We start from the raw sequence: 288,358 nt of genomic DNA, 5'->3' as shown, positions 1-288,358 counted from the left end.
TCTTGCAGCCAACCAAACACATGCATAGCATGTTTTAAACCTAAAGAAAAACAGGAATGCAAATCCTCCAAACTTATCTCAAACCTAGAGACATACAAACTCTACAGTTCTAACAGCCAGAGCTTGGAAAAGTTACTTTTTTGAACTACAACTCCCATCAGCCCAATCCAGTGGCCATGCTGGCTGGGGCTGATGGGAGTTGTAGTTCAAAAAAGTAACTTTTCCAAGCTCTGCAGCACACAAGTGTTGAAAGTTTCAACACACACAGAAGCCACCTACTATTTCTCTTCCCAATCTTCCTCCCCCATTCACAAAATAAATGCAAATAATTGAGTAAAAAAAATAGATATTAGAGAAAGATGCTCATACAAGTCTGTCCACCACTGCTCTGTCTTAACAAATATTAATTTTTAAAAAACTGCTCAAACTAGCAACCACATCTTCTGGCAAGCTACAAAGGATGTGTTTTGAGGTGCGTTCTTCAAGAAAACAGCTCTGAGCACGTTTGGACTGCCCATCAAGGCAGCCCCAGTGGGCCTATACTAGGAATGGAATCCTCTCCTTTTTTACATTCCATTTTTAAGTGTGGCCCCTTAGTGGTTGTTAATGATCTGATTCCTTTTTCCTCTCATAGCTTTCTCATTTTTCTGATCTCCCTTTTTTTTTGCTTTGCAGAGAATTGTTGATATTATAATCGCTTTATTCGCAATTCTCTACATATCGATCTTTATTCTGAACTCTAATTGTTGCCTGTTTACATTCCTTTTCAAGTGCATTTTTAAAGCAGATTAAGGCAGATAATCAAGTCAGTGTCTTCCCCCCTGCTGCTTACAATCCTCATTCTCCCCTGCTGCTTTCTGTCAGTCACAATCAACACTTCATTGACATCAGTGAAAGGGAATACACATTTGAAGAGCTCACATAGAAAGTAGATTGATAAAAGTATCACACACTATCAATTTCAAAGCAAATTTAAAAAAAATCAGAAGAAAAAAGAATGAATCAGAAACCAGATGTGAGAGTTGCTACTTCAAAATTCTCTCTGCAAAGATACAGAATATCAGAAATGATAATCTTATGGCAAATTCAATTGCAAAAACGGAGCCCATTGCTAGCCTATACTGTTAGTCCTCATAACAACAAATGAAGTGAGAGCCTTTTCAGACTAGGGTGGAAAGCAGGCAGCCCCATTACGCAATTTTCTCATTTTTTTTGCCTAGATACATATGGGAAGGACTTCTTTGCCATAGCAATACTTTTGGATTAGGATTGGCTGAGTGCTGCAGAGACCTGATTGGCCAGAGAACAGTGGATTGACGGCAATGTTTGCAGCGCTTCTCTGAGTTCAAACAGAAGTATAACATGTGCAGGATGGGAATAAGTGTGTAGCTTTATGATGGGGAAGGTTAAAAATGGTTTGAGATTATCTTTGGGAGAGCTGTGCCCCAGTAGCCCCAATGGACCAGCCCCCACTGCATTCACCCATGCTTATTATGTAGAAGTAGTTGCTGAAAATAATTTTTACATGCTTTCCAGAACAGGAAAGATGTGTCCTGGTTGTTAGGGGAAATGATAGGACTATGGAATTCCAAGGACTAGGAAAAAAAGACAGAAGCAGAAAAAGTGCACTAAAAGGGAGGGCAAAACAGCAGCTCTTTAGGACACTAGGGATTCCTATTGTCTGGTGTCCAGACAAGTGACATTAATCAGTCACAGCTCTGACTTCACTCATTTGCTAATAACAGGCAAAAGCAGCCAGGCTGGTTCGTTTCACAGAAATCCTGCTGGGAGGAAGGGTGGGATATTAATCAATCAATCCATCAATCAATCACTTAGAAGGGCACCTGCACATTTTGCTCTATAATTTTCTTTCTAGGAGGGCTAGAGACTTTTTTAAAAATGAAAGCTCAGATCCTGGGGCACCACTGAAGGCCTTCGCGGTCCCTCTAAGGGCAATAGGTTGGCGACATTTGAAATAGAGCAGTTGACCCCATAGAAACCAGCAAGTAGCACAGGATTGTCTATAGGTGTCAGGAACCAATAGATGAGGCTTAGAAAAAAGGAGCAAAATTACTTTTACATCAAAGGCCTAGTAACAGCGAACCAACTCTCTTGGCCAATAAAAGGGCTAGCTGGCTATAGGTTTCCAGGACTGGAGTGTACATGATACTACATCATTATACAGCCACAAGATCCCTTTTGGACTTTTTTCTGTCAGGAGTTCTCATAATTTTTTGAAATTAATTAAAAATCAGACCTTCATCTTCTGCAGTTTAAAAGTTTTAAAAAACGCCTAGCTGATTTTTAATTAATTTAAGAAATCTTACATTGAATTAAATGGTAAGTGTGGGCATGCTCAGTAAGAACCAACTATCAGTGTTCTAAAAGCCATTCTCACAGCTTGCTTGGCTTGGCTAATCAGGGGGCCAGATCTTTATTTCACTTTAGACAGTCATGGCTTCCCCCAAAGAATCCTGGGAAGTGTAGTTTGTGAAGGACAGAGCTTGGAAAAGTTACTTTTTTGAACTACAACGCCCATCAGCCCAGCCAGCATGGCCACTGGATTGGGCTGATGGGAGTTGTAGTTCAAAAAAGTAACTTTTCCAAGCTCTGGGATGCTGAGAGGAGACTCCTATTACTCCATTGGCCAGAGTGGTTTAATAGTCAGCCACTCTGATGGAAGTTTTGTGAGGGGAACAGGGCATCTCCTAGGAACTCTCAGTGCCATTCACTAACTACACATCCCAGGATTCTTGGGGGGAAGCCATGACTATCTAAAGTGAAATAAAGGTCTGGTGTAGATGTGGTCAGTGACAGCTTTGGTTTAAATTTTGGTGGGGGGCTACATGTGCTTGCTGTAGAATAAAAAGGTGAGGGAAATGCTGAAAAAAGATACTGTTCACAATGTTTTCCTTTTGGAAAGGAAAAGGGCTTTCCCTCTGTCCAGTGCCGAAACAACCAACCTCCCTTCCTCTCCCCCAGGTCAGCTTCACCTATCCTAAGCATGATTGCACAGACTTAAGTCCCACTGAACTAAAAAAAATGATCAAGCTTCCCCTCCCCTCCTCTTCCCTCACCCTTCCTTTGGCCCTCCCTATCTCCATCCCCTTTCAAACCCCTCCTTCCCCTCCTCTTCCTTCCCATCCCCCTCCTCCCCCACGGTCAGTTTTACCTATCTTAAGCATGATTGCATGGGAGTAAATCCCATTGAACTCAATAAGAATGCAAATGATCAGACCTGCCCTCCCCTCCTCCTCCCTCTCATCACCTCCTTTTTGCCCCTTCCCCATGCCCTTCCAATCCCCTCCTTCCCCCCTCCGCCTCCATCTGCTACCCTCTCCTCTCCCCTTCTCCCTCCCCTATGGTCAGTTTTACTTATCCTAACCATGATTGCATGGGAGTAAATTCTACTGAACTCAATAAACATGCAAATGATCAAACCTGCCCTTCCTCCTCCTCCTCCCCTCCCCATCCCCTGTGGTCAGTTTCAGCTATCATAAGCATGATTACAGGGGAGTAAATCCCACTGAACTCAATAAGCATGCAAATGACCAATCCATTCTCAGCAAACTTGCACATGATCCTATTTCTTACCTCCCGGATTAAAAAGCAGAGAAATTCACTAATAGGCAAAGAAAACCCTTGTGGTTTAAGAACGTACCTATAGCCAACAGATATTTCTATCAAACTTTAAAAAGCAGGGAAATTGGACAGCTATAGTGAATGCCCCAGGGGAGCAGGGCTCTCCTCTCCGAGATATTGTACTGCCCTACAAAATTGTCAAAATGCAAACCCAATTTGTGTTGGTCTTTCACAATCTAATCCACTTCCTGTGTAGCTTGGAATAATTTAGTAACACTTGCCTCTGAGCACATGGTGAGTGGTGGCAACACCTGCAATGAGCCCAAATAACAGAAACAAGATCTTGTGTTGTGCTGATGTTGTTTTAGCAGAGAGAAAGCAACAATATTAAGACAGTTGATAGAGTTCAGATAGTCACTATGTTTGATATACTTTGCAATTTTAGTGACGTTTCCTATAGTAAATCATCTTCATTTGCTTCTGTTTCTGTGAATATGTGAAGTACAGCAACAATTTGCAACACTAAAAAAAACTCCAGAAACAATTGTGGAATAATGGCACTGACTATTCTGCAGAATAGCTTCAAATGGACATGAAAAGTGTCTCAGTTTGCACAAGACAAAACTGGGAGGTGAAATATATTCTAGCAAAATTCTAAGTGTGCTCTATGTTTTCAATTGACCATGCCCATCTTTCCTTAAGTGAATTGGTTTAAGCATAGGAGGCTGAAAACATGCATGTTGGGCAGGCCAAGTTTGTTTTTTTCCAACAGTTAGAGCCATTGCTTAAGTAGCAACATATTGTAATCAGTCTGATTTTATATCAAACTGCAGTTTCAGATTCAACTGTTAATGCACTCAGAAATAGAGCATAACCTTCAGTTTGAAACACAAAAGGCTGTCTTCACCATCATATGGCATTGACCAATAAAAAGACTTTGAAATTAATAAAAATAAATTTGACACATATACCTAGGATGAATAATGAGAGAAATATAATTTTAGATTCTGTTTAGAAACAGTAGTAACACAGGAAAGAAGCAACATAAAAAGAACACCAACAAACATACAAAAATGTAATTCTCCCATCTTTAATATGAATTAAATTTTATGCTAAGTAGAGTGATGTATCAAAGGACATGCTTAGGGCTAGTTCGTTCAAGCACATGACAAACTGAGTTTCTCAATATTTGGTGGCTGGCAATGATTGTTGTGATCAAATCATGCCGTTTGTGATATGAACCTTTTCTCTTTAATGTTTGATCTTCACTTGATGTTTCGTGTGAACATGCATATGTCAGCCAGCTCAAAAAGGGAATGATCATTTCCTGTATTACTAACTCAATAAATCCCTAAAAGAGTGATTGTTCACATGATGCTGCTTCTGAGGAGGTTATCTTTGTAGGGTTCAGTTCTGTTCTGTTCTTTGTGCATTGTCTTATTTTTATTCTATACATATCCAAAATGACAAGTACACACATCCAAAATAATCATCATCCAAGTGTCATATCCTGTTTCTTCCAGAAAGTCTCTGTATGGCATCATCTCTTAACCTCATTGACTGCGAAATGTGCTGCTAATTTGCCTTCAGAGCAACAAGACCTTCCTTTTTAGAGTTTGGTTTTTATCTTTGCCAAGGCACAGATCAAAACCACCAGCAAACACCCACGTTGCATGTGAGCAAGAGTGTGTAGGCAGATAAATTACAATGATCTAGTATTTCTTCCGCTAAGCCTGAAAAACCCTATATATGTATTCTGTTATCCAATGCTATTTTTTCTGATTCGTATATTACATAACCCCAAGGGCTAAGTAAATAAACATTAAGGGTTTGCATTATGAGAAAGTTGATTTTAAATGCTTCTAAACTACAAAATGTTCTGTGGTTTTACCTTTAATCTATTTTATAATAGGGGCTGTGCTCCCGTGTGCTTCATGTGCCAACCCCTCCCTTGCCCCATGTCGCCAAGGCACCTTCCCTTGCTCTCCACCCAGTCTTGCACCCCCATATTTCCCTCCTTCCCTGCAGCACATGGGCTGGAGAAAAGGGAGGCCTCATGGTAGTGACTCTGAGGCCTCCCACAAAGCAGCTCCCTGGTTTGTGCAGAATGCCACTCTCCCCTTGCCTTCCTTGCTCTTTCTCCCTCCCCACTCTTGAGCCCAATGCAGCTGGACCGCAATGTGCCACTTATGTTCCTTGTCCTTTCCCCCCACCAGTGTTACCCGGTGTGGCTGGGTTGTGGTGTGCCACTTGCTGTTGGGTCACAGTGCACCACTCACCTTCCTTGCCCTTCCCCTGCCAGGCGTGAGCCCCTCATGACTGGGCCATCTGCTCACTCACCTTTTTTTCCCCTCCTCTGGACTGCAGCCCGACAGCTGCTCACCTATATATATAGAGGGGGGAGAGAGAGAAAGAGAGAGGAGACCACTGAACCTAAGTAGTTTAGCTTTGCTATCCTTGGAGGACATTATGTGTGAATGCGGCAACTCTGTACACTCTAGAAATATGAGATATTAAAGTAGGGGGGATGAAGAAATTGTAATGAAAAAGAAAAAGTTACTCGTTGTGATGGCTTATTAATTTGAGTCCTTTGCTGCATCTCTTGCTTTGCTTTTTTTAAAAAGGCTGTTATTTAATCAATTTTCTTTTTAAAGGAAATGACAATATCTTGGTGTCTGAAAAGGGCAGAGCTTGTATTTATGTGTGTTTAAGGTTAGTGCAGTGGTTCCCAACCTGGGGGAAGTAATCCAGAGGGGGCCATCAACAGTCAAGAAATGAATTATATATTAATTTTAAATGCTATGTTAAAATTTAGATATTAAGCCAGTGATCCCCAACCTGGGGGCCGTGAAGTAATCCAGAGGGCACCACAAACAGTAAAGAAATGTAGTTTTTTAAAAAAAAGTCTTCACTCCCTCGACACTGTCTGCTTTCCACTGCCGCTGCAGATGACACCTCCCCCTTGCTCCAAACAAGAGGGGAGGCCTTTTCTGAAGCTCCAGAGCGTCTTTCAGGCGCACTAAGGGCAGGCATCTGCCTATAAAATACATGGCAGATGCCAAAGGAGGCTGAGGGTGGAGCTACCAGGAAGAAGAGGAGATTACTATCACTGATTCCCGTCTCCTTGCACTGCCGCTACTGGCAACACCCTTACTTAGAGTGAGAGGAGAGGGCTTTTTGTGAAGCAAAAAGAAGCAAGCCTGCAAAGAAAGGCTGCTTTCCCCCTTCCTTCCTGGCAGCCAGCCTGCCTCCCTGGGGGGAGGGGGTCACAATTTTTTTTTCAGCTTATAAAGGGGGTCCCGTGCTCATAAAGGTTGGGAACCACTGGGTCAGTGCATATGTTACATTCTGTATTAATTTTTGAAAATGCCAGTTTCAGTTCAAGGGGAGTGGGGACAGCCTTAACTCAGTGAGCACATGTATTGCATGTAGTCAAATAGTAAGGATAGGAAAGTCTTCATCTGAGATCTTGGACTAACAAGTGACTAACAAATCTAATAAATAATAATTGGAAGCTGCTGTCAGTCAGCATAGACAGCACTGAACTAGTTAAACCAATGGTCTAAATCAGCATGAGGCAGCTTTCTGTGTTCAACTGAAGTAGTAATTTCTTTCATTTCTGAACTCTGAAAACCAGAGTGGTATAGTGTTTAGAGCAGGTGTGGGGAACCTTTGGCACGCTAGATGTTGCTGAACTACAATTACCATCAGCCCCAGCAAGCATGTCCAATGACCATGTATGATGGGAATTGTAGTTCAGTGCCCTGGCTCATGCCCAAAACATGACAGCAGGTGCACTTATAAGTAAGGAAGTTCTATTTTATTAAAGCAGATTAACATTACAGATTTAGAGGCATGGGAAAGCCAGATACAGTTCAGGAGCTCTTACAAGGTGAAGGCTTAGCAGGAATGAGTCTGGTCTAGGTACACAGGCCAGTATTCACAAGTCCAAGATGAGTAATAAGAATATCAAGGTTGCAAAGTGGTTCCAACAGGTTTCTCCACCTACTCACCAAGCTTTTGAGGCAGAGAAAGCTCAGTTATGAGAATCCTTTCCTTGCAGCCTCAACTCAAGCGCTTCTCCATGGGGAGTGGAGTCTCCTCTTGATGTGCCACCTCTCCTTGGGAGACATCTCTGGACATGTACCCTCATCTGAACACCTCTGCTCGGTTACAGCAGGCTGGGTCTCTGAGCCCTCTGCATCCTCCACAGGCTGGGAAGGGGCAGCCCCTGGGTATCCCATTTTGTCAGGTCTGGGGGCAGTGGGTGGCTTCTTCAAAATGGCACTGCTGCATTGTTCCCCCCCCCGTCTTCCTCAGGTGCCTCTGTGAGGCGTCCTTCCCTGGCTCTCCCTGTCAGGTTCCTACCTGCTCGTGGTTACTGCCTGTCTCTAGGCACCACCAGGGACTCCACCAGTCCGGACCGCACTCTCTTATGGTTTCTCTCCCCGCTCTAGCACAGATCTCAACAGATCCCCCTGCTAGGCAACCACCAGTAACGTCCCAATACTAGTATTCCCAGACACTCTGAATACTGGTATTGTTATTCTCTTCACCGCTGCCACCATTTGTTACAGTTCCCCTTCAGCCTTGGTCATTACCTTACCCTCCCTTCTGGTCTGTGAAACCCCAGCCAAGGATCAGCCCTTTGGTAAACCAAATTAAGTATTTATTAAAGATAACAAAGCTAACAAGATTAACAGGATTTCTTCTTAAGGCACATAAGCATATGGTTTTACTCAATACTAATCTGAACTCCACCTCCCTCCTTCTCCACTCTCTCCTGGCAAACAACTCTCTCAAACCCCACCAAACAACCCACTCTTTCTCTTCTCCCCCCCGATTCCACTCTCACTCTTCCTTTTATACATTCAGCCATTTTAAACACTCAGCCAATCATCTCGCATTCTACTGCCCATTCACTCCCCCTCCTCTTTCACTCCACTTACCATGTATTTTCTAAAACAACAACACTTACCATATATACATTAATATAGGAACATCACATTTCCCCCCCCCTTAAACAACAGCAGAGTATTATTCCTGTTCCAGGATTTATACGTCGCGTTAACAAATAAAAGTCTCTATGGGGAAAATGTCTTTCTTTGTTCCTCTGTCTGGTCACGTCACTGCAGTCCCAGCCACTTGCCTGGAAAGTCCATCGGCCAGTACATTGTCCTTGCCTTTTATGAACTGGAAGTCCACTTGATAGTCCTGTAGGGCCCAGGACCACCTCTGCAGCATAGTGTTATGGTTTTTCATAGTCTGCAACCATAACAAGGCCCGATGATCCATAGTCACTGTGAATCTTCGTCCCCACACGTATGGGCGCAACTTGTTCAGTTCCCACATGACCGCTAGGCACTCCTTCTGGACCGGCAAATAGTTTTTCTCCCTCGGCATCAGCTTGCGACTCAGGTACGCCACTGGATGTCTGGTGCCTTCTCTCTCCTGCAGCAAGACGACTCCCAGCGCCAGGTCCGATGCATCTGTAGCCACGATGAATGGTTTCTCATAGTCTGGTGCTATTAATATGGGTCCTTGGCACAAGGCTTGCTTCAGTAGATCAAAAGCCTTCTGACATTCATCCGTCCATACCACACGCTCAGAACACTTCTTCTTTGTTAATTCATGCAAGGGGGTTGCTATTTCCCCAAAATTTCTCACAAACTTCCTATAAAATCCAGCCACACCCAGAAATGCCCTTACTTGTTTTTTGGTTAAGGGGATCGGCCACGCTTGTATTGCCTCCACCTTGCTCCATAAGGGGGTGATTTTCCCACTCCCCACCTTATGTCCTAAATAGATTACTTCCTTTAGTCCAAACTGGCATTTCTTAGCTTTTATTGTGAGGCCTGCTTTTCTTAAGGCCTCCAATACTGTTGTCAGGTGTTGGACATGCTCAGGCACCGACTTGCTAAAAATGGCCACGTCATCGATATAGGCCACTGCAAAATCTGACATGCCTCGCAACACAGTATTGATTAGCCTCTGAAATGAACTTGGTGGACTTCCGGGAAGGGTGACTTCGCTTGTGCCTGCTTTTGAGACGGGCTCCCGCCTCAAAAGAAGCTTATTCAGATATAAATCAGTCAGAACATTTTTTTTTGACTGATGAAATTTCTCCCGGGCAGGGAGAAACGTAGAGATCAACCTCAAAAGCCTGTTTTTGTTGGGAGGACTGGATTTCATTAATTTATGAGAAAAGGTCCAGCCAGCAATGCCGGACGGACTTCCGAACAAGCTCTATCTGATTAATGCGATACGTTTATCTTTTCTTCAAAGAGAAAACGGACTAACAGGCAAGCACCCTTCTTTCTATTATTTTTTTTACTTGGTTTAAATTGTTGCAGCAAAAAGAGATTTGTCAAATGAATCAGCTTTAAAGAACTTCTGGGTGAGCTATAACTCTTCTCTGTTATTCACGAAATTAACAGCTTATCTCTGTTTCTATTGCAAAAAGCTGTCCTGGAAGTGCATTCTAAAGATACAAACAGAAGAGGGATTTCTATTCCGAGGAACATTATATTGTCTGGGACTATTCTCTTTTTGGTCTATTTTATTTTGACGAATCTGCTTCTTCACGACGCCACTAACTGTTTTGATGCTGGGAACTAAATTTGTTTTGTGTTCTTGAACATAGAGAGATAAGGCAGGCTGCTCTGTTTATACTGTGATGTCATCAAGCCTGGAATATTAACCCAATTGTTGCTGAAATAAGAAGTGGTTCTTCTTTATTTTTGTTTTGTTTTCGTGGTTTTAAAAATGGCAATCAAGAAAGTGGCTGAGAATCTGGAAGTAATTATGTTTCAGAAAATAATGGATGAGATTGAGATAACAAAACAAACCCTGCGACAGGGCAGTAAGGAGCTGAAAATTGAACTGAGCAAAATGACGCAGGAGCTTAAAGAAATAGGGGATCCTGTGAGAGAGGAGAATGAGATCAGAGATGAGAAAAGAAAAAATAAAGGGAAGATACAAGCCCTGGAGATTGGAACAAATGTGGAATTGGAAAAAGATCTGGAGTTTATGGATATTAGAAATAAAATCTACTGTTTGGAATTTAACGTTATCTCTGAAGAAATTAATGAAGATATTAGAGATAAAGTTATCAATGGCTTGGATAATCTTCTGGACTGGAATGACGTGATGGAGCTTGATATAGAGAAAATCTATGGAATTAACTGCAGCCATGTGACAGTGGAAAAACTCTCAAGAGATGAGCCAGTGCATTTTGTAAAAAAGAAGAACAGAGATATGACTTTACAACAATATTTCAGCAACTTATTCAGAATTGATGGCAAGAAAATATTTGGGATAGAGGAAATTCCCATCAGACTCTTATTATATGACTATGGCTATGACAGCAAGATTATTATGGAATACTGATAATGGAAGATTGGACACTGAAATTACTGGACTTAACAGGACTATTGAAGATGGAAGATGGAATTAATATGGATAATGGAATAATGGCTATTGAAATTATTGGACCTAACAGATTTTGATGAGATGGATTAATCGATATGTTTATTTGGACTATGGTTATGACAATAAGATTATTATTATTATTAACGAGATGGATTAATCGACATGTTTATTTGGAGAAAAATTGATAGATTTATTTCTTAAAGAATTGAAACCTCTCTTTGACTTTTTGTGGAAAGAATAAAGTAATGTTTATGAGATTTGATGATTAATTAAGATAACTACTGGAGGAAAGTGATTTTATAATATAATTTAAGAGACAGGATTGTTATATATTGTAGACCTACAACTGATTTGATCTGCGACAAATGGGAAGTCAACATTTTATTTTTTTGTTTAATCATTTTTGTTTTGTTTTGTTTTTTGTCTTTGAATGTTTTATGATTTTGTTTTGTATGTTTTATGAAAATTTGAATAAAAATTATTGTAAAAAAAAAAAGTTACATTTGAGGTTAGCGCAGGATCTGTAATGCAAAACTACAGCATCCTTCACAGATGTCCTAGTTGCTAGGATAAAAGGGCAAACTATGGAGATTTCCAGACTGGAATAAAAGGAAGAAGCAGGAAAAGTACCCTAAAAGGGAGGGAAAATAACCATTCTTCAGGACCCCAGGGATTCCTATTGCCTTTTCTAGTTTGAAAATATAATTATTCACATTCTGTCTGTTTGATATTTTATTAGATGTGTATCCAGAGTTATTTTTGGACCTTCCACTTCCCTTGCAAAAGAGGACACAAATTTGTACATGAAACAAATCATATGCACACTTTATGGAGCTTTGTATCTTCCAAGTGGGTTGGAGGGTTCAATCCATATACAGTGTACCTTGTTAGCTGTCTGGGAACCTCAATTTATGATGAAGGTGTGAGGTATAAAATGTAAATAAACAAATTAAAAGTTAATAAAGAAAACTTGAGTTTTCTGCAAACCTCTTTGGTGTTCGTAGCAGCTTGATCCAAAGTCGATAACTTTAAATGAAATTTGCCCAGGTTGAGGTTGATTTATTAATATGTTCTCCTAAAAGAAGGAAAAAGCAGAGGAGTGGGAGAGAAAATATCAACACACGCCTCACACGTTAGCAAGCTACTGGGAAACTATCGTTTTTAAAAGGAAAACATGAACAGGCTGCAATTGTGTGCAGGAGGTCGGAAATCTCTATGGCTGAAACCTGAGAGCTACATCTTTACACCAATAAAATCCATTTTTTGTAAACTGACAATATAAGAACATGAACAAAACCCTTTCTCTTCTCCCCCCAGATTCCACAATTCACCACCTCACATTCACCCAGATTTACCCGTCATCCTTTCATTTATACTGTCAGCCATTTTAAACATTCAGCCAATCATCAAGCATTCTATTGCCCATTCACTCCCCCTCCTCTTTCACTACTTACCATGTATACTCTAAACAACCAGCACTTACCATATATACACTAATATATAGGAACATCACAGCCTCCTACTCCAGATAAGAATCAGAGAATTTACAGGGAACCATGACATTCAGCAACAACTGGATGACCAACTGTTCCCCACACCCAGTTTAGAGTGTTGAGTTTAGATCAGGGACACCTGGGTTCAAATCCCAGTTCAGTCATGAAGGTCACTGCATGATAGGCTAGTTACCAGGACTGTGTGAAGCTAATAATATTGGGGAGATTGTATAAACTACCCTGAGCTACTTGATGGAAGAGTGGAATAAAGTGAAGGCCTCCAAACAGGACAACATATATTTTGCAAGAGTTCTTATGCTCCCAAACTCTTGCTCTGTGGTATTCAAAAGCACAATTCTCTCACATTAATTCTTCTTTCCAAATTCAGAGTATCCTGCTCTCCTAAGGCTGTTTCTGCTCGTCTCTGCCTTGTCAAAGCAAAGCTTGATGAATGCCATCATGTCTCTTACATGCTTGGTTAGTCATAGATATATAAGTCATAGAATCGTAGAGTTGGAAGGGGCCTACAAGGCCATCAAGTCCAAGCCCCTGCTCAATGCAGGAATTCAAATTAAAGCATACCTGACAGGTGGCTGTCCAGCTGCCTCTTGAAAGCCTCCAGTGTTGGAGAGCCCACCACTTCCCTAGGCAGGGGTGTAGTCATCCAGGGTCTTGGGGGGTCTTAGACCCATTACCTTTTGGGGAGCAGAGTCCCAGCTGGGTTCTTATGTTTCCAGCATTCTACAAGCCAATCAGCATGAAAGGTAAGTGTGTTAGTCTCTGAGAAGAGTCTTCTAATATGCCTCCTTGTCCTTTCCTGCTGATTGGAGCCAAATACAGTGAAAGGAGGTGAGTCAGCCCCCGAGAAGAAAAGCGAACACTCCCCCCCTTCATGCTGATTGGCTCCTAGGGATGCTTGTTGTTGTGGGAGAAGGCTACAACTCAGTAGCCAAAAAGTAGCATTATTCCGTGTCTTGCACTCTGGGATGATCGAGAAGAGATCCTGGCCCTTGTCTGTGTAGCAATCTTTCAAGTATTTGAGGAGTGGTATCATGTCTCCCCTCAGTCTTCTCTTCTCAAGGCTAAACATGCCCAGTTCTTTCAGTCTCTCCTCATAGGGCTTTGTTTCCAGTCCCCTACAGGATGCAGTAGACTTCTATCGGTAGACCTGGTGCATCCCCTCTGGCGAACAATTGCCAGGAAGAATGTGGACAGGTGCTGCCACCTGATGAGGCAATTGGAAAGGTCAGGGCTGTGATGTCTCCGCTGGCTACCCTTCAGATTGAAGAGATCGGACCAGATCTGATACTGATGTTTCCTGAGGCTCCAAATGGCTTGATAAGGGTTGGGACATTCCGGTGGTGCTGGTGGCTTTTGTGCACAGATTCCTCACAACCAGTTTAATATATAATTTCTCCATCTTCTTCACTGAAGGTTTGATGGTTTGCTTCAAACTGGGCCTATAAGGTCATTGGGCTCAATGCAGGAATCCAAATTAAAGCATACCTGACCTGTCTAGCTGACTCTTGATTGACTCCAATGTTGGAGAGTCCACTAGCTCCCTAAGTAATTGGTTCCATCATTGTACTGCTCTAACAGTTAGGAGGTTTTTCCTGATGTTCAGCGGAAATCTGGCTTCCTGCAGCTTTAATCCATTACTCCGTGTCCTGCACTCTGGGACAATTGAGAAGAGATTCTGGCCCTCCTCTGTGTGACAAACTTCAAGTATTTGAAAGAGTGCTAGCATATCTCCCCTCAAGTCGTTTGATGTTCCTATATTAATGTATATATGGTAAGTGTTGGTTGTTTAGAAGATACATGGTAAGTGGAGTGAAAGAGGAGGGGGAGTGAATGGGCAATAGAATGCTAGATGATTGGCTGAGTGTTTAAAATGGCTGAGAGTATAAAAGGAAGAGTGAGAGTGGAATCTGGGGGGAGAAGAGAAAGAGTGGGTTGTTTGGTGGGTTTGAGAGAGTGGTTTGCCAGGAGAGAGTGGAGAAGGAGGGGGGTGGAGTTCGGATTAGTATTGAGTAAAACCATATGTTTATGTGCCTTAAGAAGAAATCTTGTTAATCTTGTTAGCTTTGTTATCTTTAATAAATACTTAATTTGGTTTACCAAAGGGCTGATCCTTGGCTGGGGTTTCACAGACCAGAAGGGAGGGGTAAGGTAATGACCAAGGCTGAAGGGAAACTGTAACAAATGGTGGCAGCGGTGAAGAGAATAACAATACCAGTATTCAGAGTCTCTGGGAATACTAGTATTAGGACGTGACTGGTGGTTGCCTAGCAGGGGGATCTGTTGAGATCTGTGCTAGAGCAGGGAGAGAAACAATAAAAAAGGACAGTCCAGACTGGTGGAGTCCCTGGTGGTGCCTAGTGACAGGCAGTAGCCACGCGCAGGTAGGAACCTGACAGGGAGAGCCAGGGAAGGGCGTCACAGTCGTCTCTTCTTGAAGCTAAACATGCCCAGTTCTGTCTTCATAGGGCTTTGTTTCCAGTCCCTTGATCATCCTTGTTGCCCTCCTCTGAACCTGTTCCAGTTTGTCTTCATCCTTCTTAGTGTGGTGTCCAGAACTGGATGCAGTACTCAAGATGAGCCCTAACGAGTGCTGAATAGAGGGGAACTAATACTTAACGTGATTTGGAAACTATACTTCTGCTAATGCAGCCTAAAATAGCATTTGCCTTTTTTGCAGCCACATCACACTGTTGGCTCATATTCAGCTTGTGATCAACAACAATTCCAAGATCCTTCTCACATATAGTATTGCTGAGCCAAGTATCCCCCATCTTATAACCGAGCATTTGGTTTCTTTTTCCTAGGTTATCCCTGTTAAATTTGATTCTGTTGTTTTCAGCCGAATGCTCCAGCCTATCAAGATCCCTTTGAATTTTGTTTCTGTCGTCCATGGTATTCACTATTCCTCCCAATTTTATATCATCTGCAAATTTAGTAAGCATTCCCTGCACTGCCTCATCCAAGTCATGAATAAAATGTTGAAGAGAACTGGACCTAGGACTGAGCCCTGTGGTACCCCACTTGTTACTTCTGCCCAGTTTGAGAAGGAACCATTGATAAGCACTCTTTGTGTACGATTCTGTAAAAGGTAAAGGTAAAGGTGTCCCCGCACTTGTAGTGCAACTCGTTTCCGACTCTTAGGGTGACGTCTTGCAACATTTACTAGGCAGACCGTATATATGGGGTGGGATTGCCAGTTCCTTCCCCTGCTTTTCTTTACCCCTGGGTACTCATTTTACCCACCACGGATGGATGGAAGGCTGAGTGAACCTCGACCCCTTTTACCGGAGATTCAACTTCCTCCTTCCGTTGGAATCGAACTCCAGCCGTGAACAGAGCTACGGCTGCGTTACCGCCGCTTACCACTCTGCGCCATGGAGGGTGCATTACAATTTTGTAGCCAAGTCAATATAAGCCCTCCAGCTGTCCAAATAAGTATGCATAGGAGACAAGTGTTTAATGTAGCAGGGAGTGGTAAGGTCCTCAGACCACTTCAAAATGGACTGTGGGTGTTTATCCTTCCAGGCTCAAAATATAAGCCTCTTTACAACCTTAAGGGCCTACAAAACCCACTTTTGCTGTCCTGCCGTTAATACCCATACTACAGAAACATGATTAAAAGTACACGAACATCTGCAAAATCAGTGCAGCAGCATTAACAGAAAAAGTACATGTTAATTCTCACCAAGATCAAAGAAGCAGAAACTATACTAAAAATTCTAGTCCCCTCATCCATGAAAATAGTCTATGCTGAGGAAGTAACATAGCCTTCCCCAAGGACCAAAAGATGGACCAAAACATCTGTGGGTGGGCACCATATCCAGGAAGGCTGGAGTAATAATAATTTACATACAAGAACCTGCAGCTTGCCCCTCACTTGGGCCATCTGTTCTCTAGCTCTCCCCTACATCTTTCTTCTCCAAGGGCATCATCTTCTTTTACAGGAGAAAACATATACCATTGGGATGGCACCCTCACCTTTATGCCACCTCCAAAGGGACAACTGTCTTTAGCGTCATCCCCCTCAGAGGGATTTACCTCTTTATTTTAATTTAAGGTGAAAAATGTATTCTTTTCAATGAAGCATAGAATCGTAGAATAGTAGAGTTGGAAGGGGCCTATAAGGCCATCAAGTCCAACCCCCTGCGCAATGGAGGAATCCAAATCAAAGTATTCCCAACAGATGGCTGTCCAGCTGCCTCTTGAATGCCTCCCTAGGTCATTGGCTCCATTGTCATATGGCTCTAATGTTGGTCAGTGACGCAGGTTGTGAGACTCACAGACAAGGTTTTTAGCAGAGAGAGAGAAACCTGAAGCAGAAGGGTTAAGCTGTGAGAACAGAGTTTCAGACAATCAAGGTCAGAGTGGCTGGCTGAGAGTGTGATAAGCTGGGAACTGGCAGGAACTCAGAGTGTGGGGGAAGCAATGTCAATGGAGAAAGATGTCTCTAATGTTCTTGCCTAGTAAAGACTCTTACATGAAACTTGCCTGGCCTGTCTTATTCCTGTTCTAAACGGCTTTTGGATTCAAACCACGTCTCACCTACACACGCAATTCGCAACAGGGGTTATGGGCCCAGATTATGAGGCGTGGTAGCGGGTTCGAGAGCTGGTGAAGTGGCATTGTTGCAGAGAGAAGCAAAGCGCAAGTAAGAGGCAAGTAAGAGTGGGCAACATGGCTGTAAATCTGTCTTCCGGGATGCCGATGGAGAGGCTGAATGCTGTAAATTACTCCAGCTGGAAATGGAGAATGAGAGCAGTTCTGATTAAAGAGGATTTGAATGATGTCGTGGAAAAAACCCCTCCGGCAGCTCCTTCAGCAGCGTGGCTGAAGAAAGACGAGAAAGCGAAGGCTTTTATTACTCTGGGGCTATCAGATTCACAACTGTTGCTGGTGAGTAATGAGCCGACTGCTAATCAGATGTGGGAGAAGTTAAGAGCCGCACATGTACAGCAAACTGCGGGAAGCAGGCTGTGTTTAGCACGGAAGCTATATCAAATGCGTTTTACAGATGATGTGACTATGGAAGAGCATTTGGCTGAATTTCGTAGATTAAATGCAGAGCTGCAAGATCGAGGAGTTCATCATAATGACTTACAGATGGTTTATCTCCTGTTATCTTCATTTGATCAAAAATGGGACGTGCTGGTCGCTGGTCTTGAAAGTCAACCAGACGGTAATCTAACTTTGGACTTTGTGGAACAGAAACTTCAACAAGAGTGGTATAGGAGACAAGAGAATAAGAAAATAGATTTAAAAGAGGCTGAGAGTGTGATAAGCTGGGAACTGGCAGGAACTCAGAGTGTGGGGGAAGCAATGTCAATGGAGGAAGATGTCTCTAATGTCTTTGCCTAGTAAAGACTCTTACATGAAACTTGCCTGGCCTGTCTTATTCCTGTTCTAAACGGCTTTTGGATTCAAACCACGTCTCACCTACACACGCAATTTGCAACATCTCACAGTTAGGAAGTTTTTCCTGATGTCCAGTCGAAATCTGGCTTCCTGCAACTTGAGCCCATTATTCTGTATCCTGCACTCTGGGATGATTGAGAAGAGATCCCGGCCCTCCTCTATGTGACAAACTTTCATGTACTTGAACAGTGCTATGATATCTCTGCTCAGTCTTCTCTTCTCCAGGCTAAACATGCCCAGTTCTTTCAGTCTCTCCTCATAGTTGCTTAAATAGGCTACACATTTGTTGTTATGTGCCTTCAAGTCAGTTACAACTTAGGCGACCCTTTGAATCAGTGGCCTTCAATAGCATCTGTTATAATCTTGTAAGTTCAGGTCTGTGGCTTCCTTTATGGAATCAATTCATCTCTTGTTTGGTCTTCCTCTTTTTCTACTCCCTGTTGTTTTCCCCAGTCTTTTCTAGTGAATGATGTCTTCTCATTATATGTCCAAAGTATGATAACCTCAGTTCCATCATTTTAGCTTCTAGTAGTAGTTCTGGTTTAATTTGTTCTAACACCCAATTATTTGTCTTTTTTGCAGTCTGTGGTATGTGCAAAGCTCTCCTCCAGCACCACATTTCAAATGAGTTGATTTTTCTCTTATCCTCTTTTTTCACTGTCCAACTTTCACATCCATACATAGAGATCGGGAATACCATGGTCTGAATGATCCTGACTTTGGTGTTCAGTGATACATCTTTGCATTTGAGGACCTTTTCTAGTTCTCTCACAGCTGCCCTCCCCAGTCCTAGCCTTCTTCTGATTTCTTGACTATTGTCTCCCTTTTGGTTAATGACTGTGCCAAGGTATTGATAATCCTTGACAAGTTCAATGTCCTCATTGTCAGCTTTAAAGTTACCTAAATCTTCTGTTGTCATTACTTTGTCTTCTTGACTTTCAGCTGTAGTCCTGTTTTTGTCCTTTCCTCTTTAACTTTCAACTGCATTTGTTTTAAAACATTACTGGTTTCTGCTAGTAGAATCGTATTGTATGCATATCTTAAGTTAGAAATATTTCTCCCTCCAATTTTCACACCTCCTTCATCTTGGTCCAACCCCGCTTTCCATATGATATGTTCTGTGTATAGATTAAACAAAGAGGGTGATAAAATACACCCTTTCGGATTGGGAACCAGTCGGTTTCTCCATATTCTGTCCTTACAGCCTCTTGTCTAGAATATAGGTTGCACATCAGAACAATCAGATGCTGTGGCACCCCATTTCTTTTAAAGCATTCCAGTTTTTCATCATCTACACAATCAAAGGCTTGCTGTAATCTATAAAGCACAGGGTGATTTTCTTCTGAAATTCCTTGGTCCATTCCATTTTCCAACGTATGTTTGCGATGTGATCTCTGGTACCTCTTCCTTTTCTAAATTCATCTTGGACATCTGGCATTTCTTGCTCCATATATGGTAAGAGCGTTTGTTGTAGAATCTTGATCATTACTTGCATGGGATATTAAAGCAACAGTTTGATAATTACTGCATTCCCTGAGATCCCCTTTGTTTGGAATTGGGATATATATTGAATGCTTCCAGTCTGTGGGCCATTGTTTAGTTTTCCATATTTGTTGACAAATCTTTGTCAAAATTTGGACAGATTCAGCCTCAGTAACTTGTAGCAGCTCTGCTGATATGCCATCTGTTTTTGTTTGTACCAAGTATTTTAAGAGCAGCTCACATTCTAAAATTTCTGGTTCTTCATCATACGGTTCCTCCATGAATGAATCTGTCATCCTTGCATTTCTTTTATTTAGGTCTTCAGTGTATTGCTTTCATCTTCCTTTTATTTTATTTTATTTTATCCTTTTATTTTATTTTATTTTATTCAACATCCCTACTCTTGGTTTAAATTTCCCTTTCATTTCTCTAATCTTTTGGAATAGGGCTCTTGTTCTACCTTTTTTGGTGTCCTCTTCTATTTCTATGCAATAACTATTGTAATAATTCTCTTTGTCCCTTTGTACTAGTTGCTGTATTATTGCAAGAGACGCTTGAGAACAGCTGCTGCTGCTTGGTCAACATCTCCGCTCTCTTCTTCTTGGGCTCCTGCTCTGCACGTGGCACCTCGCAGGACCAGGCTCCAGGTACTCAGCCAGCTGTGCCTGATACTGTTCCACCTGTCCCTTCTCTGGAGGGGATATATAAGCCGGCTGGCTGAGGGGGCTTGGGTGGTTGTGTGTTGTATGTTGTGTGTTTGTTTCTGTATATATATTGTTTTATGTACTTGATTGCGGTTTCCAAGGAGTGACTGGCAGTCTCTGGGGTGTAAGGGGTGGGTTTTTACTTTTGTTATTGTTTAGGATAGGCCTGTCCATCAGGCAGCAGGGATAGCGGCATGTGTAAACCAAGGGGGGATGGAACAGAGAAGGATGGGGGCCAAGTTATACCAAGTTTGGGCGGCAGGCACCGGATTGATGCTAGGGGCAGACCACGTCAATTTAGAGGAACAGGGGATAGATGCGTAATACCCATCCCATGTTCCAGGTCTGCCCAAAACCAGAAGTTAACTGGGGGATGCAGGATTCCTACTGACCTTCGATTGCTGCTGTGTAATGCCAGGTCTGTGACACAAAAAACATCTGTCATCCATGATATGATATTGGATGAGAGCGCAGACCTGGTGTGTATTACGGAGACCTGGCTGGACGAGGCCTCAGCTCCCATCCTTGAGGCCATGTGTCCGCCAGGTTTCCATTATGCGCAGCAACCGAGGGTAGGAAGGCGGGGAGGGGGAGTGGCAGTCATCTATCGGGAGTCTTTGATTTTCACCAGGCCTCCACTCCCAAGGACCAAGTTTGTTGATTGCATGTACTGGAGGTTGGCCCCGAAGGGCAGTTTGGGGATCCTGCTTGTGTACCGCCCGCCCCGCTGCATGGCAGACTCCCTGACCGAGGTGCTGGAGGTGGTCTCGGATGTACGAGCGTTGACCCCAGAGCTCTTAGTGCTGGGGGACTTCAATGTGCATGCTGAGACCACTCTCACCGGAGCCCCTCGGGATTTCCTGGAAACCATGGCTTCCTGGGAACTGCACCTTAGTAACACTGAGCCCACCCATGTAGCCGGTCATGCTCTCGACCTTGTATTTGTCCTGGGAGTGGTAGGGAGTGTTCTGAAGTTGGGGGCTATTTCTTTCACCCCTGTGTCATGGGCAGATCACTATCTGGTGAACTTTGACGTCTCAATGCCACACACCCTCCGCAGGGGTAAAGGACCTATTAGAATGGTCCACCCCAGGCGCCTGATGGATCCAGATGGATTCCTGACTGTGCTGGGGGAATTGGAACCTGCTGAAGGTCGCCCGGTCGAAACCTTGGTGATGGAGTGGAATGAGGGAATCACCAGGGCATTAGACCAGGTGGCTCCGAAACATCCGCTCCCCCTGAATAGAACTCAGACAGCACCGTGGTATACACCCCGGTTGCGAAGTCTGAGGCAGGAGGTGAGACGACTAGAGCACCGGTGGCGGAAATCCCGCTCTGACGATGTTCGGACACAGGTTAGAGCAGCAATAGCTGCCTACCAGGTGGCAATAAAGGCAACAAAGAAGGATTTCTTTGCTGCCTCTATTGCATCCGCAGAGTGCTGTCCCAGGAAGTTGTTCCAAGTGGTCCAAAGCCTGGTCGGTCCAGTTGCTCAGGAACCCTTGGAGCATTCAAAGGCTTCCTGTGACAAATTGGCAAGGCACTTTGCTGATAAAGTCGAACACCTGAAGAACTCGATTCCGTACGCTGTGGATGCAGTAGAGGATCCAGAGTTGACCAATTGCAGTCCAGTTCGGTGGGATCGGTTCCAGCCTCTTCCTTCTGAGGATGTGGACAAGGTACTTTCAACGGTAAAGCCTACCACCTGTCTGATTGATCCTTGCCCATCATGGTTCCTTATGAATTGTAAGGAGAAATTGGGCGAAGGGATCAGGGCGGTGGTAAATGCATCCTTGAAGGAGGGTGCATTGCCACCAGCCCTCAAGGAGGCAATTATAAAACCTATTCTAAAAAAGTCCTCCTTGGATCCCAAAGTCTTGAACAACTTTCGCCCCATTTCGAATTTGCCATTTTTGGGCAAAATCATTGAGCGAGTGGTGGCTAGCCAGTTGTCAGCACACTTGGATGAAACGGATTATTTGGATCCATACCAATCAGGTTTCAGGACTGGACATGGTACTGAAACAGCCTTGGTCACTCTGGTGGATGATATGAGGAGGGCATTAGACAGGGGAGAATTCACCTTTCTTGTCCTCCTGGATCTCTCAGCGGCTTTTGATATCGTCGACCACGGTATCTTGTTAGATCTCCTGGAAGGAGGCACTGTTTTGCAGTGGTTCCGTTCCTTTCTCTCTGACAGGCATCAACAGGTAGCATTGGGGGATGAGGTTTCAGACCTTTGGCCCCTCACTTGTGGAGTGCCACAGGGTTCTATCCTCTCTCCCATGCTATTTAACATCTATATAAAACCACTGGGAGCTATCATCAGGAGTTTTGGGCTGCGGTGTCACCAATATGCTGATGACACGCAGCTCTATCTCTCTTTTAAATCTTCACCAGAGTTGGCTGTGGAGACCTTGTCCAAGTGCCTGGAATCCATGAGTGGGTGGATGGGAAGGAACAGGCTGAAGCTCAGTCCTGATAAGACCGAGATGCTGCTTGTGGGTGACAGGGGAAGGTTGGGTGTTGTTGACCTGCAGCTTAATGGGGTAAGTTTACCCCTGAAGGATCAGGTCCGCAGTCTCAGGGTGGTTCTTGATTCCAAGCTGTCCATGGAGGCTCAGATTTCGGCAGTGAGCCGGGCAGCTTGGTATCAACTACACCTCATACAGAGGCTGCAACCCTACCTCCCTATTCATCAGCTCCCACTTGTAGTACATGCCCTGGTCACCTCTTGATTAGACTACAGCAATGCGCTCTACATGGGGTTACCCTTGAAAATGGTCCGGAACTACAATTGGTGCAGAATGCGACGACTCGTCTGCTTACAAACAGCCACTGCCGTGATCACATCACGCCAGTATTATTTCATCTACATTGGCTTCCAATTGTTTTCTGGGCCCAATTCAAGGTGTTGGTGTTAACCTTTAAATCCCTATACGGTCTCGGCCCAGTTTACCTGAAGGAGCGCCTCCAGTACCACAAATTAAGCCGCCCGACCAGATCAGCCACGCAGGGCCTTCTCTCAGTCCCACCAACGAAAACAGCTAGGTTGGTGGGGACTAGAGAGAGGGCATTTTCAGTGGCGGCCCCCACTCTCTGGAACTCCCTCCCGTTTGATCTTCGCCATGCCCCTTCCCTGGATACATTTCGCCGAGCCTTAAAAACTTGGCTCTTTGGACGGGCCTTCGGGATTTCCGGGGTGGGCTAATTTTTCTGTGATTGCTTTATAATTATTCATTGATTGCCCTAAATGATTTTATACTGCTGCATTAGTGTTGACTGCACTGTATTCTATTTTGTATTATATTGTATTTTATTGAATTTTAATGTGTACGTCGCCTAGAGTGGCTCTGGCCAGATAGGCGACACAAAAATTAAATTTATTATTATTATTATTATTATTATTATTATTTAGGGCTGCACATGGTAAAAGAAATAAACAGTTTCTTCTCAGATGGCTGTTGAGTTATCATAAGAATTCCTGCTGAAATACATCAGTGCCTTTTGTATGTTATAATTTCAGATAAATAGCCATCAGTGAGTCTGGATTGTCTATCACATTTGTTGTCTCTCTGTTGCTGCTATTATAGGAACTGCAGGTGGGAGCCACGTATCTAAAAGCAATTGGTGTTTTCTCCTCACTTTTTGTAGTTCTCTTGTGAAGCAATCTTTTGCATATTTACATGGAAGCAAGTCCCTGCGTGTTTGATAGGACTTATTCCCAAGAAAGTGTGCATAGAATTGTAGGCTGAACCACACTGCACATCAATACATTTTTCTGAATGAAGTATCTAGAAAAAATCCGCTATGCCAAGAGCTTGTCTTGCCCACAACAAACTCTTAGAGAATTCCCATTGATAACCAGACTTTGATAAAACAAAATCAGGCAGATAGACAATACCATAAACATATAAACATTTTGTTTGATCTATGTTTCTCAGTCAGGGAACCAAGTGCTATTAGTACATTGGGTAATACCACGTAAGCCTATTTCTCTGCACTATGAATGTGGAGGCGAGTGGGAGGCAGGAGGAATAAGGAGAAAAAGTGCACTCTGTTCTCCAGTCCTAGTCAAACCTTACATGAAGAACAATGTGGTGCAGGAAGCATGCTTCTGGGGTTGAGGTGTAGGGTACGGAGGTGGGAAATTCTCTTCCAATTATGTTCCTTTCCAGTTCCGTTCGATGTCGAATTGTACTAGCAAAACTACTGAAAGTTCACAGTCCTTTAGATCTCAGTAGTGGAACTCTGACCTAACTTATACTGTTGACTCAAATGGGTCTTTTCTAATGTGAAGCTGTAGTCAGAAATTAGGAGTATTTAACTGGCTTTGCTCAGTACCTCTAACTGTCACGGAACTTAAGCAGCAGGTGCTATATAGAAGGCATGACTTACTGTGTCATCTTAAGTGAAGTAAACCTTACCTTCCAGGATTCATGATGGAAATGGCTTCATGGGATGGAGGGATTTCTCAGACTGTTCAATTCCTAGTACCCCAGGTAAGCTAATTTTTTAAACTTCAATTCTTGATATAATCTAGAATAGAAATGGATCATTGATTGTCCCCCCCTTTTTAAATTAAAATATTGTGAATCTCAGTATCTGAAGGCTCCTCCCAGACCCATTGTGTTACTGTTGATTTTTTAAAAAGTAGATTCTACTAGATTCAAATCTTTATGCAGGATAAAAAAATAGTAAGTAGCTATTTTGACTAGCAGGCAGAACTTTGCAAATACACGTGACATTGAATCACACATTTTTATTGTGAAATAGCTGTATGTATGAAATTAATAGATTTTATTTCAATATACGAATGAGATACAGTGCCTTGCAAAAGTAATCAGACCCCTGACCAATGCTGTCATGTTACTGAAATATAAAAGGGTACATTGTAATTTCTTTCTGTATGGTATTTTATTTTGAAACACTGAACCTCAAAATCAATTATTGTAAGGTGACATTGGTTTTATGTTGGGAAATGTTTGTAAGAAACAAAAAAACCCTGAAACACGTTGCCTGCATAAGTATTCAACCCCTGTCCTGTGGAAGCTTCCAGTGTAAATAAACACAGATGAAAAAAATTGCCCTATCGAGGACACATTACCTTACCATTGGCCTCCACCTGTGAACCATTAAAGTTGCTGTCACATTGTCAGGATAAAACCCCACTGTTGAAGGATCATTGGTCAGGCTGTGGAGCTGAAGGAAAATGAAGCGAAAGAACATTCTACCGAAGTGAGAAATAATGTAATACAAATGTATAGATTAGGAAAAGGGTACAAAATAATATCCAAGTGTTTGGATATCCTAGTGAGCAAAGCTGGATCACTAATCAGGAAGTGGAAGCTGCATCACACCACCCAGGCACTGCCAAGAAGAGGCTGTCCCTCAAAACTCAGTGCTCGAACAAGAAGGAGACTTGTGAGAGAAGCCACAGAGAGGCCAACAATCACTCTGAAGGAGCTACAGAGTTCAGTGGTTGGGAGTGGAGTAATGGTGCATCAGTCAACCGTATCAAGAGCTCTACATAACACTGGCCTGTATGGGAGGGTGGTAAGAAAGAAGCCATTACTCAAAAGGTACCATCTGAAAGCATGTCTGAAGTTTGCCAGAAAGCATGAGAGTGCCCCAGCTGCAATGTGGGAAAAGGTTTTGTGGTCAGATGAGACCAAGACAGAGCTTTTTGGCCAAAACTCAAAGCGCTATGTATAGTGCAAACTTCACACTGCCCATGCCATCCCTACAGTGAAGTATGGTGATGGCAGCATCATGCTGTAGGGATGCTTCTCATCAGCAGCAACTGGGCATCTTGTTAAAATGAAAGAAAGAATAGATGTCGCAAAATACCGGGAAATACTGCAATAGAACTTGCTATGTCCGTAGGGACATAGACTCTGATGTTACGACAGATGAATCCATTGAAGTGTCCAGAACACGGTCTTGTCTTTCATTATTGGATGAGTTTCAGTTGGTGCAGCTTGAGGAAGTGGACAAGGTGCTTGGAATGGTGCGGGCGACCGCGTCTGCTCTAGATCCTTGTCCATCTTGGCTGGTCAAGGCTAGCAGGACTGGTACCACCGGCTGGGCCAAGGAAGTGATAAATGCCTCCTTGAGTGAGGGAGTAGTCCCTAGTAGCCTCAAGGAGGCAGTAGTGAGACCTCTTTTGAAGAAACCTTCCTTAGACCCAGATAACTTGAACAATTATAGACCGGTGGCAAATATCCCCTTTTTGGGCAAGGTTCTGGAGCGGGTGGTTGCCAATCAGCTCCAGGTGCTCTTGGATGAGACCGATTATCTGGATCCGTTTCAATCCGGTTTTAGGCCTGGTTTTGGCACTGAAACAGCCTTGGTCGCCCTGTATGATGACCTGTGTCGGGAGAGGGACAGAGGGAGTGTGACTCTGTTGATTCTCCTTGATCTCTCAGCGGCGTTTGATACCATCGACCATGGTATCCTTCTGGGGAGACTCGCGGAGTTGGGAGTTGGAGGCACTGTTTGGCAGTGGTTCCGCTCCTACTTGGCGGATCGTCGCCAGAAGGTAGTACTTGGGGAACATTGCTCAACACCTTGGACTCTCCATTGTGGAGTCCCTCAGGGGTCGGTTTTGTCCCCCATGCTTTTTAACATCTACATGCAGCCTCTGGGTGCCGTCATCAGGAGTTTTGGAGTGCGTTGCCACCAGTACGCTGATGACACGCAGCTCTATTTCTCCTTTTCATCTTCTACAGGTGAGTCTGTGGATATGCTGAATCATTGCCTGACCACGATAATGGACTAGATGAGAGCTAATAAACTGAGACTCAATCCAGACAAGACTGAGACACTGTTGGTGAGTGCCTCCCCTGCCCAGATGGTGGATGTTCACCCTGTTCTAGATGGGGTCACACTCCCCTTGAAGGAACAGGTTCGTAGTCTGGGAGTTCTTTTCGATCCTTCCTTGTCTCTTGAGGCGCAAGTGGCCTCGGTGGCAAGGAATGCGTTCTACCACCTTCGGTTGGTAGCCCAGCTATGCCCCTATCTGGACAGGGATGACCTCTCCTCAGTTGTTCATGCTCTGGTAACTTCTAGACTGGATTACTGTAATGCGCTCTACGTAGGGCTGCCCTTGAAGACAGTTCGGAAGCTTCAGCTAGTGCAAAACGCAGCAGCCAGACTGCTGACGAGGACCAGCCGGTCAGCACATATAACACCTGTTCTGGCCCGTTTGCACTGGCTACCTATTTGTTTCCGAGCCAGATTCAAGGTGCTGGTTTTGACCTATAAAGCCTTACACGGCGTGGGACCGCAATATCTTGTGGAACGCCTCTCCCGCTATGAACTACCCGGTCACTTCGCTCAGCATCTAAGGCCCTCCTCCAGGTACCAACCCATCGAGAAGCCCGGAGGACAGTTACTCAATCTAGGGCCTTTTCTGTAGTGGCCCCCGAACTGTGGAACAGCCTCCCCAAAGAAGTACGCCTGGCGCCGACGCTTCTATCTTTTCGGCGCCAGGTTAAGACCTGGCTATGCTCCCAGGCATTTTAAGCGTTTATGTTATAATTTATTTTTTTTATTTTTTATTTTTTTCTTTAGTTGCTGCTTGTGTTTATTGTTTGTTGTCTGATTTTATTGTTGATATTTTGTATTTTATCCTTTTTGTACACCGCCCAGAGAGCCACTCGCTATGGGCGGTCTATAAATGAAACAAATAAATAAATAAAATAAATAAATTTAGTCCACTAAAAAAACTGAAGCTTGGGAGGAAATTCACTTTTCAGCAGGACAGTGATCCCAAGCACAAGGCCAAAGCAATATTGGAGTGGCTGAAGAACAAAAAGGTGAATGTCCTACAGTGGCCCAGTCAAAGTCCTGATCTCAATCTCATTGAGAATCTGTGGTGCTCTTTGAATACTGCAGTCCACAAGCAACGTCCAACCAACCTGAACGACCTGGAACGAATCTGCCAGGAAGAATAGGGCGAACTCCCTCCGACACTGTGTGCAAAGCTGGTACATACCTACCCCAAAAGACATAAAGCTATTATTGCAGCGAAAGGTGGCTGTATCAAATATTAATGTGTGGGGGTTGAATACTTATGCAAGCAACATGTTTCAGTTTTTTGTGTTTCTTACAGACATTTCCCAACATACAACCAATGTCACTTTACAATAATTGATTTTGAGTTTCAGTGTTCCAAAATAAATCATCATACAGAACGAAATCAAAATGTACCATTTGTAATATAGTAATAGGGGTCTGATTACTTTTGCAAGGCACTGTACATATTTGATATATACCTATTAAAGTTCATGTGTATGGGAACCCTAGGCTCCTTTGATCTGGGACCTCATATTTATTGATATTTTCTTTTCAGAACAAATGGGTTGTGTTTTACACTCAGGCAGGGACAGTTTTGTCATTTATTTTTATTGTCTGGGAGTTAGAGATAGGGAAGAAATTTGGTTCATATTTTCATGCAGATTTGCTCTTCCTAAAACAATGTGTCAATTGAAATGCAGCTGTTCTCTGAAATTTGCACTTATCTGAATGTTGCAATGTTGTTCTCTGACCAAAACATGCACACATAATTGTATGTATTAGGGGAAAGTGTGCATTAAAATGGATATACTGCTGTAGGGATCACCAATCTTTATGGAGCAGAGGGCACATGCCAAATTTTGAGAGTGCTTTAGGGCCACCAATCACAGAATGGCTGCCATGGGGTGGGGCATAACACACAGTTAGAAAGTAGTTACAGTGAAGCTTTTCCCATAATTGTATTTCTATACTGGAAAAGGTTTGACCTGTTGAATTTCTGTCTGTCATACAGCTGTTAAAGGCACAAGAACCCTGTTCTTCCCCAATGTCAACCCTAAACCAAAGCCTAGGCTCTCATCCTGTACACACTTTTCTGGAAGTAAGCCCCATTAAATGTAAAGAGACTTACTTCTGAGTAGACATGCAATACCATTGTACTGTAAGTTAACTATATAGTGGATTCTTAGTGAGTCTCTGGTCTTTACCTCCTTCAAAGCGGAAAACATGCCTACGCTTTGCAAAGTTTTCACATTTGCCTTTTTGGGGGAAAGGGGATTCTTTAACATTCACCCACAGTTATTGAGTAGTAGTATTTGCAGAAAATAATTTTTAGATACTACCTGATCTTGGGTGAACCAAGCACAGGAAAGATGTATCCTGGTTTCTAGGGAAAAAAGAAGGGCAAACTATGGAGATTCCATGGACTATGAAAAAAGGCTGAAGCAGGAAATGTGCACTAAAAGGAACGGCAAAACAGCTCTTTAGAACACTAGGGATTCCTATTGCCTGGTGTCTAAACAAGTCACTGATCAGTAACAGCTCTGACTTCACTCATTGGCTAATAGCACTGACCAAAAGGAGCAGCCAAACTGTCTCATTTCATAGAAATTGCTTAGAAAGTTATCTGCACATTTTGCTCGATAACTTTCTTCCTAGGAGGGCTAGAGCCTTGCTTTTTGATGAAACAAAAGCACACATTCTGGTCTACCTGAAATCCCTCTGACACTGTGTGTCAAAGGCACCACTGAAACCTTTGAGGGCACCATGGCACCCGTGGGCAACTGGTTGGTGACCCCTGTACTAGTGAAAACAACATAAAAATGCTTGTTACAGAAAATTGCTTGCAAAAAGTAGTATAGTACTCAAAATTGTATCTTTAAGGGTATATGGTAGGAGAAATGTGCACTAAAATGCTGATGAATTTCTGGGAGGGCTTTTATTGGTGGACAGATTAACATGGTCCACCCTGAAGACTAATGCAATCCACTGGACTCCTGAATGCCCTGGAGGAGTTTCCAGTAGATAGAGGTGACCCTGTTGAAGCCCTTGTCACTGTGAAACAATGTGACTTGTCGGGCTCTTGACCTGTTTGCACCTGGGCACTCTCTGTGGCATTGTCAAGCCTGGTTTGTACCTTGGTACACCAGTGAACTAAGGGCAAGTAAACAGGCCAGACTACAGCTAGAGTGCAAGTGCCAAAATATGTGCTGTGACTCTGATCAGACATGGGTAAAACAACATAATTATGCCTACTATTTGGTGGTGAGGCTGGCGAAGAAGGCCCACTTTTCTGCCTCCATTGCATCCTCAAGTAACCATTCAGTGGAGCTTTTTCATATTGTCTGTGGTCTTTTGGCATCAACTCAAAGAAATGGAGTTTTAGACCCTTTGGAAGCCCACTGTGAATTGTTTGCAAGGCATTTCAAGGGTTAGGTCGCTTGCCACTGTAATGCCCCATCCATATATGCTGTAGTCCCCAGTGAGGTGTTCAGTGCAACGTCTGCTGCAGCTTCTTGGGATCAGTTTTCCATTGATGTGGCCTGATGACGTGGACAAGGTGCTTGCGATGATGCGGCCAACAACGTGTCCTCTCGAGCCTTACCCTTCTTGGCTTATTAAAGTTTGCCGAGGGGGTGTGACTGAGTGGATCCAGGTTGTGGTAAATGCATCTTTGCAGGAGAGAGTGGTCCCAGCCACTCTGAAAGAGGTTTTGTTCTGACTGCTCCTGGAAAAGTCCACACTGGATCCCTTATTTTGTGACAACTGATGCCCAGTCACAAACACCCCCTTTTAGGGAAGGTGATTGAGAGAGTTGTGGCGCAGTAACTCCAAGTACTCTTGGATGAAACGGATTATCTTGAACCATTTCAGTCTGGGTTGAGGCCTCATTATGGGACTTATGGATGACTTTTATTGGGAGAAGGACAGGGGAAGTGCAACCCTATTATTCTTACTTGATCTCTCAGTGGCTTTTGAGACCATTGACCATGGTGTTCTTCTGAGCTGATTTGGTGAAATGGGTATTGGAGGCACTGACAGTGGTTCCAATCCTATTTCTGGGGTTGATTTCAGAGAATAGCATTGGGTGATTGTCTTTCAGCCCCTTGGCAGTTGTGCTGTGGGGTGCTGCAGGGTACCACCTTGTCTCCAAGACTGTTTAACATCTATATGAAGCTGCTGGGAGCAGTCATCAGGAGTTTTAGGGTGAGGTGTCAGCAGTACACTCATGATACCCAGCTCTGTTTCTCTGTAACATCTGAATCAGGAGAGGCCGTGCAAGTGCTGAACTGGTGCCTGGACTCAGTGGTGGGCTGGATGAGGGCCAATAAACTGATTCTGAAGCGGAAGCGCTGTGAGTAGGTGGTTGCCGAGTTCAGATAATTGGTTAGTTACCTGCTTTGGAAGGAGTCGTACTCCCTCTGAAAGAGCAGGTTTTGGGGGGTGTTCCTGGATCCATCTTTGTCATTAGAGGCCCAGGTGGCCTCAGTGGCTAGGAGTGCCTTTTACCAGTGGCAGCTGTTTCTGGACCAGGATGTCCTGACCACAGTTGTCCATGCACTGGTAACCTCTAGGCTGGATTACTGTAATGCACTCTATGTAAGGTTGGTTTGGAAGCTGCAGCTGGTGCAAATTGTGGCAGTGGACTGCTTACTGGGCAGGATATCGCCAACATGTTACCCTGATGCTTAAAGAATTGCACTGGCTGCCCATTTAGAGTTAGCAAATGAAAAGTTATGAACATTGTAATTTTCACCCATTTCCAGAACAGAATTTTCCTTTCAGTGGTAAAGTATTTCAGTGTCAAGAAACGCAAGGTGATGATGCAGAGATGATTATGCAAAGTGAAGTATTGCAGTCAGGTGGCAGATGATTGGGGTGGTGGCACTTCTGCTCCTCTGCTCTCCCTCCACCCTCTTTTTCTGTGAGGCTATGCCATGGCCATGGCAGGGATGGATCTGGTAATTTGCATCCCTTCTCCCATGGCACAGGGGGCAGCACAGTTCCACCACCCATTTTCACATGGCAGTATTAGTGGATCAAGCAAGCAAGCAAGCAAACTTCACATGAATGGAGGAGCAAACAGGCAAATTGTACTTTGCACGTATGGCAGCCATCATTTCAAATAAGGAGGTCGAGGCAGGCAGCAGCAGGTGGCAAGGTGCAGGTATTGCTGTTGCATTTCATAGAATCATAGAATAGTAGAGTTAGAAGGGACCTATAAGGCCATTGTGTCCAATCCCCTGGTGAATGCAGGAATCCAACTTAAAGCCTACCTGGAGAAACAATATTAATGGCCATAGTGGATTGAATTAATCGGTAATCTGTCCAGCAGTCTTCAGCACTTGTCATGGCCCTAGTGAGAAGTACATCACGACGATCTCTGGCACGGACAATTACGTAATCCATATGTTAACAGGAGTTTATGGAGATGGGAGATAACCCAATCAGTCCTATTCTGCACGTGGTGTATATTAAGTGCACTCTCTCTTTCTCAAGGCCTTGCATCTCTCTAAGTGCAATGATAAGGTCAATGAATAAAAAATTTGGGAAGATGGAGTAGATCTGAACAAGGAGACCACTGAACTGGTAATCCAGCTCTTAACATCAGTTGCCTCTTCTGCAGGTGTAGAGAGAATTTTTTTCTCCCTTTTGACTAATTCATTCTAAATTGAGAAATAAATTGGGAACTGAAACAGCAGGAAAGCTTGTATTTCTTTTCCAGACAATAAACAATGAAGACAAAGGTGTAGAAGACTGAGTTAACTATACCACCCAACATTTTAAGTTTCTCATGTTGAGTTGGTTGTAATTGCCTAAATTTTATTTTTTAAAGAACTTTACAGTTATTTAAAAATGGAAACCATTAACCATTCAAAACTCCATGTGCATGTTTTGTTATTGTTGTTTGTTAAACAAGAAAACAAAGAAGAATAAACAATCTTATTAGTAAAACATAAAAGCCTGTTTGGTGGTGGTGATTGTCACATCATGATAAAAATATGATTAATTGAACAGTTGGAGTTGGTTGATTTCACAAGTTCATTCCACTTTAGTGCTAAAATGACCAAATTATCCCACTTATTGATGAAAATTAATCTGAAAACAATTCAGAATAACTGTTTAGTATGTATCTACTTTCTAATGAAACCTACATTTCTGAATAAGTATTAAAGTTATATTAGATAATAATGTGCTTCTACTAAAAATATTAAATAGAATCTTACTAGTGATTTAAACTGTGATTCAAATCAGTAAAATTGAGTCCTACAGAGAAGCGATTTAAATCAAATCAACCCTGGTCCAACCCCCTGCTCAATGAAGGAATCCAAGTTAAAACATACCTGACAGGTAGTATAAATGTATTAAAAATAAGGAGATCCTTTGGAAATCCTTTTTCTCTGACTCCCTTAGCAGCTGCCTCAGATTTACACATCTAGAATTCCCTCTAAAGAGGATCCACTGGACCATATGAGCTCCAGTGCGTCTACTCACCCTTGCTTTTCTTTACTGTTTAGATTGTTTCTCTTAAGCTCCTCCTCTCATCACTTCTCCCTAACAAAATGCCCCCCACATCAGTAGCAGACACCAGCAGGGAAGTTCTTTTTTGAGTTGTAATTCAGCTCTCATTCTGTTAATTCCCAAACTACACCAGTTGTCATTTTGACCTACATGCATAGGGAGAAAGACAGTGTAAAGGGTGTGCACAAGGGGGAGGGGATGACAAAGGATTTAGGACTTAAAGATTTAATATTCCATGAGTAGAAAAAGATGCCCTATGCAAATGTCTATATTATTGAAGAAAAGTTCAGTTCTACATATGTTTGCCATCTTTTCCTCAAGCACAACAACTGTTTTTGAGCTAACCGTCTTATTCTCTCTTGGCCTTCACCAAAAAGCCATGTTAGTTGTCCAATATAGTGTTATGAGCATGAGGGTTGGGATGGATGATTCCTGTGGGTCACCTTTCCAGCCTCTGATTTGGAATCCTATGCCCGGGAGGCTGGCTCTGCTAGCCAGATGAATCTCCTTTGTTAATCAAATAGAGTGGCCAGGTAGTTAATGGGCCTGTTTAGTTGCCCCGGCAACTGGTGAAAGGGGCTAGGAAGATCCTTTTGTCATTTTAAACTCTACTGGAGGAGAGTCTCTCCCCCCACTACTGGGCTGGCAGAAGTGTGTTTGGAGTTTGTAGTGTGTGTTCTAGAGAATGCAGGCATGCAGAGAGGCTATCCCTCTGCATCATGGCGATAGGATGCCCCTGCACCCGGATGGAAAAGCTGGATATTACTGCTGATGCCTTGAACCCCTCCATCCTAAGCTCAGGTTGGAATATGTGTAAATAAATAAACCATATTTCATAAAGACACTGCAGTCTCTGCTGACCTTCTTCCCAAAGGAAACCAAACCCTGGATGGGCACAGGGACCCCCGAAATCTCACCGCTCGGAGATTGGGGGAGGTGCGCAACAATATGAAATGACCGCAAGCAGGTGCAGCCCAAGCATTTTGCTACTTGAAGCAGAACAGCAAATGGTGCCCTGCCCCCAAGTCAAGGTCATAGTACCATAGCTTGAAAAGTTATGGTGGCATTTGAGGCAGAAAATTTATTTTATTTATTTATTTATTTATTTCATTTTTAAACCGCCCATAGCGAATAGCTCTCTGGGCGGTGAACAAAACAAGATTAAAATACAATATTACAATAAAATTACAATAAAATCAGCAACAAGTTAAACGAAAAACATTAAATGAAACACATTGAACATTAAAAAGCCTGGGAGTATAGCCAGGTCTTAACCTGGTGCCTAAAAGAAAGTACCGAAGGCGCCAGGCGTATCTCCACAGGTAGGCTGTTCCACAGTTCGGGGGCCACCACAGAAAAGGCCCTAGATCTAATAACAATCCTCCGGGCATCCTGATGAGTTGGTACCCGGAGGAGGGCCTTGGATATTGAACGAAGTGAACGGGTAGGTTCATAGCGGGAGAGGCGTTCCACAAGGTATTGTGGTCCCACACCGTGTAAGGCTTTATAGGTCAAAACCAGCACCTTGAATCTGGCTCGGAAACAAATAGGCAGCCAGTGCAGGCGGGCCAGGACAGGTGTTATATGCGCAGACCAGCGGGTCCTCGTTAACAACCTGGCTGCCGCATTTTGCACTAGCTGAAGTTTCCGAACGGTCTTCAAGGGCAGCCCTCACAAATCTCACAAGTACCTCTTCCTGACAGTAAATATACAACAACCAAAAATTAAAATAGCTAATAATTTGTTGCATGGTGCCCCAAATTAGTTGCTTGGGGTAGTCATCTCTTGCTGCCTAGTGAGAGTCGCTCTATGAGAGGCACATAACTGAAGCAAAACACACAAACAGAAGTATGAGACTGCACCTACCTCCTAGTCTCTTGCCAGTTCCCAATAGTTTTTGTCAGTCTGGGAATAAAACAGACTGACAAAAAACTAAAAACAGACTCAAAACTCCAACAATATTCCAGAGAGAGGGAGACCCACGTGAGAAAACTTCTCAGGTAAAACTTGGGGGGGGATGAGAGGTGGTGGCAGTAGGATGCTCCTGCAGCCACTAGAGGAATTACTTTGCAGGGGATCGGGCACCTTCGCCCCCAGACACACACAGAGAGACGTACAGGATCTCAAGCCGCTGGGACGCTCCTGCATCCTCGCAGCAGGTGCAAGGGGGGGGGACAGGCACAGGGGGACAGGCACAAGCAGGGAGTGCCAGGATGAGCGGAGGGGGTGCAGAGGGGGTGCCAGGACAAGCGGAGGGGGTGCAGAGGGGTGCAAGGACAAGCAGAGGGGGTGCAGAGGGGGTGCAGAGGGGTGCAAGGACAAGCAGAGGGGGTGCAGAGGGGGTGCAGAGGGGGTGCAAGTGCAAGCAGAGGGGGTGCAGAGGGGGTGCAAGGGCAAGCGGAGGGGGTGCAGAGGGGGTGCAAGGGCAAGCGGAGGGGGTGCAAGGGCAAGCAGATGGGGTGCAGAGAGGGTGCAAGGGCAAGTGGAGGGGATGCAGAGAGGGTGCCAGGACAAGCGGAGGGGGTGCAGAGGGGTGCAAGGACAAGCAGAGGGGGTGCAGAGGGGGTGCAGAGGGGGTGCAAGTGCAAGCAGAGGGGGTGCAGAGGGGGTGCAAGGGCAAGCGGAGGGGGTGCAAGGGCAAGCAGATGGGGTGCAGAGAGGGTGCAAGGGCAAGTGGAGGGGATGCAGAGAGGGTGCAAGGACAAGCTGAGGAGATGCAGATGGGGTGGAAGGACAAGCGGAGGGGATGCAGCAGGGGTGCAAGGACAAACAGAGGGGTGCAGAGGGGGTGCAAGGGGAGGGGTGCAGAGGGGGTGCAAGGGGAGGGGTGCAGAGGGGGTGCAAGGGCAAGCAGAGGGGGTGCAGAGGGAGTGCAATGGGTGCAGAGGGGGTGCAAGGGCAAGCAGAAGGGATGCAGGGGGTTCAAGGACAAGCTGAGGGGTTGCAGAGAGGGTGCAAGGACAAGCTGAGGGGGTGCAAAGACAAGCAGATGGGATGCAGAGGGGGTGCAAGGGCAAGCGGAGGGGATGCAGAGGGGGTGCAAGGGCAAGCAGAAGGGGTGCAAGGGCAAGGGGGTGCAGAGGGGGTCCAAGGGCAAGTGGAGGGGGTGCAAGGGCAAGCGGAGGGGGTGCAGAGGGGATGCAAGGGCAAGCGGAGGGGGTGCAGAGGGGTGCAAGGGCAAGTGGAGGGGTTGCAGAGGGGGTGCAAGGGCAAGCAAAGTGGTGCAGAGGGGGTGCAAGGGCAAGCAGAAGGGATGCAGGGGGTTCAAGGACAAGCTGAGGGGTTGCAGAGAGGGTGCAAGGACAAGCTGAGGGGATGCAAAGACAAGCGGAGGGGATGCAGAGGGGGTGCAAGGGCAAGGAAAGGGGATGCAGAGGGGGTGCAAGGGCAAGCAGAAGGGGTGCAAGGGCAAGGGGGTGCAGAGGGGGTCCAAGGGCAAGTGGAGGGGGTGCAAGGGCAAGCGGAGGGGGTGCAGAGGGGATGCAAGGGCAAGCGGAGGGGGTGCAGAGGGGTGCAAGGGCAAGTGGAGGGGTTGCAGAGGGGGTGCAAGGGCAAGCAAAGTGGTGCAGAGGGGGTGCAAGGGCAAGCGGAGGGGTGCAGAGGGGGTGCAAGGGCAAGCAGAGGGTGTGCAGGGTAACACATACACTCACCTCTACAGCTCTTCACCTCCATTCTGATGCTTCTGCCTTCTCCTCCTCCTTGCCCTCCAGCGCTGTCTGGCTCTCCACTTCCTCCCTCATGCCTCCTAACATAGAGCACGAGGGAAGAGCTAAACCGTGCAGGAGCCTAGTTTGAGGCACATGTCTTTCCTCCACCATTCCACCAATCACAGCAGCAGATGATTTCCCCTGCTTTTCCTCCCCCAGTAACGTCCAGATGTAACACAAAAAAGTTACATTTGCAGCTCAAAAGTAATGAAATTACCACTCGTTCTATTACAAACAAAATGTAACAAAGTTACCCACTCGTTATGCAAAATAGTAACGAATTACAAGTAACTCATTATTTCTAATGAGTTACTTCCAAGCTCTGGCCCCAGCCTGCCCTGGGCCCCAGCGCACACACACTGCCAGGCATGACTGGGCCCTTGAAGAACTGGACAAGAGGCTGCTATAAGTAGAGAATATGGAGAAACTGATTGGTTCCCAATCAGAAAGGGGTGTGAGACAGGGGTGTATTTTATCACCCTATTTGTTTAATCTATGCAGAACATATTGTACGGAAAGTGGGATTAGACCAAGATGAAGGAGGTGTGAAACCTGAAGGGAGAAATATCAATAATTTAAGATATGCACACGATACCATACCATTTATTATTTATGTATTTATTTATTTTATTTATTTATTAAATTTATATACCGCCCGACTAGCAATAGCTCTCTGGGCGGTGAACATAAAACAACATAAAAATACAATAAATAACAAAACAATACTAAAATACAAGCAACAATCCAACACAGTAAACATTTTTAAAATTAAATCAGTATAACTTAAAATGCTTCAGAGAATAGGAAGGTTTTGACCTGGCGCCGGAAGGAAAGCAGAGTCGGCGCCAGGCGTACTTCCTCAGGGAGACTGTTCCATAGTTCGGGGGCCACCACTGAGAAGGCCCTAGATCTTGTCATCACCCTCCGGGCCTCCCTGTGAGTTGGAACCCGGAGGAGGGCCTTCGTAGCAGAACGTAGTGCACGGGCCGGTTCATATCGGAAGAGGCGTTCTGCAAGGTATCGTGGTTCCGCACCGTATAAGGCGTTATAGGTTAATACCAACACTTTGAATCTAGCCCGGAAACATATTGGCGACCAGTGCAAGCTGGCCAGAACAGGTGTTATATGCTCGGACCGCTTGGTCCTTGTCAGCAATCTGGCCGCCGCATTTGCACTAGTTGTAGCTTCCGAACTGTCTTCAAAGGTAGCCCTACGTAAAGCACATTACAGTAGTCCAAACGTGAGGTTACCAGAGCATGTACCACTGATGTAAGGTCCTCTTTACTCAAATAGGGACGTAGCTGGGCTACCAACCGAAGTTGGTAAAACGCATTCCTAACCACCGAGGCTACTTGAGCCTCAAGTGAGAGGGAAGAGTCTAAAAAGATTCCCAGACTACGAACCCGGTCCTTTAGGGGGAGTGTAACCCCGTCCAGGACAGGGTATATATCCACCATCTGATCAGAGAACCCATCCACCAACAGCATCTCAGTCTTGTCTGGATTGAGCTTCAGTTTGTTAACTCTCATCCAGTCCATTGTCGCAGCCAGGCAACGGTTCAGCAGTTTATGTATTTATTATTTGATTTATATCCCGCCCTTCCTCCCAGCAGTGGCCCTGGGTGGCAAACAAAAGCACTAAAAACACTTTAAAACATCATAAAAACAGACTTTAAAAACATTAAAAGAAAACATCTTTAAAAACATTTTTGAAAAGCATTCAAGACATCTTTTTTAAAAAGGATAATAACATGTTTTGTTTTTTTTAAAAAAAGGTTTAAAAACATTAAAAAGCAATTCCAGCACAGAGGCAGACTGGGGTAAGGTCTCAACTTAAAATGTTTGTTGAAAGAGGAAGGTCTTCAATAGGCACCAAAAAGATAACAGAGATGGCGCCTGTTTAATATTTAAGGGTACAGAGTTCCACAGGGTAGGTGCCGCCACATTAAAGGTCCATTTCCTATGTTGTGTGGAACAGCCCTCTTGATAAGATAGTATCTGCAGGAGGCCCTCACCTGCAGAGCACAGTGATCGACTGGGTATATAAGTAATAAGATGGTCTTTCAGATATCCTGGTCCCAAACTGTATAGGGCTTTGTACACCAAGACTAGAACCTTGAACTTGGCCTGGTAGCAAATGGGCAGCCAGTGCAGTTCTTTCATCAGCAGGGTGACATGTTGGCGATACCCTGCTAGCAGTCTTGCTGCTGCATTTTGCACCACCTGCAGCTTCTGGCCAACCTCAAGGGCAGCCCAACTTAGAGTGCATTACAGTAATCGAGCCTAGAGGTTACCAGTGCATGGACAACAGTGGTCCCGGTCCAGAAACTGCTGCAGCTGTCTTACCAGCCAAAGCTTGTAAAAGACACTCCTAGCCACTGAGGTCACCTGGGCCTTTAGTGACAAAGATGGATCCAGGAGCACCCCCAGACTACGGACCTACTCTTTCAGAGGGAGTACAACCTCATCCAAAGCAGGCAACTGACCAATTATCTGAACTCGGGAAACACCAACCCACAGCGCCTCTGTCTTGCTAGGATCCAGACTCAATTTATTGGCCCACATCCAGCCCACCACCAAGTCCAGGCACCAGTCCCGGGCTTGCATGGCCTCTCCAGATTCAGATGTTAAAGAGAAATAGAACTGGGTATCATCAGTGTACTGCAGACACCTCACCCCAAATCTCCTGACGACCGCTCCCAAGGGCTTCATGTAGATGTTAAACAGCATGGGGGACAAGATGGTACCCTGCAGCACCCCACAGCACAGCTGCCAGGGGGCCAAAAGACAATCTCCCAATGCTATTCTCTGAAAATGACCTTGGAGATAGGATCAGAACCACTGTAAAACAGTTCCTCCAATACCCATCTCACCAAGCCGGCCGAGAAGGATACCATGGTGAATTGTATCAAAAGCCGCTGAGGTATCAAGTAAGAGTAACAGGGTCACATTCCCACTGTCCTTTTCCTGATAAATGTCATCCATCAGGGCAACCAAGACCGATTCAGTCCCATAACCAGGCCTGAACCCAGACTGGAATGGGTCAAGATAATCTGTTTCATCCAAGAGTACTTGCAATTGCTGCGCCACAACCCTCTCGATCACCTTCCCTAAAAAGGGGGTATTTGTGATCGGTCGGTGATTGTTGCAGACCAATGGGTTCAGGGTGGGCTTCTTCAGGAGCAGTCGGATCACCACCTCTTTCAGGGTGGCTGGAACCACTCCCTTCCCCAATGATGCATTGATCACACCCTGGATGCACTCAGTCAAACCCCCTTGGCAAGCTTTAATAAGCCAAGAAAGGCAAGGGTTGAGAGGACACATTGCTGGCCGCATCATCGCAAGCACCTTGTCTATGTCATCAGGCCGCATCAACTAAAACCATTCCCAAGAAGGTGCAGCAGGTGTTGCGCTGGACACCTCATTGGGGACCACAGTAGATATGGATGGGGCATCAAGGCTGCTACAGAGGCGAGCAACTTTACCCGCAAAGTGCCTTGCAAACAATTCACAGTGGGCCTCCAAAGGGTCTAAAACTCCATTTCCTGGAGTTGATGTCAACAGACCCCTGACAATACAGACAAGCTCCAGTGGAAGGCTACTTGAGGATGCGATGGAGGCAGAGAAGTGGGCCTTCTTTGCCGCCCTTACTGCCACACACTAGGCATGGTTATGATGTTTTACTTGTGCCCAATCAGCCTCACAGTATGTCTTTCGCCACTTGCGCTCTGTCCAGCATGTTCAGATGGCTCTCGGGTGCAACTGTGTCAAGAGCCCGACGTGCCTTGCTGTTTCACAGCGTGATAAGGGCTTCAACAGGGTCATCTGCTCTATCTACTGGGAACTTCCCCAGGGCATTCAGGAATCCAGTGGATTCCATTAGTCTCCGGGAGTGGACCATCTTAATCTGTCCACCAGCATACTACTAGCAGAAACCAATAATGATTTGAAACGAATGCTGTTGAAAGTTAAAGAGGAAAGCACAAAAACAGGACTACAGCTGAACGTCAAAAAGACTGAAGTAATGACAACATAAGATTTATGTAACTTTAAAGTTGACAACAAGGACATTGAACTTGCAAGGATTATCAATTCAGTGGGGCTTACTCCCTGGAAAGTGGGGTTAGGATTTCAGCCACTTTTGATACCTTGATTTCACAGTTTAGTATAAAGTTGTCATCCTATCTCATTTCCCTCACTCAGACATCATTTTACTTATAACTCAAGAAAGCAGAGGAGGAAAGGAATTTTAATTTTAAATTTAGTTTTAAAATGAAGATTTTGAGTAGTCAAAATGGGCAGTCAAATCCAGATGGTTCTTCCCACTTTGACAAACAGGTTAGAGCTTTAACTGAGGAGCATGGATAAAATCCACAGGAAATTAGAGTGATGCATTCTATTAGTTTTTTAAAAATTACAATAGGAAGCAGATTAAGGCTGAAATCCTAAACCACTTACCTGGGAGTAACCTTTATAGAATGTAATTGGATTGACTTCTAAGCAGATATGGTTAGAATTGCTGTCTTACTGCGTATAGGCTGCCTTTGGCTACACATACTTCAGAAACAAGAAAAGGAAATAGGTGCTTGCATACATCAATGAATACATAAATAACATATATTGCAGAACAATTTATGTGTATATTTAATATGTGTGTTTATGTTTTTAAGGCAAATAACTTTCACAGCAAGAGTCCACACCACAATGGGAGTCAAATGAGCAGATGAAAGGAAATTCACTGGATAGTCTATTTTCAACTGATTCTTCTGACATCCCTATATAGAAGATTGTATGGATTATTCTTAGACTTTTCAAGATCCATAAATTAAGCAAGTGCCTCTAGTGAAGTTTTTCCTTTATGCTTACTGCCAACAGTGCATGACAAAGACTGATAATAATCTGGAAGTTTGTATCATGCAATGCAATACTTGTGTTGTCTTTTAACTAGCAAGAATTGTCCCCCTAGGGTCCCTTGTCCTTAGTTCCCCAAGGGGGGTTCTTTGCTTCCGAGAACAGTCCCAATTCTGCTGGGTCTCTGCTTCTCAGGCAAAAACTCTCCCTCTTTTAAGAGTAATTATTCTTAGTAGTACTGCCACCACCCTTCCTCCTGGTTTCTTGCTCTGAGAGAAGGGATCTCAGAGTCCAATGTGAATTCCAAGGGATTAACCCTCATTAACCACGATAACAGTAGCGTTCAGCAACCAAGGACTAGATTTAGAATCCTTAGTTCCAATCCAATACACACCGTTTATCAAAGGATAGTTTATTTAAAGGTAAACAGAATGGTATATACAAAGAGAACAATAGCTTGATTCCTTAAAGCTAATCACCCTCAGAGGGGCTACATGATTTATATTTACATAACAAAGGAGAGTTCAATACAGACAAAAGAGTAAAATAAAGAACTTTCTAAGCTAGGTCCTATACTTACAGTAGATCAGCCTGGTTCCCCAAAAGGCTTTCTCTGCCACACTTTAGGCGAGTCGAGTAGATGGAAAATACTGAACGAAGACAAGAAAGAGCATCTTTCATTTTTATAGAGTTTATTGGTCAACAAGGAGGGGGGGGAGAGAAATCGCCATATTCCGCCCCGGCCGGGACCTACTCCTTTGAAGCCTTTGAAGATAAGGGGGCTAGACAGCATCATCCAGGGGTCCTGATCTACAACACCCCCTCTTCCTGACTTTTGATCTCAGGAAGCTGATAAGGGATAACAGCTAAGGATCAGTTGCATCCCCTTGTAAGGTTGCAAATTGTCTGTCTGACACCGAGCTGCAGATCTCCCCCAGTAGGGAGTCCTAGGTAATCATGGGCTCCCAGAATTCTCTCTGGTTGACCCATTTCAGCTTGACGAAAGTTAGCTATTCTTGACAACAAAGACTGATAATAATCTGGAAGTTTGCATCATGCAATGCAATACTTGTGTTGTCTTTTAGCTAGGCAGTCTTTCCCAGCAATCTGCTGCATGCTCTGTCTTACTGGGGTATTCCCTAGGATTTTTTTTTCAAAATGGCATATATCATTCCAGGGATTTTTCTAAGGTAACAGGTCCACAGAGGGGAGAAACGTACAAAACCCACATTACTACAGGTTGTGCATTTGGCAGCCACAGTAGAGAAATTACTAGCATTGCATATATCGTGGACTTAAGCTCCAGTGGACTGTGTTGACTTGATTTGCTTCACGTAGGTAAGCTGAATCAGGATGTTTGCTGTGTGTGGGTTGCATGACAAAGACAGGCTGTCCCAAATACAGCTGCTGCAGGATGTGTGATTTAACAATGCTTGGGCTAAGATCTGTGGCAAGAAGCACATACATAATCCACAGTACATGTTGTTGACTCGGCCTGTAATTATTCTTGGAACATAACTGCTGTAGAATAAACAGCCCACCTTCATGTTTCCAGTTACACACACATGAACTTCCCAGAGCCCATGATTATAATGATACTAAAAAAGAACAGTGATGAGTTTTGTTTTGTTTTTTAAATGCATACACTTCAAAATCTTTTTGAGCATCAGGAAATACAATGTGTTTTATTTTGGCATTTATTCATTTTAGCCATGATATTAACCTGCTTCTTAGCCTTTTGGATGATCAAATCCTGGTTTAGTAAGCCAAGATACAAAACCCACATTACTACAGGTTGTGCATTTGGCAGCCACAGTAGAGAAATTACTAGCATTGCATATATTGTGGACTTAAGCTCCAGTGGACTGTGTTGACTTGATTCTTGCACTCGGGTCCTGCTTGCGGGCTTCCCCCAGGCACCTGGTTGGCCACTGTGAGAACAGGATGCTGGACTAGATGGGCCACTGGCCTGATCCAGCAGGCTCTTCTTATGTTCTTATGTTCTTATGATATATGCTCCAGCTTTGCTTCTTCTCTGTGTGAGTGGGGAAACAAGCAGGGAAGCCACACTTAGCCATAGCTCCCCATTATGTTCAAACAGGAAAACTATGGTTAATGGTTTCCAAAGAGGCTAGAATATGAAGGAATGATTTAAACATGACTTTGGGCTTGTTTACATGCCCACAAAATGTGCATCCGCTGCTTTTTGCAGATCCTTTTCATTTGGACCATTTCCTTGAAGTTTTACCCCGTGCGCGTGCATACTACTTCTTTTGCCTTTAACTCCAGATTAAATGGATGCGATAAAAACCAGCATTTGCTTTTAAAATCCGCACCTGCTTCTATCGTGTATTACCTTTTAAATGCCTTTTCTGGCTCTGCAGTTTCTTCGCCATTAGATCCTCCCTTTTCTCCACCCCTTTCACTATCTCGGGGCGTCATTTTGTTTCCTGCAGTTGACGAAGCAACATCCTGTTGCTCTTGCCTTCCTTTCTCCCTTTTACTCCCGCTTCCCCCCCAATACATTTCCTCCCCCGCTCCTTTAAACAAAATCACATTCCCCACCCCTTCATTGAGGGTAGCAGGGCTGGAGCTAGTAAAGTTCCTTCCTCGGAGCTGTGGTTTTGGCACTGTTGCTTACGCCTGGCATGTGTGTGTACAAGAAAGAGAGAGAGACAGTGTGGAGGACCTCTTTTGCCTCGTAGCATCCCTCCGCTCACCCCCAAAGCTGGATCTCTCCCCCCCTCGGGCTGATGCATGCGCCCTATTCGCAGCCACGGTGAGAGGAGGCTGGCAAAGGAGCCGCTGGGGTAAGGGGAGCTGCCTTGGCAACTCATCCCAGCATCTGCCCCACTCACAGAGAGCAATAATATTAAACGGTCAATGCTTCCTTTAGTAGCTGCTTTTAATGTCTGTCTAAAGATAATTGTATGACCTCCGTGGTGCAGAGTGGTAAGCGGCGGTAACGCAGCCGAAGCTCTGCTCACGGCCGGAGTTCAATTCCAATGGAAAGAGGAAGTTGAATCTCCAGTAAAAGGGGTCAAGGTCCACTCAGCCTTCCATCCATCCGTGGTCGGTAAAATGAGTACCCGGCATATGCTGGGGGGTAAAGAAAGGCCGGGGAAGGAACTGGCAATCCCACCACATATGTATGGTCTGCCTAGTAAACGTCGCAAGACGTAACCGTAAGAGTCGGAAACTACTCGCACTATAAGTGCGGGAACACCTTTACCTTTTGAAAGATAATTGTTTGGGGTTTTGTTATGTTTCCCAGAACACATGCTGAGGCTTGTCCCGGGGTGCCAAAGGCACAGCAATCTCGCGCAGGGACAGCCTAACAGCCACGGGTGGGAGCGATTCCCTTTCTTTCAAGCGCCCATTCCTTCATTTAGGGAAACACCTCCCCTTCCGCTCCTCTGTAGTTAACATGCAAATGTGCGGGCGCAGCAACAAGGAAACGCTGATAGCAATAAATGCACATGCGTGTGAATGCTACAAAGAAAAACAGCCAATGTAATCATAGTGAGGGCAGAAGTATGTGAACTGTCAAAATCAATTGCAATGGAAAAAGCAGCATTTATAATGTGGATCTGGGGTCCCATGTAAACAGGCCCTTTCAAATCCTGGCTTTTGAATGCCATTAACCATAGTTCCTAGTTCAGAGGTAACAGGAAGCAATGGCTAACTCGGGCTTCCTGGTTTGCTTTCTTGCATGAGCAATGGAAAAAGGGAGACGTGATGTAAGAGCAATGGGGTGTGTGGGTATATAAACCTCATGCATATTAAGCAAGACTTTGATAGTCCCATCACAGCCATTCTGAGTATAAAACTTTCCTCCTTATCCTTGGCATTCTTAGGTAAGATTTTGTTCAGTAACCGTGATTTGAGTCTCATTTGACTGAGTCTTCATTGGTTCCTTCTCTTTTTAAGCAGTAATATTCCTGATTGGTGAGGATCTCATTGTCCAGTAAGTTATTGTTTTATTATTATTTATTACATTTTTCTTCTACCTTAATCCTACCTTTTTCTTCAAGGAGCTCAAGGTGGCATACATGGTTCTTCTCTTCATTAATCCCAATAACCCTGTGTGGAAGGTTAAGCTGAGAGGCAGTGACTGGCCCAAGGACACCCAGTGATCTTCATGGCTGAGTGAGGATTTGAACCCTGGTCTCCCATGTTCTAGTCCAACGTTCTAACCGTTACACTACACTGTCTCTTAGCATAGTTGGGTGCAGGCAGTAGATAGTAGCTAATATATTACTGGGAAAAAACCTCAGTGTTACAGCACATATTCTGTATGGAGAAAGTTACAGTTTCAATCCCTGTTTCCTCTAGTTAAATAGTATGGACCAGCAGATGATGTCAAAGACCTCAGCTAGGCACACTGAAAAACTGCTGCCAGTTAGAGTAGACAACACTGGGCTAGTTGGACAAAGACCTCATATAAGGCAGCTTTCTATATTGCTTTTAGCAGGAGTTGGCAATCTTTTTAGACCCATGGGCACATTTGGATTTTTGAGTGAATGTCATGAGTGCTACCCTCTCTGATCACTTCCCTAACCCCAACCCTCCCTTGGATCTGTTTCTTCCCACCCCCAAGACAGAAAGGGCATGCACATACAAACTTCACTTTCCCAAGGGATCTGTGTAAAAGTTGGATCCAGTAGAATTAATCTGAGTCATGAAAAGCATGCAGAGCTGAAAGAGAAAGTTGCAAAAACGGTCACTCATCTAGTCCCCTTTATCTCTATGTACTTTAAAAAGGAGAAAAAGGTGGCCACCTTCATCACATCATGACCAAGGGGACTGTGAGTGGACAAATAATCTGAACTATTATAAGGCAACTTCCTATAAGCTCAGATACTTTGTTGGTGCCAGGGAAAGACCTCAAGAACACTATGGTGCCCATGGGCAGCACATTGGCAACCCCTGACCTATGCTATTCATCTGATTTGTGTTGATTTTACTGATATATATATATAATTGCACTGGCTTCCCATTAGCTATTGGGTTATGTTTGAAGTGGTGTTTTAGGTGTATAGATCCCTATACAGCTTGGGATCATGATACCTAAAAGATAAGCAAAAAACCTTGTGGTTTAAGAATAGCCAACAGATATTTCTATCAAACTTTTAAAAGCAGGGAAATTGGGCAGCATTAGTGAATGCACCAGAAAAGCAGGAGATGCGACCTCCTCTCTGAGATATTGGACTGCCCTACATATATGTCAAAATGCAAACCCAATTTGGGTTGGTCTTTCATAGTCCAATCTACTTCCTATGTAGCTTGGAAGAATCTGGTAACGTGCCTCTGAGCACAGCGTCATAGAATCATAGAATAGTAGAGTTGGAAGGGGTCTTTAAGGCCATCAAGTCCAACCCCCTGCTCAATGCAGGAATCCAAATCAAAGCATTCCCCACAGATGGCTGTCCAGCTGCCTCTTGAATGCCTCCAGTGTCAGAGAGCCCACTACCTCTCTAGGTAATTGGTTCCATTGTCGTATGGCTCTAACAGTTAGGAAGTTTTTTCCTGATGTCCAGTCAAAATCTGGCTTCCTGCAACTTGAACCCATTATTCCATGTCCTGCACTCTGGGATGATTGAGAAGAGATCCTGGCACTCCTTTGTGTGACAACTGTTCATGTACTTGAAGAGTGCTATCATATCTCCCCTCAGTCTTCTCTTCTCCAGGCTAAACATCCCCAGTTCTTTCAGTCTCTCCTCATAGGGCTTGGTTTCCAGTCCCCTGATCATCCTTGTTGCCCTCCTCTGAACCTGTTCCAGTTTGTCTGCATCCTTTGTGAAGTGTGGAGACCAGAACTGGACACAGTATTCAAGATGAGGCCTAACCAGTGCTGAATAGAGGGGAACTAATACTTCATGTGATTTGGAAACTATAATAATAATAATAATAATAATAATAATAATAATAATAATAATAATAATAATAATAATAATAATAATAAATTTTATTTCTGAGTCGCCTATCTGGCCGAGTCAATGGCCACACTGTTAATACTTCTGTTAATGCAGCCAAATATAGCATTTGCCTTTTTTGCAGCCACATCACACTGTTGGCTCATAGTCAGCTTGTGATCAACAACAATTCCAAGATCCTTCTCACCTGTTGTATTGTTGAGCCAAGTATCCCCCATCTTATAACTGTGCATTTGGTTTCTTTTTCCTAAGTGTAGAACTTTGAATTGTTTCTGTCTTCCACTGTATTAGCTATGCCCCCCAATTTTGTATCATCTGCATATTTGATAAGCATGTTCTGTACCTCCTCATCCAAGTCGTTAATAAAAATGTTGAAGAGTGCTGGGCCCAGGACTGAGCCCTGTGGTATCCCACTTGTTACTTCTGCCCAGTTTGAGAAGGAACCATTGATAAGCACTCTTTGAGTACAATTCTGGAACCAACTGTGGATCCACCTGATAGTTGTTCCATCCAGCCCACACTGAGCTAGCTTGCTAATCAGAATATCATGGGACACTTTGTCAAAAGCTTTGCTGAAGTAGAGGTATATTATCTCCACAGCATTCCCACAGTCTACAAGGGATGTTACCCAATCAAAAAATGAGTTTGGCAGGATTTGTTCTTCATAAATCCATGTTGGCTCCTAATAATCACTTCATTGTTTTCAAGGTGCTTACAGATTGACTGCTTTATAATCTACTCCAGAATTTTTCCAGGGATTGATGTTAGACTGACTGGTCTGTAGTTCTCCATTCCTCCTTTTTGCCTTTTTTGAAGACAGGGACAACATTAGCTCTCCTCCAGTCATCCGGCACTTCAGTCCTCCATGATTTCGCAAAGATAATAGAGCACGGTTCTGAGAGTTCTCCAGCCAGTCAATACTGTAGGATGCAGTTTATCGGGCCCTGCCAATCTGAATTCATTCAAAGTGATTAGGTATTCCTTGACCATTTGTCTATCAATCTCAAGCTCCAATCCTGCCCCTTCTACTTCATGTTTCCCGGGAGGGTCATAGACCCTTTTTTGGGAGAAGCCTGAGCCAAAGTAGAAATTGAGCATTTCTGCCTTTTCTTTGTCATCTGTTATTTTGCCATTCTCATTGAGTAGCTGTGCCACCATTTCTTTTCTCTGTCTTTTGCTGTGGACGTACCTGAAGGAAGCTTTTTTGTTGCTTTTAGCATCCCTCGCTAGCCTCAGCTCATTCTCAGTTTTAGCCTTCCTGACACCATCCCTGCAATTGTGTGATACCTGCCTGTACTCTTCCTTTGTGGCCTGGCCTTCTTTCCACTTCCTGTATGTGTCCTTTTTTGTTTTCAGGTCCTCTCTAAGCTTTTTCTGAAGCTACACTGGCTTCTTCTGCTGTTTCCCCCCTTTTTTCCATTGCGCTTTTAGAATTTCCTTTTTTAGAAACTCCCACCCATCTTGGACTCCTTTTATTAGGTCGCTTGTCATGGAACTGTACTTATAATTGTTCTGAGTTTATTAAAATCATCTTTCCTGAAGTCCAGGGTGCGCGTATGGCTACTCTCAGCTTTTACTTCTCTTAAAAGCAAGAATTCAAGTATGGTGTGGTCACTTTCCCCCAGAGTTCCCGTAACTGCCACTTCATCCACCAAATTATCTCTATTGGTTAGAATCAAGTCCAGGATAGCTGATCCTCTGGTTGCTTCCTCCACTTTCTGTAGGAGAAAGTTACCTCCAGCACATGTCAGAAATTTCTTGGAGGGGCCATGTTTGGCAGAATTTGTCTCGCAACAGATATCAGGATAATTGAAATCCCCCATTACTACTACATCATGCCTCCTTGAAATATTGGCAATTTGCTTTTCAAAAGTTACATTCTCATATTCTCCTTGATTGGGTGGTCAGTAGTAGACTCCAAGCACCACATTCCTTATATTACTTGCCCCTTTAATTTTGTCCTTATTGTGTTCAGTGGAATTTACGCCCATCCAATCATGGTTAGCATATGTAAAACTGACCCTGAGGGGGAGGAGAAGAGGGAGGGAGGGGTGGTGTGGTCAGGAGCGAAGGAAGAGGGGGCAGAAGGAGGGGGAGGGGAGGGGGAAGGAGGGGATTGGAAGGGGAGAAGGGAGGGGATTGGAAGGGGAGAAGGGAGGGGATTGGAAGGGGAGAAGGGAAGGGCAAAGGAAGGGAGAGGGGCAAAAGGGAAGTGATGGGAGGGAGGAGGAGGGCAGGTTTGATCATTTGCATGTTATATTGAGTTCAATGGGATTTACTGCCATGCAATCATGCTTAAGATATGTAAAGCTGACCATTGGGGAGGGGGAGGGGGAGGGTGGAGGAAGGAGAGGGAAGGTGGGGATTGGAAGGGGAGGGGGAGGGGGAGAGAGGGGCAAAGGAAGGGGGAGGGGAGGGGAGGGGAGGGGCAAGAGGAAGGGGATAGGAGGAAGGAGGAGGGGAGGGCAGGTTTGATCATTTGCATGCTTTTAGAGTTAAATGGAATTTACTCCTGTGTAACCATGCTTAGGATAGGTGAAACTGAACTGGGGGAGGAGCAGGGAGGGGAAAAGGGAGGGAAGGGTGGGGAGGGAGAAGGGGGAGGGGAAGAGATTGGGTGGGTGGGCATTGGGCAGAGGGGAAGCCCCTTTCCTTTCCAAAAGGAAAACACTGTGAATAGTATCATTCTTTTTCAGCATTTCCCCCACATTTTTATTCTACAGCAGGCACATGTAGTCTCACACCCAAATTTAAACCAACGCTGTATCTGGCCACATCCACACCAGGCCTTTATTTCACTTTGGACAGTCATGGCTTCCCCCAAAAAATCCTGGAAAGTGTAGTGAGTGAAGGGTGCTGACCCCCTGTTCCCCTAACAGAGCTTAAACCACTCTGGCCACTGGAGCTCTGTCAGGGGAATAGGAGTCTCCTCTCAGCATCCTTCACAATCTACACTTCCCAGGATTCTTTGGGGGAAGCCATGACTGTGTAAAGTGAAATAAAGGTCTGGTGTGGGTGTGGCGACCTGATTAGCGAAGCCAAGCAGTTGTGAGTCTGATGGGGAGAGGAGAAGGGGGAGGGAGGGGGGAGGGGGGAGGGAGGGAGGGCTGGAGTGGGCAGGGGAGGAGGAAGGAAGAGGGGAGGGGAGGAAGAAGGGAGTAGGAATTGAGAGGAGAGGGAAGGAGGGGAAAGGCAGGTCTGATGATTTGCATGCTTATGGAGTTCAGTGGGATTTACCCCTGTACAATGATGCTTAGGATAAATGAAACTGACCTGGGGGAGGGCAGGGAAGGGGAGGGGAGGACATTGGGTGGATGGGCAGGCACTGGTCAGAGGGGAAGCCCCTTTCCTTTCCAAAAGGAAAACATTGTGAACAGTATCATTCTTTTTCAGGGTTTTCTCCACCTTTTTATTCTATAGCAGGCACATGTAGCCTCCCACCCAAATTTAAACCAAAGCTGTCCCTGGCCATATCCACACCAGACCTTTATTTCCCTTTAGATATTCATGGCTTCTCCCAAAGAATCCTCAGAATTGTAGTTAGTGAAGGATGCTGAGAATTGCTAGGAGAGACCCTGTTCCCCTTAGACCTTCAATCAGAGTGGCTGACTGTTAAACTACTCTGGCCATTGGAGCTCTGTCAGGGGAATAGGAGTCTTCTCTCAGCACCCTTCACAAACTACACTTCCCAGGATTCTTTGGGGGAATCCATGACTGTCTCAAGTGAAATAAAGGTCTGGTGTGGGTGTGGCCCCTTGATTAGCCAAACCAAGCAGCTGTGAGTCTGGCTTTTAGAACACTGACAGTTGGTTTTTACTGACCATGCCCAACATTGTTAGAATGTAATGCTAAATTTCTTAAAGTAATTAAAGATCAGCCATGCTTTTTTTTTTTAACTTTTAAACTGCAGAAGATGAAGGTCAGAGTATGGGGCAAGGTCAGTAATAGGATTACAGGTACTCTGTGACATTGCTGATTTTTAATTAATTTCAACAAATTATGAGAACTGACAGAAAAACGTCCAAAAGGGGTCTGGTTCCCCCCCCCCTTTTGTTACACTTTGAACTCTTGAGTCTCTCTGACTGTTTTGTGTATGGCCATGAAAATTTAGAGGGTTGTTAAGCAAGTGTTTCTGAGTTTTATGTAAGTTTTGTAAGGTTTGTTTTGAAATGAGCTTATGGGAAGCATCAGAATGGCATGGGGGGTTATTTTCAATTTAACATTGCCGAATGCAAAAAACCCATGCTGGCTATAACATACAGCTACTCTTGTGGCTGTATAATCTTAGCCCTTATATACCCAGTTGGTCACTGCTTTCCAGGTGAGAGCCACCTTCAGATACCATCTCATCAGGAGGTCCATTCCATACAACACAGGAATTGGGCCTTTACTGTGGTGGCACCTATCCTTTGGAATTCCCTCCCCTTAAATGTTAGACCGGTACCCTCTCTGTTGTTTTTTTGGCACCTACTGAAGACCGTCGTCTTTCAACAAGCCTTTTAAGTAGAGACCCTATCCCAGTCTGCATTTGTGTTGGAATTGCTTTTCAAGATGTTTTTAAAGGATTTTAAAAATATGTTTTTAAGATGTTGTTTTTAAAGATGTTTTTAAGCTGTCTTGTTTTTAAGATATTTTATAGATATTTTTAGTGTTGTATCACCTATTTGCTGCCCTGGGCTCCTTCTGGGAGGAAGGGCAGGATATAAATGTAATAACAATAATAGAAATAAATTGTCTTTCACCCTCCTCTTCTTTTGCCAAGAGTTTAAATACTAATAAATATTAATAATTTTATCCCCAACTCATGTTATTTAGGCTGTGATCCTACACATTACATGGTAGTAAGCCCCATTGGGACTCACTACTGAGTAGACATGTATAGAATTGCATTGTTAATCACTTTATTCTTGAGATTATATTTGGATGGGTTTATTTTCCATAATTTTTCACCCATTGTTGAAAATGAAGTTCAAAGGGCAATTTTGTAATTAATCTTGAATAACAGTTAATGATTGGCAGTAGCCAAAAGGACAAAAATGGGACAAATGAGTATTCTCTTGCCTTTTCAGTTGGCAAGTTTAAAAATATCATATTTTACTTTAACACAGAATTATGATGAATTATGAAATCCAAGCTAAAGCATCACCAACAGATGGCTCCCCAGGCTCTGCTTCACAGCCTCCAATGAAGGAGAGTACAACATCCCCTCTAGGTAATTGGTTCCATTTTACTGCCAAGAGTTAGGAACTGAATGTCCTAACATTCAGTTGAAATTTATCCTCCAGTAACTTATGTCCATTACATCTTGTCTTACTCTTATGGGCAGCCCTCTTCTGTGTGGAAGCCCATCAGGTATATATGAAGAGTGCTATAATCCCCAACCCCAGGACAGTCTTCTTCAGCCTACCATACCCAGTTCCTTCAACCTTTCTTCACTGGATTTTTTCCCACACCATTGTCATTGCCCTCCTCTGGATTCATACCAGTTCATCTACATCCTTCTTACCAGAACTACACAGTGACGCCTGACTAGTGTAGCATAAAGAGGAACAATTCCTTCCCATCTCCTGGAAACTATGGCCCTATTAATGCAGTCTAAATTCACATTAGCCTTTTTTGCACCCACATCACACAGCTGATTCATATTTAGTGTGTGAACAACTACGATCCTGAGATCTTTTCTCTATGTATTACTGCCAAGCCAGGTGTACTCCATCCTTTGCATTTGATTTTTCTCCCTGCTTAAATGCAGAACCTTTGCTTTTGATACATTTCATGTTAATTTTAAATCAGTTCACTATCATTCCCAGTTTTTGTGTCATCTGCAAATTTGATCTTCTAAATCATTGATAATAGTGAAGAATACCTGGTCCAGGACAGGCCCTCCATCCAGGGGATATGATAGAGGACATTTTGTCAAATACTTTGCTGAAATCAAGGTGTGATATCCTCAATGGTTATCTGGTCAAAGAGAAGATTTGCCTGGCAGGAGTTATGCTTAACAAATCCATGCTGGCTCCTACTAGCTCTTCCCTTGTTCTACAAATGCTTAGAAATCTATCATCTGTCCCCCTGTCTTCCCTACTATTGAAATCAGACTGACTGGTCTGTAGTTTCCCTGGATTTTCCTTTCCACCCCCTTTGAAGACTAAGACACCATTAATATGTCTCCAATCCTGTGGCACCTCACATATTCTCCAGGTTGAGTGCAGAAGAGTAGTTGCAACCCTGCATCTCCAGGTAGGGCTGGGAATGTCTCCTATCTGAAAACTGGGAGAGCCACTACCAGGCAGTGTAGGCAATACTAGATGGTATGACCCATTATAAGGCAGCTTTTTAAGTTCCTAGGAGTTCTCAAAGATTGTAGACAGAGGTTCCAAGAAAGTTTTGTTAGAAACCCTAGGATGCAATTAATTGCAATTTACATTTGGAGGGGAAAGTGTCAATAAACTGCAGGATTCCCCTGTGAACTGTGAAAATATTTTTTTGTGAAAGGCTTCTGGATGTTTTATATGCAGGTTGTGCTTTTGTGAAAGACTGTGAAAGACTCATTTAACCCAGCAAATCCCCTGAAAGAATGGCCTGAGAAATAATGCATTGGAATCAAGGAAGTTCTTGCATTTTTATGCCAGTGTGAATAAGGACATAATTTGTCTGTTTTGTGTTGTACCAATTGTTTACATCCACCCCACTGTGCCAGGTTATGCTCCCAGATAGGCAGACACCTGTGTACATGTCTGTTAAGTCCTCTAGCATAATAATAATAATAATAATAATAATAATAATAATAATAATAATAATAATAATAATAATAATAATAATAATAAATTTAATTTCTTCGTCGCCTATCTGGCCAATGGCCACTCTAGGCGACTTACAAAATTGTTAAAATACAATTGATAAAATACAGTAATACAATATAAAAATAACACATCTGCAGCAACAATATTAAAACTGGGCAGGAGGCATTTCTGCCTCCGAAGGCCTGCTGAAAGAGCCAGGTCTTTAAGGCTTTCCGAAACACATTTAAAGAAGAGGCGTGCCGGAGATCTTGTGAGAGGGAGTTCCAAAGAGTGGGGGCCGCCACTGAGAATGCCCTCTCTCTTGTACCCACCAATCTGGCTGTTTTTGTTGGCAGGATTGAGAGAAGGCCCTGTGTGGCCGATCTTGTCGGGCGGCATAATTGGTGGCGTTGAAGGCGCTCCGTGAGATAAACTGGGCCGGAACCGTGTAGGGATTTAAAGGTCAAGACCAACACCTTGAATTGGGCTCAGAAAACAACTGGTAGCCAGTGTAGGTCGAACAACACTGGTGTGATGTGATCTCGGCGGCGACTATTCTTAAGTAGTTGAGCCGCCGCATTTTGTATCAGTTGTAATTTCCGGACAGTTTTCAAGGGTATCCCCACGTAGAGCACATTACAGTAGTCCAAACGAGAGGTGACCAGGGCGTGTACCACTAGTGGGAGCTGGTGAACAGGAAGGTAGGGTTGCAGCCTTCGTATGAGGTGTAGTTGGTACCAGGCTGCCCGGCTCACTGCCGAAATCTGAGCCTCCATGGACAGCCTGGAATCAAGCACAACGCCAAGGCTGCGGACCTGGTCCTTTAGGGGTAGACTCACCCCGCTGAACTTCAGGTCAATGTCACCCAACCTTCTTTTGTCCCCCACAAGTAGTACCTTGGTCTTATCAGGGTTCAACTTCAGCTTGTTCCTTCCCATCCATCCACTCACGGATTCCAGGCACTTGGACAAGGTCTCCACAGCCAACTCTGGTGAAGATTTAAACGAGAGATAGAGCTGAGTGTCATCCGCATATTGATGACACTGCAGCCCAAATCTCCTGATGATTGCCCCCAGCGGCTTCATATAGATGTTAAATAGCATGGGAGAGAGGATAGAGCCCTGTGGCACACCACAATTGAGAGGCCAAGGGTCTGATACCTCCTCCCCCAACGCTACCTGTTGGTACCTATCGGAGAGAAAGGAATGGAACCACTGTAATACAGTGCCTCCAATTCCCAATCCCTCCAGGCGAAGCAGAAGGATACTTTGGTCGACAGTATCAAAAGCCGCTGAGAGATCGAGGAGGACAAGAAAGGTGGATTCTCCCCTATCTAATGCCCTCCTCAAATCATCTACCAGAGCGACCAAGGCTGTTTCAGTTCCGTGACCAGTCCTGAAACCCGATTGGTATGGATCCAAATAATCCGTTTCATCCAAGTGTGCTGACAACTGGTTGGCCACCACTCGCTCAATGACCTTGCCCAGAAATGGCAGATTCAAAATTGGGCGGAAGTTATCAAATACTTGGGGATCCACGGAGGGCTTCTTTAAGATGGGCTTTACAATTGCCTCCTTGAAGGCTGATGGCATCACACCCTCTTTCAAGGATGCGTTTACCACCACTTTGATCCCCTCGCCCAATTTCTCTCTGCAGATCACAAGGAGCCACGAAGGGCAAGGATCAGTAAGACAAGTGGTTGGCTTCACAGATGAAAGCACCTTGTCCACTTCCTCAGAAGGGAGAAGCCGAAACTGATCCCAATTTACCGGCATGCAACTGGCCAACTCTGGTTCATCCACTGTGTCCACGGCGCACAGGATCGAGCTCCGTAAGTGTTCGATTTTATCGGCGAAGTGTTTTGCTAATAAATCACAGGAGGCCTTTGACTGTTCCAAGGGTTCCTGAGCAACTGGACCGACCAGGCTTCGGACCACCTGGAACAGCCTCCTGGGACAGCACTCCGCAGACGCAATAGAGGCAGCAAAGAAAGCCTTCTTTCCTACCTTTATTGCCACTTGGTAGGCAGCTACTGCTGCTCTAACCTGTGTCCGGACATCTTCGGAGCGGGATTTCCGCCACCGGCGCTCTAGTCGTCTCACCTCCTGTCTCAGACTACGCAACCGTGGTGTATACCATGGTGCTAGCTGAGTTCTATTCAGGGGGAGAGGACGTTTCAGAGCCACCCGGTCTAATGCCCTGGTGATCCCCACGTTCCACTCCTTCACCAGGGTTTCAACCGGGCGACCTTCAGCAGGTTCCAATTCCCCAAGCGCAGTCAGGAATCCATCCGGATCCATCAGGCGTCTGGGGCGGACCATTTTAATAGGTCCTTCACCCCTGCGGAGGGGGCATGGCAACGAGAAGTCCATATTTACCAGGTAGTGGTCTGACCATGACACAGGAGTGGCAAGAATCACTCCCAACTTCAGACCACTTCTCTCCTCTCCCAGGACAAATACTAGGTCGAGAGCATGACCGGCTACATGGGTGGGCCCAGTATTACTTAGGTACAGTTCCCAGGAAGCCATGGTTTCCAGGAAATCCCGAGGGGCTCCTATGAGAGCGGCCTCGGCATGCACATTAAAGTCACCTAGCACTAACAGCTCTGGGGACAATGCCCGTACAGCCGAGACCACCTCCAGCACCTCGGCCAGGGAATCTGCCGTGCAGCGGGGTGGGCGGTACACCAGCAAGATCCCTAAATTGCCCTTCGGGCCCAACCTCCAGTACATCCATGGTTCTGTTCCAAAAGTGCAGCTGTGTAAATGACAGCACCTCCCCTTTCCCTTAACTGTGAGAACATGAGGTACGAATGTAGGCTGTAATCCTGCGCAAGCCTATTGGGAAGTAGTTCCTATTAAAATATGGGGTTTCCAACTTTCATTTTCTTCAGTTAAAAGCTCTTTAACAATAGCATGATTAGCAGAAATTCCACAAACAGAGCCTTCTCTGGCATGGAGAAGCAATACTATAGGACACTTGTAGCAATAGAATCACAGCTGGGGGGTGGGGTGGGGGGAGGCAGCCAGAGTCTGTACAGAAACCACTGAAATTGAGGGCTGCCTCTAGCTTTTCCATGCAATGTAGATGGAGCTGCCCTCAGCCTGGTGTATGACGACAGTTCTGTGTATAGGATGTGATGTATGATTTGGTATATCTTCGACAGCACTGATTTCTGCCTTTGCAGTGCCACTTTCAAGTTCGTGATTACAGGAAATTTAGCTTTACCAGGAGACTTCCTGGGTCAACTATTATACTCCCCACAAAAGCCATATACGCCATTATATATTTGTTAGTCTTTAAGGTACCTCAGACCCTTTGTTGTCCTTAACAGCCTCAATGAAGTTCAGGCAACATTGCATGGAAAAGCTTTGGACTGTGTGGACTGACCCTTCCTTCCATGAAAATCAGTTTGATCACCAAAGTTAAACATTTGCAACCCCACTAATTTTAATGGGAGAGAGATATAAGCATGTGCTTAATAGTCTCACTGAAGTAAGACAGGCACAGGCTGCTATCCTAACACTTACCTAGGAGTAAGTTCCACTGAATTTAATAAGACTTACTTCTGAGTAGGCATGGTTAAGATTGAATTTAACTTTTGCTGAGTTGTGCCCAGTGTGATTAGGATTAGAGTTTAAATGTGAACAGCTCTTCTGCAGAATACACAGATCTGCTTGCTCATTTGTAATGCTCTTGTTCCCATATTCTTTGAGGCAGTTACTTCTGTTAAATGTTAGCGTACAGGGAGATCATGTCCAGAACTATGAAATGTGGAAATGGGTAAGTGAGCAGTCTATACAGGTAGAATTCTACCAAGTATCACCTGAATGAAATTTAGAGGTGAATTTTGGGGTTCCTTCTTGGGCAAAACATCTGAGGAATTTCAGGGAAATCTTGTAGTTTTTATAAGTGAAAATTTTTAGTGAAATTTTGGTGTCACCTACCAAGCAACCCCAAAGTATGTTGTTACAACTAAACAACACACAAAATCTCAAATGGCTCCATATGAGTGAGAAGCAAAGTTCTGAATTTTGTCTGCAACTCCTATCATTGTCTCTTTCAGTATATCCCATTACCAGTCACCCCAGACTCCTGGCACCAAAGCAAAGCACCCTCCCTCACCCCAAAAATGAATCTTTCACTGCAAGCAATTTGGGAAAGGTTCCTAGGGTCAATTTTGCCTGTCCCAACTTTGCTCAGCTATGTTTGCTTAAGTTACAAGGCTAAAGTAAATTTGTTTAAAGATGTTGCTTTTAAAGGTCTTTTTTTGTTTTCTAACTTTTTTCCTTTTAAAATTAGGATATGTGTTTGGGATTGTTAACCTTTTCCTGCCAGTTCTATGGAGAAGTAATTTGAAAACTTTACTGCATATTCAGATTTAAATAATAAAATGAACATTTAGACGGAGTCTAGAGTGTTAAAGTACATTTTTTCAGTAGTGTACATTAATGAAACTGTGTACAAAATGTATTTAGTAGGAGAAATTCTCACTAAAATGCTGTCAAATTTTCATGAAAATGTTAAAGAAAATGCTGCAGGATTGTGGAGAACCGAATTTAAGACTGGAAAAATGAGAAACTGGGAGAACCAAAATTGACAGATCCTCCCATCTCTAGTTAAAAGCGGAACAGCTGCCCACACTGTCAGTTGAACTCCATCTCCTGATTTCAGGAAGTCCAAAAACAAAATTTGGGAGGAGCTTTTGGCTGAAGCCTTTCAATTCAGGGATATAACACCCTTGCTTTACTGCCACCTTGGGCTCCAACTTGGAGGAAGGGCAGGATATAAATATTATTGTTGTTGTTGTTATTTCAGATCCAGTTTGTTTAAGTTTGAAAGTTAGTTTTAAGTAGGGCTACGCTCTTGTGTCTGGACAAGTCACAAAAAAAGAGCCAAAGTGGGCCTCTCCAGGATCTTTTTTTGATGTTACAAATTGGGCACAGTCACTCACAGCCTCATATAAGGCAGATAAAGCATTTCCAGTTATTTGTTTAAAAAACGAAGCCTATTTGGATTTTTTAAAAAAAGTTGCACTCACATATTGATGTCTCCGACTGTTTTGCTGGTTGTCAAGCTGTGTTACATTCTACTCACACACTGCACTGAGACATGAACATCAGGAGGGGGGGGGACACTGCATTTTGAAAGCTCTTCTTGCAAATCAGTAGAGAAAGCCCTGGCAGGGAGAGGGGCTTGCCTTCCAACCGTTGTGCCCTTGGGTGGGTTCATTAAGGAAAAAGCTGAGTCTCTCCCTTTAATTGACAGCTGTTCCTGAAAATCAGCACAGAGAAATGGTTGGCAGATGAGGGAGGGTGCTTTGCTGTCCAGTTGCGCTTCGTGTGGCTGGATGAGACTGATTCTTACTTTCTCTGCATGGTTCGATTAGTTTTCCCTCCAAGCAGAACACAATACTTTAGCAGAGCCCTGTACTTTAGCAATAAATCTTGTATCTTAAGACCATATGCTTTCTTTTCCTTATTATAATTGTGTTAAATTGTATGTGTGTTTTAGTGGTATGCATCTTTTTTAAAGGTTCCTAAGCTTATGTTTTCTTTTCCACTTCACTGTTCTGAATCTGATTTGTTTTTGCAACCTAATTCTTTCATGTTTTAGGAGCCAGCCACACAATATGTTGTGTTTGAATTGTTTCACACTTATCTCTTGAATGAGTTAATTTTTTGACAAGCCATTTTCAGACTATTTTATTTTCATAGTATTTTGCATTAGTAGCTTTGTGGGGTTTCCCCTTTGTGTTTAAAAGATTGATTATTTCAGAGCTTGTACTACCGGACATTATGGAATATTTATTTTATTTAAATTATCGACAATTTTCACTCATCATCAGCATTAAGAAATATATTGGCCAACAACACTCACAGTTGTGGTCTTTTTCTTTTGTCCTATTTATTTTCTATACAGTTTATAATTATTGTTAATAATTTTCTCCTGCCTCTGCTTAGAAGAAATATTAGCACGGCTGGCCACCATTGTGTGGACTTTTCTGTAGTTTCTCATATTTTGAATACACACATTTATCAATATTATTTAAACACATCTCATAATTATAGTTTGGAGGGAACTTAAAGAAAAGACAGACCAACAGCCTATTTACTGCTGCTGCTTCAATGTAACCTAGACGGACACATACTGCACCAGTTTTATTATTACCCAGCCAGCTAAACCTTGAGGGCATTTCTTCTTAGCCTGAGAACTGGCCTGACTGAATGAGCACAGTCACACATAGTCTTGATTAAAAAATCTTTTTTTGGAAAAAGCAAAGTTTCAAGGTGGCTAGCATGAAATCCCCTGGAGCTACCCAGCTGAACTTTGCCAGGGTTAGTTCCCTCCATACAGGCTTCTGTGTCCCCATACTTCATGTCCAAAGTCTCTAAGAAGGAAATATTATCTAGGGTGGGTTGTAGATCAGTGATGATATGTTCAAAAGGTTTCAGCTGGGAATTGTTTCAAGAAGTGGTGGTATTTTGTTTTCACTTCTATGTCTATCCTATAGGAAACTATTTCTGGGAACTAGTCTGGCCTTGTTGATCTGCTTGCTTCACTTTGTTGCATGAATACTGTAGTCAGAAAATACCTGGTGTAAATTCTTAAATTGTTTCTTATGATGAGTCTGAACAGGATCTAAGAATGTCATTCACAACATCAGGGGTTCATTCACCTGCTCATTTTTCAATGTGATATTATCTGCCAGCAATGCCCTTCTGTAGCCTATATAGGACAAACAAACAAGTCTCTACACAAAAGAATAAATGGACATAAATCTGACACCAGAAATTGCATTTTTTTAAAAAGTGGGGGAACATAACTGATCTTAATGTGTTCATCCTTGAACAAAGGAACTCCAAAGGAAAACTAGAACATGAAACCACTGAATTACATCAAGAAGGTCAATGCTTTCACTTGCAGATTGCTGATGTAAATGGCTCACTAATGCCTGTGTGTATGTGTTATCAATAACTGTTTTGTGATTACCACTGTTAATTACATAATTATCACTATCTCTGTACTTTCTAGATTTCATTTCCCTCTGATCCCACTGTTTATAATCCCACCCCACCTCCCCAATCATTGTCAGGCCCAGGATGTGACTCAGGAACCAGACCAACGGCTGTAGTTAATTCGTGTTTTATTAGGGTAATGTCCAAACAAAGACTGCGTTTTCTCATGAAGCAATACAGGGATACAGGTCCTGCGGCATTGGGAGAAAGTTGACAGAGCAAGGGACTTCTTCCCGCCTGTTCTTTAAGAAGGGGCCAAACGGGCGCGCAATCTTTCGCTCCTCCTTAACGGCCCCTCAGGTACTGCCCGCCTTCCCCCCCTTCTCTCCTGTCTTTTCAGCTGTCTGCGTGTGCGCGGTGAGGGGGGAAGCATCACCCCCTCCTCTTCTGAAGTTTCCGATTCCAGGATGGGGGATAGGGGAGGGGCTGATGGTAAACTGCCTCCCTGCTTTTCGGCTGTGAGCAGCCCTCCCTCTTTCCCCTCTTGCTCTGAGCCTGAAAGAGGGGGAGGCGTGAGAATGTCCAGGGAGGGCTCAGGCTCCCTATTGCTAAGCGACCTTATCACTGGCAGTTCCTCTGTTTCGTTTTCGCTCCAAAGGGGGGAAGTTCCTCCCCCTTCCCTCTGCCATCCATCCGAATACTCTTCTCCCAACTCTCCGGGATCCAGCTCCCCAGGATTGGGACCCCAGCTCTGCCTTCCGACACCATCCCCCCTCCCAGGCTGTGCCCCCCTCCCCTTGTCTGGCTTGGGACGGTGGGGAAAACGTTGATGGAAAAGTTTTACCAATTCTGGAGCATGCACATCAGCTGCATCTTCCCATGATCTGTCAGCCACCCCATAGCCTTTCCAGTGAATCAAGTACTGCAGCTTGTGGCGTCTGATCCTGGAATCTAAGATCTCCTCAACTTCAAACTCAAGCTGCTCATTTACCAGGAGTGGAGCTCCGGGAGGTTCCTCCGGCCGTAACTCACTGGGAGGGGCGGCTTTTGTTAAGAGGGATCGATAGAACACAGGATGTATTTTAAACGTGTCAGGCAGCTTCAGTCGGTACGCCACGGGATTGATTTGAGTTTCTATTTCGAAAGGACCCACCCTCTTGTCTTGTAATTTTCTACATTTGCCCGGCATCTGGAGGAAGCGGGTGGACAGCCATACCTGGTCTCCCGGTTGAAGGGGGGGCCCTCCTTCCTGTGCAGGTCAGCAACTCGCTTGTACTCCATTTTGGCTTCGTTTAACTGCTGTTTCAGTGTCTGTTGCGCTGCTTGCAATTCCTTAAGGAAGTTCTCAGCTGCCGGTACCAGCATTCCTTCTGAGCTGCTTGGAAAGACTTTAGGATGGAATCCATAATTAGCGAAGAACGGGGTTTGTTGAGTGCTGGAGTGCAGAGAATTGTTGTAGGTGAACTCTGCAAAATGCAAATATGATACCCAGTCAGTCTGTTGATAGGACACATAACTTCGTAAATATCTTTCCAAAACGGCGTTCAAGCGTTCCGTCTGCCCATCTGTCTGGGGGTGATGGGCGGAGGAGAGTTTTAATTCCGTCTGCAACTGTTTCCACATTGCTCTCCAAAATTTGGCTGTGAACTGAGTTCCTCGGTCTGAGACTACGCTGTTTGGCAATCCATGCAGCCGGTAGACTTCTTTTATGAATAACTTGGCCATTTCTTTAGCCTCTAAGGCCCCTGCACAAGGAAGAAAGTGTGCCATTTTGGTAAGTAGATCCACCACTACTAAGATGGCTGTCATTCCTTGGGACTTGGGTAGATCAGTTATAAAATCCATGGAGAGGTCCTTCCAGGTTTCGTGTGGGACAGGCAACGGTTGTAACAGTCCTGCTGGTGTCTCTGTTTGTGTTTTTGTCCGCAGACAGACAGAGCAGGACTTTACATAACTCTCAATATCCCGACGCATTTTAGGCCACCAGAAGTCCTTGGCCACTTTCTGAATGGTCTTGTAAATCCCAAAGTGTCCCGCTGTGATGGAATCATGACACTGGCGTAGGATTCTGAGCCTTAATTCCCCTTGTGGCACATATCTGGCGGTTTTGAACCATAACAGTCCATTTCTCCAGTGAAAGGTTACTTCTGAGTCTTGACCTTGTCCCGTCTCCTGCTGATATTTTAGCATGTCTGCATCTTCTTGTTGTGCCTTTTTGAGTTCCTCTTCCCATGAAGGCTGGCATACTCCCAACGTTAATTTCTCTGGCAGGATTACGTACTGAGGCTGGTCCTCGGATTCACTTTCTTTGTATTGTGGCTGTCTGGATAAGGCATCCGCTCTCTGGTTTTTGGCTTGGGCATGGTAAGTAATCTGGAAGTTAAACCTAGTGAAGAACTGGGACCATCTTATCTGTCTCTGGTTCAGCTTTCTGGCGGTTTGGAGGCTTTCAAGATTCTTGTGGTCGGAGCGCACTTCAATTCGATGAGAGGTCCCCTCTAGGTATTGTCTCCAGTTTTCAAAAGAGTCCTTGATGGCCAGCAGCTCCTTCTCCCAAACTGTGTAGTTCTTCTCTGCAGGCTTTAACTTCCGAGAGAAGTACGCACAGGGGTGCAGCTCCTTCCCTTCTTGGTCTAATTGTAGCAGGACCCCCCCGATGGCAAAATCTGAAGCATCTGCTTCCACTACGAAAGGGCGGTTCGGATCAGCAAAGCGCAGAATGGGCTCAGTAGCAAACCTTCTCTTCAGCTCCTCAAAGGCCTCGGTGGCGTTCTCCGTCCATTGAAACTTCTTCTTCCCCCTTAAACAGTCAGTCAGAGGAGCTGTTAATTTGGAAAACCCTGGAATGAACTTTCTGTAATAATTGGCAAACCCCAAAACCGTTGTACATCCTTTTTGGTGACAGGTTGGCCCCAGTCCAATATGCAGCTTACTTTCCCTGGGTCCATCTCCACGCCTTCCGCTGAGGTTCGATATCCAAGGAAGTCTAGAGACTTGAGGTCAAATCCACATTTCTCTAATTTAGCATACAGGTGATTTTCTCTCAGTCTCTTCAACACCGTCTTCACATGCTGGTCGTGGTCTTCCTGGTTCTTTGAGAACACCAGGATATCATCTAAGTAACAGATTACATACGTGTCCAACAAGTCTCTAAACACGTCATTCATGAATTTTTGAAAAATTCCTGGACTTCCACAAAGCCCGAACGGCATGACCAGGTATTCATACTGTCCGTAAGCGGTCAAGAATCCTGTTTTCCATTCATCTCCCTCCTTCATTCTGATCAGATTGTACGCTCCTCTCAAATCCAACTTCGTGAAGATTTTTGCAGAGCGCAGTCGGTCCAGCAACTCTGAGATCAGGGGCAGCGGGTAGCTGTTGGGGATGGTGATCTGGTTCAATGCGCGATAGTCGTTACAGGGTCTGAGTTCCCCCCTTCTTTTTCACAAACAATAGTGGGGCTCCAGCAGGGGATTGTGAGGGGCATATGAATCCTCTCCTCAGGTTTTTATCCAGGAATTCCTTCAGGGCCTCCCTCTCATTCACTGTGAGAGAGTAGATTCTCCCTGATGGGATGCTGGCTCCTGGCACTAGATCAATCACACAGTCGTAAGGGCGGTGGGGGGGTAAAGTCTCTGCCTCTTTTTCATCAAACACATCTTTGAATTCTTCATACTTTGGCGGCAGGGTCACTTGCTCGATCTCTTGCACTGCCCCCGCTAGGGTGTTCTTGATTCCTTCAGGTTGACAGTTCTCCTGGCAATACTGTGAGGTGAACCACACCACCACCTCCTTCCAACTTATTTTGGGTTCATGCTTTGCTAGCCAGGGCATTCCCAGAATCACCTCAAAGTTCGAGAGATCTGACACGTATAGCGAAATGAACTCTTCGTGCCCAGGGATTTGAAGTTTCACTTCCTCCGTGGCTTGTGTCACCCCTCCTGACTTCAGGGGTCTCCCATCGATAGTCTCCACAGCTAGGGGAGCGTCCAGTTTCCACCGGGAAATTCCATGACGCTTGACTAACTTTGCATCAATAAAATTTGTGGAGGCTCCACTGTCAATTAAGGCAGTGGAATTAAACACCACTCCTCTGGAAGTTGTAATCCGAATAGGCAAGACCAACACCCCCTTTGAGGGAGGTTGGATCGTTGGGGGTCCTTTATACAACGCTGCCCCCAGTCCACCGGCCTGCACGTGGACTGGGTGTTCTAGTTTCCCGACGGCTCGGCTTTCCCCCTTTTCAGTCCACAGTCTCTGGCCACATGGCCCAGCTTTGAACAATAAAAGCATAAACGTTCCCAGCGTCGTCTTTCCTTTTCTTCTTCTGACAGTCTTGGCCTAGCCCCTCCCTGTCCCTCAGTTGCATTACCTGCCATCCCTGCAGTGGGAAGGGTCTTGTTGCGGGATGCCGAGGCTGAGTATCTCGGGACCTCCTGCTTCCTTTCCAGGAGCCTTCCTTCCATCCGGTGATCTATCTGTAGGCATAGCCGGATCAGCCCTGGTAGGTCAGCGGGGGGGGGGGGGAGGTCCTGGCCAACTCATCCAGGATTTCAGCATTTAATCCACTCCGGTACATAAACATCAGGGCGGCGTCATTGTAACCAGTTTCCTGGGACAGAATTTTAAAAGCATTAGTGTACTCGGAAACAGTCCCTTTAGCTTGCTTCAGAGCGCCTAGTTGCCACGCTACTGTTTCAGCCCTTTGCGGGTCTTGAAACATTTCGGTCATCTCCTGTATAAATCCTCTGTACCTTCCTAAGACAGTATCCTTTCTGACGAGATACGGAGTCACCCATTTTGCAGCTTCTCCCTCCAGGAGGCTAATCACGAAAGCTACTTTAGCCCCATCGTCTGGAAATTCCGTGTGCCTGACATCCAGATATAACTCACATTGAGCCACGAAGGTTGCCAACTGATCACTTTGTCCCGCGTATTTTGGGGGCAATCCAATGGGAACCTTTACTACGGCAGCTGGAGGGGCTGTTCGCATCTGGTCTATCGTGGCCTTCAAGGTTTGATTATCCGTCTTCAGTGCCTTGACTGCTGCTAGCAGGGCTTGAACATCCGTCTGCAAATCAGCTACCTTAGTCCTCAAGAGTTCCACTTCTTCCGTCTCAGAAGTGGAGTTCGTCCCCCCCGCTGCTCCCTTTGACATCTTGTCCCAGTCAAGTGAAGAGAGCGTTGAGGGTGATTTAGGTGGCTCTGTCAAGCTGTCAGGCCCAGGATGTGACTCAGGAACCAGACCAACGGCTGTAGTTAAATCGTGTTTTATTAGGGTAATGTCCAAACAAAGACTGCATTTTCTCATGAAGCAATACAGGGATACAGGTCCTGCGGCATTGGGAGAAAGTTGACAGAGCAAGGGACTACTTCCCGCCTGTTCTTTAAGAAGGGGCCAAACAGGCGCGCAATCTTTCGCTCCTCCTTAACTGCCCCTCAGGTACTGCCCGCCTTCCCCCCCCTTCTCTCCTGTCTTTTCAGCTGTCTGCGTGTGCGCGGTGAGGGGGGAAGCATGGCCCCCTCCTCTTCTGAAGTTTCCGATTCCAGGATGGGGGATAGGGGAGGGGCTGATGGTAAACTGCCTCCCTGCTTTTCGGCTGTGAGCAGCCCTCCCTCTTTCCCCTCTTGCTCTGAGCCTGAAAGAGGGGGAGGCGTGAGAATATCCAGGGAGGGCTCAGGCTCCCCGTTGCTAAGCGACCTTATCACTGGCAGTTCCTCTGTTTCGTCTTCGCTCCAAAGGGGGGAAGTTCCTCCCCCTTCCCTCTGCCATCCATCTGAATACTCTTCTCCCAACTCTCCGGGATCCAGCTCCCCGGGATTGGGACCCCAGCTCTGCCTTCCGACAATCATGCTTATATTTCTGTAACTCAGGATAAAATTTCATGCGTTTGATGAAGTGGGCTATAGTCCAAGAAAGCTTATGCCATGAAAAGGTGCCACAAGACTCTTTGTTGTTTACTTTACCAACAATGGCTAGTTTCCAGTTGTTTTAAATACCATCAGGTACCATCATTTCTTAGCACAAGGAAACACAGGCCTCCATTGTGGCAAAACTCCAGGATTTCCAGAAATGTCAGCATTCTTAAAGAACCAGACTTGAGATTCAACATTAAGTTTTGCACATCTGAATCTTCTGTTGGTAGCAATGTTCCAAGGAGCCTGGAGAAATCCCTGGTGGCCAGTAGAGTGAGACATCCATAGCATCTTGTCTGAAACCTGGTTCTAGTCTTCATAGCTAAAACTTCTGACATCAGCAGGGTGTGGCTTAGCAACCCTAAACTGGGCTTCCTTTCTGAAAATAAGATCAGGGACTCTCACTGGTGTATTCCTCACTCCACAAAGTAAACGGTGCGTCTTTCTGCATCCAGTCTGCTTTTAATGTTTTATTTTTAGTGAGGAACATTTGCAGAGTGCAATATCCTCACATTACCTCCACATTTTTATTACTGGTGTTCTGCAAGCCTGTAGAATCATAATATATCACTAGCATGTTTTTGTGTGTCAGACTTAATTAGTCTGGAGTGAAAAACGCTTCAGCCAGCAGACACCCAGGGACTGTACCATAACTTTACACCAAATATGTAAATTCTGCCTGGAAAAGCATGTTTGAAAAATCAGATCCTTTTCCCAGGGTCTGGCATATTGTCTGTTATTAACAGGTTACAACATTCCATTCTTCAATTCCAGAAGATAGATTTGGATGCACTGGTAGATCTCATGCAATTTGCATTAGATTGCTCCCCCTGCCATCTAAATTAAGTTGTTGAAATGAAGAAAGCATGATAGGGAAGGGGAATCGGGAGCAGATTTGTGTGGGAAAGGATTAGGAGATCTCTTTTTGTTCATGGGCTAAGCATGTGTTTAAAGGCTTGTTGTTTCTAGTTCAGTCGCATTCCATCAGACTGAAAGGCGATTCCATCCTGTGTCGATTGGTTTTCCACTGTCTTCTCCTTTTATTATTTCAATTTTTTCCTCCTGAAAAACAAAAGTTATATCATTTTTTCTAATGTTTTCCTTTCTGAAAGAAAAGCAAAGTGGCTCTCTGCCTGCCCAGCACCCATTCACCAACCCAGTCCCCCCTTTGCCTGTTCCTCCTTCTCATGCTGAATCGTACTGGATTCTCCCCCCCCCCAGCTGTGGGAGAAAGCAAGAGAAGCAGAGAAATCATCTGGTCAATTTCACATTAGCAAAGCAAAGAGCAGACTGGTCAGTTTCACCTATGCTATGCTAGCTCCTTATGTGCTGCTTGCCTGCTGCTCTCAGAGGCCATCCCAGTAGTTTGGAAGGGGCTGCTGCTGATTTGCCAAGAGATCTGCGGTGCTGAGAGAGCCAAGACTGTGAACTGAGAAGAACCACTTGCCTGCCTACCTAATGTTTGTTTCCCACCGGCTGCGGGCTTCAGGAGTTACTTTTTCTGTGCTTGTGTGTGTGATGCTGTCGCCACTGTTGTCAAGTGTGTAAAATAAAAACTGCAGTGTTGCTGCAGGAAATACCTTAAACATTTCCTCCCCTGGCATTGCCAATATCATATTTGACAAGGAATAATCTGTGTCCATAAAAGTCACACACAAAATCAGTCTGCATGTTTGTTTGTTTATTTATTGCATTTATATACCACCTCATAGCTGAAGCTCTCTGGGCAGTTTACAACAATTTAAAACATTAAAAACAAGTATACAATTTTAAAACCATACCAAATTAAAACCCATTAAAAACCGATAGGCAAGTTAAAAACGTACTATTCAAATGGTGTTAAAAATGCCTGGGAGAAAAGGAAAGTCTTGACCTGGCACCCAAAAGATGATTGGCACCAGGCACACTTCATCAGGAAGATCATTCCATAATTTGGGGCCACGACTGAGAAGGCCCTCTCCCTTGTTGCCATCCTCCGAGCTTTCCTTGGAGTAGGCACCCAGAGGAGGACCTTCAATGTTGAGCATAGTGTACAGGTGGGTTCATGTTAACATGTTAACAAATGTGTGAACTACAGGAAAAAATGCAATGCCAAATTCAAAAGTGAAATTCTTGCCCATCCCTAGGCACCATGCTCCTTAATTCTAGTTGTAAAAAAGCCACCCATCCTGTACCAACACCCTGCAACTGTTTCTTGTTGGTTCTGGTAAAAAACCCAAAGCAGATCCATCAGTCCTGAAGTCTGCTCATCCATGTTCTCATCACCTGGGAGACCCACACAGCTTTTCCTATTAATAATTATATTAAACTGCTAAACTGAAACTGGTAAATTTAACCATATACAAATTTAATCATATACAGAAATAGTTTGAAATATGAAGATGACATCTTAGAAAATACAGTAAAGAAAAAGTCCACCCCACTCCAATAAACAGTGAATTAAGGTTTCCATTTACGACACTGTGTAAAGAAATTTCCCATAATATGGAAATAAAAAGAGCAACAGTTCTGCAACCAAATCATTAACCAAAAGAAATGTATTACTGCAAAAATGGAGAAACAACTAGAAAGTAGCAAATAATATTTTTAAGTGCAAAATGCCAGAAAATGAGAAATCAGGAGAGGATCATAAGGTTCTCTCACATGAAACCTCTCTGCTCTTGAATGTTTCTAGAGCCTGCTACCTTTTCTTATATGTTCCTTATGTGCTAAAATTTCAGAGCATGGAAAAGTTACTTTTTTGAACTACACCTCCCATCAGCCCAATCCAGTGGCCATGCTGGCTGGGGCTGACGGGAGTTGTAGTTTAGAAAAGTAAATTTTCCAAGCTCTGTGCTAAATTGAGCGTTTCTGTCATGCATGTTTGAGTATCTGAGGTTTCTTGGCTTTCCACACATTCGGGTCTAAATGTTTAGTTCCTAAAGTGACCTGTGATAGGCTGATTTATAGTAGCTTTGAGATATATCCCGTAATTTACATTTACAAAATTCAGCAAACTAATAAAATGTAAGGGTGATGTGCCCAGCCACCTCAACTCAAAAACAGATGCCATTATTTATTTATTTAAATTCCTACCCACCCAAGGCAACAAGTAACAAAACAATGCAGTTAAAAATAAATCCAAAACATACTTAAAACATTTAAAAACAATTAAGAACATCTAAAAATAACCACAAGCCTTCACAACTGATAATGTCAAGGTTACTTGGAATAGTATCTTTCAGCCATCAAATGCCTGGGTGACCAGGAACATTTTAAAATTCCTCCTGAATGTTAATTATGAGGTACACAGATGCACTTTGCCAGGGCAGGGCATTCCACAAACGGAACCATCTCTGAGAAGGCCCTGTCATGGGTCAGTGCCCATCAGGCAGTACCTCACTTATGTCATTACATTGTCCCCCTATTTTCCACGCTGACCCTTAAAACAACACCAAGAAAGCAAAACAGAACAGCAGTGCAATCTCCACAAGTGTGGATCTCCTCGGGGCCACTCTTCCATCTTTTCAAAGAGGTGTCGCTTGGATGTTTGCAGTAACATATCAGGAAGTGGAGTATCTCCATGCATCTATATCTTAAATATACCTTTACTATTGTATTTCTAGGTAACTATTATTTTTAATGACTAAAAATGACTCCTTGCGCACTTCTGCTTGATTGCAATGTGTCCTTCAGCTGAGGTGAAGGGGAGGCATATAATGGCCAGAGATCCCATTGTGTGCCTTCCTCTTGCCCAGATGATTGGCACTGGCAATCAAGCTTCCCTCAGCTCCCCCCAAACACCTGTTTGGCAGGCTGAGGGGAACACAGTAAATTCAGCAGCAGGGGGGCAAGGAGCCCACTTATCTCTGATTTAGAGAATATGAGAAGAAAAGTCCAGTGCTGCAGCAAGTAGTAGCCACTGGTAAGTCTAGGTCCTTTAAGGACATCAGCTTCCTAGCTTTCAAATAGTTCAAATAATGTGTATGCTAAAAGTGTCTCAGGGAGTCAAAAGGGCCTAATACTATATTCAGGTCTTATGTTTGGTACCACCAATTTACAGAAACAGCTGAGGAGAAAAGTGAAGAGAAATGAGCATGTCACTTAATTGCAAAGGAATGGGTCAATCCTATCAGTGGGAAGCACTCTGACGTCAGAGTTCTTTTTCAGATAACATTTGAACATGTTATTAGTGTCCAAAAGCTGACTTTGGAAACCACATAACCTCCCCAAAAACCTACATGCATCCCTCTTTTTTTCCGGCCTATGTTGAGGTCTCAGGTCACTCCCAAAATATTGCTATTACAAAACAAAAGGGATCCCATGTCACTCAGCTGCCCTTTATAAACTGCTGCAAAAATTGTAGGAAGCATATCTGAGGATTCATGCTCCAAAGGAAAGGGAGACACCGAGAAAGGGAGGAACAGAGAAAGGATCACGTTTCAAGTCCTGCTGTAGCCACTAAGAAAGGAGGAGCATGTTCCAGGCTACTCATTGTAGCTTCCTGAAGTTCATACTGCTTGCAATGTGTGGTTGGGAGGCAGTGACTGCTTTCTCCAATGCCTCGCCACTGCTCAACCCAAACTGGGGAAACACAGACAGCCTGTTGCACCTGTACACATCAACAGCAAGAAAGAGTTTCCACCTGCAAATTAACTCCAATGGCCATGTGGATGGAAGTCCTTACCAAACCATTTACAGTAAGTACCATGGAAGGGGGGGGATTTCTCTCAGTCTCTCATTTTTCCAATCAAAAATTCAGTTTACCACATTTCTGCATCATTTGCTTTTAAAAAGAAAAAGTCCTCTCAGAAAATTGTCAGAATTTTAGTGCACATTTTTCCTAATGCACACATTCTTATATGCAATTTCCCCTAATATACACATTTTTGCAGGCAGTTTTCCCTAATATAAATCATTCTGGGAAGTTATTTTCACTAAAATATGCATTTTTCTGCACCTTTTCATCTAACACCCACTTTTTGACACATTATTTGGTTGGAGAACTTTATTGCAAAATTTGGAGAAGTGTAAAGTTTAAAGGATAGCCGCACTTTAGTTTGCATAATGTTGGTGAAGTGAGAATTATTTAGATCTGCAATAAAAAGTGACCAAAACAAATTTCTCCCCCATCCATACTTCAAAGTATACTTCTCAGAATACCAGATGCTAGGAACAAACAAGGGAAAGCTGTTGCCTTCATTTGCCACTTACGGTCTAGAAGTATTATTATAACAACTGCATTATCCAGTCCACTAGTATACAAAATATGTAAACAGGGAAATATGGATGAAATTCAGTATCTTCCCTAAATACTTTTGCTAAGGCTTGCTCTCTATTCCTAATTTTATGGTTGTTTAATATTTCAAAATGCCTGTCTATCTGTAAAAAAAAGTGGCAAACTTGTTATGAACAGAGCATAGCCATGGTTTGTTTGTTTGAAGAAATTGAACCCTAATTAAGAACATGATTTAGTCAAAAATAAACACTTAAAAAAACCCATTAACTGGAACTTTTATATGGCTGTATCATGACTTAAATTTCACATACATGCCATTCAGATTTATTCATTCCTTTCACTGAATGAATTGTTTTTCTTGGTGCAGGGAAATTTGAGCACAGCTTTACATAAACGGATGCAATCCTCACATTTCCCAAATTTTAGAGAAAAAGTATATATCTATGAATGTATATCTATATCTATGAATATAGATTCATAAATTAGAATCTATAAGTCATAAATGACAATCATGAATTGGAGCAGTGGAATCTGCTCTGGGTTTTAGGATGAACTTTCAAGGAGCTGTCAGCTCCTTGGATGTCTGGACTAAAACCCAGAGCGGATTCCACTGCCCCACTGACATGGAGGCACCACCCGCCACTGTATGAATTTATATGGCATAAAGTGAACATGTGTGTACTCAAACAGTGCAAAAAGGAAAGGGGGTATAAAACCCAAATGACCATTAACGTTCTGAAGTTGTTTATTCTATTTTGTCTTCTTTAAAAATGCCCAACGCGTTTCGGCTCTATTATATATCAGCCTTCGTCAGGGGCTACAATACAAACATATATACATTTACATCATTAATACTTCATTTGTATTACTTTTGAAATTCTAAATACAATAGGAAAACACACATTTAAATTTTTTTTTACTTACATTCTTTGTCTATTTGTTTCTCTAAATTGTTTATAGCATTCTCTTTATCTTCTTTCTGTGTATTTGTTAAGACTAGATGACGTGCTTTTATATGTAGAGTGGTACTCAGCTGAGATGTGTATTTCATTATCTATTCAGAAATTGCCTGTAAGGGATCCTCTAAAAACTCTGTGTTACTACAATTTTCTTCCTCTTTTGTATGGCTTGATAGTGGTTTTGTGAGGATCCCTTGTAAAAGTTATGAGGATCCATAAGGATCCATGCCTCCAATCTATGCTTTTTCACTATGGCACCACTGGAAAGCGCCGGGTCCATTTTTTTATGGTTCAAGTCAAAGAAGACAGATATGAATTGTGATTTGATGATGGTTTGGAGGAGAGGGAACCTATGAAAAAAGTATGCAGTTTCAGGAGGATCTGTTTTACTGGATTTGTCTTTTTGTACATGTGTGTCTCTGGGCTGGGTTGAGCTAAGCCATTTTTACTTCCTGAGTGAGGCAAAGGATAAGATGTCCCCCTTTTATGAACAAAACCCAACTGACCTGGCAGTTTAATCTTACACTGGCTATGGAACATCTTCCATTGCTCTCATGGGAAGCAGGCTAGCTTAGGGAATGCAGACCAAGACACCCACCTCTTTCCTCCAGGGAAAGGAATGCTTAAGAGAAACAGTTGAGGGGCTGCTACCCCAACTGTCTAGGGCAGTTCCCTCTCCCTTATGGTAGAACTACCCACAGTTCCCCCCTCCTTTTCCTGGTACCCCTTTCTCATTCTCTCTCTCGCATTCCCTCCTTTCTGAGGCACCCCACTTTCTCCCCCCAGTCACTCCATTTTCATCCCAGCAGTCTCCCAGAATGCTCCCTCTTCCATCCTACCTCACTCAGACTCTCCACTTTCCATTCAACTGCACAGGTGCCACTCTGAGCCTTGAAAAGCACATAATGTTGCTCTTCCAATTTTGTTCTTCAACTCTAAGTATTTTTCAAGGGAGGAAAGGGTAACCACCCTCTCCATCTCAAGACAAAGAGGGCAGTGAATGCTGGGGATGTAGAGCCTTCATGGACACCAGGGGCAGCGCTCAAGGGTGTTACTGTGCTGCAGGTGCCATGTTGGAATAAGGGATTCGCTCTGTGTACTGCAACTGTTCTGTTCTGTTTTTAACATGAGGAGTGCATGCATTTAGATGTTCTAGATCAAGGAGAAAGAAGGCATTAAGAATTTAAAGATAATGGAAGGAGTTGTTAAATGTTTAAGGTATGGCTGAATAAGAAGAAATAAAAAAATGTACAGCTCTAATTCAGGATTGATAAATTCTGTAGATCCTTGCATGCACAGAAAGCATAACACTTGGCATAAACACAGCCAAAATTCTGTATCCTCCATTAAAATTTATTCCAACAGGAATGAATTTAAGTAAGGATTTCTGTACAGATTCAAGCATTTACTTAACTCTCCCATGGAAATCAATGGAACTTGAAAGTGGTTTACTATTGTTGTTGTTATATGCCTTCAGGTCGATTAACGACTTATGGCAACCTTCTGAATAAGTGACCTCCAATAGCATCTCTTATAAACTACCCTGTTCAGATCTTGTAAGTTCAGGTCTGTGGCTTCCTTTATGGAATCAATCCATCTCTTGTTTGGCCTTCCTCTTTTTCTACTCCCTTCTGTTTTTCCCCAGCATTATTGTCTTTTCTAGTGAATCATGTCTTCTCATTATGTGTCCAAAGTGTGATAACCTGTTTCATCATTTTAGCTTCTAGTGATAGTTCTGGTTTAATTTGTTCTAACACCCAATGATTTTTCTTTTTCACAGTCTATGGTATCAGCAAAGTTCTCCTCCAACACCACATTTCAAATGAGTTTATTTTTCTCTTATCCGCTTTTTTCACTGTCCAACTTTCACATCCATACATAGAGATCGGGAATACCACGGTCTAAATGATCCTGACTTTAGTGTTCAGTGATACATCTTTGCATTTGAGGACCTTTTCTAGTTCTCTCACAGCTGCCCTCCCCAGTCCTAGCCTTCTTCTGATTTCTTGACTATTGTCTCCATTTTGGTTAATGACTGTGCCAAGGTATAGATAATTCTTGACAAGTTCAATGACCTCGTCAACTTTAAAGTTACATAAATCTTCTGTTGTCATTACTTTAGTCTTCTTGATGTTGAGCTGTAGTCCTGCTTTTGTGCTTTCCTCTTTAACTTTTATCAGCATTCGTCTCAAATCATTATTGGTTTCTGCTAGTAGTATGGTATCGTCTGCACATCTTATATTATTAATATTTCTCCCTCCAATGTTCACACCTCCTTCATCTTGGTCCAATCTCACTTTCTGTATGATATGTTCTGCATACAGATTAAATAAATAGGGTGATAAAATACAACCCTGTCTCACACCCTTTCCGATGGGGAACCAATCGGTTTCTCCATATTCTGTCCTTATAGCCTCTTGTCCAGAGTCTAGGTTGCACATCAGGACAAGCAGATGGGTATATATATAAGTATAAAAACCTTGTACACATTAAGATATACACTTCCATAATTAAAACACACAAATGAACTGCCTTCAAATCGATCCCAACTTATGGCGACACTGTGAATAGGGTTTTCATGGTAAGCAATATTCAGAAGTGGTTTGCTATTACCTTCCTCAGGCTGAGAGGCCCAAGGTCACCCAGTGAGCTTCATGGCTGTGTGGGGGTTCGAACCCTGGTCTCCCAGGTCATACTCCAAACACTTATTTTATATGTTCTTATTGTATTATATTGTGTATTTTATTGTATTCTCTGTGCTCACCGCCCAGAGAGCTATTGCTAGTCGGGCGGTATAAAAGTCTAATAAATAATAATAATAATAATAATACAGCAATTAAAATAAGAAAGGTTGAGAGATAAGGGAATGTCTGTGTAAACAGGTGCATCTTCAAAAGTTGGCACAATGCCAATACGTGTGGGGGCTCTCAGAGCTCAGCCCATTGCCCCCACTGGAAAAGCCCACCTCTGCCTTGCCACAAGCTAAGAATAATCAGGCTGCCGCAACACTAACCAGGTTCCATTTGTTGGTCTTAATGCCCTTACAGAGGGGAAACCGGTCTTTCAGGTAACCTGGTCCAGAGTTGTATAGGGCTTTATATGCATGTAACAAAACCTTAAAATTAGCTCAGTGGCTAATAGAATGCCAGTGCAGATCCCTCAACACTGGCATAATATGTGCCTGGTAAAGGCACCAGTCATCGCATGGGCATGAGCTGCAGCCTCTGGACCAGGCACATAGGAAATCCCACATAGATGACAAGTCGTATGAACTACTATTTGGCACATGAGTCGCCAAATTATTCTTGTCCAGGAAAAGTTATAACTGAAGCTGGTGATTGGCACTGTTTGCTATGGAAGCCACCTGACCCTTAACTGTGAAGCTGAACAATTTTGTCCTCAAAGTGCCTAACAGACTTATCATAGCGAACCTATGACAGTTCCAATGTCCCATTAACTGGGACAGGTGATACCAACTTTTTTACCATATGAAAGAGCTCTGCTGGATGGCTATTGGAGAACATGGTAGAGGCAGCAATATAAATCTTATTGCCTTAATTGCCACATGGTATATGTAGTCAGTGGTGGCTTGTGCCCACTGAATCCGGCAGGGTTGCTAGGAAGTCATGGGGATGTGGCCAATGAGGTAACAGGGGTGTGGCCAGTGCTCTGGTTTCCTTCCCATCCTCCTCCTTTGCAAATATACTGTGGACACTTAAGCACTGTAGTTGTACACATACTCAGCACCCAACTAAACTGAAAAGTGGCTTACTTTGGTTCAGAAGGGGTCCTGGCTGTGATAACTGCTTCCCCACTGGGAGAAAAGTTGTGTGGCCCCACCTATTCTGGTTCTCCCCCTATCCTCCTCCTCTGCAAAGAATCAGTGGACACTTAAACATTGCAGTAGTATAAATACTTAAACCTAGCGTCTCTGCCCACTCCATCCAGTCCTCCCACCCAGATCTTGGTTATGCAAGCCAGGTCGGCTCCCTTGATGAGTCATGGATGACAGTGGTCTATGTATTGGCCTGGCATGGAATGAGAGCACCACTAGGCTAGGGGCCTCCAGTTACCTACAAGGTAGGATCAATAGAGGAGATGGACTGAAGCCATTGTCCTCCTCTATTTTTCTGATCCCTACTTCTCCATGCTTCACTGGAGAAGGAGAAGCACCATCCACCTTGAAGGAGGTGGCAGTGAATCTCCTTCTTAAAAAGACCTCCCTGAACTCAGAAGTGTTAAACAACTATTGCTTGGTGGCAAGTATCCCCTTTTGAGGCAAGGTGCTTGAGAAGGTGGTGGCAGTCCAACTTCAGGCATACTTGGAGGAAACTGATTACTTGAATCCATTCCAATCTGGCTTTAGACCTGGTAAAGAAACTGCCTTGGTCATCCTAGATGATGACAAAATTGGGAGGGACAGCTAATACCCTGAAAGATAGAAACAAAATTGAAATGGATCTTGATAGGCTGGAGCATTGGGCTGAAAACGACAGAATGAAATTTAACAGGGATAAGTGCAAAGTTCTACACGTAAGAAAAAGAAACCAAATGCACAGTTATAAGATGGGGGATACTTGGCTCAGCAGCATGACATGCGAGGATCTTGGGGTAGTAGTTGGCTCATATGCAGCTTGTGATCAACAGTGCGATGTGGCTGCAAAAATGAGAATGCTGGTTTAGGCTGCATTAACAGAAGTATAGTTTTCAAATCATCATCATCAATCTTTATTTACAGTCAACTGACCACAAATATAAAACATAATGCTGGGAGTTATAAAATAAGATTACTTAGTAACACAGGGTACAACGAGCAACAAACTGAATTATATAAACAACTCAAGTTATTTAATTACCATTGACAATCATAGAGGGTCTAGTCCGGATGGCCAAGTTCAAGAATTTTGCCACTTCCTCAGTAATTGCCTTATCTGAATGCTCAAGTAAAACAGTCAAAAGGGACTCAACAGAACGGCCTGGGAAAGACTGCATAATAGGGTATACTAGGTTTTTTCTGGCCCCTTTGTAATAGCTACAATTAAACAGGACGTGTGAAATAGACTCCACTTCGTAATTATCACAGGGGCAACATCTGTTGTTTCTTGGAGTTTTTTTATATCTGTCATCAAAAAGTTTAGAGGGTAGGGGATTAAATCAAGTCAAAGAGAATGCCCTCCTATACTTGGGAATAAATAACCAGCTTAGGTAGGGCATCCCGTCTTTGCGAAGAAAGGCTGATAGACTCAGTGAGAACAAGGACCCTTGGAGCTCTTGTTTATCAATATCCACTAGCCTCTGTTTGACAATCCCTTTGGCACTTTCAAAATCCATAGACAGATCAGAAAGAGAGAGGACTACTGAAGTAACTTTTTTCACCACTGTCTTTGACCAAGATGACCCCGCGGAATCTCTCATTGCCTGAGATGTAAGGGAGCTGTGAGGAAGCACCAGACAGCAGCGAAGCCAGAAATGAATGGCATAAGTCCAGGCTAAGCATTTTAGGGAATTGAGACCAGCCTCTAGGTTAAGGGTGGCTCCAGAGACACATCTTGGGACACCAAAGATGGACCTGAGGAAAAAGGATTGAATTCCTTCAAGTGAACCCTTGAAATATGGAAACCAAATTGGTGCCCCTAAAAGAATCAGAGGGACTATTTCAGTTTTGAACACACGGATGGCCGCTGGCAGAAATTTTCCACCCTTTATAAAAAAGAAGCCAGTCAATGCGCCCATGTTTTTCTCAGCTTTGGCGTTAACAAATTGTTCCTGGGTTCTCCAGCTTGCTGCTTCATGGAACCAAATGTCCAGGTATTTATAGGAATCAGAATGTTCAATTCTATCATTTCCCAAAGACCAAGAATACCTGAGCTTTCTCTTAGAGAATACCAGTACTTTGGATTTAGAGTAATTAATTGTGAGAAGTTTTTTTTACAATACTCCACAAAGCCACTCAGTAGTCTCTTGAGGCCCAGCCGAGTTTGAGAAATGAAAACCGCATCATCCGCATAGAGCAGAGTAGATACCTTTGTATACCCGATCTTGGGTGGATGAGATTGTATCGTCTCCAACACAGATGGAAGATCAGCCAAATATAGATTGAATAGAGTGGGAGCAAGGACACACCCACATGAGGAGATAATCTCTTTAGAAAAGTGACCTCGATTGCTACAGTGTACCTGAGCAGACGTGTTGTAATACAATGCGCAGATCAGGAACAGTAGCCTTTTCTCAATAGAGTGCTGTTCTAATTTGCTCCACAGGCGGTCACGAGAGATAGAATCAAACACAGATTTTAGATCTATAAAGGCTGCAAAGAGTTTACCTCCTCTTGGGTTAGAATATTTATGCACTAAATGAGCCAGTACCAAACGGTGATCAAGGGTAGAGCAACCAACTTTAAAACCTATCTGCTCTTCCCCAGGATGTTATTATCATTGATCCATGTTTTCAGTTTCAGACCTAAAAAACTAGTGTATACCTTCCCTATTATAGATAGCAAACTGATAGGTCGATAGTTGCTTGGATAGTCTCTGGGGCCTTTCTTATAGATTGGGACAATGAAAGTTTTTAGCCAGGCTGCAGGAATTATACCAGATTTGTTTATTAAAGTGAAAAGGGAGGCCAGCAGTGAGGCCCACCAACTGATATTAGCTTTCAATAGCTCCAGAGAGATACCATCTGGTCCACGGGCCTTGCCTGAGTTTCCAAATCATGTGAAGTATTAATTTCCCTCTATTCAGCAGTGGTTAGGCCTCATCTAGAGTACTGCATCCAATTCTGGTCTCTGCACTTCAAGAAGGATGCAGACAAACTGGAACAGGTTCAGAGGAGGGCAACAAGGATGAGCAGGGGACTGGAAACAAAGCACTATGAGAAGAGACTGAAATAACTGGGCATGTTTAGCCTGGAGAAGAGAAGACTGAGGGGAGATATGATAGCACTCTTCAAGTACTTGAAAGATTGTCACACAGAGGGGGGACAGGCTTTTTTCTTGATAATTCCAGAGTGCAGGACATGGAAATGAGCTCAAGTTGCAGAAAGCCAGATTTGGACTGAACATCAGGAAAAACTTCCTAACTATTAGAGCATACGACAATGGAACCACTTACCTAAGAAGGTGGTGGGGTCTCCAACACTGGAAGCATTCAAGAGACAGCTGGACAGCCATCTGTCGGGTATGCTTTGATTTGGATTCCTGCATTGAACAGGAGGTTGGGCTTGATGGCCTTATAGGCCCCTTCCAACTCTATGATTCTATTACATTTGTCAGGCGAGATATGGGGGGAGTGCAATTCTGCTTGTTCTCCTTGATCTCTTGGTGGCTTTCAGACCATGGTACCCTTCTGGAGTCTCTCAGGGAGGTGGTGGTTGGGGCACTGTGCTTCACAGGGCCATTTCCAGAAAGTAGTCATGGGATTTTACTGCTTGGCACCATGGGAGTGGTCCTGTGGTGTCCCTGCAGTTTCCATCTTGTTCCCCATGCCTTTAAACATCTCTATGAAGCCACTGGGAACTATCATCGGAACTTTTGGAGTGAAGCATCACCAATATGCAGATGACACCCATCTCACTGAATTGTGAGAGGTGGATTAAGTGTTAGATTGGTGCTTGGAGGCAGTGATGGACTGGATGTGGGCCAAAAAATTGAAGCTGAGTCCTGAAAAGGCAGAGATGTGTCCTGAGTTCTCAAGTCTGGAAGGCCTGTCCTGGATATGGTTGCATTCCTCTGCTAGCATCAGGCCCATAACCTGGAGGTACTCCTGGAGCCAACCTTGTCACTGGAGGCTCTGGTGTCCTTGGTGGCTAGGAGTGCCTTTTTTCAGCTCCAGCTGGTTCGCCAGCTTCAGCCCTTTCAGACAGAGATGATCTGGCCTTTGTACTCCATATTCTGTTAACATCCAGATTGGATTTGCAGTGTGCTGTATGTGAGGCTGCCCTTGAACTTCAACTGGTCCAAAATGCAGCAGCCGGATTACTGGCTGGGGAAGCTTTTAGAACTTATATAACCTCCTTTCTAAAGCAGTTGCATTGGTTGCCAGTTCATTTCGGGGCCCGATTTAAAGTGCTTATACTTGTGTTTAAAACCTTAGGTACAAATATCTGAGAGACCACCTTCTTCCCTACAGACCCTCTTGGGTGTTAAGATTAGCAGAGAGGGCCCTCTTTGTAGTCCCACCACCCTTAGAAGTTCAGGGGATGGTGGCCTGGGAGAGAGAATTCTCTGTGACAGCCCCTTAAGTTGTGGAATTCCCTCCTCATAGAGGTGCATCTTCACCACACAGCTTTTGTTGTATGCTAAAGATGTTTGTCTTTACTCTGGCTTTTGACACTTGAGATATATATTGTTGTGAATGTAATTTGTTTTAAACGGTTCTTAATAATGCATTTAATATGTTGTGACCTGCCCTGGGACCTACTGGTGAAGGACAGGTAATAATTCACTATACCATACCTTCCCCTCTCAGAAATAACTTGTAACAGAAGGCCAATACCGCCCATGCTAACTCCAGCACACGGTGCTTATCCCACACTCACACCACAAATATATGCTTCCCAACAATAGAAATACAATAGTTAACAACCAGGCTGGTATGCCAAGGGCAACATACATAATCGCCTATCTATCCAGGTTATCCAAGATATCCAAGTGTGTACCCAGGACCAGCTCATCTAAACTTCCACCCAAATGGCTGTTCCCCTCTGCGCTCCCCCTCATCAAAAAGCTGAGCTGAAAATATACTCCACAGACTTTGTCATCAGGATTGACTCATTCTTTCCACCAAACCCTCATTGCTCCCTGAAGGGGGTGACACCAAAGGGCGTTGGTTAGAGCATGCCCATTTGTAAATTTTGACTGAGCAAAAGAAATGTTGTATGTGTGTGTGTGTGGGGTTATATAAGAAAACAAGCTTGCAAAGCTTGTAGTTGAGTGTTAAACTGATCAAAAATATCCCAGAGACATTTATAGCCCATTAAGAGGAGAGTATTTAAGGACCAAACTAGATAAGACAACAGAAATTTGTGACTGGATCAGGGTAGGGCACCCTGATTTGAATGGGAAGTGCTGGAGGACAGGGAGTAACCCTCCCCAACAATGCCATTTTATCAGTGAAATTACCCACACATGAACATAGGTTTTCCCTAACAGGGCAAAAAGAGGGGGTGATCTTTATTAGGAAAACAGTGCTAGGGAAAAGCTTTAGAAACCCTAGTCACAAATTCCTTAAATGAATATTAAGGTGCCATCCCTGCTATCTTTTCGGCACCTATTGAAGACCTTCTTTCAACAAGCCTTTTAAGTTAAGATCTTATCCCAGTCTGCTTCTGTGTTGGAATTGCTTTTTAATATGTTTTTTTAAACTTTTTTTTTTAAAAAACACCCAACGTCTTTAACATTTTTTAAAAAAAAGTATTGAAAGTGTTTTTAAAAGATGTTTTTAAAGATGTTTTGTTTTAATGTATTTTAAAGTCTGTTTTTATAATGGTTAAAGTGTTTTTAGCGCTTTTGTTTGCCACCCTGGGCTCCTGCTGGGAGGAAGGGCAGGATATACATCAAATAATAAATACATAAATAAATCCCCATTGTCTCACTTAGGCCCTTGCTCCTCAGCCTCTTGACTGTTGTTCCATTTTGCACTAACTGATTGCAGGGTGAGAAGCGTTGCCTCACACATTGCAGAATTTTGTATATGGCAACACTTCTGACATGGTGACAAGTATTCCGTGTGAAGTGACAATAACATTTGTTTAGAGGTATCAATTGGGTCAGAAGCAGAGCTTGGAAAAGTTACTTTTTTGAACTACAACTCCCATCAGCCCAATCCAGTGGCCATGCTGGCTGGGGCTGATGGGAGTTGTAGTTCAAAAAAGTAACTTTTCCAAGCTCTAGAAGCAATGCCCTGCATGCTGCTTTGCATGGGTATTTCATATCCTGGAGGTGACCTGTGTGAAATGAGAGTGTGCTCAAGGCAGAATTCCATCCAAGTATGGCTATCAGCTGACTGAACTGTAACTTCAACATTCTTCCTTATTTATTTGAATATTTATAGACCATAATTTCATATAAAATATTGCAAGGTGCTATACAACCTGAAAACACAATACTATGATAAAAACAATAAAAACATCAAACACATCCATAGAAGCTGGTTGATAAAGAATCTCAGGTTTGATATTTTATTTATTTCCTCTCAGATGAGAGGCTGCCCTCTGTGGGCCATTTTTGATAGGTAAATGGGGCCCTTATCTGTTCTCTCCAATCTTGGCACTTTAGAGTTCTAGATCTCGCCACCTGACATCATGGGACGTGATGGTAGGCTATGGTTTGCCCAAAAATGGCCTGGCAGGCTTATTTAGGGCCATGGGCAGATTTCCTACTGCTGTTCTATATTCTTCAGACAATGGCCTGGGGCTGGAAGTTTATTTTGGGATATAAACTAGTGGTCAGACTCAATAATAAAATTGGCACCATTTACTATTTCACAATTCAGCACTGCATGTGCTCAGGTATACCATTACATATAAATACTATTGCAATCCAAATCCAAAACAAAATGCATGGCAGAATACATCTATGTTTCTTATTATTTTATTTATTTATTAAATGTATATCCTGCCCTTCCTCCTAGAAAGAACCCAGGACAGCAAACAAAAGAGAAAGCCAGCTATAAAACACCTTAAAACCAATCACCCAATACTATTCTCTGAAACTGACCCTGGAGATAGGATTGGAACTACCATAAAACAGTGCCTCCGATATCCATCTCACCAAGTCACATCAAAAAGATACAGTGGTCAATTGTATACAAAGTTGCAAAGAGATCAAATAAGAACAACAGGGTCACATTGCCCCTGTCCTTCTCCTAATTAAAGTCATCCCTCATGGTGACCAAGGCTCAGTCAGTCCCATAACCAGGCCTGAGTCCAGATTGAAGAGGTCAAGATAATCTGTTTCATCCAAGAGTTACCTGCAATTGCTTCGCTACAACCTTCTCAATTACCTTCCCTTAAAAGGGAGTATTTGTGACTGGGTGTTATTATCACAAACCAATGGGTCTAGGGTGGGACTTTTCTGGAGCAATTGTATCATTGCCTCTTTCAAGGCAGCTGGGACCACTCCCTCCTACAAAGATGCATTGATGACATTCTGGTCTCACTTGGTCATACCCCCCTCTGCAAGCTTTAATAAGCCAAGAAAGGCAAAGGGTGAGAAGACATGTTGCTGGCTGCATCATTGAAGCATGTTGTCCACATCATCAGGCCACATCATTGAAATTGATCCCAAGAAGCTGAAGTAGATGTTGCACTGGACACCTCACTGGTGACTATAGTAAATATGGATGGGATGTCAAGATTGTTAATGGAAGCCAGCAACTTTCTCCTTCAAGTGCCTTGCCAACAATTCACAGTGGGCTTCCAAAGGGTCCAAAATTGCATTTCCTGGAGTAGATGTTAACAGTCCCTGGACAATACGAAAAAGTTCCATTATATGGCTATTTCAGGATGCAATGGAGGAACAGAATTGGACCTTCTTCGCTGCCCTCTCTACCACATAGTAGGCATGGTTATGTTGTTTCACTTGTGCCCAGTCATAGTTTTCCTATTCCTTGTGATTGAAACTGTAGCTAAGCTTTTTGCTATACCTCAATTAAAAATCAGTGGGGTAACCAGATAATACATTGGGGGTGGATCTTGCATATAGCCACCAGTTGGCCTTCCCTGGTTTAAGGCATTAAATTATCCCCTAATGTTCACCAATTTCATTTCCAGGTGCCCTAATGATCAAATCTGAACGTACAGGCTATGTAGTGATAAATGGTGTGAAAAGTGGACGCTTCCTCTGCATGGACATTAATGGGGATATCTTTGGATCGGTGAGTCCTCATATATACACACACAGTGCTGTGAAAAAGTATTTGCCTCCTGTTTGATTTTCTGTGTGGTTGCATATTTTTGACACTGAATGTTATCACATCTTGAACCAAAACCTAATATTAGAGAAAAGGGAATATGAGTAAACAAACAAAATGTTGATACTTATTTCATTTATTTATTAAAGAAAGTTAAGCAACACCCCGTGCCACCATGTGAAAAAGTAATTGCCCCCCTAGTTAACTCAACCCAATGAAAGGGATTATTAGGGCCAGACATCTGAATACCTTGGTAAACAATCGGGCCTGATTTGGGCCAGCCCTGCCCAACATAAATCTGACTAACTTTGGCCCTTGCGATCAGACTGAAGTTGCCAGCACACAGGTTCCAAAGCCACATCACACCACGATCCAAATAAATTCCTGAACACCCCTGGAAAATAGTTGTTGATGCATATCAATCTGGAAAGGGTTACAATGCCATTTCTAAGGTCCTGGGACTCCACGGAACCACAGTCAGAGCCATATTGACCAAATGGAGAAGGTTTGGGACAGTAGTGAGTCTTTCCAGGAGTGGCTGTCCTGCCAAAACCCCTCCAAGAGCAAGGCATAAAATCATCCAGGAAGTCATGAAGGACCCTAGAACAACATCCAGGGATCTGCAGGCCTCTCTTGCCTCAGCTAAGGTCAGTGTTCATGACTCCACCATCAGAAAGACACTGTGCAAACATGGGATTCATGGCACAGTAGCAAGGGGAAAACCATCGCTCACTAAGAAGAACATGAATGCTCATCTAGAGTTTGCCAAAAAGCACCTGGATGATCCTCAAGAGTTCTGGAACAATGTTCTATGGACAGATGAGTCAAAGATGGAACTTTTTGGCTGACATGGGTCCCGTTATGTCTGGCGAAAACCAAATACTACATTCCACATAAAGAACCTCATACCAACAGTCAAGCATGGTGGTGGCAGTGTCATGGTTTGGGGATGCTTTGCTGCATCAGGACCTGGATGACTTGCCATCGTTGAAGGAACCATGAATTCTGCTTTGTCTCAGAGAATTCTACAGGAGAATGTCAGGCCATCCGTCCATCAGCTGAAGCTGAAGCGCAGCTGGGTCAAGCAGCAAGACAATGATCCAAAACACACAAGCAAGTCTACATCAGAATGGTTGAGGAACAAGAAATTTAAAATTTTGGAATGACCTAGTCCAAGTCCAGACCTAAACCACATTGAGATGTTGTGGCAGGACTTGAAAGGAGCAGTTCATGGTCGAAAACCCACAAATGTCTCTGAGTTAAAGTAGTTCTACATGGAGGAGTGGGCCAAGATTCCACCACAGTGCTGTGAGAGACTGATCAAGGAAGCGTTTGGTTGCAGTCATTGCTGCTAAAGGTGGTATAAGCAGGTTTTGAGTCTAAGGGGGGCAATTACTTTTTCACACAGGAGCTTAACTTTCTTTAATAGTGGCTTGTGGCTACTACCTTTCACGAGGCACCACCAGGGACTCCACCAGTCCGGACTGTCCTTTTTATGGTTTCTCTCTCCGCTCTAGCACAGATCTCACTAGATCCCTCTGCTAGGCAGCACCACCAGTCACGTCCTATAACCAATGTTCCCAGAGACTTTGCCTGAGCCTCTCTCTATCTGGTTACTTTTGTGACTCCGTGCTTATGCTGTTCCCAACCCCTTTGTATCTATATAGATAACTCATATAACTCTGGGTTGCGCTGGATACTTGTAATGTTATTATTCTCCTCTTCACCGCTGCCACCATTCGTTACTGTTTCCCTTCAGCCTTGGTAATTACCTTGCCCTCCCTTCTGGTCTGTATATTCCCCAGCCAAGGATCAGGCCTTCGGTAAACCAAAATAGTATTTATTAAATATCAGAAATAACAAGATTACTTTTATAATGGTACATAAGCATATGGTTTCATCTATTTCTGTGATACTTGTCTTATTATTAACTAGAACTATTTAATGAATAAATGAAATATCAAAATTTTGGGTTTGTTCACTCAGGTTCCCTTTTCTCTATCATTAGGTTTTGGGTCAAGATCTGATAACATTCAGTGCCAAAAATATGCAACCACACAGAAAATCAGATAGGGGACAAATATTTTTTCATGCCACTGTACATTTATCTGGCATTTATCTTTTCCCCTTGCAGCAAGGCAAGTCCTGTGACACCTGAAGTGTGATTCTATGCCTTGGAGATACAATAAGCCAGTGCTGTTGCACTTCTGAAGGAGCCATTGTCTCAGTTATGGCTGGTAGTTTTTTTCAGGCCCCTACAGGTCTTTTGAGACACAATGATTCAGGTACACAACTTGCCCCTTCAGTTTGATCCTGCAATACACTGGCTTGACACAACTGTGAGGCTGTTAACAGTAAGAACAATACAGCTGGCCATGCTTGCAATATGTGAACTTTCCTTTCATCCATAAATATCCACACATTTTGCTAGTTACTCAAACAACTGCCAATCTGGACGTACCGTACAGCGATGAAGATGTGTTTGACTGTGTTGATGTGTTTGACTGAAGGAATGTTGCTTTATACCTTCCTTCACTTCAAAAAAGCTTAGGTGGCCATTTATTAAATGGGAACTTAACACAATGCATGTAACCTGGTAAGCTTATTGCACTTCAAAACAGTGAGCAGAATTTCATCACTTTTTTGCTTCCTTGGATTTCTAATTTCCACCCAGCATGATTTATTTTAAGAGTGGTCTTTTCTGTGCAGAACCTGGATTTCTTTTTTTTGTAACAAGTTGCGGAATAACTTGCAGAAAAACTGTTGGGGACTGAAATGTCAGTGAGGACACAGAGTTATTGACTACACTATGGGGAAGGGTTAATAACTCAATTCAAATGCTTTTCCATTGTTTTGGCTGGTATCAGTCATCTCACAAGTTGTCATCTGTCAGCTATTAACACCATTGCATATACTGTCAAATTCTAGTTCCACTGCATATTGTTAAATACCATTGCACATCCATGATAAAATACTAAAATATAAAACAGTGAAATCAAATATGAAGACAAATGGAGATATCAAATATGTGGCCAATATTCAGAGAAGATTCAATATCAAAACTGGTAGCAATTTCGATGAGCATTTTCAGCTTTGTCCTGATTGTATGTGTGTGTTTGTTTCTTCCTTCAGCATTTCTTCAATTATGAAGATTGCACTTTCAAACATTGGACTCTGGAAAATGGCTATGATGTTTACCAGTCTCCCAAGTACCGTTACCTTGTCAGCTTAGGAAAAGCTAAGCAACCTCTATTCCCCAGTATGAATCCACCTCCTTATTCCCAATTCTTGACCAGAAGAAATGAAATTTCGTTAGTTCAATTCAACACACCAAAGCCCCCCAGACGTACTAGAAATGCCAGTGCCGATCCATGTGGAAGTATCATATCAGTTGGCAACATCTCTAAAGACAACGCAAAGTCACAATCATCCACACATCACAGTTTAGCTAATTCAGATGCTGAAGATGGAGACCCAAACAGCGCAACATTCAACAGATGGTTTTCAAGCCCTAGGACCAATATCAAAACATGATACAAATTGCAATAACAACTGTTTTCTGTCCTAACTAGGGCATATTTTTGAACAATTTGAAAGTATTTGAAATTTTTTGTGAGGTTCTGTTACAGTTCATGCTTTCAGTTTAGAGTAAGGTTTAACAAATAATTTTTATTTATTTTTATTGTGGGATGTTAATTGGCACAGGGTTAGACCAGAATGAATCATGAGCACATAAAACCAATTATGTGGGACAATTTGTATACATTTTGTTCCATCCCGGCTTCCTTCTATTTTAAAATTAATTCATGGCAGTTTGGGGAAGATAGTAGGATTCTGTGCACTACTGAGAGTTTTCCCCCTTTACAGTGCTGAGCCATTATATGGCAAAGCTGCTGAAATGTTCTCTTTCTAACCTTTGACCTGGCTTTGGTTTCAATCTAATATAGCACATGTGGAAACCTATAAAAATAAGTAGGATCACACTGATCAGCTGTTTGGGAAAGGAAGAATGGAGGTGGGGACTTAATCCCACCCTTCCCTCCTTCGTAGCGATAGAATTGTGGCTTTAAAAAAAAGCTGTACGCATACAGCTCTGGTTTTTGTGTTTGGGGCAGGAAATCTCATGCACAGCACCTGTTAGCACATACAACTTTCCATCCAGCTCAGGCACATGGAAACCTCTTCCAAAGGCATATGGCCCCTGCTTAATCAGAATGTTTGTTTATTAAACTGCGAGTTATTTTACCGTTAGGTCTGCAGAGTCTCACACCCATTTTCAATGTGCACCTCTATGACTGGAAAGTCCAGGAAAGCAGAAAGAGGGTATTAGGCAGCATAGATATGTTTTGGGGTATGAATAAGCAAGAGAGTATCTTTATTTAAGCTTTACAAGTTTTTCCTAATATTAAATTTACTTTTTTCCCCACATTAAATAATAATCAGCATAAGAACTCTGATTTGGCCAAAGTTGGTCAGTTAGCTCATTCCACTGGTTTCAATAGGACTTAGTCACTAACTTTAGCTGGATTTAGGCTTTGGGAAGACCACTCAGTAGTGGTGCACATGCTTTGCATTCAGAAAATTCCAGGTTCATTCCCTGTTTTTTGGTTAAATGGATCTCCAAAATCAAAGCTGGGGTGGAAATCTGCCTGAGACCTTGGAGAGCTTCTACCAGTGAGAAGCAGTAGTGAGCTAGGGTGACCAATGGTCTCACAGTATGTTGAGAACCTCTCTTGGAAGGGGCCATACCTCCCAACCTGGGAGTTGCTGCCTGACAGGTCGATAACGCTGAGCTAGATGGACCAACGCTCTGATTCTGTATAAAAGACATCACTGTTTTCCTTCCTTATTTCTCTGCTCCTCCCCTACTATACTGCAACTTTTATACCTATTGCCTTTTCAGTCTACTCTGTTTAACCATTTCATAATAAGATCAGGATACAGTATAGGAAATAGTCATGTCCTATGCAAATCATCATCATAATACAAGGGATTATTTGAATTTTTCCACAAGGAAAAACACTCAAACTACTGTTAAGTGTGCCAAATTGTATACTTAATCTTTATAGGTCTGAACCAGAACAACTTCAACTATAGCTGAATCCAAACCAGATAATGTAACAACTTGATTGTCTGGTTCCAAATGCAGGACCAAATGTTTGTTCTGCTGCTGTGGGTGGATATATAAATCATGGATGCCACCATAGAATGATTTGATCCATTTATTTGATCCTATCAAACAAACACAGAAGCAAACATTGGTCTTCAAGACTAGCATGTGACTTGAAGGTGGGATTTTAATAACAGATACTTGCAAAGCAAAAATACAAAATCTATTTTGTAGCCTTTGAAGATCAGAACTAAAAAATAGCAAGTTATTAATACTAGTAGCTATCAGAACAGGAAATCATACCTTTAACTTACATAATTCTGCTGATTTCTAAGAATCAAACCAAGCTACATGATCAACAGAATAATGTGACAGAACTGTTGATGGGGTATGTATCACTTCAGAATGCAAGTAAAAAATGTACATGTTTGAATTCTCACCCATATTTTTTGAAAAAAACTGTTAACCTATCCATTGCTCTTTGAATTATATCAAACTGTCATACTTAGAGCAGACACATGGAAATAAACTGATTTAAGTTAGTTAGCCAATTGATGTCAATGGGTCTGCTCTAAGTATGACTTAATTAGATCTGTGTGCGTAACAAACACATAATAGTCCACTTGCAGTCCAAATGGTACATGTCAGCAAAAGTTATATCACACTTTCATGGAGTGCTCCAGCACTTACATCTGATACCCCACTTTCTATGAATCCCTTGAAAGTGCAAGTAGGAAATTAAACCTACAAGATGTTGGAGATATTTCACACTTCACACATTCAAATAACCTGCAGTGCCTTTCAGAATGGCTGTTTGCTTATACTGAACTCTTCAAGAGGCTAGACCTCATTAATAATGAAACAATTGGATGATTAGTTCTTAGGATAAGAGTGCCAATCACATGGACAATCTTTTGGAGTAGTAAATTTGAGAGACACTGAACTGAGCAATGTTTACACAGAAGGAAGTTACACTGTAGTCAGTGAAGCTTACTCCCATGTAAGTGTGCATAAGACTGTGGCCTACTGCTTACTTTTAAGGAAACATGCATAGGATTACACTGTCAATGAACCAAGTTGCAGGATTGGCTCCCTGCCTGGCACTAACTATTATATTGTGCAAGGAAGATATTTTAATGTGTCCTTTCCCAGTTATTTTCTACAATACAGCTTTTACATCACTGAATGTAGAATGGCTCTCTCCATGGTATCATATATATATAATCTCAAATAAAATGTGGTGCTCTAGCATGAATTGTTGGGAAAAAAAGGCCCTGGGTATCACCAGCTAATAAGGAAAATGTGGTTAACACATTTATATTGCTGTATTTATTTATTTATTTATTTGAATTATTCACACTTTTAAGAAGGATTTATGAGTATTTATACTGAATATGTATGCCCACTAATTCCATTTCATAATGAAGATACAAATAAACTTTGTTTTTCTCACAAAAAATCATGCGTCTTTACTGTGGTTTAAAAATGCCTCTTTCCAAGCAAACACAGCGGCTTCAAACTGTGCACCAGGGAAACCAAGTATATCTCCCATGAGAATCCTTATAAGCCCCAACAAAGGAGGCTACAATGTATATACCTGCATAATATACATCTCTTGACCTGCAACCTTCCAATCAGCTATTACTGGTGATGGGTCTACCCTGCCTCTACAGTGGGGCCCCATCTACGTTATACATTTAAAGCAGTACTATACCTCTTTAAACAGTCATGGCTTCCTGCAAAGAATGTTGGGAACAATAGTTTGTTAAAGGTGCCAAGAGTTGTTAGGAGACCCCCTCACAGAACTACAGTTTTCAGAGTAGTTTAACAATCAAACCATCTCCTCAGAGAACTCTCAAAATTGTAGCTGTGTGGAGCCTTGGTTTCTTTGCAGCAGCTAATCATTCCCAAAACAGCAGAATGTCTATATGAGACACAGCTCTAGTTTGACTCCTAATTAGGAGGCAAACCACTTTATGAACCCACCTGGATGTTATAGCAGCAGATCCAACTTGAGTTCTGCCTATGGTCTGAAGGCACATGAGGCCAACTCCCTGCTGAAGCTAAGCAGGGTCAGGTCTGGTCAGTGCCTGGATGGGAGACCACCTGGGAACCATATGCAAGCCACCTTGGGTTTCTATCATGAAAAGAAAGGCGGAGTATAAATGTAATAAATAAATAAATAATCTCTGTAAAGCATAGCACTGGTGGACAGGACGATGCTCAATCTGGTTACTAGTTCCTTATCTGCTTGAAAGTTCAAAATACTAAAAGAGAAGGAAAGTATACAGCTGCCTGAACTCCAAAGTAAAGTTTGTATGTCCCTGAACCCCAAAATATATGTTGGGATACCCCCCCTATCATATATCTCCATGATCAGAAGAATCTCCCCTTCAAGCACACTAAAGCTATTGAATCAAAATTATCAGGCCTGCGGAATGCTTATAAGTGCACGATGTCTTATAATCATAAAAGATAGGTAACTGGGGTGTCCACCACAAAATCCCTTGTGGGCCAAGACAAATGCTACACCCAAGCAAAGGGGATAGTGTCCTCTGTGAGATCCCACCTCACCTGGAGCTTCTTGTGGGCACACAGCATGGATATAGGCATCTATGCTCAACCAAAACAGCCAAAACAAGTAGGAAAAAAATAACTAACTGGGGTGCCCACCCCAAAATGTGCTGTGGATCACAACAAATCATACAGCCAAGCAAAGGGAAAAGTGTCCTTTACATGATCCTACTGCATGCCACCTGGCCTGAAGCTTCTTGTGGGCACACAGCATGGATAGGGCATCTATGCACAATCCAAATAGCCAAAACAAAAAATAAGGACCTGGAGGTGTCCACCCCAAAATCTGCTGCAGACCAGGCCAATCCTACATCTGAGCAAATAATGATCTGTGGGAAGCAAAAGAAGTTAAAATCCATCTGGATCCTTAACGGGCAACAACTTGAGCAGGTGCATACCTTTAAATACCTGGGCCTGTGTTTCAGCAATAACCTCTCGTGGAAGCATAGAGGTCACCAAATTATCGTGCGCCAGAGTCAGTGGCCAAGTCAGGAGGTTTTTCTATTCCCGAGGCGGTCAACTAATTAACCCAATGCTTAAAATCTTTGTGGCAAAAATTGTGGCAAAAATCTTATACGGGGCAGAGTTGTGGGGGAACTCAGCTAAACACCTACTTGAAGTCCTTCAAAACATATTCATGAGGCAGATCCTGGGGCTCCCTCAAGGTGTCCCTTCGGCCCACTTAAGAGCAGAGCTCGGCCTCCCTTCCCTGTCAGCAAAAATAGATCTTGCATATCTTAGATATTGGCGAAGGATATCTAATATAGAAGATTGTTCCCTCGTCAAACTCTGCTATGATGAACAACGACGGATTGGGGGTTGGGCCCAAGGGTGCCAAGAAATACTAAAAACTTACAGTCTCACCCCAGGAGAGTATCTAAGCCTCAACCACCTCAAGCTCCGTAATTGGGTTTTTGATCATGACGCAAACCAAGATCAGGCAACAATCGTTGCAGCGCCCTTCTCCCCTTGGTTCCCTCTATTTAAACCTAACCATGCCAAACCACAATATTTTGACGTATTAACACATCCCTCCCTACGAAGATCGTTTACTGAACTCAGATTTCAAACGATGGCCTCAGCTTATCTTGACGGGAGATATCTGGGAATCCCGATTAAGGAGCGCAGATGTGTTTTTGGCTGTAAGCAGATAGAGGATATTGTTCATTATCTTCTTTTCTGCCCCCTGTACAAAGACCCTAGAAAGAAATTTCTGACCACTTATATCTGCCCCCGCCGGAGGGTAGCCCCCGATGCCCTGGTGGTAGAGCTACTGGCTGACAATTATAAACAGGTTACAATTGCAGTGGCTAATTTTGCCTTAGCTGCCAAAAAGCTAAGGGCAAGTTATATTAAATCTTTAACAGACACACGTCCGCTGTAATATTCTTCTAAATTTTATGGTGTTTTTTGTACTGTGCAAAGGCCTATGGCTAAATACAATAAAGTTGATGATGATGATTCATGTGCTTCAATGTGTGTTGAATGTGCTTTAAATGAATGGTGTGGATCTGCCCTAGGTATGCTGTGCATTCATTAGTGAATTGAAAAGATACTTTTTTAAACTAGGGAAGGGCTACAGCTCAATGGTAAGGCATATGTTTTGCATGCAAAGGTCCAACATTCAATCTCTGGAAAAGACTATTGCCTGGAATCCTGGAGAGCCAATGCTAGTCTGTGTCATCAGTACTGAGTAGGGTTGTCAGGTCAGAAACAACACAAAACCATAGGCAGGCCCTATAATGTCATAGGGTGGGCCCTAGTGATGTCACTAAGCATGATACATTAAGTATTAACCACAACTGCTTGGAGCATGTCATTCAAACAAAAAGAATTCTCTGACTGGAAATAGATAGCTAAGAAATCTTAGCTAAAAGAAGGTGTTCCCAGGTCCAGCTGAAGTGATGGGATCATTCCTTCTAAGCTCCTTAGGGAGCATGGGTAGGGAACATTTAATCTACCCTACTTGCTTCTGGCAAGAAGGGTTTAAGTGCCCTCAGGCCAGGCCAGGCACCAGAAAGCCATTGTAGAAAAAAGGGAGCTTTGTCTTGTGGAGGTTAGATGGGAGCACTCAGCAGAAAAGGTTGATGCCCCTGAAGGCTGCAATTCTAAACACGCTTATTAAAGAACTAAGCCCCACAGGACTCAAAAGGAATTACTTCTGAGTAGATATGTTTAGAACTGTGCTGTTGGCAAGATCATCTGCAAAGATATCCATATCAAAGCAGGATTGGCAGCCTCCTGCCTGGAATGCCCTGCCCCTGCCTTTTAAAGTGGCTGCTCCAAACTTTAAAGACTTAACCTTTCACTGCAGAGAGAGGTTTGAGAAATGAGTAAGAGTTAAGAAAGTTCTCCATCCTTTCCTGCCTATCCTATGGGCTGCTCTAAACACACTTTGACAGCCAATGCAATTCCAGTGAGTAATAACTGACAGAGAGAAAACACACATGGTTTGGTCTACCTTCACAGGCAGTAGCTTGGGAACCACAGCAATTGCAGCCACACTTCCCAGTATGCAAATTCTCTTTTACCACTATTGGGCAAGAATCAAATCATTATGCATCATCAATGGGTTTAAGAGGGTTGAGCTGAGTGCATGGAACCAATGTTTCTATGAGTATGAGGTCAGAAGTAAATGAAACGCAAATAGAAAAAGAAAAAGACAGTGATGATTTCCTAAATCCAATACCGTACCAACTACAACAAGATTCCTGAGTAAGTCAGAAAACTCAGCATCCCACAATCCTGGAAGCCAGTCGGCCAAGGTTACTGAAATCATCATGCAACACAACCTGACCTGGAGGTTGCAGTTAAAGCATGTGCCCTACCACTGAGCTAAAGTCCTTAATGTTTTAAAAAAGTATTTGTTAACATTGTTCTTTTCAATTCACTGCTGAACAAACAGCATACCTACAGCAGATCCACACCATGCATTTAAAGCACCCTCAACACACATTTGAAGCATATGAATCCCACCACAGAATTATGGGAACTGTAGGTGATGGGTGATGAGAACTATAAATGTGAGGGAGAAACTACACTTCCCAGTATTCTTTGGGGGAAGTCATGCCCTTTAAATGCACGTTGGATGTGCTTTAAATGTAAAGACATTTATAATGTAATCCATGTTTACTCAGACGCAAATCCCAATCAGTGGGGCTTACTCAAACAGAAGCATGCACAGGACTGCAACCTCAAGCGATAAGGAACTTCCCTCACCCAACCCAAAATTCAGAATCATGCCACTTTAAGCTGTTTTGCGACTGTTTTATACTTGTTTTTATGATTATTGGATTTTAAATGGATTTATTTTTTGTAATGAGCTGCCTAACCAAACCAAACCAAAAAGAATACACCAGGCATGAGGAACCTTAGACCTTCAAAAGATGATTCTGATCCTGGATCCTGGGGAGTTGTAATTCAGAACCATCCAAGAAGGCCTCAAAAAAAAGAAAAAAGAAAAAAAAGGCAAAGCCCCCCCTTTACAAAAAATTAAGTTAAAGCACATAACGTTGCCAGAGGTAAACTTGGCAGAGTCAAAAGCACAAAGCTATAAAAGGAATTTATACACCTGATCTTTCTACAATGAACACACAAAACTACTTTAAAAAACAACCACCAAGAAATACTTAAAACCCTCATATTTGTAGAATGGACAAAGATAATGAAAGAATGAAATTAACTTACCAGCAACCTCCACTGTAGTGGAGAGCTAGAGAGAGCCCAAACATCCCTTTATCCAACAAAGTCACAAGACCTCTCCTCCAAAACACACACACCTGTCCTCTGTGCACACACAGCACCAAACTTCCTGCTGTTGTCTAGGCCAATCAGAAGCTGTAACTATAGCAGGGTTGAAGAACCTTTGCCCTTCATATGTTGCTGAACCACAGCTCCCATCAGCCCCAACAAGCATGGCCAATGGCTAAAGATGATGACAGCTGAAGTTCAGCAACATCTGTAGGGTCAAAAAATAAAACTGTGTATCCCTAGGGGGATATATTTATTGTTAGCCAGCCAGCCAGCCAGCCAGCCAAACACCACTAAGGGGGAAAAAAAGGCTCAGGTGTTAGACTAACTCCAATAATGAGTTAACATTTCTGATTTAAAATTTAAAAACTGTTATTTATAAATATACAGGTATTTGCACCCCTCTCCTTTCTGCCCATTTTTTGTAAAAGCCGTCTAATTTCAGTGCTCTGCCTCTGGAAAAGAATTATTGGAAGCCAATACATTTGAGAAACATGTTCCAACTGGGGCTGTGCTACTCCAGAAATTTAGAGATCATTAACCAATTTGAGCTCATTTGAAATGTGGTGTTGGAGGAGAGCTTTGCAGATACCATGGACTGCGAAAAAGACAACATTATAATTGGGTGTTAGAACAAATTAAACCAGAACTGTCACTAGAAGCTAAAATGATGAAACTGAGGTTATCATACTTTGGACACATCATGAGAAGACATGATTTACTAGAAAAGATAATAATGCTGGGAAAAACAGAAGGGAGTAGAAAAAGAGGAAGGCCAAACAAGAGGTGGATCAATTCCATAAAGCAAGCCACAGACCTGAACTTACAAGATCTGAACAGGGTGGTTCAGGACAGATGCTCTTGGAGGTCGCTGATTCATAGGGTCGCCGTAAGTCGCAGTCGACTTGGAGGCACATAAAAACCACCACCACCACCCATTTGAGCAGTGTAAACATATGAAAGCAGGAAACTGGACACAACATGGCAATCGGGCTTAATTTGATGGACTGTAACAGTGAATTGTACTCAAGATGGCTTATCATTAACAGACTAAATACATGCACATTTCATTGTGAGTAGCAGAACTGACAAACCGGGATCATGTACGTTTTCCACTGGGCGTTTACTCAAAGGCATTCAATGCTGCCTGAATATATTCTTGTGGTGGAATGTTTTTTAAAAAAGGTAATTTTTCTTCTTAAGCACCCCTCCTCCTATCCTGTAAACATGGCACTTTGTGTTTATTTAAGCATAAAAACACCGTGGTGTCACTGGAGTGGCTAGGAGGGTGGCAGTTTATTTCTGCATTGCATTGGTAACCCTGGTGCATGACTTGAACCTTATACTAAGTCGTTCATGTGGTCTATTTTGCAAGCTAAGATTTAAAAATGAAAATAGACTAAAAGTGGACACCCTACACAAAACCTTGCTGCTGCTGCTGCTGCTGCTGCTAACTGCATAAGAAAGGCAGATGGGGGAAGGGCAGGTGGGGATTTTTGTTGTTTTGTTCAAGTAATTACATAGTTTGGTCTTTAAGAATTGCATGGAGAAATCATGCTGCCAGCACTGGGTGATTAATTAAGTTGATTTAATTTGAACAAATACACTTGAAAGAAGTATGATGGTGAAGCACATTAGCAAGCTGACAAAAGCCTTCCAGTTAAGTACCCCCTATTTACTATTCCTTTGTTAAAGAACAGTGCCCCCAAAATAGCAACATTTGTGTGGTTAGAGTGTTGGACTATGACCCAGGAGATCAGGGTTCAAATCCTCACTCAGCTTTGAAGCTCACTGAGTGACTTTTGGCCAGTCCCTGCCTCTCAGCCTAACCTGCCTCAAAGGGTTGTTGTGAGGATAAAAGGAGGAGGGAGGAGAACCAGGTATGCCACCTGATACTCCTTGAGAGAAAAAGTGGGTCATAAATATAATAATTTTAAAAAATATAGTGCAATCCTATGCTCAGAAGTAAGTCCCACCAACTTTGGGGAATGGCTGCAGCTCAATGGTAGTGCATCTACTTTGCCTGTCCCAGGTTCAATTCTCAGCATCTCCAGGTAGAGCTGGGAGACACCACTGTCTGAAACCCTGGAGAGCTGCTGCCTATCAGTGTAGGCAATACTGAGCAAGGTGGACCAATGGTCTGACTCAGCAAAGTGAAGGGGCTGTAGTTCAGTGGTAAGAGCATCTGCCTCACGTATATGTTTGAAATAACTCCCACTGATTTTTTCAGAAGGCAGCAAAAATCACTTTGGAGTAAAATAATTTAGTATTAGCCTATGAGAGGCCACTATCCTATAGGAGGTCATTCACAGGTCACTGTGGATCACTGTTTCACTCCCCAACCATGATAGTCATTATTTGCAGTGTATTACTACTTAACCTTTCCAATGAACCCTGTGAGCGATTGCTTTTTTCACGGTCCATGGTATGCGCAAAGCTCTCCTCCAACACCACATTTCAAATGAGCTGATTTTTCTCTTATCCACTTTTTTCACTGTCCAACTTTCACATCAATACATAGAGATCGGGAATACCATGGTCTGAATGATCCTGACTTTGGTGTTCAGTGATACATCTTTGCATTTGAGGACCTTTTCTAGTTCTCTCATACTTACCTTCCCCAGTCCTAGCCTCCTTCTATTGACTATTATTTCTATTTTGGTTAATGACTGTGCCAAGGTATTGATAATCCTTGACAAGTTCAATGTCTTCACTGTCGACTTTAAAATTACATACATCTTCTGTTGTCACTACTTTCGTCTTTTTGATGTTCAGCTGGAGTCCTGTTTTTGTGCTGTCCTCTAACTTTCACTGTAAACCGCCCAGAGAGCTTCGGCTATGTTGCGGTATATAAGTACAATAAATAAATAAACATTCGTTTCAAATCATTACTGGTTTCTGCTAGTACTATGATATCATCTGCATATCTTAAATTATTGATATTTTCCCCTCCAATTTTCACATCTCCTTCTTCTTGGTCCAATCCCACTTTCCATATGATATCTTCTGCATATAAATTGAACAAATAGGGTGATAAAATACACCCGTCTCACACCCTTTCCGACTGGGAACCAATCAGTTTCTCCATATTCTGTCCTTACAGTAGACTCTTGTCCAGAGTATAGCTTGTGCATTAGAACAAACAGATGCTATGGCACCCCCATTTCTTTTAAAGCATTCCATAGTTTTTCATGATCTACACAATCAAAGGCTTTGCTGTAATCTATAAAGTAAAGGGTCATTTTCTTCTCAGATTCCTTGGTCCATTCCATTATCCAACGTATGTTTGCAATATGATCTTTGGTACCTCTTCCCTTTCTAAATCCAGCTTGGACATCTGGCAGAGCCTTTCTTGTAGAATCTTGAGCATTACTTTACTTGCATGGGATATTAAGGCAATTTGGACAGATTCAGTGTCAGTAACTTGTAGTAACTCTATTGGTATGCAATCTATGGCTGGTGATTTGTTTCTTCCAAGTATTTCAAGAGCAGCTTCCACCTTACATTCTAAAATTTCTGGTTCTTCATCATACGATTCCTCCATAAATGAATCTGTTATCCTTGCGTCTCTTTTATAGTTCTTCAGTGTATTGTTTCCATCTTCCTTTTATTTTAACTCGTTCAGTCAGTGTGTTCCTGTTGATTATTCAACATCCCTACTCTTGCTTGGTTAAAATTTCCTTTTAATTTCTCTAACCTTTTGGAATAGGGCTCTTTGTTCTCCCTTTTTTATTATCCTCTTCTATTTCTATACAATAACCATTGTAATAGTTTTCTATGTCCCTATGTACTAGTTGCTGTATTACTGTATTTAGGATTCTAACCATGTTTCTCTCTCCTTTTGCTTTCCTTCTATCTTTAACCATTTTAAGAGTTTCATCAGTCATCCACTGTGGTCTTTCTTTTTAACTAGAAGTATTGCCTTTTGGCATTCTTTCCTAATAGTGTCTCTGACTTCAATCTATAGTTCTTCTGGTTCTGTATCAACTACGTTTAAAGCTTCAAAACTGTTCCTTATTTGATCTTTATGTGCTTCTGGGATGTTATTTAAATTGTATTTTGGCATTATGATTGCTTAGTTCTTCTTCTTTAGCTTTACTCTGATTGTTGATATGACCAGTTCATTATCTGTACCACAGTCTGCTCCTGGTCTTGCTTTCACAGAAAGTATGGAACTTTGCCATCTTCTGCTACCAATTATATAATCAATTTGATTCCTATATTGACCATTTGGTGATGTCCACATATACAATCGTCTTTTCAGTTGCTCAAAAAATGTGTTTGCAAGAAACAAATTACTGGCTTCACAGAATTCAGTAAGAAATTCTCCTGCTTCATTTCTATATCCTAAGCCTCATTTCCCCACAATTTCTAGTTCTTTTCTGTTCCCTACTTTTGCATTCCAGTCCCCCATGATTATCAGCACCTCTTGTTTTGGTGTGTGATCGATTTCTTCCTGTACCTCTGTGTAAAACCTCTCCAATTCCTTTTCTTCTGTGTTGCCATTGGAGCGAAGATTTGGATGATGGTTATGTTAATAGGTTTCCCATTAAATCTCACTGATATCACTTGCTCACCTAGTTGCTTTTGTAATATCATTTTTCACTATTAAAACCCCGTTTCTTCTTAATTTATCATTTCCTATATAAAATATTTTGCAGTTGCCTGACTGAAAATGTCCCATTCCCATCCATTTTAATTCACTCACGCCAAGTATTGTAATGTTGATACGTTCTATTTCTTGCTTGACAATGTCTAACTTTCCCTGGTTCATGCTTCTCACGCTCCATGTTCCTATTGTGTACATCGTACAACTCCAGACTCTCCTTTCATATCTGTGCTCATTAGCCTCCAGGCTTCCATTTGGCTTTGACCCAGTCATAGCACTACTCATACTTGTCCTTTGTTCTTCCCCAGTAGCTCGATGAGTGCCTTCTGACCTGGGGGTCTCATCTTCCAGCACTATCTCGTGTTGCATTTTGGATACTCTGTTCATGGGGTTTTCATGGTAAGAGGTATTCAGAGGTGGTTTCTCATTGCCTTCCTCTGAGTTTGGATGCATCTTAGTCTGGTGTCTCAGCTTTGACCATTCCACCATGGGTGACCATGCTAGTAGTCTAGCCTCTTGGTCTAGACTCCTGATGGCATTGCTCTCAGCTTCTTCAACACTCTCAACCCCCCTCACCATGTTAATCCCCTCACCTACAAAATAAGTGACACCTAGGTAAGCCCTGCTTTATTGTTTTAAAAATAGGATTGGAGGGGAAAAGATTTACAACACAAACACAATTTTGTTTTGCTTTCTTTGCCATGTTCACTCAAAATCCCATTGATTTACAACACATTCCTAACCATGTCTACTCACTTTTGACATAAGAATTCATTACTGAATTCAGTGGGGCTTACTCCCCGTATGGTGAATTAGCATTGCAGCTTTACTTCCAGAAAAGCAAGCATAGGATTAAAGCTTCATATTGGGAAGGTTTTCAAAACAGGCTATGCATCAGACAAACTGCCCTCTTCAATATCCCAGGAAAATTTAAATTGTTTTGACTTCTCATAAATAGAAAAGTATAACACACTGTAATCACAAGCTGCATGTACACTTCTTTTACATTTCTGTTCAAAAATTATTTGAAAGATAAAATGTACAAAATGCTATTTTTGTAAGTAATTTTAAAAACCCTGCAGGTACACTTTTAATATAATCATAACTGAAATTGTTTACAGTAAACAATTGCCTACCAAGATCCTGCTGTGATTTTTTATTCTTCATGTCATGCACATATAGAGAAAGGGATTTTTTCTACTTCTGAAAGCTATACACTTATTCAGTTTGTGAGATTTTCAGACAAGTGGGAAAAGGCAACAGTTTTCTGGACTTGCAGTGGGTTCTAGCTATTGCCTGGAGGTCAACAAATCCCTTGTCAATCACGACTGTGACTTCACATTTTGGCTACAAGCTTCAATAGAGGATTTTAAGGCTTGTTTTCACCGCTGAGCAGGTGGTTGGAGTCGATGGCCTTATAGACCCCTTGCAACTCTATGATTCTATGAATATTCTATGTTAGCTCCAGATAGGTCTTTCCAAAAGCATACCACAGTGAAACATGCCACATGTAGTAAATGTGTAATCAATGCTTTATTTTGCAGATATGAATCATCATCTATGAACAAATTTAGGATAGCCAATTGTGGAGTAGCATGAATTTGTTATATTTTTTCCTGGAATAAGTTGGTCCAAAATATTTGTACTCTGGTGTATTCTCACTACAGATGTAAATACGTACCCATCATATTACAGCCCCTCCAACAATTTGACAATAATTTTTGTGGGGTCAAGTGCCACCTGTACATTATTTTTAGGAAAAGTTCCTTATTTCTAACTGAAATTGACCTACATGAGGATTTACCCATCCTCCAATCCCCTGCATCTATTTCTATCTGTAATTCATATTCCCAGTATGTTTTCAAACTTTCTGTCAAGTTGCAGGATATGTTTATTATTTTATGTATTGCCAAGGTTAACAGTTATGAGTCATCCTCTGTGGACATCACTAATTCCTCAAAGCAAGTCAATCTTCTTGTTGCGTTCTTACTCCCCTAGTCATTAAAAAAGTTTTTAATTTTCTCCACAGTAGCCATGGAACAGCTGCACTTATTGACAGTTTGTTTCCAAGCCCAATTCAAGGTGCTCACATTAGTTTTTAAAGCCCTACATGACTTGGGCCACAAATAACTGAAAGACTTCCTCCTTCCCTACAGATCCTCTAGGGGTATTGAGATCAGCAGAAGTAATTCTGCCACCCTCAAAGGTTTGGGGGCACAGCCTAGGAGAGGGCATTCTCTGTGGCAGCCCTAAGTTGTGGAACTCCCTTCCCACAGAGGCACATCTGGCAACTTCACTGTACAGTTTTCAGCAAATGCTGAAGACATACCTCTTCACCCTGGCCTTTAACAACCAAGATGTATAGTTTTAGGACCGACCCTATTTTCTCTGATGTGATTTTAGGTTGTTTAACTTGTTTTTAATGATGTATTTTAAAAGTGTTGGAGGGAAGGGGCAAAAGGGAGGTGATGGAAGGGAGGAGGGAAGGGCAGGTTTGAACATTTGCAAGCTTATGGGGTTCAATGGGATTTACTCCTCTGCAATCATGCTTAGGATAGGAACCCCTCTGCCCAGTGCCCACCCACCCAATCTCCTCCCCCAGGTCAGTTTCATCTATCCTAAGCATGATTGCACAGGAGTAAATCCCACTGAATTCAAAAAGCATGCAAATGATCAAACCTGCCCTCCCCTCCCCCTTGCCCCTTACTTTGCCCCTCCCTCCCCCTCCTTCTTCCAATTCGCTCCTTCCCCCTCCTCTCTCTTGTAATTTTTACTTATCTTAAGCATGTTTGCATGGGAGTAAATCCCATTGAACCCAATAAGCATACAAATGATCACACTTGCCCTCCCCTTTTCCTTCCTCCCATCACCTCTTTTGCCCCTTCCCTCCCCCTTCCTTCATGCCTCCCCTCCTCTTCCAATCTCCTCCTTCCCCCTCCCCCTCCTTCCCCTCTCCCCTCCCCTCCTCCTCCCTTCTTCCTCCCCACCCCTCTTCCTTCTTTCTCCTCCCCCTGCCCACTCCAACCGTCCCTCCCCGCCATGGTCAGTTTTACCTAACCTAAGAATGATTGCACAGTAGTAAATCCCACTGAACTCAATAAACATGCAAATGAGCAGATCTGCCTTTTACCTCCCCCTCTTCTATCTCCTCCTTCTCCCTTCTTCCCCCCTCCCCCTTCTCCCTCCTCCCCTGCCGACACCAGCCCTCCCTCTTCTCCTCCTCCCCCGTGGTCAGTTTCACCTATCCTAAGAATGATTGCACGGGAGTAAATCCCAATGAACCCAATAAGCATGGAAATGATCAAACCTGCCTCCTCCTGCCTCCTCCCATCGCCCTCTTCCCTTCCTCCCCCCCCCATGGTCAGTTTCACCTCTCCTAAGCATGATTGCAGGGGAGTAAATCCCACTGATCCCATGTTAATGCACCCAAAATAAAAATAGAACATAACCTCCAGTTTGAAACACAAAAGGCTGTCTTCACCATCATATGACATTGACCGATACAAAGGCTTTGAAATTAAGAAAAGTAAATTTGACACAGATTTCTAGGATGAATAATGAGAGAAATATAAGTTATAGGTTATATTCTCTGTAGAAATTATTAACACAAGAAAGAAGCAAAGTGAGAAGAACACTAACAAACATACAAAAATGTAATTCTCCAACTTTGGAAATGGCAGGTGTCGCCACCACTTACCGTATGCTCAGAGCCACATTACCAAATTTTTCCAAGCTACACAGGAAGTGGATCAGAGTGTGAAAGACCAACCCAAATTGTGTTTGCCTTTTACAGACTGCATATATACACTTTGTACTTCTAGAGTTTCAGAGTTCCATGTTTTCAGCTATCATGTCACCTAAATGATCATCTCTATTAAGACAAACACAGCAGATTTCTGGTGTAATTTTCTCTCTCATCTCTAGTTTTATACTGAACTGACTAATTCCTGTATTGGGGCTAACAGAAGATAGTTCAGTCTTTGTCAAAGTGGCTGGCAAAGTGCATGCTAGATCTGAAATGAAATAGCCAATCCAGTTTCTCATGTATGCCCCATGACTCACAACCAGTATGTTGGCATCAAGCACTTCAGCAGCTCTATCAGAATGAAATTCCAGTCCGCTGTGGTGGTTTGTCAGTGAGGTGGTAGAACTTCCATTTGCCATTTCTGTGCCACTTCCTTCGGTCTTTGTGGTAACTTTCTTTTCTGGACATGCTTCTTGGGCAACACAACAGCAAAGATATTCAAAAAAATCCTTGACACGTGCTTTTACCTACAGCAAGATAGAAGGACAGAGCAAAGTGGTTGCAAAGTTATTTCAAAAACCCTTTATGCAATGCAGGGGCATTGTTAGGTTCTTTTATGCTGGGCCCTGTATCCGCTGTCCCTTCCCTGCCATCTTTTCATTTTAAAGGTGGCTGGATGCACTCAGGGATGCCAGAAGGATTTCCTGGGCCTGATACTCTGTATGTGGATTCCCCCCCCCTCACAATTCCCTCCCCCTCTGCAATCTATTGGCAAGAAGTGCTGCTTATGTACATATATCAGTTTTGCCTAGCCTATCACACAGGGCTGTTGCAAAGGTCCCAGGCCTGAAGGCACATAAGGGCAGCTCCCTGCTGAAGCTAAGCAGGGTCAGGTCTGGTCAGTGCCTTGATGGGAGACCGCCTGGGGACCATATGCAAGTCGCCTTGGGTTTCTAGCATGAAAAGGAAGGTGGGGTAGAAATGCAACAAATAAATAAATAATAAACAAAGATAAAAAGAGGAAAGAGGAGAATAATGTATACAACATTGAGCTCCTGGGAGAGAAAGCAAGATACAAATACACATTGTTGTTAAGAATGTAAGAGCCTGCTGGATCAGGCCAGTGGCCCACCTAGTACAGCATCCTGCTCCTACCGTGGGCAACCAACTGTGGAGACAGAGCATAGCCATTCTGACTAGTAATGTTCATTGAATTTGTCTTAAACCTCTTTTACAGCTGTCCAAGTTGACGGTCATCACTGCCTCCTCTGGGAGAAGAAAGTTCCATAGCTTAACTATGCACTGGGTGAAGAAGTACATTCTTGTATCTATCCTTAATCTTCCAATATTCAGATTCATTGGATGTCCATGAGTTCTAGTGTTATGAGAGAGAGGGAAAAACCTCTCTGACCACTCTTTGTACACCATGCAGTTTCTAAACTTCTACCATGAGACCTTTTACCTGCCTTTTCTCTAAAGTAAAAAGCCTCAAATGCTGCAGTCTTTCCACACAAGAGAGTTGTTCCCTCCACTTGATCATCTTGGTTGCCCATTTTTGAACCTTTTCCAACTCTACAATTTCCTTTTTGAGATGAGGCAACCAGAACTGTACAGAGTATTCCAATTGCTACAGATTTCTGTAACAGCATTGTGATATCAGCAGTTTTATTTTCAGTAATGATCCCTAGCATGGGATTTACTTTCTTCACAGCTGCTGCACACTGGGTCAACATCTTCAATCAGCTGAAAAGCTGCTCTGACACCATTTCAATTTTAAACACCAGCAGTCTAGTTCCATCCTGGTTCACGTGAAGCCCATCCCTCTTCCATAGGCCCGGCTTATCCCAAAATGTTCCCCAATGTCTTACAAATCCAAACCCTCCTCCTGACACCACCATCTTATCCACACATTGATGAGCTATCCCTGTCTAGCTGGCCCTGCATGTGGAACCGGTTGCATTTCAGAGAAAGCTATGTTAGAGGTCCTGGCTTTCAGCATTCTACTTAGCAACCTAAACTTTGCTTCCAGGACCTCACAAATGCATTTCCCCATGTCATTGGTGCCAACATGCACAATGACCAATGACTCTTCCCAGATTTGATAGCTACGAAGCTATCTAGATGATGGGCAACATCTGCAACCTTCATCTCATGCAGGCAAATTTGCCTGTGGTCTGCATACCCATCACACACCCCACTATCTATATTCTTAATGATCGAATAACCAGGATCTCTCCACCCTGCCAGAGAAGTATCCTTGGCATGAGAGGTTATCTGCTCATCCCCCAAGGAATGGGTCCCTTCTAAGGGATCATTTCCCTCTTCCTCAGAGTGATGCTCTCCTTCCCCAAGGGTCTTCATTCTCCATGATAGCAGAAGGGCTATCATCCTGGGAGTGGGACACAGCTATAATGTTCCCAAAGGCCTCATCTATAACCCTCTCTGCCTCTCTCATCTTCTCCAGATCAATCACCTTGGTCTCAAGGAAACAAACTTGTTCCCAGAAAGCCAGGAGGTTATTGCACTTGGGGACACACCATGACTTCTATCTAACATATAGATAGTTGTACCCTGCTGGCTTCCTATCTACGTAATTGTTTTTGAAGTTTATTGAGTTAATTTATTGAAACATTGGATTTTATTTAGCTCCAGGCACAGATAGGCAGTGGAGTGCCCTGGCCTCCTCGTCCTGCTGTTGAACTCACTCTGCTGCCTAATTCAGCTTGATGCTTTGTCAGCTGGGGGCTCCCTCTAGCTCATAGTCTTATACTTTTTACTCTAAATAGATGCTGTTTCACAACTTTGATGTCTTAGCTATCAACTCTCAGTCTAGCCCGTTGTCTAGCCTCTTAGTCACACAGCTGTTGTGAAGACAAAAAGGGGGATGGGGAGATAATGTGCACTGTTCGGAGTACACTGGCTAATCCCCACTTTGGTTCATTTAGAGCTGAAGGCATTGCAAAGCCCTGGAATATTTTGGTCTACATTTCCCCACACCCCGTCTCCTGACTCATTGTGCTTTCCTGAGTGCTGTGAAATGAGGACAAGAAGCAAGGGCCACCTTTTGCAGTTCCAGAGGAATGTGCAGACCCTGAATTAAGTGTTCTCATTTCTTGCCTTGCAGAACAATCCCATTGTTTAATATAGTGTCAGAAGAGCAGACCTAGGTCTTTCTCAGAGTGACAGCAAGAAATATATTCACAGCATCAAATCATCTCATATGCAAACCACTCCTTTTCACCTTGACCTGTAAAAGTGTATTTAAAAGCAGGGTTTGAGATGTAATATGGCAATCTGAGCTCCAATGTGTAACAACACTCTCAAGGAACACAGCACAGGACTTCAGGCCACAAGTTGGGAAGGGAATCTGTGTCTCAGCTGAAACCCTGAGGCCTGCTTTTTGGTCACATCACTGCAGCTGTATTCCACTGCCCACTCCCTTGGGCCTCGGACAGGTAATTTCTCCTGCCTGTTGTTTCTTATAGCAGCAGGGGTATTTTATCCCTTTAGCTAAGAGTTATTAATGATTGGGATATTAATAATTAATGCTGCCACATATCCAATAATTTTGCATCTCTATTCTTCACTTTTCTATCAAAAAAAGAAAGCTTTGCTTTAGCCGGTTTGGATCTATACTCTTGGGCTATACACACATTATTTAGACATATTTCAGGGTAAAATGCCCAATTTAACTCTAGCAAAAGATCCCCCTCCTCTCTATGAGGTGAGTTTAAAGGGATATATGGGTGGCAGGTTCACATGAGAATTCCCAATAAACACATGTGTAGCACCACAGCTTTGAGCTTCTGGGAGGAAAAGCAAGATACAAATATACAACAACAAGCAAAAAATACTCTAAGCACGTGCAGTTTCACAACTCTCAGAAAAACACACACATTTTGCCAACCTTAATAAACAAAAAAGCATCCTTGTGTTAAGTGCAGTCTATAGGAATTTTTAACGTGCTGCAGCTGTAAGGCAACTGTATTTACTGATTCATTTTCTATTTTCGTTTTATGATGATGATATATTAATAAATAACAGCTCAGTGATGACAAGCAGACTAGCAGAGGCTGCATGCAGGGAGCAAGGATGGGCACTGCAACATCACATTTTCTTCTCAGTAGAAAGGAAGTCTCATTTATTCCTAGAGCATTACTTCCAAGTAAAACATACCAAAATGAGACAATTGTGTTTTTTACTGTGCATGCAGCACATATGGGGAGTGAATGAAATAATGTTGACATGGAGGAAAGACATACCCTGGGATTGTCCTTCATCCAGTATCAGGCTAGCAGCAGCAACAACAATGAGCTTCTCCTGCTTTTTGTGCTGCTCTGGGAGAAGCTCAAATAGAGGTGATCAACATTCCTTCTACAGTGATTAAATCTCCTTAGCAATAGCAGCTTCTCTGTATCTGCAGTCTTAGAATGTTGCCTTCGCATCTCACTTTACAACTTTTTTGTAATGTCCAACTGACTTTTTTTTTTTTTAAAAGGAAGTTAAGAGTCCAGAGTCCCTGTTCATTCAGAGCCTAGTACACCCTGTACTCTCCAGTCACATGCAATCTTAATTTGCTTTGCAGTTGTGGTACAGATTGTGTTGATTTGTGGTTGCTGGATATCAACTGTGGGTCTTGTTGACTTGTGACAGGGGACTTTTAGTAGCTGGATGGAAGAAGAGTGAGTGAGTGAGAGAGACAGAGAGAGACAGAGAGTGCACTCATGTTAGGTGCTAGACAAGAATGGTATTAGCTTTAATACGTACATAAGCAGCAGTTCTTACCATTAGGTTGTGGTTGAGACACAGGCCTGAATCAATATATGCTGTACCCAGAAAAACATTTTGGCACCCCATCACTCAGAATAAGCCCTGGCAGTAAGAGCCAGGATTTGGTTTTCTTTCACTGAAATTCAACTTAAATTTGTATCTCTGTATATGCTAGCATATGCATATCTTACGTCATGGGGACATGCCCTGAGGACATGCCCTGAGTCTTTAAAAATATCTGGCAATGCCCCTGATCTGGTGAACCCTTTAACATTCTTCTCCTTAAATACCTGCACTACCTTTCCATCTCTTTAGATGTCCCGCAAAAACTTCTTCAATTCCCCTGCCCTTCTATACATATATTTTCCTTGAAGCCTCTGGCTTAGCCTTTTAGTCTTCATTTGAAATAAAGCGTAATGCTATCCAGCTGCATTTATTCACATTTATCCCTTGTGACGCTTGCTTCTTCCGATTCCTGTCCTCCCACTGTTATTTCTCTGGCTTTGTATTTTGGATTACAAACTGCTTGGGCAGAGAACCTCTCTTTTATGCCTGTCATTCTGTAGGTGACACGTACAATGATAGTGCTATACAATAATGATGATTTCTGATAATAATAATAATAATAATAATAATAATAATAATGAAAGCAGACTACATACCATTATCAAATTTTGCATATAGTACATTACTGAAAAAAACTGTGGTCTGGGTCACACATCCTACTTCAATCTACGGTTAAACCTCAAACATATTGAACCAAAAGCGTGTCATGCTTCTAAATGCTCAAGAAGAATTGCTATATCACAAGCAAAAAGTTTCCCAGAATTATCCACCAAGAAAATTCCCCACACTCATGGTGGTTTTCATGGTGGTTTGTTTAGTTTTGTGTTTTTTGGCTACTGTTCACTCTCCTGCATGTAGCTCAGTGCCTTTTGAAATAATTAAGACAAAAGTATGAATCCAACACCATATTTAAGAGCACACCTCAATATTCAATTTAAATATATAAATAATCAGTGTTCTTTGTAAAAAAAATCAGGTACCCGAACACATATCTTAATAAATTATAATATGCCTCTCCCATCCCACCCCTCTTCTTGAGCCCCCTCTCTCAGGGTGGCTGACAGTTATTGGACCTGGTGGGGCTGCTAGGTAGTCACAGACGGTTTTCTCCTACTTTTCTCCCCATCCTTCTCACTTGGAAAGATACCATGGACACTTAAGCATTGTAGATGTACAAATACTGAACACTTAAGCAGGCCTGTAGCGGGGGGGTGCAATGGGGATGCTGTCCACCCTAAAACTGTGCTTCCCCCCCCCCGGATTTTGGGAGGAAATTATCTTTTTAATTTGCGACATGACAATGACAACCTCATTTTGAAGAATGACAACTTATTTTGAGAAAAAACTGAGGCTCAGTCCAGATAAGACTAAGATACTGCTAGTGGGTGGATCTTCTGACCGGATGGTGGATTGGGGTTGCACTCCCCCTGAAGAAGCAGGTTCATAGCTTCAGGGTTCTCCTAGAACCATCTTTGTCACTTGAGGCTCAGATAGCCTCGGTGGCACGGAGTGCCTTCTACCAACTCTGGTTGGTGGCCCAGCTATGCCCCTATCAGGACAGGGATAACCTGGCTTCAGTTGTCCATGCTCTCGTAACCTCCAAGTTAGATTACTGCTATGCACTCTACGTGGGGCTGCCTTTGAAGACAGTTCGGAAACTGCAGCTTCTGCAAAATGCAGTGGCCAGATTGGTAACAGGGACCAGACGGTTCAAACTAATAAAACCGATTCTGGCCCGCTTGCATTGGCTGCCTCTATGATTCCAAGCCCGATTCAAGGTGCTGGTTTTAACCTATAAAGCCTTACATGGCTTGGGGCCACAATACCTGATGGAACGCCTCTCCCGACATGAACCCACCCATACACTACGCTCAACATCCAAGGTCCTCCTCCGGGTGCCTCCTCCGAGGGAAGCTGGGAGTCTGGCAACAAGGGAGAAGGCCTCCTCAGTGGTGCCCCCAAATTATGGAATGATTTTTTCTGACGAGGTGCACCTGGCACCAACACTGTTATCTTTTCAGCGCCAGGTCTTTTCCCCTTTGCGAGCGTCGCCGTCTGGGGAGCCCTTGCCGCCGCTGCCAGGCCTCTCCAGGCCGGAGAAGGAGGAGGAGGTTGACGGATGCTCAACGCTGCGGTCGCCCTTAGCACAGCTACTTGAGCTCAGCATAGAACAGCCGCTGCCAGTGATTCTGGCCTGATGCAAGTGGGTTTACCCTAAGTGGAAGCATCACCGCCTTCCTTTTGTTGGAGGGCCTTCAAAGTGATCTCGCGGCGCTGCTACTTGACTGTGTGGGGGACTGTGTCGTGGCTTGCCCTGCGTCCCCAAGCGGGCTGTCTGTGTTCGGAGAAGACAGACGCAGGACCCCTTGTTTTAGTGGGTCTCTTTGAATAAAACGTCTTCTATTTAGAGGAGAGCAGCTTGGGGGAGGGGGGCCTGCCGGATTGGCAGAAATAAGGGGGGCATGTGCAGACCAGAGGGGGGTACCGTGGGGGGGTACCATGATATTAAAAGGCTAGGAGGCAGATCCTGGATAGGTGCGGGTAGCAGGCCACGCCAGGTTAGGGGAACAAGGGATAGATGCATAATATCTATCCCCTGTTCCGGGCCTGTCCATAACTGGAAGACAACTGGGGGACGCAGGACTCCATCCAACCTTCGACTGCTGTTGTGCAACGCCAGGTCTGTGGCACAGAAAACAACGCTCATCCATGATATGATCCTGGATGAGAACGCAGACCTGGTGTGTATTACGGAGACCTGGCTGGATGAGGCCTGAGCTCCTGTGCTTGAGGCCATGTGTCCAGCCGGTTTCCGGTATGCACAGCAGCCAAGGGTTGGTAGGCGGGGAGGGGGTGTGGCAGTCATCTATCGAGGGTCCTTGGTTTTTGCCAGGCCCCCTCTCCATGAGACCAAGTTTGTTGATTGCATGTACTGGAGGCTGGGCCCAAAGGGCAGTTTAGGGATTCTACTGGTGTACTGCCCACCCCGCAACACAGCAGACTCCCTGACTGAGGTGCTCGAGGCAGTCGCGGGTGTACGAATGCTCTCCCCCAACCTATTGGTTTTGGGGGACTTCAACGTGCATGCCGAGACCGCCCTCACTGGAGCCCCTCGGGATTTCATGGAAACCATGACTTCCTGGGAACTGCACCTTAGTAATGTAGGGCCCACCCATGTAGCCGGTCATGCTCTTAACCTTGTGTTTGTCTCGGGAGGGGAGGGAAGTGCTCTGAAAATGGAGGCTGTTTCTTTTAACCCCGTGTCATGGTCAGATCACTACCTGGTGAATATGGACCTCTCAATGCCACACATCCTCCGCAGGGGACATGGACCTATTAAGATGGTCCGCCCCAGACGCCTGATGGATCATAAAGGATTCCTGAATGCGCTGGGAGACTTGGAGCCGGCTGAAGGCCGCCCGGTCGAAACCCTGGTGATGGAGTGGAATAAGGAGATCACTAGGGCTGTAGACCAGGTGGCTCCGAAACGTCCTCTCCCCCTGAATAGAGCTCAGATAGCACCCTGGTATACACCACGGCTGCGGGGTCTGAGACAGGAGGTGAGACAACTAGACGGCCGGTGGCAGAAATCCCGCTCTGAAGACGGTCGGACACTGGTTAGAACAGCAATAGCTGCCTACCAGGTGGCAACAAGGGCAACAAAGAAGGAATTCTTTGCTGCCTCTATTGCGTCCGCAGAGTGTTGTCCCAGGAGGTTGTTCCAAGTGGTCCAAAATCTGGTTGGTCCAGTTGTTCAGGAACCTATGGAGCATTCTAAAGCCTCCTGTGACACATTTGCCAAACACTTTGCCGATAAAATCGAGCGCCTGAAGAGCGGGATTCCGTACGCCGTGGATACAGGAAGTGAGCCAGAGACGGCCAGTTGCATTCCGGTACGGTGGGATCAGTTTCAGCCTCTTCCCTCTGAGGAAGTGGACAAGGTGCTCTCTACTGTGAAGCCATCCACCTGTCTGTTGGATCCTTGCCCCTCGTGGCTCATTATGAGCTGCAAAGAGAGACTGAGCGAAGGGATCAAGGCAATAGTAAATGCATCCTTGGAAGAGGGTGCAATGCCATTAGCCTTCAAGGAGGCAATCATAAAGCCCATCTTGAAAAAGCCCTCCTTGGATCTCCAACAGTTGAATAACTTTCACCCGGTCTCTAATTTACCATTTCTAGGCAAGGTGATTGAACGTGTGGTGGCCAAACAGTTACAGACACACTTGGATGAAGCAGATTATCTAGATCCATTCCAATCGGGCTTCAGGACTGGACATGGAACTGAAACAGCCTTGGTCGCCCTGGTGAATGATATGAGGAGGGCGTTGGATAGGGGAGAATTTACCTTCCTCGTCCTCCTGGATCTCTCAGCGGCTTTCGATACCGTTGACCACGGTATCCTTTTAGATTGCCTGGAGGGATTAGGAATAGGAGGCACTGTTTTACGGTGGCTCCGTTCCTATCTCTCAGACAGGCATCAACGGGTGGCATTGGGGGATGAGGTTTCAGACCCTTGGCCTCTTAATTGTGGAGTGCCACAGGGTTCTATCCTCTCCCCCATGCTATTCAACATCTATGTAAAGCCGCTGGGGGCCATCATCAGGAGATTTGGGCTGCGGTGCCACCAATATGCGGATGACACTCAGCTCTATCTCTCGTTTAAGTCCTCACCAGAGTTGGCTGTGGATACCATTTCCAAGTGCCTGGAATCCGTAAGTGGATGGATGGGAAGGAATAGGCTGAAACTTAATCCCGACAAGACCGAGGTGTTGCTCATGGGAGACAGGGTCAGGTTGGGGGATATAGACCTGGTGTTCAATGGGGGTAAAATTGCCCCTAAAAGACCAGGTCCGCAGCCTCGGGGTCATTCTTGACTCCCAGCTGTCCATGGAAGCTCAGGTCTCGGCAGTGAGCTGGGCAGCTTGGTATCAATTACATCTGATAAGAAGACTGCAACCTTACCTTCCTGCCCATTTACTCCCACGGGTGATACATGCCCTGGTCTTCTCCTGCTTGGACTACTGTAATGCGCTCTACGTGGGGTTACCCTTGAAAACGGTCCAGAAATTACAACTGATACAGAATGCAGCGGCACGTTTGATTAAGAACAGCCGTCGCCGTGATCATATCACTCCGGTGTTAGTGGATCTGCCCTGGCTACCAGTTGTTTACCGGGCCCAATTCAAGGTGTTGGTGTTGACCTTTAAAGCCCTATATGGTTTCGGCCCAGTTTATCTGAAGGAGTGCCTCCAGTATCACCAATTATGCCGCCTGACGAGATCAGCCACACAAGACCTTCTCTCGGTCCCACCAGTTAAGATAGCGAGGCTGGTGCGGACCAGAGAGAGGGCATTTTCGATTATGGCCCCCACCCTCTGGAATTCGTTTAAGAATGCGGTGCGGGACCACGATACCTTGCGGAACGCCTCTTCCGATATGAACCGGCCCGTGCACTACGTTCTGCTACGAAGGCCCTCCTCCGGGTTCCAACTCACAGGGAGGCCCGGAGGGTGATGACAAGATCTAGGGCCTTCTCAGTGGTGGCCCCCGAACTATGGAACAGTCTCCCTGAGGAAGTACGCCTGGCGCCGACTCTGCTCTCCTTCCGGCGCCAGGTCAAAACCTTCCTATTCTCTGAAGCATTTTAAGTTATACTGATTTAATTTTAAAAATGTTTACTGTGTTGGATTGTTGCTTGTATTTTAGTATTGTTTTGTTATTTATTGTATTTTTATGTTGTTTTATGTTCACCGCCCAGAGAGCTATTGCTAGTCGGGCGGTATATAAATTTAATAAATAAATAAGTAAATAAATAATTCCCTTCCTCTCGATCTTCGCCATGCCCCTTCTTTGATAGGCTTCCGCCGGGCCTTGAAGACCTGGCTGTTTAGGCAGGCCTATGGGGTCTCTGGGGTGGGTTAGCTCTTAATATTGGCATTATTAATTATTGTTGTGGTTCTTATTGGTTTTATTGTATTTTGTTGGCCATTAATTCGGCCAGATAGGCGACTCACAAATAAAATCTTATTATTATTTTATTTTATTATAGGTCAAGTCTTTCCTCTTCTCCCAGGCATTTTAGCATGTGTTTTTGTTTTTTAAAAATGTGTTTTTAAATTTGTATATTTATTTTTAATGCTTTTAATTGTTGTAAACCGCCCAGAGAGCTTCGGCTATAGGACGGCATATAAATGCAATGAATAAATAAATAATAAATAAAAGGAGCAACTGAAGAATAAGACCCTCTGAAAAATTCAGTGAATAAGGCAGGGTGAGTGCACAACAAAAGCCTCATCTGGAAGAGCCCCCAAAGCTGCTCACTCAAGATTTTCTCTAACTGAGGACGGATTTTTCATGATCAGCCATTCTATAATTACTAAAGTGATCCTGATAAAAAGAGCCTGTATAAGTGACATAGCCATTGAAGAGTTAAATATTAGAACTTTATGGGTACAATTAGACTCTACCCCTTGGACTTTCCTTTGCTCTGCTGTTCATTTTCATTTGTGTTCTCTATCCAGTCAGCAGCAAGAAATAAAATAGAACAGAATTGGGTGCTTATTGCTAAAGGGTGAAAGGCACGCATCCGCCACGTCGCTGACAACCTGCCGAGGCTCACTGGGAACCAAGATAGGTACCCCTTTCTCCTCATCCATGTGGGCACAAACGACACGGCCAGAAACACCGTGGAACAGATCACCTCAGACTATGAGGCTCTGGGTAGGAAGGTCAAGGATTTTGGGGCGCAGGTGGTCTTCTCGTCAATTCTTCCCGTGAAGGATAGAGGACTACAAAGGGAAAGGAAGATACTGCAGGTCGACTGGTTACCCAGATGGTGTCGACGGGAGAGGTTTGGATTCTGGGACCATGGTCTAAGCTTCTTGGAGGGGGGACTGTTGGCAAGAGATGGGCTGCACCTCACGAGGACTGGCAAGAATCTCTTTGGCAGAAGTATGGCAAAACTCATCAAGAGGGCTTTAAACTAAAGCCTCTGGGGGATGGAGATGATAGCTTAAAGACCGATCCAAAGACAGTGGGTTGTAAACGCAAGGATTTGAAGGGTACAGGAAACACTGGGAGAGAGAAAGGGATGCACGGCAGAGCTCATGGTATATTAATGGAGGAATCCAATCAGGACAAAAGAGACTTCTGGTGTCTATATACCAACATGCAGAGCTTGGGAAACAAGCAAGGGGAGCTTGAAGTCTTAGTGCATCAAGGCAAATATGACTTCATAAGGATAACAGAGACTTGGTGGGATGACTCCCATGATTGGAATATAGCCATTCAAGGATATAAACCCTACAGAAAGAATAGAAGCAACAGAAAAGGAGGGGGAGTAGCGTTCTACGTCAAAGACAAATACACCTCTATGGAAATCCAAGAGAGCGAACAAAGGGGTCCGGTAGAGACCATTTGGGTAAAAATAAATGGAGAAACAAATAAAACCGACATGGTAGTAGGTGTCTACTACAGATCTCCTGGCCAAGAAGAGGTGGTAGATGAGGTCTTTCTCAAACAAATCTCCGAAATCTCAAGGAGGCAAGAAGTAGTAGTGATGGGGGACTTCAACTACCCGGATATCTGCTGGGAGACAAACTCTGCGAAGCACAAAGCCTCCAACAAATTCCTGATGGGCCTTGCTGATAATTTCCTCCTTCATAAAGTAGAAGAAGGAACAAGGCAATCCTGGACCTGATCTTATCTAACAGGGACAAATTGGTCACGGGAATTAAAGCGGTCGGTACCTTGGGGGAAAGTAACCACGTAATGCTGGAATTCGTGATTCTGGGGGAAGCCAAAGAAGAATATAGTCAAATATGGACCTTGGATTTCAGGAAAGCCGATTTTAGCAAGCTCAGGGAAAGGATGGGTAGGATCCCGTGGCTAGATAGACTAAAGAAAAAAGGAGCCCAAGAAGCGTGGGAGTTCATGAAGAACGTATTACAAAAAGCGCAATCGCAAACAATTCCAAAGAGGAAGAAAAACGGAAGACAGCAGAAAAAGCCAATGTGGCTACACAGAAGACTGGTGGAGGAGGTCAAAATAAAAAAGAGCATGTATAAAGAATGGAAGGAAGGATGCATCACCAAGGAAGAGTACCGACGAACGGCTCGGGCTTGCAGGAATAGCGTAAGGAAAGCTAAAACCCAGAATGAGCTGAGGCTGGCGAGGGAAGCGAGGAACAACAAAAAGGGGTTTTTCAGATATGTTCAAAGCAAGAGAAAGACCAAGGAAACGGTGGGACTGCTGCTCAATGAGGAGGGCAAAATGTTGACAGATAACAAGGAAAAGGCAGAACTGCTCAATGCCTATTTTGCCTCCGTTTTCTCCCAAAAAGGGAACAGTGTGCAACCTTGCATCGGTAGTGATCTCAGTAAGGGGTCGGGATTGCAGTTCAAGATAGATAAGGAGATAGTCAGGAAATACCTAGTTAACCTAAATGAGTTCAAATCTCCAGGGCCTGATGAACTGCATCCCAGAGTATTGAAGGAACTAGCGGATGTACTCTCGGAACCTATTGCTATCATCTTTGAGAAATCCTGGAGAACGGGAGAGGTGCCGGAGGATTGGAGATGGGCAAACGTCGTCCCGCTCTTTAAAAAGGGTAAAAAAGAAGATCCGGGGAATTACAGGCCGGTCAGTCTGACTTCAATACCAGGAAAGATATTAGAACAGATAATAAAAGAGTCCATTGGCAACTATCTAGATGACAATGCTGTGATTAGAAGGAGCCAGCATGGGTTTGTCAAGAAAAAATCCTGTCAAACTAATCTCATCTCTTTTTTTGATCGGGTCACTAGCCTAGTAGATGGTGGAAATGCTGTAGATGTCATCTATCTAGATTTCAGCAAAGCGTTTGACAAAGTCCCCCACGACCTTTTGATTAGCAAACTGGTCAAATGCGGACTAGATGGAAATACTGTCAGGTGGATTCACAACTAGTTGGAAAACCGTACTCAAAGAGTGGTCGTCGGTGGCTCTGCTTCGGACTGGAAGGAGCTTTCGAGTGGAGTGCCACAGGGTTCTGTCCTGGGGCCGATACTCTTCAACATTTTTATCAATGACTTAGATGAAAACCCGTCAGAACTACTTTTCCCTCTAAATCCACCAAGTGTCAAATCTCAACAGTCTTCTTCACTGACAGCTAACTCCAACTAACTAGAATATCTAGCTAATCAGAGTCTGCTGTCATACAGACCAGTAAGAGAATTTATGAATTGAGTGGTCCCTGCTGTTGTATTTCCAGCACTGTGCAAGGTGTCCCAATCTGATTCAGGACCTGATCATGATCCAGAAATCCACATTTTTGCATTCGGAAACCAAAGCTGCCATAACCGTACTCGAAGAGTGGTCGTCGGTGGCTCTGCTTCGGACTGGAAGGAGGTTTCGAGTGGAGTGCCACAGGGTTCTGTCCTGGGGCCGATACTCTTCAACATTTTTATCAATGACTTAGATGATGGGGTGGAGGGAAGTCTTATGAAGTTTGCGGATGATACGAAACTGGGAGGGATAGCTAACACAATGGAAGACAGGAATAAAATCCAAAGGGACCTGGATAGACTAGGAAATTGGGCAGAAATTAATAAAATGACATTCAATAAAGACAAATGCCAGATTCTGCATTTAGGCCACAAAAACAAAATGCACGGGTACAGGATGGGAAATACCTGACTTAGCAGTAGTGCATGTGAGAAGGACCTTGGAATTGTAGTGGATCGCAAGTTGAATATGACCCAGCAGTGTGATGCTGCGGCAAAAAAGGCAAACGCAGTTTTGGGCTGCATAAACAGAGCTATAGTTTCCAGGTCGAGGGAAGTAATAGTCCCACTATATTCTGCATTAGTCAGACCTCATCTGGAATACTGCGTTCAGTTCTGGGCACCTCATTTTAAGAAAGATATAGACAAGTTAGAGCGGGTTCAGAAGAGGGCGACGAGGATGATAGCTGGTATGGAGAACAAGTCTTATGAGGAAAGGTTGAAGGAACTTGGCATGTTCAGTCTGGTGAAGAGAAGGCTGAGGGGCAACATGATTACACTCTTTAAGTACCTGAAGGGCTGTCACATAGAGGAGGGTACAGATTTGTTCTCTGCTGCCCCAGAGGGTAGGACTAGGTCTAATGGTTTTAAGTTGCAGGAGCGTAGATTCAGATTGGACATTAGAAGGAACTTCTTGACTGTAAGGGCAGTTCGGCAATGGAACGACTGCCTAGGGAGGTGGTGGGATCCCCTTCGCTGGATGTCTTCAAGCAGAGGCTGGACAGCTATCTGCGGGAAATGCTCTAGCTGTGGATTTCCTGCTGTGAGCAGGGGGTTGGACTCGATGGCCTACAAGGCCCCTTCCAACTCTATGATTATATATATATGAAAGAGAGAAACTAATCTGAAAAAATGGCTACCCTTTACTCTTTTAAAGCACTCACTATACTCACAATCATAGTGGCTATTTTATGATCTTTTTCTTGAGTATCTGATGGCAAAGGATGAAAACAACCCTAGAGAAATATAAATATTGGTGTATAAACTTAAGTTAGCTAGTTAGCTGACTGGCTGGCCACCTAGGCCTAATTTCTGATTTTCCCAATATGTGCAGATCAGCATGAGGCCTTTGCAGGGCTTGTGGACAAAAAAATCAACCTAGCAACCAATAAAAAAATCCAGTTGCTTTTCACAATTAGTTCCCAATTGCTGGGTTAGTCCTTTATACAGCAGCCAGTTAAAAGCTTTCCCTTGATTGCCCAACAGGAAGGAAAATCTACAGGTCAGTAACAAGACTAACAGAAAGATTCTCAAGGGGGCTTTAACAAACACACACTATTTATTTTCTCTCTGCCCTTCCCTAAACTTGTAGTATGGACACGTTTGTTTTTCAGGTGGAATCTAAAACTGAGATACTTAAGGCACACCAAAACCAAGCTCAGGAGCTCACTGTTTTTACCAAAGTAGTTCAGTTCATGAAGAATCAGGACATGGGGATAGACCACAGGTGGAAGGGAATTATAGCTATAGGCAAAGTCAAGTTTTTGAGTCTGGTATTCCTGGGGATCTCTCACAAAAGCGAGATAATTCAACAGATTAAACTTCATTCATGTAAGTTAACACACTCTCTGGATGGAGGAGTGACAGGGAAGGTCACTGCCTTTCCCTTCCCCGGCCTGGCCCTCACGTCCTCTACAATGGGGTGAAGATAATTGGCTGGCATTATGCACCTCTTCCCCTTCCCAATGCCCCACCTAGAAAAGTGGTTGCCCACCTACCAAGGAAGGCTGGTTACAGGGCTGTACCTAAGTAAACTGAAAAGTGTCTTACTAGGTAGACTGAAATGTGTTTAGCAAGGGGTCCCTGCTGTCACAGTTGCTTCTCTGCTGGGAGAAAAGATGTGTGCCCCCACTCCCATTCTAGTTCTCTCTCTATCTTCTTCCTTCGCAAAGAAACAGTGGACACTTAAATATTAATAAAAACTGCAGTGTTTAACACCAAGGTGTCTTACCTTATCTTGTCACAATTTCTACTGTGAGTTCATGCCACAATAACTATAAACTACTCAGAAGTGAGCTCCACGGAATTCCATAGGGAATGCTTCCTGATAAGTGTATACACGATTGCAGCCTGGATTGGTTAGTCTTAAAGATATCACACAGGAGTGTTAAAAAGGAAACGTCCAGACCAATGAAAAAAAATATTCCCCTCCCCCCAGCTTATTCACCTTCCATATATTTTTCCCCTGGAATGTGGAATAAGGTAGAGGGATATTAAGAGACCAAGGCTAAAATCATCACTTGGCCATTAAATTCACTTGGAGGAAACATGGAATGGATACAAACTCAATGCTGATAAATAAATCATGATAATAATAAGTCTTAACTCCAGCCTGCCTGTCCCTGCTTTTGAATTGGGGAAATTGTTTGTGTGGCCAAGTTTAGAATCATGAAATAAGCCATCCTAAAAATAAAGGAAAAAAGTATCTGGCTGGGAAACAACCAGGATATAAAGGCCCACAGATATTGGACGTTACACGTAGGTCCTCAGCAAATCCAATGTTTCGCTGTCTGCTAGGCAGGACTGCCTTAGTGGGGTGTGCAAGCAGGGTGCAATCCATGCTCCTATATTACATATAGGCTCTGCACACTGAGTTGTCACCTGCACCATCCCACCTTTTGAAACAGCATTTTAGGTTGCCAAAGTGTTTTAATGCTCTTTTTAGCTTCATAACAATCCTGTAAAGTAGATCATAGTGCAATTTTAGCAAATGATGGTAATACTGTAATACAGCCTACTTTATCATTCTTGGTAATACATGAAACCTGATGTAATAATACAGTTGCTATCCTTTCAAGTGCAACTGAACAATTATTTTATTTGTGTTTTAAGCCATAGCTAGTTGGTTACCCTTTCGTTTGAACCAGAATAATATATACCCAGTACCATATAACGACCCTGTGGCAGAGAGAATGAATTTTAAATTAGACCCCCAGATCTTCTGGAGGGGTGGCTTTTAAAAAAAATAAAATAAAGACAATGCATTTGCCAACTGGCTTACTGAGAAGGAAAACTGTGCAGGTATTATGATGAATTATCAGCCTTAGAAATAAATGGGAACAGCATATACAAAGTGCACCTGCCCCACCAATAGTATATGATAGAGTCCACCTTCCTAAGCATTTTGGTGTATGATATGCTTTTGTTGCATTCAAGTTTGAGGTTAAGCACATTTCTGAGCTAAACTGACTTGTCTAACCAGCAGCTGGAGAACCTTCAGTGATGCTAGTGCTTTGTGGCATTAGACTAGTTCCACCAGTCAACCAACACCCATTACAAGATGCATAGTCACTAGATAGACCTGACAAGATAAAGGCAATTAATACAGAAATGTTTCTGCATGACTGCAAGGTAGACTAGACAACAAATCACAAAGAAAAGCAATACTTACTTCATCTAGTGTTTCTCCCCCAGATGGTGTAAAAGAGGGACACTGCTCCCCCGCAGCTTTTGCCATTGCCTTGAGATCACTCAGAGGCCTCCCTTCTGCCACTCCATATTTCTGTCAAAATAATAAAAATAGTGGTATATTAGGTGACTGTGATGCAAATCAAAAGTTAAGTATGCTAGCAGGGCCCTTCATTCACATGGCATCTTCTTCATCATAAAGATTTCAAGGTGGTTCAAAACAAAACTATACAGCAACAAGAGTGACGATATACTATAGTCAGTGTGGATTTTTCACTTTCCGCAATGTTAAATTGAAAATACCCCCCATGCCATTCTGATGCTTGCCATAAGCTCATTTCAAAACAAAACCTTACAAAACTTATAGTCCTGAACTCAGAAACGCTGGGTTAACAACCCCCTAAGTTTTCATGGCGATATACAAAACACTCAGAGAGAATCAAGAATTCAATAACAACCCTCTAAGTTTTCATGGCAATACACAAAACTCTCAGAGAGAATTAAGAATTCAAAGTGTAAACCAAAAGGAAAAGAAATCCAGACCCCTGTTGGACTTTCTTCTGTCAGTGGTCTCATAATTTGTTGAAATTAATTAAAAATCAGCCATGTTCACAGACTACCTATAATCCTATTACTGACCTTGCCCCATGCCCTGACCTTCATCTTCTGCAATTTACAAGTTAAAAAAATATGTCTGGCTGATTTTTAATTAATTTAAGAAATTTAACATTGGAGCCAATTATAAGGGCAGGCATACTCAGTAAGAACCAACTTTCACTGTTCTAAAAGTCTTCACAGCTGTTTGGGTTGGCTAATCAGATGGCCATACCCAAGCCTGACATATATTTCACTTTAGACAGTCATGGCCTCCCCCCAAAGACTTCTATTCCCCTCACAGAGTGGCCAGAGGGGTTTAACAGTCAGCCCCTCTGCAGGGGATTATAGCTCTGCGTCTCCTAGCAACTCTCAGCACCCTTCACAAACTACACTTCCCAGGATTCTTTGGAGGAAACCATGAGTGCCTAAAGTGAAATAAAGGTCTGGTGTGGATGTGGCCAGGGACAACTTATCAAAATCCCTTTGATGTTTGTTTCTGTCCTCCAGGGTATTAGCTATTCCTCTCAATTTTGTATCATCTGCAAATTTGATAAGCATTCCCTGCACCTCCTCATCTACATCAGTAATAAAAATAATGAAGAGCACTGTGCCCAGGAGCGAGTCCTGCTGTATCCCGCTCATTACTGCCCGTAATTGGAGAAGGAACCATTGATAAGCACTCTCTGAGGACAATTCTGTAGCCAACTGTGGATCCACCTGATATTTGTTCCATCCAGCCCCCATTTAGCTACCTTGTTAATCAGAATATCATGGGGCACTTTGTCAAAAGCTTTGCTGAACTTGAGATATATTACAGCATTCCCACAGTCTACCAGGGAGGTTACCAGATCAAAAAATGAGGTAGGATTAGTCAGGCAAGATTTGTTCTTGACAAGTCCATATTGGTTCCTAGTAATCACTGCATTGTTTTCAAGGTGCTTACGGACTGACCGCTTTATAATCTGCTCCAGAATTTTCCCAGGGATTGATGTCAGACTGACTGGTGTGTAGTTCCGAGGTTCTTCCTTTTTGCCCTTTTTGAAGATAGGGACAATATTAGCCCTCCTCCAGTCATCCGGCACTTCACCCTTCCTCCATGATTTCGCAAAGATAATTAACAGTGGTTCCGAGAGTTCTTTAGCCACTTCCTTCATTACTCTAGGATGCAGTTTAATGGGCCCTGCAGATGTGAACTCGTTCAAAGTGAACAGGTATTCCTAGACCATTTGTCTATCAATCTCAAGCTGCAATCCTGCCCTTTCACGTTTGCCAGGAGGGCCATAGACCCTCTTTCGGGGAAGTGTGAGCCAAAGTAGGAGTTGAGCACCTTTGCCTTTTCTTTGTTATCTGTTATCATTTTGCCATCCTCATTGAGTAGCTGTACCACCATTTCTTTTCTCTGTCTCTTACTATGCATATACCAGAAGAAAGCTTTTTTATTGCTTTTAGCATCCGTCACCAATCTCAGCTCATTCTCAGCTTTAGCCTTCCTGACGCCATCCCTGCAATTCTGTGATACCTGCCTGTACTCTTCCTTTGTGGCCTGGCCTTCCTTCCTATATGTGTCTTTTTTGTTGTTGTTTTCAGGCCATCTCTAAGCTTTTTGTGATGCCACATTGCTGTCTTCCACCTTTTTTCCTTGCTGGAATTGTTTGCAATTTTACCTTTAGAATTTTCTTTTTTAGAAACTCCCACCCATCTTGGACTCTTTTTCTCATTAGGGTTGCTTGCCATGAGACTTTACTTACCATTGTTCTGAGTTTATTAAAATCAGCGTTCCTAACGTCCAGGGTAGACATATGGTTACACTCAGCTTTTGCTTCCTTTAAAACAAAGAACCCAAGTATAACATGGTCACTTTCTCCCAGAATTCCCATAACTGCCACTTCATCTCTATTGGTTAGAATCAAGTCAAAGATAGCTGATCCTCTAGTTCGTTCCTCCACTTTCTGTAGGAGAAAGTTATCAGCAACACAGTCAGGAATTTGGTGGAGGGTCTGTGTTTGGCAAAATTTATCTCCCAACAGTCATTGGGGTAATTGAAGTCCTCCATTACTTCTAACATGATGCCTCCTCGAAACATTTGCAATTTGCTTTTCAAAAGTTTCACCCTCATCTTCTCCTTGATTGGGTGGTTGGTAGTAGACTCCAACCACCATGTTCCTTTCATTCCTTGCTCCATTAATTTTAATTCAGATGTGCTTGATGGGTCTACCAAGCTCATCCCCATTATTTCTGCGCATGGATATGTATTTTTAACATATAGTGGACTTCACCTCCTTTTTTATTCTTTCTGAACAAGTTATATCCTTCAATTGCTATAGTCATCCCACGGGAGTCATCCCACCAAGTTTCAGTTAAACCCATCTGTGGCGCAGAGTGGTAAGTGGCGGTAATGCACCCGAAGCTCTGCTGACGGCCGGAGTTCGATTCCAACAGAAGGAGGAAGTCGAATCTCTGGTAAAAGGGGTCGAGGTCCACTCAGCCTTCCATCCATCCGTGGTCGGTAAAATGAGTACCCGGCATATGCTGGGGGGTAAAGAAAGGCCAGGGAAGGAACTGGCAATCCCACCCCATATATATGGTCTGCCTAGTAAAAGTCACAAGACATCACCCTAAGAGTCGGAAACGACTCACACTGTAAGTGCGGGGACACCTTTACCTTTATTAAGAGATTAAATTCGTCCTGTTTATTTGTCATACTCTGGGCTATAATGTATATAGTCACCGAAAGTCGTGATTTATGGTCTGGCTTCCTTCCTACATTTTTATGAAAGCTATTACTGGGCTCCGTTAGAGCTGTTCTCTCAGATCCTGCTAATATGTATAAGCTTTCATCAATCTTTTCCTCCAAGTTTATGTCTCCTTCCCCCTTAGGATTCCGTTTGAAGCCCTCCTGATTAAGTTCTCCAAACACATGTGGCCAAACACATTCTTCCCAGTCCTTGTGAGGTGCAACCCATCACTTGCCAGCAGTCCATCTTCCAGGAGATGTAGCCTGTGGTCCCAGAATCCAAATCTCTTGCATCAGCATCACATTAGTAGCCAGTCAATCACCCAGAGTATTTTTCTTTCCCTTTCTACTCCTCTTCTCAGTACTGAAAGAATGGATGAGAAAACAATCTGGGTTCCAAAGTCCTTGAGTTTCTTTCCAGAGCTTTGAAGTCTGACGTGATTTCTTTGACACTCTGCTTTGCAGTATTTGTTCCCACATGGATAAGAAGAAAAGGATATATGTCAGTGGACTTTATAAGTTTTGACCACCCTTTATCCATTGTCCATGGAGACAGCATACCTGGTGAGTCCAGGGGTCTTCTTGGCATACTTGGGTTTCAGTCCAATACAGTAGGGAGTCTCCCACGACTGCTTCTCTTCTCTTCTTGTTCTTTTACGGCATGGTTTCATTGCTTCTGCTTGACTGAGCTTCAGCTTGCTGTCCGTGGCGTCTCCTGTAATTCTTCCTCTGCAGGCTATCCTTCAGTCTCATCCTCAAGAATCTGACAGTGGTTCCATAGTTCCACCAGTGCAGAATGTCTTTTAGCTCTTCTTGTCTGCCACCCTTTTCCGTGGAATTTCCTCCATTTCGTTTTCCCTCTCCTCAACACTCTCCCCTTCTGCTTCAACTCGCTGCTGTTCTTCCACCTCCTGTACTTCTCTTTGCTGTTGTTGTTCCAGCATTCTGTCTAAGAATTCTTCGTCTTCTCTTACACCCTTGAGTGTGGTCACTCACTGCTCCAGGCCTCTCACTTTTTCTTCCAACAGGGCAACCAGCATGTTGCATGTGTATGCCATGTTGTTCTCAGGCAAGATAAGAAATATTGCATACATTTTGCAGGTCACCACCACTGGAGTGTACTTTCTGTCCCTACCCACTGGTATATAATGCGCACAGCAAGACAAATGTTGATTAGGGACCTCCCCTGTGACCTCCGCTGCCCAACTCCTGTTAGCTCTGCCTGTTCGCTTGCTCTCTGAGAACTGGCTCACTCGTATATCCTCTAGACCAGCTGAGGCAAGTTCTGCTCTGCTCAGTTAGGAGTCAGGAAAAAGATTATGTAGAAGCATGAACTGGCTGCAAAGGGGGACTTAAGGGGGAATATAAATTTAATAAATAAGGCAGGAAGTGAGCAAAAAATTAGTGAAGTGAGTTTAAAATGTGAAACTGCACGTGCTCAGAGTATTTTCTTTGTTTATCAACTCTGACAAAATGTTTTTGTTTGTGTTTTGCTGAGAGTTGTGAAACTGCACATGCTCAGAATATTTTTTTTGTTGTCCACAAAAGCTTATGCCGTAATAAGTTGAAGATAGCGAAAGTCTTATTTTGTGGTACCTTATTTCATGTGTTCTTCTCTGGGAGAAGGGAGGATGTAGGAAAAAACCCAGAACAAACCCTGTGACCTCATTGGTCACACCCGTGATGTCTCATTGGCCATGCTCCCATGACCTCTTAGCAGCCCCACCAGGTCCAGTAAGCACCAGCTGCCACTACTTGCATCTCAGTTTTTAAAAATGGCTGTGTATGCAGGTAAACAAGTACCTGCGTGCATGCCCACAATAGACCTTAGATTCCCAGAACTCATGAAAGAGGCTGGGTACAATGCTCACTTTAAAAAAAAAAGTCACTGTTTTGTCTGGTATATCAGAAAACGTGCATCTCAAAAATAAAACAAAACAAAGGCTGCAGGCACATGTATATAGTACACAAATACCCACAATGGACCACAGGTTTCCAGAACTCGGGCAGGGTGGGGAAGTACTAACTGAAGGGAAGGGAGAGCAATACACTGCAAATACATTCCATCAAGCACAGCACATTAGTGTGAACAGCAAATACTGAGACAGATCTCATTCTACTGGTGTGAGTTTTTCCTCTGACTCATGGCCAAGTGGGAAAGCAGAAGTTTGGTGTTTGTGGTTTTCTAATTCGTATGCTGCTTTTCCATAAAAATAGGCTCAAAGCAGTTCACAACAGAACAAAAATGCAAATCAATTCATCAATACAATAAAATACTAGATCATTCCAAAACATAACACAACAATCCAAAAATAACTCAACTTGATTGTAAGAACATTATAATATTTTAAAGTCATCATAAAACAAACTATCAACCATTAAAACATATCAATTAATGACAAATACAATAAACAAATATTCCAATGCAGTCGCATGGCAACAATAAAATAACCAGGGGCCACTGCATGGTAGTACTATACCAATGGTATAAAGAGTATACAAAGAGAAGCTAAAAATTTAAGATACACACAGTTCCTAGCATCTTGATCATGTACAGTATTATGGTTTAAGCCAGTGAGGATACAATACACAGTTCTACCTAACAAGACTGGTATGTACCTGGGAACCATTACAACCTATGCTGTACAATTCCTTGTTCTATCTAAAAGTACTTTGCACACATGCATTCTGACATGCATGCAAGGCTTCCTATGGGAACCCAGTGCTCATTGTTCCATGTGCACATTAGGGTGTGTACAAAATTCTGGCTCAGGAGCTGTAAAAGAGGTACATTACAGAATCATAAATGTTAGAGAAAATATAACAGTGGAAATCATTTCTGCTCTTACCCGCTCTCGAAGTCGTGCATCGTATTTTACAGCAGCCTCTTTGCAGAACTGATTGTTTCTTAGAATCAAGGTTGTAGTCTGAAATGTTAAGCATGCAAGTGATGTTTAAAAACAAACACGCAGAAACACTATGTATGATATAGAGCTAAAAGGCTGAAGTTCAGTCCAGGCAAGACAGAGGTAATGTTGTTCTGTAGAGATATTAACTTAAGGTTGGAGATATAGTGTGTTCTGGACTGAGCAGCACTCCTCCTGGATGATCAGGTTCACATCTTGGAAATGCTCCTGGATCCAGCATTGCTCCTGCATGCTCAGGCAGTTGCTGTGCCCAGGATTGCCTCTGCCCAGCTTTGGCTAGTGTGTCAGCTGTGTCCCTTCATGGAAAAGTTGGATTTCACCACAGTGATATCTGCCGAGGGTACCTTCAGTGGTGGCCCTAGGCCTTTGGGGTCCCTGGGCAAGAGAGTCATTTGTAGCCCCTTAGTACTGTATGAAAGCAAGTCAGACATAAAATTTCACAATTCTATACATGAAGCTGCAATGAAAGTACGCAGTAAACAGCATCACTAATCTTTGAATATACAAGCCACTTACATTCAATCCTTTTTCCATTTCTTAGTATTTTAAAGAAGCTAGATGATGCAAGCCTCCTGTCATTTATTACTGGATACATATCATGTTGTAACTTTTTTTTCTCTTAATGGACCACCTTGAATAAAAAAACATCGGTCTTGCTGTGACATGTGAACTTCCCAAGAGGTCCTAACAGAATCATTGTCATGCGTGCCACCCTAGGACTGCTGAGTTTCTTTTTCTCTATCATCAAAATAATTATCACATTTTTGTTGATCTGAACCTAATTCAATCAGTTGCTTCTCATAAGTCTCATGTTTATGGAGACAACTGTGTTGTACAATTTCATGTAGCCCAGCATCTCCATCTTGTTCTTGTGAATCATTTGGATAACAACATATTTCTCTAAATCACCTAGCTGCTTGCTTAACTGCGATTCTCTTGCTGCCTTAGCGTTTATCTTTGTTGCTGCATAATAATAATAATGACATGATGGCATCTTAATTTAATGCAACCTCCCTTTGCAACAAAAGTAAATAGTAAGACTGTGGAAATGATTTGGTCAAATCACAAACCAAATTAGGACCTCTCTGAATTGGGTTGAGGCTGCTTTAGAGCAAGTGAGGTCCATCAAGAGAGATCCGGAGCTGAAAACGCTCTGTAAGAAACCCAGACAACCTCTCTCCAAAAGGTTAGAATTATTAATTAGAGCATCATATAAGGAGAATGCCAAGGGGGAGGAGGGAAGGTGGACTTTACTCACTGACAGCTCTAACTTCCAATCTCAGCTTAGAATGTCATCCAACTCTCTCCACAGTGCTTGGGGAAAAAAAATAACTTTAAAGATGGCTAGCACACACACACACACAAAACCTAACCATGAAGCTACCTGTCAGGAATTTGACAGGGTTGATCCCCTCGAGGGGCTACCATGTCTCCAAATTTCATAGAATCATAAAATCATAGAGTTGGAAGTCCACAGCTAGAGCATCTCCCGCAGATAGCTGTCCAGCCTCTCCTTGAAGACATCCAGCAAAGGGGATCCCATCACCTCCCTGGGCAGTCGGTTCCATTGCCGAACTGCCCTTACTGTCAAGAAGTTCCTTCTAATGTCCAATCTGAATCTACGCTCCTGCAACTTAAAACCATTAGACCTAGTCCTACCCTCTGGGGCAGCAGAGAACAAATCTGTACCCTCCTCTATGTGACAGCCCTTCAGGTACTTAAACAGTGTAATCATGTCACCCCTCAGCCTTCTCTTCACCAGACTGAACATGCCAAGTTCCTTCAACCTTTCCTCATAAGACTTGTCCTCCATACCGGCTATCATCCTCGTCGCCCTCTTCTGAACCCGCTCTAACTTGTCTATATCTTTCTTAAAATGAGGCGCCCAGAACTGAACGCGGTATTCCAGATGAGGCCTGACTAATGCAGAATATAGTGGGACTATTACTTCCCTCGACCTGGAAACTATAGCTCTGTTTATGCAGCCCAAAACCGCGTTTGCCTTTTTTGCCGCAGCATCACACTGCTGGGTCATGTTCAACTTGCAATCCACTACAATTTCAAGGTCCTTCTCACACGCACTACTGCTAAGCTGGGTATTTCCCATCCTGTACCCGTGCATTTTGTTTTTGTGGCCTAAATGCAGAATCCTGCATTTGTCTTTATTGAATGTCATTTTATTAATTTCAGCCCAATTTTCTAATCTATCCAGGTCCCTTTGGATTTTATTCCTGTCTTCCATTGTGTTAGCTATCCCTCCCAGTTTCGTATCATCCGCAAACTTCATAAGGCTTCCCTCCACCCCATCATCTAAGTCACTGATAAAAATATTGAAGAGTATCGGTCCCAGGACAGAACCCTGTGGCACTCCACTCGAAACCTCCTTCCAGTCCGAAGCAGAGCCACCGACGACCACTCTTCGAGTACGGTTATGGCAGCTTTGGTTTCCGAATGCAAAAATGTGGATTTCTGGATCATGATCAGGTCCTGAATCAGATTGGGACACCTTGCACAGTGCTGGAAATACAACAGCAGGGACCACTCAATTCATAAATTCTCTTACTGGTCTGTATGACAGCAGACTCTGATTAGCTAGATATTCTAGTTAGTTGGAGTTAGCTGTCAGTGAAGAAGACTGTTGAGATTTGACACTTGGTGGATTTAGAGGGAAAAGTAGTTCTGACGGGTTTTCTCCCCCACAGAACTTCTTGACAGTAAGGGCGGTTCGGCAATGGAACTGACTGCCTAGGGAGGTGGTGGGATCCCCTTCGCTGGATGTCTTCAAGCAGAGGCTGGACAGCTATCTGCGGGAGATGCTCTAGCTGTGGATTTCCTGCTGTGAGCAGGGGGTTGGACTCGATGGCCTACAAGGCCCCTTCCAACTCTATGATTCTATGTAAGCCTGACCTAAGAAAGACCTGCTTTATTTCTCCTCAAGTAACACCCAATACTGCTTTTGTTCAGTACACCTCAGTAAAGTATTGTTAGTGTGTCTCTCTGGACTCCGTCTGCTTTATTCCAGAAACACTGCTAATAGGTTATGAGCCCAGAAACACTGCTACTGTAACCAGTGACTGACTCTGAGAGAAAAGGAAAATAGTCCCAAAGCGGAGCAGACCTTCAAGAGAAAAATGACAAGCAGCTCAGACTTTAAACTGGGAATAGCAAAGCTGAAAATGGGAATTACCAGCTATGGAAGTTTAAGCAAGAAGTGCTGCTCTGCAAGAATGACCTATGAGAAGTGCTGATCACAGCCAGGCCAGAAAACTGGGGGAGGGGGAGGGAGAACAGGCAAGCAAACACAGTGCTCATAGAAGTGGACCAGCTCATTCATATCCGGAAGGATACACCTAAGGATATGTGGCATGCCTTACAGAGAGTACATGAGTGTGCCTGCTATGCAAACTGAATGGGATGAGGCTGCAAAGGGAGCAGGAGATGAGGAAACATGTGCATCCCATCCTGAAAACTGGGGAGAAGCTGAGAGAGATAGGCGAGAAACTGAAAAACAATCATGTTGCTGCCATGCTCCAGTCTCCTAGGATCATACATTGACCAAAACCAGAACTGATTCTAGAATACAATGCCTTGCAAAAGTAATCAGATCCCTGACCAATGCTCTCATATTACTGAATTACAGATAGCGCATTGTAATTTTGTTCTGTATACTTTAGTTTATAACACTGGTTTTAATGTTACAAATAGTTTAATTCTATTTTAATTGTATATTTTTGTATGTTTTTTACCTATGTGTGGTTTTTATTTGTAAGCCGCCCTGAGTTCCAGTTTTGGGAAAAGGGCGGGGTAAAAATAAAGAGTAATAATAATAATAATAATAATAATAATAATAATAATAATAATAATAATAATAATAATAATAATAATAAATAAATCATGAAGTCTTGTATATGTCAGCCCTAGAGGGAGGCCTTATCCTGGTGAAGCGGCTAACAAGCAACAGCGTTTCCATGGAATGACTGCACCATTCAGAAGGGGAAAGAAGTTCTAGCCATGCGTTCTGGATGAACATCTGTACAAGCTTGTCAATGGAGACAATGAAGCCACAACAGTCTTCCAAATTCCACATGTGCATCCACCTCTGGCATAGATGCCTAGGGCATAGACACCCTGAGGCAATCAAGGCGCTTGTGAACATGAACGTGGTGATACCAGCATGCCCCACACTGACGAAGTGCATATGTTACATCAAGGAGACATAGATGCTACTACCCAAGATCAGCCAAAACAACTCCAGTGGCACTTGGCTCTAATCCACAGTGACTTGTGTGGACCAGTGAAGACACCAATCCCCATCAGGAACAAGTATTTCATATTTTTCATTGATGACTACGCCAGATACACCAGCACATTCCTCATAAAGCATGACAATGAGGTGCTAGAGAAACTCAAAGAATTTGTAGTGGTGACCAGCAACAAGTTCCAGTAGAAACTGGGCATAATCTACATGGAGAGTGGGGAAAAGTACACAGGGAAAGAAATACAAGAGGGGTCCTCGATCACCAGACTACAGTACAGTGCACATCCCAGAACAGAATGGAGTAGTGGTGGGGGGAGAGGGAACAAGTCTCTGATAGAAATTATGAGAAGCATGCTGCTAGACACCACTCTTCCCCCCAAAATGTGGGGAGCAATAGTACCAGTTATCTATAGAACTGACTGCCATTGAAGGCAACTGAGGCAACCCCACATGACATGTGGCACAAAACAAGTCTTTGGATACAGAGCCTATGTGCATGTCCCAAGTGAAAAGTGCTCAAAAGTGCAAGACAGAGAAACTGAAGGTGGGGTACAGCAAGAAATGCAACAGGTACCAAATCCTCCAGCCTAAGACATACAAGATGCTAGCAAGTCACAGTGTCTACTTTGACAAGAGCCCCAGATCAAGCATCATCAAACCAGTAAACATCAAGAAGTCCAACCTGTAGACAAGAGCCTAGACAAAGATCCAGCCCAGCCAACCAAGGCAGAAGCAGAAATTTAACTGAGCAAACTGACAGGATTGAGAGTGTTGAGCCTGCTCAGGAACTAGAATCAAAGCTCAGAAGGTCAAGCAGAACAACAAAGGACATACCACCCTGCAGGCTCTCCTACACAGTGAAAACACAGTGCTAGGGAAACATTGTCAAACTATCTAAAGATGAGGCTGTCAAGTAGATATGCCCAAGATTTTGAGCGTTTCATTAACTTTCAGGATGTTTTAGTGACTTATAACAACGTATATGCTTATAAAGATATTTTAAATTCTTCAAACCCATATTTAATACCTGTACCTTGGCAATCATTTATGAGAATAAAAATCTAGAAAAAAATGTGAATAATGAAGGAGACAGCAAGCATTCTTGATGTATTCCTCATTCTATTGCAAAGATGGTAGACAACAAACTGTTGTCAGATATATTATAAGATTTGTAAGGTTCCCTACTGCTGGTATAGGACAGCAGCTAAAGGATCAAGTAGCTAAGAGTCAGTTTGAATCTCACTTATTCCATGGATTCAGCAGCAAGCCTTGCCATTCTCCATCTGTAAAATGGAGATAATACTAACCTACTTTGCAGAGTTTTTGTAAGGTTTACAGCATACATAAAGCACTTTGCACTGTTACTCAGGAACATTAATAGGCAGGTGAAGTTTCCCTTTCAACCACCCAAGTTATTCATTTTATCAGCTCAAGGACATAAATTGCCCTGATGACACAAAGGAAAACAGACTTAAGGCACAAGTTCAAAGCTTTATTAGTACACACAACCAGAAGAACACTTCACTCATGAGTAACTATCTTTCTACCCAAACAAGGAGGCTATTTATAGCTTCCAAGATGGTTATTTTTTTGTATAAACTTGTATTTGTTTTCTTTGCAGGTATCTTTTCCTCACACAAAGCGGAGCTTCTTATTCACATCAATCAGACACCAATACAATCAAATACAAACAAAATTTAACAAAATCAAAGGAACAAAATCTCAAGGCACATATCTTAAGAACAAAACCAATGTGTGATCCAGTTGATAGGAAAATAGCTCACATTAACTTTCTGTAGGACGACTACGATTATGTATGTTTCCAAATCTGCCAGGCTTCCATGGATGGGTGATGCGTATATGTATCTTCATATGTATCTTTATTCATTTGTTTTTTGCATTTATATACCGCCTCATAGCCAAAGCTCTCTGGGCGGTTTACAATTAAAAACATTAAAAACAAGTATACAAATTTAAACCATACCAAATTAAAACCATTAAAACCGATAGTTAAGTTAAAACACATGCTATTCAAATGCCGTTAAAAATGCCTAAGAGATGAGGAAGTCTTGACCTGGTGCTGAAAAGATGAGTGTTGGCGCCAGGCGAACCTCATCAGAAAGATCATTCCACCACTGAGAAGGCCCTTGTGAGGCTTCCTTCCCTAGCTCTCCCTGTCAGGTTCCTACCTGCTCGTGGTTACTGCCTGTCTCTAGGCACCACCAGGGACTCCACCAGTCCGGACTGTCCTTTTTTATTGTTTCTCTCCCCGCTCTAGCACAGATCTCAGCAGATCCCCCTGCTAGGCAACCACCAGTAACGTCCCAATACTAGTATTCCCAGAGACTCTGAATTCTGGTATTGTTATTCTCTTCACCGCTGCCACCATTTGTTACAGTTCCCCTTCAGCTTTGGTCATTACCTTACCCTCCCTTCTGGTCTGTGAAACTCCAGCCAAGGATCAGGCCTTTGGTAAACCAAATTAAGTATTTATTAAAGATAACAAAGCTAACAAGATTAACAAGATTTCTTCTTAAGGCACATAAGCATATGGTTTTACTCAATACTAATCCGAACTCCACCTCCCTCCTGGTAAACAACTCTCTAAACCCCACCAAGCAACCCACTCAGTTCTCTTCTTCCCCCCCCGATTCGACTCTCACTCTTCCTTTTATACATTCAGCCATTTTAAACACTCAGCCAATCATCTCGCATTCTACTGCCCATTCACTCCCCCTCTTTCACTCCACTTACCATGTATCTTCTAAACAACCAACACTTACCATATATACATTAATATAGGAACATCACAGCCCTCTCCCTTGTTGCCAGACTCCCAGCTTCCCTCGGAGGAGGCGCCCGGAGGAGGGCCTTGGATGTTGAGCATAGTGTGCGGGTGGGTTCGTATTGGGAGAGGCATTCCATCAGGTATTGTGGTCCCAAGCCATGTAAGGCTTTATAGGTTAAAACCAGCACCTTGAATTGGGCTCGGAATCATACAGGCAGCCAATGCAAGCGGGCCAGAATCGGTTTTATATGTTCAAACCGTCTGGTCCCTGTTACCAATCGGGCCACTGCATTTTGCACAAGTTGCAGTTTCTGAACCGTCTTCAAAGGCAGCCCCACGTAGAGTGCATAGCAGTAATCTAATGTGGAGGTTACCAGAGCATGGACAACTAAAGCCAGGTTATCCTTGTCCACCATAGCTGGGCCACCAACTGGAGTTGGTAGAAGGCACTCTGTGTCACTGAGGCTACCTGAGCCTCAAGTGACAGAGATGCTTCTAGGAGAACCCCCAAGCTATGAACCTGGTTCTTCAGGGGGAGTGCAACCCCATCCAGTACAGGTTGGACATCCACCATCTGGTCAGAAGAACCACCCACTAACAGAATCTCAGTCTTGTCTGGACTGAGCCTCAGTTTATTAGCTCTCGTCCAGTCCATTGTTGCAGGCAGGCACTGGTTCAGCACAGTGACAGCCTCACCTGAAGAGGAAGAGAAGGAGAAATAGAGCTGTGTATCATCAGTGTACTGATGGCAACACAGTCCAAAACTCCAGATGACTGCACCCAACGGTTTCATGTAGATGTTGAACAGCATGGGGGACAGAACTGTCTCCTGTGGAACTCCATATTGGAGAATCCACAGGGCTGAGCAATGTTCCCCAAGCACCACCTTCTGGAGCCAACCCGCCAAGTAGGAGTTGAACCACCGCCATGCAGTACCTCCCACTCCCAACTCAGCCAGTTGTCCCAAAAGGATACCATGGTTGATGCTATCAAAAGCTGCTGAGAGATCAAGCAGAATCAACAGAGTCATACCCCCCTGTCTCTGTCCCGACAGAGGTCATCATGCAGGGTGACCAAGGCAGTTTCAGTGCCAAAACCAGGGACATAAATCTAATAAATAAATAATAATTATAGTAAGTAATTGGTCAAATTGTGTAATATACCTTGTTACTTGTTGTTTAACATAATTTAATGAAATAAAACTGCGAACTTGAGCAAGCATTAACCAATCCAATTTAATTCCTTTCAATTTAAGTTTTAGTTGTTCAGTTGAAAGCAGAAGTCGCATAATCTGTGTAATCCTTTATCACTCCAGCCCTTTAATTGAAGCTCTCTATCAGGAGTATGGAATTTGGGGTGAAAAGCAATGGGTATTAGGGGTGAGATTATAGGAGCCAGTTTATGTTGCCACAGTTTCCAGGACTGAAATATACATTTTGTAAAAAGATTTACCATATTATTGATGAGTGGGATTTAATAGTTAGAAAACGTCTTTAAAATCACATCCGAAGCAATTTTGGTTTCCATCTCAACCCAGTGTTTCTCATTTATATTTCTAATTAGATACATCATTTGGTGAATCTGAAAGGCATTATAGTAGTATGATAAATTTGGAATACCCCATCCCCTCAAATTTGTTTTTCTATATATTAGAGATTGAGCTAGTCTAGATTTTTTTCTGCTGAAAGATAAATTTATTGATCATTTGTTGCTAGGATCTCATCAACCCTTTAGATATGAAATGGAAATGGACTGCCTTCAAGTCGATTCCGACTTATGGCAACCTTTTGAACAGTTTTCATGGTAAGCAGTATTCAGAGGTTGTTTACCATTGCCTTCCTCTGAGGCTGAGAGGCAGTGACTGGCCCAAGGTCACCCAGTGAGCTTCATGGCTGTGTGGGGATTCGAACCCTGGTCTCCCAGGTCATAGTCCAACCCTCTAACCACTACACCACACTGGCTATCCCGTTAGATATAGAGATAGGTAAAACCTGAAACAGAAATAAACTGAGGAAGGAACATCATTTTTGTTGCAACTATCCAGCCCAGCGTCGAAAGAAATGTTTTCCCCCCAAGATTTTAAACTGTTTCTGAGTTTCCTGATAATAGGGTTATAGTTCAAGTAAACCAGTTTATTTACATTTTTAGGCAGAATGACTCCAAGGTGTTTAAATGATTTGGCACAGACAAAAATTCCTAAAGTATTCTTAATTGGTTTTTCTATAGTGGGATTCAAATTTACAAATAGAGATTCAGATTTGATATAATTAACACTGAATCCAGACATTTCTTTGTAAGTTTGAAGCAAGTTGTTCAGACTATTTAACTATGATGTTAGGTCAGATAAAAGGGCCACATCACCAGCAAATAGGCTAGTCTTATGAGTAGTTCCAGTTATATTATAATCTTTAATAGTAGGGCCCTCTCTCACCGCTTGTGCCAAAAAGATCCATGGTTAAAGCAAATAAAAGTAATGAGGAAGGACACCCTTGTGTTGTCCCCTTTTCAATCTTTATAAATCCAGATTCAAATACATTAATTCTAATACTTGCCAAACCTTGTTTATATAGGTTTTGAATAATTTTAATAAAGGTATCTCCAAATCCATAATGTTGCAAAACCTGAAGGAAGTCCCAATGCTTTCAAAGCATCCAACTTGAAAATGGCTAATGGTTTGTGATATTTTCTGCTGTGCCAAATGATGTTTAATAGATGTCTGACAGGGTCTAAAATTTGTCTACTTTTAATAAAGCCCGTTTGATCTGAATTGATTATTGTGGGCATAATGAGGCTGAGTGTATTGATCAGGACCGAAGTGAAAATCTTCTGAGCCTTATTCAACAGATTAATTGGCCTGTCACAGTGAGGAGCCTGGGTGGGAGTCCAGAGTCTGTGAATTCAAATCCCCGCTCATGTCTCCTGGGTGTCAAGGGCCAGCTAAAGATCACCCCCACAGTGAATGGCTCAGGGGTTACGTGCCCTGCCACCCGTGCAGCCGTGGGCAAGCTGCAGAGTCCCAAGGAGCCCAGCTGCCCCCCAGCTGGCAGTTGCGGACAAGGAAGGGGCTGGCTTCTGCAGCGGTGGCAAGCTGAGCAGGCCCTAGCCAGCTGGGGAGGACTAGCCTCAGGGGGAGGCAATGGTAAACCCCCTCTGAACACCGCTTACCATGAAAACCCTATTCATAGGGCAGCCATAAGTCAGGATCGACGTGAAGGCAGCCCATTTCATTTTCAATTGTTCATAGAGAATTAAAAAAAGGTGGGGAATCCCAAGATACTGGAAAATGTAGTGTTTATTTTCAAAAAAAAGCCCAACACGTTTATATTGTCTGACCTTTGTCAAGGGCTATAAATAAAACTGCAAAGACATACTACATATTACACATAATAAAATATATTACAGCATAAAATCATATTCTACATAAACTAATCTGTACAAAAAAAATCACTGTACTTGCATAGATTGGTCTGTAATATTCTTCTCTAGCAAAATTGCCAGACAATATAGTGGCCGAAACGCATTGGTGTATATAACCACTCCTCTACTTTTAGAGGAGCCATGAAATGAGTATTGCTCTCTGTAATAATTATGGGGCAAAAGCCATGAAACTTTTTATCAGAATGAGTTTCTTGAATAAAAATAATGTGGGGCTTGTCCTTTAAAATAAAATCAGAGACCCTTCTTTTAACCGGATTGTCTAAACCAGCCTTTCCCAACTAGTGGGCCACCAGATGTTGTTGGACCACAATTCCCATATTTCCTGACCATTGGCAATGCTGGCTGAGGCTGATGGGAGTTGTGGTCCAACAACATCTAGTGGCCCACTAGTTGGGAAAGGCTGGTCTTAACCTTTAACATTCACTGTGTAAATATTTACCATTCATAATAAGATAATGATAAAAAAATTACTCCATTCCAGATATATAACCATGGTGTAATCAATTCTAGATCGCCAGACATGTGCCAGAGAAACAAAAACAATTATTAAAACTCTAAGAATTAGAGCTAATAGAACCTACTTCTAGCAGGATCCCCTCCCAATGGTGGGGCCCTGAAACACTACTCTGAGACTGTGTTATCCTATGTAGGCGGGCCATCTGGGGAATAAAACCAAAAATTAGTGCAGTCTTTCCCTGGTCCTACCACTTATTATAGTAAGACTTTAAAAAAAAAAAAAAAAAAAAAGGTGAAAACCTTTTTATTCTCCCAGGCATTTTAAAATGTATTTTAATAATTGTTTTTATAGTGCATTTTAAACAGTATCTTATTATTGTTATATTTTGATGTTGCTTGGTTTTTGTTGCTTGTTGTTTTGATTTTTGATTCTGTTATATTTACTGTATTTATATATCTTGCTTGTTTTATCTTTTATGTACACCGCCCAGAGAGCCTTTTTGGCTTAGGGCGGTATATAAATAAAATAAAATAAATAAATAAAATAAAAAACAAAACAGAATTATTTTGTACCCCATAAGGTATTGTTTGAGAATGAAGTAATGTTAAAGAATGTGACCTGTAGTATTATGGTATAAGCATTTAACAACCCCATTTTGGCGACATGAAATAGTATTGCAATGTGATAATCAGAATATTATATATAACAGTAATCTCATTAAGAACATAAGAACATAAGAAGAGCCTGCTGGATCAGGCCAGTGGCCCATCTAGTCCAGCATCCTGTTCTCACAGTGGCCAACCAGGTGCCTGGGGGAAGCCCGCAAGCAGGACCCGAGTGCAAGAACACTCTCCCCTCCTGAGGCTTCCGGCAACTGGTTTTCAGAAGCATGCTGCCTCTGACTAGGGTGGCAGAGCACAGCCATCATGGCTAGTAGCCATTGGTAGCCCTGTCCTCCATGAATTTGTCTAATCTTCTTTTAAAGCCATCCAAGCTGGTGGCCATTACTGCATCTTGTGGGAGCAAATTCCATAGTTTAACTATGCGCTGAGTAAAGAAGTACTTCCTTTTGTCTGTCCTGAATCTTCCAACATTCAGCTTCTTTGAATGTCCACGAGTTCTAGTATTATGAGAGAGGGAGAAGAACTTTTCTCTATCCACTTTCTCAATGCCATGCATAATATTATACACTTCTATCATGTCTCCTCTGACCCGCCTTTTCTCTAAACTAAAAAGCCCCAAATGCTGCAACCTTTCCTCGTAAGGGAGTCGCTCCATCCCCTTGATCATTCTGGTTGCCCTCTTCTGAACCTTTTCCAACTCTAGAATATCCTTTTTGAGATGAGGCGACCAGAACTGTACACAGTATTCCAAATGCGGCCGCACCATAGATTTATACAATGGCATTATGATATCGGCTGCTTTATTTTCAATACCTTTCCTAATTATCCCTAGCATGGAATTTGCCTTTTTCACAGCTGCCGCACACTGGGTCGACATTTTCATCGTGCTGTCCACTACAACCCCGAGGTCTCTCTCCTGGTCGGTCACCGCCAGTTCAGACCCCATGAGCGTATATGTGAAATTCAGATTTTTTGCTCCAATATGCATAATTTTACACTTGTTTATATTGAATTGCATTTGCCATTTTTCTGCCCATTCACTCAGTTTGGAGAGGTCTTTTTGGAGCTCTTCGCAATCCCTTTTTGTTTTAACAACCCTGAACAATTTAGTGTCATCAGCAAACTTGGCCACTTCACTGCTCACTCCTAATTCTAATTAAGACAGAAAATTAGATTTAACCATTAATTTTATTTCCCCCTCTGAGAGAAAGAGTTGGAGCGCAGAGGTCTCTTGAGTGTTAAGCGGTTTTGGTTGTTTATTAAACCTGGGACCCCTTTTTCTGGAGGAGAATGTGTTCCACTTTTCAGTCTTGAAAATCCAAGGATCCTCCTTCTTTGTCCAGCTCTTCAATGTCCCACAGAATATCTAAGTTTAGTAAGCAGAAGATGTGGCAGTCCTCTTTTTCTGTAGTAGCTGTGTGTAACATGCTGTCACATAGGTGAAATGGGAACCCCCAATGATATTTAATATTGGCAGCTTGTAATTTCTCGGTTGAAGGTCTCCAATTGCGTCTTTTCCTCAGAGTCTCCAAACTAAGGTCTTGAAGAACCATGATATCTTTGTTGTCATATTTCAGGCCTCCTTGGTCTCTAACAGCTTTCAGAAATCCATTTTTTAACTGACAATGAACAAAAGCTACTATATCACGTGACATTGCAGCAGTTTTAGGCTTAGGAGCCAAACTACAATGAGCGCATTCCAGATCCAATGGGGTGACTGGGACTTCGGGGAGTGCTATAGACCACCATGTTGTAAGAAATGTAATCATGTCCTCTTGTTCCTTCTCTTCAGGGACCCCATGAAAACTTACATTTCAGCATCTAGCCCTGTTCTCTTGTTCATCCACCTTTACATTCAATTCTTTGTTATTTTTAAGATCAGTTGGACCTTGTCAGAAGTTTTAATGCCTAATTCCACAGCTTCATTTGCTGTCGTTTCTATAGTAAGAATTTTCTGCCCTACTTTATCTAGTGTGTCCTTTGGTGAATCAAAAGCTTTTTGCCATTCACTAATTAACAAGGTGTGCATTGTCTGAACTCGATCCATTACTGTCTCCATTAAATTTTCAGCACTAAGAAACGCCATTTCCCCTTGTCCCATTTTTCTGCTTTTCACCACCATTTTGGATCGTCGCTAGAGGCAATTTTAAAACCACTAATTTAAAGTAGTAGATGGTCATAAAATGCAGGAAGCTGTGATTGTATGTATACTTTAATATTTCATTTATCAGGAGTTGAGAAGAAAAGTAGAAAGAATTACTACTAGGGCATTGCTATTTCTGTTGGAAGCGTGGCAGGAACCGCAGTGATCGCTCTATGCTGTTGCTAGGCTTTGCGCACACATGTGTCCCCCCTAGATGGTTATTCTTGACCAAATATTCCTAGCAAACTAACACATTTTGGTAAGTTATATCATTCAGGTGTAAAATAATATCAACTTATTATTGCACTTTAGTCAGTCTGGTTTATGTATATTGACTGAATTGCACGATTGCTGCTTGCACGATACCATTTTAATATTTATTGTTCTGCACTGAAAAACTGGCACTCTGCATCTGAGTATTTGGCTGCTACAAAATATTTATTAAAGCTGCATGAAGCTAATTTGTCATGCTGGTGGATTTGGTAGGAGGAGGGTGTGATGTGCTTGGATAACAGAGGACTGGAGTACTGGTGACAGCTGTTTCAGCTGTGTCAGGCAGGGGAAGATAAGGCAAAGGGGGGCAGAGCAGTGTGACTCAGAGGAACAGCGTTAGATACTTTAAGGCTGTAAGCGTTTCTGATCTGCCCTCCATTCAGCAGAATTTGAGGATGCATGTCAAACTGCTCTGAGATCAGGTTCAAGGGATTGCTCCTGATGTTAGGCCTGAGAGACAGAATAGAGATGCTGCTGGTGTACCACCCACACTGCTGCCCAACAGCTTTTTTGACCAAGCCAAAGATGGTAGTCTCACACATGGTGCCAGAGGCTCCCAGTGGTGTTGGAAGATTTCAATATGTATGCTGAAGCCACCTCTAATATGCCAGCTAGGTACTTCAATGGCCTCCATGAGAACCATGAGCTATCTCAATACACCAGAGGCCCAACACATGTGACAATGTACCCTCAACCTGGTTTCTGCCATGATGTGGGCCAGTGGGAATCCATTGACAGGGAGCTTATGGTAAGCCTGTTATCCTGGACAGATCATTTTCTAGTGAGATTTGAACTGACAGCAAAGTACACCCACCCAGGGATGGGGGAGCCCTTGAACCAGTCCTCCCTCAAAGTCTCATGGAATCTGAAGGTTTCCTGACTGTGCTGAGAATTTTCTGGTTGACATGGTTGGTACTCTTGTCAAGGCTCTTGTTCTTGCTTTGCAGCTGTGAGATAGGCAGTGCCATCAATACAATCATTTTCATGTGCCCTTGCTGATGCTGTTGAAACCATAGGAAATTCCAATGTGAATCTAATCAGATGTGAGTGAGAGCTCATTACTGTGCCTACCGTGTAGCGGTGTCAGAAGTGAACTTCTCAATTAACACAGCAACTTCTAGTAGTAAATGGGTACCATCTAGCCAGAAGGAACTGATGGTACCATTGAAGGCCTGCTGCAATAGGTTTGAGAGACACTTTGGAAATAAAATTGCTCATATTTACACAGAACTGAATGCCACAGTTACTGCAAGTCCTGAGAAGTGTTCAGAGCATGCAGACAAGCACACGAAGGAGTTTGGAAGACCACATGTCCTCTTGACCCTTACCCATCATAAAAGCTAGCCAAAGAGGTATGGCTGAGTGGGTCCAGGGAATGCTTCATGATAGGGGAGTGAGGTGCCATTGGTCCTTAAGGAGGCATTAGTATGTTGCCTTCTCAAGATAATTTCCTAACAGTGTTAAACAACTGTCACCCAGTTGCTAATATCCCCTTACTGAGCAAGGTACTTGAAGGGATGCCAGTTGGTCTGGTGAGAGGGATGACTCCTACCACTAGAGAGAGACAAAAGGCTTTAGTGGACCCTGCCTGTTATCTACTGTAGGAGGTATCATCCTTATCAGGAATGTCATCCATCATCCTCAGCAAACAGAAATTCACGGTAAAACAAATTTCCGTTTTTATCACCATCTCATTCTATAAATACAATCAACCTTAAGGCACTAAAACATCAAAACGTCAAAATATTACCCTTACAACAGTTAAAACAATATATATGAGAAATCAGGGGTAGGAAGAGTTTTTCATCCCAATGGCCACCTTCCTTCCGAGGGCCAAAACAAGCAGGCCAAAGCCATATACACATGCATGTTTATATTTTAATTTTAATTAAATATGTTTAGTATACGCTGACATTGTTTTAATTTTTAATAATTTTTAACTTTTTATATGTTTTATATTGATACATGTCTTGTACTTTGCTATTTCTTGTCTTGTGAACCGCCCAGAGAGCTTCGGCTATGGGGCGGTCTATAAGTTTAATGAAATAAAATAAATAAATAAAATGCAGTTATTAAAACCTTCCCTCATATTATCTTTATCTCCTCCACCTTTCTCTCTCTCTTGAATTTCATAGTTTAACAATGTGCTATAAGAAGTGCTTTCTCTTGTCTGTCCTGACTCTTCCAACATTCAGCTTCATTGGATATCCATGAGCTGAAAAACTTTCTCTATCCACTTTCTCCATGCCAGGCATAATTTTACACTTTTCTCTTACTAACCTTTCTCTAAACTAAAAAGCCCCAAATGCTGCAACCTTTCCTCATAGGACCAGTTTGTAGTCAACACCATCATGCCCTACAGCTGATGTCACCTGTGAAGCCAGGTCATATCCAGAGATCAGATGAGAAAGAACATGTCTAATGGCACCAGTAAAACTAGCTAACAATACTCCAGAATGTTTTGACATCAGCCAGAAAGAAATCTTGCCATGTGACCCCACACAGTGCTAGCCATCCCCATAGTTAAACTACTGTTTAAAGGGACATAAAGGACTACTAGAAGGTTTGGGGGCTGCTTTTCCTCTTCCTATAGAAAGAAGCATCTTATTGTCTTTCATTCTATTAAAAACATTTTCAAAACTTTCTAAACAGACTATCCGTCAAAGAGGAATAATAAAAAAATATATTTAAAGCATACGTTCATTTAATACTGAACTGCCAAGATGTAGGCAGAAATAAACAGAATAGCACCTGAGACTGTATGTCCCATCATGTGCAAGCCATATGAAAATGTTTTAGCACCTGTAGCCAGAAATTGGGATGAAGGCTCAGGCTCCACAAGCTATTCCTCAATAAACTGCAAAATTCTCCTGGCCATAGCCTAGGAGGCAGGGAAAAATTCAGGTCCTAAATTCCAACTTCTCCCCTGAAAACTCATAGCAGAAGCAGCCTCAGACATCAACTAGAGAGAAACTACTGGAGCAGTGTTAATGAGGAGATCCCACAGAATGACCACTTGATAGGATCTGTGGGATCTTCTCCTCTCATGACTTTTAGATCCAAGTTGCCTCTTATCCTTATGTCTCCTGAGTGTAGAAGACCTAGGATAAAGTGGGAGATGCCTTAATATCCTGGGAATATATAACCTCTAACCATGATATAAACTTTGGAAAAACACCTTCTGCAGGTAAGGACACTGGCACATCAGGAAGGGCAGGGTTACTCACCCCTCCATCCGATGACAGCACAACTGATTCATGACTGAATCAGAAAAATGCTTTTTAGCCACCCTAAAAAATAATTTAGCCCTACTTGGATTAGCCCATTCAGTTTTCCAGACAGAATCAAAAGCCTAAAGAAAAGAAACTGTGATATGTTTACAAGAAGTGGAGGGGAAATCCTTCTACATCTAGGCTGTGGCTGAACTACCTCTATCTGTTCCTCTGAAAGCTTGCCCTCCCCCCAGTCAGGCTTACTTGAAAAAGAATCAGGGTCTGATAAAGTCCCCTACACTACTGCGGGTTGTTTCGCTGCAGGCTGCCACACTCGAATGGAAGACTGCACCTGCTGAGCATCAGACAAAAGCTGTTGAGTGCCAGAGTGCTGTGCAAAAGCAGGTTCCTTCCTCACTGTCTTGAGGAGCTGGAGCCTTCCTGGAGGGACAGGATTTCCTAGAAGAATGGGAGGGAGGAAGAGGGGGACTTCAGAGCTGCCTGAGTAGTGAGAACTGTGAGAATTCCCCCTTTATGCTTCCCAGACCAGTGCTTCAACAGATATCACTCAACCCCCTGGGACCAACTCTGCCTGTCCAATGTTAAGGGAAGCAGTGAAACCCCAGTGGTGATAGAAAATGAGGGGGGTGCTGGGTAGCCGCAATCCCACTCAGAACAAGTGTTGTGAAACTCATCGTCCCCAAAAGGCGTGGCAAAGTGTGGTTATAAGCCAAAATTAAAATGGCAGCCCTGCTAGAGTTGCAGAAACTCAGACCATGTCAAGTTCTGTACCCTCCAGGCTGCCAATTGTAGCCCGCTCACAGCCAGGCAGACAATCCTGCTGTGTACTTTCCCTCCCCAGGACCGGCAGTCAGAAATGGAGTGGATAAATAACAATAGCAATAAGCACACACAGATGAGATCAGGTGAGGCAAAAAAGGCAGGAATGGGTGTGACAAAGACCGAGAGGAAAAATCAAGGTCCCAAATGAGGGGAGAGATACAGACAGGGAAACTCCCACAGGAACTAAAAGATCATACTGAAAAGAGGAGAGGAGAAGGAAGAAGAAAAAACAATTCAAAAAGCACAACTAGGAAAAAAGTCTGGCTGAAAAAACAGAGAAAGAAACCACCACCAACCTCAGGCAGGGGTGGCCTGGTGAGAGGGATGATTCCTCCCTCCTGGAGAGGAGACAAAAGACTTTAGTGGACCGTGCCAGTCCACTAGGATTGCTAGTTCCAGTAAGAGGCATAATCCCTATCAAGAATGTCATTCATCATCCTCAGATAAATTTGGATTTTTTTAAATATGTTTTGAACTGCCTATAGAAAGACTGCCCTGAAAAGCATCATACCAGTGTGAAAACAGATAAAATACAATCCCCACAAAAGTGAATTAAACTTAAATTACAGAACATGTGATCTTGCATAATCCCAATTACACTCTAAACATACTTGCCTGTTTTGCCCGAAGGAGATCACTTGTGAAGATATGAGTAAATTTTACATTACTGAGATATAATCCAACAGCGCTGGCTTGTCGGAAGCCAGTCTCAGAGAGGGGCTCATCTATACCTTGTCCTGTGAGAGTCAAAATAAAAAAATTGGCCAATTAAGGAAAGCCTGCTTTATTCATCTTCAGCTACTTGTATCCAGAGAATCTGTGCACAGGTCAGGCCCCTCCCTTGAAATTAATGTGAAAGAAAAACACCCACAAAATCTCTGGCGTAACCTCTTCGTCCTCCAAGAGAGAGAAATACAAAAAATTTTAAAAAGAATTTTGCTAGATTTCATTCCATGACTCTTGCCTCTCTACCCCAACCCCTCCCTCTTCCACATGGAACAAACTCAGATACAAACTTGTCAGGGCATGGACCTAACTGTGAGTTTTGTTCCTTTGAAAAGTACTGTACCACATACATAATGATACATGAAAAACAGATGCATTTGAACACTACCAACATGTCATGCTCAAGACTATTATAACCCTTTTACATGGCGGTTGTCAGGAGGCGGCATTCATCTTTTTGTGCCTCATCTTGCTTCACAAAGCAACGGCTATTCTGAACCTGCTGCACAAACAAATGAGGGGGAGAAGAGAGGGAGGAAAATGGTTGGTGGTAAAGCCATGTGTCTATGTCTAAATGTACAAAGTCTTCCAGGCTTTGTTTACCATCCAACCTGATGAAAATGTTCTACAGAACTTGAAAGTTCACATACTTAGCAACATAGGAAGCTGCCTTATACTGTGTCTGGCCATTGGTCCATCTAGCTCAGTACTGTCTACAATGACAGCCAGCAGCTCTCAAGGATTTCAGACTGGGCTCTCTCAGCCCTACCTAGATATGCTAAGGACTGAACCTGGGACCTTCTACATGCAAAGCAGATGCTCTACCACTGAGCCAGAGCCCACTTTTGGCTATTATTTTATGACATTTTGGTTGGCCTAATAAAGCTATTGTCCTAATATGGATTTTTGTATTTTTCTTATGGGCCAACATAGCTACCCTTACTTTTTTGTAATAACTATTTATAATATATCTTGTTCATAGATCATAGAATTGAAAAGGACCTATAAGGGTCTTTATTTTATTTTTTTCATTTACAAAATTCCTTTACTATAGCACATGCAATCTTTCTGTTCAGTAACAGTGTGAACAGAGCCAATGTGGTATAGAGGTCAGAGTGCTGGACTAGAACCTGGAAAAACAGGGTTCAAATCTCTACTCGGCCATGAGGCTCACTGTCTTTCAGCCTAAGCTACCTCACAAGGTTGTTGTGAGGATAACATGGGGAGGGGGAGAACAGCGTATGCACTTTGAGCTCCTTGGAGGAAAGGTAGGATATAGATGTATTCAGTGTCCCAACTTGGACAGCCACTCCAGAAGAATACCATGGTCAATGATATTGAAAGCCACTGAGAGATCAAGGAGAATTAGAAGGGACACATTCCCCCGTCTCTCCCAACATAGGTCATCATACAGGGCAACCAAGGCCATTTCTGTACCAAAACTGAGCCTAAACCCCAACTGAAATGAATCCAGAATATCAGATGCACAACTTTCTTGTTCCAGCATGCATTTTAAAATAGCGTTTAGTTTTATATTATTTTTATTGTTTTCTGTATGGCTTGTTTTTATGTACATTGCTTAGAAATATAAATAATAAAGGTCATATAAAAAAGTAATAATAAGCAGTGATTTCTGCAATAGTAGTTGCCATAAGACTTGGTGTTGTGCCTCATCCTGAGCTCTTGGGCCAGGTCATACTTTCTGACTGCATGGGTTATATGTATGAGCTTTAGAGGAGTTGTTAGGCAGCATATAGAATCATGGGTTTAAAACTTTATTTAAAACTAACCAAAACTTAACTGAAATCCTTCCGAAGCTTTTGCAGAGGCTTCTAGGACTCCTGATGTGCTGATGCTTAGAGTCTTACAAGGCAGTGGCTGCATAGATTCAGCCCCAGTTGCAAGTAGAATTCATGAATGGTTTTGAAAACGTCATAAAAATTTGCCTCTTCTCCCCCTCTTCCAACCTGCCTTCCCAATTCCACACTGGGGAAAAATTTATTAAGTTTTTCTTCCGGATTTGCCTCTCTGCTGATTTGCAAGAATTCATTTGCTAAAAAAAACAGCTGTGCACAGAAGGAATCTGTCTCATACCCTACTTGCTAATGTAGAATTGTTATTCTCCCAGGCAGGTTATTAACTGTAAACAAAAAACACCCTCTTACCTCTTGTGAAACAGTAAAGCAGAAACTTTTATTTTTTTTCTTTTTTAAATCTGTAGTTGTGTTTCCTGAGGACAAACTGAGTCTATCACCAAGTGGCCTCAGAGATCAATTCTCTCTGGATCATCCTGCATTTTTTCATACATCAGGTACAAAAATGCACAATGATGTGTAGTAATATGTTGCCTATCTGGGCTCAGTGGTACCTGAAAATCTGGCAATCTCTCCTTGTGTTAGGCATTTATCAATCAAGACTTCATAGAATCATAGAAGGGGCCTATAAGGCCATCGAGTCCAACCCCCTGCTCAATGCAGGCATCCAGATTAAAGCATACCCAACAGGTGGCTGTCCAGCTGCCTCTTGAATGCCTCCAGGCATATAAATATGTTTAATATTGATTGAAAATTTCCAGCTATGCAACTACAGTGGGTCAGTGGTTAGAGCATCACAATAGAGTGGGGTGACCCAATTTCAAATCCCCACTTAGCTATCAAGCTCATTGGGTGACCTTGGACCAGTCACTCACTATCATAAATAGAATGTGAGGATAAAATGGACTATGTATACTGCCTTGAGCTCCATCTTTCCGTTGGAAAAAAACCAGATATCTTGGGGTGCAGCAGCTTGCTACGCCATCTCTAACATCATTTCTAACATTAAATTCATTTCTTTAATAAGAAAGTAAGTAATGCATGTATTTCTCCAAATTGTTTATTTCTGACCCTCCCCCACAGGTTCAAAACCACCAGAAATTTTACAGTGCCCAATCTAGTTAGGGCTTTATTTATTTTTATTTATTTGATTGTGTTTATATCCACCTTTTCTTCACGGAGCCTGTGATGTTCCTGTAGGTTAAGCATCTGTAAATATGGTAAGTGCGGGTCTATTAGATGATATATGGTAATTGACTGAGAGAGAAAGGGGGAGTACATGGATGACGATTGGCCGAGTGGCTGGCTGGCTGAAGGTATAAATGGAGGTTTGTGAGTGATGAGGGGAGAGAAGTTGTTGAGTTGGTTGGAGTGAGGTCGTTTGGTGAGGGTTGGTTGGCAGAGTTCTGAGGGAAGTTTGGATTGATATTTAAAGAGTATATATATGAACAGAAACATAAAGAGTGACCATATATGAAACCATACGCTTGTGAAACTTTCCTAAAGTAATCTTGTTATTTCCTGTTGTTAGTAAATAAATACTTCTTTGGTTTACCAAAGGCCTGATCCTTGGCTGGGGAATATACAGACCAGAAGGGAGGGCAAGGTAATGACCAAGGCTGAACAGAAACAGTATCTAATGGTGGCAGCAGTGAAGGGAGATATTGTCAGGTATCCAGAGCAACCCAGAGTTGTATGCTTTATATATAAAGATACAAGGGGGTTGGGAACAGCATAGGCACTCAGTCACAAAGTAACAAGTTATAGAGAGACTTAGGCAAAGTCTCTGGGAGTATTGGTTACAGGAAGTGACTGGTGGTGCTGCCTAGCAGTGGGATCTAGTAAGATTTGTGCTAGAGCGGAGTGAGAAACCATATAAAGGATGGTCCTGACTGGTGGTGTCCCTGGTGGTGCCTAGTGACAGGCAGTAGCCACAAGCAGGTGGGAACCTGACAGGGAGAACCAGGGAAGGACATCACAGAGCCCAAGGTGGTGTACACAGTTCTCCCCTTCTCCATTTTATCCTCACAACAACCCTGTGAGATAGGTTAGGCTGAGAGACAGCGACTGGCTCAATGTCAACTAGTGAGTTTCATGGCCAAGTGGGGATTTGAACCCTTGTCTCCTAGGACATAGTCCAGTACTCTAACAACTTTGCCACGCTGGCTCTCACATATGTGTATAGGAGCAAGCTTTTATGAGCATATATTAGCTGTTTAAGAAACTGTATGTACTTCTCCAAACTGAAAAGGCTTCAGTTAGAACTGCCCAAATTCAGCTGCCCACTCAGTCTGGCTGGGCAGTGCATGCAGCTCACGTTCTTTGATAGAATTTTTCAGCCCAGGGAACTGCTAGATTGAGGCTAATGTTTTTTAAAACAATACCCTCAACATAAATGATAATTTGACTACAAGACCAAGCCAGGAACATTTCAACATTTAATTGTGAGAGTGCAGATTTGAAGGTATAGGCAATTTTGTTCTATTACTAATCTTAAAGAGTTGCAGCAGAAGAGACACAAACCTTGCAGTATCTTCTCTTTGTTGTATCTTGTTTCCCCACTGAAAGAGACAAAATAGTTTAAAAACCACAGGGAAAAAATGTTACTAAGGTGGACAACTTATACAACATACATGGAGAGATGGAGCCAGGCTGGAAGTGGCCTCACAGTAAAATTCAGATGTCTATTTTCTTCTCCTGGTCAAACCCTGAACAAATACAGTTTAGCAGGTTTATTTATTTTTATTTATTATTTGATTTATATCCCGCCCTTCCTCCCAGCAGGAGCCCAGGGCGGCAAACAGAAACACTAAAAACACTTTAAAACATCATAAAAAGACCTTAAAATACATTAAAACAAAACGTTAAAAACATTTTTTTAAAAAAAAGCTTTAAAAACATCTTTTTTTAAAAAAAGGGTTAAAACATTATTAAATAAAACATATTAAAAGCAATTCTAACACAGACACAGACTGGGATAGGTCTCAACTTAAAAGGCTTGTTGAAAGAGGAAAGTCTTCAAAAGACGCCGAAAAGATAGCAGACATGGCACCTGCCTAATATTTAAGGGGAGGGAATTCCACAGGGTAGGTGCCACCACACTAAAGGTCCGTTTCCTATGTCGTACGGAACAGACCTCCTGATAAGATGGTATCTGCAGGAGGCCCTCACCTGCAGAGCGCAGTGATCCACTGAGTAAGACGGTCTTTCAGGTATCCTGGTCCCGAGCTGTATAAGGCTTTGTACACCAAAACTAGAACCTTGAACTTGGCCCGGCAGCAAATGGGCAGCCAGGACATGCGAACTATTTTTATATTTATTCAGGTGCATTTATATTTTGCCTTTCTTTAATAGAATTCATAAGCAGTGTTAGTTTATTAATATATGTTCACAGACCCATTCAAATAAAATAGTCAGTAAAAAACATCAGAATAGTTAAGATACAGAAATATAAAAGTACATCATAAAGGAAACAGCAGTTAAGAGAGAAGAATCCTCTTGTGACTCCTTTGAGCAGAGAAGAGGAACTTAGCCACGGTCACTGTTGTTGACTTATTAAAATCAGCTAGGAAATATTTCAAAAACCATGCTAATGGCCTGCCAGGAAAGTTCCTCATAATTGGTCCAACTAGTCTATCGCAATCCTCCCTGTAAAAATTGCATATGGGTCAATGTTTCAACTTCTGGTCCGCATAAGGGGCACCTTGGTATCGCCCTTCCAAGAGAGCGGAAGGGAGACAATTAAACCTGGCTCTGGAGAATACATGCCGATACTTAGGAATAGTCAGATTCTCCAAATAGTTAGCGTGTTTGGGGAACTTGAAATTCAGACCAAGATGGGTAGGGGAGCATATTTTGCAAGCATTTGATACAGAAAGTTGAAAGTCAATATCCCTAATTCGTTGGTCTAAAATGAATTTAGCAGTCCTAAAATTTTGTGTAAGGATAAAATCAAAAGAAAAACCTAATGAATACAGTTTAACAATAACAAATTTAGACCAAGAACTGGTGTAAACATCTTTCAAAAGAAGATTTAAATAGCCTAAAGAAAGATCACTGAAGACAACCTTAAGCCAATATCTAAAAGCAAAGGACCATGCAGCACATTTGATAGAAATAAGGCCGGCCTCGAGACGTAAGCCCACAGCTGTGACACACCTTGGCATTCCAAATAGAGATCTCAGGAATTTTGAAAGGACACTTTTCACAGCTGGATTAAATCCCTGGATCCAAACTGGAACACCATACAGTAACTGAAGCAAGATTTTTGCCTTAAATACCTGGATGGCCGCTGGAATATATTGGACCCTCTTTGTATAGAAAAAACGAAAAACTGCCTTGGTAGTATTCTGGGCTACCTGCACTGAGTGCTTTCTGTGGGTAGCCCAAGAGAGAGTGGAAAAGAATGTGACACCCAGGTATTTAAATTGCTTGACTTGATCTATATGTTGCCCGCCAATAATCCACTTATTTGACTGAGGACACCTAGAGAAAACCATAATCTTGGTTTCACTAAAATTAATTGTCAGCAAATTGTCCTTACAATAGGTCATGAAGACATGTAATAAATGCTTGAGTCCTATTTTTGAAAGAGACATAAGCACAGCATCGTCTGCATATAATAGTAAAGGGCATTTAATCTCTGCCAACTTTGCAGGGTGAAAATCAGGACTTAGACAATATCCAATTGAATCATTCAAATAGAGATTGAATAGGGATGGGGCTAATATGCAACCTTGACGGACTTGCTTAGTGACAGAAATAGAATTCGTCAGGTTACCTTCTAATCCACACCTTACTCGAAGCGTAGTGCGTTGGTGGAGACATTTGATAAAATAAAGCAATCTTTTGTCAATAGAAGAATGAAGCAATGTGAGCCACAGATTGTCTCTAGGGAATGAATCAAAAGCTGACTTCAGATCGATAAATGCTGTAAACAAACCATTTCCAAAAGAGGTCATATATCTCTCGGCCAAATGGTTTAAAGCTACATAGTGGTCGATGGTAGATCAACCCTTTCTAAAGCCTGCCTGTTCATTTCCCAAAATATTCTCGTCCTCTATCCAAGCGGCAAGCCTCAGATTCAAATAACTAGTATATAGCTTACCCAGTATCGGCAATAGACTGATAGGTTGGTAATTTGATCGATCTTCCCTAGCCCCTTTCTTGAAGATTGGTATCACAATAGCCTCTAACCAAACTAGGGGGAAAAGATCAGTATTATTAATATGGGTAAATAGATTTGCCAGGAAAGGGGACCACCAGGTTATGTTCGCCTTCAACATTTCAGGGGCAATTAAATCGGTTCCCGGAGCCTTTCCTGATTTGAGATGAACAATAAGAGATTTTATTTCAGACTGTGTAACTGGGGACCATGTTGGCAAATCATTAAGATCTAAAAAAGAAGAACCAGCTGGTAGATGTTTCCTAGCTTCTGCAAACATTTCAGAAAAATATGGCTCCCAAATGTCAGCAGAGATGTTACAGCTAACTGGGCTTGATGCGGTGCCAAGGGCACCAGTAACCAAAGCCCAAAAGAGTTTAGAAATATTGTTAAATGAGGAATCGATCAATGCCTTCCACTCATTTTGGACTGCTTGTTTTTTCTTTTGGGTGAGCAGTGATTTGTATTGCTGTTTAAGTGAATAATATTTTGGGGGTAGGGCTTTAAAGTTTTCCTTCCTATATTGGATATACACATTTCTCAGTTGTTTTTTCACTACCTGGCACTCCTTGTCGATCCACTTAGGGACACTCTGCTGTACTATTGGTCTGGAAGTAGACTGTTTTGGGCTTAGGACAGATTTCAAAAGGGAAATCAATAACAGATAAGGATTTAGGGCAGTGGAAATTTCTGTAGCTCTTATGATAGAGCTTCTCAATTCTTCCCGTGTAGGGGAATTTAGTAGACCAGTGGCCTTAGTGTTTACATCTTCAGACCAATATAGTCTCTTATGCCTCAGTTTTAAAAGTTGATCTCCATACAAATGATTAGAGTCCAAGTGGATAGAAGCTTATACAAGAGTAAAACTGAGAGGTAAATGATCACTAGATCCATTCCAATCAGGTTTCAGGACTGGGCATGGAACTGAAACAGCCTTGGTCGTTCTGGTGGATGATATGAGGAGGGCGCTGGATAGGGGGGAGTATACCTTCCTCGTCCTCCTAGATCTCTCAGCGGCTTTCGATACCGTTGACCACGGTATCCTTTTGGATCGCCTTGAGGGATTGGGAATGGGGGGCACTGTTTTACAGTGTTTCCATTCCTATCTCTCAAACAGGCACCAGAGGGTAGCTTTGGGAGATGAGGTTTCAGACCCTTGGTCTCTTAATTGTGGAGTACCACAGGGCTCTATCCTCTCTCCCATGCTGTTTAACATCTATGTGAAACCGCTGGGGGCCATCATCAGGAGTTTTGGGCTGAAGTGTCACCAATATGCGGATGACACTCAGCTCTATCTCTCATTTAAGTCCTCACCAGAGTTGGCTGTAGATACCATGTCCAAGTGCCTGGAATCCGTAAGTGGATGGATGGGAGAGAACAGGCTGAAGCTGAATCCTGACAAGACCGAGGTGTTGCTCGTGGGATATAAAGGGAGGCTGGGTATTACAGACCTGATGCTTAATGGGGTGAGATTACCCCTGAAAGACCAGGTCCGCAGCCTTGGGGTCATTCTTGACTCCCAGCTGTCCATGGAGGCTCAGGTGTCAGCAGTGATTCGGGCAGCTTGGTATCAATTACGTCTGATACAAAGGCTGCGTCCCTACCTTCCTGTTCATCTGCTCCCACAAGTGATACATGCCCTGGTCTCCTCTCGCTTGGACTACTGTAATGCACTCTACATGGGGTTACCCTTGAAAACGGTCCAGAAGTTACAGCTGGTACAGAATGCGGCGGTGCACTTGATCAAGCACAGCCGTTGCCGTGATCACATCACTCCAGTGTTAATGGATCTTCACTGGCTACCAGTTGTCTACCGGGCCCAATTCAAGGTGTTGGTATTGACCTTTAAAACCCTAAACGGTTTCGGCCCAGTTTATCTGAAGGAGCGCCTCCAGAGTCACCAATTATGCCACCTGACAAGATCAGCCTCACAAGACCTTCTCTCGGTCCCACCGGTTAAAATAGCTAGGCTGGTGCGGACCAGAGAGAGGGCTTTCTCGATTGTGGCCCCCACCCTCTGGAACTCCCTTCCTCTTGATCTTCGACATACTCCCTCCCTGACAGGTTTTCGCCGAGCCTTAAAAACCTGGCTATTCAAGCAGGCCTATGGGATTGGGGAGGGTTAGTTTTATGATGTTTTAATTGGAAACTGATTTTAAATTGACTATGACTGTGTTTTATTTTGTATATTGTATATGATGTATTGTTTTTTATTGTAAGTCGCCTAGAGTGTCCATTAACCTGGACAGATAGGCGACCAATAAATAAAATTATTATTATTATTACTATTAAGCCTCTCTCCAACCGAAAAATCCTTAACCAGGCTGGAAAGAGAGTGGGAAATCAGCATGTAATCAACCATACTACTTCCATGCCCGGATACATAAGTGAATTCCGCACAATCATCAAAATTATGGTTTCCATTCAGGATTGAGAGTGCAAGTCGCCCTGCCATTTGTGTCAAACAAATACCAAAGGTCACTTTAAGCTTCTATCATAGCTAAAGATATAATTCTCAGTATCAATTTCCTCCCATAAGCTGGATAAAAAAGTGTATTATTTGGTCAGTAAGCAGTGTATATATGGTTTCCAGATGGCACTGACTATATCAGGGCTCACCAACCTTTTTGGACCGGGTGCATTGTTTGAAACTTGGTGATCATGTGGCATTCAAGAGGCAGCAGGACAGCCATCAGTTGGGAATGCTTTGATTTGGATTCCTGCATTGAGCAGGGGGTTGGACTTGATGGCCTTATAGGCCCCTTCCAACTCTACTATTCTATGTTTTGTATGCTACTATTTTTTGTGTACTATTTTTCTTCTTCTCTGTTTAGTTTAAGCTGTTAAATTAGGTAAGCCTCTTTGTATTGTTTTTATACAGATATGGATGAATTTTTGCATTTATTGATATTATGATTATTTCAAATTGTTTCTAATGAGTTTTTTATTTATTTACAGCATCTGCTTTGCATGCTGAAGGTCCCAAGTTCAATCCTCAGCATCTCCAGGTAGGGCTGGGAGAGACTCCTGTCTGAAACCCTGCAGAGGTGCTCCCAGTACTGAGCTAGAGGGACCAATGGTCTGGCACAGTCTAAGGCAGCTTCGTACGTTCCTGTCTTTGATACGTTATGAGCCACTTTGTGCACAATTTTGTGGAACAGACAAATAAACAGATGATGATAATGATGATCCTCCAAGTTTTAACAGGTTAATCTAACTTCACAATTAAAAGTACTAGGATTAATGATTAAAGCCAACATTTCCCTTGGTAACAGTGACTGCATTTTTAGTGTTTTTTTTTTAAAAAAAATCTGGAAGCATTTCTATGAATTTCAGATGCAAACATTATGTGATTGTGGCAAAACAATGTATGTATTTCATTTTTTTATGGTTTTCTATGGATCATCATACTACATTTCTATTAAAATGTAATTATGTAATGATTGTCCTCCTTATACATATATTATATATGGTCCTAAAGGGTTTTAAACTGGCTACAAGGGTGTTTATGGCTCATTTGGTATAAAATGGTTTGAGTACACTGGCTTGATATGGGTTTTTTAATGGGTTTTATTGTATTTTATAATAGTACTGTACACTGCCTTGACTGTAAACATGACATATGGTATATAAATATCTTAAATATATAAAATTTCTCTCCCCTGCTCAACGGCCATTCTCAACAATCCATGCCTCCTGAAGGCCAATAAGCATGCTCAGAACTCATTTGAAGGATTTGGCTGTTTCTCCATTTATTTACAATATATACCCTTGCATTCCTGGGAGTCCTCCCAGGCATGCAAAAACTGGTACCTTCTCGTGGATGTCCCTGCCAAACTGTTAAGCACAGGACTACACAGTCATGAAAGGAGAAGGAAGTATAACAAAAAAAGAGAAGCACCGTGTGAATTTCATGTAGTCCATTGAGAACCACACAAATAAAACAGAATGCTATCATTTAGAGATTTTTAATGCAGTAGTGAGAAGCCCTTATACCTTGAATGTTTTTCAGTTAGAGATTTTATCTCTGTTATAAATTGAACTGGGTAATTAAGGCAGTGTTCTGTATTTAAGAAAATAGTAATTAAAAAGATAAACATTTTCTACCTAAATTTTATCTTCTATTGCAATATAAGTTTGAAATCAAAGAACTTTATGATAAAATTTATGATAAAATGGGCACAAGATGTAATGGAGACCATTCATATGCAAATCACTGGAGTCACTGGAGGTAGGTGGCTCATGGATGAGCACCTCATAGTGTTCCCGATGCCCATGTTCATGGTGGAAGGCTGATTTCTCAGTCTTCCACAGACAGCATAGCTGGCCATGTTTGGTTCCTTTCCAAGCCATCTCAACTTGGACCTTCTCCCAGGCCTCAGTGTTGCAGGCTGGAGCTCCCAATCAGGTTTGGTAGATGCAAGCTGCAGCCCACCACCCTCTTGAAAGTCCCAATGGCCTCTAGTTACACAGCAGGATGGCCTCCTGAAGAATCCATCGGTATACATGTTCTGGGATCATCCTGCAGCCACATGGTGACCTTCACAGATCCGGGGACATCCTAGGATGACCCAGGAATCCCTGAAAAACAGGTGTTTCTGGACTGCTGTTTTCACCATATCCAGCATTCTCATGATGAGGGCTCACTCAGCAATGCCATGGGCACGTCTCTGGGATGACCCCATCTCCTTCAGCCCTGACATTCCAAGCATCACCACAATTCCCCTGCTGCCCACATCCCCAAAGCACATGTCCCCGGTTGGTTTGGCATGGGGGATTGGGATCCCAATCCTTCAGCCTGCTCAATTTGGCCCACTGTTGTGTTTTCCCCTTTCTCTTCCAGGCTCAGCATACTGAATATGGCAGCTGCTGCTATGCTGGTCAAATAGCTATCTCCAGTTCTGGTGTAATGTGAGGAGTATAGGATCGCTCTGCCTGACTCATAGCCTAAGTCAATTAGGTAGCTTGGATTTCAGTAAGTGCAGCTTATACTAAAATCTTTCTCAACAAATAGCCATGTAGGGACAAGGCACTCTACATTATCTACATAACTACTAATGTGCAGAAGCCTTGTCCCTCAGTTGTTACTGAGAAGCTTGGTTCACCTGGAACTTTGCACATGCCCTGAGACTATATGATTACTTTAGTTTTGCTCTGTGTGAAACAATGAGATCACTGTCAACCTGACAAAGGAAGCAAGCATTGGCTCAGGCTGACTGCCCTCCTTATTTTATTTATTTATAAAAGTACACGTGCACACACACCCTGCCTTCTCTCGCAAACATCAGGGCCGTGTACAGCAACAAAAACATTTCAAAACAATTATTAAATGACAGGGCTACTAAATGTGTTTTTTTTAAAGCTGCATAGGCCTGTCAGCACAAAAAAGTCTTCAAGACCTGAAAGTCAAAAGTGAGGATGCCTGCTGAATCTCTGCCGGAAGAGTGTTCCACTGCATAGGACCAGCAACACTGAGTGCCCGACATCTAGTTGAGGCTAGTTGGGCTTCTGTAAAATGGGGGGGGCAACTAATAACACTCCTTCAGATGATCACAGTGATCTGGCTGGGATATAAGGACTTACGCAGCCTTTGGTATCCTGGACGCAAGTTGTTCAGGGCTTTGTATATCAACAAAAGTAACTTGAACCTGGCCTGGTAACATATAGGCAGCCAGTCCAGATGTTTTAGCAGAGGTGTCACATAATGTTAACTTTCCACTCCATCAGCAGTCTGGCCACTGCATTTTGCACCTGTTGGGAGTTTCCAGACCAGAACCAAGGGTAGCCCCACATAGAGCACTTTGCAGTAATCCAGTCTCGAAGTTACTGCTACATGGCTTTCACTGTTAGCCTCCGTTTGGTGTCCAAAAATGGGACAAGAAGGAGTTTGGCTAAAGTGGATGACCACAGGAAATGAGCCCTGCTTTGGCAGTCTCATGCAGGGCCTTTTTCTACTTTTCGCCTGATCTACTAACTAGAATAGGTTAGGAGAAATCAAGAGACTGTTTGATCATCTCTTTAGGAAGCTAAGTTTCAATAAGCATAATGAAATAATTCATTGGTAAACAATGACAATGCTTGGACAGGTTCGTGCAACCACTTCTGTGCTGGATCCTTGCCCTTCTTGGCTAATAAAAGCTAGCAGGGATGGAACAGCCAGCTGGACCAGGAAGTGATTAATGCCTCTCTGCGAGAGGGGGTGGTCCCTGGCTGCCTGAAAGAGGCAGTAGTGAGACCACTCCTGAAGAGACCCTCCCTGGACCCAGAAAATCTTAATAACTATAGGCCGGTGGCAAATGTTCCATTCCTGGGCAAGGTCCTGGAACGAGTGGTTGCAGGCCAGCTCCAGACACTCTTGGATGAGACCGATTATCTGGATCCATTTCAGTTGGGTTTCAGGCCTGGTTTTGACACGGAAACAGCCTTGGTCGCCCTGTATGATAACCTTTGTCGGGAGAGAGACAGGGGCAGTGTGACTCTGTTGATTCTCCTTGATCTCTCAGTGGCTGTCGATACCATCGACCATGGTATTCTTCTGGGAAGACTAGCTGAGTTGGGAGTGGGAGGTACTGCATTGCAGTGGTTCCACTCCTACTTGGCAGGTCGCCTCCAGAAGGTGGTGCTTGGGGAACATTGCTCGGCACCCTGGACTCTCCAGTATGGGGTTCCACAGGAGTCAGTTCTGTCCCCCATGCTGTTCAACATCTACATGAAACCGTTGGGTGCAGTCATCCGGACCTTTGGAGTGCGTTGCCATCAGTATGCTGATGACACGCAGCTCTATTTCTCCTTTTCATCTTCTTCAGGTGAGGCTGTCAATATGCTGAACCAGTGCCTGGCTGCGACAATGGACTGGATGAGGGCTAATAAACTGAGGCTCAATCCAGACAAGACTGAGATGCTGTTAGTGGGTGGTTCTTCTGACCAGATGGTGGATGTCCAACCTGTTCTGGATGGGGTTGCACTCCCCCTGAAGGAGCAGATTCATAGCTTGGGAGTTCTCCTAGAACCATTTCTGTCACTTGAGGCTCAGGTAGCCTCGGTGGCACAGAGTGCCTTCTACCAACTTCGGTTGGTGGCCCAACTACGTCCCTATCTGGACAGGGATAACCTGGCTTTAGTTGTCCATGCTCTGGTAACCTCCACATTAGATTACTGCAATGCACTCTACATGGGGCTGCCTTTGAAGATGGTTCGGAAACTGCATCTTGTGCAAAATGCAGCGGCCAGATTGGTAACAGGGACCAGACGGTCCGAACATATAAAACCGATTCTGGCCCACTTGCATTGGCTGCCTGTATGTTTCTGAGCTCGATTCAAGGTGCTGGTTTTGACCTATAAATCCTTACACGGCTTGGGACCACAATACCTGATGGAACGCCTCTCCCGATATGAACCCACCCGTACACTACGTGCAAGATCAAAGGCCCTCCCTTGGGTGCCTACTCCAAGGGAAGCTCAGAAGGTGGCAACAAGGGAGAGGGCCTTCTCAGTGGTGGCTTCCAAATTATGGAATTATGTCTTCGATGAGGTGCACCTGGCACCAACACTGTTTTCTTTTCGGTGCCAGGTGAAGACTTTCCTCTTCTCCCAGGCATTTTAGCATGTGTTTTTAAATTGTTTTTATATTGTTTTGCATTTTAAAATTGTGTGTTAAATTGTTTTTAAAATATGTTTTTTAATTGTGTATTTGTTTTGATGTTTTTGATTGCTGTAAACCGCCCAGAGAGCTTCGGCTATGGGGCGGTATACAAGTGCAATCAATCAATCAATCAATCAATCAATCAAAGAGCACCTGGTGGGTTTTTGACATCATGAAGCCTGTTTTAGATTGAAGACAGGCTCCTTCAAGCAATGGGCAATCCCATAGAACTGCAAAAATAAATTAGATAATACAAAGGCATCACCAGGATAAGCCAGACAACCTCAAGCTACAGTCATTGTTCTTAACAGGCAAATCCTATCAGAAAGACCATGCCCCCAGGGAAACTTCAAATAAGTAATCAGTCAAAGATGGTTTATCCAGCCTTCAATTTACCAGAACTTTCCTAGATTTTATCCAATCCCCTTTCATCCCCTTGTTTGCTCAATCCTCTTGTGTTCTCCCATTTTAATCCTCTTCTACGTGGTCATTTTTCAATTCCCTTGGATGCACTTTTGGATCCCCTACAGGTTTTGGCTTAGGCACTCTCTCTGGTGTGCACTCTGGGTCTTACTCTCCACATCGCTCTCAAGGAACATCTTTAAACTCATCACTAGATTTCCAACCTAAGGATTGGCAAAGGGTCTATGCCTGACATCCTGCCCTCTTAATAAAGATCTGAAATCACTGCAGGCATACACCCTGAGTTCAACATCTGGGTCTCCAGTGCCTTCATCCCCTCATAGAATCATAGAGTTGCAAGCGGCTTATAAGACCATCAAGTCCAACCCCCTGCTCAATGAGGGATTTAAATTAAAACATACCCAACAGGTGCTTGTCAAGCTGCCTCTTGCCCCTTTCCTGATGTTCAGCTGAAATCTGGCTTCCTGCAACTTGAGCCCATTATTCCATGTTCTGCAGTCTGGGACAATCAAAGAGAGAACCCTGCCCTCCTCTGTGTGGCAACCTTTCAGGTACTTGAAGAGTGCTATCATATCTCCCTTAGTCTTCTCTTCTCAAGGCTAAACATGCCCAGTTTTTTCAGTCTCTCCTTATAGGGCTTTGTTTCCAGTCCCCTGATCATCCTTGATGCCCTCCTCTGAACCTGTCTCAGTTTGTCTGCAACGTTCTTAAAGTGTGGTGTCCAGAACTGGATGCAGTAACCTGTGCTGAATAGAGGGGAACCAATACCTCACACGATTTGGAAACTATACTTCTGTTAATGCAGCCTAATATAGTATTTGCTTTTTTTGTAGCCACATCACACTGTTGGCTGATATACAGCTTGTAATCAACAACAATCCCAAGATCCTTCTCACATGTAGTATTGCTGAGCCAAGTATCCCCCATCTTATAACTGTCCATTTGGTTTCTTTTTCCTGGGTGTAGAACTTTACACTTATCCCTGTCAAATTTCATTCTGTTATTTTCAACCCAATACTCTAGCCCAACCTTTCCCAACCAGTGTGCCTCCAGATGTTGTTGGACCACAACTCCCATCTTTCCTAACCATTGGCAATGATGGCTGAGGCTGATGGGAGTTGTGGTCCAACAACATCTGGAGGCACACTGGTTGGGAAAGGCTGCTCTAGCCTATCAAGATCCCTTTGAATGCTGTTTGTCTTCCAGGGTATTAGCTATCCCTCCCAATTTTGTATCATCTGCAAATTTGATAAACATTCCCTGCTCCTCCTCATCCAAGTCATTAATAAAAATGTACTTGACCCAGGACTGATCCCTGCGGTACCCCGCTTGTTACGTCCCCCAGTTTGAGAAGGAACCATTGATAAGCACTTTTTGAGACAATTCTGTAGCCACCTCTGGATCCACCTGATAGTTGTTCCAGCCAGCCAGCCTGCTATTCAGAATATCATGGGTCACTTTGCTAAAAGTTTTGCTCAAGTCAAGATATATTATGTCCACAGCATTCCCACAGTCTACCAGGGAGATTACTTGATCAAAAAATGAGATAAGATTTGTCTGGCAGGATTTGTTCTTGGTAAATCCATGTTGGCTTATAGTAATCACTGCATTGTTTTCAAGGTGCTTACAGATTGACCGCTTTATAATCTGTTCAAAATTTTCCCAGGGATTAATGTTAAGTTGACTGGTGTGTAGTTCCCAGGTTCCTCCTTTTTGAAGGTAGGGACAACATTATCCCTCCTCCAGTCATCTGGCACGTCACCCATCCTCCACGATTCGCAAACATAATAGACAGCGGTTCCAAGAGTTTTTCGGCCAGTTTCTTCAATAGTCTAGGATGCAGTTCATCAAGATTTGAACTCATTCAAAGTGATTAGGTATTCCTTGACCATTTGTCTGTCAATCTCAAGCTGTAATCCTGCTCCTTCAATTTCACATTTCCCAGGAGGGTCATAGACCCTCTTCTGGGAGAAGACTGGGCCAAAGTAGGAATTGAGCACTTCTGCCTTTTCTTTATCATCTGTTATCATTTTGCCATCTTCGTTGAGTAGCTGTACTACCATTTCTTTTCTCCGTCTTTTACTATGGATGTACCTGAAGAAAGCTCCACATACACTGAGCTTCAGGAGTGCTCTAGCCAATGCTAAGTGAGGTCACTTTGCAACTATATCTTCTCACTGCTATTCCCCCCTTTTAGTGTAGGAACCCTTTAGTCTAGAAATGTGGTTGTATTAAAATATTGCTTTATGTGTGCCCAATACTGTAAATGTGTGATGCTGTGCTTTATCATTAAACCTAACTTCATCTTTTTTATAATGAACTCCTTTTCTATACTTTTGTGTGGGCACACCTTTTCCAGCTTGGGAAGGTTCAAATACACACACCAGGCAGTGTTTGGTTCTGACTCCAGCTAAAGATCCTGTTGGGGTAGCATATTTTAAGGATCACAAGGGTGGTGGGTCCCCATGACAGTCCCCACTACAAATGTCTATCAAACCCTGAATGTTAACAATTACTAGTGCATGGCCTACAGTGGCCAAGTTATCTGGTGTACCAAACAAAGCTGGCACTCCTAGTTATTAAGGCCACTTGGGCCTCTAATGACAAAAATGTATCCAGAAGCACCTGCTCCTTTAGAGGGAATGCAACCTCATCCAGAACAGGCAACTGGCCTAACGTCCAGAAATAGGAACCATCTATCCACAGAGCCTCCATGTTTCCATGATTCAAATTCATTGGCCCTCATCCAGTCCATCACTGCATTAAGACATTGGTCCAGAGCTTGCACAGCCTCTCCTGATTCAGATGTTATGGAGAAGTAAAGCTGTGTCCCATCAGCATACTGATGGCATCATGCTCTGAAATGCCTAATGATCACTCCCAGTGGCTTCACAGATGTAAAATAGCATTGGAAACAAAATAGTGCCCTGTGGAATCATAGCACATGTGTCAGGGAGTCAAAGAGCCCTCCCCCAATGCTACTCTGGACTTTACCATGTAGGCAGAAACAGAACCACTGTAGTACAGTGCCTCTGATATCCAATCCCACACAGTCGATCCAGGAGGATAGCATGGTCAATTGTATCAAAAACTGTTGAGGATCAAGTAATAGTAACAGGATTGCACTACCCCTGTCCCCTTCCAAATACAGGTCATCCCTCAGGACAACCAAGGCCAAATCAATCCCGAAACCAGGCCTAAATCCAGAGAGTATAGTCTTGAAATTGAGCAAGAGCATCATCTCCAAATGTATGTGAATGTCTATCATCAGAACCTTTGCTGAATCTAAAACAAGCATACACCTCTTTTAGTCATTAGTCAACTCTAGTGAGACTAAAATGTTTCCTTCTTAGCAGAATAATCTATCACAGTGGCAATGGGGAGGGCAGGTAATAGCAGGGGAGCTCACAGAAAGGAGAGGCAGGATTCATATGCACTACACAAGGCTACAATTCTCTGCACACACATAAAAGTAAGCCCTACAAAACACAGTGGGCCTTCTGAGTAAAACGTGTAGAACAATGTTAGTAATCACAACTAAGTCATACCTCATCAGTATAATTAACTTTTACATATAGTCATAATGCATCACTCTAATAGATAAATCATTGCCTTCAGGAACAAAGCTATTTTATCACATGCAACCTAATCCAGTGCCTGTTTACTTGGAAGTAAGTCCTGCCTGCTGAGTACAGTAGGACTTGCTCCCATGAAAGTGAATATTGGATTGATCCCAAGATCTTAGGATTCTTTACTGTTTCTACTGGTCCCACTGCTGTACCTTTAACAGCTGCCTGGCATACAGAAATTAAACAAATGAAATTCTTCCTAACACGTCTACATGCATGTTGGGGAAAGCCACTCCCAGCCTGAGCTTCTGCTTGTATACTTAGGGGACTTATTCCGAAACGCATAGGATTGCAACTTTTTTCCATATCAGGCTGCTGCTGAATTCATAGAACCAGAGCTAATTAAAAAATAGCAATCCTGCTGACAGAAGATGCCTGAAGTAGTACATTTGCAGCAAACAAGTAGGGTTTTCACCTTTCTCCTCCTTGGACTCCTGTGCTCATAACTACTCCAGGATTGGCAGTTTTTCTCCAGATATAGCTTTCCCAAGAACGGAGATTCCACAAAGTTCAGAAGGCTGCTATAGGCATCAAAATGAACACTCACTAAATTTTAAACAGCAAAAAGTTGCCAAGTTTCACAGGAATCAGTGGAGTCAGTAGTAAATCCCACTGGTTTCTATCTGCCTGCATCTTTAACTAGAGAAAAATTGGGGGAGAGAGATAGAGACGTGAAAGACCGGGAAGAACAAAAACCCAGAAAAATTCAGGGAAAACTCTAGTCCCCCCCCCTAATTTTCCCATTTTTTTTCCTGGGCCTTCACATCTTTGGGGGGGGGGGAAGAGAAAGAATTTGGTCAAAATAAAGGTACATGTCTCTTTCCACATACTGTCGTTAATGTGCTTAAAGAGTGGGGTGGGATGGATCTCTGTATACAAAATGGATAAGAACTTTAAAAACATATATTCGAGAGCAAGCAACTAGATTTTTCAAAACTTTGCAGCTGCTCAAATTCTGACAGTTTGCAAAGCAAGACAACTTGACAACAGCAGAACCCTTTGGTTATAAAGTACGACCTGCGCCCCTTTATTGCTCAACAGTAAAACTCATCTACTAGACTGAAAAAACATTCAGAGAGCATCTCCAGAAATTAGTCTTCATATGTAGTTGCTATCTTTAGTACAAAACCCTCCACCATTAATATTAATTAATAAAAAGATTAAAAATTGTAACTAATTTTTATTGTATATTTTATATGTTCATATAAATTGTGTAGGGGCTTCTTTTGGCAGTGTGGAATGATACACAAAATGCATTCTAATTGAATTCAATGGGGTTACCACCAAGGAAGACGGAACAGACTCTGGATCAGGGACCCAAAATGTCACATCCCCATGGTTACACAGGCAATCAAACATATCTGTGTAATGCAGGGGTGGGGCATGGCAACCCTGGGGACTGAACACAGCCCTCCAGGCACCTCTATCCAACCCTCAGGAGTCTCCCCAGGCTCTGCCCCATGCCCTCCTCTACCTTGTAGGATTATTAGATTAATTTATGGAATATAACTTTGAAGTGTAATAATGCATCTTGCTTGCTTGGATGGAGAATGGAGAGGTGTATGGACGTGTGAAGAAACATCGGAGCTCGCATGGCTGGAATGTAGCCAAAAACAAAAAGTCACATCTGTTGATCTGTCCACTTTTGCCTCCAGCCCTACACACTTTCCCTCTAGCCCCACCGAACACTGGAATGAGGCCCCTGGAAGGTTGTCCATAACAGCATGCCACCATCAGGCTGAAAAAGAATTACCATCCTTGGTGTACTGTGCAAACCATGATTCAGCTACAATTAAGCACTTTAAGTTCCACTGATTTCAATGGAATGATTTCTGGACATGTTTAAGATTGCAATCCTATGCAACTTACCTAGGAAAAAGGCCCACTGAACACAGGGAGCCTAAACTGGCATTGATAGGATTGCACTACATCTCAATGGTGCCAATGGAACTTTGAAGGACTTCAGTGTAGCCATATTATGGGACTCAGCCTATAACCCTATATACTTGGAAGCAAGCTCCATTTACTCAGTAGAATTTACATTCAAGTAAATAAGCTTAAGATCACAATATAAGCCACTCAAATGTGATATCTTATGTAGATTTATCTGGATTCACCTGGAACCTATTTCACTAACACACACTCCTCAACATTATCATAAGCCAATAAATCAGCATGAAAAGTACACTGAAAATATTAACACATTCAGCACAAGTGGCGTGTGCTCCAGCCCAAGTGCCCCATGTTATTTAGGACCAGCTGGCTTTAGCAGGACTGTTGAGCTTTTGCTTAACTCTCATTGTAAACAATGGAGCCTGGCCTTTCTTTTAATGTGGAGGTCACCAACTCAGCTCCAGTAGGTACCAAGGCCTTCCCTAGTGTCCTTGAGAAGACCCTCATCAGCCTGTCCCTCCTCCTGCTACATTAGGCTTTTTTCAAACATAATTTGGGGGGGGGGGATGAGCAAGAGGTTGCAACTGGATTTTAACAAGTCAGTTTTTTTACTTGCTTATTTCAATTTTATGCTTGCTTTCATTTGTAATTCACTTCAAGTAAAGTGTCTTGTTACCAAACCAACAAAAGTACTTCAGTCTGCAGCAGGGATCCAGAACAGTGAAATCCTATGCAAGTTTACTAAAAAAATAAGTCACACTGACTTCAAGGGTGCTTATTCCCAAATAAGTGTGCATAAGATTGCAGCTGAAAGCTGTTACCCCTAAAGTAATAGAGTGTCTTTGAACATGTACCCACTTTTCTATTCCCATTCATGGGGGAAAGCTCTTATCAGGAATAAGGGGCTAGGAGACAGTGGCTCCGAGCACAACCTTGATCTCCGGTACCTTTTTTTTTTTTTTTTTTTAGAAAACCACGCCAAACATTTAGCCACCGATTACCATGCCACACAAACCCCAAAGGGCTTCGCCTTGCCCATCTATGGGATTCACGGAGAGAAAGAGAAAAGAAAGCAATGTTTCGTGAGCAGACAAGGTAAGAGAAGGGACAGGCCACGGTACTCACTGCCGAATGACGGTTAAACCAAACACGACCATAGTCGATCCTATTCTTGTCACTCAAGCGCCGCTACCTGCCACTACAGTTCACAGCTGCAAATTTTTTCCATCTCCTCTCCAAAGCCCCGACTACCCGGTTTTCTTCGCTGCTCGCAGATATGACGTCATGCAACGCGACTCCCACTCTAACCAATGAAGGCCCTCCTCTTTCTTTTTCTTCCAAGAAGGAAGGAGAGACGAAGAAAGGTTGGTATTGGTGTTCGTGTCCTTAGGCTTAACAAGCAGCAATGTAGATCGCTTTGGTTTCCTGGAAAGCGAGTGACAGCTGCTGTTAGAAAACAATGGCTGAATTTAAGATGTTAACGTTAGTTGTGGTTGGGCAGCTATTTCCCCCACCCCAACAAAAGATAATAGGGCAAGACAGGCGTTTCTGCTCTTTCTTTTTTGGATCTTATTTTGGATGAAATTCATGTTTTTGCTTTTGTTTGTTTATTTCATGTCGAGTTTTTAAACATTAAAAAGATTTAAAAGAGCAAAATGAATGCATACAACTCAGTTGAACGCATGGTTTTTCCCTGCAACTGAGTGCTAGATTTGGGCTGGAAAAAGATGTGAGAGGGCAATGTAGTTAGATTGATATTTGCTGTGGTATTTTAATACAGGAGCTTTTTGCTGAAATCCAGCCAACTATTAACATAAGATCCTGCAGGATCAGGCCAATGACGCATATAGCCCAGCATCCTGTTCTCAGAGTGGCTAACCAGATGCCTATCAAAGCCTGAAAGCAGGACATGAGCGCAACAGCAGTCTCCCCACTTGGGATTCCTAGTAACTGGCAAAAATCTAAAGCAACCAACAGTGGAGGTATAAATAGACAACGTGACTAGTAGCCATTGATATTATTCTCCAGTGAATTCATCTAATCCTCTTTTAAAGCCATCCAAATTGGTGGCCATCACTGTTTCTGGTGGTAGCAAATTCCAGAGTTTTAGTATACACTGTGTGATGGAGTCGTTTCTTTTGTCTGTCCCGAATCTTCCAACATTCAGTTTCATTGGATGTCTCCAAATTCTAGTGTTATGAGAAAATATGTTTATCACTTTCTCCAAATCACTTTTATATACCTCTATCATGTCTCCTTACTCACTTTTCTCTAAAATAAAAAGGCCCATATACTGCGACCTTTCCTCATAGGGGAGTTGCTCCATCCCCTTGATAATTCTTGTAGCCAGGGTTGATAAAAATCAATGTTTTTTTTTTAAAAAAATAAAAAATTGATTTTTTAAAATTTGAATCAGAGTTTTTTATTTAAATCAGATTTCAAAATTTTCTTAAAACAATTAGTAAAAAAAAGCCTAGGTCAAAGATATCATTGATACTAATTGTACAATTTCTAATTATATTCTGTGAGTATGTTAACAGCAGCTTATGGGGATGGGAGATAACTCAGCTTTACTGAGGAACCGGAATAATTATAACAAGGGCTGAGGGAAATAGGCAGAATCCCAAATAGCAGCTTTGTTATAAAGAGAAGTGGAGGAAAGGTAACACCCCCCCATGTCTCCCTCTGCTAAAGATGGAGTGTTGGCAGGGTGGGGGTATGACATGTACTCCTACTAAAAATGATGAAATAGAATCTTCCTCACTGATTTAAATCATTAAAACTGAGTCATTTCGAGAAGCTATTCAAATCCAATCAACCCTATTTGTTGCCCTTTTCTAAACCTTTTCCAGCTCCTTTTTGTGGTGAGGCAACCAGAAGCTGTACACAGTATTCAAAGTGTGGTCTCACCAGAGATTTGTATCGTGGCATTATGATATTGGCACTTTTATTTTTTAATCCTTTCCCAATTATCTCTAGCATGGAATTTGGCTTTTTCAAAGCTGCCACACACTGGCTTGATATCTTTGTTAAGCTATCCACTACAACCCCATCATTTACTTTCTGATCAGTCACCGCCAGTTCAGACCTCATGAATGCATATATGAAATTAAGAATTTTTTTTTGCCCCAATATGCATCACTTTACAATAGTTAACATTTAAATGCATTTGTTATTTTTCTACTCATTCACTCAGTTTGGAGAGGTCCTTCTGGAGCTGTACATAATCTCATTTTGTTTTAAGTATCCTGAACAATTTGGTATCACCAGCAAACTTGACAACCTCACTGCTCACCCTTAACTCTCAATTGTTATGAACAAGTGAAAAAGCACAGGTCCAATACTGATCTTTGGGGGACTGCACTTTCTACAGCCTTTCAGAAGGAAAACTGCCCATTTATTCCTACTCTCTGCTTCCTGTTACTTAACCAGCTCCTGATCCACAAGAGGACCACATCTTTTATTTCATGACTGTTAAGCTTACTCAGGAGCCTTTGCAAGGTACTTTGTCAAAAGCTTTTTGAAAATCTAAGTTCACAGTGTCAACTGGCTCACCTGTATATACTTGTTGACACTCTCAAAGAACTCTAATAGGTTAGTGAGACAGGACTTACTTTTGCAGAAGCCATTGGTTGGTTCTGCTTCAGCAAGGCTGGTTCTTCTATATGCTTAGTTATTGTATCTTTAACAATACTTTCTACCAGTTTTCCAAGGACAGATGTTAAACTAACTGGCCTGTAATTTCTGGGATCCCCCTCCCGATGTCTTTTTTTTTTTTTAATGGTTACATTGGCCACTTTCCAGCCTTCAGGTATGCAGGTGGATCTTAGGGATGTCACATATTTTTGTTAAAAGATTAGCAATTTCACACTGTTCTTCATGAATTCGTGGGTGGGTGCCATGCAGACCTGGCAATTTGACAGTTTTTATTTTGTCTATTAGACCTAGAACTTTGTCTATCACCACCTCTCTTTACTTCAGATCTCTGGACTTCCTTCCTGCAAAAGTTAGTTCAAGCTCAGGTATCTGCCCTATATCTTCCAATATGAAGACAGATGCAAAGAATTCATTCAGCTTTTCTGCAATCTCCTTATATTTCTTTAGCACACCTTTGACTCTCTTGTCATCCAAAGGTTCAACTGCTTCCCTACCCGGTCTCCTGCTATTAATGTAGTTATAAATAATGTTTTATTGATGGCTTTTGTATTTTTAGCAATGTGCTCCTCAAGTGTGTGTTCATTTTTGATCTGTGGTATACATTCTAGCTGACTTTCCCTTTAACTCATTTTTACCAATCATCTTTGAAAAGTTTCCTCTTTCAAAATCAAATGTTACCATGTTGGATTTTCTTGGCAATTGGCCATTTACATATATATTTAATTTGATAGCACTATGATCACTGTTCCCAATTGGTTCAACAACACTTACACCTCACACCAGGTGCTGGGTTCCACTTAAAATTCAGTCCAAGGTTGCCACACCTCTGGTTCATTCCATTATCGACTGTTCTAGGGTCAGTCATTTAGGGTATCTCTATTTTATCTCTTTATCATCACAACAGCATTCTCCCTTTTGGATGCATCCTCAGTGTCATTCTCCATCTCAAGATCTCCCTGAGCATTTTGATCAGGGGAATAATAGCATTTCCCCAGTACTAAATAACTCTTGGGGCATCCCACTGGTTCTCTCCATTCCCCCAGGTTTCCGTTATGACTACTATATCAATGCTGACAAGAAGTGACCTGGTGTGAAATAAACTCCACTGTGCCATTTACCAATCACTGTTGTTTAGTCCATCAGAGGGCAAGAAAGCAGCCCCTCCATCATGCTTTGATTCATCTCCTTGACCTACTGAATGTCTTGTAGAAGGACTTTGGAGACAAAGTAAAGACAAGACAAGCAGTATGTGAAAGGGAAAACTATTTTAAATTCCAATAGGCTTAACACAACTAGTTTGGGAAATTATTATGTCTCTGTGGCATTTGTTGGAGAAGCAACATAAGGCAGTTTTTATCTTCAGTTACTAGTTGTTACTGTTTTTATGTATATGATTTTAACTTGATATTATTTGATTACATATTTCTAAGTCAACTTGGGTGTGTGAAAATACAGGAAAGCACAATATAAATGGAAATAATAAAAATCCTGGCATTCTCCAATATTTTCTATGGATCACTATCACAAATGCCCGGTTTAAAATCAACTCAGAATCTGCACACTGAACAAATCAGTGTCTGAGGTCAGTTAATGGCTGGATTGTGACCAAACCATACAAGATGGAGGTACTATTGATGTGTGGTTCATCTTCCCAGGGAGGTGGTATTCACCTTTTTCTGGAGAAGGTTGCACTCTCTCCAAAGAATCAGGTTTGCACTATGGAAGTACTTGTAGATCCAGCCTTGCTCTGGGTATCCCTGCTGTCCAAGACCTTCTTGATTGCCTGCTGCTGCAGGGATGAGACTGTGCTGGGACCATCAAGGGGCAAGCATTTCCACCTGCCTTGCCCCACCCCTCTGCCTGGGCCTTATCAGGAGGAGCTGCAGGCTGAGTCGTGCTGCTGCAGGGATGAGACTGTGCTGGGACCATCAAGGGGCAAGCATTTCCACCTCCCTTGCCCCACCCCTCTGCCTGGGCCTTATCAGGAGGAGCTGCAAGCTGAGTCATGCTGCTGCTGGGATGAGACTGTGCTGGGACCATCAAGGGGCAAGCATTTCCACCTGCCTTGCCCCACCCCTCTGCCTGGGCCTTATCAGGAGGAGCTGCAGGCTGAGTCGTGCTGCTGTAGGGAGGAGACTGTGCTGGGACCATCAAGGGACAAGCATTTCCACCTGCCTTGCCCCACCCCTCTGCCTGGGCCTTATCAGGAGGAGCTGCAGGCTGAGTCGTGCTGCTGTAGGGAGGAGACTGTGCTGGGACCATCAAGGGACAAGCATTTCCACCTGCCTTGCCCCACCCCTCTGCCTGGGCCTTATCAGGAGGAGCTGCAGGCTGAGTCGTGCTGCTGCAGGGATGAGACTGTGCTGGGACCATCAAGGGGCAAGCATTTCCACCTGCCTTTCCCCCCACCCCTGCTCTTAGTGACATTTGTTTGGGGACTGTCCTTTACCAGGAAGATGAATGTTTTTGGTTGGCTGTTCCTGTTTTTTTAGCTTTTCTGTTATTGTTAGTTTTTATTGTTAGTCTCTTAATGTTTTGATGTTTGCATGTTCTGCTTTGTACGTCGCTTAGAGTGGCTGACAATTCAGCCAGATAAGCGACTAATAAGTCGAATAAATAAATAAATAAATAAATTGTGATGCACCAACGTTGGGAAGTTTTTTCCAAGGAGACTTGCCTTGTGTCAACTCTTCATTTCTTCAGCACCAGCACCTTTTGATTTTCCCAGGACTTTTAACTTCTGCTGATACTGGTTTTTTGCTACAAATGGAATTTGTGGTGTTTTATTTGTTTTTATTTTAATTTCGTTAAATGGATCTCTTCATTCTCCTCTGCCAGACCACTTGGCTTTCATGATGGCTGAGGACTTCCAAGCAGGAGAGACAACAGTCCACAGCCCAGTTGTTGTTGTTGTTAGATTTATATCCCACCCTTCCTCCCAGTAGGCAGTAGGAGCCCAGGGCAGCAAACAAAAGTACTAAAAACACCCTAAAACATTATAAAAACAAATATTAAAATGAAACATCCTTAAAAACATATTAAAACAAAACATCTTTAAAAAGATATTTTTAAAAAAATGTAAAGCTTTAAAAGCATCTTTTAAAATATCTTTAAAAACATATTAAAAAGCAATTGAACCTCGTCCCAAATCTCCTGATGACAATTCCCAAGGGTTTCATATAGCATGGGGGACATGCTATACAGCATGGGGGACAAGATGGTACCCTGTGGTGCCCCACAGCACAACTGCCAGGGGGCAAAAGACAATCACCCCATGCTATTCTCTGAAAATGACCCTGGAGATAAGATTGGAACCTCTGTAAAACAGTGCCTCCAATACCCATCTCACCAAGTTGGCCCAGAAGGATACCATGGTCAGTGGTATCAAAAGCCTTCGAAAGATCAAGTAAGAATAACAGGGTCGCACTCCCCCATCCTTCTCCTGACAGAGGTCATCCATCAGGACAACCAAGGTTGATTCAGGCCTGAACCCAGACTAGAATGGGTCAAGATAACCTGTTTCATCCAAGAGTACTTGTAATTGCTGCGCCACAACCCTCTCAATCATCTTCCCTAAGAAGGGGGTATTTGCGACAGGTTGGTAGTTGTCACAAACCAATGGGTCCAGCATAGGCTTTTTCAGGAGCGGTTGGATCTCTGCCTCTTTCATGGTGGCTGGAACCACTCTCTCCAACGATGACACATTGACTACACCCTTGATCCACTTGGTCAAATCTCCTCTGCAAGCTTTAATAAGCCAAGAAGGGCAAGGGTCAAGAGGACATGTTGCTGGCCGCATCATTGCAAGCACCTTGTTCATGTCATCAGGCCACATCAACTGAAACCAATCCCACAAAGTTGCAGCAGACATTGCACTGGACACCTCATTGGGGACTACAGTAGATGTGGATGAGGCATCAAGATTGCTACAGAGGTGAGCAACTTTACCCTCAAAAGTGCCTTGCAAACAATTCACAGTGGGCCTCCGAAAGGTCTAAAACTCCATTTGCTGGAATTGATGTCAACAGACCTGACAATACAATAATAATAATAATAAAATTTAATTTTTGTGTCGCCTATCTGGCCGAAGCCACTCTAGGCGACGTACAAACTAAAATTCAGTAAAATACAATACAATACAGATAAAATACAATGAAGTCATTAATCACAGCAGCATGAGATCAGTTAGGGCAATCAATAGATAATACAGAAAAGCTCCACTGGATGGCTACTTGAGGATGTGATGGTGGTAGAGAAATGGGCCTTCTTTGCCACCCTCACCACCACACAATAGGCACAGTTATGTTTTCCTCATGCCCCATCAGCCTCACAGCACATCTTTCACCACTTGTACTCTAGCTGTTGTTCAGCTTGTTTCATTGCCCTTAGCTCACTTGTGTACCAAGGTGCAAACCGGGCTCCACAATGATGGTTGATCTGAATTTGTAGCTGAATACCATATTGTGGTTGGGAAATGGGCATATTTGACATTTTCCTTGAATGACTTTGTAGTGTCGGCTAATTTGGTGCACATGAGCATTAATTTGCCATTTTCAGTCACCATACTTTAAGCCTTATTGCTTACACATCTACATTTATCTGGCCAGAGATGAGGACATGTAGTGTAGTGGTTAGAGTGTTAGACTGAGACCTAGGATAACAAGATCCAAATCCCCACTCAGCCATGAAGCTCACTGGGTGACCTTAGGCCAGTTACAGTCTCTCAACCTAACCTTTCTCACAAGGTTGTTATGAGGATAAAATTAGGAGGGGGAGAACCATGTTTGTACACCCACCTTCCCCCCTTTTTTTCCTTGTGTGACAGAATTGTGAGCTTAGTTGTTTGTACACCCACCTTGAGTTCCTTGGAAGAAAGGTGGGATATAAATGTAAAAATAAATTAAATAACAAACTATATAGTTCTGGTTGCCTCACTTCACAAGGGATATTGTGGGGCTGGAAAAGGACAAGCTTGGAAAAGTTACTTTTTTGAACTACAACTCCCATCAGCCCCAGCCAGCATGGCCACTGGACTGGGCTGATGGGAGTTGTAGTTTAAAAAAGTAACTTTTCCAAGCTCTGCACAAACAAAATGATCAAGAGGATGGAGCAACTGTCCTGTGAGGAAAGGTTGGAGTATATGGGCCTTTTATAATTTAGAAAATGGTGAGTAGCAGAGTGGATGAGTATTAAACAGGTTTATAAGATTATGGATGACATGGAGAAAGTGAATAGAGAGAATTCCCCGCTGCCTATAATACTAGCACAGGGCCATCAAATGGAGGTGAGTATTAGAAGGTTCAGGATAGATAACTGAAGGTACTTATTCACATAGTGCACTGTTAAATTAAAGAATTCGCGACCACAACATGTAATGATAGCCACAAACTTGGATGGTTTTGTTATGTGCCTTCAAGTCAGTTATGACTTATGGTGACCTTATCAATCAGCGACCTCCAATAGCATCTGTTATAAACCACACTATTCAGTTCTTGTAAGTTCAGGTCTTTGGCTTCCTTTATGGAATCAATCCATCTCTTGTTTGGCCTTACGCTTTTTCTACTCCCTTCTGCTTTTCCCAGCATTATTGTATTTTCTAATGAATCATGTCTTCTCATTATGTGTCCAAAGTATAATAACCTCAGTTTCATCATTTTAGCTTCTAATGATAGTTCTAGTTTAATTTGTTCTAACACCCAATTATTTGTCTTTTTCGTGGTCCATGGTATGCGCAAAACTCTCCTCCAACACCAATTTCAAATGAGTTTATTTTTCTCTTATCCGCTTTTTTCACTGTCCACCTTTCACATCCATACATAGAGATTGGGAATACCATGGTCTGAATGATCATTAGTGTTCAGTGATACATCTTTGTATTTGAGGACCTTTTCTAGTTCTCTTATAGCTGCCCTCCCCAGTCCTAGCCTTCTTCTGATTTCTTGACTATTGTCTCCATTTTGGTTAATGACTACGCCAAGATATTGATAATCCTTGACAAGTTCAGTGTCCTCATTGTCAACTTTAAAGTTACATCAATCTTTTGTTGTCATTTCCTTAGTCTTCTTGACGTTCAGATGTAGTCCTGTTTTTGTGCTTTCCTCTTTAACTGTCAAGAGCATTCTTCTTTAGCTTTACTCTGATTTTTGATATTACCAGTTCATGATCTGAACTGCAGTCTGCTCCTGGTCTTGTTTTTGCAGAAAGCGTGGAACTTCTCCATCTTCTGCTATCAATTATATAATCAGTTTGATTTCTATATTGACCATTTGGTGATGTCCACGCGCATAGTCGTCTTTTCGGTTGCTCAAAAAATGTGTTTGGAAGAAACAAATTACTGGCTTCACAGAATTCAATAAGTCTTTCTCCTGATTAATTTCTATTTCCTAAACCCCATTTTCCCACAATTTCTAGTTCTTCTCTGGTCCCTACTTTTGCATTCCAGTCCCCCATGATTATCAGAATATCTTGTTTTGATGTGTGATCAATTTCTTCCTGTACTTTTGCATAAAATCTCTCCAATTCCTCTTCTTCTTCGGTTTATGTTAGTAGGTTTCCTGTTTAATCTCATTGATATAATTCGCTCAGACCTTGCATTATAGTTCCTGATTGCTTTTGCTATATCACTTCTCACTATTAAAGCAACCCATTTCTTCTTAATTTCTCATTTCCCGCATAAAATATTTTGTAGTTGCCCGATTGAAAATGTCCCATTCCCATCCATTTTAATTCACTCACGCCTAATATTGCAATGTTGATGCCTTCCATTTCTTGCTTGACAATTTCTATCTTTCCCTAGTTCATGCTTCTCACATCCTAAGTTCCTATTGTGTATGTCGTACAACTCTGGATGCTCCTTTCGCATCTGTGCGCATCAGCCTCCGGGCTTCCTTTTGGCTTTGACCCAGTTGCGGTATTAGTCACAGCACTACTCATGCTTTTCCGTTGTTCTCAAGTAGATCGATGAATGCCATCTGACCTGGGGGTCTCATATTCCAGCACTATCTCGTGTTGCATTTTGGATACTCTGTTCATAGATGATTTTAAGTTCATAGATAATTTAAAAAGAGGTTTAGACAAATTCATGGAGGGTAAAGCTATCAATGTCTACTGGCCATGATGGCTATTTTAAGAACATAAGAAGAGCCTGCTAGTTCAGGCCAATGTCCCATCTAGTCCAGCATCCTGTTCGCACAGTGCCCAACCAGTTGCCCATGGGAAACCCACAAGCAGGGCTTGACTGCAAAGAGCACTCTTGCCTCCTATGGTTTCCAGCAGTCGGTATTTGGAAGCATACAGCCTCTGCCTATGGAAGCAGAGAATAGCCATCATGGCTAGTAGACATTGATAGCCTTTTCCTCCATGAATTTGTCTAATCCTCTTTTTAAATCCATCCAAGTTGGTGGCCATCACTGCGTCTTGTGGGAGCAAATTCCATCATTTAACTATGTGCTGTGTCATGAAGTACTTGCTTTTGTCTCTCCTGAGTCTTCCAACATTCAGCTTAATTGGATGTCCACCAGTTCTAGTGTTATGAGGAACAAAAGCTTTTCTCTGTCCATTTTCTCCATGCCATGCACAATTTTATACACTTCTATCATGTCATCTCTTACTTGCCTTTTCTCTAAACTAAAAAGCCCCAAATGCTGCAATCTTTCCATATATGAGAGTCAATCCATCCCTTTGATCCGTTTGATTTTATTTATTTATTATTTATTATTATTTATTCCATTTATACCCCGCCTTTCTTTTCATCATAGAAACCCAAGGTGGCTTACATATGGTCCCCAAGCGGTCTCCCATCCAGGCACTGACCAGACCTGACCCTGCTTAGCTTCAGCAGGGAACTGCCCTTATGTGCCTTCAGACCATAGCCTGGGACTATAGCCCTTTTCAGAATCTTTTCCAGCTCTACAATATCCTTTTTGAGCTGAGGTGACCAGGACTTTACACAGGATTCCAAATGCGGCCATACCATAGATGTATATAACAGCATTATGATATTGGTAGTTTTATTTTCAATACCTTTCCTAATGATCCCTGGCATAGACTGGTCGACATCTTCATCAAGCTATCCACTATAACCCCAAGTTCTCATTCCTGGTCAATCACTGCCACTTCAGACCCTACGAGCATATATGTGAAATTAAGGTTTTTTGCTCCAATATGCATAACTTTACACTTGTTTACATTGAATTGTATTTGCCATTTTATTTTCTACCTCTGTTGTCAGAGGAAGTATGCCTTTGAATGCCAGTTGCTGGGATTCACTTGTGGGGAAAGTGTTTTTGCTCTATGTCTTTATGGTGGACTTCCCATAGGCATCTGATTGGCTACTGTGAAAACCAAATGCTGCCTCAGATGCGTGTTTGGCCTGAAGTAGCAGGGCTCCTTTTTGTTGTTAGGGCAGCAGCATGGGCAGTACAGTAGCAGGATCCCTATTCTATCTCTCTCAGTCAGTATCAGGAGTGGTCTGTTGAATCTGGCATCTGAATGCATTGGTTTCCTGGTAAGACAGATGGAAAGTTTATGGATTATTGCAGTCTGGAACTGATATTATTTTATAGTAGTTTTTGTGTGAATCTGTATGAAAATAATGAGAATCACTTGTAGCCCCTCCAGATGACCTGTTTATTCAGCATTAGTCCTGATTTGCTTGCACAAAACATACATAAAGGTTAGATTACATAATCTTTGTGGAGCACTCTTTCTTATCATAGAATCGTAGAGTTGGAAGGGGCCTACAAGGCTATCAAGTCCAACCCCCTGCTCAATGCAGGAATTCAAATCAAAGCATGTTTTGGGGGGCAGTTATACAACAATGAGCATCTGTCCTGCATTCATCCTGATTTGCTTGCACAGTGTTTATACAACTTCCCATTAGTCATTTGTTGTCCCACACTTTTTAATACATTTCTCCATCACTTTCAAGACTGCAAATAGTCTAATTCTTTTCTAAAGGGGATTCATTGTGCTTGGGTGCCAGAGCCAATCCACCTTAACTGCACAAACCCAGTTCCACTATGTGCTTGAAGCCATGGCATGAATTAGTGACAGTCTGGAGGCACCCTTAGATCTGTGTCTTGGATTAATGTTTTTATGCCATGGTAGCACAGTGAATCACTGGTACTGTGTTGTTATTTTTTCCTGCTACAATTCATGGCTACAGACATGATCTATGATTTGATGATATTTTTCATAGTGTTTCCTGCTGCAGCCTTTCCTCATATGAGAGTCAATCCATCCCTGTCTCCTGCAAAAATCCAGAGGATCCATAAGAATCTGGGCCTTTGTTTCATGTTTTGCATCATGATGGTACTGTGAAGTTCAGAATACCTGATTGTTTTCAGTGCAATCCAATGGCATGGACAGGATCTATAATTTGACTGTGATGTTGGTGACATGCCCTGCAAACCTCCAGTGGATCCATAAAGATTCATATCCCAAATCCATGTTTTTCCTTAATTGAATCTGTGAGCTTTATGGTACAATCCATGGGCATGGACATGAGCTGTTATTTTTAAGAAATTCTCTGTAACCCTTGACAGGGCCTTCTCAGTGATAGTTGTAGGATGCTATTCTTGGTGAGACATGTCAGGGAGACAGATTTTCATGAGGAAATTTTTAAAACATTTCTGTTTATCCAGACATTTGATGTGTTCCTGGCAAACTTGAGGTCACTCTTGAGAGAATTTTTTAACTATTTTTAGAATGTTTTAAAGTGTTTTTAGAAAGCTTTACAAATTATTTTTATCATACAATCATAGAATAGTACAGTTGGAAAGGGCTTATAAGGCCATTGAGTCCAACCCCCTGCTCAATGCAGAAATTCAAATCAAAGCATTCCCGACGGATGGCTGTCCAGCTGCCTCTTGAATGCCTCCAGTGTCAGAGAGCCCACTACCTCTCTAGGTAATTGGTTCCATTGTTGTATGGCTCTAACAGTTAGGACGTTTTTCCTGATGTCCAGTCGAAATCTGGCTTCCTGCAACTTGAGCCCATTATTCCCTGTCCTGCACTCTGGGACGATTGAGAAGAGATCCCGGCCCTCCTCTGTGTGACAACCTTTCAAGTACTTGAAGAGCGCTATCCTATCTCCCCTCAGTCTTCTTTTCTCCAGGCTAAACATGCCCAGTTCTTTCAGTCTCTCCTCATAGGGCTTTGTTTCCAATCACCTGATCATCTTTGTTGCCATTCTCTGAACCCGTTCCAGTTTGTCTGCATCCTTCTTGAAGTGCGGAGACCAGAACTGGACGCAGTATTCAAGATGAGGCCTAACCAATGCTGAATAGAGGAGAACTAATACTTCACGTGATTTGGAAATTATACTTTTGTTAATGCAGCCTAATATAGCATTCACCTTTTTTGCAGCCACATCGCACTGTTGGCTCATATTCAGCTTGTAATCAACAACAATTCCAATATCCTTCTCACAAGTAATATTGCTGAGCCAAGTATCCCCCATCTTAAAATGTGCATTTGGTTTGTTTTTCCTAAGTGTAGAACTTCGCATTTATTGTTTTTAGCCCAATGCTCCAGCCTATCAAGGTCCCTTTGAATTTTGTATCTGTCTTCCATGGTATTAGCTGTGCCTCCCAATTTTGTATCATCTGCAAATTTGATAAGTATGCTCTGTACCTCTTCATCCAAGTCATTAATAAAACAATATCATGGGGCACTTTGTCAAAAGCTTTGCTGAAGTCGACATATATTATGTCCACAGCATTCCCATAATCTACAAGGTAGGTTACCTGATCAAAAAACGAGATGAGATTAGTTTGGCAGGATTTGTTCTTCATAAATCCATGTTGGCTCCTAGTAATCACTGCCTTGTTTTAAAGGTGCTTACAGAGTGACTGCTTTATAATCTGCTCCAGTTTTTCCAGGTATTGATGTTAGGCTGAGTGGTCTGTAGTTCCCAGTTTCCTCCTTTATGTCCTTTTTGAAGATAGGGAATCAATCAATTGTATATCGGGTCAATGACTGCATAATAACATTTGATTTGATTTGAAGGGACAACATTAGCTCTCCTCCAGTCATCCGGCACTTCACCAGTCCCCCCCCACACACACACATGGCAGAGAATTATCAATATTATAATCACTATTTATTCACCAGTCTCCACGGGTATGGGTCTTTATTCTGAACTCTTTAATTATTGCCTGTTAACATTCCTTTTCAAGTGCATTTGCAGAGCACATTAAGTCAGATAATGAAGTCAGCATCTTCCCCCTGCTGCTTACAATCAACACCTTATTGCTGATTGTTGATCAACACCTCTCCTGCTCCCCTGGTGCATTCACTATAGCTGCTAAACTGCCCTGCTTTTTAAAGTTTGATAGAAATATCTGTGGGCTATAGGTACATTCTTAAACCGCAAGGTTTTTTGCCTATTAGTGAATTTCCCTGCTTTTTAATCCTGGAGGTAAGAAATGGGATCCTGTGCAAGGTTGCTGAGGATTCATCATTTACATTCTTATTGAGTTCAGTGGGATTTACTCCCCTGCAATCATGCTTAAGATAGGTGAAACTGACCATAGGGAGGGAGGGAGAACTGGAGTGGGGGGGAGCATGAAGGAAGAGGGGAGGGAAGGAAGAAAGGAGGAGGAAGAGAGAGGGGAAATGCAGGTCTGATAATTTCAATGCTATTGAGTTCAGTGGGATTTACTCCCATGCAATCATGCTTAAGATAGGTAAAACTATCTTTTACTTAAGGGGGAGGAGGGGTGGGGAGGGGTGGGGGAGGAGGAGCAAGGAGGCAAGCAGAAGGGGGAAGAAGCAGCAAAGGAAGGGGTAGGGAAGGAGCAAAAGGGAGATGATGGGAGGGTTTGATCATTTGCATACTTATTGAGTTCAATGGGATTTACTCCCATGCAATCATGCTTACGTTAGGTAATCATGCTTAAAATGTAAATGTACTGCCTTCAAGTCTATTCCTACTTATGGCGACCCTATGAATAGGGTTTTCATTAGGCTGAGAGGCAGGGACTGGCCCAAGGTCACCCAGTGAGCTTCATGGCTGTGTGGGGATTTGAACCCTGGTCTCCCAGGTTGTAGTCCAACACCTTAACTAATACACCACTCTGGCTCTCTGCAATCATGCTTAGGATAGGTGAAACTGACGGAGGGAGAGGGGCAGGGAGGGGAAGGGGAGGAGATTAGGTGGGTGGGCGGGCACTGGGAAGCCCCTTTCCTTTCCCAAAAGAAAACACTGTGAACAGTATCATTCTTTTTTTAGCGTTTCCCCCACCTTTTTATTCTACAGCAGGCACATGTAGTCTCCCACCCAAATTTAAACCAAAGCTGTCCCTGGCCACATCCACACCAGGCCTTTATTCCACTTTAAACAGTCATGACTTCCCCCAAAGAATCAAGTGTAGTTAGTGTATGGTGCTGAGAGTTGCTAGGAGATGCCCTGTTCCCCTCACAGAGGTTCAATCAGAGTGTCTGACTGTTGTCAGGGTAATCTCCTCTCAGCACCCTTCACAAACTACACTTCCCAGGATTCTATGGGAGAAGCCATGACTGTCTAAAGGGAAATAAAGGTCTGGCATGGGTGTGGCCCCCTGATTAGCCACACAAAGCTGCTGTGAGTCTGGCTTTTAGAATACTGACAGTTGGTTTTTACTGAGCATGCCCTGGCTTATCATTGATTTCAATGCTAAATTTCTTAAATTAGTTAAAAATCAGCTAGGCATTTTTATAATTTTTAAACTGCAGAAGATGAAGGTCAGCGTATGGGCAAGGTCAGTAATAGGGTTACAGGTACTCTGTGAACATGGCTGATTTTTAGTGAATTTCAACAAATTATGAGAACTCTGACGGAAAAAAGTCCCAAAGGTGTCTGGTTTCTCTCTCTCCTTTTACACTTTGAACTCTCCATTCTCTCTGAGTGTTTTGTGTATCGCGATGAAAATTTAGAGGGTTGTTAAGCAAGCATTTCTGAGTTCAGGACTATAAATTTCATAAGGTTTTGTTTTGAAATGACCTTATGGGAAGCATCAGAATGGCATGGCATGGGGGTAGTTTCAATTTAACATCACAGAATGCAAAAAATCCATGCTGGCTATAGTATAAGAATAAAAGGCTGAAGAACCACCCCGTTCTTATTTATCAGTGAAGTAATGCTCTGTTACAGAGCCAACTATCTTGAGGGGGCTTCCTGTCTCAAAACACTGCTAGCCTCCTACATTCTAGAGAAGAAAAGTTATCACTCAGATAGGATGTCTATGATCTCCAGCAGAGGACAGTTTAACTGGGTTTGGTTTTGATGCATCCTGAGGTGCATTTTTATTGGGTCTCCCCCCCCCCCCGCCTTTAAAAAACAACAACCTTGGCAATCCGAAACTGTCAGGGAAGGAAATCGATCAGGTAGCAGGTTGAGGAGAATGGAACAGTGCGGGGAGGGGGGAGAGGAATAAACATACACTGCAGCATTTCAAAGCAATACTTAGCACAAAACGTCCACGCAAACCACGTTCCGATACACGTTCCGGGCTATAATACGCTTTTACGTAAAACAGCCTGGAACGGCGACTTCCCAATGAGTCAGACCCACCAAATTCACCAGTCCAACATGACTCGATGGGATTCATGCAAAAAGTCACAAAACTTCCACATAAGCCACGTTCCATGCAATAATACATCTTTCTGAACAGAGCCCAGAACAACATCTGAACCAGCCAAGTCAGCAGCCAGTTCAAAAGCATCCCAAACAATCAAACTTGCCAGTAGAGTGCTAACTCACTTGCATACACACAAGCAAAGATTCGTGCTATGCGCTCCAATTGTTTTCAATGGTATATAGCCAAATATAACTTCAGACAAACTTCATTTGATGATGTCAAATTTAAATTGGTACTGCTGAAAGTTAAGGGCACACTTCTGTATTTTTGTGAATACTTTGATTCTCTTATGTTACTGTAATATATATTAAAGATGACCTTTCATTCCAACAATGAGCGGTAGTGTTTATATATAAATTATACAGTCATCTACACAAAACATCCTGAATGAAATGTTGATAGTATGCAAATTTAACTGCAAAACAAATTGCTCCAATAAATATTATTACTTAGTTAGCAGCACTAGTAATGATTAATGAGGTATGTGTGTGAAAACAGTTTAGTACATTGTTGTTTTTCTTTCCTAGCAAGGTTTTTGTAGTAAGCTATACTAGTATTGAATGCAACTACAGATAGCTTTTGGTGCTAGAGAATATCTGCAGTTTACTCTTCTTTCCACTAGGGGCACTATAAGATCTGCTGGTCTCTGCAGAGACAGGATGATCCCTTCTTTTTTCAGACCAAAAAGGCAGCAGCTCAGGTATGCTATGTTTATACTGTGGAGGTGGCTCAGTGGCAGCAAGTAGTGTCTTCTCCCATTACCTACAGCAGAAAAGCCATCAGTAAAAGCCAGCCAACTTGCCCCTCCAATCTCTCTTTCTCTCTCTCTCCCCAATTCACCAGCCATTCACAACCTGGTAGCAGCACCAATAGTGCTGCTTAGTGGACCTACAAAAAGCAAGATCACCCCAGAGGTTCCTGGGTCATCCTGTGTTATCTCCCATTTCCCAACAAAAGAAGAGGCAGCAACATGTGTGGTTGGTTTGGTAGGTCTGGCACATTGGGAAGTCGCCATTCCGGGCTGTTTTATATAAAAGCGTATTATAGCCCGGAACGGGTATCAGAACGTGGTTTGCGTGGACGTTTTGTGTCTTATTGCATGCTTCCCATGTAGTCATGTGGGACTGGTGAATTTCGGAGGTCTGGCTCGCTGGGAAGTCGCCGTTCCGGGCTGTTTCATTCTGTTCCAGAGGGCATTTTGGTTGTTAAAGGGTTAATAAAAATCCTATCGGAATGGTTTTTGTTCCTAAATGTTGTTCTCAAGTGTCTCTAACACATCCTAGTGTTTTTGGCATCAAATTCTTTTATAAAGGACCCATTCCGGCCTGTTCCGGCTTTTACACAGTCCTGGCTTAAACACAATAAGGCTTTCCTCCACAGTCACCCCCCCCCATTTTTATGGGAATAATTATATACTTTATTTGCATTTGTAGCACAATTTTTGAATCGTCTAAAAATAAAATAAACTCAAATATACCTCACGGACTACATGCACCTGCCTTTGCGGGGTTGGGGGCATGCACTGCCGTCCAATCACAGCTAATGTCCTGCATTTCTCCACTATTTCCTATGGGCACTGGTTACTTTTTACATAGCAGCAGTGGAGGAAAAATGCAACAAAATTATCCAAGAAATCTCGCCTCCAAAGATCGGAATTGTCAATCTGTATTTTTAAATTTGTCGTATGTAAGATCCGCCTCTGGCTCTAACAGGAACAAGTTAGTGGGCGGGGCTTGTTAACGGCTTCTACACCCTGAATACGAGGCCGCTGGAAATCGGAGGATGTGGTGTGTCGGATGCGGTGAGCGACAAGGCTGATTGGAGGGGCCCGTTGTCTACTCTCTGTGCGTGGCCTCTCGTAAGGGTGAAGAATAGCTGTTATTGGTTGCGTCTGCTCCCCCCTCTTTGGGAAAGATTCGACCGGATAGTTCCCCAGTTTCGCTGGACTTGACAGAGATTTGCATCCTTCCAGAAGAAAAGTGAAATTGGAAGGGAACAGAAGGAAAAGAAAAAAGCTAGGTGGCTTTTAAAAAAAATCTTCTTTGTTGTTTCTGTATATTGAAACTGAAACCAGTTTCCATATGAAAAGTTGGTAAGCAATGCATGACCAGTTTGCTCAAGCTGTCCTTACATTTTCCCTTCACTGTCTCAAAAATAAGATGCCTGTAATTGTTTAGAGGCAATTCAGAGTTGTCCTGTGCTGTAAAAATGCTTTATGTTAGCTCTAAACAATGAGAACCCATGCATGCTTAGATTAAATACTACTGCCTTTACTTGGTTCGTTTGTTTTTAAAATATCTTTCTCCCCTTGCCCCGTTAAAAGGGAAAGACTGTTCCTCATATTCGAATGTTTCCTTCAGGTTAGCTTTCTCTTTTCCCTACCTACCACAAGGCAAAAACCGCTGCACATGCTCTGTGACACTGTACTGAAAAGGCCAGAACAGGTGCAGGGCTAGCTGGACAGGAGAAGCAAGGTCCTGTGTGTATTTGAGATGGTTTAATTTGTTAGGTGTTGGGAAAATTTGGGGATCAAAAGAGACAGACTCGCTTGAACCAAAATGCAATCAGGTGTTTAATATTGAAGAAGTTGCAGAGCAGCTTGAGAAATGAAGAGTATCCACTTTGAGACAATTCATTTCATCACTGGCTCCCACTGGTGTGGAAAACAGTAAACACACATCCAAATGGTGTTTGTATGTGGGAAAGTTGAACAAAATGTTAAAGAGATATAGACACAAATATTCTTATATAGCTTTCCCCTATGCTACAAATCTTATATGAGGTATGCATAATAATTTTGCATCTCCTTTTAAACTTTGTAAACGTTTTAGTAGTTAGAATTTAACTAATGCAATTGCTCTGACTATTTCAGGAAATGTTTCAGGGAGCAGATGAACTCTGTCAAAATGTGGCAGATCACCTTGAAGAAATGGATACATCAGATACCCAGTGGGGATGGTTTTACCTGGCTGAATGTGGCAAATGGCATATGTTTGAGGTAGACATTTATGTATATAGCCTATTCCATTTAGCATTGTTATCTTGTCCCCACAATCTACGAAGCAGGTCATTATTTTCACTTCACAGGTGGGAAAATGCAGGCATAATATGTTTTATTATAATATAATATATATAATACTATATATTAATATATTTCATTATATATATATATATATATATAAATTATCTTTTAATAGTTTCATCACAGCACAAGTTTTGATTGCTAATATATGCACAATAGAAAAACAGTTTTAAGAATTCAACGCATTGCCATAATGTTGTTTGCAAAATACTGGTTGACTGCCAGCTGTTAGTAACCTTTTACATTACATTGTCTGTCTACTGTTTTCTTCACTTGATTTAGATAAATCTGCTGTTTGCCATATATTCTTTGTTGTTATGTGCCTTCAAGTCAATTACAACTTATGGCGACCCTATGAATCAGCGACCTCCAATAGCATCTGTAGCACCAATACACGGAATAATGGGCTCAAGTTGCAGGAAGCCAGATTTTGGTTGAACATCAGGAAAAACTTCCTAACTGTTAGAGCATACGACAGTGGAACCAATTACCTAGAGAGGTAGTGGGATCTCCGACACTGGAGGCATTCAAGAGGCAGCTGGACAGCCATCTGTGGGGAATGCTTTGATTTGGATTCCTGCATTGAGCAGGGGGTTGGACTTGATGGCCTTATCGGCCCCCTTCTAACTCTACTATTCTGTGATCTGTCATGAACCACCCTGTTCAAATCTTGTAAGTTCAGGTCTGTGGCTTCCTTTATGGAATCAATCCATCTCTAGTTTGGTCTTCCTCTTTTTCTACCCCCTTCTGTTTTTCCCAGCATTGTTCTCTTTTCTAGTGAATCACGTCTTCTCATTATGTGTCCTAAAGTATTATAACCTCAGTTTCATCATTTTAGCTTCTAGTGATAGTTCTGGTTTAATTTGTTCTAATACCCAATTATTTGTCTTTTTCGGAGTCAACATATGCGCAAAGCTCTTCTCCGACACCACATTTCAAATGAGTTGATTTTCCTCTTTTCTGCTTTTTTCACTGTCCAACTTTCACATGCATACATAGAGATTGGGGATATCATGGTCTGAATGATCCTGACTTTAGTGTTCAGTGATGCATCTTTGCATTTGAGGACCTTTTCTAGTTCTCTCATAGCTGCCTTCCCCAGTCCTAGCCTTCTTCTGATTTCTTGACTATTGTCTCCCTTTTGGTTAATGACTGTGCCAAGGTATTGATAATCCTTGACAAGTTCAATGTCCTCCTTGTCAACTTGAAAATTACATCAATCCTACGTTGTCATTACTCTTTTTGACGTTCACCTGTAGACCTCTTTTGTGCTTTCCTCTTCAACTTTCATCAGCATTCGTTTCAAATCATTACTGGTTTCTGCTAGTAGTATGGTATCATCTGCATATCTTAAATTATTGATATTTCTCCCTCCAGTGTTCACACCTCCTTCATCTTGGTCCAATCCCGCTTTCCGTATGATATGTTCTGCATATAGATTAAACAAATAGGGTGATAAAATGCACCCCTGTCTCACACCCTTTCCGATGAGGAACCAGTCAGTTTCTAAATATTCTGTCCTTACAGTAGCCTGTTGTCCAGAGTATAGGTTGCACATCAGGACAATCAGATGCTGTGGCACCCCCATTTCTTTTAAAGCATTCCATAGTTTCATACAAAGGCTTTCCTGAAATCAATAAAAGCACAGTGTGATTTCCTTCTGAGATTCCTTGGTCCATTCCATTATTCAACATATGTTTGCGATATGATCTCTGGTGCCTCTTCCCTTTCTAAATCCAGCTTTGGACGTCTGGCATTTCTCACTCCATATATGGTAAGAGTGTTTGTACAATCTTGAGCATTACTTTACTTGCATGGGATAGTAAGGCAATCATTTGATAATTACTACATTCCCTGGGATCCCCTTTCTTTGGAATTGGGATGTATATTGAACGCTTCCAGTCTGTGGTCCATTGTTTAGTTTTCCATATTTCTTGACAAATTTTTGTCAAAATTTGGACAGATTCAGTCTCAGTAGCTTGTAGCAACTCTGTTGGTATGCCATCTGTTCTTGGTGATTTGTTTCTTCCAAGTATTTTAAGAGCAGCGTTCACCTCCCATTCTAAAATTTCTGGTTCTTCATCATATAGTTCCTCTATGAATGAATCTGTCATCCTTGCATCTCTTTTATAGAGTTCTTCAGTGTATTGCTTCCATCTTCCTTTTATTTCATCTTGGTCAGTCAGTGTGTTCCCCTGTTGATTATTCAACACCCCTGCTCTTGGTTTAAATTTCCCTTTAATTTCTCTAATTTTTTGGAACAGGGCTCTTGTTCTACCTTTTCTGTGGTCCTCTTCTATTTCTAAACAGTATCTATTATAATAGTTCTCTTTGTCCCTAGGTACTACTCGCTATATTGTTGCATTTAGTGTTCTAACCATGTTTCTATATCCTTTTGCTTTTGCTTTCCTTCTCTCTTTAACTATTTTAAGAGTTTCTTCAGTCATCCATCAAGGTCTTTCTCTCTTTTTAACAGGAGGTATTGCCTTTTTGCATTCTTCCTTGATAATTTCTCTGACATCACTCCATAGTTCTTCTGGTTCTCTCTCAACTAACTTTAAAGCCTCAAATCTGTTCCTTATTTGATCTTTCTATTCTTCTGGGGTGTTATTTAAATTGTATTTTGGCATTATGATTGCTTTGCTGTTCTTTAGTTCCACTCTGATTTTTGAAATGACCAGTTCATGATCTGTACCACAGTCTGCTCCTGGTCTTGTTTTCGCAGAAAGTATGGAACTTCTCCATCTTCTGCTACCATATAATCAATTTGATTCCTATAATGACCATTTGGTGATGTCCACGTGTACAGTCTTCTTTTCGGTTGCTCAAAAGATGTGTTTGCAAGAAACAAATCATTGGCTTCAGAATACAGTAAGTCTTTCTCCTGTTTCATTTCTATCTCCTAAGCCCCCTTTCCCCACAATTCCTAGTTCTTCTCTGTTCCCTACTTTTGCATTCCAGTCCCCCATGATTATCAGCACATCTTGTTTTGGTGTGTGATCAATTTCTTCCTGTAGTTCTGTGTAGAATCTCTCCAATTCCTTTTCTTCTGCATTTGTCGTTGAATATATAAATATAAATATATTTATATTTTGAATATGAAGAATATATTTTCTTTATATATTCTTTTATTGTAGGATTTTTACACTACGCCATTTATCTGCAATAACTAATTCTGTGATAGTGAATAAGTCACCATTGGGTTTAATGGTGCTTACTCCTTTGTAGGTGTGCAGCCCAAAACAGGATATTTCTCTAATTATTATTAAAGTTTGAAGGAGACACCTGCCTACAGCTTTTATATCATTAATTCTGCTGAGTTTATTAGGCATAAGATGCCATGTATTCAAAATCTCAAAAGGAGACCTTTCCAAAATCCAAATGAGAAGTTTAAAAATTCTTCTACGGTTTCAACATTTACAAAACTTTTTAATTGAAAGTACTATAACCAGGGCTGTGGAGTCGGTACGCCAAACCTTCGACTCTGACTCCTCTCTTTTTCTACTCTCCGACTCCAACTCCACCCAAAATTGCTTCCGACTCCACAGCCCTGGAAAGGGCTGTAAATGTCTTTTTAAATTGGAAGTTCTCATAGGAGCATTTTTATCGCTGCCTGAATATGCGCTGATCTTGGCATCACAGCATTTGTCTTCATCTGGGTCCTGTGTCATACACTGACACACAAAATGTTTTCCATCTTGAGTTATGGTGAAATGCTCAACTGCAGCTGACTTCATGGGAAGCTTCTTTGACATTTTGAATTTATATTTTAAAAAATTTGTCAATCAAAATTTATTTTGGAGCCGGAGTCAGTACATTTCTTCTGACTCCGACTCCACCCAAAATTGCTTCTGACTCCACGACTCCGACTCCACAGCCCTGACTATAACCACTGAGACACCTCTGCATCCGTTCTCCTAAGTTTTACTGTGAAGCCTTTGGCAAAATCCTATCAATACAGTCATTAAGTATACGTTAACTGAAATAACAGCATATTCGTTCTTAGCTTATTCCATCTCCATGTTCACTCTGTTTCTCTCTTGTTTACCTTGTGTATATTTTTAGATTTTAAGTCCCTTGGGGTACAAAAATCCTGATTCTTCTAAAGTGCCATGTATGTAGATGCACCATATCAATAAATTCCTCAGAATTATACAAGTTCAATTTTTAACACCTCTGTATATCTTATTATCCCATATTCAATCCAAACTGAATTATTTGCTGTTTTAAAGTTAGCATTATGAATAAAAGAACCTAAAAGTATCCCTTGGTTTGGAAACTTAAGAAAAGTATCATTTTTTAATCCCATATTTGTAATACTGATACAAGAAACGGCAGTGATGTTGATTTTCTGGGAAATATCCTATGCTCTGAATCAATTTATATCTTTTTTAGCATGTTTGACTTCTATTTAGTAAACAACTGAATGAAGTGCATGGTGCTAATTTTGCCAGCTTTGTGGAAATACCTGAAAGTTTCTCCAATAGACAAAAATTGAACTGAAATATTTGATTAAGAAAAAATGAATAAAAGTGAATTTGCAGTGTAATCCTAAGCATGTATACTGAGAGGTAAACATCACTGAGTTTAATGGGGCTTCTTTCCAGGTAGGTGGATGTAGGTCTGCATTGTTAATATTTTTTAAATATTATATATTCAAACTTATAATTAAAAATTACTTTATTGGAATACATGTAAATATTAAGACATAACTCCATAGCATGCGCTATCCTTACACTATTAATTTTTTAAGGATTAAAAAAAGGAAGTATTGAAACATTTTCAATATTAATTGTAGCAAAATGATAGTTGTGCTTCCTAGAAATGGTTTCCTGAAAAAAAAGTTAATTATATCTGCCCAGTTTGACTAGTGTTGTATCAATTTAATTTGCTGCCCTGGACTGCTACTGGGAGGAATGGCATGATATAAATCTAATAAATAAATAAATAAATTTCTTATGCTACTAATTAATTTTTTGGAACAATGCATTTTTCAAAATGGAAAAATGTCCAGAATTTTTTCCATTTTAAAAAATAAGTGCCCAACATCACTGAGAAAAGAATTTGAAAATGTCATAATCTAACAGAGCAATCCTAACTTGGGGCCAGGGAGGAGCAGAACAGCAGATCCATGACTTGTATCCTAGTCTGTGGCAGCTAAGATGGTAGGTGCGTGAGGTGGTGTTTCTTCCATTCATTTCACTATACCAGCTCCAGGTTGGTGTAACTAAGGTGTCTGCAGGCATTGGATCTAGGAGATCTAAAGTTACTGGTGATTTGCCACCTTCCCACCCTTGCAACAACCTATTTTGTGGGTTCCTGTTTGCTACTGCTGGGGGTAGCTTTCCACCCAACATGGTATAGCTTCTCTTCTTGATTATCCCAGAGTGCAGAACATGGAATAATGGGCTCAAGGTACAAGAAGCCAGATTTCAACTGAACATCAGGAAAAACTTCCTAACTGTTAGAGCGGTACAACAATGGAACCAATTACCTAGGGAGGTGGTGGGCTCTCCAACACTGGAAGCATTTAAAAGGCAGCCGGACAGCCACCTGTCAGGTATGTTTCAATTTGGATTCCTGCATTGAGCAGGGGGTTGGACTTGATGGCCTTATAGGTGTCTTCCAACTCTATGATTCTAGCTGGGGCCTCTGCTGTGGTGGCCCTCTAGCCAGTAGCACTTCCGTCTGCTGCCATCAACATCAGGATGATTACTATTGCACTTGTACTTTGTTTATAAGATCTTGTGTGGAACCAAGATAAGTATCTCATGTACAACATTACACCAGTTATGTGGTGTGTCAGCATCAGCGCATAGCCAATTTGTTCAGATGGTCTAATGATATTTGACTCTGTTAGGGCAAGTGAGTTCCTCTTTTTCTGGGGGGTTTTTCTGGTAAAGAGGCTGTTAGGTTTTTATAATCTCAAATGAAATGTAGAGGCTAAAAGTCTTGCCTAAGGGATATCAGTAAAGACACAATAAGACACCTACACCTGGGTTTGCATATAGTATATACCTGGCAGGAAGCCACAACTACTCCAAGTCCTTGATGAGTTTGCCTGCACAATGTCCTTATTTGCAAACACATATTTATTACAGACATAAACCTTAAAAACATAATGCATGAAGAAGTCCTTAGTCTTCGGGATTGGACTGGTTTGCCTTGACTAAGCCTAGCTTCTGTTCTTGGGTTCAGAGCATGCACCAATATGAGACAACCCAGGCAACCAAGCCGATACAACAGCCTGTGACAAACCAGATGACCAAGCCTAAACCTCCTGAGGCGGTCAAACATAAGCACTCTAAAGCGGTTGCCAAAACCAAACATCTTAGCCACAGCACAATCAAGCGGCCCCGCTATGTCTCTGTTCCAGTGCCAGAGGACTCAAATCATGCACAGTTAACTACTCTCTTTCATTCTCCTGCGGCTTCCTCTGATGAGGAGGACTTTCCTGGATTTCCTGTACAGCCAATGTCCAGCCAACCCAGAGCTTGCTCTTCTTCACTACCTGTGGGGCCGTCTACAGTTCCGCCTATCCAAGAGCAACCATCTACATCTCCGGGACTACAGCTTTCCCACGAGTTCATTACACAACTTCAGGGCATGCTGTCCTTTTTTACTCAGAGTCAATCATCTTCACAACCTCCCGCTATCCCTCAACACAGCGGGGTTCAAAGTGTACACAGTGAGACAAACCCATCAGGTTCTCCAGACCCATTTGACGTTACCAGGGGCAGGTTAATGATATGTTAATGATAATAATTTAGGACATTATTTTCCATGATTGCTGTGGACACAAGGAATCTGGTATTTAATTCAGGACTGTTTTTGAAATGTTTCCAACTTCTCTCTCTCCTCTCTTGCCAGCATAGGCTGACAACCTGTGAGCCATCATGTTGAATACACATTACCAGCCAGGTGCCAGTTGATTGACAATCCTCCTGAGGCAGCCTTTCCCAACCAGTGTGCCTCCAGATGTTGTTGGACCACAATTCCCATCTTTCCTGACCATTGGCAATGCTGGCTGAGGCTGATGGGAGTTGTGGTCCAACAACATCTGGAGGCACACTGGTTGGGAAAGGTTTACAAAGCCCCTGACGGTCCACTATTCACTGCTGGTAGACTGTGTTCAGCATTGCTGTTCATAGGACTTTTGTACAGGACTGTTGTAGCACATAACAGCTGAAGAAAAACCTGAAAATTTGAATCAAATTTCAGTCTTTTAACAAGGCTTCCAGCAATCTGGGACGGATCTTCAGGGGTCTTTGCAAAAACCACCACTTCATCCCCCACTGTTTCCATATTCCTCAGTACTGTAGTACCAATATGTAGTAATTTCCCCTTTTAACGTCTCTGCCTTTGCCTTCCTTTTCATTTCTCCCAGCTATACCAATTCTTAACACATGGTGTGGAAGCAGAATAAATAATGCAAAGTAATCCAGAGTCTGGGTTTCCTTGTTGTGGAGTCTGTGGGATGGATTGTGCATATGGCAGAACTATGAACGCATCAGTTATTAACTCACTTGCAGGCCTTAGGCAAGCAGTCCTTTCTCACACTCATGCACACACACCCTTAGCTCCCTATCTGCAAATGCAAATAACAGTGCCAATTAATCTTAGAGTTGTTCTATAGATGACTATAATAAGATATGTGAGGTGCATTGAACACTCTAAAGTGCTATTTAAATGCCAATAACTAATATTAGGTGCTTGGTCTGTAACCTTTCAAAATGTGTTTTCTATTTCTTTTGAAGACTGATTCTAATACCCAGTGTTCAGTTAGCAGTGAAGACATTGAAAGGAGGTTCAAAATAAATCCACAAGGCTCCATTTCTTTTACAACTGCAAAATTTAACTATATATTAGACTTTTCAGGTATGTATATATTTACAGGTGTCTCATAGTAAAATCTGTAAAGGGCAAGCCTAGTTGTAAAATCTTGCAGAATAAGAATAAAACTGGAATGATTGGGAAAGTCTCCTTTATGTTATGAATCTTCATTTTGTATTTATGGAGACTGTTTATAATTTAGCGTTCTTCTCTAGATATGTTATCTCTTCCCCCCTTTTAATTGAGGAATTAATGTCTGTACCACTCAAGTGGTGAATACACAAGCTTTTCTCTCCCCCCCTCCCCAAAAAGATTCAAGTAAGGATAAAAAGGATTAAGATAAGAATGTAAGAGGCTGTAAGCAGGGGGGGGGGAGCCTATGTTGTAATTGGGATGCTGTCTGACTTGAGTGGGTGAAAATTAGACAGAGGATTTGTTTTAGCAGCCATAGCGGCTAAGGCATATGACGCAATGCCTGTGTTGAAGCTAAGCATGTCTGGATGGGGGACTTCCTGGGAGGCTAGCTTGGCTGATGGAGTTTATATCTTGCTTTTTTTACTGTTGCATCCTCAGTGGCTTACAACATTTTATAATACAATTTTAACTTCTTATACCCTTATCCAGTTTCCAATATCTTAGCCTAGGGTTATTGTTCTGCTATGTAGCCCTATGTGTGCTGTCTGAGGAAGACAAAATGTAAATGTACTGCCTCCACGTCGATTCCAACTTATGGCAACCCTACGAAGAGGGTCTTCATGAGGCTGAGAGGCAGTGACTGGCCCAAGGGCACCCAGTGACCTTCTTGGCTGTGTGGGGATTCAAACCCTGGTCTCCCAGGGTGTAGTCCAGCACCTTAACCACTAGACAAGGCAGGATATAAATGTAATAAATCAATGTGAATGCATGATGGCTGCAAGAGATGGGCAGGGAGCATCAGGAGAGGCAGACAGAGTGGTGGAAATCAATAATGAGAGCAGGATGGTAACAGATTGTGATGAAGTTTTTTAAAAGAATGAGCTTCCTCATGCCTGTGTAAGTTGGGACAACAGCTGCATTCAGACACATCAGTGCAATCCACCGAGGGTCAATTGGATTTGGGTTGTGAACTGATAGTTGGGAAGCTTTTGTGTTATGTTAACTAAAATTCCCATGAGACAACACCGCAAAACAGTGCTTGGCAGAAAACTGCCTGCCCATCTTCTAGACAAGCCTTTCCCAACCATGTGTTTTGGACTACAGTCTTCATCACCCCAGATCGGGAGGGCACCAAGGTGGGGGAAGGCTGATTTAGACTTTGGCTAACTTTGGTTTTGTACACAGGGATGAAACAAACTAACCAAACAACTGGAAAAGAACGTCCCATAAAACGAGCTCCATTTTCTATCAGTGCTTTCAGGTAGGAAGTAAAGGTCACTTGGGTTTTCTTTAGGACATGTTGGTATTTTCTATAAATTTACTAGTGTGGAGCTCTTCCATACTAGTGTTGATAGTCTTTTTTCCCCTTGAGTATTAAAATGTAAACAATAGATGAACCTATATTCTCTTTTGACGTGTGACAAGTTCCTCACTTGCTTTTTTTCAGATGTTGTAGGAACCAGTTGTAGTAGCCATTTTGCAACATCTGATGCAATTTAACCATCAGCCCTCTTTTTGCTGTTAACAAAAAAAGATGTAGTTTACCTTATTTTGCTTTACACTCCTGAACATTGCTTTATTCTATTTTGAATGAACTCTGTTGCACCTCTGGGCACAATCCACTGAGAAGTTCTTTTACTCAAGCCCCATAGAATAGATCTGCAAAAGCACAGGATCTCTTGCTTTCAGCTCTCTTCATCCTTGGACTAACTCCTTAATCATGTAAACAAGTAAGAGATTCAAACAGGAAAAGGAATGAGCAGGTGAATCAGAGTAATGACTTCAAGGAAAGAGCTGTAGCTCAGTGACAGTGTTTCTGCTTTGCAAGTAGAAGGTCTCAGGTTCAATCCTCAAACACTTGAGTTAGATGGACCTCGGTTCAAGGCAGCTTCCGATATTCCTAACCTTTCCAGAACTGGTTTTTTTAAAAAAAACCTGTAAGATCACTTCCTCCCCAAGTGACCTCTGTTGCATTATTTTGGTGTTCTAAGTTCTCTCTTTGTTTTTTTTTTATCATTAATTTTTATTCAAATTTTCAAAGACAAAAAACAAAACAAAACAAAAATAATTAAACAATAAAATAAAATGTTGACTTCCGATTTGTCGCAGATCAGTTATAAGTCTACAGTATATAACAATCCTGTCTCCTAAATTATATTATAAAATCACTTTCCTCCAGTAGTTATCTTAATTAATCATCAAATCTCATAAACATTACTTTATTCTTTCCACAAAAAGTCAAAGAGAGGTTTCAGTTCCTTGAGAGATATATCTTTCAATTTTTCTCCAAATAAACATATCGATTAATCCATCTGATTCAAATCTGTTAGGTCCAATAATTTCAGTAGCCATTATTCCATTATCAATAATCCTGTTAAGTCCAGTAATTTCAGTAGCCATTCTTCCATTATCAGTATCCCATAATAATCTTGTTGTCATAGCCATAGTCCAAATAAACATATAGATTGATCCATCTCATCAAACCTGTTAGATCCAATAATTTCAATAGCCATTCTTCCATTATCAATATTAATTCCATCTTCCATCTTCAGTAGTCCTGTTCAGTCCAGTAATTTCAGTATCCATTCTTCCATTATCAGTATCCCATATTAATCTTGCTGTCATAGCCATAGTCATATAATAAAGAGTCTGATGGGAATTTCCTTTATCACAAATATTTCCTTGCCATCAATTCTGAATATGTTGCTGAAATATTGTTGTAAAGTCATATCTCTGTTCTTCTTTTTTACAAAATGCACTGGCTCATCTCTTAAGAATTTTTCCATTGTCACATATCTGTAGTTAATTCCATAGATTTTTTCTATGTCAAGCTCCATCACATCATTCCAGTCCAAAAAATTATCCAAGACATTGATAACTTTATCTCTAATATCTTCATTAATTTCTTCAGAGACAACGTTGAATTCCAAACAGTAAACTTTGTTTCTAATATCCATAAACTCCAGATCTTTCTCCAATTCCACATTTGTTCCAATCTCCAGGGCTTGTATCTTCCCTTTAATTTTTCTTTTCTCATCTCTAATCTCATCAATCCCCTCTCTCACAAGATCCCCTATTTCTTTAAGCTCCTGCGTCATTTTGCCAAATTCAATTTTCATCTCCTGTCTACCTTGTCTCAGGGTTTGTTTCATTATCTCAATCTCATCCATTATTTTCTGAAACATAATTTCTTCCATGGTCTCAGCCACTTTCCTGATTGCCATTCTTAAAACCACAAAAACAAAAATTATTTCAGCCACAATTGGGTTAATATTCCAGGCTTGATGACATCACAGTGTAGACAGTACAGCCTGCCTTATCTCTTATATGTTCAGGAATACAAAACAAATTTAGTTCCCAGCTTCAAAACAGTTAGTGGCGTCGTGAACAAGTAGATTCGTCAAAATGAAATAGACCAAAACGAAAATAGTCCCAGACATATAATACTCCAAAGTTCATAAATCAAATTTATTTATTTTTTTCCCTCCTCGAAATAGAAATCTCTCTTCCGTTTGTATCTTTAGAATGCACTTCCAGGCCAGCTTTTTGCAATAAAAACAAAGATAGGCTTTTTCAATTTCTTTCCTCCTTAATTTCGTGAATAAAAGAGAAGAGTTATAACTCACCCAGAAATTCTTTATAGCTGATTCACTGACAAATCTCTTTTTGCTGCAACGATTTAAACCAAGTGAAAAAAAATAGAAAGAAGGATGCTTGCCTGTTAAAGTCCGTTTTTCTTTGAAGAAAAGATAAACGTGTCGCTTAATCAGTTAGAGCTTGTTGGAAGTCCGTCCGGCATTGCTGGCTGAACCTTCTCTCATAAATTAATGAAATCCAGTCCTCCCAACAAAAACAGGCTTTTGTGGTTAATCTCTACGTTTCTCCCTGCCCGGGAGAAAATCTTTACCAGTCAAAAAGAACGTTCTGACTGATTTTAAAACTGAAAAAGCTTCTGAGACGAGAGCTCGTCTCAAAAAGCAGGCACAAGCAAAGTCACCCTTCCCGGAAGTCTCCTAAGTTCTCTCTTTGAAAGGGATTTTTTTTTAAGTGGGAAGAAGTTAAGTAATTGTTGCCCTTTTAGAAAACTGGAGGAAACATAACCTATTTGACACATCTAGAACTGTAAATTTAAGGTCCCAATTCAGCTAACCATGAAAGCACCTGCCTGATTATTTGGGTTTTTTTTTTACTGCCCTGAAGGCTAAGGTTAGCTTATAGTTTAAAAAAAATCCCAATAAGAAACTAAAACTTTCCAGTCCTTTACATGTTTGTAAAGTTTAGAAAAACAAGACCAAAACCCTGGCAGAAATAAACCAGTATATGACATAGCCTTTCCTTCTAGTGCCTTCTTGCTTTCCCAAGAATACATCTTTCCATAACAGTGGAAATGCTCTCCATAGCCCAGCCTGTTTATCTTTCATAATATCCCACCATCTCTTTCCACAGATGAAACCTTCTGTCCCCTCTCGAATCCTATCTCTCAACCGTGTGCTTCCACCTCAGTTTAAGGGATCTGACTTCTCCTGCATCTTTCACCCATGTTCAGTGTCTCAGAGAGTAGAGTCTCATAACTCCTCAATGGGGATGCCTTTTTTAGGTAGTATTACTGTCTCGCAAGGGGGATATGGCAGTGTACTGACTGTTTATTTTGTGTTTAAAGTTTTATCTGTGAAAATCGATCTATCCCTATGCCTTCACACTGGGAGAATGTAAATTCAGAAGAACCATACCAGGTAAGGCCTTAGTAGGATATTTTGAAAAGATTGGAAGCGAAGGACTAATGCATCTGGGTAAAGTTTTATGTATGTCTCTTTCAGCTTATTCCTTTGCAAAAGCAGACAAATGAATTTAAAGAAGTTGCTTGCCACTTCGGGAAAACGATGGATAGTAATCAGATTAAAAGAATTCACAGAATTCAGAATCTAGACTTGTGGGAATTTTTTTGCAGGTGAGTATTTTTCATGCTATTTTTGTGCTACATTCTCTAACTGGCATCTCTTGAAGGCAGATTATCTCAATATTTACATGCATCTAAGTTCAAGCTTAAAATACCTATTTTCTTTTATTCATCCTTAATCAGATCTGTCTTTATCTGCCTTTTAGTACTGCTCTTGCATTCTTACCTCTTTTGATGAGATGAGCTCCAGACTACAATTATCATTAATGTCAACCCATATCTCTTACTACAGGGGTAGGGACTCTCCAGCCTGTGAGCCAAACTTGATCCGTCAGGCCGTTTTAGAAAAGCGACAACCACCCACTCTACACCTAATGCATACATGACATCATATGTTTACATCATATGAGTCATGACATCAGATGTGTGGCAGGTAAGGGCGGGGCTTCAAAGGAACAATCAGGAGCTCAAAGTGGGCTCCCAATTGTCCCTTTGCTGGAGCAAGGCATGCTCTCAACTGCCCATAAGGTGATGGGCAGTGAGGAGCACACCTTGCTCACAGAGGGGAAAGCAGTTTCCGTTCAATGGAACTTATTTTTTCCTCCCAGTTCTACTTTTTGAAGCTGCCTGTGCAGCTCCTTTCCACCTCCAGCATTAAAGGTGGAAAGGAGAGGTGTGGGGAGGCTTACAAAGCATAGGGCTAGCAACACCCTGTGTTCTGTGGTTCCCAAGCTTGGGAATCCTGCACAAGGGATTTTGACAGATGGATAGGACAACCCACTTGTCAAATCATATTATGCCATGTAATTGACAGGTGGGTTGCTCCATCCACCTGTCAGAGCTGGCCTGCGAGGTTCCCCCCACCTGCCCTACTAGCTCACCCTGGTAATGTTTTAATTAGGATCATCAGTTTTATTTATTTATTTTATTTATTTATTAAACTTACATACCGCCCCATAGCCAAAGTTCTCTGGGCGGTGCACAAGACTAACATCAAAATACAATAAACACATAATGGTTTTTTAATGGTAGTGTTTTAATTAGGATCATCAGTTGGTTCTACAATTCTTTAGGTCTTTAGGCTAACAAACTTTTGAACTGGCCTGTTCAAGTGTCACTAACCTTTTCAGTTCAAAGTCTAAATACTGGTATTGAAGGTTACAGAAATTAAAGGCAGTGTTTGAAAAAAACTGAACCAGTCTACATGTTTCCTTTAACACAAATGCCACTTGAAATTATTTTTGTATAGTTCCCACTTGCCAAAGAAAATAAAAACTTTTGTAAAGCACTCCTGCCTAGTTCATAGTATCATAGAATAGTAGAATTGGAAGGAGCCTAGAATCCCATTGAGTCCAACCTCCTGCTCACTGCAGGAGTCCAAATTAAAGCACACCCAATAGGTGGCTGTCCAGCTGCCTCTTAAATGACTCCAGTGTTGGAGAGCCCACCACCTCCCTCGGTCACTGGTTCCATTGTCGTACTGCTCTAAGAGGAAGTTTTTCCTGCTGTACAGTCAAAATCTGGCTTCCTCTAATTTGAACCCATTATTCTATGTCCTGCACTCTTGGAGAATGAAGAAGAGATCCTGGCCCTACTGTTTAACAACCTTTCAAGTTCTTGAAGAGTGCTATCATATCTCCCCTCAGTCTTCTCTTCTCAAGGCTAAACAGGCCCAGTTCTTTCAGTCTCTCCTCACAGGGCTTTGTTTCCAGTCCTCTGATCATCCTTGTTGCCGTCATCTGAACCTGTTCCAGTTTGTCTGCATCCTTTTTAAAGTGCGCTGTCAGAACTGGACGCAGTACTCTAAGATTAGGCATAACCAGTGCTGAATAGAGGGGAAGTAGTACTTCATGTAATTTGGAAACTATAGTTCTGTTCATGCAGCCTAAAATAGTGTTTGACTTTTTTGCAGCCACATCACACTGTTGGCTCATATTCAGCTTGTGATCAACAACAATTCCAAGATCTTTCTTGCATGTAGTATTGCTGAGCCAAGTATTCCCCATCTTATAACTGTGCAGTTGGTTTCTTCTTGCACTTACCCTTGTTAAATTTAATTTTGTTGTTTTCAGCCCAATGCTCCAGAGTTTGAATTTTGTTTCTGTCTTCCAAGGTATTAGCTATTCCTCCCAATTTTGTATCGCCTGCAATTTTGATAAGCATTCCCTGCACCACCTCATACAATTCATTAATAAAAATGTTGAAGAACACTGGAGTCAGGACTGAGCCCTGCAGTATCCCTCTTGTTACCTCCCCCCAGTTTGAGAAGGAACCATTGATAAGCACTCTTTGAGTACGATTCTGTAGCCAGCTGTGGATCCACCTAATAGTTGTTCCATCCAGCCCACATTTAGCTAGCTTGCTAATCAGAATATCATGGGACATTTTGTCAAAAGCGTTGCTGAAGTCAAGATATATTACGTCCACAGCACTCGCACAGTCTACCAGGGAGATTTCCCGATCAAAAAATGAGATAAGATAGTTACTGGGAAACATTTCTTACCACTTTTTTTGTAACTGGTTCTGTAGCTATATGCAGATACTTGCAGGAAGCTGATTAAGCATAGATCTTCTGTCTGTTTTTGTATAATGGTCTCTCTGTCAAGAACCCCACAATAGGTAATTTGTTTGCCTCAAACTGTCACACTGAAACGGTATTACAGATTAGTACCAACAATATTTACTGGCAGTACGTTGTTGTTGCTCCATGCTGAATTATAGGGTGAAGTCTCAGAACTGGTTTTCTGGCTTCCTCTTTTAGAAGTATAATGTGGTAGAGAGGTCTGTATTACTTCATACAGCTGATGGACTGCTTTTGAAATGCTCCCCCATATATAACTGAACAAGCCATCAAACATTTCTGCAAGTAGAAGACTTGTATATTACGGGTCTGGTCCAGCCCACTCCCTGTATTCACAGTTGCAATCTCCTATCTGTAGTCTAAAGCATTATAGCTAACTCTGTTACCTTGGGATTTCACCACCTCATCTCCACCTCATTCTGCTGTGTGTGAGATGGCAGCAGTTGAAAATGCAATAGGTTTGGTGGGCTTGTACTGGAGGGTACAGACTTGTTTTCCATACAAACTGTTTTTAATTTTATCTTTTTGGCAGGAAAAAAGCTCAGCTAAAGAAGAAAAGAGGTGTTCCCTTCATTAATGAGCATATGCTGTTCCATGGCACCAGCAGTGAATTTGTGGAAGCCATCTGTATTCATAACTTTGACTGGAGAATCAATGGCATGCATGCTGCTGTATATGGAAAAGGCAAGGGGATGAATTAGTTGTTTTATATGAGATTATATACATATTACATTATTGCACCTTTACCCCAGTTACACGTAGTGCATGCTGCTCTTGTGTAGAATTGGTCTTGCCAAGTGTCAGGATCACACTTGCAGGACTTTGCCCAAGAGCCATAAATCAGAGCTAATCCTGGAAACAAGACCCAAGGCACAATCCCAAATACGTTCCCAGTCACATCCACTAGTCCTTGAGGGAATGTTTTTATAGGAAAAATAAGCAAAGACTGGAATTGCAGTCAGTCTGCTGAACACTGATGGGGAAACAGATAACTCAGTGGATCATCTGAGTCGAATAAACTGGATTCCAGGGAATAAGGGATGGAGAGCCAGACAGATCATAATCAGTCTGCCAAAATGAACAGCAACTTGCCCCCTCCACCTCACATAGGCAGCATGGATTTCCTAATGCTAAGCCAGCCTGGATTTCTCTGGACACTTTTCATATAGTTCTAGCAGCCAATCATAGTACAGGTGGTTGTGCATTTAACTGTTCTTAGCTCAAACTGCTAGCCAATAGTGTGGGTCAGGAATGCATGAAATAATGATGTCTCTTCATGTGTTCCCATTAATGCATGTTGGGGGGGAGGGGGCACTTGACACAGAGTGGCCACTTTTGGCAGCAATCCCATTTCTTTGATCATGTGTCGTTCCACTTTCTGATTTCAGTAAATAAAATGAATATTATTTGTAGGCTATGCTCAAGCACCTCTCTTTTTCTGTTAGGAACGTATTTTGCTAGGGATGCTTCATATTCCAGCCACTTCTGCAAAGATGACTTGAAGCATGGCAACACATTACAGATTCATGGCGTTGATCTGCAATTTCGCAAGTTTAGGAAGTATAAAGTGATGTTTCTTGCTCGTGTATTGACTGGAGACTATATTAGTGGGGACTCCAAATATGTGAGGCCACCTTCAAAAGATGGGAGTTTTGTAAATTTATTTGACAGCTGTGTGGACAGCACTTGGAACCCAAAGATTTTTGTTATCTTTGATGCCAACCAGATCTATCCAGAATATTTAATAGAGTTCAGGTGAGACTTAGCTGAGTGGTGGTGTTTATTAAACAAGTTTTGTTTGTTAAACAAAATAAAACATGTAGTGGGTAAATATATAGCGGCAACTGAGAATGGAAGTATGAAGGTTGGCCTGCTTCAGATTTCAGATCATTTAAATTTTAAATCTCACAAGGGTTTTAAAACATATTTATTGTCAATGCCACATTACATGTTGATGTTAATCTTGGAAGTTGGGCCACTTTGGCATTGGAAATATCAAGGAAATAGTTACGGAGTAAGCAAAACAAACCAATCTTATCACTTGTCAAAATTTGCTATATCATGAAATTGAGGTATTCAGCAGGACTGGGTAGCACTCTGATAAGAATATCAACACTTGATAGCCGTTGTGGCTAACAATAAGGTATGCATCTCATATCCAGATGTTCTAACTTGAACATTTTTTATGGAAAGTCAGAGTATAAATGTGTCAAATACCTAAATTCCAGCTGCATAATAGATAGTTCAGAGTTCTGAGAAAATGGTACCTTGTATTTCCTTTTATGGAAGAATAGATTTTTTGGCAATGATGTCATTAGGCAAATCTAAAGAAACGTAAGTAGCTAGGAGTCTCTGGCTTGAACTAGTTGTTAGGGCAAAATCGCCACTGAAAGCTGCAGGCAGCTCTATTTCCTTCTCCCCTAAAATATCCAGAGATGGACATGCTAACAAGCTTGCAGCTTTCCATCCCCCATGAGTTGCAGCCAAAGAAGTAGAATGGGGTTACAAGTACAAGCTTACTGTAGGCATGATGAGGAAGAGATAAGACTCACCATGTATCTGTGGTAATGTCTAGTTCCAGTCTCAGTGAAACCAAATTCACACAGTAATGCACATGGGCACAACGACATGAGCAAAGATTAATGTGAATAGTGAGCTGGCCTGGCAACCATCTCTGTGGTTGTGCTGAACTTTTCAATTCCCATATGTTGTGGAGGAAGTAGCAACACGAACCAGCCCCAAGTCTCACTGAATTCAATTACAGTTGGGTACATCTCACTTCTCTGGGTTATACCTAGTCAGTATAATTAAAACCCCACGGGGTTTTGAGAGAGAGGGTGCTTTGGCTCTGCATAGAAGCTTCCTTGTCATTTTCTTTGGGCCAAGGGACTCTTGCTATGCACACAGATTCCTTTACTATGTATATGGAACATCCCTCTGCTTGTAGGAAAAGACATGAAAACCTTTGAGTACTGGAATCTCCATATGGGTATCAGAACTGCTAGATCGGAGGCGGGGGTCAGCTCTGGAAAGAATTATGCCAGTTAAAATATTTCAGCACATTCTGTGTTTCTTCCTTTTCCAGTTAGAATTTAAATGAACTAGTAAAAGCAAAATATTTAAATATGCAAATTCAAATATTAAAGCAAATAACACAATTCAAACTTTTGAATTGTGGTCCAGATTTTGCAATAAAGTTAAGATTCCTCCAACAGCTTTCAGATGCTTTATAAAATGTGTGGCCATTTGGAAAAATGGTATTTGGGTTTAACATAGTTTAATATTGGGGAAATAATTTGAATTTGTTTGCTCTAAGCTGGATGAGGCATTAGTTTTTATGAACACCTATGTTAAGTTGTACATGACTGCTGTGTTTGTTAACACTGGGAGACATTGTTTCTTCCAAAGGTTGTGGTCATGGTGGAAAATCACAAGTGGCAAAGAATCACAGAGAAAAGAGTCTGACAACCTAAGGCAGCCTTTCCCAACCAGTGTGCCTCCAGATGTTGTTGGACCACAATTCCCATCTTTCCTGACCATTGGCAATGCTGGCTGAGGCTGATGGGAGTTGTGGTCCAACAACATCTGGAGGCACACTGGTTGGGAAAGGCTGACCTAAGGGCTTGTTTGTTGGGGATGATGAATGAATGAATGCTCCTTGGTACCAAATTTTGCTTGCACCTGTTGAGCTAGAAAACATTAGTATTTAATATTACATATAGCATTAACTGTGGAGTCTCCCATGCACTTCATGTATATGATATGCTTGTAATCTTTACAACAGTTCTATAAGGTTGGTCATGATTATATTACAGATTGGGGATGGTAGGAAATGTAGTGGCTTGGCTAAGTGAGTTCATTACAGAGGTGAGATTGCAAACCAAGGATTTCCTGGTTCATGTCTCACTCTTTCCTTAGCTACTACATTACTCATGCAATATAAATAGAAATGTATGCCCTTTCTTCTTAACCATCCTCTGACCTGGCTCATCTGCATTGAGTATCTATGGAAATGGGTATGAATGCTTAGGCATTGTGTGTGTGGTTCAAGATGCATCACATTGAAGCAAAGATACATGTTTGTCACAAAATTATGTGATGACAGATATTGTTAATGCTGTTGTCAATTTTCATGACTGTTTGTTGGCTAAGTCGTCTAAAGCCTTTATTGATTTGACTAGGATCTGAATGCACGGTAACAGGACTTATTTTTTATTTACAGTACGACCTTGTTAAGCAAAACATTTAATGTCTTCAGCTTCACAGTGCTTTAGTTTGAACAGATACCTGATATTCTCCATATTAAGCTACTTAGTAACAAATCAATAGGTCATTCAGATATCTTCCAATCATATGATGCCTTCTCAGAGTGATTCCCTCTCTGTTAGATTCACATGAAAATATAATAATGTACAACTGAAGCTCAATTTTTGTGTGTGCTCACTGTTGATTTGCATGTATGAATGACCCACAGTGGCAGAGCTCTTCATTTATCCTCAAATAAATGCAATGCTTTTTAATTAAATCACCTGTTAAGGTGTGTGCTATTAATGCATCTATTTTACGTCGTATTCTTTTTGTAAAGATAGCCACAAATAAACTTGGCACTCTCTCTGTCCTCATTTATTCACCACTCAATCTCCTGACCTCCTCTCACTCAAATATTAAGCCGTGATATGTGCTCATTTAAATATAAGCCATGAACGCACCTGTCACTTCATACCCATTTCTTCCCAAAGTATGCACCCATTTAATTGAAGTTTTTCTTAGCTGCCTTTAATCACTTTATGAGTGACCTTTCTTCAGAATTTAGAATGCTTATTAGCATTACATAACCATCCAGAAGCAGTCAAAGGCTACAGGGGCTCACAAGTGACCAGCAACAGTCAGTTTTGTGTTATATATGCAGAGCTTGGAAAAGTTACTTTTTTTGAACTACAACTCCCATCAGCCCAATCCAGTGGCTGTGCTGGCTGGGGCTGATGGGAATTGTAGTTTAAAAAAAAGTAACTTTTCCAAGCTCTAATTATATGTAATACAAAATATATGTGTGATATATGTAATACAAAACACAGGCATGGGTAGATTTATGATAGCTTTTGGTAACTGTCATTCTTTTGACAGATGTTACATTTCCTAGGTCTACTAGTGAAGACTGCTGTGAATTGATGCCTGGCTAGCATCTTAGAGCTGGCACAAGAATGTTGATAACCCATGATGTTCTGGTGAAGTGTTTCCATGGGAGCTAAGAAGGCTAGATGATGGTTAATAGAGATGTCTTGCCAAGATCTCCCACCACCACTGCTTCTGCCCAGTGTGTGTGTGTAAAAAGAACAATAGACTGCAGTTTGAGACAGAGAGAGACACAGAGAGCCTCCAGAGCCCAACCCTCAGCTAATAGCATTATGGGATGCTGAGCATCTCTTTCTGATATGAGAACAGTGGCCTTTGGCTATCTGTTGGAGTATTTTAAGCTGTGCCCCCATCTATGTTTAACCTGTATATTTATGAATGCAAACACATAAATGCAAAATGTCAAGAAGCCTCTAGTGACCTTGCTCTGAAGGAAACCACACCTTATTAAGTGTTATGCCCAGAGAACTTCTTATTACTTGGAGAAGTTACACCAGCACAACAATGTATTTAAAGACCCTTTCTTTCACCAATTCCAAGAGTAATAGGGTGGGGAAAGTGCAACACACTGAAAGAAAACAAAATCTTACTTTGTCTACAGCCCTAGTCGGACACATACTGGAACAATGCTGCAACTTGTGTGTGCAATTCATACTGCTTCTCTTAACCACACACATGATGTATTTTGTGTGGTTCCATTGGAAGTTTGTATTGCTGCTGTAATATTGTGTTACTACAGGACACATGTACAAAAGGAATAATTAAATTCTTGAATGACATCGAGGTAACTTTTCTTCATGCAGTGGAGATAATACTGTCCTAAATGGTTGGCAAGAGGTCACATTTGAAAACAAGCGGCGATAACAGTCAAGCTATTCTTAGAATTTTTTCTTTGTTATACGTATAGCCTTTTCTCTCTGGTTGATAGTCCATCAAGTGGGCTGTAGCTCCACCTAGCGACCATAGGCAGGAAATTACATCAGAATTGCGGGGAGTAGGTTGAGTCACGCCTATGACCTCTCCCGTCTCTTCCTGCCGTGTCGCCCCCTTGTGTCTCTGTTTCTTCCGTCACTGTTGAGCTTACCTTGCCTGTTTGCCGCCTTTCCTCAGCGATCTTCCCTTCGTAGACTAAGTGTTGTTCCTTTGTGTCGTTCTTTTTTTAAAAAATCCCTCCGCCAGTGTCATTTCCCCTCAGCCCCTCCCCCCCCGCACTCTGTGCTGGGGCCGATTGGGACAGGAAGGGGAGGCTGGACTAGATCCAGACAGAGGCCCTTTTCTGAGCCAGAGGAGAGCCGCTACCTGCCCTCTCCGCACCCCAGGAAGAAGGCGTGCTTGCGTGAGAGCTGCTTCGCAACCAAACGCCTCTCTCCACTGCACCCCAGAAAGGCGCGAGTGTGTGTGAGGGAGAATGGCGGCAGCAGGCGACTCCTCGGGGCTTCAGGCAGACGCTCCCTGCCCTTCACCACCTGCCCCCCTGCCATCACAGTCTCAGCTGCCCCCGAGGGCTTCTGCCACCGCCGCTTCAACAGATGCGACTGCAGCACCTGGCAAGGGTCTCCTGCCATAGCGGAGCCTGATCCAGCTCCCCGTAAGGCACTCAAGAAAATACAACACAGGGAGACTAAGGCAAATGCGGTAACAAGCAGAGCGGTGGCTCCAGCCCCGCTTCCTCCGCTGCGCAAATTCCTGCCAAAAAGAGATCAGCTGCCGTTTTAGGAGCCTTCCCTTCTGCGGCCCCCACTAGGAAACAACTCGTGGCTGCTGCTGCTGCCTCAGAGCCAGTGATGATCACAGGGGAGTTTGGCATCACCCCCACATCATGCCAACCCTCAAGCACCTCAGAGATGCCCATGATATTTATTTATTTATTGCACTTGTATACCGCCCCATAGCCGAAGCTCTCTGGGCGGTTTACAGCAATCAAAAACATTAAAACAAATACACAATTTAAAAACATATTTTAAAAACAATTTAAAGCACAATTTTAAAATTCAAAACAATATAAAAACAATTTAAGAACACATGCTAAAATGCCTGAGAGAAGAGGAAAGTCTTGACCTGGAGCCGAAAAGGTAACAGTGTTGATGCCAGGCGCACATTGTCATAGAGATCATTTCATAATTTGGGGGCCACCACTGAGAAGGCCCTTCTCCCTTGTTGCCGTCCTCCAAGGTTCCCTTGGAGTAGGCACCCGGAGGAGGGCCTTTGATCTTGAACGTAGTGTACGGGTGGGTTCGTATCGGGAGAGGCGTTCCATCAGGTATTGTGGTCCCAAGCCGTGTAAGGCTTTATAGGTCAAAACCAGCACCTTGAATCGAGCTCGGAAACATACAGGCAGCCAATGCAAAGCGGGCCAGAATTGGTTTTATATGTTCGGACCGTCTGGTCCCTGTTACCAATCTGGCCGCTGCATTTTGCACAAGCTGCAGTTTCCGAACCATCTTCAAAGGCAGCCCCACGTAGAGTGCATAGCAGTAATCTAATGTGGAGGTTACCAGAGTATGGACAACGGAAGCCACCAACCGAAGTTGGTAGAAGGCACTCCGTGCCACCGAGGCTACCTGAGCCTCAAGTGACAGAGATGGTTCTAGGAGAACCCCCAAACTACGAATCTGCTCCTTCAGGGGGAGTGCAACCCCATCCAGAACAGGTTGGACATCCACCATCCGGTCAGAAGAACCACCCACTAACAGCATCTCAGTCTTGTTTGGATTGAGCCTCAGTTTATTAGCCCTCATCCAGTCCATTGTCGCAGCCAGGCACCGGTTCAGCACATTGACAGCTACAACCATCCTGGTGCCTAGTCCTAAGAAGCCTGCAGACTACTCACAGTGCTAGGCACCATCAGCCTTCTGTCACAACTTCCAGGTGTCGCTATGAGCCTCACGCTAAGCATACTCAGGACCCTCTCGGGATGAGCCTGCTATAGCTGCACCTAGGGGTTCCTCAGCCAGCGAAGGGAAAATCTCCACAGGTGAGGAAAGTGCTCAGCCTCTTCCTCTGCCTCACCCCATGCTAGCGCAAGACGTTCCATTCCAGCTCACACCTGAGGCATTGTCCCACATCAGGGAAGCTGTCACTGGGGCTCTGTCCACTGAACTCCTGCCCCCCATCCTGTCACAACACACAATGGCCACAGCTGCTACCTCACAGCATGTCACCAGTAAGCGCAGATCTAGGTGCCCTCAGCACAGGCTTCCTAGACAATTTATTGTGCATTTGTCAGAGGATGAAGATGCCTCTCCTTAGCAGGGACACTAGCAGAGGGCCCAGATGCCACCACCAGCCCTGTCAATTCTCGCCAGAAAGAGAGCTGCCACCGTTTTGGAAGCAGTTCCCTCAGCAGCCTCTCTAAATAGAAAACGATAGTCTGCCGCCGCCACTTCCTCAGAGGAGGCTGTTTCTTCAAACAAGCCAGTGCCTACTCTGCCCTCAGGGGGGCAGGGACTATTACAAACCCCAGTTCTAAGCCAGCGCTCAGTACTAGCAGCTGCAATCAGCACACCGTAAGCTCTCAACTCCATCACAAAGCCTCTGTCTTTTCCACCAAGAGCCTCCACAGCCCTGTAGCTAGGTACTCTCGGGAGTCACTTTTGGTGGATGAATTTGCCATCAATGCCAGCCTCATAGGTTCTTAGCTTACAGACCTGACAGCTCAAATTCTGCTAGGCAACCGTTTTATGCACAATGATTCAATTGTTGCTCTGGAGGAGGAAACAGATGAACGGAGTGATAGTTCACAACCTCATGAGCAGCTCAAACTAACATTGCACAAATGAGCAGCAGGGGCCACAGAGAACATGACAGCGCTTCACCAGACCCACATAAGGTACCCAGAGGTAGAGCACTAGGATGATGATACAGAGGTTTGACACACAACCCTCTGAGTCGCAACGATATGTGTATAATGATTCAGTTGTCTCCCTGTAGAAGGATATAGATGGTTCACAGGGGGAAGAGCAGTCCACCTTGATGCTTTTCCATAAGAATGACAGAGTCAATTCCTGATGTCTATGGAACTGTAAATTAACTGTTTGGTCTGAATAATCCTGCTGTGTTCCCTCAATAGTCTTAGGTAGTCCCGTGGTAATAATTGGACAGCAACTAATGGTTATTACAAGGGCAGCTGAATGGCTGGAGAGCAGGAAGACACACTATATGAGGGAAGCGTGGCCTGGATGCCCTGGTCAGTTGAAGTGCATTAGTTCTGCTTGTCAAATGGCAATCAAGCACACAGATGAGCTCCTGTCAAATGCACAGCACCCACCTCAAATGCAAGTACCAGCCGCTGCTTCATGTGCATTATCTGCATCAAGTGATGAATTTGTGGGCACGCTTAATAGCTCCACAAAGAAAACACAGGGGCTATATGTGCTTATTTGCCTACATTCAGATCTTCTGAGCAGGACACAGTTCATGCGGTTATCTGATCTGCATCTGTTTTGACAGCAGATACGGAAAGCTGGAAGATGTTAAATCCCTCATTGGCTGAGATACAATGGTTCAAGTGCACTCAGCAGGGCCCTATAGTGGCATATTGGGTGCGCTGCAGTTGTCTAATTCACAGTGTGTAGTTCCTCAGTCCAGCCACAGACAGGCTGATCAGCCTGGTTATCCACAAATTGTTGATGCCAAGTCATGCAAAAACAAAGATGAGGATGATTTAAAAAATGAATAAATAATATACTTTTGTTGGACACACAGTCAGATTACAAGAAAGCCATATTATGGACACACTACCTCTTCAGATGAGGAGGATGTTAAGTTCCCAGACTTGCATGCAATTCCAGTGGGCCATGGGCCAGAGTGACATTACGGGTGGCTAGCAGCCAGATGCTGCTAGGGACATCCTCAGGTGACGCCAGATATTGAGGAGGGGAAGTATTTTCCTGGTACACATTGGAAAGAATGTATTTCACACTCTGTGGAGGATGTACATTTTATTCATTTGTTTTGTAGAATGTCAGCAGCATTGGATCATCCTGACAAACTCACTGATCCAAAGCACATAGGTTCCAAAAGATCCTAGTACTAATCACAAGGTGTTTTGGTCCAGCTCCTAAGTAAAAGGCTTAGATTGAAGGGGTAACACTTCTTCAGACTAAAAGACCAATGGTTTTGGCAAATAGATACTATTCTACAGCGCCAGGTTTCATGTATAAACTCTGACTATTAGCAATTAATCTGCCAGTGCTTATTTTAGTGGCCAAAGCTACTCTACTCAACGAGACAGCACCTCCATTAGACACGGCTGTTCGAAGAATAGCTTGGATGCAGGAAGTGCACCCTACTGCTCAGTAACAGTTTTCAGTTCTGTTTTGAGCCTCATGCTATTCCCCAGCAACATCTTATTACTCACTATTCCACTACATGGCCACAGTTGCCAAGTACTGTATATGGGGCCAATTTGGGTGTTTCCACATCAGGAGGGGAAAAGTTATTGGGTTCCAGCCTCCATATTCAGTAAACAGAAGCTTCAGTCAGGCTCTCAAGGGCAGAGAGCTGTCACTGCACGCTCTTGTAATGTGAGTAGTAGTTTTCCATAATGTTCCATACTGGACAGTCAATTTCCTTATTATCAGAGCTGTTTTTGCTGGCTCAGCAAAACAATAGATCAGTTGTGGTTAGATATGGTATGTTCTGAATGTAGAAAAAATGCAAAAGAAGTGACAAAATGGTCTCTAATAAATCAGGAGAACTGTAGAGTTAAAATCTACCTTAACATGTACACTATGTTACTCCAGAGAGTTAAGGTATAGACGTTAATGTATGTAGAAATAAAATGCTTTAATACAAACGTGTATGCTGGCAAATAAAAATACTCATAAGAGTGCACATACAATAGTGTACATAATAAAACAGAAGCAGCCAAAGGACAAATTCTATGTAGGACCCATGTCCATACAAGAGAGAGGATGAGAAAATCAAAACAGTACCAAACTGTTATCCTAAATTGACTACTAAGCAATGGCCTAGTAGCAAAACTCAATACCCAGAGAATTCAAAGTGCGTATGTTGGCTAGACGCATTTCGACTGGAAAGTCTTTCTCAATGGCCTTGCAGATGGATGTTAATTAATATTTATATTCTGGGATGTGGACTGATAGTTGGGTAACCTGTAGATTCAATTTGTTCATTTCATTTTCTCAGTCATTCTTGAATCCCATTAAAATAAAATGAAAATGATAGCAATTATGTCAAGGATTATAACAACATGTAATAAGGAGATCCTGCTCAGTAACTATGGGGTTGTTCACATTGGTCATTCAAGAGTGTCGCATAAAGATCCAGCCACAAGGCTCAACATCTTTTTTAGTCCTAAAAGCCAATTTGTGGCTATTTGGACCTGAGAATGTTCATACGGTGTTGAAGAGTTATATGACATATCTGTGGAGACTGTTCGGTTTCTCTCCTCACCACACCAGAACATTTGCTCCTTGTGAAGAGGCTGCTGGTTCATCTAGAGCGCCAGAAGCATATACGTAAGTAAATATCAGTTACCTCATGAGCATCATGAGTGGGTGAAGGTTTATTCGGAAGTGGCTTCCAAGAGTAGCAACACATAGCACAGGTTTGCCCTCCTGGAGAGCTGCAGTCCTTAACACTGGAAGGAATGGATAATTATATGTATCTTATCAATTCGTGAGGAGTTCAAGGGTCTGGAAATTGCTGACATCACCTTAGTATTTTACTCTAGCCTTGTTTTATAGGCATACATTAGGGTGGGTGGATGGATCTTCCTCAGGGCACCTCTGTGTCACATTCAGCAACCAGCTCCACTGCACTCACCTATTTCCAGGCTACAACAGCTTTAGTTTGGTGAGTTACCCAAGGGCCCCCAAGGATGGTAAACAGGACACCCCTCTGCTCACAGTTCCTTCTCTGGCCTTTACTTAGATTCCTTTATCATCTAGTATCTCTAATGGTATCAAGGTTTCTCAGGTATTTCCCCATTTTTTGATAGGCTGGAGCACTGGGCTGAAAACAACAGAATGAAATTTAGCTGGGATAAGTGCAAAGTTCTACACCTAGGAAAAAGAAACCAAATGCACAGTTATAAGATGAGGGATACTTGGCTCAGCAATACTACATGCAAGAAGGATCTTGGAATTGTTGTTGATCACAAGCTGAATATGAACCAACTGTGATGCAGCTGCAAATAAGGCAAATGTTATTTTAGTCTACATTAGCAGAAGAATAGTTTCCCAACTGTGTGAAGTCCTAGTTCCTCTCTATTTGGCCCTGGTGAGGCCTAATCTTGAGTACTGCGTCCATTTCTGGACACCACACTTTAAGAAGTAAGCAGACAAGGTGGAACAGGTTCAGAGGAGAACAACGAGGATGATCAGGACTGGAAACAAAGCCTTGTGAGGAGAGACTGAAAGAACTGGGCATGTTTAGCCTTCAAAAGAGAAGGCAGAGGGGAGATATGATAGCACTCTTCAAGTACTTGAAACGTTGTCAAAGAGGAGGGCCATGATCTCTTCATAATCATCCCTGAGTACAGTGCTTGGAACAATGGGCTGAAGTTACAGGAAGTTAGAATGTGACTGAACATCAGGAAAACTGTTAGAGCATGGAACCAATTACCAATGGAACCAATTACCTAGGGAGCTGGTGGGCTTGTGAACACTGGAGTCATTAAAAAGGCAGCCACCTGTCGGGTATTATACAGCCAGCATGGAGTTTTCACATACCGCAATGTTAAATTGAAAATACCCCCCATGCCATTCTGGTGCTTCCCATAATGTCATTTCAAAACAAAACCTTACAAAACTTATAGTCCTGAACTCAGAAACGCTTGCTTAACAACCCTCTAAATTTTCTTGGCAATACACAAAACAGAATAGAGAGTTCAAAGTCTAAAAATAGAGAGAGAAAACCCAGAGTCCTTTTGGACTTTTTTTCTGTCAAGAGTTCTCATAATCTGTTGAAATTCATTAAAAATCAGCCATGTTCACAGAGTACCTGGAATCCTATTATTGACCTTGCCCCATACTCTGACCTTCATCTTATGCAGTTTAAAAGTTTTTTTTAAAAGCCTGGCTGATTTTTAATTAATTTAAGAAATTTTGCATTGAACTGAATGATAATGTTGGGCATGCTCAGTAAGAACCAACTATAAGTGTTCTAAAAGCCAGACTCACAGCTGCTGGGCTTGGCTAAAAAGGGGGCCACACCCACTTTGATTTCATGTGAGACAGTCATGGCTTCCCCCAAAGAATCCTGCAAAGTTAGATGCTGAAGGGTGCTGAGAGGAGACTCCTGTTCCACTGAGAGAGCTCGTGGCCAGACTGGTTTAACAGTCAGCCACTCTGATTGAAGGTCTGTGAGGGGAACAGGGCATCTCCTAGCAACTCTCACCAGTAACTACACTTCCCAGGATTGTTTCAGAGAAGCCATGACTGTCCAAAGTGAAATAAATGTCTGGTGTGGATGTGGCCAGGGACAGCTTTGATTTAAATTTGGTGGTGGGCTACATGTGCCTGCTGTAGAATAAGAAGGGGAAACGCTGAAAAGCAATGATACTGTTCACAAAGTTTTCCTTTTGGAAAGGAAAGGGGCTTCCCCTCTGCCCAGTGCCCACCCACCTGATTTCCTTCCCTCTCCCTCCTCCTCCCCTCCCTGCCCCTCCCCCGGGTCAGTGTTGGACTACGAACTGGGAGACCAAGATTTGAATCCCCACACAGCCATGAAGCTCGCTGGGTGACCTTGGGCTTCTCACTGCTTCTCAGCGTCAGAGGAAGGCAATCGTAAAACCACCTCTGAATACCATTTACCAAGAAAACCCTATTCAAAGGGTTGCCATAAGTTGGGATCGACTTGAAGGCAGTCCATGTCCATTTTCAAACATGATTGCACAGAAATAAATCCCACTGAACTCAAAAAGTATGCAAATGATAAAACCCAAATTTCCTTCTATCCCCTCTCTCTTGCCCCTTCCCTCCCCCTTCTTTTGCCCCTCCCTCCCCATCCCCTTCCAATCCCCTCCTTCCCTTACCCCTCCTCCCCCTCCCCTTCCTCCTCCCCATGGTCAGTTTTACCTATCTTAAGCATTATTCCATGGAAATAAATTCCATTGAACTCTGTAAGCATGCAAATGATCAAACCTGTCCCCTCTCCCCCTTCCTTTGCCCCCACCAATCCTTCCCCCTCCCCTTCCTTCTCCTCCATGGTCAGTCTGTAGCTGTGGATTTCCTGCTGTGAGCAGGGGGTTGGACTCGATGGCCTACAAGGCCCCTTCCAACTCTATGATCCTATTATTCTATAAGCATGCAAATGATCAGACCTGCCTTTCCCCTCCTTCTCCTCTCCTCTCCCTTCTCTCCTTTCCTCTCCTCTTCCTTCTTCCTCTCCTCCTGCCCACTCCAGCCCTCCCTCCCTCCCTCTCCCTGGTCAGTTTTACCTATCCTAAGCATGATTGCACAAGAGTAAATCCCACTGAACTCAATAAACATGCAAATGATCAAACCTGTCGTCCCCTCCCCCTCCTCCCCTCTACCCTTCCTCCTCTCCCTCCTTTCCTCCCCATCTCCTGTGATCAATTTCACCTATCCTAAGCATGATTGTAGGGGAGTAAATCCCACTGAATTCAATAAGCATGGAAATGATCAATCCATTCTCAGCAAACTAATGATTTACTATAGGAAACTTCACTAAAATGGCAAAGTAAATTAGACATATTTAAAGTGGCCATCTGAACTCTATAAATTGTCTTAATAATGTTGCTTCCGATCCCTGCTGAAACAAGATCAGCACAGCACATGCCTTGTTTCTATTATTTAGGATGATTGCAGGTGTTGCCACCACTCACCATATGTTCAGAGGCACGTTACCAAATTCTTCCAAGCTACACAGGAAGTGGATTGGACTGTAAAAGACCAACTCAAATTGTGTTTGCATTTTGACAAATTTGTAGGGCAGTCCAATATCTCAGAGAGGATGTCAGGTTTGTGGGCTATAGGTACATTCTTAAATCGCAAGGTTTTTTGCCTATTAATGAATATACTTTAAGTTGGATTTCTGCATTGAGCAGGGGGTTGGATTTGATGGCCTTATAGGCCCCTTCCAACTCTAGTATTGTATGATTCTGTGAAGGCTGTGACATTTGCCTGTTGCTGGTCCTCTGGCACCTCCTATGCTCTCCAGAGTTTCTCAAAGAGTACACCAGCAAATGCGTTTGGTAACTTAGAATTTTGTTTATCTGGCCCTGAAGATTTTAACTCCTTTAATTCTATCCATATCTTCAAGCACCATGTCCACGTAACTACTGGCGTTGAGTGTCTGCATCTTGAGTTGGGCCAGAGGGACAGATTAGGGATTCTGTTGGTGTACCGCCCACCCCGCTGCCTAACAGACTCCCTGACTTAGCTGACGGAGGTGGTCTCGGAGGTTTTGTTGAGATCCCCTAGACTATTGGTACTGGGTGATGTCAACATTCATGCCGAGACCATCTTATCTGGGGTGGCTCAGGACTTCATGGTTTCCATGACGACCATGGGGCTGTCCCAATATACCAGTGGCCCAACCCATGTGGCAGGACACACTCTGGACCTGATTTTTGCTACGGGACATGATGATAGTGATCTGTATATAGGGAGCCTTACATCAGCTCCTTTGTCATGAACAGATCACTGCTTGTTGAGGTTTAGACTCGCGACAACTTTCCCCCTCTGCAAGGGTGGGGGACCTATTAAGATGGTCCGCCCCCGGAGGCTGCTGGATCCTGATGGTTTTCAAAAAGCTCTGGGGAGTTTTCCGGCTGATAAGGCTGGCGCTCATGCCGACACCCTGGTCGATCTGTGGAATGCGGAAATGACCCGGGCAGCTGACACGATTGCTCCTGTGCGCCCTCTCCTTTGTAGAGCTCATACAGCTCCATGGTATACTCCGGAGCTGAGGGCAATGAAACAATATAGGAGACGGCTTGAGTGCAGATGGAGGCGGACTCCTGACGAATGCAACTCTGCACTGGTGAGTGCCTATAACAAGACGTATTTTGGGGCAGTGCAGGCAGCAAAGAAACAACATATCACTGCCTCTATTCAATCTTCTATCTCCCGTCCAGCGGAGCTTTTTCAAACTGTCAAGGGGCTTTCACACTCTGCCCCTAAGGACGTGATTGAACCTTCTAAAGCACGGTGTGACGAATTTGCCAAGCACTTCCAGAATAAAATCTCTTGCATCCGTCAGGACTTAGACTCTAATGTTACAGCAATTGAACCAAATGAGGTCTCCGGAGCACAGTCTGGTCATGTTTTGTTGGATGAGTTTCAATTGGTGCAGCTTGAGGACGTGGACAAGGTGCTTGGACAGGTGCGTGCAACCACCTCTGTATTAGATCCTTGCCCCTCTTGGCTAATAAGAGCTAGCAGGGATGGCACTGCCGGCTGGGCCAGGGAAGTGATTAATGCCTCTCTATGTGAGGGGGTGGTCCCGAACTGCCTTAAGGCGGCGGTGGTGAGACCACTTTTGAAGAAATCTTCCCTGGACCCTGAAAATTTGAATAACTACTGGCCGGTAGCAAATGTGCCATTCCTGGGCAAGGTTCTGGAAAGGGTGGTTGCATCCCAGCTCCAAGCTCTCTTGGATGAGACCGATTACCTGGATCCATTTCAATCAGGTTTCCGGCCCGGTTTTGGCACGGAGACTGCCTTGGTCGCCCTGTATGATGACCTTTGTTGGGAGAAAGACAGAGGGAGTGTAACCCTGTTGATTCTCCTTGATCTCTCAGCGGCTTTTGATACCATCGACCATGGTATCCTTCTGGAGAGGCTTGCGGATTTGGGAGTTGGAGGCACTGCCTGGCAGTGGTTCCGCTCCTATCTAGCGGGTCGTCTCCAGAAAGTAGTGCTTGGGGAGCACTACTCAACGCCCTGGGCACTCCAATATGGAGTTCCGCAGGGATCAGTTCTGTCCCCCATGCTCTTTAACATCTATATGAAGCCGCTGGGTGCTGTCATCAGGAGTTTTGGAGTGCGTTCACATCAGTACGCTGATGATACGCAGCTCTACTTCTCCTTTTCATCTTCTTCAGGTGAGGCCGTCAAGGTGCTAAACCGATGCTTGGACTGGATGAGAGCGAACAAATTGAAGCTCAATCCAGACAAGACTGAGATGCTGATAGTAAATGGATCCCCTGACCAGAAGATGGATGTTCGACCTGTTCTGGATGAGGTTACACTCCCCCTGAAGGAGCAGGTGCGCAGCTTGGGAGTCCTTCTGGACCCGTCCTTGTCACTTGAGGCACAGGTGGCCTCGGTGGCATGGAGTGCTTTTTACCAACTTAGGCTGGTAGCCCAGCTACGCCCATATCTGGACAGGGAACATCTTGCTTCAGTTGTTCATGCTCTGGTAACCTCGAAATTGGACTACTGCAATGCACTCTACGTGGGGCTGCCCTTGAAGACGGTTCGGAAACTGCAGCTCGTGCAGAATGCAGCAGCCACATTAATAACTGGGACCAAGCGGTCGGAACATGTGACACCGATTCTGGCCTGCTTGCACTGGCTGCCTATATGTTTCCGGGCTCGATTCAAGGTGCTGGTTTTAGCCTATAAAGCCTTACACGGCACGGGCCCGCAATACCTGATGGAACGTCTCTCCCGATATGAACCTACCCGTACACTGCGCTCAACATCGAAGGCCCTCCTCCGGGTGCCTACTCATAGAGACACCCGGAAGGCGATTACAAGAAAGAGGGCCTTCTCAGTGGTGGCCCCCGAACTTTGGAACACCCTTCCTGACGAGGTTCTTCTGGCGCCTATACTACTATCCTTTCGGCGCCAGGTGAAAACCTTCCTCTTTGCCCAGGCATTTTAACAATTTTTTAATTTTTTTAACATTTTTAATATTTTTGTATTTTGTATTTAATGTGCTAACAGACAGTTATATTGTAATTTGATGACCAGTTTTAAATTGTATTTGCTGTGTTTTTATTTGATGTACACCGCCCAGAGAGCTTGCTATGGGCGGTATAGAAATGGAATAAAATAAAATAAATAAAATAATTTAAGGTAGCTAGGCATTTCCTGACCAAATCTTTGCCACTTGTGAATTGCTGTCCTAACCTTCACCAGTTACATTAATCATGTGAGACTGTAACACAGTCCTCCTTTTGTGAAAATATGGAAGCAAAGTAACTATTGGGAAGAGAGGCAAAGTGGTGGGGAGGCCAGCATGGTGGAAATGAGCATCAGATTGGCTCTGCCAGTGTGTTTGCACCACACCAACCTCCCCGCTGCCTCAGCCCCTGCTCTACCTCCCCCACGAAGCAACAGAGACCCACCTGCTGGGAAGCGAGTGTAGTGGGTCACGCTCTCTTGGAATGCAGCTTCTGCTCAGCAGCAGCCCCACCATGTTCTTCCTCCTCTTGCTTTGAACAACCTGAAAAGGCCCTTTTCATTATCAACATTGCTCTCCAGCTTCAGCTTATTTTGAGCTTGAGCTTTCCTGGCACTGGCCCTACAAGTGTCGGCTACTCACCTGTACTTGCTTTTAGTTAGCTGTTCTTCATTCCATTTCTTTTACATACTCTTTTCCCCTCAGCTCCCCACAGAGCGTTTTGTGCTGTCCCATTGGCCTTTTCTCGATGTGTCTCATTGTTCTTATTGATTGGAATTGTTGGGGATGGCACCTTGTTCAGGAACTTCTTCAGGATTGTGTCCAGCATGGGCTCTTTCCCCCTTTACTGTATCTAACCATGGAACCTTACCTAGCATTTCCCTTGAGTTTAATGAAATGTGCTTTCCTGAAACCCAAGATATATGTTAGGTTATGTTCACCTTTTGGCTTTCTATAAGAAAATGAATCCCAGCATTGCACAGTCACTCTTCCCAAAACTTTCTGGTACGTTATCATAGAATCATAGAGTTGGAAGGGGCCTTGTAGGCCATCGAGTCCAACCCCCTGCTCACAGCAGGAAATCCACAGCTAGAGCATCTCCCGCAGATAGCTGTCCAGCCTCTGCTTGAAGACATCCAGCGAAGGGGATCCCACCACCTCCCTAGGCAGTCGGTTCCATTGCCGAACTGCCCTTACAGTCAAGAAGTTCCTTCTAATGTCCAATCTGAATCTACGCTCCTGCAACTTAAAACCATTAGACCTAGTCCTACCCTCTGGGGCAGCAGAGAACAAATCTGTACCCTCCTCTATGTGACAGCCCTTCAGGTACTTAAAAAGTGCAATCATGTCACCCCTCAGCCTTCTCTTCACCAGACTGAACATGCCAAGTTCCTTCAACCTTTCCTCATAAGACTTGTTCTCCATACCAGCTATCATCCTTGTCGCCCTCCTCTGAACCCGCTCCAACTTGTCTATATCTTTCTTAAAATGAGGTGCCCAGAACTGGACGCAGTATTCCAGATGAGGCCTGACTAATGCAGAATATAGTGGGACTACTACTTCCCTCGACCTGGAAACTATAGCTCTGTTTATGCAGCCCAAAACCATGTTTGCCTTTTTTGCCGCAGCATCATACTGCTGGGTCATGTTCAACTTGCGATCCACTACAATTCCAAGGTCCTTCTCACACGCACTACTGCTAAGCCGGGTATTTCCCATCCTGTACCCGTGCATTTTGTTTTTGTGGCCTAAATGCAGAATCTTGCATTTGTCTTTCTTGAATTTCATTTTATTAATTTCAGCCCAATTTCCTAGTCTATCCAGGTCCCTTTGGATTTTATTCCTGTCTTCCATTGTGTTAGCTATCCCTCCCAGTTTCGTATCATCCGCAAACTTCATAAGGCTTCCCTCCACCCTGTCATCTAAGTCATTGATAAAAATGTTGAAGAGTATCGGCCCCAGGACAGAACCCTGTGGCACTCCACTCAAAACCTCCTTCCAGTCCGAAGCAGAGCCACCGACGACCACTCTTTGAGTACAGTTTTCCAACCAGTTGTGAATCCACCTGACAGTATTTCCATCTAGTCCGCATTTCACTAGTTTGCTAATCAAAAGGTCATGGGGGACTTTGTCAAACGCTTTGCTGAAATCTAGATAGATGACATCTACAGCATTTCCACCATCTATTAAGCTAGTGACCCGATCAAAAAAAGAGATGATATTAGTTTGACAGGATTTTTTCTTGACAAACCCATGCTGGCTCCTACCAATCACAGCACTGTCATCTAGATAGTTGCCAATGGACTCTTTTATTATCTGTTCTAATATCTTTCCCGGTATTAAAGTCAGACTGACCGGCCTGTAATTCCCCGGATCTTCTTTTTTACCCTTTTTAAAGAGCGGGACGACGTTTGCCCTTCTCCAATCCTCCTGCACCTCTCTCGTTCTCCAGGATTTCTCAAAGATGATGGCAAGAGGTTCTGAGAGTACATCCGCTAGTTCCTTCAATACTCTGGGATGCAGTTCATCAGGCCCTGGAGATTTGAACTCATTTAGGTTAACTAGGTATTTCCTGACTATCTCCTTATCAATCTTGAACTGCAGTCCCGACCCCGTACTGAGATCACTACCGATGCAAGGTTGCACACTGTTCCCTTTTTGGGAGAAAACGGAGGCAAAATAGGTGTTGAGCAGTTCTGCCTTTTCCTCGTTATCTGTCAACATTTTGCCCTCCTCATTGAGCAGCAGTCCCACCGTTTCTTTGGTCTTTCTCTTGCTACGAACATATCTGAAAAACCCCTTTTTGTTGTTCCTCGCTTCCCTTGCCAGCCTCAGCTCATTCTGGGTTTTAGCTTTCCTTACGCTATTCCTGCAAGCCCGAGCCGCTCATCGGTACTCTTCCTTGGTGATGCGTCCTTCCTTTCATTCTTCATACATGCTCTTTTTTATTTTATCTCACTGACCAATTCTTCCCTATGGGTTAGCATTGATTCAGTTTGCATTTAAAGCCAAATTTGCACTTTGCGAAACAGTATGAGGACCAAAACAGCCATCCTTTGAAATTCACACATATCTGAATTTTCTCATGCAGTTCTCCAGTGTTCACAAAAATGCATATATTAAAGGAACTTGTGCATAAAACTGAATATGTTAGTGAAGATAACATACAAAAACATATATTACAAGTAGCTTGCAAATGTGTACATCAGTCAGAACAGCATACAAAAATGTTTGTTAGGAGAAATCGTATTAAAATGCTGAAGAATTTTCATGAAGATTTTTTTTAAATCACATTGCTGCAGAAATGTGGAGAACTGAATTTAAGATTTTTTTTTAATTACTTATTACTCTCATGGCTGTATACTATAGTCAGCATGGGTTTTTCGCATTCTGCAATGTTAAATTGAAAATACCCCCATGCCATTCGGATGCTTACCATATGCTCATTTCAAAACAAAACCTTACAAAACTTATAGTCCTGAACTCAGAAACGCTTGCTTGACAACTGTGATGTTCCTATATTAATGTATATATGGTAAGTGTTGTTGTTTTAGAAGATACATGGTAAGTGGAGTGAAAGAGGAGGGGGAGTGAATGGGCAGTAGAATGCGAGATGATTGGCTGAGTGTTTAAAATGGCTGAATGTATAAAAGGAAGAGTGAGAGTCGAATCGGGGGGGAAGAAGAGAAAGAGTGGATTGCTTGGTGGGGTTTAGAGAGTTGTTTACCAGGAGGGAGGTGGAGTTCGGATTAGTATTGAGTAAAACCATATGCTTATGTGCCTTAAGAAGAAATCTTGTTAATCTTGTTAGCTTTGTTATCTTTAATAAATACTTAATTTGGTTTACCAAAGGCCTGATCCTTGGCTGGGGTTTCACAGACCAGAAGGGAGGGTAAGGTAATGACCAAGGCTGAAGGGGAACTATAACAAATGGTGGCAGCGGTGAAGAGAATAACAATACCAGTATTCAGAGTCTCTGGGAATACTAGTATTGGGACATTACTGGTGGTTGCCTAGCAGGGGGATCTGTTGAGATCTGTGCTAGAGCGGATAGGTAAACCAGAAGAGAGTGCGGTCCAGACTGGTGGAGTCCCTGGTGGTGCCTAGAGACAGGCAGTAACCACGAGCAGGTAGGAACCTGACAGGGAGAGCCAGGGAAGGACGCCTCACATGTGGTGTCAGTAGCGGTGGGATACGAACAACAGAGAATCCAGATACGAACCAAAGAGAATCCCAAAGACATGTGGTGACAAAGGAGACTACGTCACAGGTGTTGGCTGTAGCAGTGAGATACGAATACTAGAGAATCCCTAACAGTGGTGTGGCAAACAGAAATAACAAAACAAGATTACTTGTGAGAGTGACTGGCAAAGAGTGTGTGGCAAAGAGTGAGTGAACTCAAACACCATGGCTGAATACATAAAAATGAAAAGAGAGGAGCTGGTGGAGAAGTGCATAACATTCAATTTACCTCACGAGGGTAAAGGGGTAGATGAATTGAGGGTAGCACTTATAGGATTTGCAACTGCCCAGCAAAAACAACCTGTCAGGGAAGAGACTCCAGAAGGATATTTAAGCAATCCCGCTTATATAGAGTACTTGAGAGAGAAGTTAAGATGGGAGGCTGAGGAAAGAGACAAGCAGAGGGAGTTGGAAGCTGAGAGATTGAAGATGGAAGCTGAGAGAATGAGATTGGGGTTTGAGGAGAGGGAGAAGCAACGAGCAGTGGATGCCGAATTACAAGTAGAAAAGTTAAAATTTGAAAGAGAGAAGTTTCATTCTGATGAAACAAGAAAGGACAGAGATGGAGCAAAAATAAAAATTACTCCAAAGGACTTTGCTGTCTATGAGCCTGGTCAAGATCCTCAAATTTACCTCAGCACCTTTGAAAAAGCAGCTCAGTTGTGGGGGCTACCTGAAGATAAATACATGCAGTATTTATCAAACCTGATTAAAGGGGAATTGGCTGAGGTATACCAATATTTCCCCTCAGACAGGCCCGTCACCTATGCTGAGTTTAAAGAGGCAGTCTATAAAAGATTCAGACTGGGGCCTGATCATTTTAGAAAGCTTTTCAGAAACTGCCAGATACAGACAGGGAGGTCTTTTGTGGAACTGGGAGCAAAGTTGATGGATATATTTGGAAAGTGGATGAGTAGTGCCAAAGCTCAGTCAGTGGAAGAGGTGAAAAGCCTCATGATACTGGATCAATTATACCATCAGTTACCACCAGAAATAAGGCTCCTGGTCAAAGACCGTTCCCCTACATCTGTGCAGGAGGCCGCAGAGTTGGCGGATCACTTCGCCTCCAATAGAACTGGCTGGGTGGGGAAAACATCAAGAGAGTTTAAACCCAGACCATATAGTGCTGGCAGAAGGGATGTGGTACCACAGCGAGTGAGTCCTCCATTAAAATCTGAAGGGCACAGGACACCCCAGAGTGGATCTGTGTACCCTAAAAGTGAGGAGAAATTATGCTACAAATGTGGTAGACCGGGGCACCTACGTTTTCAATGTGAGGTTGCCAACCCCATTAGTAATCCTGCTCAGACAAGGGCAGTGAAAACAGAGCCCAAGGCTTTAGAAACAGCGAAAAAGGTTCAGTTTTGCCAGATAAACTGGACAGAAGTAACAGACCTTGATTCAAGTCTGAGAGAGGAAGTGAGTGTACAAGGGGCAAATTATTGGGCATTGCTTGACACTGGTGCCGCTCAGACGTTACTGAGGCCAGATTTAATAAAATCTGAAGAAATATTACCTCAGAAAACAGTGACTATCCAAGGAGTGAGGGGTCAACCAGAGAGTTTGCCTGTGGCCCTAGTGAAAATGGAATGGAGAGGCCGAAAGGGCCGATATAAAGTTGGTATTAATGCCCAGCAACAAGAACCAGTAATACTGGGAAGGGATGTAATGGGCGCCCAAGGAAAGATCTATGTAGTGACCAGACAGCAAATTGGCAGAGAAAAAGAAGCCATATTAAGGGGGGCTGAAACAAACAGGGTGGAATCTGTTAACCAGCCTCAGGTCACCATAGCAACCACTATCAGGCCTGCTGAAGAAGACAAACTGTATCAAGTGGTCTCTGGGGAAGAAGCAGATCAATTCAGGGAAGAGCTGCATAAAGATATAAGTTTGAAGCAGATAAAGGAACAAGCCCTGACCCAACAGATTCCTTTCACTGACAAACTGAGGAATCAAGTTGTGTGTGAGAATGGGATTTTATATAGACTGTGGATGCCTGCTGAGAGAAAGGATGAATGTGAACCAGTGAAGCAATTGATAGTACCTAGCAAATACAGAACCAGATTGCTAGAGGTAGCCCACGATGTCCCATGTGCAGGACATCTGGGAATAAAAAAGACCAAGAGGAGATTGGCTACACATTATTATTGGCCAAATATCTCCAAGGATGTAAAACAACATTGTCTATCTTGTGGAATATGCCAAAAGGTGGGAAAGAGTGGAGTAAAGACCAAGGTACCCTTAAAGCCCCTTCCTATAATTGGACAACCCTTTTATAGAGTGGGAATAGATTTGGTGGGCCCTTTTTCCAAACCCACAAGGCATGGCAAGAAATATCTAGTGGTGGTGGTGGATTTTGCCACCAGGTACCCAGACGCAGAAGCACTGAGATCTGTAGAAGCCCCTGTAGTGGCAGAGGCTTTATTAAAAATCTTTATGAGGCTGGGTTTCCCTCATGAAGTGCTGACAGATCAAGGCAGTGTATTCATGGGAGAAGTGATGCAATGTATGTGGAAATGTTGTGGTCTAAAACATCTAAAGACCACTACTTACCATCCCGCCACTAATGGGCTAACTGAGAGATTCAATGGAGTTTTGAAGGGCATGATAAGAAGCTATGTTCAAGATCACCCACAAGACTGGGATGAACGTTCGGGATGCTTCTTATTTGCATACAGAGAAGTCCCTCAGGAGTCAACAGGCTTCTCACCCTTTGAACTAATGTTTACTAGAAAAGTGAGGGGACCTTTGGAACTGCTAAAAAATTCATGGGAAGGAACTCTGGGAGAGTACAAAACTTCTGTAGTAGATTTTGTATTGGAATTCTGCAATAAATTAACATCAATGATGGAAGTAGTGAAAAAGAATTTGAGTCATGCACAGGAGAAGCAAAGTTACTGGTATGACAGAACAGCCAGAGAACGTGTGTATGATGTGGGAGATATGGTTATGGCGTTCATACCCAGGAAACATGACAAATTACAGGCTAACTGGGAAGGACCATATACCATCAGAGAAAGGCTTGACACAGTGACATATGTAATCACCACAGACCAATTAAACAAAAGCAAAGTGGTTCATGTAAATATGTTAAAGCCTTACCATACGAGGGATGCACAGGTGTTGCAAGTTACCTTATTCCCTGAGGGAAGTGGGCCTGAACTTCCAGATTTGGTACAGGAAAGCAAAGACAAAGGAGGGGTAGATCAAGTGGAATGGTCAGAGGAGGTGAAGGAGGAAGTAAAAGAGGAGATTCTGAGAGTTTTGAAAACCTATAGGAATCTCTTTAGCAACAAACCTGGCCGAACCAGTATAGTTATACATTCCATTGATACTGGAGATCATGCCCCAATCAGATCTGTTCCGTACCGTGTGAATGGGAAAGTTTTGAATGAGATCAAAAAGGAGGTGGAAGATATGCTGGAATTAGGAGTGATCAGGGAATCCATCAGTCCCTGGGCCTCAAGTATTGTCCTGGTTCCGAAAAAAGATGGAACGACAAGGTTTTGCATTGATTATTGGCTAATCAATAAAATTACTGTCCCAGATGCGTATCCTATTCCTAGGGTAGACGCTATGTTAGAGTTATTGGGGGCAGCAACCATTATCTCTACACTAGATCTCTGTAAAGGATTTTGGCAAATGGAACTAGACGAGCAATCCAGAGCCAAAACTGCCTTCAGTACACCAGATGGGTTATATGAGTTTGTGACCTTACCCATGGGACTAAGGAACTCACCAAGTTCATTTCAGAGGCTAATCAATACTGTGTTGCGAGACATGTCAGATTTTGCAGTGGCCTATATCGATGACGTGGCCATTTTTAGCGAGTCGGTGCCTGAGCATGTCCAACACCTGACAACAGTATTGGAGGCCTTAAGAAAAGCAGGCCTCACAATAAAATGCCAGTTTGGACTAAAGGAAGTAATCTATTTAGGACATAAGGTGGGGAGTGGGAAAATCACCCCCTTATGGAGCAAGGTGGAGGCAATACAAGCGTGGCCGATCCCCTTAACCAAAAAACAAGTAAGGGCATTTCTGGGTGTGGCTGGATTTTATAGGAAGTTTGTGAGAAATTTTGGGGAAATAGCAACCCCCTTGCATGAATTAACAAAGAAGAAGTGTTCTGAGCGTGTGGTATGGATGGATGAATGTCAGAAGACTTTTGATCTACTGAAGCAAGACTTGTGCCAAGGACCCATATTAATAGCACCAGACTATGAGAAACCATTCATCGTGGCTACAGATGCGTCGGACCTGGCGCTGGGAGTCATCTTGCTGCAGGAGAGAGAAGGCACCAGACATCCAGTGGTGTACCTGAGTCGCAAGCTGATGCCGAGGGAGAAAAACTATTCGTCGGTCCAGAAGGAGTGCCTAGCGGTCGTGTGGGGACTGAACAAGTTGCGCCCATACGTGTAGGGATGAAGATTCACAGTGACTATGGATCATCGGGCCTTGTTATGGTTGCAGACTATGAAAAACCATAACACTATGCTGCAGAGGTGGTCCTGGGCCCTACAGGACTATCAAGTGGACTTCCAGTTCATCAAAGGCAAGGACAATGTACTGGCCGATGGACTTTCCAGGCAAGTGGCTGGGACTGCAGTGACGTGACCAGACAGAGGAACAAAGAAAGACATTTTCCCTATAGAGACTTTTATTTGTTAACGCGACGTATAAATCCTGGAACAGGAATAATACTCTGCAGTTGTTTAAGGGGGGGGGAAATGTGATGTTCCTGTATTAATGTATATATGGTAAGTGTTGTTGTTTTAGAAGATACATGGTAAGTGGAGTGAAAGAGGAGGGGGAGTGAATGGGCAGTAGAATGCGAGATGATTGGCTGAGTGTTTAAAATGGCTGAATGTATAAAAGGAAGAGTGAGAGTGGAATCTGGGGGGGGAGAAGAGAACTGAGTGGGTTGCTTGGTGGGGTTTAGAGAGTTGTTTACCAGGAGGGAGGTGGAGTTCGGATTAGTATTGAGTAAAACCATATGCTTATGTGCCTTAAGAAGAAATCTTGTTAATCTTGTTAGCTTTGTTATCTTTAATAAATACTTAATTTGGTTTACCAAAGGCCTGATCCTTGGCTGGGGTTTCACAGACCAGAAGGGAGGGTAAGGTAATGACCAAGGCTAAAGGGGAACTGTAACAAATGGTGGCAGCGGTGAAGAGAATAACAATACCAGTATTCAGAGTCTCTGGGAATACTAGTATTGGGATGTTACTGGTGGTTGCCTAGCAGGGGGATCTGTTGAGATCTGTGCTAGAGCGGATAGGTAAACCAGAAGAGAGTGCGGTCCGGACTGGTGGAGTCCCTGGTGGTGCCTAGAGACAGGCAGTAACCACGAGCAGGTAGGAACCTGACAGGGAGAGCCAGGGAAGGACGCCTCACAACAACCCTCTCAATTTTCATGGTGATACACAAAACAGTCAGAGAGAATCGAGAGTTCAAAGTGTAAAAAGAGAGAGAGAGAAACCAGAGCCCGTTTGGACTTTTTTCTGTCAGAGTTCTCATATCTGTTGAAATTCATTAAAAATGTTCACAGAGTACCTGTAATCCTATTACTGACCTTGCCCATACTCTGACCTTCATCTTCTGCACTTTAAAAGTTACAAAAATACATGTCTGGTGTTTAATTAATTTAAGAAATTTTGCCTTGAACTTAATGATAATGCCGGGCATACTCAGTAAGAACCAACTGTCAGTGTTCTAAAAGCCAGACTCACAGCTGCTTGGTTTGGCTTATCAGGGGGCCACACACACACCAGACTTTGATTACATTTGAGACAGTCATGGCTTCCCCCAAAGAGTCCTGGGAAGTGTAGTTTGTGAAGGGTGCTGAGAGGAGATTCCTATTCCACTGACAGTGCTCCAGTTGTCAGAGTAGTTAATTATTAGTGAATATTATAAAATATAACAATACAACTAATCAGAAACAAAACCCCATCCCCTCCCACTCACCCAAGTCTCTATTTGTATTGTTGATGCTTCATATATGTAATACTACAGGATCATACAGGTAAGTAACAATACATTTAGGTGATAAATATAAAATATAGAGCCAGATTAACACAAAAAGTGAGTAGTCCAGAGCGATTGATCCTGAAAGCCAAATAGCCTTCGTGTAGAGCATGTTGTTAACTGTAATCTATAAACCTCAGCCATATGGACATAAATGTTTCTGGTTTTGCATTGCCTCGTAGGACCCGAAGATGCAATGTGGTCTTGTCCAAGATTGCAACCATCCAGATGTTCCTGTACGAAACCTGCATGTCCAGATCTTCCAGAAGTTTCCAGTGCTGCAGTAATGACATTCTTGCCACTACTAATAATTTGGAAATAAAATCTTTAGATTTCAATGTGCTTTTTACACCTTTGAATAAAGATAATAGAAATGGTTCTGGGCATAAGTGACTATCTTCTCCCACAATATTTTGAAGTTCAACATGAATCATAAGCCAAAATAAACTTATCTTTGGGCATATCAACCAGAGATGAAAATATGTCCCCTTCTGGGTGCAGCCTCTCCAACTAAGTGGTGATGTCGATGAGGAGAAATGAGAGAGCTGAACTGGTTGAAAATACCATCTATGGGGTATTTGTAACAAAATTTCTATATGAGTAGATGAAAGTCTTGTTATATTTGAATGTATATGATGTTATCCAGTCAGATAAATCCACTTCAATCCCCAAAACTTTCTCCCACTCTCTTTAATCCTAGCAGACTACCCATAGAATTATCCAATAATACTTTATATACTCTAGAGACCAGTCCTTTCCCATTACATCCTTTATCTAACAGAACCTTTTCAAAGGGTGTAATAGTTTTTGTAGCATATGTTTTAACCTGAGGGTCTTTCAATATATGTTCCAATTGATATGTATGCAACCGGTCTAGATCACCTAGTGGAATATCAACCTTAAATTGCTGAATAGAGACTGGATGCCCCTGTGAAAAGTCTCTGAGGTGAAAATAGCCTTTTCCTTCCCAATTCCCAATGTATTTTTTGAAATATTCATCACCAGCATTTGGATAAGCTTGGAAAGGAGTCAAAGGTGAATAGACTGGAGACAATTTGGTTTGCCAAGTTTTCCATATAGTGAAAGTAGCTTTTGTGAAGGAATTTGTAATGTTTTTTAACTAGGTATCATGGATTGGCAAAAGAGGTGAAATCCATAATTTGCCTGAGGGTAATTTAAGATTCTCTAATCTTAAAGGTAAAGGTGTCCCCGCACTTATAGTGCGAATCGTTTCCAACTCTTAGGGTGATGTCTTGCGACGTTTACTAGGCAGACCGTATATATGGGGTGGGATTGCCAGTTCCTTCCCCGGCCTTTCTTTGCCCCCCAGCATATGCCGGGTACTCATTTTACTGACCACGGATGGATGGAAGGCTGAGTGGACCTCGACCCGTTTTACCGGAGATTCGACTTCCTCCTTCCGTTGGAATCGAACTCTGGCCGTGAGCAGAGCTTCGGCTGCGTTACCGCCGCTTACCACTCTGCCTTTTTCACTCTCATCATTATAAACCCCAATTGTCTGAGATGAAATGCTACATAATATAAAAATAAATATAAATTAAGTCCCCAACTCCGAGCTCAGGTGTGTATAAAAGGAAGACATAGCTAACCTTGTTTTTTTATTCTGAAAAAATGAACTTGTTTAAATAATTCTGCCATTTACGGATTGTACTATAATTAATGAGTAAGGGGAGAACTTGAAATAAATAGAGAAATCTGGGTATTATTTTCATACGTACAGAAGCTATTTGGCCTAAGATGGACAAGTTGAGTTTTTTCCAATTTTTAAAATCTGTACACATTTTATACAAAAGTGGCTGGTAATTAACAGAAAATAATTATTGCAGACCAATAATTGATCCTTTGGGTGGAGGTGAATAAACATTATAGTGGATTTGTCATAATTGACCATAAGACCTGATACTAAAGCATTATTATCCAACACTAATTTAAGAGCCGGGGCTGTTTGAGAAGAATTCCCCAACGTTAAAGTCATATCATTCACATATAAATTTAATAAATGTTCCTCTCTTTCGCCCTCTCCCTGATAACCCACTATCTTATCATGTGAACATAGTTTCATGGCAAGAGGTTTCAAGGAAAGGGCAAAAAGTAACAGGGATATTGGGCATCCTTGTTTAGTGCCCAGTTGTATTAATATCAGGTCAGAGTCTAAATTATTGGTTCGGACCACTGCATTAGTTTTGTTATATAACCGATCTATCACATTTAGTACACTTTCTCCTAATCGATATTTTTCCAGAACTTTCTTTAAATAATCCCAGTTCAGACAATCAAAGGCTTTATAAATATCTAATGACAGTACTTCCAGTGATTTTTTTTGAATGTTTGGCGTGATGTATAACATTAAGGAGTCGTCTGATGTGTCTTCCCGTGATGAAACCTGTTTGTTTGGTCTGCATGAACCAGATCTGTTATCATTGAGTTAAGTCTGGCTGTTATTATGGCTGTGAATAATTTTTGATCCTGATTAATTTAGAAGATTTATCGGCCGGTAAGATACTACTTTCAGCTTTTCTTTATTTGGCTTGGGGATGACCACTATACATGATGACCCCCAAGTGTCCAGGAAAGATCCCCCAGCCCATATATGATTGAATAAATGAGTTAACTGTTGGATTAAAATTTGCTTGAAAGTTTTATAAAAGGAACTGCTGAACTCATCCGGACCTCCGGAGCTTTATTGTGTTTAAGCCGGGACAGTGTAAAAGCTGGAACAGAATAGAACAGGCCAGAATGGGCCCTTTATAAAAGAATTTTATGCCAAAAACACTAGGATGTGTTAGAGACACTTAAGAACAACATTTAGGAACAAAAACTATTTTGATAGGATTTTTATTAACCCTTTAACAACCAAAATGCCCTCTGGAACGGAATGAAACAGCCCGGAACGGCAACTTCCCAGCGAGCCAGACCTCCGAAATTCACCAGTCTCAAATGACTACATGGACTGCATGCAATAAAACACAAAACGTCCATTCAAACTGCGTTCCGATACCCATTCCAGGCTATAATATGCTTTTACGTAAAACAGCCCGGAACGGCAACTTCCCAATGAGCCAGACCTACCAAATTCACCAGTCCCACATGACTACATGGGATGCATGCAATAAGACACAAAACCTCCACACAAACCACATTCCGATACCCGTTCTGGGCTATAATACGCTTTTACGTAAAACAGCCCGGAATGGCAACTTCCCAATGAGCCAGACCTACCAAATTCACCAGTTCCGGCCTGTTCCATTCCGTTCCGGCTTTTACATCGTCCCTGTTTAAGTCTTTTAATTGCAGCAGAAATTTCTTCCTCTGAGATGTTTTCATTTAATGTTTGTCTCTGGACATTTGAGAGCGTTTGAGGGGAGAAGTTAAGAAGATATGTTCTGGTATCTTCTAATTTGGTAGATGTGGGGTAGTACATGCCCTGGTCACCTCTCGCCTAGATTACTGTAATGCGGTCTACATGGGGTTACCCTTGAAAACGGTCCGGAAGCTGCAACTGGTACAGAATGCGGCAGCTCGTCTGATTAAAGGCAGCCACCGGCAAGATCACATCACTCCAGTGCTGAAGGAGTTGCACTGGCTACCGGTTGTTTACCGGGCCCAATTCGAGGTGTTGGTTTTGACCTTTAAAACCCTATACGGTTTTAGCCCAGTCTATCTGAAGGAGCGCCTCCAGCATCGTCAGGGATGCCGCTCAACAAGATCAGCCTCAGAAGACCTTCTCTCTATCCCACCGGTGAAAACAGCTAGACTGGTGCGGATTAGACAGAGGGCTTTTTCAATAGTGACCCCCACCCTGTGGAACTCTCTCCCAAATGATCTCCGCCGTGCCCCTTCTATGATGAGCTTCCGCCGGGCCTTGAAGACCTGGCTCTTCAGGCAGGCTTTTGGGGTGGGTTTGGTTTTTATTGTTATGGTTTTAAATGTTAACATTTTAATGTATTGTTTTTATCTTGTACGTCGCCCAGAGTGGCTGGACATCCAGCCAGATGGGCGACTAATAAATTTATTATTATTATTATTATTATTATTATTATTATATAATTCTTTATAAAACTCTGCAAACTGTCTATTGATTTCTCAACTCATATGTCACTTTATCCTGGAGGGATATTGGCAGAATTTGTGCAAAATATACACCGTGTTTTAAGGGCGTGAGCTAGCAGTTAATAATTTTTATTACTGAATTCATAATATTTTCGTTTTAGTGGAATCTAAGGCTTACTTTTTTTTTTGTAATTCATTAAATAAACTGTTAGAGCTGTTTTTCTTATGTTGGATTTCTTATAACTCCATCTCTTTTAACAGTTGGGTTTTAATAGGATCAATATAACGTTTTCTTTTTACTGCTTCAGCTATACAGTGCTCCCTTATTGTGGCTTTCATAAAGTCCCATATGACGCTACAGCTAGTTTCCGGAGTGATACTTATTTTTAAATATTCCGCCAGTGCATCCTGTAACGTTTTAGAGGCTGACTTACCTGATAGAAAAAATGGATCAATCCTCCACATAGGTGTTTTTTATTTATTTATTTTATTTATTTATTGCATTTGTATACCGCCCCATAGCCGAAGCTGTCTGGGCGGTTTACAACAAATAAGTGTATGGAGTACTTGGAAAAAATTTTAAAGACACACCCGCTGCCGCATGATCCGAACTAATCTAGGAAATATGTCAGCCCAAGTGATACCTGATACTAGATTAGGGGACAAAATAATGTAATCTAACTGGGAAAATGATTTAAACCTGGAAGCATAATAAGTATAGTCTTTAATTCCAATATTGGCATAACGCCAAGCAACTATTAATCCGTGATGGTGTAATAATTTAAGCATGGAGGATTTACTCTGTCTATATGGTAATTGTTGTCCCACACTTCTATCTATTTTAGGGTCACATATCATGTTCAGGTCTCTGTCAATAATAATGTCCCCAACCGCAAATTTGTAAAGCCATTTTAGTGTTCTAGCCAGAAAATTAAATTAGTTAGTATTAGGAGAATATATTGATGCAAATGTAAAAGTACGATTATGTAACAACCTTGAAATAAAAATATATCTACCTTCAGCATCAATGTATTGTTTTTGAACCTGGAAATCCAATGATTGAGCAAAGACAATGCCCACCCCCCTGGAGTGACTACTGGAGGCAGAAATTGAGAGCCAAAATATTTATGCAAAAATAGACATCCTCTTGAATTTGGTTTGCAAATTTCTTGTAAAAATACGACTGAGGGCTTCTGAGACCTAATATAATCAGAAACCCTCCGCCACTTGATGACATCTTCCAGGCCCCTCACATTCCATGTCATTGCAAAAAACTCAGACATCCATAAAATTTGAAAAGTCCCATATGTTCACCTGTACCTCCCTCTTTAAGATTATAATGAACCATCTAACTTGAACTAATCCTGCAAAATCCTGCATATAACTAACTATATCTGATATGTGACTCTTTAATCCCCAAATAAAACTCAGACTTTCCCCCAACATTCAACCCCCAAGCCTAACTAATTAAAGACAGAGAAGAACTCTCTGCTTACAGATGTTGCCCGAAGCAGCCCTGTGCTTAGTTGACCAAAATTTCTTGGCTGTATGCAACTTGCAAGCGTGCTATAACCATAAATCAGACTAAGTATAGTAATTTCATCCTACAGGAACTCTTTGCTTCTGCTAACCCTTATTCTAGAATAAAACATCACATTCAAAACCTTTTGCACCCAAATGTCCTCATCTGTTACTAACAGCATGAATTTTTTTAAGAGGCTCATATTAACAAGTAATGAACTAGGTTGAGTTCAATGGAATATATCTGGTATCAACCCCTCCTTCATGGTGCTTTATTGCAATGATTGTGAAATTTCTCCTTTCACACGCCGTCTACATTCAGTAGTCTGAGGGAAGGATTTCCAGTCCTCCCCCACCAGAAGCATGTTAATAAGATCATCAGATTCAAGCTCCTCTTCTTCCCAAGGTGATGCCAGATTGCACAGTGCCAGCATGCGCACTACTTCCTTTCTGTTTACTGTTCTGTGTCATCAACTTCCACTATAAAGGAAAACTGAAAGCCTCAACGATATTTGATACCTGCTGCATGCACACAATGAATCAGTAGCGGGATGAAATTATTTTCGGCAACATAGAGTGTCTGCACTCAAATCTTGTAGAAAAAGCATTGGTTTACCTTCAAATTCAGTCTGACCTTTTTATGTATAGCTTTCAGCAGTGCTTTTTTTTAGCAAAATATAGAATGCAACCACAATGTCTCTTGGGGGGGGCACTATTCTTAGGACGAGGTCCCAAGGTCCTATGTGCACGTTCTGTGTCAGAAGTAGTGATGCCCACCTCTGGTAGCACTGTTGACCACCAATCTATTAATATCTGAGTGACATCCGTATGACCTGTCCATTCTCCAATCCCATGAACCCTAAGATTCCGGTGAAGGCCCCGGTTCTCCTGATCATCCACTCTATTTAATAGATCCCTTTGACTATGAATAATCTGTTTAAGCACATCCGTGTGTTGCATCCCCACCTCTAGCACTTCATTTACTATTTTAGCAGTGTCCTCCAATTTACTTATTAAAGACGAAATTTTTCCGCCTATTAGCTTAAAACTGTCATCCCATTTTTTTAACAGACAGTTAAAAGGGACATGATTTAGGAAACCAATGAATCATTCTCAGTGTTGGGATTTAATACTTATAATAATAATAATAAATAAAATTTTATTTAATTAGTCGCCCATCTGTCCGCCTAAGCGGACACTCTGGGTGACGTACACAATATAGTTACAATATAAAAACATATACATACAGCAAGTTACAATATTAACAGCAATTCATCTGACCATCCTTCAGTAATACAAAGTAAAGACCTAACCCACCCCCGAAGTCCCATAGGCCTGCCTGAACAGCCAGGTCTTTAAAGCTTGGCGAAAAGCCATCAGGGAGGAGGCGTGACGAAGGTCGAAAGGAAGCAAGTTCCAGAGGGTGGGGGCCACGATCGAAAAGGCCCTCTCTCTGGTCCGCACCAGTTTAGCTGTTTTCACCGGTGGGACCGAGAGAAGGTCTTGTGAGGCTGATCTTGTTTGGCGGCATATTTGGTGATACTGGAGGCGTTCCTTCAGATAGACTGGGCCGGAACCGTATAGGGTTTTAAAGGTTATTACCAACACCTTGAATTGGGCCCGGTACACAACTGGCAACCAGTGTAACTCCATCAATACTGGGGTAATATGATCTCGGCGACGGCTTTGCTTTATTAAGCGTGCCGCCGCATTCTGTACCAGTTGTAGTTTCCGGACCGTCTTCAAGGGTAACCCCACGTAGAGCGCATTACAATAGTCTAATCGAGAGGAGACCAGGGCATGTATCACTCGTGGGAGCAGTTGTAAAGGAAGGTAGGGACGCAGCCTTTGTACCAGATGAAGTTGGTACCAAGCTGCCCAGCTCACTGCAGAAACCTGAGCCTCCATAGACAGCTGGGAGTCCAAAATGACCCCTAGGTTGCAGACCTGGTCTTTCAGGGGTAATTTCACCCCATTAAGTACCAGGTCAAAATTTCCCAACCTTCTCTTGTCTCCCACTAGTAACACCTCGGTCTTGTCGGGGTTTAGCTTCAGCCTGTTCTCTCCCATCCATCCACTTACGGACTCCAGGCAATTGGACAAGGTATCCACAGCCAACTCTGGTGCGGATTTGAAAGAGAGATAGAGCTGCGTGTCATCCTCATATTGGTGACACTGCAGCCCAAAGCTCCTGATGATAGCACCCAGCGGTTTCATATAAATGTTGAATAGCATGGGGGAGAGGATAGAGCCCTGTGGCACACCACAGTTGAGGGGCCAAGGGTCTGAAACCTCATCCCCTAACGCTACTCGGTGGTATCTGCTGGAGAGATAGGAACGGAACCACCGTAAAACAGTGCCTCCTATTCCCAGCCCCTCCAGCCGACTCAACAAGATACCGTGGTCAACGGTATCGAAAGCCGCTGAGAGATCCAGGAGGACGAGGAAAGTATGTTCTCCCCTATCCAACGCCCTCCTCATATCATCCACCAGAGCGACCAAGGCTGTTTCAGTTCCATGTCCAGTCCTGAAGCCCGACTGGAAAGGATCTAAATAATCTGCTTCCTCCAAGTGTGTCTGTAACTGTGTAGCCACCACATGCTCAATCACCTTGCCCAAAAACGGTAAATTGGAAACTGGGCGAAAGTTGTTCAAATCTTGGGGATCCAAGGAGGACTTTTTCAGAATTGGTCTTATTATTGCCTCCTTGAGGGCTAATGGCATTGCACCCTCCTCGAAGGATGCATTTACCATTGCCTTAATCCCATTGCCCAGTTCCGCTTTACAACTCATAATGAGCCATGATGGGCAAGGGTCAAGTAAGCAAGTGGTTGGTTTAACAGTAGAGAGCACCTTGTCCACGTCATCAGAGAGAAGAGGCTGAAACCGATCCCAGCAGACCGGACTGCAACTGGCCGCCTCTGGACCACTACTTGTAACCACGACGTACAGAATCTTGTCCTTCAGGCGCTCGATTTTATCGGCAAAGTGTTTTACAAATATGTCACAGGAGGCTTTTGAATGTTCCATAGGTTCCTCAGCAACTGGACCGACCAGGCTTCGGACCACTTGGAACAACCTCCTGGGACAACACTCTGCAGACGCAATAGAGGCAGCAAAGAATTGCCTCTTTGCTGCCTTTGTTGCCTGCTGGTAGGCCGCAATTGCCTCTCTAACCAGTGTCCGATCGCCTTCAGTGCGCGACTTCCGCCATCGGCGTTCTAGTCGTCTCACTTCCTGTCTCAGACTGCGCAACCGTGGTGTATACCAGGGTGCCGTCTGAGTTCTATTCAGGGAGAGAGGACGTTTCAGTGCCACCCGGTCTATTGCCCTAGTGATCTCCCTATTCCACTCCGTCACCAGGGTTTCGACCGGGCGTCCTTCAGTAAGCTCCAGATCACCCAGCGCATTTAGGAATCCTTTGGATTCTATTAGGCGTCTGGGGCGGACCATCCGAATATGTCCTTGTCCCCTGCGGAGGATATGTGGCAGTGAGAGATCCATATTCATCAGATAGTGATCTGACCATGACACAGGACTAGAAGAAACAGTCCCCATTTTCAGATCACTTCCCTTCTCACCCGAGACAAACACAAGATTTAATACTTGCAATCCTTCACTATTTTAGCTGTTTTCACCACCTTTTTGAGGTCATTAATTTCCAGTCTTTCAGCTCACACGCGATGCTGCTTTCAGCAGTAAGGGTAAGTATATTGTATTTTTAGATGCAAAAGATGCTTTGGAGGAATCTCTCATGGCTTCTGATAATTATTTCAACTTTGATTCTCCTCTCTGCAGCACAAAAGGAGCTTTAAAAATTGGGTTAGTGGAGCTTAAAGCTTCCCCTGTTGCTCCTTCGGAAACTGAGATAACCAAAATTGATAGATCCATCCTTCCATCCCTAGTTAGCATTGACTCAAGAATAGTTGATCCCCTTGTTTCTTCCCCCATCTTCTAAAAAGGGAAGTTATTGGCAAGGCTTGACAGGAATTTGTTGTTAATTCCATGCTTAGAGGAGTTTCTCTCAGGGTAGCTAACATCCCTCATTGCTACTAAATCTTACTTCACTAAAACATGTTTCTGCATCCATATCTTCTTGGTTGCATAGTCCCCTCTGATCAATTTTTCTTACTTTCACTATTAATTCTTTACCCAGATGATCTGCACAGGCTACCTTGGTTACTCTCTTGAATTTCTCTGGCATACACATTTTTGACATGGTATGTCACTCCCTCCTTCATTTCTGTTGCATGTATTCTTTTAAAGTATATTTTATCCTTCAATTGCTACATGATAGTGCCACTCAATCTTAGCTATATGTCTCAAGCCATGTTTTCCTTAGGAGTTCAAGCACATCTTGTTTGTTTCCCATAGTCTGTCCACGGGTGTATACCAAGGGTTGCCAACCTTTTGGGGCCAGGGTTCAAATTCTGAGAGAGTGTGGAGGGTGCCAGTCTCATGGGCATGTGGCATAACACAAAATGGCTGCCACAAGGGGCATGGCATAACACAGAATTAGAGGCAGTACAATCATTGCTGCTTCTTTCACTCTTCCCCACCCCCACCCCAGACAACCTCATGTTTACCAGGGGAAGTCAGCTATGTCCTGCTGATCCTGTTTGTGGAGATACAGCTGTTATTGGCACAAAAATTCCATTTTCCCCAATGCCAAAACCAAAGCCTAGGCTGCCCTCCACTACCCCCTTACCTGGGAGTAAACACAAAGAGAATTATTTCTGAAGTGGACATGTATACCATTGTAATGTAAGTTAACTGTGCAGTGAATTCTTAATGAGTGTCTGGACTTTACATCCCTAAGCCTCTTTACAAAGTTTTCAGATTTTGCATTTGCCATTTGGGAAGAGAGTCTTTAACATCCATCATTATTATGTAGCAGTATTATGTAGTATTACATTATATAGTATTATTACATTATTATGTAGTAGTATTTGAAGAAAATAACTCCTAGGGTGTACCTAATCTCAGATGAACCCATCACAGGAAAGATGCATCCATGTTGTTAAGAAAAATGGAAGGGCAACCCACAGAAATTCCAAGGACTAGGAGAAAATAAGGCAGAAACAGGAGAAGTCCACTAAAGGGGAGAGGGAAACAGCAGCTCTTTAGGACCCCAGGGATTCCTGTTGACTGGTGTCTAAACAACTCACTTATCAATCACAGCTCTGACTCCACTTATTGGGTAAAAACACCCAGGCGGGAGCAGACAGACTGGGTTATTTCACAGAAATCACTTAGAAGGGTACCTGCACATTTTACTTCATAACTTTCTTTCTAGGAGGACGAGACTTTTAAAATGAAAGTTCAGTCTTATGGCCCTGACTAGGGTCTAAGCAGAGGGTGGCTAGCATCCAAATGAGAAATCAAAAAGAAGAGGTCCAAGACCAAGATGCTGGAAAATAGGAACTTTTATTTTTGATAAAACCCAACGCGTTTCAGCCTGTTGTCTACAGGCCTTCATCAGGGGATAATAGCTTGTAAGATTATAAGACAAGCAAATCGCTTTCTGTACTGTACCAATATCAAACGTCTCAATGCATTGGTGACCCCCGGCATATTAGTACTGAAAGGCTTATTCTGCTCAAATGTCTTTCCTGCTGTTTTAGTGTGGGGTTTCCTAGGCACTCCCCTCAAGTATCCCCATTTGTCCTTTAGCATCCAATCTCCGTTTTTAGTGCTTACCTTTCTACTTACCTACAGTCTATTATCTCAATTCCTCCGCAGTTCTTCATTCGGAGTTTTCTTGATCTGGTTTGCCATGGGAAAGGGTTAGAGCATTTCCTTTATATGCAGAAAGTCCCAGGTTCAATCTGTGGCATTTCTAGGTAGGGCTGGAAGAGACCTTGGTCTGAAACCCTGGAGAGCCACTGCCAGTCAGTGTAGACAGTACTAAGCTAGGTGAACCAATGGTCTGAGGCAGCTTCCTATGTTCTGCCAAATACATTTTTCCTGCATTCTCATGACAGTAGTCCTTCATTAAGGAAGCTTAGAACATGGTCCAAAACCTCTCTTGTTGGTAACATTGGTATAGCCAGTATTCTTCTTTCTCTCTAGTATTTTGTAGTAAGAACTGACATAAATATTCTATGAACATCGAGGTCCTTCACCTTCCTGTTCAGAGCTTCATAGTTAGTTGTGATATGTTCCTTAACTGTGCTTGATGGTGCCATATAGATGAACAAGAAGAAATAAATATCAAAAGGCTTGTTAAGCCTTGACGACCTGCCCATTATTACATCCCGAGAACTAAAAGTGATTTGCTTTTGTCCCTGTGGTTTTGTGGTCAGCAATTCAGTAGCATTGTGCAGGAACCCCTAGGCATGGTACTGCATATGAAGCAGCAAGCAGTGTTCTTATTTGAGGACTAGGCTGACATGAGCCAAGGATCTTCTTTTTTACCAAAATAGTCTTGCCAGGCTGGCACAATCCCATACACAGGGCACTATCTTTGCAGACCGTTTGCTTTGATGGTTTTTAGTGTACAGGTGAATTGACACTTTCAGCTACTCCCCTTTCTCTATCCACTAACTCTCCCATGAATTCCATTTCATTTCTGGTGGTTTATCCAGCAACTTCTGACTGCTCTGCCCTCCCCTCTTCATGAGTTGCTGCAACCCTCCCTTCTTTCCTCCCTTTCTTCCTGAGTAAACGTCTTTCATTCCTTGTAACTATTGATGGGAATTGCCATTGGATTTTATCATTCTTTCTCATATTCTTTACCTTTGCGGAGAGAATTTTGAAGTAACATCTCTTCATGCCTGATTTCTGGGTTTTTTTCTAAAAAATTGAAAGTGGATTTTCTTTTAAAAGTCACTTAAAATATCAATATTAATATCAATATTTTGAGAAAATATCAATATTGATTATATCGATTTGCTTTTCCAGTGGGGAAAAATTAACTCAGAAAAGGCAGCAGAGAAAGAAGATGCCTGTGGGTTATCTCCTGCATCTTTTCCCCTTCAATCAAGCTGCACAATCTACCTTTACTCAGCAGTGTGGCCACCTGTAGGAAAATAAGATAGCAAAGGGAAAAGGAATCATATCATTAACAGCTACCAGGTGCCACCACTCATTGATAATGTGATCAACACTTTTATCGATGTTTTTTCTATCATGACAGAGTTGAGAATAAACATTGATAACAGTGGAGGGTCATGAATACATTTTGATAACTTTCCACAAAGAAAAAAAATGAAAGAGATAGAAAAATTATAAAATGATAAGATAACAAAGGGAAAAGGAATGGTGGTGGCAGCAAGTGACGCCACTTCTCATCAACTCCCAAAATACATTCTCTCCTCCTACCAGATTAATGTAAAGAGGGGAGGGAGGGCTGCTTGTGCGACTGAAAGAACTGTGATGGCAAGCCGGGAAAAGGAAGAAGGCAGATGACCCACTTCTTTTAAACCGTCAAACTTCAGAAAGCAGGTGGGAGCAGGAGGGAGTGGAAATACTGTGCAGGTCAAAAATATTTGTATATGCCCAGTAACCAAGCAACCAGAGAGAGTAAAAATGTAAAATTAGAGGGCAGGACCACAAGGAAACAGCAACACTAATCCTTCCTAGAGGAAGTCCTACTTGTGTAAATGGAAAACAATGGATTTGAAGTTCCATTGAGCACAAAGTGTGGACCTTGCAAATCTATTACGATGATAAAAGTAGCATTATTTGCTATGAAGAAACGCTCCCATGTGGATAGGTTCTGGGTCTGCCTCTCATTACCCCCACATAGACCTTATATTCATTGAGCCAGTTCGGCCATACACAGTCCATCTTCTGTTTCCTGGGAACTACCTTGTCCTTAGACTCCTCCCCCTCCTTAGCTTTAGTCTCTGACTCCTGAAAAAGGAGTGTAAATATGTTAACATATTTCCCCCACCAGATTTTCTCCTTTGTTGCCTGGAGAAGTTGGTGGCCCAAAGGAAAAGAAGTGTCACCCTCAGGGTAGACACCTAGAGGAAGTGGCAGGGTGTGCTCAGGAAATGCATTGGGCACAGAGGGGGCTGCCAAGTTGCCACTGCTATTGATAGACAAGGCAGCTGAGGCTGCAGTGGAACCAACAAAAAAAACCCTGTACACCAATTGGGGGGGGTTGAGACCCCATCCCTGGGGCAGCCTGTGCCATTGGTATCGACATTAGCTTCTGCGACATAAGTGTGGATGGTGCATGTGTAGCCAAGGACTCACCTATTAGCGTAGTTGTCAAAGTAAGGACCACTGGGGCATGCACACTGGGAGCAGCCAAGATCACAGACAGGATGTGTGGTACAGTGGGGTAGCCATGTCAAGCTGCACATCTGGTAAGGCCAAGTCAGCAGGCACCTCTGGGACCAGAACTGCTATAACTGGGAGCAGTGAAGGCACTGGAACTGGTGGAGCAGGGTTAGATAGTAGCTCCGCTGGCTGGACTCAGGGCTGGTGCCAGAGGGTGGCCAGGTCAAGCCCTGGCTGAGGGCCCCTGGGTCCCAAGGGGCCCCTCCTAAGGGTCGGTGGGTAGCGCTCCCTTCCACGATCCGTGGCAGTGTCGGCTCCCAACTCTGTCGCGGATCGCAAGAGGGAGCTCCCAGGCACCCCCTACTGCCACGCAGGCCCGCGATGCCCACCTGCATGTCCCACCTATTCCTCCCTTGATGTAAATGTTGGTTGAGCTGCGAGCGCAAGCCTGCCATCAATCAAGATGGCAGCTGAGGTTTCCCTAAGGGGCTGATGCCCCTGCCGCCATCTTGGCTGATGGCAGGCATGAGCACACAGCGCAGGCAGCATTCACCAAAGAAAAGGTAGGTAGCTGGGGTATGTGTGCGTGTGTGTACGCCAGGCCCCAGGGCAGGCTGGTGCCAGCCCTGACTGGACTACTGTCCTTTTCTCCAATGCAGTCATCCTGGCAACCAAATCATGACAGATTAGTGTAGCCAACTTCTTAGCATAGGGTTGCCAGGTCAGAAGCATCCCAAACCCTGAGATTTCAGGGGCAGGCCCTAATGTTGTCACAGGGGCAGGCACTAGTGATATCACAGGGCGGGCCCTAGTGGTGTCATTACGCATGATACATTAAGCATCAACCACAGTTGCTTGGAGCATATCACTCAAACAAAAAAAATCTCTGATTGGAAATTAAAATAGAAGTGAAGTGGCAGGATCATTCCTTCTTATCTACTTAGGAAGCCTGGTAAAGAACATTTAATCTAGCCTACTTGCTTCTGGCAAGAAAGATTTAAGTGCCCTCACGCCAGGCCAGTCACCAGAGAGCCATTGTAGGAAGAAGAGTTGTTGTGGAGATGTTAAGTTGGGAGCACCCAGGAGTAAAGATGGATGCCCCTGAAGGCTGCAATTCTAAACACACTTACTAAACCCCATAGAACTTAACGGGGTTTACTTCTGAGTAGATATGGTTAGGATTGTGCTGTTGGTGAGGCTTGACTAGCAGGCCCATAGCCAAGGGGTGACAAATGGGGGCCTGCCCCCCCAAGCTGTGCTTCACCCCCCCTAGGATTTTTTGGGAAATTGTCTTTTTAATTTGTGATATGACAGACAATGACAACCTCCATTTAAAGAATGATAGCTAGTTTTAAGAATAGGACCCTCTGAAAAATTCAGTGAGTAAGGCAGAGTGAGTATACAACACAAGCCTCATCTGGTAGATTCCCCCAAAGCTGCTCACTCAAGATTCCCTGACTATGGGTGACTTTTCATGATCATAATCACCTTATACTTACTTCTCAGTGGTGGCCCCTGAGTTATGGAATGATCTCCCCCATGAAGTACGCCTGGCGCCAACGTTAATATCCTTTCAGCACCAGGTTAAAATGTTCCTCTTCTCTCAGGCATTTTAATTTAATTAATTATGTTAATCATTTAATAATTCAACATTATAACATCTTTGTATTTTATACTTTCTGCTTTTAGTATTTAGAATATTAGTATTTTTAACGTTAGTATTTTTGAGTGTTCTAATTCTATATGTGTTTTATTTATTTTATTTATTTATTTTATTTTTTAAAACTTATATACCGCCCGACTAGCAATAGCTCTCTGGGCGGTGAACATAGATACAATAAAATACAATATAATACAAAAACATCAGTCTAAAATCAAATTTCACAATCTAAAAACAGCAAAGGCTAAAATCAAATTACAAACATTACAATCATTAACAAAAAATTAAAATGCCTTGGAGTAGAGAAAGGTTTTAACCTGGCGCCGAAAGGATGATAGTGTCGGCGCCAGGCGAACCTCCTTGGGGAGACTATTCCATAGTTCGGGGGCCACCACTGAGAAGGCCCTTGATCTTGTCACTGCCCTCCGGGCCTCCCTATGAGTCGGGACCCGGAGGAGGGCCTTCGTAGCAGACCGTAGTGTACGAGCCGGTTCATAGTGGGAGAGGCGTTCAGACAGATATTGAGGTCCCGCGCCGTATAAGGCTTTATAGGTTAATACCAACACTTTGAATTTGGCCCGGAAGCGTATTGGAAGCCAGTGCAAGCGGGCCAAAACAGGTGTTATATGGTCAGACCGCTTCGTTCTTGTTAGCAGTCTGGCCGCCGCATTTTGCACCAGCTGTAGCTTCCGAACCGTCTTCAGAGGTAGCCCTACGTAGAGTGCATTACAGTAATCCAAACGTGAGGTTACCAGAGCATGTACTACTGATGTAATATCCTCCTTACTCAGGTAGGGACGTAGCTGGGCTACCAATCGAAGTTGGTAGAACGCATTCCGTGCCACCGAAGCTACATGAGCCTCAAGTGACAGGGAAGAGTCTAGAACGACTCCCAGACTACGAACCTGTTCCTTTAGGGGGAGTGTAACCCCATCCAGGACAGGATATGTATCCACCATCTGATTGGAAAAACCATCCACCAACAGCATCTCAGTCTTATCAGGATTGAGTCTCAGTTTGTTAGTTCTCATCCAGTCCATTGTCACGTCCAGGCAACAGTTCAGCACATTGACCGCCTCACCTGAGGAAGATGAAAAGGAGAAGTAGAGCTGCGTGTCATCAGCGTACTGGTGACAACGCACTCCAAAACTCCTGATGACCGCACCCAACGGCTTCATATAGATGTTAAAAAGCATGGGAGACAAAACCGAACCCTGCGGGACCCCACATTGGAGTACCCACGGCGTCGAGCAGTGTTCCCCAAGCACTATCTTCTGGAGACGGCCCGCCAAGTAGGAGTGGAACCACTGCCAGGCAGTGCCTCCAACTCCCAACTCCGCAAGCCTCTCCAAAAGGATACCATGGTCGATGGTATAAAAAGCCGCTGAGAGATCAAGGAGAATCAACAGAGTTACACTCCCTCTGTCTCTCTCCCGACATAGATCATCAAACAGGGCGACCAAGGCCGTCTCAGTGCCGAAACCGGGCCTGAAACCCAAATGGATCTAGATAATCGGTTTCATCCAATAGCGCCTGGAGCTGGTCAGCAACCACTCGTTCCAAGATCTTGCCGAGATATGGAACATTTGCCACTGGTCTGTAGCTGCTGAAATCCTCTGGGTCCAGGGAAGGCTTTTTTAGGAGTGGTCTCACTGCTGCCTCCTTCAGACAGCCAGGGACCACTCCCTCTCGCATGGAGGCATTTATCACTTCCCTGGCCCAGCCAACTGTTCCCTCCTTGCCAGTTTTTATTAGCCAAGAGGGGCAAGGATCTAGTACCGAAGTGGTTGCACGTACCTGTCCAAGCACCTTGTCCACGTCCTCGAACTGAACCGACTGAAACTCATCCAACAAAACATGACAAGACTGTGCACCAGACACCTCACTAGGGTTAACTGCTATAAAATGAGAGTCTAGGTCCCGACGAATGCGTAAGATCTTATGCTGGAAGTGCTCAGCAAACTCATTGCAGCGGGCCACCGAAGTATCTACAGTGTCCTGAAGGCCTAGATGGAGTAGCCCTCGGACAACTCTAAAAAGCTCCGCTGGGCGGGAGAGAGATGCCTTAATAGTGGCGGCGAAATATTGTTTTTTCGCCGCCCTCACCGCTCCTATATACCGCTTGGTGAAAGCACAAACCAGCGTATAGTTGCATTCATCAGGAGTTCGTCTCCATCTCCGCTCAAGCCACCTCCTATCTTGCTTCATCACCCTCAACTCTGGAGTATACCAAGGAGCTGAATGAGCTCTGCAAAGGAGAGGGCGCGCAGGAGCGATCGTGTCGACAGCCTGGGCCATCTCCGCATTCCACAGATTAACCAGGGCTTCAACAGGAGCGCCCGTCCTATCAGCCGGAAAATCCCCCAGAGCCCTTTGAAAACCTTCAGGATTCATTAGTCTCCGGGGGCGGACCAATTTAATAGGTCCCCCACCCTTGTGGAGGGAAAAGGTCGCTGAAAGTCTAAACTTCAGCAAGCAGTGATCTGTCCATGACAAAGGGAGAGATGTAAAACTCCCCACATCCAGATCACTATCCCCATGTCCAGTAACAAAAATAAGGTCGAGTGTATGCCCCGACATATGTGTTGGGCCACTAACATATTGGGACAGCCCCATGGTTGTCATGGAGACCATGAAGTCCTGAGCCGCCCCAGACAAAGTAGCCTCGGCATGAATGTTGACATCCCCCAGTACTAATAGTCTAGGGGATCTCAACAATACCTCCGAGACCACTTCCATCAACTCAGTTAAGGAAGCCACTGGGCAGCAAGGTGGGCGGTACACCAAAAGGATTCCTAGTCTGTCCCTCTGGCCCAACACAAGGTGCAAACATTCCAGACCAGTAGTTGTATGGACATGGTGCTTGGTGAGTGAGATGGAACTCTTATAGACCACAGCAACCCCACCTCCCCGACCCTCAGATCTACCATGATGCTGAACCAAATACCCCAGTGGGCAGATCTGGGAGAGACTAACTCCTCCCTGTTCGCCCACCCAGGTCTCGGTTATGCATGCCAGATCGGCTGCCTCGTCCATAATCAAATCATGGACGAGGGGTTTTTTATTATGAACCGATCTGGCATTAAAAAGCAGCAGCTGGAGATCTGAGAGTTGGCTGAGAGGACAACCAACAACCCTGCGGGTATGAGAAGGACCGGAACAAGGCACAGCCACAACATGTCTGGGCCGCGTTCCCCTTACCTGGCACGTCCTTCTCATAACACCATACCTCCCTCTGCCCGTCACTACGGCAATTGGGGCCCCCTCATGTCTCCCCACTAGATGGATTTGATGTATTTATTCTGTTGTGAACCGCCCAGAGAGCTTCGGCTATGGGGCGGTATAGAAATTTAATAAATAAATAAAATAAATAAATAAATTCAGTGATCCTGAAAAAAAATCCTGTACATGACCCTTGAAGAGTTAAATGTTAGAACTTTGTATTAGAGTTAAGACTCCAACCCTTGGACTTTTCTTTGCTGTGCTTTTTAGTTTCAGTTTCACTTGTGTTCTCTAACCACCCAGCAAAAAAAAAAGCATGTTTGTTTGCCTGCAGTAAAATGGATTTTGTGCAGTTATTATAATGAGTTGAGCAGGATTAGGTGCTTATTGCTAACTGGTGAAATACAGAGATAACTTAAATTGATCTGGGGGAAAATGGCTACCTTAAGTTACCCTTTAAACCACTCACTACTATACTCATAATCATAGTGGCTATTTTTTCTTCTTTCTCATGAGTAGTTGATGTCAAAGGATGAAAACAGCCCTAGAGAAATAGAAATATTGCTGTGTATATTACAGCTGGTCACCTAGGCTGTAACTGAGGCCTAATTTCTGATTTTCCCAATATCTGGAGCTCAGCATGAGATCTTCTGAGGTGTCTGTACAGAAAAATGAACCCAGCAACCGGTAAAAAAAGAGTAAATTCCAATTGCTTTCCACAATTGCTTTCAAAATGCTTAGTCCTTTCTATAGCAGCCAGTTAAAGAGTACAAAAATATAATTGATGTTTTAAAAAAGGTGAAGACTGGAGATTTTAATAGTGATGATGTTGCCCAAAGTGAAGGGCTGCTTGCTGTCATGAAAAAGCTTGAATTCTGTTTTTGTTTAGTATTCATGAAGAAAGTTGTTGAGATTCTAGGACCTGCAGATAAGGTCTTACAAGCCCAAGAAACAGGACCGAAGGACTCTGTAGCCATTATCAGTTCAGTCGTGCAAACACTTTCAGAACAATGCATTCCATGAAGTCTTTCAAGAAACTAAAAAATTGCAAGAGGTCAACAGTGAAGAAGAAACCCTACCCCAAAGTCTTAAGAAGAGTGTAACCGTAAAAGATTATGCTTTAACAGAAAAGATTGGTGAAAAGAATGAGACAGAAAGTGAACTAGTGGAAAGAATATAGTTTGAAGTCATTGATATTGTTCTTACCGAAATAAACAGCAGATTGTCTGAAAATGATGAAATAATAATTCATACCCATACCTGTTGTTGATGACTTGAATTTTGAGCAAGTAAATTCACTTAGCTCCCTTGGAATCACAACCCCAACAAAAGAATTATCTCTGGTCAACACATCCTTAGAAAAATAGAGCAACCCAAATTTGTTTCAAGAAATTTACCAGCAAAGAGTGGCCTTTGCAGATACATATGAATTTCTGGCCGCTGCTATCACTTTTGCTGCAGCACAGCCGCTGTGAGTTGCCATTTTCGGTTCTAACTTGCATCAGTTAGCCACAGAGACTTTCAGTGACTCACAAGCATTTAGCAAATTTGGTTTTTCTTGCATTTGAAAAAGAAAAGTCAGCTAACCCCATTTTGAAACATTTTTACTTTACTTAAATTCTAGGAAAAATAGAAAGCTGCAACTATTCTTAAGTATTTTAGGTGTTACGTATTTTCTCTCTCTGAAAAGGTGTATTGTGAACCTACTATTCAGAAAGCTTTTTGCATTTTTATCAAGCATTTTTAGAAGTTTACAAAAAGCAAATATTTTACAAAGTTAAATACTAGTATTGCTAGTATTTCATCCTTTAATTTTTCATACCATATATATATATTGTCAAAATATTTTTACATTCTCATCATATTGTTAAAATATTGTTTTGGCAAATTTCTTATGTTTTTATCATTGTTCAGCATTGCAGAGGGACCAGCATATTGTGGCTTGTTTTCCCTCGCATACATTCCGTTGGGTTCCTGTTATAGTCACCTACACCAGTATCATTGACCTGGTCTGTTTAACTGTTGCCAGCAGCTGACCTTGATTATACCATAATTACAGCTGAGCTCTCAGCATGGTCCAGAGCAGCGTTGGCTTCTCTCCCCACTGGAAGGGGCTATTTTGTCACATGAGGTATGTAAATAGTTAGATGTTTTATCACACACATAATTGACTGTTTTATTGATTGGCTTCTTTATAATATTTAACGATTTATGTAATTGTAGGACATATCACCCCCACAAGAAGACTGTGGTTGAGTTACAGTATTGACAACTTATACGCACTGCATCCTCTTCAGTGGAGGTATTTATGTACTTTCACTTTGAATCTGTTGCTCTTTGAATACCTTTACTGTTCATAGACTTACATGTGCGTAACACTTCTCACATTTTTAACAGATATTTGTGGGAGACTCAATGCTGGCTGCTGAAATCTGAGTATTATGCATGTCTGAAAAAGCAATTATGAATGTCTGAAGAAGCATTGAAACAGTTTAACAATCTGGAATAACTGTCATCTTTGTATTATTGTGTTATTTTCCATTGCCTGTCATCTTTGTATATTTTTTTGTGTTACTATATTCACTGTGGCAGCATTTTGTATTGTCACACATTGTTGTTTCAGGTCCCATGTTTTGGGCCTCTCAATATATTTATCTATTCTGTTTACAGTCATTGTTCTTTTTTTTTATTGTGTTGCTAGTTTTCATTTCAGTTGCATGTCACAGTGCTTTCCATTTTCCTTTGCAAATTTGGGTAGTGACTTTTTCTGTGTATTTTGTGGTTGTACTAGGAACCCTCTCCTTTTGGTTGGCAGTAACCCTACTTGGCAGGCATCAACTTACTAAGACCAGCATCTGGGTCTTTAGGGGTGGAGCTCCAGAGCTCTGTGTGTGTACCCAGTGTGTACCCCTCACCCTAATCCTATTCTTTATAAGAAAAGTGCTGCTGGGCAGGTGGGCACTTGAAAGTTTGCTCAACCACTTTCATATCACGCTTCTGTGTTAAGATGGGGCCTTAGCCCAGTCTGCAGCTACCACTACCAAAACCAACCCTAGAGGAGGAGATATCAAAGGCTACAAAGGGCCAAGGTGAAAAGGCAGGAACCAACAGTGGGTGCTGCGGCTGCTGCCCACATCCCAGGATAGGCCAAAGGGAAGAGGTGCAGGGCTGAAACCAGGGCCTGGAAGTAATTCGTTACTTTTTTGAGGAACGAGTGGGTAATTCCTTTACATTTTGATTGTAACAGAACTAGGAGTGATTTTATTATTTTTGAGGAGTAATTGTAATGTTTCCAGCATTACTTCTGGGCATTACTTTGGGGGGGGGACATGGGAAGTCTTCTGCTCCTCTAATTTGCAGATGAAAATCTTGTGCCTCAAACTGGTCTCCTGTGCAGCATCGCTCTTCCCTCGTGCTCTGTGGGTGGGTAGGAGGCGACGAGGGAGGAGGTGGAGAGTGAGATGAGGTGGAGTGGAAAAAACAATTGTTTAAAACAATGGATGGGGGTGGTGAAGAATGGAGTGGAAGGAAAAACGAGCTGGAGGGCAAGAACATGGATAAAGGAGAAGAAGGAGATAAGCTTTTGACAAAGTGCCCCATGATATTCTGATTAGCAAGCTAGCTAAATGTGGGCTGGATGGAACAACTATCAGGTGGATCCACAGTTGGCTCCAGAATCGTACTCAAAGAGTGCTTATCAATGGGTCCTTCTCAAACTGGGCAGAAGTCCTCAGCCCAGTGCTCTTCAACATTTTTATTAATGACTTGGATGAGGAGGTACAGAGCATGCTTATCAAATTTGCAGATGATACAAAATTGGGGGGCATAGCTAATACCGTGGAAGACAGAAACAAAATTCAAAGGGACCTTGATAGGCTGGAGCATTGGGCTGAAAACAACAGAATGAAATTCAACAGGGATAAATGCAAAGTTGGATACTTAGGAAAAAGAAACCCAATGCACAGTTATAAGATGGGAGATACTTGGCTCAGCAATACAACATGTGAGAAGAATCTTGAAATTGTCATTGATCACAAGCTGAATATGAGCTAACAGTGCGATGCGGCTGCAAAAAAGGCAAATACTCTATTAGGTTGCATTAACAGAAGTATAGCTTCCAAATCACGTGAAGTATTAGTTTCCCTCTATTCAGCACTGGTTAGGCCTCATCTTGAATACTGCATCCAGTTCTGGTCTCCGCACTTCAAGAAGGATGCAGACAAACTGGAACAGATTCAGAGGAGGGCAACAAAGATGATCAGGGGACTGGAAACCAAGCCCTATGAGGAGAGACTGAAAGAACCGGGCAGGTTTAGCCTGGAGAAGAGAAGACTGAGGGGAGATATGATAACACTCTTCAAGTACATGAAAGGTTGTCACACAGAGGAGGGCCGGGATCCCTTGTTGATCATCCCAGAGTGCAGGACACTGAATAATGGGCTCAAGTTGCAGGAAGCCAGATTTCGACTGAACATCAGGAAAAACGTCCTAACTGTTAGAGCCATATGACAATGGAACCAATTACCTAGAGAGGTAGTGGGCTCTCCGACACTGGAGGCATTCAAGAGGCACCTGGACAGCCATCTGTGGGGAATGCTTTGATTTGGATTCCTGCATTGAGCAGGGGGTTGGACTTGATGGCCTTATAGGCCCCTTCCAACTCTACTATTCTATGATTTCAAAAGAACTGTAGAGGTAAAAGATGACTCGTGTGTGAGTGTGTGTGTGTGAGAGAGAGATAGAATCTTTATTTTTACCCCGCCCTTTGTGGCTTAAAATGCAGATCTGAGTAGTGGCTTCTCCCTCCCTCCCCACCTCCCTTATCAGCAGAGAGACCACCATTGGTATCTTATGGATAAAAAGAATTATTCTGCTATCTCTGTATGTGTTTGTTTATTTTTAATGTTGTTTTAGGCTACTTAGATGTGCAGCAGCCAAGGCCAACACCATGTAGGCATTTTCTTTTTAAAAAAAGGTAACTGAAATGTAATTGTAGTGATTACTTCTGAGTAAAAGTAAAGTAATCAGTTACTCTCAGAGCAGTTGTAATTGTAATGGTAATTACTACTTTTTGGGGCTATGTAATTGTAACTGTAATTTATTACTTTTTAAAATAATCTTCCCAGATCTGGCTGAAACCTAGTGCCCGAGAAACCGCCACCCCCCTGAAGGGACAAGGGCACAAGGGCCGGGAAAGAAGGAAGGCCACAAGTATTGGGAAGAAGGACAGAGGTCACATCACAGCTGCTTTTCCTGCACCCAATGCAGCAGAAGGTACTACCAACCCACCGATTCCGCCACTGCCAACTCAGGCCTCCAGAAAGAAAAATATGTGATTATGGCCCTAAATTTAAAAAGGCATGGCAGACATATTTTCTCACATACCAAAAGAAAGACTCCAGCTATGGAATGGGCTGGCTCCTAAATAAGTCCACCCATGCCCTGAAAAGATTGGCCCTGCTGGACATGCTATTCCTCCATAACAAGCTGGGAAGTCCCATATGCTTCATCCCAGCAGGGGTGGGGCAAGAACTCTCCCATCCTAGCAACCTAATGATGTCTAACGTGGGATTTGCATTTTTCACAGCTGGCATGCCCTGGGTCAACCTTTTCACTGAGCTCTCCAGCATGACACCAGAAACTCTTTCGTGGTCAGTTACCACCAGTTCAGATCCTATAAGTATATTGTTGGTGTTACATGCCTTCAAGTCGATTACGACTTATGGTGACCCTATGAATCAGTGACCTCCAATAGCATCTGTCATGAACCACCCTGTTCAGATCTTGTAAGTTCAGGTCTGTGGCTTCCTTCATGGAATCAATCCATCTCTTGTTTGGCCTTCCTCTTTTTCTACTCCCTGCTGTTTTCCCCAGCATTATTATCTTTTCTAGTGAATCATGTCTTCTCATGATGTGTCCAAAGTAGGATAACCTCAGTTTCATCATTTTAGCTTCTAGTGACAGTTCTGGTTTAATTTGTTCTAACACCCAATTACTTGTCTTTTTCACAGTCCATGGTATGCGCATAGCTCTCCTCCAACATCATATTTCAAATGATTTTTCTCCTATCTGCTTTTTTCACTGTCCAACTTTCACATCCATACACAGAGATCGGAAATACCATGGTCTGCATGATGCTGACTTTAGTGTTCAGTGATACATCTTTGCATTTGAGGACCTTTTCTAGTTCTCTCACAGCTGCCCTCCCCAGTCCTAGCCTTCTTCTGATTTCTTGACTATTGTCTCCATTTTGGTTAATGACTGTGCCAAGGTATTGATAATTCTTGACAAGTTCAATGACCTCATCAACTTTAAAGTTACATAAATCTTCTGTTGTCATTACTTTAGTCTTCTTGACGTTCAGCTGTAGTCCTGCTTTTGTGCTTTCCTCTTTAACTTTTATCAGCATTCGTTTCAAAACATTACTGGTTTCTGCTAGTAGTATGGTATCGTCTGCACATCTTATATTATTAATATTTCTCCCTCCAATGTTCACACCTCCTTCATCTTGGTCCAATCCCGCTTTCTGTATGAAATGTTCTGCATATAGATTAAACAAATAGGGTGATAAAATACACCCCTGTCACACACCCTTTCCGATGGAGAACCAATCGGTTTCTCCATATTCTGTCCTTACAGTAGCCTACTGTCCAGAGTATAGGTTGCGTATCAGGACAATCAGATGCTGTGGCACCCCCATTTCTTTTAAAGCATTCCATAGTTTTTCATGATCTACACAATCAAAGGCTTTGCTGTAGTCTATAAAGCACAGGGTGATTTTCTTCTGAAATTCCTTGATCCGTTCCATTATCTAACGTAGGTTTGCAATATGATCTCTGGTGCCTCTTCCCTTTCTAAATCCAGCTTGGACGTTTGACATTTCTCGCTCCATATATGGCAAGAGCCTTTGTTGTAGAATCTTGAGCATTACTTTACTTGAATGGAATATTAAGGCAATAGTTCCATAATTACTGCATTCTCTGGGATCCCCTTTCTTTGGAATTGGGATGTATATGGAACGCTTCCAGTCTGTGGTCCATTGTTTACTTTCCATATTTCTTGACAAATTTTTGTCAAAATTTGGACAGATTCAGTCTTAGTAGCTTGTAGCAGCTCTATTGATATGCCATCTGTTCCTGGTGATTTTTCTTCCAAGTATTTTTAGAGCAGCTTTTACCTCACATTCTAAAATTTCTGGTTCTTCATCATACGGTTCTTCCATGAATGAATCTGTCATCCTTGCATCTCTTTTATAGAGTTCTTCAGTGTATTGCTTCTATCTTCCATCTCAGTCTACTCCTGATGTTGTTTTCGCAGAAAGTATGGAACTTCTCCATCTTCTGCTACCAATTATATAATCAATTTGATTCCTATAATGACCATTTGGTGATGGCCACATATTCATCTTTTCGGTTGCTCAAAAAATGTGTTCGCAAGAAATAAATTATTGGCTTCACAGAATTAAATAAGTCTTTCTCCTGCTTCATTTCTATCTCCTAAGCCCCATTTCCCCACAATTCCTAGTTCTTCTCTGTTCTCTGCTTTTGCATTCCAGTCTGGTTAGTATTATTTTGCCCCAATATACGTTATTCTACTCATGCTTATATTAATCCACAGTTGCCATTTAATACTCCTTCACCCTTTTCTTCCTTTACACCAGGAGTGGGGTCCATTGGGTGGTCCATTGGGTGGGGAGGAAAAGAAAAGGGGTGATTCCACCCACTGCTGGCCCCACCCACCACTAGTTTGCTGCTCTTGACAGATTATAACCAAGCCTGCCAATTTCAGATTACATTCCATGCATCTGATGAATTTATGTCATAATAAATTAGTTAATCTTTAGACAATGCACATCTCTTGTTCCCTATCTCCCCCCACCCCCAAATGAGGTCAGTTTGAAAATTGCTCTGCAACTTTTTCAATACTAAGCTCCAGTAGTCTAGTTCAAGTTGAGCAGCATTGGGAAACCCACATCAACAGGCCGAATTGGTCATGACAGGCCTCCTTACTTGGCCCAAATCACACTCACCTGTCTATCACATGTCATGACTCAGGAGTGGGACCTGTAAACCTTCAGTTTGCTCCCATTTTTTCTTTCCAGAATGTGGTGCTTTTTAAATTTAGCACTTTTTTCTATTGCGAAATTTAGAAGGTGCTGAATTACATCTAGAAAGGAAGAATCATATAATGTCATATGGCATCAGGTGATTGACAGTTCAGCAGCTCCATCCACCTGTCAGTGGCCTACAAATGGTGTGTGTGTGGGAGTTCTGGATCTGGATCTAGTTCCACACCCCTGAAGCTGAGCCTGTCTCTTCTCTACAGGCTCTGCTTGTTCTATAACATTTTCTCAGTGTTAACATGTCTAAACTGCCATCTCATTGAGCCCCTTTCACTCTGCTTATATAGTGGAGTCTGTATGCGGCAGAGGGATGGAAAGATCCATCCATCGAGGTTCTCAGTTTCCCATTTTTTCAATCTTAAATTCAGTTCTGCAGCAATTTGCAGGATTTTTTTTAAAAAAATTAAAATCAGTTTCTCCTAATATAATGCATTTTTGTCTGTCTTGAATGAAAATATCATTTGTATGCACATTTCCCCCTAATACATGCATTTTTGTAAACATGGATTTTTGTAAACAATTTGGCTTTAAATGTGATTGCATAAAATTGCTCCCCCATCCCTAATGTAGTAAGATGGGAGAGGAGTGGATTTCACTCTCCTTAAGACCCAGAGCTCAGTGGCAGAGCCTATGCATGCAATGCAAAAAGTCTTGGATTCAGTCCCTGGTGTCTCCAGATAGGGCTGGAAAAGATTCCTGTGTGAAACCCTGGAGAGTCTGCTGACTGTCAGTGTAGTAGACAATACTGAAGGCTCATCCATATAACTGTATAATCTGTAATATAAACCCCTTGTGCCTCCATTAACTCACCCTCATCCATATGACAATCTCCTCCAATTACTACCTTCCCACACTTTCCCCTCTTTTGATCCAGAGTTTCCAATATCAACTATACACCAAAAAGGAAAGAAACAGTGATTACAAACAGTTACTGAGGAGAGATGCCAGTTGCTTTGGGTAGCAGTTCAACCTCTTTCCACGCCTCCTGCTTCTGTTGGGCTCCCATTGGCTCCCTCTCCCCTCTCCCTTCTAATCTGAGCCCATCAGCAACACAACAAGATGAGAAGGAGGGAAGGGAAGTTTTTAAACAAAAAGGACATGCCAACAAGTATGGATGAGGATAAGGTTTGGTTTGAGTACAAAGAAGGTACCAAGCAATTAGGTTTGGATTACCAGTGGACAATTCCAATAAGACAAATGTGGATTTTTAGAATGGTCTGGAGGAGCCCTGTGCTAAATTATTCAGTATATGGCAGTTTCCTGCAATTTCATGTAAGGTGTAGAACCCAGTCCCCTCCATTCTTACTGTATATCCTACAGGGAAAAAACAAGGAAAGCTACCATGACACACGTAGTTTGCCCCTATGATCTCCTGGCTGTCTGATAAGTATAGCTGTATGATCCAGGTGTTTCCAAATAGGTGTCACTAAAAAAGCACCTTAAAATATGTGTGAATTGGCCTGAAGACCAAGCATTCTGATACAATCTATCACAATTTAGCCATCACTACCGGAGGATCAAAACAGCAGCATATGGGATGGGAGGAAAAATAAGAGGTAGAACAGGTTAGACTTGCTCTGTCCCGCCCACAGCTTCTTCTATAAACCACATGTTGACTCACCAATGTTTGGGAACTGCTTTGTCCCCTCTGATTCGCTCTTCCTTCTTCCTCTGTGTGCACACAGCTAGCCTGAGAGAACCAGCTTAGGACTTACAGCCAGACACAGCTGTGTGTGCATTTGTACAAGAGGCTACTGCGAACACGTGTTTTTTCTTCCAGGGAAGTGAAGAGGGGTAAGGTTTTTAAAGTACAAATAGCTAGACAAAAAGCAAGCAGGGTAATGTTTAATGACAGATATACAGAAACCAAAGCTAGTCGAAGGAACGGAACTGCCAGCAACCATTTAAAGATTTCAGTTATTTGGGCTGAAGTGGTTTCCACTTCCTCTCCCTTTTATATGTTGAAATGTAGCAGCAGCAAACCTCTTTCCTGTGTTAAAGACCCAATGGGGGCCCCCTTTGTTTGAGAGTTAATTTGTATCAGAATGATATCAGCATAGCTCATTGAATATGGCAAGAGAACTCATCTGGCACTTAATCACAGCGGTGCAATAGCAGAAGTTTTCTTTGGGAGGGTAGGGTGGGGGAAAGAGAACAGATTCTTGAAAAATATAAAAGCTATATAATTGCAAATTCTGTTTGTTTCTCTTTCCTTTTTCTCATAACGATAAAAAACATTCTAAACCAGATCAAATAGCATTTTTTTAAACAAAAGGATTTTTGCCTTTGATGTGCATAGCTAGAACGTAGGCCAATTTGCTTCACCATCTTTTATGTGTCTACTCCAAAGTAAGTCCCATTGAATTGAAAACTCAATGGGGCTTACCCCCAGGTAAGTGAGTATATGATTGCAGACTTAATTGTTTATAACTCTGAGAATTTGTGAGGCAGGCCTATGTATGCTTACCTGGGAGTCCCATTGAATTTATTGGGTGAGACTTATTTACAGCTAAGCATGCATAAGATCAACGAAGTCATGGAACATCTTTAAAGGACTAAGGATACACTCTCAGGATATGGTCTGAAGGTGCATGAGGTCACTTCCTTGCTGAAGCTATGCATGTTTGGGTCTGGTCAGTGCCTGGATGTGCGACTCCCTTGGATTCCATGGCAGAAGAAAGGTGGTATATAAATGTTGGAAAAGAAACAAACATACCCCCTTAGTAGTGGGACAGTGGGACTTTCTTCTAAGCAAACACACACAGATTGCTTTGTACAAGATTTATGATGGCATAAGATTACATGCTCTGTTCCTTATTGTCAGGGACAGTCCCTCTTTTCTAGTATTTGTTTTCTCCCTATTTTGCTATTTGGGAAGATTTTAGGAATGCCTTGCAAAAACAAATTTTAGGGGATGTCTTGCACTAGATTACACTAGCTTCCCTTCCTATCGAAATTAATACCAACAATATTGAGTTGCAACTATTCTATATGTACAGCCAGATGCATTGGTGAGCCTAAATATTCTTCTGTTTTTGAAAAAGGAAATCACCAGATAACCAAAACGTGGGATATAAAAACTTAACAGGAAACTGTTATAATCACTTTACTAAAAACACTAACATTTTATATTAAAACATTGTAAACCCATAGCTTTTGATAAAGTCCCTCATCAAAAACTCCTGAGTAAGCTTAGCAGTCATAGGATAAGATGGCTGGTCCTTGTATGGATCAGTAAGTAGTTAAACAGCAGAAAGCAGAGAGGACAGTTCTCAAAATAGAAGAATGTAAGAAGAAGGGTCCTCCAAGGATCTGTTCTGGGAGAGTGGTTTTTAAATTTGTAAATGTTCAGGAATTAGGGTTGAACAGCAAGGCTGATTGTCACAAGTTGGTATCATTAGCAAACTTGAGTGTGGTAAAAACAAAATGTTTGGGAGGAGGTCCACACAAGGATCTCTCCAAACCGGGTGAAGGAGCATTAAAATGGCAAATGTCTTTCAATGTCAGTCAGTACAGTGAGGTGAGGCACTACCAGTCGCCTGACCTCTGATTGGCTGCACAGCTGCTGCTTACCGAGAGAGGCATCCGGACTCCGCCCGTGCATTTGCACACCTCCACCTCATCCCTCTACCTCCTGGTAAGCAGCATTGACGCAACTGACTGGAGGTCAGGTGACCAGTACTGCTCCACTACGCCATCTGCTACTGCTGTAGGCCAGTATAAAATGATACACATTGGGGAGAAAACCGTAACTTCACAAATACACTAATGGCGTCTGAACTGGCAGTGAATGGCCATGAAAGATTTTAGGATCACGGTGAATAGCTCAATGAAAATGTCAACCCAGTGTGTGATAGACAGACTGTGAAAAAGGCAAATTCCATGTTAGGAATCATTAAGAAAGAGAGTGAAAATAAAACTGTTAATACGACCATGGCATTATGCAAATCGGCCGTACAACCACAGCTGGAATATATCCAGTTCTGGTCATTGTATCCCAAGGAGCATGTTGCAAAGCTGGAAAAGGTGCATAACGAGGCAACCCAAAGTATTCATGGGGATGGATCAATTCCCCTGTGAGGAAACGCAACGTTTGAGGCTTTTACTTGAAGAAAGGAGGTAAGTGGGTCATAAAAGAGAGATATAACATTATGCATGGTGTAGTGATGGCCACTAACTTGGATGACTTTGAAAGGGGATTAAGCAAATTCATGGAGGATAAGTCTGTCAATGGCTGCTAGTCATTATGGCTGTTTTACCTCTAGAGTCAGAGGCAGTAAGCCTTTGAATACCACCAAGCTTTAAAAAGTAATCTGGCAATTTTGTGTCTTTAACCTGAAATATTTCTGCATTTTGGTTCACATATTATTTCACGAAATGTGAATTAAGTAGATTCACCTTTAAATGAGAACTGAATCAAATTTCTCCCCCATTCCCATCTAAAACTGAAGATAGATGCAGAAAGAAGGAGGAAAACATTTTTCAGCTTGGTACAGATAAGCCTACCAGTGAAACAAATACCAACTCATCTGTCAGTCTTGTCCATCCGCCATTTATTTTTAAAATTATTATCACAGAATCATAGAATAGTAGAGTTGGAAGAGACCTATAAGGCCATCAAGTCCAACCCCCTGCTCAATGCAGGAATCCAAATCAAAGCATTCCCGACAGATGGCTGTTCTGCTGCCTCTTGAAGGCCTCCAATGTCAGAGAGCCCACTACCTCTCGAAGTAATTGGTTCCACTGTCGTATGACTCTAACAGGACGTTTTTCCTGATGTTTAGTCGAAATCTGGCTTCCTGCAACTTGAGCCCATTATTCAGTGTCTTGCACTCTGGGAAGATCGAGAAGAGATCCCAGCCCTCCTCTGTGTGACAACATTTCATCTACTTGAAGAGTGCTATCATATCTCTCCTCAGTCTTCTCTTCTCCAGGCTAAACCTGCCCAGTTCTTTCAGTCTCTCCTCATAGGGCTTGGTTTCCAGTCCCCTGATCATCCTTCTTGCCCTCCTCTGAACCTGCTCCAGTTTGTCTGTATCCTTCTTGAAGTGCGGAGACTAGAACTGGACACAGTACTCAAGATGAGACCTAACCAGTACTGAATAGAGGGGAACTAATACTTCACACGATTTGGAAGCTATACTTCTGTTAATGCAACCTAATATAGCATTTGCCTTTTTTGCAGCCACATCGCACTGTTGACTCATATTCAGTTTGTGATCAACAATTCCAAGATCCTTCTCACATGTCGTATTGCTGAGCCAAGTATCCCCCATCTTATAACTGTGCATTGGGTTTCTTTTTCCTAAGTATCCAACTTTGCATTTATCCCTGTTGAATTTCATTCTGTTGTTTTCAGCCCAATGCTCCAGCCTATCAAGGTCCCTTTGAATTTTGTTTCTTTCTTCCAAGGTATTAGCTGTGCCCCCCAATTTTGTATCATCTGCAAATTTGATAAGCATGCTCTGTACCTCCTCATCCAAGTCGTTAATTAAAATGTTGAAGAGCACTGGGCCCAGGACTGAGCCCTGTGGTAACCCACTCGTTACTTCCACCCAGTTTGAGAAGGAACCATTGATAAGCACTCTTTGAGTATGATTCTGGAGCCCAATTTGGATTCACCTGATAGTTGTTCCATCCAGCCCATATTTAGTTAGCTTGCTAATCAGAATATCATGGGGCACTTTGTCAAATGCTTTGCTGAAGTCGAGGTATATTATGTCCACAGCATTCCCACAGTCTACAAGAGAGGTTACCCAATCAAAAATGAGATAAGATTAGTTTGGCAGGATTTGTTCTTCATAAATCCATGTTGGCTCCAATAATCACTGCCTTGTTTTCAAGGTGTTACAGTTTGACTGCTTTATAATCTTCTCCGGAGTTTTTCCAGGGATTGATGTTAGGCTGACTGGTCTGTAGTTTCCCGGTTCCTCCTATCTGAAGATAGGGACAACATTAGCTCTCTTCCGGTCATCCCCCACTTCACCAGTCTTCAATGATTTTGCAAAGATAATAGACAGTAGTTCTGAGAGTTCTTCAGCCAGTTCCTTCAATACTCTAGGATGCAGTTTATTGGGCCTTGCTGATTTTTACTCACCCAAAGTGATTAGGTATTCCTTGACTGTTTGTCTATCAATCTCAAGCTCCAACCCTTCCACTTTTACTTCATGTTTCCCGGGAGGGTCATAGACCCTCTCTTGGGGGAAGACTGAGCCAAAGTAGGAATTGAGCACTTCTGCCTTTTCTTTGTCATGTTATGATTTTGCCATCCTCATTGAGTAGCTGTGCCACCATTTCTTTTCGCTATCTTTTACTATGGATATACCCGAAGAAAGCTTTTTTTTTTTGCTTTTAGCATCCCTCACTAGCCTCAGCTCATTCTCAGTTTTAGCCTTCCTGACACCATCCCTGCAATTCCGTGATACCTCCCTGTACTCTTCCTTTGTGGCCTGCCCTTCTTTCCACTTCCTGTATGTCTCCTTTTTTGTTTTCAGGTCAGCTCTAAGCTTTTTGTGAAGCCACATTGGCTTCTTTTGCTGTTTTCCCCCTTTTTGCTTTGTTGGAATTGGTTGCCAATGAGCTTCTAGAATTTCCTTTTTTAGAAACCCCCACCCATCTTGGACTCCTTTTCTCATTAGGGTCGCTTGTCATAGAACCGTACTTACAATTGTTCTGAGTTTATTAAAATCAGCTTTCCTGAAGTCCAGGGTGCACGTATGGCTACTCTCAGCTTCTGCTTCTGTAAAACTCAAGAATTCAAGTATGGTGTGGTCACTTTCCCCCAGAGTTCCCGTAACTGCCACTTCATCCACCAAATCATCTCTATTCATGTGTTTATTCATTTATTTGTGGACTTAATAATTAGCATTTAAAATTGATCTAGGGATTGGTTTCAATTTTTTTTGGTAAAATCACATGGGGGCCTTGGCAATTAATACCATCTACAGCCACCTTCTGCTTCCAATTTGCAGAACCACTTAGCCCCTCATCTCCTCCACCCATGATTTATTGAGGTTTCACAGTCAATACAGGCCCACATCTCCACCTGCCCTTCCCAGGCAATAAAATCACAATTTCTCAGGTAATGCATCCCAATAGCCCAGGCTTGTAGCCACCCTAAAAGTTGTGGGCGGGGGGGCACCAAGGCTTCAGCATTTACAGAGTAAAAGGTTTAGGAGCTCTGCTGCTGGCCTCTTCTTAAGATAGCCCGAGGCCACCCTGAATGGCCAGGTCCTCACAAATTCTAGTCCAATAGGGTTGGGGAAACCGGACAGATCTTATCTCAGCGCTCCTTCTGTCTTCCTGCCAATAAGAGAAGGGACTGTAACAGAGCCTAGAGAAGGTGATCAGTGGTCTCTGATTCCCCCCCTTTCAGGAAGCCACTTTCTAGCCCCCTCATGCTTGCTTCCTCTGGGCTATTTAAGGTTCATTAGTCCCTGGTGGTAGGTTTTTTTCCTGCCCCACCCTGCTTCTGCTTGTATTGACTGAGAAGCAGCAATCTTAGGTGGACTGGGGATGCCTTACAAGCAAAGTCATAGCAAAACCTGTTCTACCTAAGATGATCCTCAGTGGATCCTCACAATAGGCCTGATATAAGGAAGCTTCTCATGTTCCCTGGCCAAGTTGCTTGGGAACTCCCCTCTAGCCATGATGCCATCCGACCCCCACCCCAAAGCTCTGATAGTCTGGCTACCCAGGTTCTAGGTCACTCATTATACAGTATCATATCATTTTACTTGCTTCATTATCCTTTCAATACAGGGGGATATAATTCAATGTTGTTTGAAGATTTTAAGAAGATTTTAAGAAATTACCACCAGTCACATAAAAATGTAAGAACGTACAGAGCACAGCTTTTCATCCATTGCCTTTGACACGTCAGGCAATAACCAAAAAACCTCCCTTTTCATTATCTTTGCTTTACTCTGTGACAAAGTCCGTGTCTGATCCTGTTTGTATAAAATGGTAAACATCAGTCACCTAAGTCACAGGAGTAAAGAATAAGTTCTAAGAGCCTTGTCTCCAAACTTTCTGCAGCAGCAAATAATTACTTAAGGTGGTTTCTACTTCCATAAACTCACTGGTGTTTCCTTTAAAATTCACTCATCTTTATGTTGGTGAATCACTTAGTGTATATAGTGGCTACGAATGTGAGCTTTGAACTAGTTTGTGTTCTCCCTAAAGATTTGTGAGCACTGGCTGTGGCTCCCCAGCATGTATCCACTGCAGGTCCAGAAACTCACATCTGCTTCTCATACTTCTGAGTGGGGGATGGGGAAACTGGTGTAACCACAGGAAACATGACTGCTCACTTCATGTGAAGCAGCTCTTAGATGTCAAAAGGTGTTATAAACGGCAGTTCAGATTAGGCTTACTGTGCATGCTTCATATAACTAGAGATGTATGCATGATGTACAAGCTCAGAAAATTGAGGGAATGTGCCATCTGGAGAAATAGAGTCTCAGGTTTCCTACAGACACAGGGTTTACAGGTGGGTGCTTAATATTGTAAATGGGTTACTGAGACATTACAACAGAACATTTTTTTTAAACAAACTTACTGCATTTTTCCAAGAAGCGGTAAATCCAGATTAAAGGGGGGATGTTACAGCTGGCATTTTAATGCTGCTCCAAAAAACTTCCAGCAGCATTAATCCCATAGCAAACACCCACCTGCAAGCACCCATGTGCTTGGAAGAATGTGGGCAATGTCTGCTGAACTATCAAAAGTGTTCCAACAGCTTCAATGCCTCTCATAACTCCCAGACTCAGCACTAACAGATTAATTTGGCAAAACAGTAAAACTTTTAAAATGAATTGTTTTATAAATACAAGTAAAATAAACATGGTAAATTAGATCATTCTCTGGGACATCAGAAAACTGTCCTAAATTGCTTAGGTTGGGTGTGCGTGTGTGTTAATCCATGTCAAAATTGTCTGAGAAATCAACACCACAAAATGTGCCTTATGGGATGGAACAACTTCTTGAAGCTTGTAAAATTGTGCATGGTGTGGAAAAATATTGTGCTCTCTCTCTCTCTCATAATACTAAAAGCCAGTGTTACTCATTGAAATGTATTGGAAATAGATGCAGGCAAAAGAAAGTGTCTCATGTTGGAAATAAGGGCTGTTGAACCAACTGGAAACAGCAACCACAGTGGAATTAAACTAAATGTATGTGTAAGTGAACAATTACCAAGAAAGTGGAACATGGTCACATTTGGTTGCAAAAGAAATTGCTAAAAATGATGGAATTGGTGAAGAGGAACCCCACACAGGGAAGAAATTAAGGGGGGGGAGAGAAAGAAAGAGAGGAAATGGGTGATGTGGCCAGATGTGAGTGAGCAGAACGGAAGAGAAAATGGGACAGAAGGAGATGCCAGGGATGGATGCACTGGGAGAAAGGAGCCCCTAGAGCTGATGCTGAGTGTGTGCGCACATGTGTGCATGCACGCACACACACACACACACGAACAAGTCCACCATCCTTCCCACCCAGTATCTTGTTGAGCCAGGCACTCTCTCCTCTGAGGGGAAGTGACAAAGAAATTTAAAAACAGATTAAAGTTTAATATTATAAAATAATTAACTGGGAAGGGGATAAAGGGAGAAGCTGTTATAGGAGGAACAAATGCATGTAAAAAGGGAAGAGGAGTGAAAAACTGGTAGTTTGGGGGTGAGAACAGGGTAGAAGTGTGAAATGAGGAAGGGAAAAGAAATTACATGAGATAAGTAAAAATATTTTGAGGGGCTTGTGGCAGGGTGGAGGGAAAATATTGTTATGCACAGAGACTGTGTGAGAGACTTCAGGGGTTCCAGCACATACCAAAAGTTTGGTTCCCTTGGAATGGAACTCACTGGAGGCAGCAGAGTATTTGGGATATGATTTATTTACACATACAGTATATGCAGGCTGGGCATAAGATTGAAGGGCTCATAGCACTAACCCTGCAACAGATCTTGCTTCATTGGGTTTCATGGGGGTTAGAAGCTTTGGTTTCACCATAGAAAGCCTCTTTGACTCTTTCCAGTTCAAGATGAGACTGCACCTGCTCTGCTGTTACCTTTTACACTCATCAATGACATCATCTCCAGTGAGGGGCAGGGAGCCTATCTTCTTGAAGTAACTCCAGTTATTAGTTTCTGTATGTCATGGCCCGTCAGAGGACTCCTCAGATGAGGATGACTCGGGAGTAACAGCAGCAGACCCAGGAGCAGCAGGAGACATGGAGGAGCCTCCTGAGAATCCAGCTCCTTCTGCCCCTCAGCTGCAGAGCACCCCAGGGACAGCAGAGGCCCTGCAGCCAGACACAGACAGTGAACAGGATACTCCCCCCTCACCTGCAGAACGTAGACGGCAGAAGGTCAGGCAGAAGAGAGGCAGGCCTGTCTCCTTAAGGCCCAAACGCTCACACCTGCTGTCCATCCTTGGCTGCAGCTTGTTGCTGACTGCAACGTCAGGTGTGGCTTTGTGTAGACCTAGTTTCCCTGCAGCATCTCTTTGACTGACCTCCTTGGCAATTGATCCCGGACCTCCACTGACCTTGCTTCTGGACTTCTGACTCGGCAAGTACGCTTCGGATAGGCCTGGCAGATTTACAACCCGACTGCTGGCTAAGGACTTTCCTTCCCTGCCAAAGACCCAGGAATTTCCAGCCCCCCCTGACACTGCTGAGGCAGTGTAGAGCTGACACTGTACACTTAGTCATGCAAAGAGCCTGGTTTGGCCACTTAAGTAGGGGTGTAGAGAAGGGAACCATTCCTTGGAGGGCGGTTATTCTCTCATGCCAAGGATTATACTCTGGGGATGGAGTGATTCTGGTAGTGGGTGATTTTACCATTAGAAACAGATAGCTGTGTGTGTGATTGGAATGCAGAATGAAGGGTGAATTGCTGCCTGGTCTGTGGATGCCACTGTCATCTAGATAGCCTGGTAGATAGTGCTGGGAAGGAGTCAGTGGTTGTGGTCCATGTTAGCAGCAATGGCAACAGGGAAATGCAGTTAGAAGATCCTGGAAACAAAATTTAGATTGCTAGGTGGGATGTTGAAAGTCAGAATCTTGAAGGTAGCTTCTCTGAAATGTTATATCTAGACAGGCATAGCTATGTAGTCTCAATGAATGAATGAGATGGTAGAGTTGGGAGGAGAGGTTTGGATTTGTTTTGGGACAAGCTGAGCCTGTTCAAAAAGGATGGGCTCCACTTGAACCAGAAAGGAACCAGACTCTGGGTCTTACAATAGAAAAGGTGACAGAGCAGCTTTTAAACTGATCTGGAAGGGGGCTTACAGGAACTGAAGAGGATGTGATTCAGAATAAATATTCTCCCTGGCATGAAGGTGAACAAAATTACGATAATTTAAATGGAGAAGGGGGTAGAACTAGAGAGTGCAGGGACACATTATAGCAATTCACAGAGCTCAAAGTAAAAGTTATTGAACTTTCAGATTCATGACTAACTCCGATTCAGAGAGACCAAAGCATTGCAGGCCAAAACACAAATGCCAAAGACATTTGGAGAGAGATACTGTATATAAGTGTTTATATGCTAATGTGAGAAGCCTGTGAGCCAAGATGGGAGAGCTGGGGTGCTTGGTCTTAGAGGAGAGTACAGACACTAGAAATCTGTTGGAATTGAGAGAACCAATGGGACACAGTTCTAGACACAATTTCTATAGGAAGGACAGGGAAAGGCATACTGAAGGTGATGTTGCTCTGTACGCCAAAGAGGACATATGAGTCCAACAAGATAGAAATCCCTAAATGGGCAGACTTCTCCACAGAATAATTATGAATGGTGATATTGAGCCCCAAGAATAATTTAGAAGTGAGGACATATTTTGTCCACCTGACCAAAATGCTCAGGGTGAACTTGAGATGAAGAACGAAATCACGGAGGCATCCAAAAGATGAAATGCTGTAGTAATAGGTGATTTCAGTCACATAGACTAGGTAATGTGTGTTCCAGTGAGGACAAAGAGGTAAGATTTCTAAATAACCTAAATGACTGTGCACTAGAATAGTTGGTAATGGAACTAACCAGAAGGCTGGTGGCCCTAGGCATAATCTTTAGTGGCACCCAAGCTCTGGCGCAAGATGTGCTGTTGGATTGATTGGAAACAGTGACCATTGTTGCCATCAGATTCAGTGTATATGTAAATTGACAATTGCCAAAAATATCCAACAGTCAACATAAAAGGAAACTTCCCCAAAATGAGGAGATTGGTGAGAAGAAAGTTCATAGGGAGGGCCAAGAGGGTAAAATTTCTCCAAACTGCTTGGAGAATTACAATGTTAGAAGCTCAGCTAGAATGTATAGCACAGATCAAGAAAGGTACCACCAGGACCAAAAGGATATTTGTGTGGTTAACAAGCAGAGTCAAAGAAGCTAGTAGAGGCAAGAAGACTTCTTTTAGAAAATACTTGTCCAAACAAGGACAACAAAAAGGAATGGAAACTTTGGCAAAGGAATTGCCAGAAGACCATAAGGATTGCTAAAAAAGAATTTGAGAGCTTATTGCTAAAATGACTTTCATTAACACATGAGGAGAGAGTCTGTGCCTACCTAGATCTTATGCCAGCTATTGGAGACACTTGCATTAAAGTATTTTTGCTATTGCATCAACCTGTAACACCATCAGCACTAATGCTCCCACCAAATGTAAATACTGGTCACCTGAGTTTGTTTATTGACTAGAATTTTTTTGTACAATTAAAATAAATTTAAAAAGAAAAAAGAAAGCATTGTTTAAAGGTAGTAATATAGAAGAACAAGTCTTGCTGAAGCAGAATGAGCATGGCTTCTGCAAGGGTAAGTCCTGTCTCACTAACCTTTTAGAATTCTTTGAGAATGTCAAGCATATAGATACTGGTGTTCCAGTGGACATTTTGTACTTAGACTTTCAAAAAACATTTGACGAAGTAGTTCACCAAAGGCTCCTGAGTAAGCTTAGCAGTCATGGAATAAGACAAGAGGCCCTCTTGTGGATCAGAAACTGGTTAAGGAGCAGGAAGCAGAGAGGAAGAATAAATGGTCAGTTCTCCCAATGAAGGGATCTAGAAAGTGGTGTTCCTGTGCTTTTTAACTTATTCATAAAAATCTAGAGTTATAGGTGAGCAGTGAGATAGCCAAGCTGGGGCTGTAGTGGATAGCTCAATGAAGATGATAATCCAGTTTGCAGCAGCTGTGAAAAAAGGTGAATGCCAAGGAATGGATCATTAGGAAAGGGATTAAAAATAAAATCTCCAATATCATAATGCCACTATACAAATCTATGGCGCTACCACACTTGGAATACTGTCTACCTTTCTTGTTGCCTCACCTGCAACAGATATATGAGTTGTCGCTTAATATCATTTTAAGTTTTGAGACAATTGTTGAGGCCTCTGCCTTGACTGGTTATCCAAGGTGTTTTGGGGGAAGAAAAAAATGTCAGGGTTTCTCGGGTTCCGGAAGGACTTTTGGTGTGGGTATAAATAATATAAAGAAATCTTAACTGACCTAGCTTTATTGATATAATAAAGGAAAGCTGGGAAACCTTTAGCCCTCCATATTGCTGGTTTACAGCTCCCATCATCCCACAGGCCATGCTGATTTGGGCTGATGGAACTGGAGTCCAACAACATCTGGAGGGCCACAGGTTCTCCAATACTGTAATAGGAGAAAGTGAGATTCTGTGTTTTCACTGTTTGATCAGGCTGGTTTTATTTTGAGATTTTTTCCTACCTATTCTCCCTCCCTCCCTCCTCACCTCCTCTTTTTCATTCATTGACCTATTTGCAGTATGAGTTCTGCACTCCATTAAAGGAAGGGATTATGGTAGCCATTTTGTTCAATTAAGCTCCTTTCTTCTTCAATGATTCAGCAGCTAATTAAAGAGATGGTTGCTGAGAGATGATGAAGGGCATCATTGAGATCTGCTTTATTTCTTTCATATTCAGGTTTGGGGCCAAAACCTGAGACTAAATGATATAGCTGTTTCTTGAAATGTTTCTGCAATCAAAGCCGTGAAGATGGAAAGAAAGAAAAGGAGCATTGTTCCTCCGCAGCCAGAAGAAAATCCAGAAAGCAGCAACGTAGTGGATGGAGATTTGGGAGCACAACTGGATATGTTGGCAAAAGCACATGAGTTCTTTCAGATCTGTGATGTGGAAGGGAAAGGATTCATTGCTCGTTGTGATATGCAGGTAAACTGCGCAAGGTGGTTTTATAGAGTTCTGCATCCTATAATTATTTTAGGCAATTATCATGCTTTACAGAGCAGTTCTACTACTAATATCACAGGGGGGGGAGGTTGGACCAGTGGGACTGAGACATCCAGTGCCCTGCTGGGCTCATGCTGGCAAGGCAGTAGCAAGAGCACAGTGGCATTTAGGTGTCTGTTTTCTTTCCAAGGCTTTCCCCCCCTTGACTTATTTTCCTCTCATTGTTTCTAATCAGCTCCAGAAATTGTGTATATTTCCCAGTTTTCAAAGCATGTCAGTGAAGGTTATTGAACTTTCAGATTCATGGCTATATCTGATTTGCAGAGGTCAAAGCACCACAGGCAAAACATAAATGCCAAAGACATACTGTATACAAGCATATACTGTATAGGCTATGGATGGAATCCTCTCCTTTTTTACGTTCTGTTTTTAAGTGTGGCCCTCTAGTGGTTGTTAATGATCCAATTTCTTTTTCCTCCAACATCTTTTCATTTTTTCGATCTCCTCCAAGATCAAATTGCAGAGAATTATCATTATAATCAATATTTATTCACAAGTCTCTGCTAGTATCATTCCTTATTCTGAACTCAGTAATTATTGCCCATTTACGTTACTTTTCAAGTGCATTTGCAGAGCAGATTAAGCAGATATTTGTCATTGTCTTCCCCCCTGCTGCCTACAATCTACACCTCATTCCCCCCTGCTGCTTTCTGTCTGTCAGTTACAATCAACAATTCATTGACATCAGTGAAAGGGAATACGCATTTGAAGAGTTCACATAGAAAGTAGATCAATGAAAATATCACTCACGCTGTTGATGATTTCAAATCGAATTTTAAAAAAACAAATTGGAAAAAAAATGAATCGAAAACCAGGAGCAGAAACTTGCTACTTCAAAATTGTCTCTGCAAAGATAGAGAATTTCAGAAATACTAATTAATCCGATGGCAAATCTGACTATTGCAGAAATGGAGCCCATTGCTAATATCTGCTAGCACCCTCCAAGCCAAAATGGGTGAACTACAGTGCTTGGTCTTAGAGGACAATATTAATATAGTGGCCATAACGGAAACCTGGTGGAACAGAGAGAAGCAGTGTGGGACATAGTTTTCTCTGGATATAAACTCTATAGAAAGGACAGGGATGGACATACTGTAGGTGGTGTTACTCTTGTCGTTAGAGGGCATTGAGTCCAGCAAGTTAGAAATCCCCAAAGAGACAGACTCCTCTACAGACTCATTGTGGGTAGTGATACTAGGCCCCAAGAGTAATTTACTACTGGGGAGGTGCTATTGTTCCCCTGACCAAAATGCTCAGTGAGATCTTGAGATGAAGGATGAAGCATCTAAAAGAGGAAATGTTGCTGCTAATGGGTGACTTCAACTACCCTCACAAAGACTGGATACATATGTGTTCTAGTCAGACGAAGAAGTAAATATTTCTAAGTATCCCAAATAACTGTGCCCTAGAACAGTTGGTCATGGAACCAACCAGAGGGTCAGTGACCTTGAACTTAACCTTAAGTGGTGCCCAGGGCCTGGTGTAAGATATAAGTGTTGTTAAACTAACTGGAAGCTGTGACCATAGTGCTATTAAATTAAACATACATGTAAATAGCCAATTGCCAAGAAAATCCAAGACAGTCACATTTAACTTCAAAAGAAAAAACTTTCCCAAAATGAGGGGATTGGTAAAAAAGAAGTTGAAAGACATAGTCAAGAGGGTCAAATCACTTCAAAATGCTTGGGAGTTGTTTCAAACACTATTAATAGCTCAGCTGGAGGGTCCACCGATCAGGAAAGGTACCACCAAGGCCAAGAGGATGTTAGCATGGTTAACAAGCAGCATCAAAGAAACTATTAGAGGCAAGAAGACGTCCATTAGAAAATGGAAGTCTTGTCCAAATTAGAACAAAAAGGAACACAAACTTTGGCAAAAGAAATGCAAGCAGACCATGAAGGATGCTAAAAAGAGTTGAGGAGCACTTTGCTAAAAACATAAAGATCAACAACAACAATTCTTTAAATATATTAATAGCAGGAGACTGGCTAAGGAGGTGGTTCGGTGCTTGGATGACAAGATAGACAAAGGTGTGCTAAAGGAGAATAAGGAGAGAAGCTGACTAAATTATTTGTATTTGTCTTCGCAGCAGAAGATACAGGGCAAATCTCTATGCCTGAACTAATTTTTGCAGAAAGGGGGTATGAGAAACTGAGGCAAATAGTCGTGATGAGAGACAAAGTTCTAGGCTTCATAAATGAAATAAAAACTGACAAATTGCTGGGTCTAAATGGGATCCACCTGATAGTTCTCAAAGAACTCAAATGTGCAATTGTTGATTCTTCTAAGAAAAATAAAACCTAAGCTTTCAATAAAGTAACTTAATACAGTTTGCCACCCTGGGCTCCTGCTTGGAGGAAGGGCGGGATATAAATCAAATAAATAAATAAATAAACTAGAAAAACAATTTTGCAGGTAGGAAGTCAGCAGGGTCATGGGGGCTTTCCAGTATTTTGCACTGTCTGTAACGTGTACAACGATCTACCTGTGGAAGGTTTTGGTGTGTCTTCAATGTAGTGAGTTCCTGGCTCTCCAGGAACAAGTTTGTTTCCTTGAGGCCAAGGTGGCTGACCTGGAGAAGCTGAGTCAGGCAGAGAGGTTTGTGGATGAGGCTTTTGGGAACATTATAATTGTGTATTTGTTTTTAATTATTGTAAACTGCCCAGAGAACCTCAGCTATGGGGCAGTATACAAATGTAATAATAATAATAATAATAATAATAATAATAATAATAATAATAATAATGTGTCCCACTCCCAGGAGGATAGTTCCCCTATTATCATGGAAAATGAGGGCCTTGGGGAAGGAGACTGTTACAAAAGGAGTCAAGCCTGAATGGAGGCCAGACTGATAGGAACTCTATATTCCCCAAGATGCCAATAAGGAATAGAGACGAGACCAGAGTACCGCAAATGTTTGCCTTTATTGAACCTTTGCAAAGGGAGGGCCACTCTTAAGTGACTCTCCAGAATTGCTGACATTCATCATATTTATAGGCTATAGATGCGTCACATACATATCATTAGAAATGCATAGCTAATCAGAAACACATCATTGTTTGATTTCCCAGTATCTGTCTATTCTGGTCCACTTCTCTGTTCTCCCTCCAAACTTCCTCTATCCCTGACCTTTGGTCTGGTAAGCTAGGAACAACATTTTTAATTGCAAATGAAGCTGATAAGCAGAAAAACTCCCGTACTTTTTCATAAGGGAGGCAAGCATATGTTTCATTTAACATTATTTGATTTTATTCCACTATAACATTTTAATTTTAACTCATTACAACATTTGCCCCTCAGATACTTTCTTAATTTCTAAAATAAGAAAGTATCTTCTTAATTATCAATGGTGGCATAAATGTTTCCTTCTCCAGTAATAACTGACTGGGGAGCATAAACAGTGTGGTTCCATACTTCTTCATGAGATGGTGCCATTGCAGTATAATCCCCCTGCATTTCATGTAAGGCTAGCTGCTGATACATCATCAGTTGGGCCTTTCTTTTCAAGACCCGAATAAGCATGCCAGATACACAAGATATGATACATGGTAAGCACATAAGAATAAGGAATATAATGCAGCCAATAACAAAGAGATGCTTCAGCCAGGCCCAGTTTGGCAGCCAGCTGGTAAGCCAATCCCAGCTTAGGCCCTTCCATTGCTGGTCACCCACAGACGCCGTTATTTCTGCATGGTCTACCAATTGATTAATTACCTGTGATTCATCTCCAATTTCAACACAACACTCACCGCTCGTGTTTAAGGTGGCGCAGAGCCCACCTGAGCTAGCAAGGAGCAGGTCGAGGCCCTGCTGGTGGATAATCAACCTTTTACGTATTTGCTCAGTTTCTTGTGTTAAGGTGCGTATTGCTTCACCGGTGGCATTAGTAACCACTTCAACTACAGCTTGCAACCTTAACAGGCCATTGGTCATAGACCTAGCTCCAACAATTCCAATAGAGCTCCACGTCAATGGTTTGTACCCATCAATCAAGTCTTGGGGGGTCCAGACTTTACTTCCCCAATTATGATTTCCAGCATGTAAAGCATGCCTTTTGTCTCTGGTATTGGTGTATAAGGGCCTGAAAATGTGTTGCCCTTTGGGTTTAACGTTGATATTAGGTATTAAGTACGCCACGTAACAGCTTCCTCTCCAGTCGGGGGGCAAGCATGTATACGCAGTGGTTCCACAAACAAACCAATGATGTCTAAGTGCACATTTACCCAAGGGCCATATCTGTGAATGATGGGCTTGCATAGTTCCATTCAAATGAGATTGAAAACCATGTTGTGGGGCAAAGTACCAGCTCATGAATAATGGCTCAGTATATATAGGGCCACTAGCATTGCATCTAGTTACTCCTGGGGCTGTAGGGGCGCAGGTTTCTATCCCCTTTCCCATCCGAGTTCTGGCGTACCAAGAGTCAGAGGCTATATACACCTCAGACCAAGCTTGGGGTTGATCCCCTTTGTACCACCTAAGCATAGTGGTTTGGTCTGGTATGTTGGTAGTCCAGCCATTAGCACGACATAAGGTTAACCCATACCATTGCCAATAGTCATTAAGCCCTGTGTGGCCACAATGACAAGGGGGGTTTCTCTGAAACGTGTACCTCATGCTTTGTGGTGTGCAATTACATCTGGTCTTATTGATGTGGGTACTATTATAGTGCAAATTAAGGCAAGGGATTCCCCCTGGCCACTTTTGCCATGGGCCTCTCTTATGTGTGTAAAAACAAGAAGAATGTCCCAACAGGGGCCCTGTGCCATCGTAGTTTTCCCAACACCATAAGCCTTTCCTTCTCTTGACCTGCACTTGGTCCCCTCGTGGCCAAGTCTGGTTGTGTGCTGGGCGATCCACAGCCAACTCCAGTATATTAAGCGGAAGAGGATATAGTGGAATTTGGCCGTGCTGCACCTGCAAGGGGGAGCACACCCAACAGCTAGTGAGTTTGAACTGGCTAACCACCTCCTGTACCAGCTTTAGGAAGGTGTTAGTTTGTGTTAAAGACCCATTTCCGGTCAAGGGACGCGCCCATGCCGGAAGTAAAATGCAAGATAAAGCAACTCATTACAACAAGACCATCTATCTGAGGAAGAGGGAAACAGTCCCTTAGAAGGGACCCATTCCTCAGTGGATAAGCAGATATCCTCTCACGCCAAAGATATTTCTCCAGGAGGGTGGGGTGGAGGTATCCTAGTAGTGGGTGATTTGATCATTAGGAACATAGATAGTGGGGTGTGTGATGGGCATGCAGACTGCAGGGTGAGTTGCAGGGTGTGTCTGGCATAAAGTCTGTGGATGTTGCTCGTCATCTAGATAGCCTGGTAGATAGTGCTAGAGAGGAGTCAGTGGCTTTGTGCATGTCTAGCTGGCCCTGCACATGCGTGGAAGAGACAATGGTGTTGGGAGGAGGGGTTAGATTTCTTAGGCACTGGGGAACATTTTGGGACAAGCCAAGCCTGTACAAAAGGGTTAGGCTCCACTTGAACCAGGATGGAACCAGACTGTTGACACTTAAAATAAAAAAGGTAACAGAGCAGCTTTAAAATTGATTGATGGGGGAAAGTTGACAGATGAGGAGGGCCTGGTTTGGAACAAATCCCCCCCTTGGATAAAGACACAAAAAATGATGAAAATTTAAATGAGGTAGGCCTGGACATAGGCATTGTGAGTGCGGGAGCATAGGATAGCGATCCAGAGAGGTACAAATACCACAGGCCAAACCAAAAGTGCCAAAGATAGTTGAAGAGAGACACTGTATACAAGTGTTTATACGCTAATACTAGAAGCCTCCAAGCCAGTATGCAGAACTGGAGGTCTTAGAGGACATCATTGACATGGTGAGCATAACTTAAACCTGGTGGAATGGAGAAAACCAGTGCGACATGGTTATCTCTGGATATAAAGTATATCAAAAGGACAGAGAAGGACATATTGGAGGTGGTGTCACTTTATATGTGAAAGAGGGCATTGAGTCCAGGTAGTTAGAAACCCCAAAAGAGTCAGACTGCTCCACAAAATTGTTGTGATACCAGGCCCCAACAGTAATCTAATACTGGGGGTGTTCTATTGTCCCCCTGTTCAGGGAGATCTTGAGAAGAAAAATGAAATTGAGGAACCATCCAAACTAGTAGGCGTTGTAGTAATGAGTGACTTCAACAATCCCGACATAGACTAGCTTTATATGTGTTCCAGTCACGACAAAGAGATAAAATTTGTAGATATCCTAAATGACTGTGCCGTAGAACAGTTGGTCAAGAAACTGACCAGAGGGACAGCAACCCTGGCCTTAATCTTAAGTGGTGCTCAAGACCTGGTACAAGATGTGTTGTTGAACCAACCAGGAACAGTGATCATAGCACTATTAAATTAAACATATAAGTAAATAGCCAATTGCCAAGAAAATCCAATGCAGCCACTTTTGACTTCAAAATAGGAAACTGCCCCAAAATGAGGAGATTGGTAAAAAAGAAATTAAAAGGCAAAGTCAAGAGGGTCAAATCACTCTAAAATGCTTGGAAGTTGTTTTAAAACACAATATTAAAAGTTCAACTGGAGTACATACCTACAGATCAGGAAAGGTACCACCAGGGCCAAGAGGATGCCAGCATAGTTGACAAGCAAAGTCAAAGAAGCTATTTAGTGGCAAGAAGTCTTCCTTCAAAAAATGGAAGTCTTGTCTGAATGAGGAGAATAACAAGGAACATAAACTCTGGCAAAAGAAATGCAAGACAACAATAAGGGATACTAAAAAATGAAGAGTGAAGAAGAGTGAAGAAATCTTTATTGTTCAAAGCCATAGGCCACCACAATTAAACAAATATAAGAAAATACAAAATACATTTAAAAACATGTCATATTACAACAAAACAGAATTCTTCAGCATAAAATGGAAGAGCAGCAGTAGAATTCAAGTAAAATTTCCTCTCCTGGAAAATACCTTCACCCTCACCATATCTAAACACATAGATGCTGCCATCAGAATGGCGCTGGGGCACAGCCCACGCACCCTGCATGGTGTTTTAGATAGGCAGCTCTCACTTTTCCTGCAGCTAAAGCAAATTTTGCCACCTGAGTAGTAATAAATATTTCATTGCCTGCTAACAAGACACAGTTCTGCTCCAGGGGAGTCTATTAGACAAGGAGCGCAGGATGCACAGGAGAAATTTTAATCTTAGGGATTTGTATAGGGGGCATCTTAGTAGAGAATGTGTAATGTCCTCAACTTCACCAGAGTGGCAGATACAAAGTCTTTGTTGGGTCGGAGTATTAGAAAACCTCCCATCCCGAAAAGCAGAGGGCATAGTCTGAAGTCTTAAAGCTGTGAATGCTTTTCTCAAGGGTGTCACTGTTAGAAATGTAAAGTAGTGCTCCATGGCAAATGTTGTTTTATATAGTGGATACCAAATAGAATATGACATTTGGGTAGCTGAAAAGAGGTCCCACCGTTTAGTATAAAGATAAATTCTGTCTTTGAACAGCTGTTTTACTCCATCAGAAGTGAAAGTGGGTAAAACTTCTGTGCTAATACCATAAGCAGACAGAATAGATTTAACAGAATTTACCCAGCAGCTTTGGGTTGGAGTTTGCAATTGTTCTAAAAAACATTTCTTTGGGAGGCACAAATCATTCATGCAAGACAACTTCAGCCAATACAAAGCAAGTGAAGCATGAGCACAGGATTCTATAGAATGGAGCCCTGTTTCTGCCCTCAAAACAAATGCAGGTGTACTTTGAGGGACAGCCAACAGGGATCTCATAAAGGAATTCTGCACTATCTCCAGAGTAGAGACATTTGTATACCCCCACAGTTCTGCGCCATACAGCAGTTGTGGGACTATCTTCTTCTGAAACACCTCAACTGCAGGTGCAACTTAAAGAAGCACATCAAACCCTGTATAGAATGGGAGGATTTCAACTTAACTGTCTCCAAATGTAACTTCCATGAAAGTTGAGCATTAAACCTGAGTCCCAAGTATCTAAAGTTATGCTGTTGTTCAATGGGTTTATCATTCAACTTCCAGACATGGGTTTTTTCCTTCCTCCCAAAGACCACCACTTTTGTTTTGGCGTGATTGATATCTAGATGCTCCTTTGAGCAGAAAATATTTAGACTTCTTAATCACCTTCGCATCCCAATTAGTGTAGTGGAGATCATAGCTATGTCATCAGCGTACAAGAGGACCAAGAGCTTGGCGTCTAAAACTCAAGCTGGAAAATATTTTAGGCCACTCAAATCATATACAATATTGTTGATGTAAAAATTAAAAAGGGAGCCAGGAGGCATCCCTGACGTACTCCTCTGCTTGCTGGTATATTTTCTGATAGTAGGCCATTTGCTGCAAGCAGGGCTGTGGAGTTGGTACGCCAAACCTTCGACTCCGACTCCGACTCCTCTATTTTTCTACTGTCCGACTCCACCCAAAATTGCTTCCAACTCCACAGCCCTAGAAAGGGTTGTAAATGTCTTTTTAAATTGGAAGCTCTCATAGGAGCATTTTTATCGCTGCCTGAATATGCGCTGATCTTGGCATCACAGCATTTGTCTTCATCTGGGTCCTGTGTTTTCCATCTTGAGTTCTGGTGAAATGCTCAACTACAGCTGACTTCATGGGAAACTTCTTTGACATTTTGAATTTATATTTTTAAAAAATTGTCAATCAAAATTTATTTTGAAGCCGGAGTCAGAGTCGGTACATTTCTACCGACTCCGACTCCAACTCCACCCAAAATTGCTCCCGACTCCGACTCCACAGCCCTGGCCCCAAGCCTTACCCTGAGAGAAGTGTTGGAGTGCAGCATTTGTATTAAATACAATAACCTTCTGTCAATATTGGTGGCGGATAGCTTTTGCCACACCAATCTCGGTCAATAAGATCAAAAGCGGAAGTAAAATCCACAAAGGCAACAAAAAGCTCTTTTCTGCCACTTTGGGAGTATTTCTGCATCAGGTGATGAAAAATAAAACACTGATCTATTGTAGACTTCCCCTTTATGAACCCTGCCTGTTCTTTGGCAATGACTGAGATCTCAATAGCCCAAGCTTCCAATCTGCATAGTAAATATTTAGAGTACAATTTAGCTACAATATTGAGGAGGCTAATCGGTCTAAAAAAATTTGGATCTGCCTTAGAGCCTCTTTTATGGACAGGCACAATTATGCTTACTCCCCAGTCCTGAGGTGTCTCCCCATGTTGGTTTATATAGGTGAATATTTTAGCAAAAACTGGACACCATCAGGTGGGGTTTGATTTAAACAATTCTGCAGGAAGCATATCCTCCACTGGTGCTTTTTTTACAGGCAAGAATCAACAAAAGTATATATTTCATCAAAGGTTACAGGGTCCCATTCAGGGCAGGAAGAGAGCAAAAAAGAGTCTGTATTGAGGGGACTACCTAGTGTTGGGCTGGTGATAGACTGACTGAAAAGGGAGGAAAAATCATAGAATCATAGAGTTGGAAGGGGCCTTGTAGGCCATCGAGTCCAACCCACTGCTCACATCAGGAAATCCACAGCTAGAGCATCTCCCGCAGATAGCTGTCCAGCCTCTGCTTGAAGACATCCAGCAAAGGGGATCCCACCACCTCCCTAGGCAGTCGGTTCCATTGCCGAACCGCCCTTACTGTCAAGAAGTTCCTTCTAATTTCCAATCTGAATCTACGCTCCTGCAACTTAAAACCATTAGACCTAGTCCTACCCTCTGGGGCAGCAGAGAACAAATCTGTACCCTCCTCTATGTGACAGCCCTTCAGGTACTTAAAGAGTGTAATCATGTCACCCCTCAGCCTTCTCTTCACCAGACTGAACATGCCAAGTTCCTTCAACCTTTCCTCATAAGACTTGTTCTCCATACCGGCTATCATCCTTGTCACCCTCTTCTGAACCCACTCTAACTTGTCTATATCTTTCTTAAAATGAGGCGCCCAGAACTGAACGCAGTATTCCAGATGAGGCCTGACTAATGCAGAATATAGTGGGACTATTACTTCCCTCGACCTGGAAACTATAGCTCTGTTTATGCAGCCCAAAACCGCATTTGCCTTTTTTGCCACAGCATCACACTGCTGGGTCATGTTCAACTTGCGATCCACTACAATTCCAAGGTCCTTCTCACACACACTACTGCTAAGCCGGGTATTTCCCATCCTGTACCCGTGCATTTTGTTTTTGTGGCCTAAATGCAGAATCCTGCATTTCTCTTTATTGAATGTCATTTTATTAATTTCAGCCCAATTTTCTAGTCTATCCAGGTCCCTTTGGATTTTATTCCTGTCTTCCATTGTGTTAGCTATCCCTCCCAGTTTCGTATCATCCGCAAACTTCATAAGGCTTCCCTCCACCCCATCATCTAAGTCATTGATAAAAATGTTTTTTTTTTTTTTTCAATAATTTTTATTCAGATTTTCATAAAACATACAAGACAAAATCATAAAACATTCAAAGACAAAAAACAAAATCAAAAATAGTTAAACAAAAAGAAAAAAAGAAAAAAAAAAAAAAATAAAAAATAAAGAGTAAAATATTGACTTCCCATTTGTCAAAGATCAAATCAGTTATAAGTCTATAATATATAACAATCCTGTCTCTTAAGTCATATTATAAAATCACTTTCCTCCAGTAGTTATCTTACTTAATCATCAAATCTCATAAACATTACTTTATTCTTTCCACAAAAAGTCAAAGAGAGGTTTCAATTCTTTAAGAAATATATCTATCAATTTTTTTTTCCAGATAAGCATATCGATTAATCCATCTCATTACTAATTATGATAATCTTATTGTCATAACCATAGTCAAAATAAACATTTCAATTAATCCATCACATCAGAATCTGTTAGGTTCAATAATTTCAGTAGCCATTGTTCTATTATCTCTATTAGTTCCATTTTCCATCTTCCATCTTCAGTAGTCTTGTTAAGTCCAGTAATTTCAATATCCAATCTTCCATTATCAGTATTCCATAATAATCTTGCTGTCAAAGCCATAGTCATATAGTAAGAGTCTGATGGGGATTACCTCTATCCCAAATATTTTCTTGCCATCCATTCTGAATAAGTTGCTGAAATACTGCTGTAAAATCATATCTCTGTTCTTTTTTTCAAAATACACTGGGTCATCTCTTAAAAGTTTTTCCATTGTCACATGGCTGCAGTTAATTCCATAGATTTTCTCTATATTGGGCTCCATCACATCATTCCAGTCCAGAAGATTATCCATGCCATTGATAACTTTATCTCTAGAATCTTCATTCATTTCTTCAGAGATAACATTGAGTTCCAAACAATAGATTTTATTTCTAAAGTCCATAGACTCCAAATCTTGTTCCTGTTCCACGTTGGTTCCAATCTCCGGGATCTCCTCTCTCACAGGGACCCCTATTCCAGTCTCCAGGGTCACCTCTCTCACAGGGACCCCTGTTCCAATCTCCGGGGTCTCCTCTCTCACAGGGACCCCTTCCAGGGTCACCTCTCTCACAGGGACCCTTATATCTTTAATCTCCTGCTTCATTTTACTCAATTCAATTTTCATTATCTCAATCTCATCCATTATTTTCTGAAACATAGTTATTTCCAGATTTTCAGCCACTTTCTTAATTGCCATTTTAAAAGAAAAATATAGAAAAACCACTTCTTATTTCAGCAACAATTGGGTTAATACTCCAAACTTGGTGACATCACAGTATAAACAGAGCAGACAGCCTTATCTCTCCAATAGTTAAGTAAACAAAATGCAGTTCCCAGGATCGAAACAATTAATGGCAATCGTCAAGAAACAGATTCGTCAAAATAAAATAGACCAAAAAGAGAGTAGTCTCAAAACAGTATAATATTTTTCAAAATAAAAATCTGGAATAGAAATCCCTCTTCTGTGTGTATCTTTAGAATGCAAATCCAGGACAGCTTTTTGCAACAAAAACAGAGATAAGCTATTAATTAGTGCGTAGCAGAGAGAAGTTACGGCTCCCCAGTGAGATGTCAAAAACCGATCAATCTGGCAAATCTCTTTTAAACAGCAACAATTTAAGTCAAGTAAAAGAAAAATATAGAAAGAAGGGTGCTTGCCTGTTAATGCGTTCTCTCTTAGAAGATAAGGTGAACGTTCGCTTTATCAGATAGAGCTTGCTGTTAAAAATCCGTCCCACCTCCGTCGGCTGGACCTCATCCCATAAATTAATGAGATCTGGTCGTCCCAACAAAAATAGGCTTTGAGGTTAATCTCTTCGTTTCTCCCTACCCGGGAGAAGTTTAATCAGTCAAAAAAAAAGAAAAAACTGACTGATATATCTGAATAAGCTTCTTTTGAGGCAGGAGCCCGTCTCAAAAGCAGGCACAGGCTAAGTCACCCTTCCCGGAAGTCCGAAGTCATTGATAAAAATGTTGAAGAGTATCGGCCCCAGGACAGAACCCTGTGGCACTCCACTCGAAACCTCCTTCCAGTCCGAAGCAGAGCCACCGACGACCACTCTTTGAGTACGGTTTTCCAACCAGTTGTGAATCCACCTGACAGTATTTCCATGTAGTCCGCATTTGACCAGTTTGCTAATCAAAAGGTCGTGGGGGACTTTGTCAAACGCTTTGCTGAAATCTAGATATTTATTTATTTATATTTATTAATTCAATTTATATACCGCCCCATAGCCGAAGTTCTCTGGGCGGTTCACAACAGGTAAAAAAAAAACATCTGACATACAATTAAAACCTCATATTAAGCAATTTAAAAATAAGTTAAAAATATCAGGAATTAAAACATTATTAAACACACACTAAAATGCATATTAAATACTACTAGATGACATCTACAGCATTTCCACCATCTACTAAGCTAGTGACCCGATGAAAAAAAGAGATGAGATTAGTTTGACAGGATTTTTTCTTGACAAACCCATGCTGGGTTTATGTGTGCCATTGTGTTGAAGTGATTTGATTGTCCAAAAAACCAGTTCCCCCTTTTGTCACCAGAGCCCAAAACCTGGTAGAGTTCTTTTCCAAGGTTGCCAGACCTAACTCCATCCACAGCTGGCGGACGTGGTTATCCTTTTCAGAGCGCAGCAGATTTTTGTACTCTCTATGGAGATGAATATAAGAGTTAAAGTTTTCTTGAGAGTCTACTTTTCTTAATTTCCTTATAGCTCTTGATAGGTTTTGTTTGTGGGCAACACACTGCGCATCAAACCAGCCTTGGTTTCGCTGTCTAACTGGGTGGGAGCTAACCACAAAAGGCCTAATTGCTTTCGCTATTTTGTTAAAAATTTCCAAGGGATCCGAAGAGAACAGAAGTTGGTCCCTTAAAGTTAATAACCTTGGGGACATTAGAAATAGATTCATTCCTTCTTGGATCTTCCCATTCCAGCGGACCCTTTTGTCACCTTGAACAGTCAGATTCTCAGGAGCAGCTGCAGCTGAAAGGATGAATCCGACTGGCATGGAAAAAAGCGATTGGATTGGCATATGATCACTCTCAGGCCTTGCGAGAACTTTAAAGGTCTCAAAGAAGTCAGAGGCAGCATGCTTCTGAAAACCAGTTGCCGGAAGCCTCAGGAGGGGAGAGTGTTCTTGCACTCGGGTCCTGCTTGCGGGCTTCCCCCAGGCACCTGGTTGGCCACTGTGAGAACAGGATGCTGGACTAGATGGGCCACTGGCCTGATCCAGCAGGCTCTTCTTCTTACGTTCTTAAAGTAAAGAACAAGTGGTCGAGAGAGGATCATATAATCTGTAACACTCTTTCCCCTTGGACCGATATACGTATATAGCTCTGATGTTGGGCTTCTACCTGTCCCATTACATATATATAGCTGAAACTTAAAAACAAGGGCAAATAGGGATTGACCAGCTGACTTAACAGCTGGATCTTTTGAGTTCCTAATGGGAGAGAAAGACAAATCTTCCGGAATCAAGCCTAGTTTCTCCCCTATTTTAATATTGTTTAATCCTATCCTGGCATTCATATTGCCCGATATTAAAATTAAGGGCTCGCGATTTGAGTCATATAAGGAGGAGGGAGCCTGATCAAGATCAGTCCAAACTGAGATACCCTCATATTTTGAAGGCTGTGGAGGACAGTACACATTTATCAGGAAGATTTTTAAACCTGAAGGCCAGATAATTTGAATAATTAAGATATTGCTAATAGAGCCCAGCTCAATCCATGAGATAGTGAGATTTTGATCAACCAAGATTATAGTTGCCAGACCACCTTGCGGTTGTCCTCTGCCATCTGATTTTATTGCTGGGAAGGTGTAAGCAACATACCCAGGAAGGGAGGAGAAGTTTGTTGAAGCAACCCAGGTTTCTTGGATAAAAAGAATCTGAAATTGGGCACAGAAGTCTTTGAAATTTCATCTGCTAGCTTAGAGAGCCATCCTGCCACATTCC

At 42.7% G+C, this 288,358-nt stretch overlaps 4 protein-coding genes across 16 annotated transcripts in view; 3 read left to right on the top strand and 1 right to left on the bottom strand.

The window, feature by feature from the left end:
• Positions 1-68,307: 68,307 nt before the first annotated feature.
• TIGAR (TP53 induced glycolysis regulatory phosphatase) lies at positions 68,308-170,200 on the bottom strand. 2 transcript variants are annotated; one of them, XM_061582597.1, is made up of 7 exons: positions 169,968-170,200; positions 152,615-152,652; positions 148,167-148,288; positions 129,439-129,516; positions 123,242-123,352; positions 105,790-105,999; positions 68,308-68,660 (listed from the first exon to the last, which is right to left on the bottom strand). In XM_061582597.1, the coding sequence occupies exons 1-7, from the start codon at positions 169,997-169,999 to the stop codon at positions 68,583-68,585; spliced, it is 669 nt and encodes a 222-aa protein (XP_061438581.1). In that variant the 5' UTR covers positions 170,000-170,200; the 3' UTR covers positions 68,308-68,582. The 2 variants fall into 2 exon arrangements, with proteins under 2 accessions (XP_061438581.1, XP_061438580.1); XM_061582596.1 differs by lacking the exon at positions 68,308-68,660 and having other exon boundaries at positions 105,088-105,999; positions 169,968-170,199.
• FGF23 (fibroblast growth factor 23) lies at positions 72,055-89,218 on the top strand. Its single transcript, XM_061582586.1, has 3 exons — positions 72,055-72,277; positions 85,545-85,648; positions 88,817-89,218. The coding sequence occupies exons 1-3, from the start codon at positions 72,055-72,057 to the stop codon at positions 89,216-89,218; spliced, it is 729 nt and encodes a 242-aa protein (XP_061438570.1).
• PARP11 (poly(ADP-ribose) polymerase family member 11) lies at positions 170,122-209,174 on the top strand. 8 transcript variants are annotated; one of them, XM_061582588.1, is made up of 8 exons: positions 170,122-170,206; positions 188,994-189,119; positions 196,961-197,081; positions 198,357-198,432; positions 201,832-201,904; positions 201,989-202,119; positions 205,182-205,333; positions 206,095-209,174. In XM_061582588.1, exons 1-8 carry the CDS (start codon positions 170,153-170,155, stop codon positions 206,406-206,408), a joined length of 1,047 nt encoding a protein of 348 aa, XP_061438572.1. In that variant the 5' UTR covers positions 170,122-170,152; the 3' UTR covers positions 206,409-209,174. The 8 variants fall into 8 exon arrangements, with proteins under 8 accessions (XP_061438572.1, XP_061438578.1, XP_061438577.1 ...); XM_061582593.1 differs by lacking the exon at positions 170,122-170,206 and adding an exon at positions 186,744-186,821; XM_061582592.1 differs by lacking the exon at positions 170,122-170,206 and adding an exon at positions 187,846-188,135.
• Positions 209,175-253,654: 44,480 nt separating this feature from the next.
• CRACR2A (calcium release activated channel regulator 2A) overlaps positions 253,655-288,358 on the top strand; it is a 184,679-nt gene continuing 149,975 nt past the window's right edge. For 2 of the 5 annotated variants that reach the window (XR_009757629.1, XM_061582581.1), the window contains exons 1-5: positions 253,655-253,728; positions 253,821-253,899; positions 256,724-256,871; positions 261,405-261,513; positions 273,659-273,904. Coding sequence is in view for 3 of the 5 variants with exons in the window: in XM_061582581.1 (XP_061438565.1) it covers positions 273,731-273,904 (174 nt within the window). In the remaining 2 variants the exon portion in view is untranslated. Of the gene's footprint in view, positions 253,729-253,820; positions 253,900-256,723; positions 256,872-261,404; positions 261,514-273,658; positions 273,905-288,358 lie in introns of those variants that run through there. The other 3 variants (XM_061582582.1, XM_061582583.1, XM_061582584.1) reach the window with 3 other exon arrangements.

The sequence above is a fragment of the Rhineura floridana genome, chromosome 8, assembly GCF_030035675.1.
Source record: "Rhineura floridana isolate rRhiFlo1 chromosome 8, rRhiFlo1.hap2, whole genome shotgun sequence".
In the NCBI taxonomy this organism is placed as follows: Eukaryota; Metazoa; Chordata; class Lepidosauria; order Squamata; family Rhineuridae; genus Rhineura; species Rhineura floridana.
The sequence above is the reverse complement of the archived record's forward strand: the minus strand, read 5'-3'. Positions and strand labels throughout refer to the sequence as shown.

Bases quoted from the DNA above. Each gene is read 5' to 3' on its own strand.
- TIGAR (XM_061582596.1), bottom strand. From the start codon at position 169,999: ATGGTCGTGTTTGGTTTAACCGTCATTCGGCA. The intron at 148,289-152,614 runs GTTTGTGTCTCT...TGACTCTCACAG, and splicing joins CAAAGAGAAGATACTGCAAG to GACAAGGTATAGATGAGCCC. The intron at 123,353-129,438 runs GTAAGAGCAGAA...TTATTTTGACAG, and splicing joins ATGCACGACTTCGAGAGCGG to AAATATGGAGTGGCAGAAGG.
- PARP11 (XM_061582588.1), top strand. From the start codon at position 170,153: ATGAAGGCCCTCCTCTTTCTTTTTCTTCCAAGAAGGAAGGAGAGACGA. The intron at 202,120-205,181 runs GTGAGTATTTTT...TCTTTTTGGCAG, and splicing joins TTGTGGGAATTTTTTTGCAG to GAAAAAAGCTCAGCTAAAGA. The intron at 205,334-206,094 runs GCAAGGGGATGA...TTTTTCTGTTAG, and splicing joins TGCTGCTGTATATGGAAAAG to GAACGTATTTTGCTAGGGAT.
- FGF23 (XM_061582586.1), top strand. From the start codon at position 72,055: ATGTTCCAGGCTACTCATTGTAGCTTCCTGAAGTTCATACTGCTTGCA. The intron at 72,278-85,544 runs GTAAGTACCATG...TTTCATTTCCAG, and splicing joins TCCTTACCAAACCATTTACA to GTGCCCTAATGATCAAATCT. The intron at 85,649-88,816 runs GTGAGTCCTCAT...TTCTTCCTTCAG, and splicing joins ATGGGGATATCTTTGGATCG to CATTTCTTCAATTATGAAGA.